This window comes from Danio rerio, chromosome 8 (assembly GCF_052040795.2).
Source record: "Danio rerio strain M-AB ecotype USA chromosome 8, GRCz13ab, whole genome shotgun sequence".
Taxonomy (NCBI): Eukaryota; Metazoa; Chordata; class Actinopteri; order Cypriniformes; family Danionidae; genus Danio; species Danio rerio.
The window spans coordinates 53,205,240-53,429,548 of NC_141028.1; the positions used below are offsets into that span (position 1 = coordinate 53,205,240).

Here is a 224,309-nt window from a genome sequence, read left to right on the forward strand (position 1 = left end):
TAGGATTTTTTATTGTTGATTATTGATTTGTTTTCTCATGCTCACCTAGGCTGTGTTTCTGATTATTGTGGGGGAAAAAAAACCTCATATAAAGCATAGCACCACAATGGGCGGAATGTCAGGTAGAACACGAGTAACAATCATCTAGTCAGACGCTGAACATTGTTTTTACAGTAAAAATGAGAGGTATGTGGCGCTGAATGGCAGATTCATCTTTGTAATGGACTAGTTTGCAAGTTTAGGTGCAAACAGCAGGTTCCCTGACCATCAAAAGCCCCTAAAATCCATTTTCCTCTAAATACTTTTTTTGATAGAAAATGGGTATTGAAGTTCATCAGTATTTACAACCAATGTATTCTTCATCTAAATGTCTGTATGTAAAGAGCGCACAAAAACACTGTTTGCTACTTTGCATGTTTGATTTAAAGCTGTGCAGTCTTGTGCTGACCTGCCATTATAATGAAATTGTCAGGTTTTGTTTAAATATTCACTATACAAAAAGTCTTTTGCTGATTGTTTAAACTACTTATTTAAAATGAGCTGAATCAAAACAATTCTTGAGTTTTTTGGGGGGACAACTTAATAGTTTTATGTTCAACTGATTTAAATTTGGAAAACAATTAAAGGGTCACGAAACACCAAAACACTTTTTTGAGCTGTTAACAGTCATTTACAGTTGAAGTCAGAATTATTAGCCCCCCCTTTGCATTTTTTTTCTTTTTTAAATATTTCCCAAATTTTGTTTAACAGAGCAAGGATATTTTCACAGTATGTCTGATAATATTTTTTCTTCTGAAGAAAGTCTTATTTGTTTTATTCACGCTAGAATAAAAGCATTTTTTTATTTTTTCAAAACCATTTTAAGGACAATATTATTAATTTTTTCAATAGTCTACAGAACAAACAATCATTTTACATTTACTTGCCTAATTACCCTTAACTGCCTAGTTAACCTAATTAACCAAGTTAGGCCTTAAAATGTCCCTTTTAGCTGTATAGAAGTGTCTTGAAAAATATCTAGTCAAATATTATCTACTGTCATCATGGCAAAGATAAAATGAATCAGTTATTAGAAATGAGTTATTAAAACTATTATGTTTAGAAATGTGTTAAAATAAAAACTTCTCTTTGTTTAACAGAAAATGGGGAAAAAATAAACGAGGGGTCTAATAATAATGCTGTCTTAAACTGTATGTGTCCCACGCTGCTAAAAACAGTATTAGGACACATATATTTCACATATATTCATTATACACATATATTTATATCCTTGCGTGTATTCCAGTGTGGAGAGTGGATGTCTGTACCTGCGAGTACATCGTGACGTCTCTGAGTGTCCAGCATTAAGTCATGAGAAAGACTTGGTTCAAACCAATCAGCGCGCTCTATTGTGTGAGGTGCAACTTCATTAATATGCATGATCGCTTCGAAGACTGTTTTTACCTTTTACAGTGTTCAGACGGCAGAGAGACGACACGTTGTGTTGCCAAAACAAGTGGAAGAAGAAGAATGGTTTGGAGACACGGGTCATCAGTGTTAGGTCCCGATTTGCCGCTCGTCTCCTTTTAAAAAAGACGCGTCTCCAGTTGGTGTTGATTATCCTGTCTCAGATTTGGTAAGCGATCAGTGGTCTTTGTTTGTTTTTTCAGATGGCAAAGTTAGTTTGTATCGTCAGCAGTACTCTTTCAGTGTTTAAAGACAGACCTCATTGAAAATGATTTCTAAGTTATTAAGTTTACAGTACGTTAATATCACTACTGTAATATTATGGACTGAAAGATCTGTCATAAATGCGGCTTAGAGGTCTGCATTCCTGCAACTGTACCGTGGGAACCGACCAGATTTCATGCGGCGCAGGAATACATTTCTGAATTAAGCGTGGGAGAGGTCGGTAACTGGTGTAATTTGAACGGGAGCGGGCAGTCCAACAATATCGCTCCTGATTCCTGAGCAAGCCAGCACGCGTTTGTATGTGTGAGAATATGAAAGCGTGATGCTATGTGTAGCTTGTTTGTTGCCGTCTATGTGTGTTTGTATGTGTATGTGTGTGAATAAGAGAGAGAGCTTAGTGCTGTCTATGTGTGTGTATGTGTGTGAATGAGATGCTGAGCGTGATGCTGAGCGTGATAGGCTGTCTGGAATCTCTATCATGTAGCTGGGTGGTTTTTGGTTTTAGCGGGAACGGTCGCGGCGGGTAGAAAACGGAGCAGGGAGGGCAGCAGAACAACAAATGCTGAATATAAACGGGAGCGGTCATTTCTTAAATACAATAATAATTTTGACCGTATATAAAAAGGCTTTTAGCTCAGTGGGTCCTTGTATTTTATCATTTATTAATAACTGTCTCAATTCAGGGTCTGTTCCGACTGTGTTTAAGCAGGCTGTGAATAAAACTATCCTCAAGAAACCTAATCTTGATCCTGTTGTTTTATCTAATTTTAGACTAGTGTCATATCTCCCCTTTTTATCTAAAGTCTTAGAAAAAGTAGTTTTTACACAGGTGCAATTTATCTTAAAAAATATTATATGTTTGAGACGTTTCAATCAGGTTTTAGATCACGTCACAGTACTAAATCTGTACTTCTCAAAGTACAAAATGTTATTTTTTTGTCTCTTGATGCTAAAAAACGATTTTACTTGTCATGCTAGACCTTAATGCTGCTTTTGATACTTTGGACCATTCTGTCCTCCAATCTCAATTGGCCCATCAGGTTGGCCTACAAGGGCCTGTATTAGAGTGCCTAATGAGTTACCCTCAAACTATCTTAAAAGTTTGGGAGTGAGTTTGGACAGTGCTTTAAAATTGGATAAACAGGTAAATTCAGTAATCAAGGATATCTTTTTTCAGCTTCGTCTTCCTGCCAAAGTCAAGCCATTTCTGCGCCAGCGTGAATTACAAAAAGCCATTCATGCTTTTATCAGCTCTCGTCTGGACTATTGCAATGCACTTTATGTTGGAATTTACCAAACCCTACTCCATCATTTACAACTAGTGCAAAATAGTGCTTCAGAATGCAGCAGCACGAGTGGTCTTTAATAAACCTAAAAGAGCACATGTCACTCCGCTACTCATCCGTTTGCACTGGCTGCCTGTTGCTGCTCGCATCATATTCAAAGCTCTGATGTTTGCTTACAAAGCAACTTCTGGCTTTGCTCCTTCTTATATGCTCTTAGTTCTGCAGATGTATGTGCCCTCCAGAAACTTGCGTCCTGTGAATGAACGTCGCCTGGTGATTTCATCCCAAAGGGGGAAGAAATACCTTTCCCAAACTTTCGCATTCAATCTGTCCAGTTGGTGGAATGAACTCCCTAACTGCATCAGAACAGCAGAGTCACTCGCTGTCTTCAAGAAACGACTAAAAACTCAACTATTTAGTCTCCACTTCCCTTACTAATCTGCAATTGCCTCTCTGGCTACACCGCTAACTGTACTACAAAAAAATAAAAAATAAATAAATAAATAAATAAAATAACTAATGTTTTGCATCTTACACTTTAGATACCTAAAACTTGTCTACAGCATTTATTCATTGTTGCTCTTATAGCTGTGTAAATTGCTCCCTTGTCCTCATTTGTAAGTCGCTTTGGATAAAGGCGTCTGCTAAATGACTAAATGTAAATGCTGCTGCTTGCATGCTGACGAATAATCGCAACCGTGAGCACATTACTCCTCTTCATTACTCTCTTCGCTAGCTCCCTGTTAGGTTCAGGATTGATTTTGAACTACTTTTGTTTGTTTTTACTGCAGGTAATGGTCTTGCACCTTCATATTTATGTAAGATTTAAAAGATTCATAATCTGAACAAGGTCCTACAATCAGCAGGTCAGTTGTTGCTGGAGGTCCCTAGATCTAGAAACCAAGGGGGCGATTGTTCATTTGCAGTGGCAGGTCCAAAACTATGGAACACCTTGACTTTAGAACTTTGCATCATTACGGATGTGGCACTATTTAAAGCTAAACTCAAAACCTATTCATTTAGACTTGCTTTTGATATTCGTTAGTACAAAATGTTGTTTTGTTGACATTTGTTTAACATGTTTTTTAATGTTTACATTTTTGTTTTTAAGACTGTAAAGTACTTTGGGCAGCCTCCTGGTTGTAATAAGATGCTATATAAATAAAGATTGATTGATTGATTGATTGATTGATTGATTGCAATCAATCAATCAATCCGCTGTGTAAAACATATGCTAGATAAGTTGGTGGTTCATTAAGCTGTGGTGACCCCTAATAAATAAGGGACTAACCCTAAGAAAAAAGAATGAATGATTACCGTGTAAATGGAGGCGGTGGTGGTCTGGTGGCATAAGATGGCACAGAGGCTGATTTATTAGTATAAACCACCTGCAAAAAGACAGAAACTCACGTTATTACTGCACAAACATGACAGGTAACTTAAGAACAAATAACCTAAACTAAACAAGATATAGCTAAACATCTAAAAATCTAGCAAACCTAGGCTTAAACGGATAGTTCACCCACAAAAAAAACCTCAATAATTACTCACTCGAATGATTCAAAAACTGGGTTGACTTGATTTTGATTAAACAAAAGAAAATATTTATAAAAAAAAGCTGAAAACTGGTATCAGTTGACTTCCATAATTTTTGTTTTTGCTACTATGGAAGTCAATGGTTATAGGGTTTCAGCTTTTTTACAGAAAATCTTAAGGATTTAACAATGGGGGTCAAACTAGTTCGGAACCACTTGTGGTACAGTAAATAATGAGTAGATGTTCATTTTTGAGTGAACTATGCCTTTAGAGGATTCATTTAAACACCAGTAGCCTGCGATCATAAACCATGCTGTAAGAATCATTTAATAATTTTCCACAGTTTGTACTACAATAAAATATACAGTAACCCCCTGTGCATATTAATGAAATGGGCCACTACAAAGAAATTCTTAATAAGAAAAATATTTCTCACTGTAAACCATGATAAATATATACAGTGCATCTGGAAGCTTCACTTTTTCCAAAATGGATTAAATTTCCTCAAAATCCTACACACAATACCTCTTAATGACAAAGTGAAAAAAGAGTTTTTGAAATTGTTGCAAATTTATTGCAAATAATAAAACCTGAAAAATCACATGTGCAGAAGTATTCACAGCCTTTGCTCAATACTCTGTTGATGCACCTTTGACAAAAAATACAGCCTCAAGTTTTTGAATATGATGCCACAAGCTTGGCACACCTGTCTTTGGGAAATTTTGCCCATTTCTCTTTGCAGTACCTCTGAATCACTGAGTTGTTGTGAAGCCACTCCACTGACATTTTGGTGGTGTGCTTTGGGTCATTGTCCTGCTGGAAGATGAACCGTTGCCCCAATCTGAGCTCAAGAGCACTCTGAAAGCCTTCAGATGCCTTTTTGGCAAATTCCAGGTGGGGAGTGTCTTTCGTTTGGCCACTCTACCATACATGCCTAATTGGTGGATTGCTGCACAGATGGTTGTCCTTATGTAAGGTTCTCCTCTCTCCACAGAAGAACGCTGAAGCTCAGACTGAGTGACCATTGGGTTATTGATCACCTCAGACCCTTCTCCCTCAATTACTCAGCTTAGATGGCCGGCCAGCTCTAGGAAGAGTCCTGGAGGTTCCAAACATCTTCCACTTAAGGACAACGGAGGCCCCTGTGCTCATTGGAACTTTCAGAGCAGCAGAAATTTTTCTGTAACCTTCCCCAGCCTTGTGCCTCGAGACAATCCTGTCTCAGAGGTCTACATACAATACCTTTGTCTTCATACTTGGTTTGTGCTTTGACATGCACTGTCAACCCTGGGATCTTATATAGACCTTATATGCCTTTTCAAATCATGTCCAATCAACTGAATTGACCACAGGTGAACTCCAATGAAGCTGCTGAAACAACCAAAGAATGACCAGTGAAAACAGAAGGTACCTGAGCTCAATTTTGAGCTTCACAGCAAAGGCTGTGAATACTTCTGTACATGTGATTTTCCATTTTTTTTATTTTTAGTAAATTTGCAACAATTTCAAAAAATCTGTTTTCACATTGTCATTATGGGGTATTGTGTGTAGAATGTTGAGGAAACAAATGAATTAAATCCATTTTGGAATGAGGCTGTAACATAAAAAATAAGAAAAAGTGAAGCGCTATGAATACTTTCTGGATGCACTGTAGGTTACAAAATAACCGATGTTCCTATAGAGGTTTAGAGCATCACAATATATCATGTCTGAAGTGCCGTTTAGTGCGTTTTTATTTCGAAACTGCATTTTATAATGAAAACAGGTCTTGTGCAGACTGACGTTTTTATTGTTTACAAAAAAAAGATTCATTGTCCACATTATACATCCTAAAACACATAATATGTGATCATTCATGTTCAGTGGGCATTCACAAATTTTGCCAGCATCTATACTTGTAGTCTACCGCTTGTATAATGTAACTGACGAATCAGAGAACGTTTCACAACAGTCCAAAACACCAGTCAGAGAGCGACGGTAGAAAGTTTTCAAACTTTGCAATTTAGTCCATCTATGCTGAATCCAAACCCCAGATTTTGCAAACAAAAACGATGTCGGTATCATTTTCAAAATGCTCCATTTTAGCTAGATCTGAAGTAGTAGTATTATGAAAACGTACAGTAGTACGTGTTTTAAAATGAAAACGCATTAGTGTAAATGGCACTCTGAAACATGTTTTCTCTAATCTTAAGAGCTCAATGCAGCCCAAACGCAATCGCCAATCTAATTTCACCAAGTAGGCCATGCTCCTGAATTAACACCTATGTTGATCCTGGAACAACATTCCAATCAGCCAATCAGAATTAAGGAATATGTTTATACTTTATGTTAAGTTTAGGCTTACGGTTTGGGTTTATGCACTTCTACGTCATTGTTATTCAACTATTATTCCCCTCTGATTCTGGAAATAATTTACAGTTATAGTTGGGTATTGATAACATTTTCAAACAAAAATGATGTTCCAGGATCAGTATAGATGTTAATCCTGGGTTGCATCATACTTGGCAAAATCATGACGCTCCAAAGGCAAATACATGCTGATGTTAAAATGAATCATGTTAAAGTAAACATCGAGTTATTGTTAGTAGTGAAAAAAAATCATAGTGTAGAGAAAGAAAGGTCAACAATAATGTAGACAAGATACTATAAAAGCAAAATCAGCAGAGACGCCCTACAAATAAATTAAAAACCTTCTTTTGTATAATAATAATTTAAAAAAAGCTTTTTATTTACCTCCTCTGGTGGCAATAACTGAGTCTGGTGCTTTATTGTAGAAGAGAAAAAGAGAGGATTCTGGTCAGTATCTATATATAAGCACATTGTAGCGATCTGACTGGGTAGGGGTGCCAACTTATATATTTATAAGTAAAAAATAAAAAATAATATTTATAAGTCAGTGCTACAAAGGATACACTAGCAGTGCAATAACCTTAGTAACCCCTTATAGAGCTAAAGACAAAATAAATCAGACAGAACTAAACCAGTTTAAATTGCATTCTAATATTATTCAATTAGGTCTTCTTAAAACCTCAAAATAACACTATATACATATTTTACAACAGTAAATTTTTCAAACCCATTCCAACAAGCATCTGAATAATTCAACACAATCAAATGCACAAAACAAAATAATAATAATAATAAACCAAATAAAGAGGTACCTCGGTCTACTTGAAATTAATTTGATCCATGCACAAAGATTAAACCACCGATTCACATCAATTTGTTAGAACATTACATTCATTACTGTTATACAGAAATTCAATATAAACAATTTAAACAGTTCAATGATTCACTCGGTTCAAACATTTCAATGATTTACTCGGGTCAAACAATTCAATGATTCACTTGGTTTAAGCAATTCAATGATTTACTTGGTTTAAACAATTTAATGATTCACTTGGTTTAAACAATTTAATGATTCACTTGGTTTAAACAATTCAATGATTCACTTGGTTTAAGCAATTCAATGATTCACTTGGTTTAAACAATTCAATGATTCACTTGGTTTAAACAATTCAATGATTCACTTGGTTTAAACAATTTAATGATTCACTTGGTTTAAACAATTCAATGATTCACTTGGTTTAAAGGTTCAGGACACCCTGGAGGACTTTTTATTTTATTTTAACAGATTTGTTTGTGTTGAGCATCAGTTAAGACAATGTTAGCACCTGTCAGCTTTAATTGTGGGGAAAACTGGATAATTTTGAGCTTTTGTCAGCTAATTTCAGCTTCCGGGTTTAAAATGATTTTTTGGAGGGATCAAAATCGGCGACGTAGCGCAGTACAGCAAATGCAATGATGACGCGTCGGTTTCTCATTACTAATCATAGCGGAGTTTTCTTATCCTATGAGAAGGACTGGCTGCTTAATTATTCATGAGAGCACGTGCATTCCGAAGGCAGACCTGCCAGTTTCAAGCAAGCTGTGAGACACAGACCAACGGAACGCAGTAGCCGTTCATGAAGGCTCGTATGTGTTTGTTTCCATGATCCACGGGGTTTGTTGCATGTTTTATCCCCGCGATCTTGTCAGGGCCGATCATACAGCAAAGCTGTGTGTGTGCTGCAAGCATTTTTGTCAGGAGAGCAGCACGCGAATTAGAGAATGGCGGACGTTGACTTTTATCAGGAGTTCGTTCACATTCAGACACATCACTGTGCTGCTGTGTTTGCCTAAATCCTCTATACTGAGTCTGCATTCAGATCTATAATAGACCCGGAGATCGAGGGAGAATCCTCATTTATAGTGTTTACATGAACACACTTATCTTTATAATGATATAAATTGTGGTTATGTGTATATGAAATTACAAATAACAAATGTAGCAGGGCATTAAATTACTGTTTATTTCTTTGCATTTTAACTTTGTAAACTATAAACTCATGCCTCTCCTCAGGGTTTGTGTCTCATTTTGTGAGCCAACTGTCAACAGCAGTTGTTCGCTCCCCTTCTCCCCTGCTGGCCACGCCCACTCCTGCCCTATGCTTGCGGAGCTCCACGCCCATTAATCATGCATCTTTTGAAAAAATTCTGAAGTAGACTTTAACCGAAAGTGGGGGGTGTCATGGCCCTTTAAACAATTCAATGCTTCACTCAGTTCTAGTAATCAAGATGCTCAGTTTGTTTAAACAGTTCAATGATTCATTCGGTTCTAACTGAGATGCTCACAGTTCGTCAAACAAAAAATATAAACAGGCACATTCAGCCTTAAAACTAAGATGTGACATTAAATGCTACAGCTAATGCTTCTTCACACACTGTTCATGACATTTTGACTATTTCACTTTCTTTTGCACTTTCTATAGATGTTCACTAGAATGCTCTGTGTTATTCTCAGGCACACATGCAGAAAGTAGATGAAAGGTACAGTACTGTAGATTGCTATAGCTCTACATTTGAGGCTTGTGTTAGCACTACATTTAGTGAGTTAATGTTTGCTATCATTTTGTAGTGTTTCTGCCTACTCACCCCATCTTTTACTATGCTCTTTGGAATTCCCCGCTGGGACACTGTAGCCTGCGGTCTGCTTTCATCTCTTAGGAAACAACCAAAGACTAGATCAAAAAGCTGACTGGTATTAATTATATTAAATAATTATAATGAAAACGCTAAATATCAAACATTCAATTAAACAATGCTGGAATCATTCTTTCTTATCGGGAGAGTTCACCCAAAAACTTTGTTATCATTTGCTCACTATTCACTTGTTTCAACCCTTTATGAATCTTCTGTTAAACTCAAAGAAGATGTTTTGAAGAAAGCTGGGAACCAATTGACTTCCATAGCATTTGGTTTTTCTACTCAAAGTTAATGATTACAGGCTTTCAGCTTTCTTAAAAATAGCTTCTTTTGTGGTCAAGGGAAAAAGGACACTCATAAAGGTTTGGAACCACTTTAGGGGTGAACTATCCCTTTAAATATTTGCTGTTAAACCAAAGTGCTGATGAAAAAAAGCTTGGTTCTGATTGGCAGCCAAACCTCTCTCACCTTTTACCACCAAAACATTATAGAAAAACAATATATGAATCATAAACAATTTATTTTAATTTTTTTGTTTATTTTACTTTTAGTTTATTATTATTATTTACCTGATAGATTTAATTATAAGCCTTTTTATGATGGAATTATGTAACTATTGACCTTTTTTACTTTCAAAGATTTTGATTATGCATTGGAGTTATGCAACAATTTATCATGAAGTCAAAAATAATCATATAGCTATATAAAGCCAGCTAAATTACCCAAGTAAACATTAATTAATAATAAAAAAATTAATGAACACCTGCTTTGAGGCTACACTGCAAAAAAAAAATGCTTTTCTTACTCTGAGTTCGTGTAATTTTTGTAGTCCAAATATCTAAAAATTTATCCGAGCAACATTTTTTAAGACAAGTTAAAAATATTCAGCAAATTCAATTTAGGGTAGTGCATGGAATACACTGGTCTAGAAATAAACTGAATACATTTTCTGATCTTGACCCAACCTGCCTTTACTCTACAACCGAACCAGCCACACTGTTACATACTTTCTGGTCTTGTTTGAAGATCTGATTTTTGGGGGAAAGTCTTTAGGTGCTGTTTTTTTAATTGTCAATAGACCCAAACTCTTTAACAGCATTGTTTGGAATCCTGCCAGAATATGTTGAACTAAATTCATTACAGGCAGATAGTGTAGGCTTTGCAACCTTACTGACTAGATGACTTATTCTTATAAAATGGAAGTCAGCAGCTACCCCTTTTTATCAGCAATAAGTTTTAGATTTTTTTTACACGCTCTTCAAATGGAAAAGATTCGGTTCGCAATAAAACAAAAGCCAGAAGAGTTCCAGAAAGTCTGGAGCCCTTTTCAATTTTTTTTTTTTCAAGGAGACACCTATATCTTTATTGCCTTTTTCCCTTTCTTTTCTTTGTATAATTTAATTAATTTATTTATTTTACTTATTTATTAATAATTATTCTTATTTTTAATTCTTATTTTTGCTATATTATGTTTGCATATACTTGTGTATATATGTGGTATTTTATCTTTTATTTCTATACTTATTACTTATTTAGTGTATAATTATGTTTTCCTTATAATTTCTTGTTAAGTGAATTGTATCATTAAGTATATAAATATATATATATATATATATATATATATATATATATATATATATATATATATATATATATATATATATATATATATATAAATCTACATGTATCAATATTATATATTTTTTATTGTCTGACTTAATGAACCTAATAAAAAAAAAATATATATATATATATATATATATATATATATATATACATATATATATATATATATATATATATACATATACATATATATATATGTATGTATATATATATACATACATATATATACATATATATATATATATATATATATATATATATATATATATATATATACATACATATATATATATATATATATATATATATACATACATATATATATATACACATATATATATATATATATATATATATATATATATATATATATATATATATATATATATACATATATATACATATATATTCAGCAAAAATAAGTCCAAGGGACTCAAAAAATGTGGAAAGAAATATCAAACAGCCTTTATTAACATGGTTAATCCTTAAAAAAACCTACTCATTTTGGCAAAAAACTGCCTTCATCAGGGTATGAATCTTAGGCCTCTTGACTTATAACAATATCTAAACAATACTAAAATAATACATTAAACAAGGTTTAACAATATTAAACAATAACAATATAAACAATAAGAATATCACAATATTAACCTTGTTTAATATATTATTTTAGTACTGTTTAGATATTCCGATGAGTCTCGAGACCGTAGCATTCAAAAGAAACTCCAGACGCACGTGATCACTGTTACCTCGAAGGCAGCTCTCTGCCAAAGGCGCAGATTTTTTAAGGATTAGCCATGTGAACAAAGACTTTTTAATATTTTTTCCACATTTTTCCAGTGTTCCAGTGCTGATGAATTCCAATTTGGTTTAGCTTTCTAGAAAATTGTCTTGACTTCAGAATTTTTCAATATTTGACCAAGAAAAAAGGCACAAGCTAAGCATTTTTTCCGTGTACATTATTACAGCAAGGCTACACAACAATTACAGCAATTAAACAGTCCATTATCAATTATCATTTACTTACTGCTTTCTTTCAGAGTTGCCAAAATCATTAGACTACGGTGTTAAAAAGTTAAGAGTACGCCACACTTTATACTCACTCATATGCCTGAGAGCGTTTCTTTCTAAGAAATCGTTGTTTCAGCTCGTTTCTCTTGAAGAACACGTACAAACCCAAGGCCAAAAGAGGAAGAACAAGGAAGAAGAACACAAGCAGACCGTCCCTCAAGGAAGTATCTTTATCTGGACAAAAACAATAATTTAATTTCATTATAATTCCGAGGTAATTAATTACAAGCATTGTACTATTTGTGAAGCATTCCCACTATCTGCTAATCAGCTTTACCATTCCAGGTGGGTCCGCTGTCAATGCTTCCTCCATACCCTGAGGCTTCACAGAACGGAGGAGCCCAGCCGTATTCACAGTGGCAGTTTTTATTGCTGTTACAAACCTGCGAGTATTCAAGCACAAATGCACAAACTGAAAAACTCTGCATTTTAGAATATGGTAATTGTAATATGAAAAATGTTAATGTACAAATTTGAGCTGTGGTGAAACAATCTTTTGAAGATTTTAAAAATGCATCACATATTCTCTCTTGAATCAATTCTGAGCTCATTTTCTATCAGCAGATCCTACTTTTTGACAGGGAAATTGCTTTTCTATTTGTAAAGCACTGCTACCAGTGTGTGAAGAAGATATTTTTTATGCTCTCTTTTTCAAACTGTATGCAGTAAACATGAACCAAACATGAGCCAGACATGAGGCACGCAAAACTGGGTCTGTGTAAGATGAGAAGACTGCTTAGCAACAACACTCGTGGCCCGTTTCAACTGAGTGGTAGGGTATGGTATGGTTTGGTTTGGTACGCTTTTATGGCCGTTTCCACTGTCAAAAGGCATACCGAACCGTATCGTACCACTTTTTCAGCACTCTTTCGAAAGGGTACCAAACATGAGAAAGGGTACCAAAAGGTGGAGCTAGACGCACAGCTGTATGCTATTGGTTTATAGAAATACGTCATTCGCTTACGCAACAAGCCAGAATGAAAACAAAAGAGCCACCATGTTTAAAATACACAGCCGAGAGATTACAGTGGAATTATATATACATATAATAACGAGCCATGGGCGAACTGGGCTCAAACAAACCTTGTCGTCGTCTTGATGAACAGCCACAAAGCCAAAAAGAAGAGCAGAATTACCCTGTGCCCCTTAGTTTTTTACGAGCCAGTCCGAAGCGAAATGGTTTTGCTTTCTTGCTTGCGCTCGCTGCGCGTCTATATCTGAAATAACAAACTTCTTGAGCTCATAATAATAGCGTGTGCTTGATTACTGACTTGCTCTTAAAACTTGATCCTATCAGAAACTGACAAACGCGAGAGTGATGCGCGGAAAATCAAAGGAGAAGTCGGAAAAAAGGGAGCACATTATTTTTTCAGCAAACGTGAACAAACTGCCATGTTTAACTATTATCATTATCTTGTGGACTAACATGAACTCAAAATGATGGAATGACTCTCTAACCGTACGTTCGCACCGAAAGCGGCGAGAGCGTCCAAGGTCGCTCTGGCCGCCCTGGCGACAATGCTGTCTGCGTTCAGCTCCGGCGGCGAGAGCGTCAAAACTCGCTACATTGATCTCGTATTTAAAGGAGCCGTTGCAGCATATCAGTTACATTCCTGCATAAAACATGTTTTTAGAGTGAAAATGTTGCGCACTTCTTATCAAATTCATACAACAATGGAAGATCAAGTTGCGTGTGGTGTGGCTTTGCTTTATTTATCCATTATGTGTCCATATGTCTGAAATATCCTGAAGCAGCTATAATGTTTTGTATTGTCACGTCGCGTGAGTTTCCCGCTTTTTTGAGATAAATTTATATAACTTTAATGAACATCACTAACTCGCCAGTAACTTATTTAATGCATTTTCCTGTGAGAAAACATTGTAAACCGGCGACCGCAATCATCAAACCCTTGGAAACAACTGTGGTTGGAACCAAAGTTCACAGTTCTGTGTTCTCTGAACTCCTGTCAAGCGGTGGACGTCTTCATTCTGATTGCTTGCCGCCGAACCGCGTCATAGCTCATTACCATAAAGTTGACTTGATTTCAACTCTCCTCGACGCCCACGCCAGAGAAGACGCGCTGCGCTGCTCCTCGCCACTTATCGCCACCCGCTCTCATTGAAAATGAATGACTTCCGGCTACTTTGACGCTCTCGCCGCTTTCGGTGTGAACGTACGGTAACAGAGGCTACATGTGCTGCTGAATATTACAGACACAGATGAGAGATCTGCTCTGACTGTGGGCTATATGTTGTGTTGTTTTTGAACCTAAATAAGCACTAAATGTATGCTGTTTGTAGTTTTTCTGTAGTTGGTAACAGATCAGAGACTGTAAGGGGCTGTATGTGTTCATTTATGTTGCATTTATTTATTTATTTTATATAATTGCAGACGTTACAGTAGGCTGTTTCGCACTGTCATTGATCTGCAGGTATAATCAAATCCTGTTCATAGTAAAGTTAGTAATAAACATTTATACACAAGTATTTATGTGTGTAAAGCATCTGTTTTGTGAGAAGTGCTTCTCATATGATGTGAACGACCTGTACAGTTTTACTGTTGACATTTATTACAGCGAGAATGACGTCGACTGAAACTCCATGTCGTAAACCACTCCCACCAAAAGGGTACCCTTACTAGTAGAAACGCAAGCTTGATAAAGGTGAGCCGTACCGACCCGAACAGTACCATACTGTACCAGTCAGTGGAAACGAGCCATAGGAGAAGGCTATGCTGAAGAATGACTGATAATGTAAAATAACTGAATATGTAAAGCACTGATTATATATGTTAAACATTCATATAAAGCTATATGTGTCAGAAGCTAGAGAGAGTAACATATTCTCAAGTTATTATGCCATCATGACAATGTATGTAGACACTTGGTTCTTTTGCATATATGCTCTGGTGTCAAAACAGTTGCGACACTGTAGGAATTGTGCAGGAGAGACTTCAGAATGCTCTGAGGTCTGCTCTGCACTTTCTCGGCTTTATTATGGAGAATTAAGTCTATTTTTCTGGTATCGAAAAACTTCCAATGCATCATTGATGAAAAGGTCAGCAACTATTTTATTTTATTTTTTAAGATTTATTTTTGGCCTTTTTGCCTTTATTATTAGATAGGACAGTATTGAGACAGGAAGCGAAGTGGGAGAGAGAGAGGGGGTAGAGTAGGGAAATGTCGTCGAGCTGGGATTTAAACTCGCGACGCCCTGACGTGCGATTGCACCATATGTTGACGCACTAACCACTAAGCTATTGCGCCGACAAGGTCAGCAACTATTACAAATATGAGAAGGTCGGTAAAAACGACAAATGGCGCCCAACGTGGGGCTGAAAACGACATGTGCGATATCAGCCAATATTTGTCCATTTGACATCGTGTCCTAACAACACACAATGCGACGTGCAATAGAGTTTCTTTTCCATGTTTAAAGGAGTTTCTGAAGGATTTTTTCCAGAATTGGAAAAGAAATTGTTATACTCATAACCACTTGAAAGTAAGATTATGAAAAATAAAAGTCCAAGTAATTTTTTGAAACTTGACTTTGTACAGAGTCATAGGATATTTATATAGAATCATGGGATGGATTTGTAGGCAGTTTGGTGCATATGTACCCCATGGCCATGGCATTTCTTCTCAACGTCGCAGTCATAATTCAGCACGTCTGCACTTCTGCACTCAAAATTCAGACAAACCTGCAATTCAAACAGCAAAAAGTGAGAGTAAAGTTAGTCATTACAGTGCAGGAGTGAAATGAAATGTTCAAATAACGTGAAAATCTGATCTGATCAGCACACAAGCAGACCCTTTTAGAATAATTTGATTATGATACAACTTTTTATATTGTGTTTGAGGGCAATCGCAGATCATGGTACACTTTTCAGTTCATGGAGAAAAAAATCTCAAGTATGAGAAGGTGAAGTAAGAGAAGGAGCGCGATCCTGCTGAAGAGTTTGCCCTCTGCTGTGGTTAGATATGTAATGGGCAGCACAAATGTCTTGATACCTCAGGCTGTTGATGTTGCTGCAGATCTCTCGCACACCCCCATACTGAATGTAACCCCAAACCATGATTTTTCCTTGATTTGACTGATTTCTGTGAGAATCTTGGGTCTATGTGGGTTCCAATAGGTCTTCTGCAGTATTTGTGATGATTGGGATGCAGCTCAACAGATGATTCATCTGAAAAATCAACCTTTCTGCCACTTTTCTAAATGATCAACTAGAAGTTATTATTTTTTTGCTCTTACAACTGAAATCGACGACAAGACTTCTATCAGGTAGTTTAGAAGAAAGTGGTTAAACTTCTTTATTTCCTATCAGCACACTTCAAGATGAAACCTTGTTTAGTAACCTGTTGAATATTTCTTTTCTCTCTTACCTTATTATCTCCACACTTAGTGCCCTCGTTGACCATGCCGGGATCAGGTACGTCAGAGCCCAACCGGAAGTCTACACCCCAGCAAGTAGTGCCCGCAATGGGGGTCTCGATGCGTGCTGGCTTAATGCCGAAAATGACAGACAACGAAAAAACATTCTCACACTGTAGTTTCCCACACATGGCGTTCCTGCAGGCAGAAAAAATGTTTGTGCGTGTACTTATGAATGTAGGCCAACATTCAGAACTTCCTAGTTGTGAAGTTTGAGTTAAGTTGTAATGACATGTATCTTGCTGTACCTGCTTTCACATTTCTTGAATCCACTGGAATGGTAGCCACAGTTTCCAAAGCGATCGCCTTTAGAGTTAACATCCTTAAAACACAGCTCAGGAGCAGCCTTAGCCTCTACAAGAAAGTAAAGAGAGACGGGTCACATCAGCGATTCTCAGCATTTATTCTGACATCAAATCCTCCCGTCGTAAAAAAAACAACAACAGCTGAAAGCTGAGCTAATATTGGTTATTTAACTCCAAAGAAAATTTGTGTAGCAATATAAATTGTATAAAACAAATACTTGCATGTTATTATTTTTTTAAAAATTAACAACTGACATGATTTTTTACAAATATTTTTCAATTATTTTTACTTTTTTGTGCTTTATGTAAATAAAAAGACATTTGTTATAGAAATATCTAAGATTATGTAGGATATTACAAACACCTATACCTTTTTTGGGTCTAAAAATGTCATTTAAAAGGTAAATTTGTCATGTTTTAAACCAGTGGTTCTCAAACTTTTTTCATCAAGTACCACCTTAGAAAAAAATTGTCTCTCCAAGTACCACCAAAATGAGCGGTATTGAAATACAATAGCGTAGTATGCCCAGTAAAGCAGCTACAACTCTGCACAGTTAAAAAACGTGGCAGATTACCTTAGAAATATAGGCTATATGTCATTTATGGCATAATATATACATAATTTTTGCTAAATTTTTAAATATATGTAGCATGTACATGACATATTTCATTCCTCCGCGTAACTCTAGTGGGAAGCCTGCGTACCACTAGTGGTACATGTACCACAGTTTGAGAACCACTGTTTTAAACAGTTTTAATCTTGAAAATAAATTAAACCGTTTGAAATGGAACTTCAGAACTGTGAAGCAAGCACATATCAGTCATGCAGCATGTACATTTAATATTGTTAAAGAGGTTTAGGCCCAATCCCAATTCTATTTTTGTACCCCTACCTCTTCCCCTTCCCCTTGGCCCTTACAACCGAGAGTTAAGGGGAAAGACTTTTTACACTTGAGAATTGGGACAGCACTACAGCACCTGCACACGTCATCGTGATCTCATGCATCATATGAGATCAGAAGATGGCGACTGCTGTAGGTGAATGTATTAAAACGTGTTTGTTTGTTGTAAAAATTCATAATAATAACAAAAAATACTAATTTGTGGATCTCCTTACTTCCAGGTTCAGCAATACTGCTGTAGCTGGTGTATTCTGGGAAATTTTCTCACCCCTTGGTTTCAAGTGCGATCGTGAAACATCTTTTTTCAAAGGGCTATTTACCCCTTCCGCTTAGCTCAAGGGTGTCCAAACTCAGTTCTGGAGGGCCGGTGTCTTGCAGATTTTAGCTCCAACTTGCTTCAACACACCTGCAAGGATCTTTCCAGAATGTCTAGTAAGAGCTTGATTAGCTGGCCCAGGTGTGTCTGATTGGGGTTGGAACTAAACTTTGCAGTACACCGGCCCTCCAGGACCGAGTTTGGAAATCCCTGACTTAGCCCTACGCCTTCAAGCTAAAAACCATAACCTTACCATTTCGCTGAAGTGTAGTGAGTGCACTACTCTGTGCTTCTGAATGGCTGTATTTAAATTTTGTTCGTTTCGTTCGTAATATTTAAAATACTCACTAATTAATAATAACCTCATGTGAAACTCTAAATCTGCGTCTCATTTCTGGGCTGTTACTTTCAGTCGCAGATGCACACTTTGAGAGCCTTTATGACTGAATGAATGAAATGACAGTTTTCCCCAAAAACAAGGGCTGCTGAAATATAATCGGCTAAACTGGCATTGGGCGGGTTAAAAGAACCAAAACAAAGACAGACATTCCGGCACATAAAGCACATATTTTAACTTTCCTTATTATCTGCAAGCATGTTATTTTATTTTTTGTTTATGTTTTTTTATGCTTTAGAAGAGTAAAAAAATGTACATACAGCACCTTTAAATTACACACCTCCACAAGCACAAAATGATGTGTACTCACTAGGGATGGGAAGATTAATCGATATGTATCGATACGCGGTCATGCGCGTGCACGATGCGAGTGCATCGGTTGAGCAGCAGAGGATGAATGAAATTTTGGATGCAAATCGAGATGCATCGGTTTTTGCGAGATGCATCGGTTTTTCCGAGATACAGCTTATATTTTTAATATAGAATGTATTTTTTATTTATTAACAAGTGTTGTCAACCTGTTTTTGGCGCATAATTTAATCGACCTACATAAAGTAAGCCTTAGCAACGGATTTGCGGATGTGTACACTTTCACTACAACTCGGTGTATCAGGTGTGCGGATGAAGCTAGTGGAGCGCCCTCAGAAAGCGCGAGAAGCAAAACAAACATTTTATTCCTCACTGAGTTTTAAATCTAAAGTATGGCAACATTATGGATTTAAGGATGGACGACATGACAGGACAGATGCAATTTGCAAAAGTGTGCCGCGCATCTGTAAAATACGCGGGCAGTACGAGTAATCTGAAATCTCACTTGAAGCGGCGCCACGGTGTTGTTGTGAAAGCTCCATCTTCCAGTGGACCTCTATTCTGCCGCCCTATGCGTGGATATAACTGAGGACGCGCCGGTGTCGCGGACCTCTATTTTGCCGCCCTATGCGCGGATATAACTGAGGACGCGCCGGTGTCGCGGACCTCTATTCTTCCGCCCTATGCGCGGATATAACTGAGGACGCGGGTGTCGCGGACCTCTATTCTGCCACCCTATGCGCGGATATAACTGAGGACAAGCGGGCGCTGATGGAGGTGTCGCGGACATAACTGAGGATGCGGGTGGTAAGGGGGGGTGTTGCGGACGCCGCCCTCTCTATACTGCCGCCCTAGGCGGCCGCCTAGGTCGCCTCTATGGACGTGCCGGCCCTGTTCATCTGCAAAGATATTTATTCAGCCTAGTGTCACGGAGAACGAAGGTTTTGAACACCTCCTTCTGTTAATTTTTATTTAATTATAATAATAATTATAATATTAATAATAATTATGATAAAAATAATTGGGTGTCACGGTGGCACAGTGGGTAGTTTGACCACCTCACAGCAAGAAGATTGCTGGTTTGTTATATTTTTATTAGCCTGTTGTTTACAGTGACAGTGATGTTTCAACGCAGCATAACACTGCTAGTTCACAACATTAAGTTTTGAATATTCAGTAGCACAATATATGTTTGTAAAACTTGTTTTCATTGTTGAAAAGTTAAATCACAATTCTTGTTGTGCAATGCTAAATTTATTTATGTTGAAAGAGTGCAAATATATACATATTTTTTAATATATATATTGCACTTATACATTCTGTTTATCTTGAAAATACTTAAATAATATGTGCTATATGTTCTAAAATGGCCCTCTACTGTAAACTGACACTCTGGCTCTGAGAGAAAAGCCAGTTTGTAAAAATAGTCTTGGTTTTGCTTGGTTAATAAATAATTAATCAAACTCATTTAATGGCACCAATCTCATAAACTTGATCTAATAAGTTAGTGCTGAATTATCGCATTGTATCGTGATATGGGTGTGAATCGTATTGTGTCGCATCGCAATATGTCATAAATGTATCGCTAATATATCGGATCGTATTCTTTGTATCGAGATGCGTATCGGATCGGCATTATAGCTTAGATGCCCAACCCTAATACTCACTCTTGCCAAATATGTTCTGACACTGAGTATCATAGTGCTGACACTGGCCATTGTAGCAGTATGCCGTGTCTTGTTTGCAGGGATGGCCGTCCTGTTTGAAGACATCATTCTGACAGAGTGCAGATGAGCCGTTACAGTACTCCGCCAAATCACATTCGTCAGTGCTGCTTCTGCATACGCTGCCTCCAGGCAAAAACTGACACACACAAAGAGAAAATCAAACATTGTTAAATGGTATATGAATACAACAGATGAACTATAAACACTTGACTAACTACATTTAGTCTTAAATTCACTGTGTGAAGGACAATACAGGGTCCCACTTTATATTAGGGGGCCTTAACTAAGATTTCCTTACACTGAAATGAATCATTTGTTCCAACATACTTAGTGTAAATACATGTTTTTTTTAATTTTATTTATGATTGATTGTAATTGCATCTGTAATTAATTTCTGTAATTACACTGTTGACCATCCCTTACTCCTAAACCAACCCTTACCACCAAACTGGTCCTTAACCCTACCCGTAACCCACCTCAATAGTGTTCTGCAGTACATTATGAACACAGTAAGTACATTGTTTTTATTTTTCATACAAGTAAACAGCAGTTAAGGCCACCTAATATAAAGTAGGACCCAATACAGTTATGCCATGCAATCTGGCCAGAATAAGTTATCTTACGAAGCAGCATTTAGCATGAATCAAATTTAAAAGTAAGTATTAAAGTAAGGATTTTTTTTTTCAGATTTTCGATTTTCTTCTTAATTTGTTTACTTTTTTGACACAGTCTATTTAACTTCACCATATTTTAATATAATGATTTGTACCATGTCAGTTTATACTTATTTCAGTTGGTTTCCTAATGTCTAATTCGTAATCTCCTAAAATTAAAGAGCATTACCAAAGACTATAGAATGCCCAAGACATGTCACTCGTATCTTTTTGAATGGGGAAAAGTGTAACTGTCAATATGGTTAATAAAGCCCAGCCCACAAGTACAGGAGCCAATCATCAATCGCTATATGGTAAAAAAAAAAGTTACAGTTTACAGTTACACATGTAAAGGGTTACTCTGAAAAAAAAAAAAACATACTGAAAGTTTCGGAACTCAAATGTAACAGCCTAGTTTAAAACAAGTATAATATAGCTCCATAAACTCTCCTAAACATTATAAATAATGGCTGAATGCATGACTGAGCGATTCACAAAAAAATTATAGTCTGTTCTTTACGGGGGGAAAAAAAATCTATTCCAAAATTTACTTATTATTGAATAACATGAAAATGCCTTTTACCTTTATAAGCAATGCAGGTAAGAAACTTATTTTTCAGTGTGTTTGTAATATACTTAAAATCAGCATTTCATGCTATTAACATATTTAGCATGTTTGACCCAGCATATCCTGAACAAAAATAGCATGATATAGTTTTTTTATTGTAGCTTGTATTACCATTGCTATATCTAATGTTTAAAAATAACACATGGCAAATGCTTTAATGTTGATAACAGGGTTTCTGAAGGTTTCATCAAGTCAAATGTAAGACCATTACGAATGAAATTCATAACTTATACGACTTAAACAGGGCTAAACACAACACTATTTTTTTTTTATTGATCGGTTGGGCCAGTGGAAAAGTTTTTTACGTGCTTAATCAAAAAGGCTTAGCCACATATTTTAAATGACGCATCAAAACAAGCAAACTGTATACAGTTGCAATCAGAATTTGTCTTAAACTTGTCTAATTACCCTAAGCTGCCTAGTTAACCTAATTAACCGAGTTAAGCATTTAAATGTCACTTTAAGCTGTATAGAAGTCTTGAAAAAATCTAGTAAAATATTATTGTCAGGGTTCTGCCACTCTGGTCTTTGTAAATTCTTGTTTTGGTGGCAGAGCTCTGACATTACCCATGTCCGGTCCTGTTTCTGTCTCTGTGTGCGCGCGCGCCGTCAAGGGTGTACGCAGAGTGTGCGCGATGCCGCTTGATGTGGCCGCGCACGCACTGTGTCCGTCAGACGCGCGCGCTCGTGTACTCGTGTTTGTGTTTTCGTCTGTCAGCAGCATGGTGTTTCATTCCCAGCGTCTCAGTCTTGTTGGTTTCGGTTTTGGTCGGCGCTGGGATGAAGCATGCATGCTGCGTGTGTGAGCGCACGGTGAGTGTTTTCATTCATCGTGTGCTCGTGTCTTGCGTCTTTTGTCAAAGCACGTGGCTCGGTGTTTACATTGTGGTCACGTGCTTTTGTCGTGTGCTTCAGTGTTGTGTTATGTGAGCGCATGGCTTGTATTGTCTCTCTGTGTCATGCGCTCTCCCGTCTATTGTCTAGTCCCTCCCTCCTTGTTTACTCATTATTAGTTTGTCATGTTCACCTGTGTGTCAATTTACTTTTTGTTTTATAATCCCCCTCATGTTTTCAGTTCTTTGCCAGTTCGTCATCACATGTTGTTGTTTGAAGTCTTGTCCTGTCGTGTTTCCAGTCCTCATCCTTGCCAGCCTGCCCAGTCCTGTTTGTATGTGTATGCATTTGTTTTGTTAATGTTTTCCCCCTCGGGGTAGTTTATTTTGCATTTTATTTTATTTTTATTATTTAATAAATTCCCATTTTTCCTGCACTTGAGTCCTCGCTCCTTTTTCCCCATTTCCCCTCACTAACCCTGACAATTATTTACTGTCATCATGGCAAAGATCAAATAAATCAGTTTTTAAAAAAACTATTATATTTACAAACGTATTTTTAAAAATTCTCTACGGTAAACAGAAATTGGGGGAAAAATAAACTCGGGGCTAATAATTCTGACTTCATATGTATATGCAATTTTTCCCCTAACACAATGCTTAAACGTTTTTGACAAGTTTTAAAATTATAATAAACTAAATGTATGCAAACTGTTTAAGTCAGTATTACCACCTGGTAGCTTAAAAAATATATATTATATGAAAGATAATTAAACCATATTGGTAAATATTAAAAGTTAAAAATCACACTTTTGTTAAAAGTTTTATTGTGATAGATTATTTGTGATTGGATAAATGTTTGCCTGACTAGAACTTTGCATGGACATGGGAAAATTAGGACTCAATTAAGATGATTTGATTTATTTTCGATCAAAAATATCATACATATAATATCATTAACAAAAAATACATTTCAAAATGGATGAATGTTTGAAAATTTAAGACCAACAACACAATATTGCTGTAAATTTAGGACATTTTAAGGCCTAAAATTTAGTTTTCGAACTTTAAGACATTGTATGACTTTTTAAAACCCTGCTAGATAAAAACTGACATGCTAAATAAAACCTTCAACTTTTGAAGAAAAACTGGTAACGCTTTACTCAAAGGGGTGTTCATAAAATTGTGATAAGTCTTTAATTATGACAAGTCAAGAATATGAATGTGATTTTGTGCATGCTTATAACAACTGTCATTAAGTGTCATTCCCTCAGTTATGAGATTTTAAATGCAAAAAAATATATTGTTTGTTATGACACAAGTACACTTGACATGAGTAAATACATCACAACCTGCTTTTGTCCTCGTCATGACAACTTGACATTACCAAGACAACAAAATTAGCTGTCTTGTTAATGAACATTACTTTAAAACAAAAACAAATTGCCATTAAAAAGAGTTTATAAAATAAACTTGAGCAACATAATTTGGAAAAGCATTTCATAACATTCTTAAGTGTTTATGTAAAATTTACTGTATATAAACTTCTTAATATTTATTATTTCAAATTCAAATTAAATGATTTATTAGATTACTGATTAATTGTATAATTTTATTAATGGTTTAGTTAAATATAAGGTTTGCATCTCTGCTACGATGTAAGAAAAGGTATAATTACCCTGCAGTTCTTGCAGCAGACTCCATACGCACACTGAGCTCCCGACCTCAGCTTACATGTCTTTGCCTCACAGCAAGGGTCCTTCTCACACTCCTGAAACACACACACACACACACACAATTAACCTATCCAAAGAATGCCTCAACAGTCTTCATTACTGATGCAGCATAGTATTACTGAGTTTCCTTTCAAGTGGAACTCAACGCTATGTCGACATTATGATGTAGAAGCCATAGGAATCATATAAATTGAGCAAACATGTCAATTACACTACATGGAAGGTCATTTTCAAAAACCCAAAATAGGTGCTCTTTAATCTGTTGTACACATTATATCAGTTGCTCACTTAAATGTTACGTCTCATCCCTTTTAACATCTAAACTCATAAAAAAGTAGTATGTTTCAAGTAGTTTGTAGTTTCTGGTTTCCTTGTTGTTGTGCAGGAAACCTGTTATTCCATCCAAGCAATGTCGCATTACATCTAATCTTGTGGTCCCATAGTCCCTTTCCCCTCTGAGGAGACTGGGTTATGTGACCTGAGGTGATTTATTTTTATTATAAATTAGCAGAGCTGGTTACCAAATTAGCCAACAGTCGGCCCAATATCTAATCTCATCTGGAGTCAGCAAACTCACTTCCTCTGATCCGCAGTCACACTCTTCACCCACGTCCACCAGCTTGTTCCCGCAGAAGGGGGCACTGTACGCCTCATCAGGCCGTGGTATGTTCAGCAGACACCGGCCCCCCGAGTTCAAGATCATCTTCTCAAAGTCATCAGCGCTGCAGCTGCTGAAGTTACAAGAGCCACTAAAAACATAGAAACCAGTCAAAACAAACATCCCACACAACCAGTTCCCATGCTTTCATACACAGCAAATTGAAGGACTTTTTAAAACGCTGATATTTTTAAATCAAACAACTTTGTATTTCATACCCTCAACATATTTGAGGAACCACATGAAATGTCCTTACTGTACTTAACACGGTGCTTCCCACACAGACGTTACCGCTCAGGTATATTAACGGCACGCCAAGTAATTTAGTGACACTATTTTTTTACTATTATTATCATCCTTTAACACTTTTTTTTTTAAACGCCCAATATAACCAAATATTCATGATCGATTATGTTGTGGAAAATCTTCTCTCGTTTACCCGTTTCGTTGTGTCAACACTCCCACAGGGATGTCCTTTTTTGGACTTCGTCCGTTTGAAAAATTCATCCAACCAGGTTTTCTAAATCTCTCAAAATGTCCGGGGTTCAACTTCTGCTTTCACTTTATAAAGCTTGCATGCATTTTTGCATTACCTTTTTACTTAAGCGTACTTTCGCTTGGCTTTGCAGGTGACTGAGCACAATTAATTATTTTAAAGGGTCACGAAACACCAAAACACATTTTTGAGCTGTTGACAGTCATATATGTGTCCCACGCTGCTACAAACACTAATAGGACACATATATTTCACTAAAAAGTGAAAACTGGTTGTTTTTGCGTTGTTTTGTGCAAATTCGTTCTTCCGGTTTGAAACAAATTTTTGAAGCTGCGTCACGGAGATTAGATACTTGCGTGCATTCCAGCTTGTGGACTGGATGTCTGTACCTGCGAGTGCATTGTGACGTCTCCGAGTGTGCAGCAATAATTCATGAGAAAGACTTGGTTTAAACCAATTAGCGCGCTCTATTGTGTATGAGGTGCAACTTCATTAATATGCGTGATAGCTACGAAGACTGTTTTACCTGAAACAGTGTTCAGAAAGCAGAGAGACGCCACGTTGTGTTGCCAATACAAGTGGAAGTAGAAGAAGAATTGTTTGGAGATACGGGTCGTCAGTGTTGCTTTTATAATGTGCTGCAACAAAGGTTTTGTTTTCATTTTCTTGCTATGAGAGTGCAGCTGGACTCTCATGTATATTACATTGCACGCAACAGAAATACGTGTCTAAGGAACATTTTTTAACCAAGAGCTTTTCTCACCTGGAAATAGTGAAATTCGGATTTGCTGCTTGTCTCCTTTTATAAAAGACGCGGCTCCAGATGGTTTTGATTGTCCTGTCTCTACAGATTTGGTAAGCGATCATTGGTCTTTGTTTATTCAGATGGCAAAGTTAGTTAGTATTGTCAGCAGTACTCTTTCAGTGTTTAAAGACGGACCTTAGTCAAAATGATTTCTAAGTTACTAAAGTTTACAGTACGTTAATATCACTATAATATTATAGACTGAAAGATCCGCTGTAAATGCGGCTCTCTGAGTGTAAATATGTAAACACCGCAATCAAACTATTACTGTTGTGCAGGATTTTCGTCGCATTTTGTGACAGGAATGACACACACAGCTTTCTGACGCTACCTACCAAGTGCATCTAAGTTATAGAGAAATGCAGAGGTTTTTTTCTCTCATTTGCCATGAGGTATTAAACGTTCCATTTAAAATACACGCTTCCAGCAGTTCCTTGAATAAAATATCTCATTTGTCATGGGGGCATGCATAAAATGTTCCTGAATGAAAGAGCCAAACTGCAGTTAAAGTCCACCATTTAATAATTTGGCAAATTATTTGACTACTGATGTCCATGTAAACACAATCACTGTCTTTCTGCCCTGCCTCTGTGTTTGTTTTGCCTGAAAATCTGCGTGCCCAAACAGAAACTCCCATTTTTATGCACCTTCCCTCTTTCCCTCCTCCTACACTACCCCCTAAACAGAGCTGGACTCACCCACTTTCCTGACTTTTTCCAAACTAGAGGTGTGAAAACACCCTGCTTAAACAGGGGGGTTTCGTGGCCCTTTAATCTAAATGACTTTATACTCAAAGAGGAAGAAATGACTGGTCTAAACTGGCTGCAAAATATATGTGCACCATTAGTAATGGTTAATCAACGCATTTGCCTTATTCAAATAATCTACATGTTTCAACCTTGTAATTATGATAATTTTTTGAGATATTGTCTGTTTCATTTCATATTTCTGTCATTTATTTCTCATTTGCTGATTATTTTATGAAGTTAATGTTAATATATTACATAGGCTAATTTATATATATATATATATATATATATATATATATATATATATATATATATATAGATATATAAAATTTATATATAAAACATATATAAAATGCTTTGACATTCAAGTTTGCGATGTACTTGAAAGAGAGAGAAGCAGATTTGACCTGTCAATGGGTGCACATGGCTCCTGAATAGCTGTTTTTTTTAAACAGTCTTTTTTTTACTTTAACCCGTTGAAAAGAAACAGTGTATAACTGTCATAATAAATAGTTACAGTTAAAAATGTAATTATGTTTGTTAACTATTTATGTGATGTGGGTAAATGGTGTGTTCCAATCCGGCTACCACCACTAATATATTTCAAACCTGTGGGAAGTATTGTAGCATTTCACTTACACTTAATATTTACATAAAAATGTCAGTCATTTTCAAAAATATTAACTATTTCAAATATTCAAATGAAGTTTCTGAAATACTGATCAATTGTGCATGATTTGTGCATTGCATTATAGTGTTAAGGCTGATTTATCTTCTTGCCTCAAGTGATCAGCATGACCCACAGTGCCTGCCTTGCACGTACGGGTCGTGCATTTACACTTTTGCTTTTTGTGTTGCTCTGAAGTAACACGAAACGCTAGCTGGGAGTTTGTTTTTATGTTCCTCTGTGTCAAGTTCCTTCATGGTTGTTTTATTTTTCTGAACGCTACCTTAATGTACAAATAGCTCAAACTCGCTTATTCAGAGTTGGAAACCCTTGGACGTGCAACAACTTTAATAATAAGGTAAACACAAAACAAAAGTTTCCATCTAGAGCTCCTTCACAGAACTTGACACTTGCTGCAGTAAAAACTCGCTTGAAAACTTGAAACTCGCTCCATCAGGCTCGTGGCTCTCAGCACCACCCACGATCATCACAGATACCAAGCCGACCAATCACAGAGCTTGCGATACATGTCGTTGCGACGTGTAGTTACATTTTTAGAAAAGTGGTGAGGGGTATGCGGCCGCGTGAATGCTGCACCAAAACATAAGTGTTTGCTTTTAGATATAAATCTGACTTTATTGTAAAAGATTTAAGTTTAAGATTTTTCCTTTACAAATTTCTCATTCTGTTTTTGTTAATTGAGTACAACTTTTGAAATAAAACGTAAATAAACTTTGATTCAAAATTTTATTCTAGCGCTTTTATATACCTAAAGTATGTACCTAAGAACTTTCCAGGCCTTGAATCCATATGCTTGAAATCCAAGTACTTTCAAGAAGCATGGGAACCCAGGCAGAACACTAAAATGTACGACATAAACACGGAAAAACACTCACGTTGCCCCCGAGTTCATAATGCAGTGTGTGACATCGCATTTACAGTTTCGGCCATCATCGTGGTTCATCCCAAGATTATGACCCAGCTCATGAGCCACAATGGAGGCAAAGGACATCACGTTATTATTGGTGAACTGAAGGGAAAACACACACACATATACATTCATACACATACACAAAGACACACATAGAGATTCAGATAATGGTGAAAGTCTGTAGCATATGAGGAGTGGATCAGAGGCATCATACCGCATTAATTCCGCCACCGTGACTTCTGGAACAAGCTGTGCCAACAAACGCCATGCCTGCTGTTCCACCGAACCCTTTCTTTCTGTAAAAAGGAGAAAACTATAAATATCACAATTAAAAGATCGTCTTAATTTTTTTGAAGATGCTTCACAATAATATATATATATATATATATATATATATATATATATATATATATATATATACACACACATACATAAATACATACATATATAAATCATATTTTGGCACAATTTATTTACAGACATGAAGGTCTAGTGGTTATTAATGATAGAGCTCTGCTTTCTGTATATCTTCCACACATGATGATTCATGTCCTATAGAGAGTCTGGTCATTAGTACTGGGTTTTTGGGAAAAAAATAAAAATAAATAAACTGCCATTACAATATTTAGTTTTTCTGCAATTTCAGGGCTATCAAAATTTAACCCACCTTGCCCGTCGGGCTATTTTAAAGGGAGGGAACATGTAGTTTTTGTCAATGCTTTTGCATTCTTTCACAAATTGGGTAATTATGTCGTATGTAATTTTTATGCATTGAGAAACCCCTATCAATATATGTGTGAAATTGTGTTTGTGCTAACTGGTGTTGTCAAAAGAACTGATTATTCATACAGAGTTGATAAAAAATAGGAAAAATAAATCATTAATGGTAGACATAAAAGGTTTTTATTCTTTTTAAAGAGACAAATAGTTTGGTTAATAGACAGTAAAAAAATAAAATAATATATATATATTAGCTCAAAGGGGCTAATAATTTTAAAAATGGTTTTAAAAAAATAAAAACTGCTTTTATTTTAGCTGAAATAAAACAAACAATACTTTCTCCAGAAGAAAAAAATATTATAAGGCATATTGAGAAAAATTTCTTTCTCTGTTACACGTCATTTAGGAAATATTTAAAAAAAGGAAAAAAAAAATCAAAAGGGGGCTAATAATTCTGACTTAAACTGTAAATGTAGCTTATAACGAATGCATTACAACTCTTTTATTTAGTAAATGTATGTATTTCTTTTTATTTAATAAACAATTTTGGTCACTTAAATTGATTTCGGGCCACCAAAAACTGAAGTGTTCTTGTCCAAAAGGCTACCAGGGATTTAGAAATTTTGCAAGCCCTGAATATATATAAATAGCCATATGAATATAAAAAAGATTTAGGCCCAATCCTAAATCTATTTTTGTACCCCTTCCCTTTGGCCCTTGAAACAGAGGGTGAAGGGGAAGACCTTCAAATTTTACCCTTAATAAATGGGACACCACTACAACACCCGCACACGTGCTCATATGTCATCAAGAGCTCGTACTTCATATGAGATCTGACAATGGCGACTGTTGTAGTTATTCCAGTTCTGTTGTTTTTTGGTATTTATCTTCAGGAAATCACTGAAGGCAACGATATCATGTTATCAAAACGATATAATGTGGCAATATGATCGTAACTGCACTGTGCATTTACACCCTGGACTTCTTCTGTGCAAAAGAAATCAACATGAACGTTAAACCAGACACTGTAAAAAGCTCAGCCCCAGCCACTAGACTTTTCTGACAGGGTATTCTAGAGTAATCGAGTGACAGATGTGAATGTATGTTGTGAGACTACCATACAGGAATTATTATTATGGATTATAGATAGCGAAATTTTGTGCTTTTTTATAATTTTTTTTTAAAAGCATGATGGTAAAACACTAACACTGTTATGAATGTATTAAAACATATGATTGCTTCTTGTAAAAATTCATAATAATGACAAAAATACTAACTTCTGACTTCTGTGTGCAGCCATGCTGCTGTTATAGATGGTGTATTCAGGGAAATTTTGGTACCCCTTGGTTTCGAGTGTGGTCCTGAAAAATCTCTATTTCAAGGGCTATCTAGCCCTTCCCCTCAGCCATACACCTTCAAGCTGAAGAGAATTGGGACACCCCTACCCCTTCATGGGAACGTGCAAAACGAGGTGTAGTGGTAAGTGAAAGGGCTATGGGATAGAATTGGGATTGGGCCATTTTAAGTACCACTATTAGGAAAGAATTTATCATTTTAGATTACTTGGGATGCTTTTGTAGGGAAGTGCGTCTGCATAAAATATAATAAACAAAATACAAACATAATGAATACAACAGAACAAAGATACAAATTAAATAGAAAGTGTCTTATGGGTTTGTGGGGAGTCTAACAGTGTTCAGACAATTTTATACAATTAATCATCGTTAAAGTTAAAAACTTTATCATTTATTTTTCCTAAATGGTTTAAATTGCTTGAAATCTTACAGTCACGGGTCTTAAAAATATGCAAATCACAATCTTTCACTCTATTAGGGTTAAATTATGTAACGATTGCACAAATCATGTGTTCTACTTAATTATAGTCCCAACTTGACTTTGAAGATCCTGTGATGTGACTTTTGTGATATTGCGATATAAATGCTGAAACTGTACATCGTGCAAACCCTACTTCTAACATTTGATAACAATTGCAACAGAGAAATGCTCTTACAGGATGAGCTGTGCGCTGTCATGGCGTCGACGATGAACAAGCTCTTTTTCTCTCCATTGCGTAAAGCGGCTCAACACCTCTCCAGCGCTGCCATCAATATTGATCAAGTTCTGCATGTTCCAGATCTCCAGCCCCACCAAAACAATTCGAATATTCAGTGGTATATACATCTAATAGGAAGCAGAATGAAAATCAAATAAGACAATTACTCCTTCTCTTAATATTGACTGTTTAGTTATGTATAAATGATGACTACACTCTAAAAGGATTATGAGCCAAGTATGGACAAACCCAACAATTTGGTTGTCAAAATTGACAAAACTGAATTGTTGTGTTTGTCCATATTTGACCCAACACTGGCTTAACAGAGTTTTAAACAGCTTGTATTTTTCAAGTACATTCTTGTACATTTTCAGCTCAAAACACCCATCAGATTATTTATTAGACCTTTCAGAAGTTTCTATTTTATAGCTCTGAACATCAGGTAGTGGTTTTCATGGACTGTGCCTTTAATGCTAGTCCTCCCCGCCCACCGTTCCCATGTGCCTGTCAGTTTGCCTTAGGGCGTACTCACACTATGCTATCCGAACCGTGCACTGCCCCGTTTCCGGATAGTTTGAGAAGTGTGAGTGTGCTGAATCAGGCTCAGGCACGGTTCACTTGGCCGGCCCTGGCCCGGTTGGAAGAGGTGAGCCTGAGTGTGGTTCACTTGGGCTTTGGCACGGTATGCTTGTACTGTGAGTGCAAAACATGCAAAAGCCCGAAACTGAAAGCGAGACGTGACTTTAAAGGACTGTTTCATATGGATTTATTAATCAAGCTTACTGTTCAATGAACGCAAACTGCCCCAGTTTATTAAATACGCAAACCCGTCACTGCAAGATAGCTGCACCTTCAGCAAACCTCTTCATTCCTGCAACACGAGGGCTTTTTTGCTTGTTTATGAGCGCTAAAAGTGGCAGATCTGCAAAATATCTGACAGCGTGTCACCGCATATCAAACGACTGAAACGATATAACTAGAGAAGTCCCCATTGTGCTGAGCAAGAGCGCTTACTGAACATCGCAGCATCGATGACGTAAGCGTGCCCAGGCCAGATTGTAATGTGAGTGCGGGCCGTCGGGGGAGACGGGAGGGTGGAGAAGCGTGCTTTGGCATGGTTCGAGACAACTGTACTGTGATGAAGAGTCAGACGAAGTGGGATCCATTTGCAGCGTCTTTATTGAAAGTAACACAAATAAAAAAGCAGGTATACGTTTCACAGTCGAGATGGGTAAATCAAGGCACTCACTCAAAGTCGGGTCACAAGCAAAGTTGTGGGCAGGCAGCAGGAATACATAGAAGAGGATACAGGCTAGGATCTGGGCAGGCAGCATAGAATCACAGGTAAACAATCGGTCCGGGTCGGCAATAGTAAACAGTCAGATAATTTGGAAAACGCTTAATATTGAATGCAGAGCAAAACAAGACTTCGCACTGAATGACATGGCGAGAAGGGCTTATATGCGTGTGTGTGTGTATACGTTTCAGCTGGACGGTAATCAAGGTCCCGCGGGGTCTTGTGGGTAATGGAGTTCGTTTGACTTCAGTAGTCGGGCGAGCGGGACCTCTGCTGGTTGGTGAGTGGATTAACTGGGACCGAGTCTGTGACATGTGCATAGTGTGAGTACGGCCTTAATCTCCACCCTCTGCTGCATCAGACAACATACAGACACTTAGGAAGCAGATCTCACATAACGTTTGAGAGAAATACTACAGTAAAACCTCTCCCAATGATCTCCCTTCTCTTAATAATGACTGTTTAGTGATGTATAAATGATGACTACACTCTAAAATGAATATGAGCCGAATATGGACAAACCCAACAATTTAGTTATGAAAATTTAAATTAAACTGAACTGTTGTGTTTGTCCATATTTGACCCAACACTGGCTTAACAGAGTTTTAAACAGCTTGCATTTTACAAGTTACATACAGTTGAAGTCAAAATTATTCGCCCTCCTCTGAATTGTAATTTCTTTTTGAAATATTTCCCAAATTATGCTTAATAAAGCAAGAAATTTTTTATTGTCTACCGCACAAACCACTGTTATAGAATCATTGCCTATTTACCATAACTTGCCTAATTAACCAGCTTTTAAATGTTACTTTAAGCTGAGTGCTAGTGTCTTTGTCAGGATTTTGCCACTTCGGTCTTGAGTCCAGACATTAGTCCTGTCTTGTCTTATATGTTGTGCTCGGTTTGAGTTTTCGTCTTCGTCTTTTGTATGAGTGCTTGTATGCTACGTCTTGGCTGCACTCTCATCCTGGTTTTAGTGTTTGTTCTGTCGGCTGTGTGCCGTTTCATTCTTAGCGTCTAGTTGGTTTCGGTTTGCACTGGGATGAAACATGCACATTGCATGTGTGTGTGTTTTTATTTATCGTGTATTTGCGCCTTGCATTCTGTTTGTGTTGTTAAAGCATGTGGCCTAGTGCCTACATTGTGCCCACATGCTTTACTGTCATGTTTCATGTGAACACGCGGTTAATAAGTTCTCTCTTCGGCTGCGTGTTTTATTCTTGATTTGTGTTGTTTTTTTGAGTCATGTGCTCTCCTGTCTATTGACTAGTCCCACCCTCCTTGTTAACCCATTATAAGTTGATTTAGTTTACCTGTTTGTTAATTATTTCTCCTTTATTTTCTCCTCACGTCTGGTGTACTGTCCGAGTTTGTTGTCCAGCCCTGCTTTTCCCCGTCAGAACACTTTTTTTTAATGTTTTCCCCATCGGGGTTGTTTTTGTTTTATTTTAAAATTAATAAAACCATGTTTTTGTGCCAAGCAATCGAGTCCTCGTCATTCCCTAATCCAATCCCTGACCAATATCCAATTCCTAAAATATTATTTAGTGTCATCAGGGCAAAGATAAAAGAAATCAGTTATTAGAAATGAGTTATTAAAACTAGTATGTTTAGAAATGTGTTACAATCCATGAAAAAGTAATTGGGGAAGGACAGGAGGGCTAATAATTCAACTGTATATTTACACGAGTAGTCTCGAATAAAAAGGCATTCTTTGCATTCATACTGTATTAAAACAAGCAGGAAAACTTACACTATCAACATAGTTGGCAATCTGCACCACCTCCTCGCGTACTGCTGTATGATTCCTGTTTTTGTAGTTATACTGTTAAAAAAAAGAGAAAAAGGGAAAAAATAAATTATGATTTTTCAGAAACTAGACATTTCTCATGCCACATTTATACTTTATTGACTGAGACAGGGGCAATCAAACATTTTCATTCACTTGGCTACTTCAATTCAATAGCCTCACACAAACTGTTCACAGTTTAAAAGCTACGTGCTGAGTGTGACATAACCATCAAACAATGAGGAAAGGAAAAGTTTTACATGACTTACTCTCTCATTATCCACCACCATCAGAAGCTCCACATAGTGTGTCTGGTGTAGCACTGCCCTCTTTCGCTGTTTGGACAGACAGACAAAGACTTTAGTTTTATTTTCAGCGGTGTTTGCAAAGGCAAGCGTCACTATAATAACAATAACTGAAATAATAATTGTAGCGAGTGGGGCGGAGCCAAGAGCTGTGAGGGCAGAACGAGCGGAACATTACTTATTGACTTTGTCAGGTAAATAATGAATGATAGGAAACTAATCTGTTCAAAGTCTATTATAAATGAATAGCGATAGTAGTGGCAGCTGGGCAACCGGAAACAATGCTTCCCCATTCCAGTCCTGATCGCCATGTTTGTGAGATAGGCATATTATTCTTAGTATTATGAAAAAGTGCTTTGCTTTAATAAGTGTTTAAATGTATTTCTAAAAATAACAAAATAGAAGAATGGTGATGTTAGATTATGTTGCAAAATAAACTGGTAACACTTTATAATAACTACACACTATGAATAGTTTATTAAGCCTTAGCAAATAGTTAATTCATTATCTGTTAGGAATTAACTCTCATTAATAGACATCAGCAAGCAGTATATAAATACAGCTACAAAAGCTTTATTCTTGACTTAGAAGCACTTTTATAATGTGCATAATAATTGTACTCTTCATAATTTGTGACTGTTTGATTTTTCAGTACTAAACTAATTAAATTCAATTCAATTCAGCTTTATTTGTATAGCCCTTTTACAATGTAGATTGTGTCAAAGCAGCTTCACGTGAATGGTCATAGTAACTGGATCAGGGTAGTTCAGTTTTTAGTGTTTAAGTTCAGTTCAGTTTAGCTCAGTTCAGTGTGGTTTAAAGTCATTACTGAGAGTCCAAACACTGAAGAGCAAATTCATCGTATTTAAGAGTAGTTGGTGGTATTTTAAAGATGATTCAAAATGAGCTAGTAAAGGATTATTAAACTATTAAAATCAACGTTTATATATCTTATTATTCAGGCATATATTAATAGTTAATTTGCATGTTAATAAATGCTTTATTAACACAACTTTTTGTGCTACGTTAACACAACGTAATTTTGTGACCTAATCTAAAGTGAGGACTATTTATTATTCGTAAATCTCTTATAAATGACAATTAAAGGCTAAGTAATCTGATTAATAATCTTTGCAATCTTATCTAAAAATTTTAAATCACGGTAATGTTTAAACATTGCCAAATAACAGGAGTGTCAAAATATAACATCAAATTGGATAAAACAACAGCAATGTAATAGTTCAACAATATATTAGGATACAACATTTTAATGATTTTAGCGATGTTTAAACTGTAAAGTAATTTTATTTTAGATCAGGTTGCAAAGATTTATTTTTCATTTGAAGTACAGTTTCATTTGTGTATCTTCAAATGAATAGAAAAGAATAAAGTCATTTATGTTCTTTTTGTTTCCTGTTTATACGATAACTGAGCCTTTAACTGTTATTAATAAGGGATTTATAAATCATACATAGTCCTCACTTTAGATTAGGTCACCAAACTGGATGAAGTTGAGTTACTAAAGCATTTATTGCCATACAAATCAACTATGAGTATATGCCTGAATAATAAGAATTATGAATGTTATTCTGAATAGTTTATTAATCATTTACTAACTCATTCTGAATGATTTTGAAAAAAAAAAAACACCAACTATGCTTAAATAACTGGTTTGTAAATAATACAATACTTAATTTAGTCATGAAAAATGAATCATTAACAAATTATGAAAGTACAATTATTAAGCACGCTATACATGCGCCTGTAAGTCAGAAATACAGCATTTGCATTTACATTTATAAAAGCTGCTTACTAACATCTATTAATGTAGAGTTAATGCTTAACAGATATTGAATTCACTATTTCCTAATGCTTAATAAAGTCGAGATCCAAATCATTTGATGTCAGAGAACTAAAAACTGTATAGAGGTCTGTGAAAAGTGAAGCAGAATGGATATACAGTTGAAGTCAATTGTGAATTTGTTTTTCCAAATATTTACACAAATGACAATAATTCCTAATAAAAATTAATAATAATCCTTACATTTATATAGCGCTTTTCTGGGCACTTTACAATGGGGGGAATCTCCTCATTCACCACCAGTGTGCAGCATCCACCTGGTTGACGCGACGGCAACCATTTTGCGCCAGACCGCACACCGCACACCACACACCAGGTGATTAGTGGAGAGGAGACAGAGATGAAGCCAATTAGAATACGGGGATGGTTAGGAGGCCATGATGGACAGAAGCCAGTGGGCAGATTTGGCCAGGATGCTGGGGTTAAACCTTTACTCTTTTTCGAAAGGATTTTTAACGACCACAGAGAGTCAGGACCTCGGTTTAACATCTCAGCCGAAAGACGGCGCTCACTGAGCAGTACAGAGTCCCTGTCACTATACTGGGGCATTAGGACCCACACAGACCGCAGGTTGGGCGCCCACTGCTGGCCTCACTAACACCACTTCCAACAGCAACCTAGCTTTCCCTTGTGGTCTCCCATCCAGGTACTGACCCGGCGCAGCCCTGCTTAGCTTCAGTGGACGACCATGTGAGAGTTGCAGAGAGCTAGCTGCCGGTTATGCCGGTAATGATGTTTAACAGAGCAAGGAATTTTTCACAGTATTTCCTGTAATATTATTTCTTTTTAATAAACATTTAAAGGTCAAAATTATTAGTATAACGATTGTTACCATGTTAACCATCAGTATAACCATAGGTATACGATGACTTGCCTGATAACTCCAACTTGCCTAGTTAACCTAATTAAGCAAATGTTACATTAAGCTGAATACTAGTATCTTGAAAAATCTCATAGTACATAGTATTATGTACTGTCATTATGGCAAATATAAAAGCAACCAGTTATTATAAATAAGCAATTAAAACTATTGTTTAGAAATGTGTTGAAAAAAATCTTCTTTCCATTAAACAGATATTGGGGGAAAAATATAGAGAAGGGCTAATAATTCACGAAGGCTAATAATTCAACTCTATGTACATTTTAAGACTGACACGATTATGACTGAGATTTATTTACAGAACAGAAGGTGTTTTTTTATCCTCTTATCAGATTATCATGTGCATTTATTATACTCACAAGCTTTTATAAGCCAAGTGCACGCTACAAACCAAAATGTTAGAGAGTTTGTAGCAAACATAGAACAAAACTGTCAAGATTAATGCAGTAACTCATTTTCCAATTTGGTAGTCATGGATTATCTAAATCAGTGGTCACCAAACTTGTTCCTGGAGGGCCGGTGTCCTGCAGATTTTAGCTCCAACCCTAATCAAACACACCTGAACAAGTTAATCAAGGTCTTACTAGGTATACTTAAAACATCCAGGCAGGTGTGTTGAGGCAAGTTGGAGCTAAACCCTGAAGGGACACCGGCCCTCCAGGACCGAGATTGGTGACCCCTGATCTAAATCTACATGCTGTATTGTAAACAGCATACACTGCTGAATGCACAGCTCTAGGAGTCATACAGTGTCATGTTCTCTTATTACTCAGTGGTTTATTTTGCAATGGAATATAAATTTATTTTGACAGAATGAGCAGAGATGCCTCGTGCTGGTGTGAACAGTGACAATAGTTGCTTGCAGTGACATGAGAGTAGACAGTGAACAAGAATAAACTATGTTCACAGATTTCAAAGTCTTTACAATGCCTTTTGTTTATACAGAATAACCTTTTAGGTAAGCAGGACCAGAGGTAGCTACTATTTACACAATCTCTTTCACATAAAGAATCTGCATAAAGTTGAAGCCTATCCCAGTTTGTAGAAGCAGAGACAAAATAAAGCATCATGGAGAGAAAGAGAAGGGGTTCATAGTTATATAATATAGTTATTTAAATAAGTAGTTATAGTTGGTTTTAGAATTATTACCCCCATTTGTTTTTGTTTTTCTTTTTTAAATATTTCCCAAATGATGTCTAACAGAGCAAGGACATTTTCACAGTATGTCTGATAATATTTTTTCTAATGGAAAAAGTCTTATTTGTTTTATTTTGGCTAGATTAAAGCAGTTTTTTAAATTTTTTAAACACCATTTTAAGGACAAAATATTAGCCCCTTTAAGCTATATATTTTTCGACAGTCTACAGAACAAAGCATTGTTATACAATAACTTGCCTAATTACCCTAACCTGCCTAGTTAACCTAATTAACTTAGTTAAGCCTTTTTAAATGTCACTTTAAGCTGTATAGAAGTGCCTTGAAAAATAACTAGTCAAATATTATTTACTGTCATCATGGCAAAGATAAAATAAATCAATTGTTAGAAATGAGGTATCAAAACTATTATGTTTAGAAATGTGTTGAAAAAAACTTAATATATATCTATACAGATGTTTTTTGAGCATTTGAATTTGTTTAGAATATAATAAACCGAGACAGTAAGTCTTTGTCAGGGACCATATTTCTAAAAATAAGCTTGAAAAGTTGTCGTTAGCATTGTGGTGCTGATGTAGCAAGTGAGCGCCCTGAAGTCAGTGTAGTCCGCTTATAGCCTAATGTTAGCTTTTCAATTCTTCCATTTGCATTTAAGATCCTAAAGTGATAAAAGTTATACTATTGTGCGAGGATTAACCGGTTGGACAAAATGTGTAAGTGTAATGAACTATGTTTGACCCTAGAGCTTATTATTTACAATTTTCAAAAAGCCTATGGGAAAATCCTGTAGGGATTTTATTGAGGGAACCAGTTTTATGCTAGCAGCCGATTAGCCTACAAGGTAACATCATAGTTCCTCCACTAATTTTTTTTATTGGGAGAATATGTACAATTACAGAATGTCGTTATGCAAAAAATAAAATAAAATAAATTAAAATAAATTAAAACAAAATATTTCCTTCTATAATTATTAGGTACAAGTGATTATATTACAACTACATGTCTATATGTATATATACATACACATACACACATATACAGGCATAGATACACACATACACATACATACACACACACATGTACATACAATTTTTTCCCTTGGTCTACAAACACAATTTACATTGTCTACATATGAATATGTAAACCATTATCTGAATTGACAGAGAAAATAAAAAAAGACTTAGTTACCATTACAGAAGGAAAAGAAGAACAAAATATATACAAACTCAAACAAAATAGATCACAGTATGTAAACGAAAATAATACCCTATAATAGAGGTGTGAACCTATACTGGTCTCACGGTTCGGTTCGGTTACGATTATCATGCATTCGATTCGGTTCGATTCGATATCTCGATGCATCACGGTGCATTGACGATGCTTTCCAATACAGTGTTATATTTTAGGGGGAGGCTATAACAAGCTGTCTGTATAAACACACAGTACAACACTGTCTCTCATTCAAACACATACACAAACATAGACAGAACCAAAGAAACAAACAAACACACACACGAAAGCACATACACACGCACGCACACACACATGCACATGCACGCACGCACGCACACACTTAAGCCCTCGCAACAGGGAGAGCTCGCGCTGAGCGGAGCAGAAAAACAAAAAAAACCGAAAAAAAATAAGCACTTTTCCGACGGTCCCTTGCTGAGAGCTCCTCTCAACGCCAGCTCTCCCGGCTAAACAAATGTTGCGAGGGCTTAAACGGAGCAGTGGTCGTAATATAGAGCGAAAAAAATAAAAAGACAGCTGTGAAACATAACCAGCTTTGTCTTTTTGTAAGAAACACACTTTAGATCTTTTTAGGGTAAGAGGTTTTTTAGTTATTGCCATCTATAACTGAATGTGTGTCAGGAATATTGAAAACAAAACCAACTGAAGCGCGCTCATTTCTGGCGCCCCCCTGGATATACAGCGCCCTTAGCATTTGCTTTTGGTGCCTATGCCACGGGCCGGCCCTGAGTTGGCTGAGTGTTGTAAATACTCGCGCTCACCTCCCACCAGAGCGCACAGGAGATAAATGACGTCAGTACATAATAACCGGTTATGATTATTACTGAACAGATACCGAATTGTTCGCGTCTGCATCGCGGTGCACCGAAGAAACAATTAATTTTGACACCCCTACCCTATAATATCCCCCCACCCGTCAGTTTCCATCTGTAGTGCACACCCGTAAGGAAGATTACTGAAAATGGGAGCTTCCATATGATTTAACAATATCCGCATCAAACCACTGTTCCATCTCTCCCTTCCAAGTACCTTATGAAAGGTTCCCATATTTTAAAAAATTTTGGCTTTTTATTCTGTAAATGGTACCGTATTCTTTCTAAATGGAGTGTGTTTGTGAGTTCACTGAGCCATAATTTGAAAGCGGGAGGAGATTTACTTTTCCAGAATGTCAGAATAAGTTTTTTGGCTGTTAAAAGGCCATGAGAAATTATTTGTTGCTGAGACTTGGACAATCCAAGCTCGTGCTTTGAAACCCCAAACACAATTAAAAATTCATCTGGATCAATAGTTGGCCCTGTGATTTCAGAAAAAAAACATTAAATATTTTGCACCAAAAATTCTGTAGGCTAGAACATAAGGCATAACTATGAAGCAGCGATGCATCAGATACCTCCACTCTATTTGGTAGAAGTTAGTACATTAATGAGGAAAAAAGAAACTTAAGTCATTTGAGCAAATGGCTGCAATATAACAAATGAAAATGTGAGGCGGTCTGAATACTTTCTGTACCCACTGTATATTATAAGCTAAGATAATTAGACATTTTTAATAGAGAATATATTTTTTATAATTGTATTTTCATGCATTTCATATCTGAATCCCACACATATCTTTTTATCTATGAAGCAGACTAATCTCTAATGAATGTAGATCAGCGTCATCATTGTGTAATTGCTGGGATTTAGAGTGACTCACCCTTAAATGGCTGCCAGCTTGACCAAACGTGATGTTATGGGTATGGCTGATTATAGGTTGCCTTGGTGAAGATTGGTCGTCATGGTTATAAGAGTGAGGGGTTCCACAGTTGAGAGGTTGTGTCTGTACGTCCTCCAAACGATACACCAAATGTTCATCACTGGAGGAACCTTCCAGCGGTTCGATTCCAAAACTGGTGCCCTCCGTGTGAATAACACCCCTAAAGCACATAGATACCACACACTTATATATAGAAACAGGTACAAGATACGGATATTTAGGGGATCCCGACACCCCCTTTGGGAACCACTGGATTAGTGTAAAATGTTTTATATTTATTTTATAGTCATTTGACAAATTAGACTTTTTTAAAGTAACACAATAATTACTTTTCCCTGGTAATTAGTTACTTTTATAATTATGTAACTCAGTTACTAACTCAGTTACTATTTGGGAGAAGTAACTATAGTAATTACTCTTTTAAGGGAAAGCACCCGACGCTGGTCGTGACATACAGCAGAATGAAACAGATTGTTTAAAATAATAAAAATAAGAAGATTCATTTAGGGAGGGTTTGGTAGACAAGTTACGGATTTGATGGAGGCAGAGCTGAAGGAACTCTTTGACAAAAAAGGTCAGTTTTAAGTGGACTAAATGAGAAATCCGTGAGTATACAGTGAGTATAAGACATTTAGATTATTTTTTTTATTAAACATATGCATGGTTAAACTGTTAACAATAAGTTTAATCAACTGCCAGAAATAAAAGAATAATATTAAATGCATTCAAAATTTAAAGACGTTACAAAAATGTTAAAAATGTCACAATCCAATCCAAGACAGACAGTCATTTATTTTCATTTAATTTATCCACTGAGATCTGACTAGATTATGAAAATGCGACTATTTTTTTTATTATTACTGTTATTATGAGATTAAAATAAATAAATAAGTAAAAATAAATAGATAAATAAATAAATAAATAATTGATTATATTATATAATATTATATTATATAATATTATATTATATTATATTATATTATATTATATTATATTATATTATATTATATTATATTATATTATTGCATTTGTTTTAATGCAAGAATACTATCTGAGTTTAATAACATGAGTTGTACAAACATAAAACTTAAGACATTTAATAATGTTTTTTTTAAAGCAACAGTTTTGCCCTCTATCCATTTAAAGTGATCTCACCTTAACCCAGAGCACAGGCTGAGTGCTGCAGAAGAGCCCTCCACATCCTCTATGTAACCACTATAATGACAATGATCCTGATGGGAAAAATAGAGAGAAAAATACACCTCAGTAAAATAAATCAAGAATTAAAAAAATATAATAAAAATTCAATGTCTTCAATAACAACCAGCAACATTCTTAGCATTCAGAACCTAAATGCAGCTCAGGGTGTTTGCTCTTCAGGTAACAAACCGTAGCTAGAAAGCAGCAGTTTTCCACTAGAGGCGAACTAGACTGTTATAGACTAACACACTGATTTAAAGAAAACATACACACTTCAATTCTGTCTGCTTTAGCATTCAATAACTGCTAATCGTTATACTTTTCTGAATGCATTAGCGAGCACATATAACAATGAGTCATGTGTTTCTTTAATGCTGTGTGTTCATGGTGAAATGTGAGTGTGGCCAGAAAACAAGCCCTTTTCAGAGCAAATGAATCAGACTGTGACATCAGACACGGAGCAGCTCGAGAAAATCAGTTCAGAAATACAAAAGCAAAAAGCATTGATTCCCAAATAAGAGGTACTTTAGCTTAAAAGCCTAAACCATATCTGTAAATGATGATGTATGTTCCCAATTCCAAATGTCCATTCATGTATTAAATCTCCTGAAAACCTTTAATGCACTGCCTTTGGTTGCCAGGTTCTAGTCTCCAGCTGGTCTAAAGTACAGCAACTTCAACCAAAGACAAACATGATGAGATTGGTCCTGCCCTATCTCTGCTGTTACCATATTGGAATTTCCAACTTTGAACATTAAAAGTTCCACAAAATCAAAGGTATGCATATGAATTCAAAAAGGAAAACAACTAAACCATAAATGCTTATATCAGGTACGTCAGTTGTCCAAAAAACAAAACAAAAGATAAAGTCCAAAAGGCAATAAATAAATAAAATAAAAAATAAATCACTGCAATCTCATTGCATTTTCTGACGTTTCCTGATTTTCCTAATATTCTTAATAATAATAATTAATTAATTATTGATTATTGCTAATTATATCTCTGCTGGCTTTTCCAGTGATGGGTTGCAGCTGGAAGAGCATCCGCTGTTTATTCATATTTTCATTATTTATAAGAAAAAAGTGACTATTCATATGTGTTTTAGTCTAAGTGGTTTAATGTTAATGTTTAATAAATAATCATAGATAGTAGATAGTGTGTGTTTACTTCAATCATTTTAAAATCAAGTAATGCACCCTTCATTCATTAATCTCTCACTTGTAATATGTAAGCATAGTTACTGTACAAAACCTGTCAGTGAACTATGAGGGCAAAACATGTAATAAATAAATAAAATAATCGTTATTTAATTGTAATTGAGGGAAAATGTTCAATTAATCAACATTTAGATTTTAGGCCAAATTTCCCAGCCCTAGTTTGAGACATCCTCTGGCACAGCTGTGGTAATTCCAGCAGATAGTGATTTTACCGTCTTCTATTTATTACAAACATGCACTGCTTTAAAAACGTTTTAAACTTGTAAAACTTATTTTTGAGTTGCAGCTGATCACAGAGAGTCGGCACAGATCTTTTAATTATAGTTTCTTTGCCAATTCTGTTTTGTGGACATATTTATACGTTACTATAGAGACAAGTTAACATGTGGCTGTCAGTCAGTTTGGAGGGCGGGGAAAACCCCACTCCATCACATTGCGGTGGGCCTCAAAATTGCTGGAATTTAAGTCCTATTTTAACATCTGGAAATTAAAAAAAAAAAAAGAAACTTGTGTTTATCACTTTAATATGACTGTATGACAATTTGAGCTTCAAAAATTTGACTTTGAATCATAGGTGAACTTTGATAAACAGAACTTAGTAAAACTAACAAAGCGTGAACATAAAGAGTGCAGAAAAGTTATCACTACCTGATCAACTCATCATAATTATTGTAAAAGTTAAAGGCCTGACTGAAGAGAAAACAGTCATGGTTTAAACGTGTGTTTCTAAGGAACAGTATTTGTTGAATTAGGGCAGAGTCCTAAAGCCTCCCTGGATCTCATGTAAAGGTCATACAGAGTTCTTGACAAGTGCTAGTTACACATATGCTACCTGTATTATATCAAAAAAATTCGAGACAGCTCTTTTAGATCATTCTCTTAAAGTAGATAATATCAATACCTTAATACCTAACTGCCTCTGAGCATTTGTGTAATCATTTCCTTTCTTATAGCCATGCAGTTCTAAAATGTATAGTAGTACTCCTATTGCACGCTTCTGTCCTCTGCTTTAAATAATGGATTCTGCTTTTCTGCTCTGAAAAACACCATTTTCATAAGTGATGCTCTTTCCATCAGTTTATTTAAATATTACTTTGGTAAATTAATTTCCGAGGTTGTGAAAGAGGCATCTAAACAGGATAACTCTTGTTATACACCAGCTTTGAAAATGTATAGTTCTGATATATCAAAATAGATACAAGTTAATATCATTATAACTAAATCTAGAACATTACAGGGGTGGTTATTTTTAAATAACCTAAAAGTAATTTGTACAGAACACCCCTCATGGTTATTTGTAGGCTTTTATCTTCCAACCATAAAGTTCCCAGAACATTGAAGCAGAGATATTTTAAAAATAACCTATAAGGAACTGTAAACTATTTTGCAGAATCACGAGTGAGATTAGTAAATACAGAATTTCCTAAAATGCTTTGTTGTTTAGGTTATTTTAAAAATGACAATGCTACAACATTTTGGGAACGTCATTTAATTTTTATGAAATTTTTAAAATATGCATGAAGCATGTTTTGGACTAACAGAATAATACAATATTTTAGTTTTAAATTCTGTGTTTCTCCAGAATGCACTCCATAAGTAGACGCACACTTGCATAGTTTCCAAATTAAATGCTTATTATTTTCTTATTAATTTGGTAAATGGTCATTTTCTTAATTATATTACATCATTTTCTTAATTACTTTAGAATATATATGATATTTTTGATTTCAGATAGATCTCACAGGATTAACATGATGGCCAGCCAAACTGAGAAGTTATTTAATTAATACTTAACCGAGTGGTACGATATGGTATGGTTTGGTACGCTTTTATGGCCGTTTCCACTGTCAAAAGGCGTACCGAACCGTATCGTACCACTTTTTTGGCACCCTTTTGAAAGGGTACCAAACATGAGAAAGGATACCAAAAGGCGGAGCTAAACGCGCAGCTGAACGCTATTGGTTTACAGAGATACGTCATTCGCTTACGCAACAAGCCAGAATGAAAACAAAAAACCCGCCATGTTTAAGAGCTGGTTACAACACTTTTCTGAGTCTTCAATTGAACACAAAAGTAGACATCACTGACGTCCATAGTAAGAAAACAACAGTTAAGTGTGTTTTTTTTCAACAAAGTTATTACACTACAAAGTTAATAAAACTTGGTAGTTCTTATGTTAAACGAACACATTACCATCAATGAAAACAGCTATGATTACCCTTTTACAGCATAATCTTGATTTAAACAATATTTCAAACATAATGCTCACAAATGCACACTTGCAAATGTATTTTATTATGTTAAAATATTACTTGCAGTGGTACTAATATTAACGTTGATAATTTTTTCCTTTTCACAATTTTGCCTTTTTTTCCCCCCATCAGCATAAAAATTTATATCTGATAATTCAGACTTTAGTGATTAGTATTGTCTGTCTGAATTTTTCCAATAAAATCTCATTTATTTCAATAATTTGTAATAGTTTTTTTTATTATTATTGTTGTCATTATTTTATTGTTTTCTAATGATACGGGCTATCTTTTCCAGGTTTTTGCCAATAAGTCATGTTCACTCTTCCCAGGAGAAACTGAACACACAAAGCCAGGAATCGTGATTCAAATGACTTCATTCCTTGGACAGAATCCTTGCACCCCCTCCCCTAAAAGATGAACAAAATAAAGGCAGATTTGTATTGCATTTAAATGTCAACTATGCTGTAAATTGTATGTACAATATTATAAGAATGTAATCTCATGCATAATATGATTTGAAATGTGAATGTTTACACTGTAGCTAATAAGGCTGCTCTTGTGTAAGTCACGACAGCAGCCAAACTATGGCTTAGTCTGCCATGAAACTCACAATGAGGAACGCTGCAGGTTAGAATCGACAACCAGAAAGAAATTTTGTATAAACATAAATAGCTCTGGTAAGGAAAACAGAACAGAGAGAAAACTAAACTGAAATTGAGCACACATGACATCGCGCTCTACGCATTTTTCCTTCATCCAATTTTTAAAATTGTAGCTCAATTAAGAGAGCATGGTAGTGTTGTAAAAAAAAAATAAATGAGATGAAAAGAAGAGGAGAGAACCCAGTCCAGGAGACTCGAAACAAGCAGAATTCCTTTATTGAGACGTGTTGGTTAATCTGCAGTCATACAGCGTCTATGTCCATGCAAGAGCCTACTAGAGGTCCGCAGTCTGCAAGTTCTTTTACAAGTCTCACACAGGTCTGCAAAATAGTCTGAATTAGTCAAAGATTTCATGGCTATATTGTGTTCTGAGGAGGAGGGGATATAGCTAAACAAAGTATGCAAATCAAGAGTTGTGGTCGGCAGGGTAAACTGCTTCTCAGGTCTAATCTCATCATGTTCTGGAGACAGAAACCGCCTGACCATTTGATCGAAAAGAGAAAACAATAGACGCCCCATGCTGTAAAACTGACAATTTGCATTACTTTGGCTTAGCCTGTGATCAGAAAGGTAGTCCAAAAAACCATATGATGTCTCAGTAAAATTCTACCAAATGAGTGACTTCATTTAGGTCATGACCACTGACTCAAATTATGCATCTCAATACATAATTATCTCCTTATATGAACAATGAATGTGTATAGTTATTTATTTTAAAGCATTTGTTAGTTATGCAAAGGTTTTTAAAAAAGCTCTTATGTCCAGTGTTGTGTTTGCATTTATGATTACTTTATGTAGCTTTGTTGTCCTGTGAAACACAGCATTTCATTCCTCTGTATGTCCACACATGTAGCACAATGACAACAAAGCTTGACTTGAAGTGCTTCACGAAGCATATGATGTATTACATGTAATGTAATGTGTGTACTTATATAGCGCATTTATTGTGTATGGCCATACACCCAAAGCGCTTCACAATCATGAGGGGGGTCTCTCCACACCACCACCAGTGTGCAGCATCCACTTGGATGATGCGACGGCTGCCACAGGACAACAGCGCCAGTGCGCTCACCACACACCAGCTATTGGTGGAGAGGAGAGACAGTGATAGAGCCAATTCGTTGGACGGGGATGATTGGGAGGCCATGATCGTAAGGGCCGATAGAGGGACTTTGGCCAGGACACCGGGGTTACACCCCTGCTCTTTCACGAGAAGTGCCATGGGATTTTTAATGACCACAGAGAGTCAGGACCTCGGTTTAACGTCTCATCCGAAAGACGGCGCCCACTGACAGTACAGTGTCCCCTTCACTTTTACTGGGGCATTAGGACTCACACAGACCACAGGTTGAGCGCCCCCTGCTGGCCTCACTAACACCACTTCCAACAGCAACCTAGTGTTCCCTAGTGGTCTCCCATCCAGATATAGATATAGATGAGAAGGAAGGATATTGAAATGCTCAGTACATAAGGTTAATTTGCCATTTGTAAAATATTTTCAAGACGCCACCAAAACCAGTGAAAGTTTAAGTTTAAACGTATAACAAATGACAAAATAATGAGACAAAGTAATCATAGTCTGTTAATTTGTTTTAAATATAAAGCAAATAGCTGATGCTACAAACCCACAATAATATTTTTTGTAAGCTATTTTCTGTTAAAACGCCTCTCTTCAGGCAAGCAAGATAAAAAGACAACCGAGCGATTGGTGTATCGCTACACCCCTAAAAACTATTTTTTGATAAAACAAAACATAAACCCAGCTAATGTTTGATCATCGCAGTCATCATCTCAAATCGCTTCACTATTTCTGTCTTTTTACTTTATCCTAAATGTAGTTTTTAATTGATGTTTTGTGCCTCGTTCTCTTCTCAGAGTCATGTAAAACTGGATTCCAGTTAATGTGAGTAATGCAGCTCTTCCCAGAACTGCTTCGCCGTTCTTGGCATCGGACGCAGTGCAAGTGATTGGTCATGGCCCATGAGGAAATGACATCAGCAGCTACAACAGCAGACACAGCAGCGGTTTTCTCACTTCATCACCTGTGCTGTTCTGTAGACATGCTGCTTATAAGGTGGAAATAACATACACCTTGTGATGTGACAACAGCTGTGTGTTTTAATTTTGCTGTATGAGAGGTTCAAATATAAAAGATAAATAAATGAAATGTAGCAGCATTTCATTACTGGCTCTCATTGCTTCTTTGTGAATGAAACCATATATCCTGTGTGTCTTACATTCCTCAAGCAATTTCTCAAGTGCAGACTCAAGGTGATGATAGGGAGACATAAAAATATATATAACTCTAAAGCATCTTAGAGGATTTTTGGGGCAAAATCATTTAGTTTTTATTATAGGTGGGCATAGATCATTTTTTTATCTAGATTAATCTTACTGTAATCTTGGAATTATTCTAGATTAAAATGGCTCATTTGTATTCTGCTGAAGGCATTTAGAATATGTGTACTACCCAAATAATAACTATAAGTATGTCTTTGAGAACAGGCTTCTCAAACCAGGTGGCGCATTAGACCAGGGGCTCATCTCCCGTTTCCAAAATGCATCACAAACTGCTTGAGAAACTGTTCTACTATGATAATTGGTGAATTTTGAACTGTAGGCACAAGTAAGCTCAGCAATACAGCGATTTTGATTACCGTTATTAAATTTCATAACTATTGTGTAGAATAGACCCAGCTCCCAGCCCAACTTTGAGAATAGATTAACGGCGATATTTTTTTTAATCGCCTGATAAGAATCAACACTGGTAAAGGTTCACCACTAGTTTTCTAAAAATAATTAAACCAGATTTTGGTAAAAACTCAAACAATACAAACATGAAAATAAAACAAAACAAAAAAAAAAAATCTGAAAAATGAGTTATGTAATAACAATGGAATGACACAAGGAGAAAGAACCGAATTACTGAAATGGCTTTAATACTTCATATAAAAGGCTTTTTTGGTGATGGCAGGTTAAAGATACCTCTTATATGAAGAATGAAGTCAGATGCATTGCTCAGGTTAGATTTTTTTCTGAGATATTTCAGCTGCTGTCTGAGCTTTCACTGCCTTTCTACACTTTCCTTTCTTCATGTATTCAATATTTTTCCTGCGTCATTTAATTTTATTACACATATGCAATGAAAAATAATTAGTTTACAAATGAAGTCGTATGGATTTCTTTGGTTGCTACCAACATTCTGGGAAAATTTCATGTCAACAGCACCTTTAGAAATATGTTTTCTGAGGAAAATGCTGACGTGTTCAATACTTATTTCCACTACTGTATATATTTAAAGTTTTCTTAATCTGAGCAGTTTTTTTTTTTGGTTAAGTTTGCCGACTGAATACAGAAAAAAAGGACCAGATACAACGAAGTGGTTAAAAAAAAAAATCACCTTCTTTTTTAAATCAATGGGAAATACCAAAATTCGAAGGGTGCTTTCACACCTGTGAATCGATTCAGTTGTTCCAAAACAGGGATTAAAATAGTTACATTGTTCCTCTTTGTTCTTGGTGCGTTTCGCTTTCACACGGCAAAGTTTCTAAACGGACCAAAAGAGCTTAAACAAGCCACGTGCGAGTAAACTCTCCTCACATTGGTCAGTTTCATGGTTTATTTCATGGTTTAGTCCCGCTCAGCTGTCAGTATTTTTATTTTTTTATTTATTTGTCATGGACATCACAATTACACTGGACAACCAAATGCATTTGCTTTCTCACTACAATCAATCCACTTCAGAGTTTGTTTTAATTGAGCTGATATTACCTCATTCAAGCGATCTCAGAGCGATTGTTTTGGCGTGGATCAGAGCGCGGTTGGTGGATTCACATACGCCAAACGAACCGCCGTAACTGGTCAAACGAGACAGGTTCCGAAACAAAAGTCTAGGTGTGAAAGCACCCATAGATTTGTTTTTTGCTTGTCCAATATAAATTGATATAGGTCAAATTTAATATAATTAATTTTAGATTTACTGGAAATTCTTTATCAAATAAGACTGCAAAAATTTATTTGGAGATATATGGGGGATTCCCCCCATTGTGCAAAGCCTGTCCAGAAAAGCGCTATATAAAATTAAGGAATTATTATTATTATTATATTTAATTAAATGATTGTCTCTCAAAAGAATTATTGTATGATAAGTCGAACTAACACAAAATCTAGAGTTTTTAAATCCTCTGGAACTATTATACAAACAAACACTTAAAATGTTTGATAAAAACAGTTTAGTTTGGGATAACATCATCAAGTTTAAAAATGTTTGTGTAGTTTACAATATTATGTGTGGTTTAGCTCCCTCGTCTCTGTTTATAAAATGTTAATCTATTTAGAAACAGACACACAGCAAAAAATGCTTTTATTACTTAGACTTTTTGTCTTGTTTCTAGTCCAAATATCTAAAAGTTCTTATATCAAAAAGCATTTACTAGACAAACAAAACATATTGTCTTGTTTTATGAAATAATATGTCAAATTGAAGTGTTTTTCCTTAAATCAAGCTAAATAATCTGCCAATGGGGTAAGCAAAATAATCTTATCACAAATCGAAAAACAATATTATTTTGCTTACCCCACTGGCAGATTATTTTGCTTGATTTGAGGAAAAACTCACTTCATTTTGGCATATTATTTCTTAAAACAAGAAAATGCTTTTTGATTTAAGGATTTGTAGATATTTGGACTAGAAACAAGAAAACAAATCTAAGTAAGAAGCCTTTTTTTGCAGTGCACATCTGAAAGACGTACAGATATAGGTAAATCTAGACAACTGATACTGTTGGATACTTTCCTTGTATTAAAAAGCAAGTTCTTTGTGGGCTAAAAAGATCATTCATTTTCAGACTTACAGTCGTATTTAATTTCTCCGTGACCAGCGAGCCATCTTTGGCATAAGAGTACACAGTGAAGTCTTCTGGAAGTAGCAATCTAGGAAAAAACAAACAAACATAAAACTATGTGAGCATTCGTTGTTGCAGAAATATAACAGTCTCGCATCAAACACACACTGTCAGCTTATATTGAATAGTAGTGCACCTACTTACAATGTCTGAAATGTATTTTGTTAACAAAAATTTGAAATGCTTGGTGTTTGGGTTGACCTTTTTGAACTCAGTGTTAAGTCTAAATTGTAAAGTCTAACTCAGGGGTCAACAACCTTTTGGAAACTGAGAGCTACTTCTTGGGTACCGATTAGTGTGAAGGGCTACCAGTTATTAAATAACAGATTTTTCGTATTTTACTTTTAATTATATGTTGTTATTAATAATTAATAATATTCATCTATGTGAAGACATTGATCATGTTAATGATTTCACACAGTAGTTGTCAACAATGATTTAACAAGGTAGATAAATATCAATATGCAACACTTCATTTGTCTGAAATTATTTTTAAAGTTTTTTTTAAAAACTAACTTAAAGTAATTTTAAAATTTACACCAATGCAAGAGTGATTTAAAAATAATACCTATAAAAATATTAGATGCAGCTTACTCATATGTTATGGTGAGCTATTTTTAGAACAGGCCCGCGGGCAGCTCATGTTGGTGACCCCTGGTCTAACTATTATAACAAGTCAGGATGTGTTGAGTGAACGCAACACAATCTATGTTTTGTCATTTACAGAGATTTATATCCATCAAATCACATTATACATCAGTAAAACTGGCTATCTGTCAAAGATGCTGCATGTTGCTAGTAATCATCATAATGATGATTCATACAGCCTGAAGTCAAATCACATTACAAATAACTATTCCAGACTTTGATTTGTTTTTGTAGCCTTTTCCTAACATGTGCCTTTCTAAAAAAAAATTCAGGAGTCTTTTGAAAACAGGGTGTGATGTGGATAAAGGTATACATTTTCACAGTGCATGAAGACTTTCTATAGGCACTGTATATTGCAATCAAACTACCAGGCATTTTACACTAAACAACAAACGTTGTGAAGTCAATCTCATTGTTATTCAAAATTGGTTATACGGAGCATCCGGGAAGTATTCATGGCGCTTCACTTTTTCCACATTTTTTAATGTTACAGCCTTATTCCAGAATGGATAAAAATCATTTAATTCCTCAAAATTCTACAAACAATTCCCCATAATGACAATGTGAAAAAAAATAGTTTTTTTAATTGTTGTAAATTTATGAAAAATAAAAAAAGCACATGTATATCAGTTTTCACAGCCTTTGCTCAATACTTTGTTGATGCACCTTTGGCAGCAATTACAGCCTCGAGTCTGTATGAATATGATGCCACAAGCTTGGCACACCTGTCTTTGGGAAATTTTGCCCATTCCTCTTTGCAGTACCTCTCAAGCTCTATCAGGTTGGATGGGTAGCGACTGTGTACAGCCATTTTCAGAGCTCATCAGAGATGTTCAAAAGGATTTAGGTCTGGGCTCTGGCTGGGCCACTCAAGGACATTTACCGAGTTGTTGTAAAGCCACTCCACTGATATTTTGGCAGTGTGCTTTGGGTCATTGTCCAGCTGGAAGATGAACTGTGGTCAAGAGCACTCTGAAGCAGGTTTTTATTCAGGATGTCTCTGTACATTGCTGCATTCATCTTTCCCTCTATCCTGACTAGTCTTCCAGGTCCTGCTGTTGAAAAACATCCCCACAGCATGATGCTGCCACCACCATGCTTCACTGTAGGGATTGTATTAGCCTGGTGATGAGCGGTGTCTTTTCTCCAAACGTAACGCCTGGCATTCACTCCAAAGTTTTCGTGCTTGTTTTGTGCTTTGACATGCACTGTCAACCCTGGGACCTTATATAGACAGGTGTAACATCTCAAGAATGATCAGTGAAAACAGAATGTTCCTGAGCTCAACTTAGAGCTAAAGGCTGTGAATACTTAAGTAGATTTCAAATAATCAAATAAATTTTTGGGTCCCACTTTATATTAGGTGTCCTTAACTACTATGTACTTACATCAAAAAATAAATACAATGTACTTACTGTGTTTATAATGTATTTGAGAACACTTGTGGTGCTTTTGAGTTGGGATAGAGGTTGGGTTATGGACAGGTTTGGTGGTATGGGTAGGTTTAAGGGTGGGTTAAGGTGTAAGGGATGGTCAACAGTGTATTTACACAATAAGCACATTGTAATAAACTATTAGTTCCTGTGTAAGTACATATTTGTTAAGGCCACTTAATATAAAGTGGGACCAATTTTTTTACATTGTAGTTATGGGGTATTGTGTGTAGAATTTTATTTATTAAAGAAATAAATTAATGTAATTAATTTTGGAATAAGGCTGTAACATAAAAAATGTGGAAAAAGTGAAGCGCTATGAATACTTTCTGGATGCACTGTATATTACCAATACCAACAGACAAAAATTCTGGTCTAAATCTTGATGTGGTAACACCAAAATTTGTGACGCACTCAAAAAACTGCTTGTTCAATCAACTTATTAAAAATTAATTAAAGTAATTAATACAAAAACTCTTCACTTTCTTAATTCTTAGACAGATAAATAAGCTTTTTTTTATATCTATATAATGTATATTTCCCCCCTCATAAAGTGGATTACCTGAATTATTTTAACTGCTGTACTTTTCATTTTATTGTTTGCCAACTGAAACGTTTTAATTTGGCCCACTGGTAAGGCAAGGCAGACTGCTAGCCTGCTGCACTTGTAAATGTGTTTTAACAAATTGCATAACATTTATGTGTATGGATGAAGTGGCTTAAAAAAAAACACACACACAAATGGATTTTGCAGCACAAGGTGTACTGTTCTCTGTACTGAACTTTACACACATAGATGAGTCACATAAAAATGCAAAAACGCACTGTGATGCATTTAAAGGCATGCAAAACCAACAGGAAGATATAAAAGTTTTTTTGATGGGTTCATACCCAACTAGGTATGGGTATCATTAAGGTTTTAATGGTATTACTACTTTTATCGATACCATTTTTCGGTTCGGTACTTTAACAGTTCTCTTATTGGTACTCTTTGTAGTGTTTTTTATGAAAAAAAAGAATGAACAGAATTAACATCTTTATTTTATTATTACGTTTTTAATGTAAAATAAAACGAAACCAATAATTGTAAAACAAACAAATATTTTTTGTTTGAGAACGAACAATGGTTTGAAGGAAAATGACTCTCAGGGCCCTATTATACACCCGGCGCAATGTGGTGCAAGGCAATTGTTGTTTGCTAGTTTCAGCTTGGCGCAAGAGTTGTTTTGAAGTTTTACACCACACTGTTTAAATAGCAAATGCATTTGCGCTCATATGTGTGGCCATAGGCGTTCTGGTCAAAAAAGGGAGGCGTGTTGAGGCGTATTGCTGGTGCGTTACTATTTTGAGAAACTATAATAGATTTTTCAATAGACCAGAACAAAGCCGGTCTATTGTTCAGCGCAGAGCGCGTTAGTTGTGCGCCACGCTTACACACTGCTTAATACACACAAGATGTAGAGCAATACGCAAATATCTTTACATATGAAAAAAAATTACATTTTAAGGATATATATATATATATAGGATATAATAAGAATATATATAGGATATAAATATAAAGAATTAAAATATTACAAAACAAATTATTTTCTAGCCTACATAAATATAAAAAACACTGCCCTCATGCCTTCTTCATCTCTGGAGGCTTTTTCAGTTTATTCATGACAATTTGCTTTTGTATAATGTTATTATTATTAGCAGTATTATTTATTATATCCATATTTATATTTGTTTTATAAAAAACAAGCTTAGATTTGTCCACCTGTCAGGTTTTAGACCATATGGGGCACAGCATGTGTATTTGGATATAACTGTTTTTTGATCACACTTTGTTATTATTGTTCATTTATTAATTTGCTGGAAATAAGAACTGAATTTAGAAATAGCTTTGAAACAAATATTTGCGCTTAACAAACTAAATTAATTATTTATAGGCTAATTGATGTCTGTGCGTACAAGGTTTCCCTATACACGAGAGCGAAAGTGAAAGTTAATAATTTATCTCTCATTTCCGCGCTGCAGATGCTCTGTTTAATTGTTTTCTTGCTAGTGAAATGCCCAGTTTTTCCACTTACACTTACTTTACGTCATGTAAATAGCAAATTCAGCGACGCGACGCAACTGACTCTTAAAGGGAATGGGAGATGAGATTGTTTTATTCTCAAAACAAACCTATAACTCATTAAGAAAACAAGCTCAACACTTTTAGACCATGCGCCACGGCGCAAAGCGGATTTTTTGATCCTAAAAATAGTAAAAGTGGATTCTGACATGGCCTGAATGCGTTTGCGCCCTGCGCTTTGCACTTTGTGCATGGACCCATAAAATAGAGCACTCAGTTTTTATCCGCTCTTCTGGAGAAAAAAAATCAACATGCTTGACTTTTCTGAGCTGGGATCTTTCTTGGTTTATTAGGCTATCCTCTTTGAGTTGCAAAATGCAGTTAAATGAGATAATGTTTATAATTTTTCATTAACATTCACATAATTGAGTTGACAGTGTTTGGAAGTTAACTGTGTTTTAGTACAATTTTGGGGCATCTTGCAATGTAGAAACAAGCTTTTTTATAATTTCTTAATAAGCAGTTTATTATTAGGCTATTCATAGGGAATATTTTTAAAAACAGCGGATGCAACAGCATTTTTAATGCTTAAGATTTATCCAGGCTACTGCAGAAAAAAAATACTGTTTTTATTGTAACCGAATGTGTGTGTTTATTTAACTATTAATGTTATACTAATTTAGGTGATTGACTACTGGCATAACCATGTGGATGATGCAACATTACCGTTAGTAGTAAGGCAGTCAAAACTTTTCATTGAAGTTAATGCACTTTTGAAAGATACTTTCACTTAGCCAGATTGCTTGCGTTTCCACTTGGTGCGTTTGTTGCAATAGGCATTGTCGCTGTCCACTCAGGAAATACAACTCGTGTGGTGCACTCCGCAAGCTCAGGAGCTCTGTGTGAGCACTTAGCACGAGCCTCCGTGCACAGCCGAGAACTTTACAGGCTTTTATATTTGACGCTCTTGCTGGAAACACAAGCATTTCTCATTGCAGATTGTGCAGATGAATATTAAATATTGCAATTTAAAAAGGGTTGGTCATTTATATTACGCTACTGTAAGTAATAGGGGTGTCAAAATTAATTCTTTCTTCGGTGCACCGCAATGCAGACGCGGACAATTCGGTATCGGTTCAGTAATAATCATAACCGGTTATTGTGTACTGACCTCATTTCTCTCATATGTGCTCTGTCGCCGTAATTTACTATGACGGGGGAGTCTAGCGCGAGTATTTACAACGCTCCAAAAACCCAGAAACTGTGCACAATTTCACTGACCTGCTGGCGTGACTTTTCCTCTCCTCTCTGCTGTTTTACAGCGATACTTCTGGATACAGACACGAGCGCGAGGCTGCAGAGTTTTCTCCACCGTGTCTATCATGGATCATCTGTGATCGCCGCTGCCGCCTGCCGCTTATCAGAGTCACTCATCTGTCAAGAGCGCAGCGCGCAAGAGCCAATCGCAGCCGTTTTTGTTGAGAGTGTGACTAATCAAAGGGGTGAAAAGAACTTGGTGGACAAGGATCAGAAAGCGAACGGGATATTTATTGGGTTGCAATTTTCTTTTGCACCACTAGAGGGTGTATATGGTATTTATGCTCTCCTCACGACGAGTTGAGGGTCGTAGAAGATGGTCAAACAAACTTTTTGATCGTCATGGTTGTGAGAACGGGTTTATATTTGTTTTGATGTTTCCCTTTTTAATCTTGACAAAATGGACAATAAATAGATTGGAATATCCAACTTTTTATTTGCAAAGGTATGGACCTTTCACTTTTTTATTGACCCGTTCAAGCAACAAACGCGTCAGAACCAACGACCAAAATATTTGCATCTACATTTATATTTGTTTATATTAATTGCTATAAATGCTCATGTTGTTTAAAGGTACCGTTTATATATCTGACTGTTTGTATTAAATAACAAAATTGCATTACAAATAGTATATAAATATATTCATAAATTTTAATACAAGAATTCTGCTGTGAAGAAATATAAAACTGTGTATGGAAAGCATCGTCAATGCACCAAGATATCGAATTGAGACGAATTGATGGCAGGATAATCGTAACCGAACCGTGAGACCAGTGTAGGTTCACAGCTCTAGTAAGTAATGTTTATTCAGCAATAATTCTCCAATATGGATTTACTATTTAAACAGCGACACAAAACATGAAAATTAGAGTGGCGCTGATGTGAAAATAGCAACAAATTGCACAATACAGTCTTGCCATGCCTTATTGTGCCGGGTGTATGATAGGGCCTTAGTTATTAAAACGATCACGTTAGAAATGTGTTGAAAAATACTTCTTTCCTGTTAAACAGAAATTGGAAAAATATACAAAATCTATTTCTTCTATGGCTTTAAGTGTATATATTCGCCAAGGGGCTTGATTTAATTCACTTGTGGCCATGGAAGTGATTCGAATATGTAAATATCTATGTGGATTGGGAGGTGTGTGCCAAAACTTTTGGCAATATAGTGTGTATATATCCTGATACATTAGACACATTAACCCTTTAAAGGCAGGCGTTGCTGATTTGCAACAGTTAAAAACTAACTACCTTATTACTCCAGATACGTATTTTATGAGTTTTTTTTACTCAAACGTACCACTGCAGGACTTGGTTGTCCATTAGCAACAAACAGTTTCCCCACTTGCTCACCAGATGAGTTTCACCAGTTTCTTGGAGTACCACATGACAAAGTGACTTGGAAACATGACCTACTTAATAAGGATTTGAGATATTGGATTTGAATCCCATATTTTTTTTTGTTGTTCTGCCACTGGAAAGCAATTTGTTACATTGTTTGAAAAGTTGTGTATAAAAAGTTATTGTTTATATCAGTGGTTCTCAAACTTTTTTCACCAAGTACCACCTTAGAAAAAAATCGTCTCTCCAAGTACCACCTTACGACGCTATTTTTTAACAAGTATTAAAAAATAGCGTCGTAAGCCTAATTAAGCAGCTACAGGTGTGCACAGTTTTAAAACGATGCAGATTACTTCCTATTAGTAAGAATATGTATTATTGTCAGTCACTTTAAACATTTGAAATAGTCTGAACATTAACTGTGCTTGCAGATAAAAAAAAGTTTTAGTTAAAATGTGCTTTTAAAAGTTCATTAAAAAATGGCGCTGTTCTTAAAAAGTAAAAAGAAAACTGCTGTACTTAAATCTAAAGTATTCATAGTAGCCTATTCATCATAAGCTGGAAATGCTGCTTGGACCTTATAAATATAGGCTATATGTCATATTCATACACTTTCAGACAAATCTTGAAATAAATGTTAAATGTACATGACAGGGTTCATACAGGCACAGCCTAATGAAAATCAATTGCAGCACCTATTTTTTTTTTCAAGACTGACATGCTATGTATTGAAGACCTGAAATGTATTCTCAGCAACCCATAAAACATTGCATAGGAATAGATACAAATAAAAACCATTAATAATAATATTTATTAATCATATATTAATAGTATAATAAACCTGCACTAAGTGCTTGTGAAATCTTTTTTGTACTCAAGTAAAAATACTATTACACTGCTAAAATAAAAAAAATTTTAGTAAATAATACTAATATTAGGTAAAAGTACAAATTACTCTTTTAAAAAGTACTAGTTGGTTACTTTTGAAAAAAAATCTGATTTTTCTTATGAAATCACTTTTTTTTAAGTGTAAACCTGATTTAATGGTTTGATTGCTTACATCCCAAAGCTACATGTATAATTTGCACTAACAAAGGAAGTATAGTCAATTTTTCCTTTCATGACAATTAATCTTTTTCAATAGCACTGATAAAACTACCAAATAATCTTTAAGGCCATAAAGCCACTTTTTGCCCATTTTTAAAAATATATATTTTTAAGCTTTGAAAGGTTAAATTAAAGTATATGGTAAAAAGATTTAATTTAGCCTTTTATTTACATATTTTACACTATTTTCTTTACAATATGGCAAATTTGTTTCTTAAATAGCTGTACATCACATGTAGATTTTATTTTACACTTGATCTTAATCTAAAATAGAAACGTAAAAAAATACAAGTACACTGTCAGTAAAAAAAATAAAACAAATGACTTCATTTTACTTGAGGTATTTGAAATATGACAACACTACATTTATCAAAGCAGTGCTTTAAGAGCCTTATTGTAAATTGTGATAAACAATAAGTAGGCTAACAATGGATTGCTTTGACCTGTAATGCTTTAGGACAGATCAGAATACAGCTAAATGTATAAATCACACAAATACCTCATCCAGAAACATTTCCAGCATAATTCTTTTGTCGTAAAGAAATAAAAAATGTTCCACCTTTGCTAAAAGTAAGTTTCACTTCACAATACAGCCAAATAAGAAGACCATTAGCATTGTCATCGATCATGTATCAATCTATTTCTAAATATTTGATAACTTTGAATACTTTTGACTAAATTTAGTTAAGGAGCAAAGATAAATAATGTCTACTTTAATAGTGGAAAGATCGCGATTGTATTCTATCTGAGCACACAGGCGATCATGAGAGGACTTGCAGTTCATTTGAAAAAAAGCCTATTTAAGAGCTCACATATCTGTTTTAGCGATTTGCGTACATGAATGCGCTCTCGTGTTAAAATAAAGCACTCGCCGCATTTGCAGAAATGAGTAATTGCGCAATACCTTCATTCCCGCGCCGCAATTCAGAATGTATTAGAGGAGTGACAGGTCAGAGGCGAGTCGACTGGCCGTCGGAGAGCGAAACGTGTATGAAGATCATCAAATAGGCAGGAAATATGTCCGCAGTTTAATTACTCTGCTAGACATCTCTATAGTGAAAACATCCGAGAAGCATTATTCCAACAAAACATTTGTTTTTAAGTTGTTTTTTCTGTCTCTGCAACACAGAAAGCCTTTGTCCCGCCCTTACGTTTCACGCAACTAGACAAGGTCGACTGTGATTGGCCACTTTTCATGTCAGTCAAAACACGCTTCAGAATCAATTCTTAAACTTCGGAAACTGATTTTCAGCAGCTTATGACACAATGCACTAAAATAAACATTCTAAGCACAGCGTTGTGATCGTACGCTTCACAAAACAGCCAATGCTGATCACATCAATGTTATATTACGCATTAAAGGATTAAGTGTTAATTGTTTCTTTCATTATTTAGCGATTCCTCCGCGTACCACTAGGAGGAAGCCCGCGTACCACTAGTGGTACGCGTACCACAGTTTGAGAACCACTGGTTTATATCATATTCAGTCGTCAGTGTCTAATTACCACACTGAGCCAATGTTGCAAATCTGCAACATCCAAGAACGCCTTTCATGTGAAGGTCTCTCTAAAAAAAAAAAAAGTCAGGATTCTATTGTACTACCCCATATGATAATTTTCCCCAAATATCAGATTTTTCCTGCTTCTAAAAATTAATTTGAGCCTGAGAGGGTTAAAATTCCTGGGGTTTTCCCTCATTAATAAACATGGCATACACACAAAACTGGGGTAGAAACATATGTACGCCACTTCCCATGCAAACGTTGTGCTCAGTAAACCCCTTTAAGTCATTATATGAGCCGTTATCATTAATAAATCAATTCAAATGTATTCTGGTGTACATTGAGTTTTAGGAAGGTTTTTAAATGTATAAATCAGACCCAAGGAGATTTCAAGGACTTCAAATGATTGAAGGCTTTTCATGTACTGTTAGTGTGAATTTAGAAACACTGTTGGTTGAAAACCACTGTCTTTACCAAAATATGTAATTTATCAATTCCCACTGTACAAATACATGCATTGTTTGATACAGATCAAACATGAATATTTTTCATGTAGTTTTAGCATTCAAGAATGTTGTCTAGGAAGCAGCAGGAGCAGAAGGGACAATACTCACTCATTTCTCTCTAGGATGACAACATGTTCTTTTCCTTGAGCCTGGATTATGTATGACACCTTAGAAAAAAAGAAGAAGAAAAAAAAAAGCCAAAACTGTCAGTTCACCAGTCTTTCACAGGTAAAGAAATCAAGCAGCAGAGATGCTATAAAAAGGCCAGAAAACAGCCAGGCTACAATTTATGTTGTTTTTCCACTGACGCTGACTAATTTTAGTTTAAGCGAGAAAACAACCAACCAAATAGTACACCTTCTTTCAGTCTGTATTTCCCAGAATGTAGTGCACCACACCCCTTATAAACCAATGACCTCCTTGTTAAATCCTTCAAAACACATCCGGCCAGAAAGAGACAAAAACAAAACAGTGGATTGTACAAGGGATTTCACTGTCTCCTTACTGTGTCTTTTGTAGTAAATCTGCAGCAACACTTGAATAATGTTGCAGATTAACTCAAATCTGAAAATTGAAAAGCTCTTACATAACACTTCACAGCATGTATGATGATGATCCTTACAAACTGAACATTTATAACTGACAAATAATGCAACTTAACTTGAATGTACTGGCTTATAAACAAAATATATAAAACACACCCATTGCCTAACAACTAGAGGACACCTTTCTAGTAAGTAAAAATGCTGCTAAAACTGATGGAAAGTTTGGAAAAGTTTAAATAAAGACCCCTTTCGCGGACCTTTAAAATGGTGTTTACTCTTTTTCAACTGAAACCACAATCATGCAAACACCTTTTTTTCCAATTCCTTTTTATTATATTTTAACATGTACATACACATTTCCATGTGTCAGTTCCAACACAAACCAACAAACAAACAAACAAAACAAAAGGCTTCTCAGTATTTTACTTCAGAATACAAAATCACCTCTGTTATTAATCTTCTAGTAAAACATTTCCTTTTCCACCACCTTTTAAAAACAGCGTAAAAGGTCGGCAAACTTTATCAAAAGTTATGTATCTATTATTTATCAAATAAGTTATTATTTCCATTGTAATGTTTGTTACCATCTCTTTTAGCCAACAGCCTATAGTTAGTGCACATATACTTTTCCAATTTAAAGAAATAAGCCGTTTCGCTTGTAGAATACATATATTCAGAAATATATGCTCAGTCTTTTTAAACTTGATCTTCTTGGGATATAATTGAAATAAAAAAATTAAAGAAGACATTGGTATATTAACCTCAAGAATATTTTCTATAACTTCTTTCACACCTTTCCAAAAGTTCTGTACTCCTTACATTCCCATATACAGTGAGACAACGTTCCTTTAGGTTCCCTACATCTCAAGCAAATATCTGGAATATTTTCATTACATTTATGCAATAAAACTGGAGTTATGTAAATCTTCATCAACCATTTATATTGTAACAGTTTCAGACGAGCGTTCATTATTAGTGATTGAGCATCCTCGCATGTCTTCATCCAGTCCTCTGTTGAAATATCCTCCTCAAGATCTAATCTCCAAGCTTCCAATTTACAATTTGACGATTCCTCTGATCCTGACACCAGCATATTGTATAATGCAGAAATTTAACCTTCACTAAGTCTTTTATTATTACTTTTTCTAAAATAGACAAAGATGGCATATCTAGAGAATTATTTTGTGTTTCGAGGATAAAATCTCTTATTTGTAAATACTTAAATGTTTTTGCAGGAATATTGTATTTACTAACAATTTCCTATTTTTCTAATTCCCTTCTCTGCCCATATCTTGAATCCTGCATCTAACGTACCTGGTTTAATTTTTTTATTGCCCCAAATTGGACTGATACAAGATAAGGGATAGCAGGCACTTAAATATTTTTTCATGTCAAACCATATGGAAATCATATTCATAACTATGGGATTGGAAACATTTTTTAAAGATCTTTGAATTCTGCATGCAAACACCTTAATAAATATTTTATTAGCTTGACAAGATACAGAACTTTTTGTGCAGCTGAAAACATAAAACTACTTTTTATTCATTCATTTTCTGCTGCTTTTCTGGGGCCGGGTCGCAGGGGGAGCAGTCTTATGCCTAGTTCAGACTGCGTGATTTTAGCTCGCCGACAGGTTTTGATAAATCGCCGATAAATGCCTGAAATCACAGGCAAATCTGTGCTCGTGCACGTGAGTGACAATCACACAGTATGAACGATCAAAGACGCGATCTGAGAGTATCGCCGATGAGTCGCCGATGCCTGCGAGATATTTGGCATGCTAAATATCTGGAGCTGTCGGCGACTCAAATCATGCCGTGTGAATTGAGTTTTGACTGAAAATAACATCAGCCATCACCTACAGCCAATGAGAAAGCAGCTTTCACTTGTGTGTGCGTGTGTGTGTATACCTGCTGCAGGCCAGCGGGAGGCTGGGGGAGAAGTTAAAAGCGCTCTTTTTTGGTTTATTTGGACCCACAAAATGGAGGAAAAACTAGTGGAGGTTTGACAGGACTCAGGAGCACCCGTGTCTGTTTGACGTTTCATACAGAAAGAAATTAGTTTATTATCAACATTGAGGAGAAATGGCTAATTCCCTTTAAACCCAGGTGAGCAAACATGTACATTTTCTACCCCATTAAAGTCTTCTTTCTCATTATGTAGTTAATAACAAAAGATATACTACATGTTTTTGGCTGTGAGACGTAGTTTGGACGAAGTTGTCGGCTATTCTCCCTATAGTAAAGTCATGCAATGTGAATGTCCATGTCGCCGAACCATCTTGCAGTGTAAACAAAGCAGCGACGAAACGCTAGCCCAGATAGTCATGCAGTGTGAACACATCTGTGACACGACTAGTTTGAAAATCATGCAGTCTGAACTCGGCATTAGGAGAGAACCCCAGACTTCCCTTTCCCCAGACACTTCCTCCAGCTCCTCCCGGGGGATCCCTAGGTGTTCCCAGGCCAGCCAAGAGACGTAGGCCCTCCAGCGTGTCCTGGGTCTACCCTGCGGCCTCCTCCTGGTGGGACATGCCTGGAACACCTCCCTAGGTAGGTGTCCAGAAGGCATCCGAAACAAATGCCCAAGTCACCTCAGCTGACTTCTCTCGATGTGGAGTAGCAGCGACTCTACTCCGAACTGTTCCCGAGTGTCAGAGCTTCACACCCCATCCATAAGAATGCGCCCTGCCACCCTTCAAAGGAAACTAATTTCAGCCGCTTGTATCCGAGATCTTGTGCTTTTGGTCATGACCCAAAGCTCATGACCATAGGTGAGAGTAGGAAAAATAAACTTCTTTTGATTTACAAAAACAAGCATTTTGTTGGTGCTTGCATCTTATTACATCCAACAAAGACGATTTATTTTTTGAATTGTATATGTACTAAAATAACCCTGTGGTGCTAAAATACTACACAAAACGTAGTGCATTTTTGAGTAACATGTTAGAAAAGTGAATAAATCAAATCATTCTTGGGCTGCAGGGGATTCTGAGCAGGTGTCACAGTAATAATGTGCCAATTAGTAATGAAATGGTGCAGTTTGGTATGACTTGATGTGTTTTGGTATGACTCGATTCGGTTTGGTAAGAATCGATGCTGTTTGGTACGACTTGATGCGGTTTGGTATGATACGATGCGGTTTGGTATGACTCCATTAGATGCAGTTTGGTATAAATCAATTCGATGCGGTTTGGTATGACTCGATGCAGTTTGGTATAACTTGATGCGGTTTGGTATGACTCGATTCGATGCGATTTGGTATAAATCAAATCCATGCGGTTTGGTATGACTCGATTTGATAGGGTTTGGTATGACTTGATTAGATGCAGTTTGGTATAAATCAATTCGATGCGGTTTGGTATGACTCGATGCAGTTTGGTATGACTTGATGCGGTTTGGTATGACTCGATTCGATGCGATTTGGTATAAATCAAATCCATGCGGTTTGGTATGACTCCATTCGATAGGGTTTGGTATGACTTGATTTGATGCGGTTTGATATGACTCGATTCAATGCGGTTGAATAAGACTTGATTCGATGCGTTTCAAATTTGACTTGATTCGATGCGGTTTGGTATGACTCGATGCAGTTTAGTATGACTCAATGTGGTTTGATATGACTCGAATCGATGCAGTTTTGTATGACTCGATTCGATGCGGTTTGGTATGACTCGATCCGATGCGGTTTGGAATGACCCGATTCAATAGGGTTTGATATGACTCGATTTGATGCGGTTTGATATGACTCGATTCGATGTGGTTTGATAGGACTTGATTCGGTTTGGTATGATTCGAAGTGGTTTGGTATGACTCGATCCGATGCGGTTTGGTATGACTCGATTCAATGTAGTTTAGTATGATTTGATGCGGTTTGGTATGATTTGATGCAGTTGCCCTTAACACCCTATATGAATTAGTGTTCAACTAGAACGATAACCTATTCAGTCTTTGTAACAAGTGCACAAGTCAAAAATAAAAAAGCAACAAAAAGCTGGAAACTGCACAGATGATTGATCCTGTAGGTTTATGTACACTGCTACTGCATACATTCACAGCACAACAAGAACAAATGGGCACCCATGCATGTTATATCCTGAATCTCCAATACTTGCATCACGTTTTGTTGTGCATTTTGAATAAAAATGAACTGAAACCGATGTTGGCCTTGTTTTACACTGCAGATGGTGGCATCCAACTAGGCTGTCTGACTGACTGGGAATTTGGCACCAAAGCTGCTGTTGCATTCATACTTCATCTGCATGATGCTGCCCTTGCATTGATGTTATTCTACTGCTAACATCGTAACAGCCCTGGTATAAGTCCAGTTGACATAAAAAGCTCAATGATGCAGGCATGACCATGGTTATTAATCATGAACATGTATGTCATTATTGTAACATTTTCGCAACATGCATCTAACAAGTGATCTGAGAATCCTTGTAGCACACCTGAGCAAGTGTGTGTTCCTTCAAGAGCGCAAGCTTGTTTTGTCATTTTATTATTCTTCATTTAACTATTTTATTTGATCATATAATCATTTAAAAGCATTATTCATTTGTATAATTATCACTATATTATTTAATAGTATCGTTTATTAGTCAGTGATTTGATTATTACCCATTTGATTATTTGTAATACTATTTTACTAAAATAAGTGCTTATTATTTCCTTTGAATCCACAAATATCATAACAATAAGGACAAAGGAAACTTGATTACATGAGTAAAAGATAAGAGAATGTCTCCATTTGAAGGTCTGTAATATGTTGTGAAGCAGTAATTTTCCATTGCTGTTGCTTGTGTTATATTATCACTTGTTTGTTTTGTCCTGCTCAGATAAAACATAGGCAGTTATGCAGCAGTGAAACAGGCAGAACTAAGATTATTCAATAAACGCTGCTCTTCCTTTATCATTATTACTTCGTCTTTTGCTTCGGATCTTCTCGGCTTTCACAGTTGAGTCCTATATTGATAGGAGACTGTTAATTCCATCTTGTACTGGTTTATGTATTTTCTTGCTCATGTCTGGATACCACGAGAAACAGACATTTTCTGACAGGATCCGGCGTCTGCGGTGAGATCTTATTTATCCGGCATGAAGAGTGTGTTCAAACATTTGTGGCATTGCTGGCAAGATGGAATAACAGAACTACGGAACTGTTCTCTCCATAGAAGTGGAGTCGAGATCCTTTTCTCAAATGATCAGAGGTCAAAGTGTCCCTGAATCCCAGTGGGATTCTTACTCCGGAGCCATAATTGATAAAGAAGATGAAGACTCTAATACAGATGTCTCCTGTCTTCTCCTCAAGAGGTTTACAGTGGCAGTGCAACGTAAGTGTGATCTGTTTGAAATTTCATGAAAATTTGGTACCATCTGTTGATGTTATCTCCTACTGTTACGGAAGAGTCAGATGTAAAGTTAGTTGGCACTGACATCATTTAAAATTGGAAATAATGTCAGAAGGAACTCTTTTAAGATCAATGAGGCAGAATAAGAAATAGTTGCTAAATATAATTTAGAAATCTATATTATTAGGATCTATATTATTAAATCTATAATATTAGGTACACAGAGATTGTATTTGTGATTTGAAGATCGGATTTCTATCAGTTTAGCGGTGATGCCTTTGTGTGACCAAATGTAAATAAAACCGTTTTCATAAATCAGAACCAGAATTTGGCAATTAACCAGTTAAACTCAGCTGTTATTTTGGGATTTCCCAATCCGGATTTTGCCAACCCAAATCTAAAAGCTTCCCAAATCCACATGCAGAGGTGTAAATGCAAAAACTTTGTATCATTTTAAAGAAAACCCTTTGAATTTTTATAAAAAACCATTGAAAGTGTTTAAAATAACTGTATATGTTGCCTGTGTTACAATGAACACCTAAAATAAGAGAAGCTGCTCTTATTTTAGGTTTTCATAACACAAATAAACTCAAATTTGAAAGTGTACCATTTAGGTTCTATGTGGTCCTGCTTGCTGTAATTAATTTTGGTGGTTCCTGCACATGTCTGTAATCATAGGAAAAAAGAAAAATGTCTCTAACATAATCTATGCAAAAGTTATAGTATTCCAACTGATGAGAGGTGCTATACAAGCCACAGGGATCGATCATTGATTTCATATTTCACTATTCTTTTGTTTGATCAAACATAATTCACTGTGTTTGGACCACATCAGACATATAAAAAGGTTACTTATGCACATCACCTCAAAGACAGAGGAGAAATGGCCCTAAAGCGCACAGCATAAGGTAAGAGATTACAGCTGTCTGTGCTATCTGGGGCTGCTTAGTGATCATAAATGTATTGTATTTACTTCTGAGCCATGGACAGACCGCAACTCTCACCGCAGCTATAACTTGTGCATGTGTCATATGAAAAATATGAAAATGAACCAATGTAAAATACCTAGCTCGGGTATCCAAAATACTGTGTATTTAATAGGGGTGTCACGATTTCGATTTTTAATCGAAATCAATCGAAATTTATGCTCAACTTCGATTATCAAATCAAAAAATAGAATCGTCGATGCTGCCACGCCCCCAAGTCACGTTAGCTTGGCTTGCCAAGCGGGAAAAAAACATGCTTGCTAAAGTGTTTGGTAAACTGCAGACGCAGGAGACCTGTCGACAGAACTTAAACCCTCTCCTCTTTCAATGAAGTTGCCGGTGTGTAAGCATTTTGGATTTCCAGTGAGTTATGTTAACAACGTTTGTGTTGTCGACCAAAAAAAAACACAGTTTGCAAGCTCTCCTATGTACGTATTACGGTTGGGATGATAGACGATGGGTGCATCGCAATCCTCCGCCCTCCCCCGTTGCAAATCCGCTTGCGAAAAATACACACTCAGGCCCTGTTTACACTAATAGGTCTTTGTTTTTAAATGGCAATTTAGAACGACAACGATCCACATCCACACTGGCGTGTAGCATTTCTGAGCAGCCCTCCTTCCTCACTACCGCTGAAAACGCACATCACGTGACCCCACACACTCATTCACACACAGACACAGACGCACACACATTGTCATGTGCTCGAGACAGCGGGTCAAGGCAGTCAGCGAGTCAGTAGACTGCTTCCATCTTTTACTTTCACACAAGTACTTAGTCATTTTAGCGAACACCTCAGATACTGTTGGCTGGTTTCTGTTGGTTGTGCAACTTTTTTACCGACGCTACTATAAGGACACAGATCACTGCCTATTCACGAGTCCCGCAAAAAAAAAGTCATTGACAGGTGGTAATTATGTGTGTAACTTACATTCATTCATTTACTATATGATTTGTTTATGGGTAAAACAAAGACCATGCAAGTCAGGTAGTTTAAACAGTAGGCTACTAATAATTAATTCGTTATTAATTAATTAATTATTTATAATCGAAAATCGAATCGTGCCTTTAGAATCGAAAATGTAATCGAATCGAGGATTTGGAGGATCGTGACACCCTTAGTATTTAAGTGTAAAAAACTTTTTGTACAGTAGAATAAAAACCAAAATGATGCATATGTGCATAAAATATAGATTCTACACTTTCAAACAAAACCACTCACAGGGGTCTGGTGCAATGCTAGCCCTTTAAATCTTAAAGCAAATGTCGATGACGTCCTGGTTAAATTTATTTGGGAAAGACTGCCCCCTCAGGACTGTTGTGAATTTGCAATGCTATTTTTAGCACCAAAGGTTACTTAGATATTTTATATAATTGTCAGTTTAAAGACAATGATATCTTTATGAATAATTCTGGTTTGTGGCATCATTAACAGATGAGAAATGCCTCATAGTATTGATTCTAACTAGTGGACAAACTTTAATGGTCAGGTATATCAGGAAGAGTTCATTGAGTTCAGTGGATTTGCATTGTACCAACTACTGCAATAATCTAATGTTGCTGAAAGGTAATCACTCTCTATAGTCAAACTGGCAAAATATGGAATGACTAACAAGATACATGTTGTTAGAGACATTTCTAATGCTGGGTTCACACCAAAAGAAGAATTGAGTATTCACATGAGTCATTTACACGCAAGTCACTGCAAACGCTCAAATGGGGGCGAATTACCACATGGTATGTATGATGCTGAATGCATGTCACATGTGACGCATAATTCACCTTTATTTTTACATTTACAATGACTTTGTATTAGGGGGGATCCATGATTCATACATACCACAACCCACGATTCGGAACACACGTGACCTGCAGATTAATAATTTTTTTTTTCCAAGGATAAATCCTAAATTTGTACCGATGGCAGAGAGATCGCCTCTCATCAAATCAAATCACTTTTATTGTCACATCATCAGCAGCACGTATGCTATGATGAGTGAAAAGCTTAGGTAATGGCTCCAGACAGTACAAAATACAACGACAGTGCAAAATACAGACAGTACAAATACAACGACAATGTAAGATGGACAGCGATATGTAAAATGAATAGGTGTCCACATAGTTGTAGGCAGTATTGTTTCAAGTATGGATTGGTTAAAGTGCAGTGCATGCTACATATTGATGGTGTGCAGTGAGGGTATGGAAGAGTCTGTCTGTGTGGGGTGTGTTAAGTGTTCATCAGCCTGATAGTCTGAGGGAAAAAACTTTCCTTCAGCCAGCTGGTGCGTGACCGGATGCTGCGGAACCGTCTGCCTGAGGGTAGCAGAGAGAAAAGTCTATGGCTTGGGTGGCTGGTGTGTCATTCAAATCAAACAAATAAAAGCATTTATGCTTTCCTGTAAAATATAATGGTGACAGAATAAGTTGTGGAGGGTTATTCAGGATGTGGTGGGTTTCTTAGGTTATATCACAGTGTTTTATGGATATGCAATAGGCATATGGCAATATGAAGAGAGAATTATGAGTAGGGCGGGAGGTCATTCCAGACATCCCAAGTCTTCCTGGAGTTTCGGGAGTCTCCCGCAAATGGACAGCGACTCCCGGATGTCCACAAACGAGTGATAATCTCCTGGAAATCATGCGTCTCCCTCCCGTTCCTCAAATATGTCGCGCACCCTTCTCACCCCTCCCCAACGCATCCCTCCTCACTCTTCAAACACATCGCGTGCACCTTGTCAAACACCACCAAACCACCACCTACCCTGACAGCTGAGTGGGACTCTGCAAAATAAACCCTGACACGCTGACCGATGTGAGGAGAGTTTACTCACACGTCACTTGTTTTAGATCTTTTGGTCCGTTGCTGTGTGAAAATGAACCACACCAAGAGCAAAGAGCAACAATAAAACAATTGTAATCCCTGTTTCAGAACAAATGAATCGATTCACAGGTGTGAAAGCACCCTAAAACAAAGTATGCAATGAAGTGTTGTTGTCGGCAGGGTAAATTGCCTTTCCAGCCCCGATCTCACCAGCATATAAGTACCCATTCACAATATATTTTAGCATGAAAATAGAGTGTGCAAATGGTATTCTGGAGACAGAACCCGTTCGACCAGTTGACCGGCTAGACTATTTGTTAGACAATGGACACTAACAAATTACATAAATTTGGAGACAGTCAGGGCTCAGGAAACCAAGAAATTTTAAGGTCTGTCACACCCTAAAAACCAAACAATATAACCTTTTAGTTATTTACCGATTATTGCCAATTTGGAACTAGACTATATAAATTTAAATTCCCACAACACCTAAATCAAACTACTACTGTCTAAACAAACATGGCTGCTAGGTGATATTCACTAAACCTACTGAGTCTCCGCATCTACAGAAAAATGCAGAGGTTTCTTTTTTTCTCCCATTCGGCGTGCCATATCGAATTCCACTAAAATTACACTGGTTCAGCAGTTCCTCGCATCCAATATCTCGTTTGTCATGGGGGGCATGAATGAAACGTCCTTGAATGAAAGTGCCAAACTGCAGTTAAAGTCAACAATTTAGGAATAAAACACCCGGAATTACATGAAATGTGGATAGCACGGTGACACGATGACGTTAATCAAACTAGGTGCTATAACACAGTGGTCCCCAACCCCCGGGCCATGGACCTCAGAACCGAGCCGCAAAAAAATTAATTATCTTTAAGTTTGCAGATAAAGTAGCTGCATTTAAAGCCAAACTGGATTTGTGGGGACGGCGCGTGAACAGAGGCATTTTGGACATGTTTCAAACATCAGCTGGGATTTTGTGTGAGACTGAGCCTGCGCCCTCACTCACCATGCTGGTGCACCAATCAGTCTTCGCTGTTAAAGGAGTTTGAGTGCTACTTCCCAACCTCAAAGGACCCACAAACGGCCAAGGAATGGATACGTGACCCATGTCAACAAACCAGCTGAATCCAGCATGTCCGTGCAAGAAGAAGACAAACTGCTGGAGATCGCAAATGACGGCTGCCTTAAACAGTGCTCGAGACAACAATTCTGCCGGTGTTCTGGATTAAAGTCATGGCAGAACACCGAGAGATCACTAACACAGTGCTGAAAACCCTGTTGCCATTTCCAACATCCTATCTGTGTGAAGCGGGGTTTTCTGCAGTGACAGCCACCAAAACAAGGCAAAGGAGTAGACTGGACACAAGCAACACACTTCGGGTGTCAGTAGCCCCCCTTTCACGCAGTGATACCAGTAAATATATGGAAAATTTCCAGAATTACTTTACCGGTAAATTCAAAAAGCGCTGTTCAAACAGGCGAGGACGTTACGGCATTCACACATCCATTTCAAAATACCGGTAATTCTGACATCATTAACCAGAAATGAGCTCTAAACGGCTGGGCTTGTATTTGGAAACATTTGACTACATCACAAACTCTGTGGATGGATCAGTATTGTGAACAACTTCGATGAAAACATATAAAGAAACACTTTCGCATGTCGAGATGTACATGATATGTGTGTGTGCTTGCATTCAAGGGCTGTTTCACGGGCACACACAAAGCTTGAAGGTAAACAAACAATGGCTTATTATAAGCATATTATTGATAATTATTTACACGGTTGGCATTAAGATGAACATATAAACGTTATTTGACTAATTTCTAGCAGCTAAATGTGTCTGGAAAAATATTCAAAGGCTTTTATTCTCATAAACCGCGCGGACATGAATGCGTCTGACTGTTTTGATTGGCTAAAGCAGACGTCTCACGTCAACACGTTCTAGACGTGCACGTGCTCTTTCCGGCAATCTTCTTTCTGCCATTACCCCCAGATGGGACCATCTCGTTGCAAAAAAAAGAGCTCAAGGCTCCCACTGATTTAGCGTTACGGACAGTTTTTGATGTAATAATATGTTATATTGTTGGAGCAATGTGTTAATAAAGTTATTACTTCCTAATATTATAATAGCTTTGTAATGTTGGAGCAATGTGCTAATAAAGTTCCATATGAGTGCTTAGTGGATTCACGTTTATTATTATTATTATTATTATTATTATTTCAACCCCCCGGTCCACAGTAAAATTGTCAAGTGTTGACCGGTCCGCAGTTAGAAAAAGGTTGGGGACCACTGATATTGCCCACCCCTAATTGATATTAACATGGCAGGATTTTATGTGATCCCTATATTGTGGCAAAATGCAATGTCAAGAGACTGACTTGAAAGGGAACGTCTCGGGTTACCTAATGTAACTTCAATTGCCTGAGAGGAGGAAATAAGACATTGCCTGAGTTGATGCTAATAGCTTAGTCGTTGTGCGCTGTGCTCTGCCTCAGTTCAAAGATTATGAGCCAGTGGCACTCAGCGCAGCCTTTATCATATATTTTATATATATTATGCAGCTTTAAATTGCATGAGTCTTTTATACCATTTCAGTGGATTATGACTGGCTGTGATGGTTTAATTCTTTAATAGCTGAGAAAGAAATAGTTCTGAATGTGAGCCCAATGAGACTGTTTCTCTTTATATGGTCATGAAACATTAAAACACATTTTTTGAGATGTTGACAGTCATATACATGTCCCACGCTGCTAAAAACACTATTAGGACACACGTATTTAGCTAACAAGTAAAAAATTAATTATCTTTGCATTATTTCCAGCAAATTCGTTCTTCCGGTTTAAAAAGAAATTTTAAAATCTGCGTCACGGCAATAAGATCACTGTGTAAATTCCAGCATGGAGACTGGATGTCTGTACCGGCTGGAACAATGTAATGTCATTGAGTTTTCAGCATTAATTAATGAGAAAGACTTGGTTCGAACCAATCAGCGCGCTCTATTGTAGAACAAAGAAAAGCTAAGATTTTTATTTTTTTTATTTTTAACACTGACATTACTACTTTAAGAGGTAAACAGTTAATAACAGCGAGCCAAACCATGTCTTATAAGCCCCAGTAAGCAATGCAAAAAAGAAGATGTTGATCCCCTTTTCAGCCATTTATTGCATAGATAAAAGAAAGGAGATATTATAAAGTTAAGATGTAATGTCTTGTTCCTAAAATTAAGGTTTTGCACTAAGTTTACAATAGGTGTAACATTATCTGCTTTTCAAACTCATCCTCTCACTGTTTTCAATGCCACAGAGGTGAGAGGAGTGTTGTGTGTATGCTTGTGTCATGCTGATGCTTTGAGTCTCTCAGCATGATCCAGATCTTTAATAACTACACCCACGCTGATGTGTGTGCCAGACAGATGGTTCCTGTGGCCTTGTCTTTGAAGCAATGCTGTTGTGGATGGATATGAGCACACTAAATTAATTAACAGGTCACTCAAAATGGAAAATGGAAAACAAAACAAAGAAAAGAAGTTTGACATGTTAAGGATCCAACACAACAAGATGTGATACATAAATTAATAATAAAACATAATATGGTCAACGACAGACCAGATCTACACCCAATATTTCTCATTCTTGTGCAAAATTAAAATTAAATTCTCACCCTCAGGTTACTGGCAACAGTTCTACCTTTTTAGCAAATCACAAAAGAAATGTATTTTTGTTTTTAAAATATATAAAATACTTTTTCAATAACTTTCTGAACATCTTTTACATTTTTTTTTTACAGCTTTAGACTTTAAACCAGGCCTATTCAATTGGCGGCCCTCCAGATAGTGTGACCAAGACATCAAAAATAAATTTAGTTTAGTCGAAAAATGGTCGCTATAGTTATGCAGTGATGTGCATCTGTTTAATACAGCACAAGCTGAAGTTGAAGACTGCGCAGAGCGTGAATCACCCGACATTAAGTGAGTGGCAAGAGCAGCCGAAAACATTTGGATATGTTTGTAGAAAAGGCCTTTTGTACAATGCACTGATATCGTTAAAATGAATGCAACGATTCGTCAATTACACTATTAACTGCACTTATATTCATTATGGTTAACTAATTGTAAAGGCTTCTTAACGCTGCGTTTTTGTTGCTCGGAACAAAAATGCTGCAACTAAATAAAGTTATGCCGATACGCACATAACTATAGCAGCATGTATTAACTATAGCAGCAGGCCATTCACATATTGCATCTTTTCCGCACGCAAGTTCGCGTAAGTTTCCTCCGGGTGCTCCGTTTTCCCCCACAGTCCAAAGACATGCGGTATAAGTGAATTGGGTAGGCTAAATTTTCCGTAGTGTATGAGTGTGAATGAGTGTGTGTGGATGTTTCCCAGAGATGGGTTGCGGCTAGAAGGGCATCCGCTGTGTGAAAATGTGCTGGATAAGTTGGCGGTTCATTCCACTGTCGCGACCCCGGATTAATAAAGGGACTAAGCCGAAAAGAAAATAAATGAATGAATTAATGTATGAATGCAGATAATACCAAGTTTATTTCAATTCTTAGCTATTATATAGCTTAAATTAACGTTCGACTAATACTATTTTTCATTTTATTATCTTTTTTTATTGATTGATTGTTTTGTCATTTATTTTCATTGTAAAATTATCACTCATATTTAAATCAAAAACTTTTTTCATTTTTTCATTAGTCCCAAAATAGAAATGGATTATTGTATGTTTTAATAATATTGTGCTGTATTTGGTAACTGAGCAGCAGTAAATAACACTTTAAAAAATAAGCAGTTTTCATGAGATTTTCTAAACTAGTAGTGTTTTAAATTTTATAAATGCATAATAATCATGATAACTGTGAAACCATGATTATTCTTCAGACTATAATCGTAAAACCAAAACCTATAATCATTACATCCCTAATTGTTATGCAGTTCAAAACATAACATATGAATGTGTTTGAATGTAGAAGAAGCCTACTTAAGCAATGCACTGCTTTTGTTGTGCTTCAAAATACAACATTTGAATATGTTTGTAAAAAAAAAAGCCACATTGTACATTCAGTGATGTTATGTAGTTTCAAAACACAACATATTAACATGTTAAGGTAGAAAGGACCAAAAATACAACATATAGCTTACAACTTATATTGCTGTTGTGTCATCACTCATATTGCAAGTCAGATCTCTCTGGCCCCTCATTAGGGATGCTTTTCAAGAACTGTCCCCCATGACAAACTAATCGAATAGCCCTGGTGTAAACGGCTTTAAAACTTTTTAGTTCTTTACTTTCCCTACAGCTTAAAAGAAACACTCCACTTTTTGGGTGGGAAATAAGCTCATTTTATAAGTCACCAAGAGGTAAACGGTTGTGTTTTACCATTTCTAAATGCATTTAGGTGTCACTTTTATCTAAGCTTAGCATAAATAATTGAATCGAATTGGACCATTAGCACCTTGCTCAAAAATTTTATTTTTTGATAATTTTCCAATTTAATGCTTGAAACTAAAGAGAGAGAGAGAGAGAGAGAGAGAGAGAGAGAGAGAGAGCGCTAAATGTTTACCTTATCTGCACTGTCCTGGTTTCTCCTCTGTCTGCTGATGCGTCTCGGTACCGTCACCTCATATGAAGAGAGCTGAGACGTCTGCTGGGTTACTGAAACTACAAACAGAGACACTTCAGTCACAATATAGTCTACCCATAACAACCAACATGATGAACTACACAAGCCAAGCAAGAAAACCTGCACTGAATCTACCAGCAGTTATGGTCTATTTCTCCATCTATTGCTCCTCTCACTTCAACATGCTTATCTGTAAATAAGCACTTCTACTGTAATCATGGGTAATTAGAGTGAGTGCAGTTGACTGGTTCAAGTGCCAAATGCTCCAGTAATAAAATACTGCAGCGTTGGATATCAAAGACCTCAGGAAAGACCTCAGGAAGCTGAAGTTTTCCAGCCGCTCCTGACTCATCACTTAGAAGGCTGGATGAGACTTCCTGTGCTGGTTTCCCAAAAAGGATAAAGAGGACATGGGAGAAAGAACATTTCATAATTAGGGTATCCTGCCCTTCCCCTGACTTTCACTGACTAAAAAGCTGATTTTCCATGGCCTATAAAGAGCATACAAAAAGGAAAAAATACCTTCAAATTGCATGTTTTTCTGTTGCATATGTTTCAGATATGGTGAAACAAAGTTTGATTGAATTGCTTTATTCACTGCACAGGCCTGATCTTTTCAGTTGGCCTATAACGTTAAACTTTAACCTAATAACATTTATTAAATCTTTAAACAATTATAAATTTACACAAATCTAAGAGTATAATTAGGCTTATGGTTAATATGATAGAGACTTTCAATGTCTGGAACAAATATGTTAAAATTCCATGATATTCCAGAATTTCTCTGAGCTGTGAGAACCCTGCTGCTGAGTCATCATTGGTTAGAAAGCTGGATGAGACTTACTGTGCTGATTTCCCCAAAAGGATAAAGGGGACATGAGGGAGAACATTTTATGGTGTTTTTTTCCTTGGTTGCTTTACTGAAAATGTAGACAAAATTCTTAGAGAGCCACTTATCTGCATCACCTTCAAGGATTCCCATCATTCTCAGCTCCAAATGAGGCCAGCTGACAGACGGTCACATCAGGCCAGAGCTGCACTGTGATCACAGGCACTTTACCACTGTATTTGTGGTAAAGTCTAGATATATCTGCGGCTGGAAATTAATGAGAATAATTTTTTATAGTATTACAATAATACAATTACTGTGCAGCAATAATTACTGCCACTTTGAGGACTCATGGGTGTTCCAGTCTAAAAAGGAGGTGTGTTAAGGCGCATTGTTGACGTGTTGCTATTTTCATTCAATCATTCCTTTTCTTTTCAGCTTAGTCCCTTTATTATTCTGAGGTCGCCACAGAGGAATGAATCGCCAACTTATCCAGCATATTTTTTTACGTAGCGGATGCTCTTATAGCTGCAACCCATCTCTGGAAAACATCCAATTACACTCCAAAATACACTCCCATTCACCCTCATACACTACAGACAATTTAGTTTACCCAATTCACCTATACCGCATGTATTTGGACTGTGGGGGAAACTGGAGCACCCGGAGAAAACCCACACGAACGTGGGAGAACAGGCAAACTCCTCACAGAAATGCCAACTGACCAAGTCGAGGCTCGAACAAGCAACCTTCTTCCTGTGAGGGGACAGCACTACTAAAAATAAAGAGGCCGAATGGAGGAGGCTTATTCTTTATCCTTATGCTGCAGATGGTCTGTTTAACTGTTTTCTCACCAGTGAAGCGTTTAGTTTTCCTACTTACAAAGTCCGCCATGTTAATAGCAAATGCAACATGGCATGACAGAACTGACTCTTAAACGTAATGGAAGATGAGACTCTGATTGGTTTAATGCACGTTATGCTCAAAACACACCCATAACTCATTAAAAGAATAAGTACAACCCTGTAAGAGCATGTGCCAGGGCGCAAAACGTATTTTTTCGTCCTTAAAATAGCAAAAGTGGATTCGGACTGCCCTTAACGCTTTGTGTCATGCACTTTAGACTTTTTCTTTTTCTTTTTTTAGACTGGTTCTTAAGGCTCATACACACCGGGACACTTTTCATTTGCGTTTATCAAGACTTTTTTCCAGATTCAAACCCAAGTGATTTTCACTGGTGTCGAGCAGAAGAGTATGCAAAATCACTCCTTGACGTTAGATGGTGCTAGAAAAATGTAAGCTTCTGACAGCCGCTTGTAACACAGAAGAAGGCAAAGTTGACACGCTTGTTGTTATGGATGGTTCAAGTAGCAGCTCCAGCTCTAGCGATAAAGAAATGATTTTGGTTTACCAGTGCAATAAGCAGCTCCACGTTCATATTGCCTCTGGGCATCTTTTTCAATGTGCGGCCGTATTGACAGTTTTGCGCTTGAGCGCCTCCAAGTGCTGTTTACTGTAACTTCAGCAGCTCCATGCACGTGAACAAAAGTGCCAATCTTATTGGTGAAAAAGGCTTTGACGCAGTGCGTCAAAACAAAAAAACGAGCATGAAAATTACGTTTTAGCACCTGCCATGTTGTGCGTTGATGGGCACGATCACATTGGCACCCTTTATTTAGTCACGAGGCATTAAACATTGACGGAAAACGCGAGCAAAAAAACATCTCGGTGTGCACGGGCCTTTCTACAATGTGGAAGTGTGCTCATTTTTGCAATGGTTTAAGAACTTCAACTTCCAGTTGTCTATGGGAGAAATGACATGGAATAATAAACAACAGAAAACTATCAAACTACTTGCTCTACAAAAAAAAGTGTTCATGACTATAAATAAAAAGAAGAATCGAATGAGAAAATTTGCAATTTTTGATGTTTGCAACATCAAGTGATATTTTTAATGTATAAAAATCTTGAGCCAAAAAGATTCCAATGGTTGCGCCCACTCGTACGTAAAGATTCCCTGTCTTTCAATGTCAGGAACAGACCTGTTGAAATTCCATGATATTCCAGAAATTCCATGACATGTGGGAACCCTGCTGCTAAGTCCTCATTGCTTAGAAAGCTGGATGAGACTTCCTGTGCTGATTTCCCCAAAAGGATAAAGGGGACATGAGAGAGAACATTTCAAAATGTTTATTTTCTTGGTTCCTTTATTGAAAATGTAGACAAAGTTCTCAGAGAGCCACTTATCTGCATCTGCTTCAAAGATTCCCATCATTCCCAGCTCAAAAGGCTCAATATGTGAGCACTCCGGGCCAGCTGACAGGCTGCACATCAGGCCACAGCTACACTGTGATCACAGGCACTGTGGCATGTCGGACGTTAATAAAAATTATCTATATTATTATAACAAAAATTTAATGGGTAATTTAATACTTAATATAATAATAATAATAATAATAATTCGTTACATTTATATAGCGCTTTTCTGGGCACTCAAAGCGCTTTACACAATGGGGGGGAATCTCCTCATCCACCACCAGTGTGCAGCATCCACCTGGATGACGCGACGGCAGCCATTTTGCGCCAGACCGCACACCACACACCAGCTGATTGGTGGAGAGGAGACAGAGTGATGATATGCCAATCATGATATGGGGAGGGTTAGGAGGCCATGATGGACAGAGGCCAGTGGGCAGATTTGGCCAGGATGCCGGGGTTAAACCCCTACTCTTTTTCGAAGGACATCCTGGGATTTTTAACGACCACAGAGAGTCGGGACCTCGGTTTAACGTCTCATCCGAAAGACGGAATATAATATGAATAATAATCTGCATAATTGCTATTTTTACATTACTGTTAGGGTTGGGGTAGGAGTAGATGTTAATAAAAATACAATTTAATGGGTCATTTAATAATACTGTGCACAATTACTGTTTTCTGTTCCTGTGAGGTTTGGGGTAAGAGTAGACGCTAAAAAAATACAATTTAATGGGTCATTTAATAAATAATATGAATAATACTCTGTATAATTACTGTTTTTACGCTACTGTGAGGTTTGGGGTAGGAGTATACGTCGATAAAAAACAATTCAATGGGTAATTTAGTAAATATTATAAATAATACTTGGTATAATTACAGTTTTTATTTTACTTTGAGAGTTAGGGTGGGGGAAGACATTAATAAATACCATTTATGGGTAATTTAATAAATAATATAAATAATACTCTTCATAATTACTGTTTTTACATTACTGTGAGGTTTAATGTTAGAGTAGGGGTAGATGTTAATAAAATAAAATTTAATGGGTCATTTAATAAATAATATGAATAATAAATCTGTATATTCAGTTTTAACATTACTGTGAGGGTTGGGGTTGGGGTAGGCATTAATAAAATACAATTTAATTGTTAATTTAATAAATAATATGCTTAATTTTCTATATAATTACTGTTTTTACATTATTGTAAGAGTTGGATATTGGTTTGTGGTTAAGGCAGACGTTAATAAATACAATTAATAGGTAATTTAATAAATAATATGAATAATACTCTGCATAATTACTGTTTTTGTTTCACTATGAGAGTTGGGGTAGGAGTAGACATTAATACATACAATTAATAGGTAATTTAATAAATAATACGAATAATACTCTGCATAATTACTGTTTTTATATTACTGTGATGGTTGGGTTTAGGGTTAGAGTAGGGGTAGATGTTAATAAAATCAAATTTAATGGGTACTATAATAAACAATATAAATAATCAATCTGTAAAATTATTGTTTTTACATTACTGTGAGGGTTGGGTTAGGGTGGGAGTTAATAAAATTAAATTTAACGGGTCATTTAATAGATAATATGAATAATACTGTGTATAATTACTGTTTTTTAATTACTGTGAGCGTTGGCTTTAGAGTTGGGGAAGGGGTAAATGTTACAAAAAAATCATAAAAACTATACAATAACTTTAATAAATACTATAAATTATTCTCGTTAACTTTCAGCCACAGCTGTCTCCATTCTAGCAACAACCAATATTTGCCAACTGATCATGTATACGTGCTCTTATGTCATGGAAACTTTCAATATTGTCTTGAAACAAGACCTGTTGTGTGTGTGTGTGTGTGTGTGTGTGTGTGTGTGTGTGTGTGTGTGTGTGTGTGTGTGTGTGTGTGTGTGTGTGTGTGTGTGTGCGTGTAGGGAAGTTCGAGTTAGGACTTGTTAAAATAGATCATGCAAATGTAAGCATTCTAGGGTATTTGATAGCACAGTCACATGAATATTGTGTTGAAATTGTGCATGTGTACAGGAAAGTGTACAAGAGAGAGAGCGAGGGAGAAACAGAGCGAGAAGCTCACTTAACAAAGAAAGTGTCCTGACCCTAATCCTAATTAAAACTGTGAAAAAGTGAAGAGATCTCAGCCTACAGGACTGCATAAAATTTGTGTCAAATACACCTACAAATTTTTCATGCTGTTCTTCTTAATATAAGACTCCTAAGACTCAAGGGCAAGGAGAAAATTCGGAATTAGCCTAAATACGCTATTATTGAACAGCATAAGCTTCTTAAACCTACACACAGCCAGACCGGGCAGGTATATGCAGACCAAACATAACATTCCTTTCTATCAAAATAAGATATCTCCATGAGAAAGACTAGCGTACATCATCACTGCTAAATCGTGACAGCTTAAAAATGTATTTCTCCAGCAATAGACAATGACCTTTTCTCTAACGGGAACTAGAGAAATAACACCAATTTTGCAATATTATGCCACACTGATTTCACATAATAATTTCACTTGCAAGTAAACAATGTAATAAAAGAATTAATTCAATGTAACCACTATCAAGCAAGCCTAACTAACTTCTTCTGTGTAACTTCTTTATTGGTATTTTTTTAATATCAAGTAATTCAGCAGTGACTAGTTAGGATTACAAATATACACATTAATTTAATACTAATATTGCAATTTCTTATTAACAGTTACTTGTATATCTGGAATTAGGAATAAATTAATAAACATGTTAATTACATGATGTGTTAATATGATAGCATGTAATAAATGTACACATTTTGGTATCAACTTCAGTGAATCATGCTAGAAACAAACTCACTTGTAAACAATTGATATTAAGGCTACACGATATTAGAAAATTCGGGCATTGCAATTTTTTATTTTTCTGAGATACAATAATGCGATTTATTGTATCTACACAATTTCACTATATGATTGAATAGTAGAGCTGCTCGATTATGGAAAAAATCATAATCATGATTATTTTGGTCATAATTGTGATCATGATTATTCAAAACAATTACAGTTGAAGTCAAAATCATTAGTTTAAATTAACTATTATAATTATTATTATTTTATAAATATTTCCCAAATGATGTTTAACAGAGCAAGGTATTTTCCACAGTAAATCTCTAAAAAAAATAATATTTTTTCTTCAGGAGAAAGGTTTATTTGTTTTATTTTGGCTAGAATAAAAGCAGTTTTCAACATTTTGAAACCTATTTTAAGGTCAATATTATTAGCCCCCTAAAGTAATACATATTTTTAATTGTCTGCAGAAGAAACTACTGTTATACAATGACTTGCTTATAATTAAGCATTTGACTCGCACTTTAATCTGAATGCTTGTATTTGGAAAAATATCTAGTAAAATATAATGTACTGTCATCATAGCTAAGATAAAAGAAATCAGTTATTAGAAATGAGTTATTAAAACTATTATGTTTAGAAATGGGTTAAAAAAATCTTTCTATTAAACGCAAATTGGGGGGGGGGTGCTAATAATTTAGGAGGACTAATAATTCTAAATTCAACTATTTATATTCAGTTATTTTCCTCCCTGCAAATAAGAAAAGAGAAATAAATACAATAGAATAAGAGTATGAAACAAATTGTGCTTTAAGCATCTTCACTGTAAAAAAAATTATAGCTACAAAAGTCCTTCAGTCATGAGCAGTGAGGGATTTTCTCCTTTTGTTTTTTGAATGATTAAAACAGTCGGTAGCAGGAATATTGAGCGCTGTCACTTTAAGAGTAGTACAGTTCTGATTATGGTTTCTCTTTCACATGTCTTATGACTCTCAATTCATTCAACTCAAAATAGTTTATTACATAAATGAGGGTTAAAATGAATAATCACGAAACACCGCCTTTTGACACCTATTTGACCATGAAAACGCTCACATTAAGATGACTTTAGATGTGTGTGCTCTGCTTGTCTTTGAGGCTGAGCGCATGGTCTTTAAGGCTGAACAGCATACGGTTTCATTCACGCTTTCAAAAACATGAATGATTCGAACGTACATCAATGAATGATGCGCATCCCGTGCTGCAAACGTTAAATTACAGTACATGCTTTCAGTAATGTTCACGTGAAACATTGTTGTAGAGCAACAAATGTGTATTACTGGAAAGGCACCAATTATTGCTTTATATGATGCAACAATTTTTTCATCTCATAAATAATAATAATAAAAGTCCTTGTGCTGAAGGTATTAGGAGGTTTGCTGAAGGTGCAGCTATTGTGCAGTGAGGGGTTTGCTTCTTTAATAATCAACAACGGTTTGCGTTAATTGAACAGTAAGACTATTTATAAATCCATATAAAGCAGTACCTTAAAAGTGACGTCTCATCTTCAGTTTTGGGCTCACGTACATTTTGCACTCACACTACAATTGTACTGCACCAAAGCCCAACTAAATCGCGCTCTGGCACTCCTCTTCCAACAGAGCCAGGGCCGGCCTACTGAACTGCGTCTGGGCCCGATTCAGAGCACACACACTTCTCAAACGATCTTGGGAAATGCGCCTGGGCAAGGTTTGAATAGCATAGTGTGAGTTCGCCCCTAAACAGAGCTGGACTCACCCACCTTCCTGACTTTTTTCAAACTAGAGGTGTAAAAACACCCTGCTGAGACAGGGGTCTCAGGCCCCGTTTACACTAGTGCGTTTTAGTTTGAAAACGCATAAGTTTTGCTACGGTTACGCCATCCGTCCACACTACGCCGGAGTTCTCGAGCGCCGAAAACGGAGCTTTTTGAAAACGCTGGAGAGGCCGTTTTCATTCTGAAATGCTGCTGCTCCGTCTCAGTGTGGATGGGGAAAGACGGAGACATCTGAAAACGGAGGCGGGGCTGCAAACGTTCGCCTATCTGCTTGGGGCTTTTCCCTCAATATTAAGTAGCCCACACAGTTCAGTCACGCATCCTCTTCTTGTAAGTTAAGACTTCGCAAGTTTGATCAAGGCTGCAGTCTGCCCCTTCTCGGTTTGATATGGAAAACATACCGAGGACACGGGTAAATCTTCAAAGGGAACAGTGTACTTTATAACTTCATTCACATCACCTTGGCTACGTTGTTTCACTTTCTCAACAATAAAATGTAAACATTATTTAAGGAACTGCCTATTTTCTTTTTAATATTAGCAACTTAACAGACAGCAGAAATGTTGAGGCGCCGCGCTGCATATATGAGCGTCATTTTCACTGTGTGGATATTTATAACAAAACGGAGCCGATAACAACTGCCTCCTTTCAATTTCAGTGAAAATACAAAACGCACCCTCTCTTTTGCTGAAAATCAGTTTTAATAATCGATAATTATAAAAGTATAACATACAATAAGTTTATACATTGTAGGAAATAAAGGCAAGCGATCAGTCAATGTACCTGGATTAATCATTAACTTATCTTTGCGCTTAACCAAAACATGTTACCCGTGAACAAGTAACTTAATAGATTCCAATGACCAAAGTCAGGGAATTGGCCTATGTCGTCAGATAAAGACAACAACATGAATGAAATATCACGTTTAGCAAATATAGTGAGATTAGATCCAGCGGGAGATGCGTGATGTGCAGCCCGACAAGCAGAGCTCTCATCTGGGTAGAAATGCTGGAGCGCTTGCCCGAGAGTGTGTGTGTGTGTGGTCACGTGATATGCGTTTTCAGCGTTTTGATGTGGACGGAGAGCTGTTCAGAAACGCTGGGTAAAACGCGAGTGTGGACGCGGATCGTTTTCATTCTACAACGCCGTTTTAAAACTAAAACGCACTAGTGTAAACGGGGCCTCAGTCTTTCAAGGCCCTCTATGGTTTAATTCTCGCTGTTAGCAAAGCCTTATACATGACTTCTGCTTCAATAAACTTCTAATTTGTTCCATATTAATACATATTAAGGTAGTTTAGGTATTGGGTTAGGGATGGAGAATAGGATAATGCAGAACATGTAGATTATAAGTACTAATAAGCAGCCAATATCTCTTAAACCCATGCTTTCTAACTAGTTAACAGTGAGATCTGGTCCCTAAAGTGTTATCAAATGTATTAATTCTGATTGACTGAGAGGATTCTGTAGAGGAGTGAATCACGCATGAAATCTAATAAACAAACAACAAGCTCAGATGAACACAATGAATCAAGCAAAAATAAAAGTGAGATAAACAGTGCATGCTTTATGGTTTTGTATATTTAAATGTGACAAATATACTGCAAAGTCCACTCAAGAACATTGCATATCTTGCGATGAGACTATTGCAGATGCACACATTGTGATATCAATGATGAAATGATATATTGTGCAGCCATAATTGATAAACTGCTCCAACTACTGCCAGCTGTACCAATAACTATTCATATTAATGCACCAGGGCTGATTTGCATATAAGTAACCCAATGGTTACTGCCACTTATTCCAGCTAATTCAATATGTATTAAGCACATATTAAGAAGACCGTCTCCAAATGTTTCTAGTGGCTTTTTTATGGCACAAGCTTCCAATAGTAAAACTACCATCTCAGATAAGTAAAGTCAGACAGTTCGTTTCATATTTTTATTCTATTGTATTTATTTCTCTTTCCTTTGCAGGGTGGAAAATGACTGTATATATGCAGTTGAAGTCAAAATTATTAGCCCTCCTGAAAATTAGCAACCTTTTTCCTGCCCAATTTCTGTTCAATGGAAAGAAGTTTTATTTAACTTATTTCTGAACATAATAGTTTTGATATCTCATTTCTAACTGATTTCTTTTACCTTTGCCATGATGACAGTACATAATATTTTACTAGATATTTTTCAAAATACAAGCATTCAGATTAAAGTGCAATTCAAAGGCTTAATTAGAGCAATTAGGCAAGTCATTGTATAACAGTAGTTTCTTCAGCAGACAATCAAAAAAATATATTGCTTAAGGGAGCTAATAATATTGACCTTAAAATGGGTTTCAAAATATTTAAACCTACTTTTATTCTAGTTAAAATAAAACAAATTAGCCAAGAAGAAAAAATATTATAGGAAATACTGCTAAAATTCCTTACTCTGTTAAACATAATTTGGGAAATATTTATTTAAAAAAAAAATTCTCAGGAGTGCTAATAATTTTGACTTCAACTGATAATCGTTTTGAATAATCGTGATTACAATTATAACCAAAAATATCGTGATTATTATTTTTCCCAAAATCGAGCAGCCCTACAATTAGGCATGAGCCGGTATAAGAGACTGATGGTATGATAACCTTGGATACAAATATCACTGTATTGTCATTACTGCTCTAAAATATGTTCTTTTTAAATGTCTGGGTAAAAAACTAAAGCTTTTTCCCCTTTGAACACAAAATATTTTATTTTGAGAAACATTTAAAATATTTTGAAGCAGTAAACATGTCAGGCTTAATAATTCATATGAACCTTTGACTTCTGCTGTCTTTGTTTGTTTCAAAAACACAGATCCATTCATTCATTCATTTTCTTGTCGGCTTAGTCCCTTTATTAATCTGGGGTCGCCACAGCGGAATGAACCGCCAATTTATCCAGCAAGTTTTTACACAGCGGATGCCCTTCTAGCCGCAACCCATCTCTGGGAAACATCCACACACACATTCACAAACACACACTCATACACTACAGACAATTTTGCCTACCCAACAAAAACAGATTTTTTTACTATTTAAAACAACATCTTTGGATATATTTTCTGCTGAAGATGCTGTTGTACTAAAAAAATTAAATATAAAATCTACACATACCTTACAAACGGCATTACAGAAAATATACGCAGTTTTAAAACCTTGACTTTTCTAAAGCGCGGTAAACCATGAACATTATTATCATCCCATGCCTACTTACAATTAAGTTGATTGAACATAAAACAGTTAAATTATCCTTTTAAAAAAAACTCAAGAATTGTGTTGTTTCAGCTCATTTTAAATTAGTAGCTTGAACAAGCAGCACAAATATATATTTGAGTGTAGGAACCAAGAATAATAAAAACCAAACAGATGACCACAGATTCAAAAATGACTTTCCAGCCAAAATGTTTTGTTTTTACCAGAAAACGAGAGAAGCAAGTGTAACATGTAACAAATTCATATTATATACAAGTAAATAACTACATTAAAATATAGACTAGTAAGCGGAAGTTCTAGAATCCAGAACTCTCTATTGAGGTAAAGTTGGTTTTATATTCCCACATTTGGGATTTCTCCTTAATGATTAGCACTATTTATTTGACTGTAAACAATAGTGTACTTTGATATGGAAGGTAAATCCTGCCTATTTTAAATAAATCAAATAAACATTGGAAATGAAAATGAAAATCCGATTAACAGTTTCATTTTAAAACACTTCGCAAAATATCTGCCAAAATTGAAAACGAATGAAATTATTTAATTTTCATTTCCAATGTTTATTTGATTTATTTAAAATTGGCAGGATTTACCTTCCATATCAAAGTACACTATTGTTCACAGCCAAATAAATAGTACTAATATTGTTCACAGCCAAATAAATAGTGCTAATGTTGCTTTGAAGTCATACTTACATGTGAATTCAGACTGAATATTCAAAGTACCATGGTAAACAATAGAGGTAGAATGTCACAAGTTGTCACTAATCGAATGTGCGAATGTAAAACCAACTTTACCTCTGGTGGACTTGTACAGTAGTCAGTAAATAATCAGTACAGGATTACTTTAAATCACTTTCAGAGTATACTACTAACATTAACCTATGTACTATTTAGTTATAAGGAATACGTTAAATGTTAAAACTGCCTGCCATCGTGTGCCTTTTATGCCAGTACATTTCTAGTGAACGATAACAGCTTAAAATCAATCAGTCATCACTCCTATGTGTGTTGTGTACATTGGAGAACTGGCAATGGTGTCGGTCTGGAGCTGTTCTCTCACCTCCACAGCAGTCGACGAGTGTGTGAAACATTATCCACATGAAGGCGTTTTTAACGAGACGAGAACAAACTGCATGAGCCATGTTTGTGAAAGTATCCGTGCCGATTTGCCTCCCAGAATAACGTCAAACGTTGTCCTCTCTTCCAGGCGTTGTCCTCCAAGTATTAGCAATGAGCAATCTCCACATAACCTTCCCGTGGAAACAAATACACACCGCACAGCTTCATGAGTATCATTTTGTTACACCTTATCCTTAAGTTCAAATATTAGCCTCGCTCATTCTGGTGTATCTGTGTGTGTGTGTATCAGAGGAAACGTCAAGTTTACAGTTCTCTGTTCGAAATCTTTGGATTAACGTTAGGTGATTCGCTCCCGTCTGTAGAGGGCGAAACCGAGCATGCGTCACCAAACATTTGAGGCTTTTAAAAACATAGGCTCGTTAAAAACAATTACTTTAGCGTGAATTGGTGAAAGAAGGTATTATGTATGCGCAGGTCGCCAGCAGGGTAGCTAATCAATTATCAAAATAAAAAGGTGACTTTAAATTAGTCATGTCTGTTAGACTTGTTCTAATATCCACACTTGGCCACTTGGAAGACTTGGATAGACAGGAAGTACGCAAGACCCATTCACTCTTTTTTTTTTTATTTATTTATTTTTATTAAAGCGTATTGACAAGCATGCAGGATTATATGATAACATATGTAATAGTCATACAAAATTTAGTGATGAAGAACATAGATTAAAAAAAAAAAAACATTATATACAGTTGAAGTCAGAATTAGACGCCCTCGTTTATTTTTTCTGTTTAACGGAGGGATGATATTCTCAACACATTTCTAAACATAATAGTTTTAATGACTCATTTCTAATAACTGATTTTTTTTATCTTTGCCATGATGAAATAATATTTTACCAGATTTTTTTACGTGACTTCTGTACAGCTTAAAGTAACATTTTAAGGCTTAACTAGGTTAATTAGGTTAACTAGGCAGGTTAGGGTAATTAGGCAAGTTATTTTATAGCGATGGTTTGTTCTGTAAACAAAAAATATTTAGCTTAAAGAGGCTATTAATTTGACCTTAAAATGGTGTTAAAAAATTAAAAGCTGCTTTTCTTCTAGCCAAAATAAAATAAATAAGACTTTCTATAGAATACATTTTTTTTATCAGAAATACTCTGCTCTGTTAAACATCATTTGGGGAATATAATATAAAGAATTATCATATTTAAATTATTAGATCTAAATGATGTTCAGATATTTTTTTTCATTATTAGATGTCATTATTAGATTTAGTTTTTATAGCCTTCTTGTTTCTCGTAATTGAAAGAGTTATAGACATTACTTTTGCCTTGTGGATGTGAAACTTCCCAAGAAAAATGATCAACTTCAAAACATATGGAGTGAACCATAGCCAGACCCATTTCTTCAGTATGTTAATATCCTCAAAAATATCTAAGTTCCATGTGACATTTTTAAAGGTAAAGCTTGTGTTTGCAATAGAGGTGCATGTGATGTGGAACCTGGTGTCACCAGTTCTTTCCCTGGCCAGTCCAACAACAGATTAAAAATAACAATTATAAATAAATAAGTAAGTAAGTAAATAAATAAATAAATAAATAAAAAACTTCTTGCATAGACTTACATGTACTACATTGACAGGGTAAGTGTGATGTGGGCATGGCAGCCTGGGCATTGCACTGGACTGATCCATGCTACACGACACACTTTTTTAATGCATCACAAAGCAACTGACAAACACTACACTTCAAGGCTGATCTTACAACTTCCACCTCCTCAACTATTGTTAAAGCTGTTGTTGTTTTATTATTAATAAAAATATCGAAATTATAATCAGTGTGAATATATTATAGTTATCACGTTTTTCTGCCTACCTCTTGGACTTTTATTACTATTATTATTCATTAATTTTATTTTCGCCTTAGTCCCTTTAAAAATTCAGGGTCACCACAGCGGAATGAACCGCCAACTTATCCAGAAAAAAACTCAACCTCTTGTAAACTCAAAAATAGAAAAGTAGTTCGTGTTAACGTGTAAATGAGCTAAATGTGTTAATAAAGCTGAAACTAACTTAAACCCCAAATGTGACCCTGTTGCAAGTATCATTTTGGCAAAAGCCAAAAATGCATGTAGGTCAAAAGAATTGAATTTTCTTTTATGCCAAAATCATTATATTGAGTAAGGACATTTAGGATATTTTCTAAATATTACATTGTAAACTAAATTTGCATCGCTAAACACTTTAGAAAACTTTCAAGGCGAGTTACTCTATATTTTTTATTTTATTGTAAGCTTGGTAAGCTTAGTTGGTAATAGAAAGCGTAGTTATTCAGATTTAATTCATTAATTAATTTTCTTTCAGCAGTCTTTTATTCATCAGGGGTTACCACAGCGGAATGAACCCTCAACTTATCAAGTATATGTTGTACACAGCATATGCCCTTCCAGCCACAACCCAGTACTGGTAAACACCCATACACTCTTACACATACACTATATATATATATATATATATATATATATATATATATATATATATATATATATATATATATATATATATATATATATATATATATATATATATATATATATATATATATATATATACTATACGGTGCATGTCTTTGGACTGTGGAGGAAACCCGAGCACCCTAAGGAAACCCTCACTCAGGGAGAACATGCATCTCCAAACAGAAATGCCAACTGACCAAGTCGGGATATCATTAATGTGATGTATAAATCTTAATTACCAAAAACTGCCTTTAATAGTTTCTTGTTTTATAGTACAGGGTAACAAATATGGGACGTTTGTCATGAAAGTAGACGTAGTCGAGTGTAAAGATCGCTAGAGTTGTGTATTGGGACATGGCCATTGTAGCTCGTAGGTAAGGGATAGTCTAAAAATTGGCAGCTACATTTATCTAGTCCTCAAACGAAATTAAACTACAGCTTGTTCTCTTTGTAAAAGCTATTATTTAATTATAGGTAACTAACGTTAATCTATTATTTGTCATCAAGGAAGCAAATACATTAAAAAACTAAAATAATAAAGCGAGACTGCAAAAAAAAAAAAAAGGGAATTTGACATGACCCCTAGATGAGTGTTCTCGCGAAAGAGATGTTATCGCGAGACAAGAAGGAGATGTTTTGAGTCTACATGCGTCTGTTTTATGACAACCTGGGTTAGTAAACATTGATGTTTTAATTTAATGTTGTTGTATTAAGTAGTCATTCGTAATAATGCTTTGTCACCTCAGACTATGTAACCTTACGTCATATTTATTTTGCTTTAGGTCATTTTGCGTACAAACACAATGTTACTTTAATGTCGTGTAATAATCAAATGTAGCGGGGGGGACATTGTGCTGTACGTTACACTCATAAATAGATTAAATAATTAGATACGTCTTCTGTGGAACTTTGTCATGACAGTGCCATGGTTTAATTGTAGTAAATATAATAACAATTATTTCTTGTAGCATAACCCACCATTTTTTTTATTTAACTACCACAATGTTACTACAACTGTTGTGGTTAATTTATAGCATTGCATTGATTTGTTTTTACAAGGATTTAACTACAGACACACACACTCACCGGCCACTTTATTAGGTACACCTTACTAGTTGGCTACCAGGTTGGATGCCCTTGTGAACTGCTATAATCCTTCGTGGCATATATTTAATAGGATACTGAAAATATTCCTCAGAGATTTTGCTTCATATTGACATGATAACATCATGCAGTTGCTGCAGATTTGTCAGCTGCACATCCATGATGTGAATCTCCTGTTCCACTACATCCCAAAGGTGTTCTATTGGATTGAGATCTGATGACTGTGGAGGCCATTTGAGTACAGTGAACATATTGTCATGTTCAAGAGACCAGTCTGAGGTGATTCACGCTTTATGGCATGGTGCGTTATTCTGCCATAAGTATAGTATAGAACTCCATGCCTTCATGTTGTTGAAGCAAAATTCTGACCCTATGATCAGAATAACGCAGCAGAAATCAAGACTCATCAGACCAGGCAACATTTTTCCAATCTTCTATTGTCCCATTTTGGTGAGCCTGTGCGAACTGTAGCCTCGGTTTCCTGTTCTTAGCTGACTGGAGTGGCACCTGGTGTGGTCTTCTTCAGAGATGCTTTTCTGCATACCTCTGTTGTAACGAGTGGTTGTTTGAGTTACTTTTCCAAACTGAGCTGGTCTGGTTTGGCGATCCTAACCCTCTGCATTTATCAGGTTTTGGTGAGCTTTCCACTTATCAAAAACCTGTTGTTAGAAACCTAGGATTTCAATTCGACAATGATCTGAAATTTAACAAACAATTAAATACAGTTGTTAAATCCAGTTTTTTCCATTTACGACTTGTGGCAAAAGTAAAGTCGTTTCTTTTCATTTTTAATGACCTTGAGGAGGTGATCCATGCTTTTATTTTGGGAAGACTTGACTATTGCAATTCCCTGTATGTGGGTATTAGTCAAAATGCCCTAAATAGATTGCAATTAGTACAAAATGCAGCTGCGAGACTTCTGACAGGTACTCGCAAGTTCGAGCACATATCCCCAGTTCTTTCCTCTGAGGGCTGGCTGCCTGTTAGGTCACGGATTGATTTTAAACTATTGATCTTTGAATCCTTAAACAATCTGGCACCATCTTACTTATTAGACCTGCTACATGTATACAATCCTGGTGGTAGGTCACTGAGGTCTTCTGATGAATTTATTCTATCTATACCAAGGTCCCGGTGTAAGCGAAGTGGGGATCGGGCTTTTGCTGTTGTCGCCCCAAAACTCTGGAACGGGCTTCCTTCCCACATCAGACATGCTCCAACTCTACCTGTTTTTAAAAAGCATTTGAAACGCCATCTTTGTTCTCTAGTATTTGAGCCTTTTTAATGTTGAGGGGTTTGCCTTATTTTTAATTGCTATGTATGTGATGTAGATTTTATTTTTAGTATTGATTGTGTTCAGCACTTTGGGCAACGTTGTGTTGTACAAAATGTGCTATATAAATAAATAAACTAAATAAATAAATAAACTAAACTGTTGCCTTTCTATCAGCTGGAACAAGTCTGGCCATTCTCCTCTGACTGCTGATGTAAACAAGGCATTTGCGTCCCAGAACTGCCGCTCACTGGACATTTTCTCTTTTTCGGACCATTCTTTGTAAACTCTAGAGATGGTTGTGTGTGAAAATCCCAGTAAATCAGCAGTTTCTGAAATACTCAGACCAGCCCGTCTGGCATAAACAACCATGCCACATTCAAAGTCACTTAAATCAGCTTTCTTCCTCATTCTGATGCTCGGTTTGAGCTGCAGCAGATCGTCTTGACCATGTCTACATGCCTAAGTGCAGTGAGTTGCTGCCATGTGATCGGCTGATTAGAAATTTGCATTAACCAGCAGTTTTGACAGGTGTACTTAATAAAGTGGCCGGCTAGTGTATTTTTACTGTAATAAAACTGACTCTTCTTGGCAGCCTCTTTATTTGACGATGATATTAATTCCATTCTGTTGTCAAATTAAAGCAGCTCCGCCATGGACTCGCAGTCATCGATTCTGGAGGAGAACTTGGAGAAGATTTTGAGGGGTGAGGGTCTCGAGTTTGATTCAGTCGCTGAACAAGTGGACCCAGTCACACTGAGGAAGAACGTGTGTTATATTGTCGGCGCAGTCATTTTCAATTTAAAGGTAAAGATGGTGTTGTTGTTCTTGCATGTGAGTGTTGTCTATTTACTGGAACAAGACTGTTTGGTAGCAAGGAATGAAACTGAAGGCAGCACAGTCAATGTGGCTTAATTTACAGTATGCCAGTGTTCAAGAATTATTCTCTATAGAAGAATTATAACTATACTTAGTACATGTGGCCATGATCTAGATATTGAAAGATGTTTTAAACCAAGTTTTGAAAATAGATCAATAATGAACAAAAATGAATAAATCTCATTCAGGAATCATTTTGGGATGCACATACAGTATTTGTGTCCTTTTCATATACAATCCACAAGAAAACCTGATATTCTTAGAGTTTTGTGGACTTCAGTTGAATGAATTCAGGACTTATGGAGTCTTTGTGGTAATGAACTGCAGACGAGACAGCAAAAAAAGTAATTTCTCGTAATGTGACAGAATGTTTAATTCCTTTCTCCAATCTGAAACCTATACTTATTTTGTACAAATAAGAAAAATGGCAAGTGGAATCGGACAGCTGTTCAAATAACAAACTGCAGGAGATCAATCCGAGCATAGAAGACAGATGCTTTAATAATTTTAGTTTTGAAAGCAGGCATGACTAAACTTTATATACTAGATGTCGAATTGCTCACTCTAGGTTGACTCATTTATTGAAGAGCGATGCACCATCAACATGTAGGCACTGTAAAGCGTTCCTTAACAGAATATAGATTTTGTTAGAATGTGAAGTTTTAAAGACTGCAAGACAAAATCTTTATTGGATGACTTTAAAAATGTCTCCCAGGAAAAAACATGAAATTATTACATATCTGACAGAAAATTTGTCATGTTTTTAATGTAGAGTTTAATGATTTCTTTTGTATCATCTGCAGATTTCTACACAAATTTCAGCCAACTTTCAATCTATTTCAACTTTCAATCTATTCTACTTAGGCTGGTTTCCAGCTATTTCCAGCTTGGTCTTAGCTGGTCAGGCTGGAAAATGACCAGCCAAATCCAGCTAAAACCAGCTTGACCAGCCTGGTTTAAGCTGGATATAGCTGGTTTTGGCTGGACTCCCAGCTTGGCTAGGCTGGTCAAGCTGGTTTTAGCTGGTCATCACCCAGCTTGACCAGCTAAGACCAGGCTGGAAATGGCTGGAAACCAGCCTGGAAGTGGCCAAAACCCCTCTAAAACCAGCCTGGTCGACCAGCTAAAACCAGCCAACCAGCCTAGGCTGGTTTAAGCTGGATTTTTCAACAGGGCACTGACAGTTGTAGGTAACTTACTTTACATTTTTATGGGTCAATGATGCTAATATTCTTGACAAATCCATCAATTTCCCCTTTCTGGCTGCTCTTTCTATTAATGAATTATGTAAAGCTTAGCCAAGGGTCAATTACTTATATAAGTTAAAACGCTGCCCACTTGTGTATATATAATCCATTTGTGTATTTATTTCATCTGTGTTCTTCATTTTACTAGCCGTGATGCTCATCAGCCTCTCAAGACATCATCTGTGTTTGCTTGTGTTGTACAGGAGGAAGTGTTGATGGTACAGGAGGCAAAGAGAGAGTGTTACGGCAGATGGTACCTCCCTGCGGGTCGCATGGAAGAGTGTGAAAGCATTCTAGAGGCACTGCAGAGGGAGGTCAGAGAGGAGGCGGGAATCGACTGTCAGCCAATCACACTGCTGCTGGTGCAAGAGCAAGGGCCCAGATGGGTTCGCTTCATCTTCCTTGCTGAGGAAACAGGTTAGATTGAATGGTTGATTGTGGAGTTGCACACTATTGCTGTGTCCCACATCGCATACTTAAACTACGCCCTAAAAGTATGTACTTTTTTGTGAAGGAAAAGTATATACTTTTGAGTGTGTAACAGAAGAGTATGCAAGCTTCGGGGCATACTACTTCCTCGTTAACAGATCGTTGTGCTGCTTAGTTATGAGCCCTGTCAATCATCCACACATCATCGATATTTCTGTCATATTTAATTGCCTACCTTATTGGAGAAGCAGCAGCAGGATAATCTGCCATTCACGAGTCTTTCATGCTGAGAAATCTCCTCAGGTCTTTGGGTAATTATGCATTCAGAAGATATGTCCAAACATATCTTGATATAAGTTCACATTGTTGTTGTTGCAGATGAAATATAACACAAAAAACACAATTTAAATATTTTCCAGTTGGCTAGACATTGATTAACAGTCATACAAACATCTTTACCGAAGCCTCTCTACTTGACAGTTGGTCTCGCCCGTCCCTCATGTTTGTAGTTTACTTACACTTTTCACTCATGTTTGTAGTTCTAAACGATTTTATATCCAACGCGCAATGTACTATAGGCAGAATCAGAGGTTAGAATATGGATGCTTCAACACTTAAATTTTTACCGGACATATTAAACCATCAGGGAATCTTTGGCATACTTATTTCAACATGGGACATACTAATTCTATTTTCAAATACTATTTAGGATGGATAGTATGCGGATTGGGAGGCAGAAATTATTTCGAAATTAAAGTTGATGTCGCAAAATGGTTTAAAAATATATAATATTGACATTTTCCCATAGTGATTTGCAGCCCTAATTCGTTTACAATGGGTTTTATTGTTGTTTACAATTAATGTTGTTTACAATGGGTTGTTTAAATGCACAGTATGTCATTTTCGCCACTAGAGGGTGTGTATTCACAACAAACAAAATCATAGTTTGATGATGCCGTGTAGTGGCACCTCATGTAGTTAGCACATGGTGTCAAACTGCAGTCACACTTCACTTTTAGCCAGAAGACTGGAAACGCAAGCCCTTGTTACTAGTTTCACATGTCACTAGCCGCATTTCCACTGTCGGGCCAGGGCTTTTATCGAGCCAGGCCAATCGCCCGGGAGGTTGAGTAGTGAGGCCGAAATCACGTGTTGTTTCCACTGTCAGGCTAGTACTAAAACAAACAAATGACACGTTACAGTACAGCATAACATTATATGTCTATACACACAGGCCTGTGTGTTCTTATCATATACACGTACTCGCCGACAGACCGTTGGCTTCTAACTTCGAGCGGTCTCGCCACTAACGGAGGAACCCAGCGCAGTGAGTGCACCCATCCAAAATATAAAACCAGAGAAATTCTCTGTTAATAACTCGGTATGAAGTGTATTTTATAACATCCTCGTTTTGATAGACGTCGTCAAACATTCAGCCCAAATGCTCCGGAGAGACCTAAAACATCTTCATTTTTCCCTATAGGCTATATGACACTTGATAGGTGATTCCCCTTCATTTAAGGAAGTTGCACATTATTCTGTGATCTTAAATAAAGGAAAGTGTTAAGCATTTCAGCACATAAGAGCAAGTAATAAAATATAGGCTATATTTTGTTGCGCTTAACAGCTTTTCCCTAATAAAACTCCTCATGTATTTAAAATTTCATTTTTAAATTGTAGCACGATGCGTTTGTAAAGCGGTGTTGCGCAGGACTGGATGAAAGAAAAGACGGTAGCCTCGTTTCTGCTTTCATTCACCCAAAAATGCTCTGTTTGCACGATTTGATTAATATCATCGTATCCAAATACTTTTTAAATAATATTGTAAACCTCTTCCGGTGTTTATTGTTTTTAGAAAATATCTAAAATATTTTTTTCAGAGAGGCCTTTGTTAAATTAAAGTTATATATGGCTTAAAAACGGGTTAATTTATGTATTGTATCTACCTACATTGTTCTAGCTTTTGTTTGTTTTATATTGTTTTATTTATTTAATGCGATTTTTATGTATCTGATTTTTGTAATTCTTTAAATTATTTCAATATAGCTTAGGCTATTTTATCTAGATATGACACTATTGTTTCGAGTCTACAAAAGTGGACACGTAATTTGTAAAGTTTTATGTCTTCTGTTGTATTCATATTGTGTATTATCTCCAAAATAAATAACAATAAGAAAGAAACGTAGCCGCTCGCGGCATCAACAGAGCTGTAAGCGAGCACTCTTTTGAAACATCAAAATCATTTGCTCGGTCTCACACTCGCCTACAGGCATAACGCACACGTATAACGCACAAACACACTTTTTAAACTTGACAAAAACTCTCGACAACCTTTACTGGCTGCTGTGTCTTTAACATGGTGTAAAGATTATTATCTTGAAACATCAATTTAACATCAATCAGATTTTAAAATGTATATGGGGGCCATGTAAGTTTGGTCTATCTTTACCCACTTTTAAAATACATTTGAAGTATTTTTGAGTAAAGTAAAAATTCTATCAATCAGGTCACTTCAAGAAAAAGCACAGCCATAAAGCGAAATGCTTCAAGGGTTTAGAAAAACATTGCAGTCGCGACACATCAACATATTTGGCCCAGTTCAGGCCCAGTTATGGGTTATTAACTTGGATGACACTTGGCCCAAATATGGTCCATGTTTGCCTCTTGTATGGAAGCCAGACTTGGTCCAGTCATGTTCACTGCGGCATGTGGGCCAAGCAAATGCGGATGGTGTGGGCCAGAGAATGCTATGGGGGAAGTCATCAAAATATATAACAATGTTTTTTGGATATTTAAATAAAATAATCTTGCACACTGTGCCTTGAAAATATGTAACCTACATCAAGTTTTACGTTGTTCTCTCCAAAAATGATTAAATATTTGAAGATTATCCAAATAACACACTGATTCAGCAAACATCTACTATATTTATAAGTATAACCATTTGTTTTTGGTCATTGTGCCACTAGGGGGCTCTCTAAAGACAACTGCAGAAGCGGACGATGAATCTCTGCAAGCTCATTGGTGGGATCGCAAGTCTCCACTTCCCCTTCGTGCACATGACATACTGTCCCTCATCGACGCTGGACTCAAATATCGCCAAAATCCCTGGTTCCCAGTCACACAACCTGTTGACTTCCCCTGCCATGTTGTCTGCCAAAGACTTTTCCTCACATTCATCTCCAGCAGAGCTGATGCTGATGACCGCCTGTGGCTGCTTATGAGCAATAATAACACCAGTCATCATCCTCGTCTTCCTATTGTTGTATCTTTCAGAACATACATCTCGAAGGCTGTAAGCAAACTGATTGAGGACTGCATGCCTTCGTCGTACATAAGCGTTCATATACGTGGCATTCTGGGAGTGCAGCACAATGGGAGAATTCCAGGCAAAACTGATGGGATCTGTTTCAACACGCTTGTGCTACTGGAAAACACAGAGGAAGGCGCTGAAATTGGCAGCCCGCCATCATTAGAAAGTGACTGTTACAGATGGCAAGAAGTGACCAATCAGGGTCTAAAAGCAAAGATAATAGAGAGGATTAAAGATGGGTCTGTTCTGCCATTTCAAAGTCTATAGTTTAACGCACTGCAGATCTGGTCCACGTGGAACCTGGATCTTCTACATGAGCACTGCTGCTTTGACTCCATCTGGATTGTTAAATGCATTATACAGGGTTGGCCATTTATGTGGAAACACCTTAATAAAATGGGAATAGATGGTGATATTAACATCCTGTTTGTGTCTTATTAGGATATGTGAGGGGGGACACCTTTCAAAGTGGGTGGTGACCATGGTGGCCATTTTGAAGTCGGCCATCTTGGATTCAACTTTTGTTTTTTCCAGTATTAAGAGGATCATTTGACACATCAAACGTATTGGGAATTTCACAAGAAAAACAATGGTGTGCTTAGTTTTATTGTAACTTTATTCGTTCATGAGTTATTTACAAGTTTCTCACCACTTATAAAATGTGTTCAATGTGCTGCCCATTGTGTTGGATTGTCAAAGCAACCCTCTTCACTCACTCTTCACACACTGATAGCAACACCTCGGGAGAAATGCCAGCACAGGCTAGTATCCGTAGTTTCAGGTGCTGCACATCTTGTATCTTCACACCATAGAGACAATAGCCTTCAGATGACCCCAAAGATAAAAGTCTAAAAGGGTCAGATCAGGAGACCTTGGGGGCCATTCAACTGGCCCATGACGACCAATCCACATTTCAGGAAACTGTTAATCTAGGAATGCTCAGACCTGACACCCATAATGGGGTGGTGCACCATCAACTCAGGCAACGTGCCAGCTTCAGTGCATAAAGAGGGAAACACATCATCCTGTAGGAATTTCAAATATCCAGTGGTCTTGAGGTTTCCACTGATGAAGAATGGCCTCACCATCTTTGTTGTCTATGGTGTGAAGATACAAGATGTGCAGCACCTGAAACTACGGATACTGGAAGCCTGTGTTGGCATTTCTCCTGCGGTGTTGCTATCAGTGTGTGACGAGTGGAAGACAATCCAACACAATGGGCAGCATATTGAACACATTTTGTAAGTGGTCAGAAACTTGTAAATAACTCATGAAAGAATAAAAAGTTTGGTAGAACTCTGCAGAATTATTTTGGGAGTATCATAACTAAAAGCTTAACAAAGCAAGTCTCTCAAATAATATATCTACTAAAAGACAGAAAGTATTACTGTACAAACTGCATTGTACATAAATAAGATGAACATTTTCATATTAGTCAAAGATATCACTGTAATTAATTTAAAAACTGATTAAAAATAGATTTACACACAATTACTCAAGTAAATAAAAATAATTAATGATGGGCTAAAAATCTGTGTAACTCTGCACGCGCAGATTCCAAGTGGGCCTAGCCATAGGTTCCCTACCATTGATATAAACAAAAGGACCTGCTTAATAATGACACTGGACTGAACTGACACTGTTTCAATTTACCAGAACGTCTATATAAAGCTGCTTTGACATACCTACATTGTAAAAAGCGCTATAGAAATAAAGATGAATTGAATTGAATGGGCCGTGTTTTGCATCTCTTGATTTTAATGTAGGTTGTCTTTCATTGAACAAAATGAACAATTGCATATATTCAGAAACAGTGCCTACTAATACAATAATAATGCTTGATAAATAAGAACGTTTGGAGTGGAGATTGTGATATAACTTAAAAATGATTAAAAATTCTGCAATCAAATTGACCTTATTTTAAAATACGACTCATTTTTGCGATTGTTTTAGAACTTCCGATTCAGTTTCCTATGGGAATGACTAGGAATAATGAACGGCAATAAACGGTCAAACTACTTGCTCTACAAACAAGTGTGTTCATGACTATACATAAAAATAATAATAATATAATAAGAAAATATCAGTTTGTAACAACAAGCAGCAGAACGAGCTGTTTTTAACGCCTAAAAATGAATGGAAGTGAATGAGACCGGATGTCTTGAGACAAAGAGATTCAAATGGTTGAACCTGCTCGTACGCAAACAATAAGGTCAATACTCACCCTTTGCTTGTCACAAAAAAGCCAGAGCCATATCACCCTGAGGCCCAAGACCAGTTACTCACTGAAGCTAAGCAGGGCTGAGCCTGGTCAGTACCTGGATGGAAGACCAGTAGGGAACACTAGGTTGCTGTTGGAAGTGGTGTTAGTGAGGCCAGCAGGGGGCGCTCAACCTGTGGTCTGTGTGAGTCCTAATGCCCCAGTAAAAGTGAAGGGGACACTATACTGTCAGTGGGCGCCGTCTTTCGGATGAGACGTTAAACCGAGGTCCTGACTCTCTGTGGTCATTAAAAATCCCATGGCACTTCTCGTGAAAGAGCAGGGGTGTAACCCCGGTGTCCTGGCCAAAGTCCCTCTATCGGCCCTTATGATCATGGCCTCCCAATCATCCCCTTCCACCGAATTGGCTCTATCACTGTCTCTCCACTCCACCAATAGCTGGTGTGTTGTGAGCGCACTGGTGCCGTTGTCCTGTGGCAGCCGTCGCATCATCCAAGTGGATGCTGCACACTGGTGGTGGTGTGGAGAGACCCCCCTCATGATTGTGAAGCCCTTTGAGTGTATGGCCATACACAATAAATGCGCTATATAAATACATTACATTTACAATTGATGGGAAATTCATTGTGTCTTGATGAAATTCTGATGAATGTATTACTCTCATTTATATGCTTATTTGAGTGATTTCAATATTATATTTATTTATTGTATTATTACCCATACCTGTGGCATTATTATCAGGTATGTGTGCTTTGGTAAATAAAATAGTCACTTCGTGCAAATGCAGTCAGAGATGGGAAGAGAAATTAGAAGAGTAGCATTAATGTCACAATGAGGGTAGATTTATGGAAGCAAGGCCATAAGGGCACCTGCGTTCTGTTCTGAAAGTCATGATAAGGCACACCTGCACGTGCGCCCACACTCATTTGTAATGACTTCAAAAAACATATAAGTACCCATGAACTTCAGCTGAACTTACAGTTGGCAGCTCAGTGGACAGTGAACAAGATATATTGTTGAGCATTATTTTTTAGCATCACATTTGAAACAGGAAGGAAAGACCTTTACAGGACATGGGTAGGTACCCTGAAAGACCCTGAGACTTTATTGGTGGCGGGCACCTGAGAGATTTGAAATCCCATTAGCGGAGAAGCTGAGGTGTGTAATGTGAAAAATTATGTGGAGTATTAAGACATAGAAGTGTATTTAAACTGTGTGCTAGCCTATGTTCAGCAGACACTTGAACAACCTGTTTCTGTTGTTACTGATGCTGTAACAATAGGGTATATGCCGAGCTAGTGCTGTTCCCATGCTGATACACTTCCGGTGACCAGTTATTGTGAACTTTTTCCCATTTTATACGGTTCCTTATACAGCATCGATGTTGTAATGTCATTAAATTTCATTCAGTTAAATAAACTTTAGCATTTATTTAGTTGCCCAAGCGTAAAACGAGACAAAAAGCTGTTTACTCGCACACGCCCGTCAGAATCGGCAGGCTAACGCAGAAGCTCCATTGAACATACTGGGGTAAAAATAAATGCTCATATTATAAAGATATGGCGGGGGAAATGTAATTTAATGCAGTGCTTCTTGTACAATCTGAGACCCACTTTAAATCGGATATCACTCAGCCAGTGGAGATCGCTGAATTTTAAAGAAAACAGAACTTAAACACACCGGATTTTGCATTGGCATTCAATTCACCGGAAGCGCTTAACCCAGGTTACTGGCAAATTAAAAGTCCTATTAGCATGCTTCGGCATATACCCCATAAACTGCTTTGCCTAAAGACTTCGGAGATCTCAGACTTTTGAAAAGTTTGACTTAGAAAATATTTTGCAGACCAGAATCTTTTTTTTCACAACATTAACATGTTTGAATTTATTTTTTCTGTATATAGTGATTAAATTGTGATCTATCCATTTAATCCCCACATCACTCACGCATTTAAGGACATTGAAATTGTGAAACGCATAATAGGACACAGTTTGATAGAATGATATGTGCATGAATATTTTAGGACTTTATTTCTGTGGCAACAGAGAACACTCAACACATAAGACTGCTATAGAAAATAATGATCAGTAAAAGCCACTGGCAAATCAGAACCCCCACCAACCCACCCACACACACACACACACACACACACACACACACACATACACACGTACCTTTGGTAGGTTAAAGATAAATAAATTGACTTTCCATGCCATTATGATTGATTCACTTAAATCCAGTTAACAAATAAAAGTTTGGATGTGCCGTGGCTTAAAGTCTATAGTGCAAGAATTCTGATCTCAGGATTTGTTTATCATATGTGAAGAAAAAACTGACCCTAAATCAGATCTCTTCACCGCTATTAAACAAAAGAAATGTTCACACACACACAAAAAAAAAAATTCAGTTGATGACTGAGGAGTTGATCTGAGCCTAAAACTATAAAACACAGTACACAGTTTAAAAATATATGTATGTATGTATATATAAATGTGCAATTATTGCGCAAGAGATAACATTATTGCTGCTTTTCATTTGGTGTACTTTAAGATATGTATACAGACAGGTAAATCCTATAGAATCTTTCTGAATGTTTTAAAAATAACAATATTGAGCATACATTAAACTGCCTTCAGACATCAGTCCTCCCTGAAAAAGTTCTTTAAAAGTGACTTAAGCAAATATCGCCACTTAACTCTGTGCAAGTGTTCTGCGTGAAAACGTATGTGAAAGTACGCATTTCTCCCATCAGTTGTTGGGATGTTTTTTTATTGTCTTTGCTTTTGTTACCGTGGCTTCATTGCTCTTCTGTTGGTAGTTTTACAAAAGCTACAGCGGCAAGTTCCTTGCAGAATTCCTCCAGAACTATCACACCCTTCAGCAGGGTCATGTGATCCACCCTATCAGAGAGAACAGAGCGGCATCAAATATACGCTCAACTAAAACAGAAACCAGCATTTTCAGTGTAATGGATGTATCATTTGCAGTCAAATCTCAAAACATAAATTCACACAAAAAATATACACACTCACTGGCCACTTTATTGGGTACACGTCCAACTGCTCGTTAACGCAAATTTCTAATCAGCCAATCACAACAGCAACTCAATGCATTTAGGCATGTAGAAATGATCAAGACCATCTGCTGCAGTTCCAACCGAGCATCAGAATGGGGATTTAACTGACTTTGAATGTGGCATGGTTGTTGGTGCCAGATGGGCTGGTCTGAGTATTTCAGAAACTGCTGATCTACTGCGATTTTCACGCACAACCATCTCTAGGGTTTACAGAGAATGGTCTGAAAAAGAGAAAATATCCAGTGAACGGCAGTTCTGTGGGCACAAATGCCTTCTTGACATCAGTGGTCAGAGGAGAATGGCCAGACTGATTCCAGCTGATAGAAAGGCAACAGTAAATCAAACAACCAAACGTTACAACCGAGGAATGCAGAAGAGCATCTCTGAACTCACAACACATCCAACCTTGAGCCGGTCGGACTACAGCAGCAGAAGACCACACCGGTTGCCCCTCCTGTTAGCTAACAACAGAAAACTGAGGCTGCAACTCACACAGGATCACCAAAATTGGACAATACAATATTGGAAAAACGTTGCCTGGTCTGATGCGTCGTGATTTCTGCTGCGACATTTGGATGGTCGGGTCTGATTTTGGTGACAACAACATGAAAGCATGGATTCATCCTGCCTTGTATTACCAGTTCAGGCTGGTGGTGGTTTAATGGTGTGGAGGATATTTTCTTGGCACACTTTGGGCCCATTAGTTCCAACTGAGCATCGTGTCTGCCGCAGCCTACCCAAGTATAGTTGCTGACCACGTCCATCCCTTTATGACCACAGTGTACTCATCTTCTGATGGCTCCTTCCAGCAGCATAACACTCCATGTCATAAAGCGTGAATCATCTCAGACTGGTTTCTTGAACATGACAATAAGTTCACTGTACTCAAATGGCCTCCACAGTCCCCAGAACTCAATCCAATAGAGCATATTTGAGATGTGGTGGAATGGGAGATTAACATCAGGGATGTGCAGCCGACAAATCTGCAGCAACTGCACGATGCTATCATGTTAATATGGACCAAAATCTCGGAGGAATATTGTCAGTACATTGTTGAATCTATGCCACGAAGGATTAAGGCAGTTCTAAAGGCAAAAGTGGGTCCAACCTGGTACTAGTAAGGTGTACCTAATAATGTGGCCAGTGAGTGTACGTTAACGTTATATTGAAACAAAATAAAGTAAATAATGCTTATCAAAAGAATAAAAGTGGGCTTACTATAGAACAAAAATGATTGATTTAGAAATGTTTGCATATATGAAGAAAAAAGCTTTGTTATGGATGTGACAGATGAGAAATTGCCACTTGTGAGACTTTGGTAAATCAAATAAAATTGTTTGAAAACATTGACAGAGAAATTCTTGAGTATTTGTACAGTACTGTAAAATACAAGCCTGAGTAAAAACTGCAGAAAACTGACTTTTTTAAGTTGAAGTAGTCATTTATTATGAGATGAACTTAAAAACCTTAAAATTGTCGATGTACACTTAAGGCCTGTTTCTCTCAGGGTGCTTTCACACCTGTGAATCGATTCAGTTGTTCCGAAACAGAGATTACAATTGTTACATTGTTGCTCTTTGCTCTTGGAGCGGTTCGCTTTCACACTGCAAAGTTTCTAATCGGACCAAAAGAGCTAAAACAAGTCACGTGTGAGTTAACTCTCCTCACATTGGCCAGAGTGTCAGGGTTTATTTTGCAGCGTCCCGCTCAGCTGTCAGGAGAGGTGGTGGTTTGGTGGTGATTGACAGGGTGCGAGCGCGCGACGTGTCTGAGGAGAGATGCGGTGGGGAGGGGTGAGAAGGGTGCGGGAGGATGCCTATTTGAGTTTTTTTGAGATTACCGGAAGATCATCACTCGTTTGCGGGCATCCGGAGACTCGCAAAACTTCCCACCATACTCATAATTTTCTCTTCATATAGCCGTAAGCCTATTCCATATCCATAAAACACTGTGATATAACCGCGCTCGGATCGGATCGCTTTCTCACTGCAATCGAACCGTTCCAGGGTTCGTTTCAATCAAGCCGAGACCACCTCATTCAAGTGATCTCGGAGCGATTACTTTGGCGCGGAACAGAGCACGATTACCCTGTTCACATACGCCAAACGAACCGCGCTAACTGGGCAAACGAGACAGGTTCCGAAACATAAGTGTAGGTGTGAAAGCACCCTCAAATATTGATTACATCTTATGTCGTCATGTTGAACTACATGCAACTGAGGCGAATTCCGCATGTTGTGGCCAACCCATTGCACATTCCTCTTCAATCGCACCACCTACAGGATATTGGCCTATGTTTGCACATTTGCATTGTATATAATCTACTCACGCCGATACTTAATTTCAAATTTGGTGTGAACCCAACATTACATTCCCATTTGGTGTGAAGCAATAAAACACAGCTTAAAGACGCTTCTCATATACAGAATGAAGTCACATGCATTGCTCAGGTGTGAGTTTTTCACAAACTTCAACGGAGTGTAAAAATCTTGACGGTTCTGTGGGTCTCGTCTATCAATTCTGAGCTTTATTTTGTATTTTCTATTAGATTCAATTCAGGTGATTGGCTGGGCCATTCTACGGCTTAATTGTCTTTCTCTGAAAGCATTTAAGAGTTTCCTTGGCTCTGTTTTGGATCATTGTCTTGCTGAGATGTCCACCCTGGTTTCATCTTCACCATCCTGCTAATGTAGATGTTGGACTAAAGCAGCTGATATTCATTTACAATGATGAAAGGCAGAGGGTTGCTGAATGACATTGCTGAATTTCAGCTGCTGTCTGGGCCTTCACTACTTTCCACACCTTCCTTTCTTCATGTGTTCAATACTTTTCCCTGCGTCTTTTATTTTATAACACAGCTTAATTTGTAAACTAATTAGTTTTGTTTTCTTTTCATATATGGACTTCTTTGGTTTTGACTAACATCTGGCGAAAATTTCAAGTCAACGGCACCTTTAGAAAGATGTATTCAGAGAAAAATGGTGACGTGTTCATTCATTCATTTTCTTTTCAGCTTAGTCCTTTTATTAATTTGGGGTCGCCACAGCGTACTGAACTGCCAACTTATCTAGCATTTGTTTTTACACAGCGGATTCCAGCTGCAACCCATGTCTGGGAAACATCCACACACACTCGTTCACACTCAAACACTACAGACAATTTAGCCTACCCAATTCACCTGTACCACATGTCTTTGGACTGTGGGGGAAAACCGGAGCAATGGTGACGTGTTCAATACTTATTTCCCCCACTGTATAGTCCTGAGTGCAGCGTATCAGTGTGTGATTTGTTCTGATCGGCCTGTTTTTCATCAAGGTTTTACACTCACAGGATTTATATGAGAAAAAGAAAACAATTGTGCATGAGGCTCACCGTATGGCCATTTCAATTTACTGAACTTCTATTATTCAGAGTTATTCAGTATATATAACTATTATATGGCACCTTTAAATTTAAACAGTCTTATTAAGAAATTAATTGATGTTCTTACATGCTCTCCTCGTCCAGTCCCATCAGCTGCCTCCTGATCACCACCAGTCTGTCCGTTACATTGGTGATGTTTTGAATCCTTTGCATTAAATCTCCTATTACCTACAAAAAAAAAAAAATAGTGTCACATTTTCCAAACACATTTTATTACATCACGCAACACGCCTTCACGTACAGTAGCATATATTGTACTGTATTTTATCTTTTAAAATGGTTCTCACCCTGACTAGAGTGGAGAAGAGGGATCGTGCTCCAGGGCTCAGGCTGATGTAAGGGTCTAGCAGGTACTCGTGCAGGTTGGGGTGAGGAAACACAGCTAACCTGGACAGAACTGACGTCACCTGCAGATTCAGCTCATACGGCTGGCAAGGGGAAACAGGAAACAAATCAGGAATGCAGAAACAGTTACATTAAATGTCTGAATACTCAATTCCGATTGGCTGGAATGTGTGCAATAAAACAGTTTAATGCAGATGAAGCAGGCAGTTTCAGTCGATTCATCAACATTCTATATTAAGGGTATCGGTGGAAGAAAAATTTTTGATTCTTTCACTAGTCATTCTGAATCGCTTTTTCGAAAGTTCAGAATTGATTCTGTATTCAAATTGTGGCCCGTTTCCACTGAGCAGTATGGTACAGTACAGTTCGGTACAGTTTCACAGTACAGTTAGTTTATTAGTTTGCTGGAAATTAGAACTGAATTTAAAAATAGTTTTGAAACAAATCTTTGCGCTTAACAAACAAAATTAATTATTTATAGGCTAATGGATGTCTGTGCGTACAAGAAGTTTCCCTATCCACGAGAGTCGAGGAGGCTCATCTCTCATTCTCGTGCTGTAGATGCTCTGTTTAACTGTTTTTGTTATTGAAAAGCTCAGTTTTTCCACTTACAAAGTCTGTCTTGTAAATAGCAAATGCGCTATGGCACAACTGACTCTTAAAGGGAATGGGAGATGAGACTCTGATTGGTTTAATCTCAAAACACACCTATTAACTCATTAAGAAAATAAGCTCAACCCTTTTAGACCATGCGCCACGGCGCAAAGCGAGTTGTCCGTCCTTAAAATAGTAAAAATAGATTCTGACACGCCCTTAATGCTTTTGCGTTCTGCACCAAGATCGTTAAAAAAGAGGCCTAATTGTCTGTATGTGTTCATAGCATGTTTTATTTATTTTGTTTCTTTATATATGCAAGATGAGGGTGTAACATGTAGTAAATTAAAAAAGCGTAATTTACAGTTATCAATATCCCATTGAACCATGCAAGATGTCACAATGAGATGTTGGCAAGATTGCGGAAATACTTAACGGAGAACATATTTAGCAAATGTTTTCATGAGTTTTCTCCAAATTTATTCACAACCAATTCATTTGATATATTAATATATTAATTTATTTAGCAACTGTCCCATGCAACTCCACTCGCTGACTTCTTCATCCTTTTTGTCATGGCAGTTAGCCTACTTTGCGTCGCCCCCTGTGGTTGCAAATGACAGTACAATGGCGAGAATGAAAACCTCCACAACTCACGTCTGTACATTAAATAATGTAATGGTTGAGTTTAGGGTTCTGGAAGGTGTAGACTTTAATTACTGTGATGATTGGGTTAAGGATTGTGGAAGGTGTAGACGTTAATTACTTAATTACTGTGATGATTGGGTTAAGGATTGTGGAAGGTGTAGACGTTAATTACTGTGATGATTGGGTTAAGGATTGTGGAAGGTGTAGACGTTAATTACTGTGATGATTGGGTTAAGGATTGTGGAAGGTGTAGACGTTAATTACTGTGATGGTTGGGTTTAGGTTTGGGGAATGTGTAGACGATAATAACGATAGTTGGGTTTAGGGTTGTGGTAGGTATACGTAAACTTTAATAACTGTGATGGTTGGGTTTAGAGTTGTGGTAGGTATACGTAAACATTAATAACTGATGGTTGGGTTAAGGGTTGGGGAAGGTGTAGACGTTAATAACTGTGATGGTTGGGTTACAAGTTGGGGAAGACGTAGACCAGGGGTCAGCTATCTCGGTCCTGGCTGAGTATACCTTTCAAGTATACTTAGTAAGACCATGATTAGCTTGTTCAGGTGTGTTTAATTACGGTTGGAGCACAAATCAGCAAGACACCGGCCCTCCAGGAACAAGTTTGGTGACCTCTGACGTAGACGTTAATGACTGATGGTTGGGTTTAGGATTGTGGAAGGTGTAGACATTAATTTCTGTGATGGTTGGGTTTAGGGTTGGGGAAGGTGTAGACGATAATAACAATAGTTGGGGTTAGGATTGTGGTAGGTATACGTAAACGTTAATAACTGTGATGGTTGGGTTTAGGATTGTGGAAGGTGTAGACATTAATAACTGTGATGGTTGGGTTTAGGGTTGGGGAAGGTGTAGATGATAATAACGATAGTTGGGGTTAGGGTTGTGGTAGGTATAAGTAAACATTAATAACTTATGGTTGGGTTTAGGGTTGGGGAAGGTGAAGATGTTAATAACTGTGATGGTTGGGTTTAGGGTTGGGGAAGGTGTAGATGATAATAACGATAGTTGGGGTTAGGGTTGTGGTAGGTATAAGTAAACATTAATAACTTATGGTTGGGTTTAGGGTTGGGGAAGGTGAAGATGTTAATAAATGTGATGGTTGGGTTACAAGTTGAGGAAGACGGAGACGTTAATAACTGCCGGTTTGGTTTAGGGTTGGTGAAGGTGTAGACGTTAATAACTATGATGGTTGGGTTTAGGATTGTGGAAGGTGTAAACGTTAATAACTGTGATGGATGAGTTTAGGGTTGGGGAAGGTGTAGACGTTAATAACTGTGATGATTGGGTTTAGTTTTGTTGTAGGTATAGATGTTAATAACTGTGATGGTTGGGTTTGGTGTGGAGTAGGTGTAGACATTAATAACTGATGTACAGCGCCATCTTGCTGACAACATGGTACCGAACCATACCGAATTGAACCATACCACTCAGTGGAAACAAAGCATTACATCACGACAGTGTGGGCCTCCATGGATGCAAGCTAGAAAAAGCTGTGGTAAAGCATTTCTTGTAGAAAGACTGAAAATTCTTGTAGAAATGCAGAAAGAATGACATTAATGTGATGCAGGGACACTGATTACAACACAATTGTATGTAACCAATGGCTTATCTTCTGCAAACACAAACTGTGAATGAATGTTGCAAATGAATGAAACATTGTGTACGACTGTAAAGCGAAGTGAAGCTGTACGGTTTTAAAACTAGTTCTCTGTGGCTCTGAACTAAAAGGAATTGCAATAAAATATTCAAATATATTTTAAGCAAATAATTGGGTCAGCATTATTATTATTATATTATCAGCATTATTTTTCTAATAATTCCATGACCTGTTCATTAATTAATCCTCACATTAATTAATTTACACACACACACACACACACACACACACACACACACACACACACACACACACACACACACACACACACACACACACACACACACACACACATCCTGATAATACTACTCTACCTGTTCTAGTATGCGTGCGATCCTGTCAAACAGGATATGTAGAAAGTGACCTTCATAAAAGTCTGTAGAAGGGTTGTTTACAGTGGCTTTAGCAGAATCTGGCCACTTCCAGTCCCGTACGAGAGCAGTACACTCTTTAAACTAAAAGAGAGAAAGAAATAACAGGAGATTCAGTGTTAGCTTGTTACAGACACAACAGCTTAAGTATATAACTGAAACAGATTATGTGTATAAAATAAAAACTCAGTGTATAAACTCACCACTTTGTGTGCATCATGAACGTATGTGTCATATCCTGCTCCCTGCACAAGATGGGATGTTTTTGCCTCTTGAGGCACTAAACATAAGAAGCTAATGAAAACAAATGAGAAATTATTTGAAAGTTTGCAATAGATTGAAAGCATTAATTTATTCATTAAAATCATTAATACATTGAATGATTCAGTTGTGTGTGTGTGTGTGTGTGTGTGTGTATATATATGGCTTGACATTAACTTTTTTGATCACAAGCCACTGTGGCTAGTGGATTTCCAACATTACTAGTCACTCACCATTTTCACTAGCCACACATTTGATGTTGGGAATTTTTTTATATATATAAATTTGACTTTGACATGTAAAAATACTTGATTTATATTTTGTAATATGTCCACATGCCTTCTCATTCATTTAGCTTTTTTGTGTGTGTTGTGTATGAGCTTGCTCAATGTGCATGAGCAAATGGGTTGTGTCGCATTGCAATTAGTTTTTATTTCACATGACTTTTTAGGGCTAAATATTTAGGATTTACCAAATTTATCCAAAAATACCACACCAAAAATAAATGAACTTTTATTTCTTAGCCACAAATTTTAATTAATGTGTTAAAACAAGCACAATATAGCTGTATAGAAGCAATTTTTTTATTTCAACAAAGCTTTTCTTTAAAAAATATTTAACATTTTAAAAATAATTATTGTCATGTATCAAAAATATGCACAGTAATCTGACCTGGCTTAAGGTCCCAGATCAGCAGTTTACTACACATAAATGGGAAGTTAACCTCATATTAAAGCAATGTAATTGAAAAAAATAAAAATAAAATAAAGATAATTATCCACATTAACAAAAATAACTGTCAAAGAGAACCCATCGCACCAGTTGTGTTTTCCCTAGGCACGGTTGCTTCACGCAAGTGAACCTGTGTCCGCGAGTGATCATCCTCTTATTCGTTATTCACCTGCTTTTTTTACTTGCGCGAACACAATTACTTTTGTCAGTCATGCTGCTTCTCAATTCTAATCTCACATTTTCACAAACATTGGGCCATCCTTACTGTCGAACCCTGCGTTTAAGAAAACAACTATTAAAATTTAAATTATTAAAATTGCTTAAATAATTTTCAATCAGCCAAAGTGGCTAGTGGGAGCAGATGTCAATTTGCCAAAACTAAAATCTACACGCATTTGGCGGGTGTTAATGTCAAGCCCTGTATGTGTGTGTGTGTGTGTGTGTGTGTGTGTGTATATATATATATATATATATATATGCAGTTGAAGTCAGAATTATTAGCCCTTTTTTTTCTTTTTTAAGTATTTCCCAAATTATGTTTAACAGAGCAAGGAAATGTTCACAGTATGTCTGATAATATTTTCTCTTCTGGAGAAAGTCTTTTTTTGTTTTATTTCGGCGATAATAAAAGCAGTTATCAAATTTTTAAACACCATTTTCAGGACAAAATTATTAGCCCCTTTAAGCTAATTTTTGTTTCGATAGTCTACAGAACAAACCATCATTATACAATAACTTGCCTAATTACCCTAACCTGCCTAAACTAATTTATCTAGTTCAGCCTTTAAATGTCACTTTAAGCTGTATAAAAGTGTCTTAAAAAATATCTAGTCAAATATTATTTACTGTCATCATGGCAAAAATAAAATAAATCAGTTATTAGAGATAAGTTATTAAAACTATTATGTTTAGAAATGTGTTGAAAAAATTCTTCTCTCCGTTAAACAGAAATTGGGGAAAAAATAAACAGAGGTTCTAATAATTCAGGGGGGCTAATAATTCTGACTTCAACTGTAGATTTATATATATATATATATATATATATATATATATATATATATATATATATATATATATATATATATATATATAGACACCTCTTACACACCAGCAGTTAAAAGACTGATTACACAGACACTTTGCTTTGGCTGTTTCTCAATTCCAAGAACGCAGAGAACGCACTTGCTTTCTTGTGGAGCCCTGTCTTGCCAGGTGTCATCGGAAGAACGAACTCGGGAGACCGTGAAGACAGAGAATGCGTCCTGTGAGAAATGAGATGCTGCGTTCTTCCTAATGGTCACATGACCTTCACGTGTTTTTAATGGAATATTTTTTAAACATTACAGCATTCATACAATGATTTATTGCTTTTTCCCCTTTGCAAAACATTTACTATGCATAAAAACATCAATAGATGTTGTGCAATACAAATAAAATAGATTTTAATAAGAATTTCAGCAAATAAACACCATTAATGTGTTTATTTCTTTATTAAGATGTCCATGGTAATGTTTATATTCACCGTTTCATTTAGGGAAACTCCTTAGGTAAATAAGTGGTATCTCTGAACTTTAACAATAAATCTAAATAAAATGCTGCGCTTCCCACCTCCAGGTGCGATGACTTCTGGGACTTCTAGAGCGAGATCGGTGCCAAGTCTGCATCGGTGTGTCCTCGATATTAAGAACACATACAGGAAGTTTCACGCGTCCTCTGTTCTTGCAGTCTTGAGTATTGGAACTGAACTTTGGCAGATGATGATGAAGTTACACAAGAACACGAGGATGCAAGACCACTGAAGAACGCATATTGAGAAACAGCCTTCGTCTTTTTCACCTGTAGCATTACAAAGCTTTTTCCTTGTTTTGTCTTTCTAAGCTGTGTTTCCTGACGCTCACTTTGTGTATTGTTTATGCAGTTAGCCGCCAGAACCAATCTCTTTGCCTGTGACCAGAGTTTAATAATTCCATATTGAGTAACGTAAGAAAATTTAGTTAAATGTTGGTACCTTACTGGAACAATTAATCCACCCATAGATATATACATAGGATGTCACCTACCCTGTTGTTGTCTATTAGGAGGAATGTGTCAATAGAGCCGCCATTATAGTACAGCGTAGCGCTCCTTTGAAATGAATGCGGGACCAAGGTGCAGTGGTGGACTGTGGTCATCCAGAGCCAGATAATTACACATATATACACATATATCTATGATCGGGAGTTTTCCCGGAGGTCAGAATGCACTTTTTTTTTTAATTACGAAAATTATAATTTTACATCAATTTTCTGTATTGATGGATAAGTGATCACACGGGCATAACTGACCAAAAGCTTATGTTTGTGTGTATAGAAATGTACTAGCCACCATTCCTGTTAAATTTGATTTAATCCGTGTCCTAAAACACACCTCCTGCTTTCACTTCTCATACTGATGAAGGGAGCGATTTGTTTGTGAATGAATCTCCGTTATGAACGACTTGTTCACTAGCCAACAATAATACAAGTTTCTGGCACCGCAGCATCTCGTTTTTATAGTTCTTTTGCATTGTTTGCTGACTTTATTCAACAAAACTAGCATAAGCCGAGTGTTTGTTGTGAGTTGGTGCTGCTTTGCCTTATGGTGAATGCAGTAAGTGACTGTATTATCATCAATAACGTTACCTGCTTAGCACAAAAGTTCAGAACATACAAAATTGTAAAAAACTAAATCTTACCTATGAAATGTTCAGCCTTTGTGCTTTGTTTTCTTTGTTTGCTAGTTACTACACACGAAAACATCGCTAAAGTCCAGCATCTTCACGTAATAACAATGTCTTGACCATTACGGTTGAATGACACTTGTCCTGTGAGCACTGTACAAATATGGCGGCGCTATTGACGCATGCTCAGGGTCCCAATGCGATATCTAGTGTAAATATCTATGAAGTCCACCCTACACCTTTTAAAAAGTACAACTTTTTTTTTTATTCAATAGCTATTAGAAAATATAATTAAAACTTTGGAAAATCACTAATTTTTTTTATCAAACAAATTCATTTGCAATCTTCTATATAATGAAAAGAAGGGGAAAAAACACCAAGAATGGATTTGGCAATACATTAATTGAAACATGGCTCAATTGCATTAATTTATTCACTTACAATCCTTAAAGGGCCATGAAACCCCCTCGTTTCAGCAGGGTGTTTTCACATCTCTACTTTGGAAAAAGTCAGAAAAGTGGGCGTGTCCAGCTTTGTTTAGGGGGGAGTTTCGGAGGAAGAAAAGAGGCATGGTGTGGGAGTGTCTATTTGGGCGCGCTGACTTTCAGAGTCAAAACACACACACACACACACACACACACACACAGGGGACAAAGTGACTGTGTTTACATGGACATCTGTAGTCGAATTAATTGCCAAATTAATAAATGGTGGACTTTAACTGCAGTTTGGCTCTTTCATTCAGAGAATTCATTCATGTCCCTCGCGACAAACGAGATATTTGATTTGAGGAACTGCTCTAAGCGTGTATGTTTCATGCAATGTTTGATACCGCACGGCGAATGAGAGAAAAAAAAAACCTCAGCATTTCCCGAAAACTTAGATGCACTCGGCAGGTAGCGTCAGAAAGCCGCGTGTGTTATTCCGGTCACTAAATGCGGTGAAAATCCTACACGAGGTTAACGTTTGGTTGTAGTGCTAACATGTTTACACTCGGTGCACTAGTTAACTTAGTTCGATACTAACAAACTGAATAAACAAAGAGCGCTGGTCGCTCACTTACCAAATCTGTAGAGACAGGACAATCACCAGCAACTAGAGCCGCGTCTTTATTAAGAGGAGACTACAAGCGAATCCGGATCTCAGCGTTTGCAGATGAGAACAGCTCTCAGGTAAACAATAATCCTCCTTAGACACGTAAGTTATTGTTGTCGAGCGTCGCGTACACTGTAATCCACGCGTGACTCCAGCTGAGCTCTCACAGAGAGAAAATGAAAACAAAACTTAACGGCAGCAAACTATAAAAGCAACACTTCACGCTTGTTTTGCCAACACAACGTAACGTCTCTGTCGTTTAAACACTGTGACAGTAATGAATATTAATGAAGTTGCACGATAGAGCGCACTGATTGGTTTGAACCAAGCCTTACTCATGCATTAATGCATCACACTGTAAGACGTAATAAGACTCACTCTGGTACAGACGTCCAGTCTGCATGCTGGAATACACGTTATTATCTCATGACTGTGACGCAGCTTCAAAAATTCGTTTCAAACCGGAAGATCGAATTTGCTTGAAATAACGCAGAAACAACCAATTTACATTTTTTTGTGAAATATAGGTGTCCTAATAGTGTTTTTAGCAGTGTGGGACACATACGACTGTCAACAGCTCAAAAAATGTGTTTTGGTGTTTCGTGACCCTTTAATAATATTTTACTCCCTATGCCACAGCTGCTGTGGTCAATGACTCTTTATTTAAATACATGAGGCATATAGTATTGTGTTTTCACAGTGCTACAAATATGCTGTTTATGACAATATTACAACTTTTTTTCATCTGAATGTTCTGTATTTATTACATTTAAACTATTTATATGAAATTCTAAGTATGTTTTAGTCTTACCTGTTGACTGTGTCAACAACTTGCGTGTGCAGATTGGGATTAAGTCTTTCTCTGACATTGGGCAGAGACAGAAGAGGCTCATGGTTGCTGTCTCCACTGTCATCATACATGTCTGGGAAAAAGGGATCCTCTTCTAGCTCCCTAAGAGATAAAGACAGGGGAGATCAATTATAAATCATTAGGAATAGTAACAATGTAAAAAATCGAAAAACAAAATTAAAGGTGCTTCAGGGGTAATTAATCTTTTAGTGCTCTTTGGAAAAAACATTCTTAAAAATATTTTTTTTAAAGTATCGAGTCCAAGGTTCTAGAAAATTAAGTGAAAAAGTTGACATGACTATAATAAAAAAAAAAACAGCACTCGTAGACCTATGCGTTTCAACAAATGTGCCTTCATCAGGGTGACAAGAATTACATGCGGCTTAAGTGTGTTTAAATACTCACAGCCCTATCCTACACTTAGCCCACATATTTTTTGTGAGTTTAGTAAACCCGACGCATGTTTCCTATTCTTACTTTGCACCACGTTGTTTATATAGCAAATACATGTGTCACACCTGTTGCAGTGCCCTAGTTTGGACACTTGAGGGCACTTGTTTGTTTTGTAATTTCACTTCATTTCCCATAATCCTTTGTTATCACTGATTGTGTTATGTTACAGCTGTTTCGTGTTTTTTAATTTAGTCCTGCCTTTATAAACCCTCTTGTTCTCTGTTTTAGTTGCCTTAGGATTTTGTTAGCTCCATACGTCTGGTATGTTTGTCTGGTCATCTAGTTTTTGTATTTTGATAATTCTTGGATTCCTGTTTTGTGTTTGTTTTTGTTAGCACTCTTTAGCACTCCTACCCTGTTTTTTGTATTAACTCGTTTTTGGATTTTTTGCTTGTTCTCTCGTTTGGACTAGATTTGCATCCTGCTTATAGTTCTGTGCAAGTTTTGGAAACCTTAGTCTTTGTTATAATAAATTGCTGCACTTGGATTTTTTGCGTTGTGTGATTCTCCCCCACTCGTGACACATATGCGCCCATTTGTGCTCACATAGGCGTGTTGGTCGAAAAAGAGCTGTGTTCAGGCACATTGCTTGTGCATTGCTATTTTAAGGGCACCTCAAACAGACCATGCCATACCCACTAAAAGCATAGGAATAGGACGTGTGTTTGGATAAAGCTTTTAAATAAGTTTTTGGATTACACTTCATTGTTATTGTTCATTTATTTGTTTGCTGGAAATTGCAAGATTTCCTCACTGCAGTCTGTAGCACGATGACGTACTGGATCAGGTAGAATACATGGTAGACGTTGTAACGCACATGCCACTGTGATGACTGGGTTAAGGGTTGGGGTAGGGGAAGACATGCCACAGCTATTTCAACCTGCAGCCCAAGACCAGTTACTCACTGAAGCTAAGCAGGGCTGGTCAGTACGCGGATGGGAGACCACATGCAAAAACTAGGTTGCTGTCATAAGTGGTGTTAGTGAGGCCGGCAGGGGGTGCTCAACCTGCGGTCTGTGTCAGTTCTAATGCCCCAGTAAAAATGAAGGCGGCAATATACTGTAACTGAGTGCTGTCTTATGTTTGAGACGTTAAACTGAGGTCCTGACTCTCTGTGGTCATTAAAAATTCCATGGCAATTCACCTAAAAGAGCAGAGTGTCCTGGCCAAATTCCCTCTATCGTCCCTTACCCATGGCCTCCCAATCCTCCTCATCCACCTAATTGGCTCTCTCTCCATTCCCCCTATAGCTGATGTGTGGTGAGTGCCGTTGTCCTGTGGCTGCCGTTACATCATCCAAATGGATGCTGCACACTGGTGGTGATGTGGAGAGACCCCCCTCGTGACTGGAAAATGCTTTGCGTGTATGGCCATACTATATAAATACAAACTACATTGACATTACATTACAAGATGCCAATATCACACAATGTAATGGGCAATTTAATAACTAATATAAATAATTATTGCTCCAAGCAACAACCGCTTGCGCATTCACATCTACTACGAATGGCACCTGATCCAGTATGTCATCACACCACAGGTTGCACCGAGGACACACTTGAAATTACAACTGAATTTAAAAATAGATTTGAAGCAAATCTTTATGCTAAAACAAGCAAAATTACAAAATTAAATATATAATTAAAATATATAATTAAAATTAATTAAAATTATAATTAAATATGTAATAGAAAGCGGCACGTTGGCGCAGTAGGTAGCGCTGTCATGAATGAATGAATATGTAATGGGTGTCTTTAGGGGAGTGTGTCCACCACTGCTTCCTGAATCCAAGGTCGAAAGGAAGAGATCAAACGGAAGAGGCAAATTCTGTAGGTGGATTTAAGCTTAACCAGATGGTTCCGTTTACAAAATCCACTATGTTAATAGCAAATGCGCCATGGCATGATGCAACAGACTCTTAAAGAGAATGGGAGGTGAAACTAAAATGCATGTTATGCCCAAAACAACTCATTAAAAGAATAAGGACAACACTTTTAGACCATGAGCCGGGGCGCAGAGAATTTTTTTTTTCTCCTTAAAATAGCAAAAGTGGATTCAGATATGCCCTTAGAGCTTTTTCACCATCCGCTTCAGATAATTAAAAAATAGAGCCCTTAATGTCACATGACACGTTTGAATAACTAAAAAAGTACAGAAAATTCTATAAATAATAATGTCAAATCAACAGTTATTCCCAACACAGCAAAGCAGAAAAAAAGTTCTGTTTGAATGAACTTCAGATGCATCAGAAGTTTGTCACCTTGATTAAGGTAAGATTGCCAAAATGCATAGGTGCATGAATGAGTGCTGTTTTTTTTAATAATAGCCAATAGTCAAGGCTTTTTCACTTTTCCACTTATTTTTCGAGTGCCCAGTCCTGTTTCTAAAGGCACACCAAAAGTACACATTTTCAAGCTCTTTCTGATTAAACAAACCTGAATCAACTCATCAGAACACTAGAAGTGACTTCAAAACCTGAAGCGAATGGTTCAGATAAGGGAGACCATATCCATCCATCCAAAATATGTACTTTTGGTGTGCCTTCAGGAACATGGTTGAGAAACACTGGTATATTGTACAACATAGGTCAGTCCAATGCTCACTCAGACTCATCCAAAAGATCACTCTCGACTCTGTGTCTTTCATCCGAGGCTCCTGTTCCAGGTAGTTTGTAGCTGCGATTCTCAAGATTACGAAGCACCAGATTGCTCAAGATCCTCCTGTTAGGCTTCTGTAGAAGCTCCTCAAAGAGACGCAATGTTGTGATGCTGATCTAACAGGACAAAAGTTACTCTATAACACATGCATTGATGCTTTCAAAAGTAAAAAAGTGGTAATCTTTTAGCCCACTTACTTCATCTGAGATGTGGTTGCAGTGTTCAATAAGGCGATAACGCAGAAGGTGTGTGTGCAAGTCCTGGCGCGTTTCGCTATCTGTGTCACTGCCCAACATAAACTGAACCAGTTCATCCAGGAGTGCAGGAGAGTGTATGTGACGTACAGAACATGACAGCAGAGTAGTGTGTACCAGGATCCCAACCTCTGACCTAGACAACCAGAATGAAAAAAAAATTACACATATCAGTCTGCAAAATAACAATTCTAATACTAACACCTTTTTCATGCATACTCTATCTGCAGTTAATTTGCGCTCTATTTAAATTTCCATGCCAATGTAACACATTGCAGCTTCCATACTGCACACAGTTGTGGTCAGAAACCAGCATTTGCCTCATGAAATGCAACACATCTCCGTCTCATCATAGGCATCGATCAGATTGTTGATTGAGGCCTCTGAAAGGTTGGTCTTCAATGGCTGTGTGAAGTTGCTGGATATTGGCAGGAACTAGAACACGCTGTTATATTCTCAGTTTCCTCTACTGTCTTTGGTGATTTTATCTTTTTTTTATTTATGTATATGTATTTACATTTTAATTAGGATATTAAATATATAATTTATTTTACATAAAAAAAACACTTGATCAAACAGTGTCAGTGAATGCACTGCAAACATGAAAGCACAATAGCCAATTCCTGCCTCCACACTGCATACATATTGGTTATGGACGGCAAATGCACTGTAGATGTGTTAAACAGAGTGGGTGTTTTGCCAAGTAGATCCTGGAATAACATTAATGTTGATCTTGGAACATCACTATTGTTTTAAAAAATTATAATCCATATCGAGACCATACTCTAAACCAGGGGTCACCAATCTTGGTCCTGAAGGGCCGGTGTCTCTGCAGGGTTTATCTCCAACTTGCCTCAACACACCTGCCTGGATGTTTCAAGTATACTTAGTAAGACCTTGATTAGCTTGCTCAGGTGTGTTTAATTAGGGTTGGAGCTAAAATCTGCAGGACACCGGCCCTCCAGGAACAAGTTTGGTGACCACGGCTCTAAACCTAACCTTAACTGTAAATTATACTCAAAATCAGACGGGAATCATAGTTGAATAATAATAAGATCAAAGCACATAACTCTGATTGGATGTAGGTCTGGGCGATAAAATCGGTATCGATATTTATTGACCGAGCACTACTATTAATATCGATAAAAAAAGATTTGTTATGTACTTTCGATATAAAGCGCTACAGTTTTATTAAAATGTGGCTGCTGAGCGTATGCCTTGGAAGCAGTGCCAATAAGCTTAGGGTGTAAGTTTGTCATTTCCAATGGAGGCAAATTACATGACGCGCGTATGCGAGTGAAGCGCACATGTTGTGCGTGCATTTTCCAGGCACTTCTAGTTGAAAACATCTCAACTTTTCCGAATGCGGCAAGCGCACCACGATTCATGTAAGTAGAACTACCCAATCTGCTTCACACTTTGTAAGGAAATACACATAAAAATGGTAGACTAATTACCTCAGTCAAACACAGCACACCCAAACACTGCAGTGCTTTTTACTTTTCTCCATAAACCTGTCATCCATACTGTCTACTGGGACACTCTATATGCTTAATGTATTTTTTACTGTAGAAATGGCCGTACGCTTAAACTCAGCCCCCTCATAGGACACCTGTGGCAAAAGTTAATTTCAAAACACCCCGTTAACTATGATTTATATGCATTATAAATTGCAGGGACATGAGGTGTGTCCATGTTAACCACCTTAAGAGTATTACTAGGTCATAATACAACTTTGTGTCCCTGTAAACCACATAAATCTGTACACACACACGGTCAAGGTGATTTAGAGTTATATCTTTCTACAAGCTTTGTGTTTATGAAGAGTAGGGATGCTACTCTTTTAAAAACGATCCAATCTCGATGCCAATATTCTGAGTATCGATCAATTCAGATCCGATCCCGATACTGTTTTTTTTTTTTCTAAGCATAATACAGTTTCTATAGCTCTGGTGCTAAACTCAAATAATATATCTTCTTTGGTAAAAATAACAGACATAGGTCAATCTGTATATGACAGACATGATGCTTGCTGTAAACTAGGCTACATCATTTGAGCATTCGGTATGACATTAATTTGTTATGGTCCAGCTTATGGGCTCTATTTTGATGATCCATGCGCAAAGTGCAAATCGCAGGGCGCAAACGCATTAAGGGCGTGTCAGAATCCACTTTTGCTAATATAAGGACGGAAAAATCCGCTTTGCGCCGTGGCGCATGGTCTAAAAGTGTTGAGTTTATTTTCTTAATGAGTTAAAGGTGTGTTTTGAGAATAAACCAATCAGAGTCTCATCTCCTATTCCCTTTAAAAGTCAGTTGCGTCACGCCATGGCAGATTTGCTATTTACATGACGTAAAGTAAGTTTAAGTGAAAAAACTGAGCATTACACTAGCAGGAAAACAGAGCATCTACAGCGTGAGAATGAGAGATGAGCCTCCTCATTATTTACTTTCACTTTCGCTCTCGTGGATAAGGAAACCTTGTACGCACAGAGATCAATTAGCCTATAAATAATTAATTTCATTTGTTAAGCACAAATATTTGTTTCAAAACTGTTTCTAAATTCAGTTTTAAACTGAGTTATATCCTAATACACATGCTGTGCCCCATATGGTCTGAAACCTGACAGGTGGACAAATCTAAGCTTGTTTTTAATAAAACAAATATAAATATGCATATAATAAATAATACTGCGAATAATAATAACATACAAAGGCAAATTGTCATGAATAAATGGAAAAAGCCCTCCGAGATGAAGAAGGCATGGAAGTATGGTTTTTACATTTATGTAGGCTAGAAAATAATATGTTTTGTAATATTTTAATCCTTTATATTTATGTCCTATATATATCCTTATTATATTCTATAAATATCCTTAATATTTTAATTCTTTTTCATATGTAAAGATATTTGTGTATTGCTCTACATCTTGTGTGTATTAAGCAATGTGTAAGCGAGGCGCACAACTTACACGCTGTGCGCTAGACAATAGACCGCCTTTGTTCTGGTCTAATGAAAAATCTATTTTAGTTTCTCAAAATAGCAACGTGCCAGCAATGCGCCTTAACACGCCTTCCTTTTTAAATCAGAACTCCTATGGATGCACATATAACCGCAAATGCATTTGCGATTAAAACAGAACAAAACGTCAAAACGACTCTTGCGCCAACAACAATTGCGTCGCATCTGCCCCACATTGTGTCGGGTGTATGATAGGGCCCTTAGTTTCCTTTTTTTAATATTAAGATTTTTCTTTGAAACCTGTAATAAACTACCACCATTACCACTAATCATTGGTAAAATAATTAGCCTTTTAGCAAAGCCTGATATTTTCCTGCAGGTTTGACGCAGACTATTTGTGTAAACTTGTAGAGCGGCGCACAGTGCGAAGAAAAAGGTCAAGTAAACAAAACATAGCTGCCGTTTAGGCTGAAGTAGCACCCTTTTTGTTATATGTAAAAGCTATAATGTCTTATTATTACTTTCTGTATCTAGGCCTATTTGAAAATGAAGAAAATGTCTAAAGACAAACTTTTGTTTTTAGAAATAAATGTTCATTTAAAAACTTAACGTATTATTTTACTATCAGAGATGCTCAGATTAAAGCTCTGTGAATCTGCTTTTAATATCTACGGTAACCAGAGCCGGCGCTTCCATAGAGGCGACCCAGGCGGCCGCCTAGGGCAGCAGAATAGCCCTGGTCCTTGCTGTCATACGCGCAATCACACCGCCGTCTCTCGTTTTCGGTATGAGGACGGCATGATCACTGCATGATCATCTTTTGCCTAGAGCTCTAGTTTAGTTTGCTCCGGCCCTGACGGTGACCTATCATGCCTAAAACAAAGAATTAAATTATTAAAGTGACGATCGGGTGCAGATACATATATCAGATAAAACTATATGTGCAGGCGGGTGGCGGGTGGATGATTAATATGAAGCCGCGGATTCGGGTGTCATTTCAGCTGATCCGCGCATCTCTTGTATACTGTTATTACTGTGAATGACAATTTTGCAGTTTGGAACATTCTTTAGCCAATACTTGTAAAAAAAATTTCACAGAAGGTATTTTAAATGGTCCTCCTTTAAATTTAATATGTACTCGGTTAAAAAAAAAAAAAAGGATTGTTAGGTTTAATGTACTTATTGTGTACTTCTTGTACTTCAAAACACTGCTGTGATTAAGGTGGACTGCAGTTAAGGATATGGTGTTGTTCTGTGGTATGGTTAGGATTTTAGGTGGTTCACAGGGTAGGGTTAGCCTCGATTAAAGACAGAATTATAGAAATAAATTACAGATAATGGTGCTCCAATCAGGGTTTTTAGGGCCGATCACTGGTCCTCAATCACATTAGACATATAAAAATTTTTGTAATTTAATGAAAACAATTAGATGTTTCATCTTTTACTCATTTAATATTTTATAATTTATCTGTTTTTTTTTTTTATTCAGAGGAACCTGCTCTAATTAGACCATTGAACTCTGAATTGTCGCTGCACTATGTTTTCCAAAAAAGGCCAATAAAACATTAAAAAAGCTCACACTGATACTGATGCCAGAAAGGTAACATTTAAAAAGGTATATTGCTCTCACATCTGAAGCAGATGAGGCTGGATGACTCCTTTAAGCCACTGAGAGTGAAGTGCTCTGGCCATTTTAACACCAAGTACCTTGAGAAAACAAACAGACAAACAAACAAACAAATAAACAAATAATTCCATACATGAAGTACTGTGAAATGGTTTAGGAGGTCACAGCAATGGTGTAATGACCATATACAGTTGAAGTCAGAGTTATTAGCCCCACTTTGATTTTTTTTTTCTTTTTAAAATATTTGATGTTTAACAGAGCAAGGACATTTTCACAGTTTGTCTGATAATATCTTTCTTCTGAAGAAAGTCTTATTTGTTTTATTGCGGCTAGAGAAATAGCAGTTTTTAATTTTTAAACAACATTTTAAGATCAAAATTATTAATCCCTTTAAGCTATACATTTTTTCGAGTTTACAGAACAAACCGTCGTTATACAATAACTTGTCTAATTACCCTAACCTGTCTAGTTATTCTACATAACCTAGTTAAGCCTTTAAATGTCACTTTACACTGTATAGAAGTGTCTTGAAAAATATCTAGTCAAATATTATTCACTGTCATCATGGCAAAAATAAAATAAATCAGTTATTAGAAATGAGTTATTACAACTATTATGTTTAGAAATGTGTTTAAAAAAAATCTGCTCCCTGTAAAACAGAAATCCAGGGAACAGGGGAGCTAATAATTCAGAGGGGCTAACAATTCTGACTTCAACTGTATATATATATTTCCATCTTGACAGTGAAATCATATTTGGAGTGAAATCAACTGATAAAACACTGACAGTCATGAAAGAGCCTCCACAGAGTCCTTTATATATCGACAATTTGGGCTTACCAGGACAAAAGGGGGGAAAAATTAAAACATAAATAAGTGCTGGGGTCAGAAAGTCCCAGTATCCCATAATAGCTTCCCCCAAAAGAGTTCAAGTGGTTGCTTTTTGTTCTTCTTAATATTTATTGTGTGTATATATTTGTCATTCCTTCTGTTTGTAACCTATTAAAGAGGCTAATCATAAATATGACTAATTAAAAAAGTCATGAAGACATTGATACATGAAGGCTTTAAATTGCTGCCTTTGGAAGGAAAGGACATTGAATTACTTAAAGATATTACACACCAAATCTATCAATCCAGCATATAATCTATCAGATTAGGAACTAATACATAAAGGTTTTAAAATGCTGCCTTTGAATTACTTAAAAATATTACACACTAGAGCTACACAGTTAATCGAAAAAAGATTGCGATCTCGATTCGATCCCCTAGAGCAGAGGTCACCAATCTCGGTCCCGGAGGGCCGGTGTCCCTGCAGGATTTAGCTCCAACTTGCCTCAACACACCTGCCTGGATGTTTCAAGTAAACTTAGTAAGACCTTGATTAGCTTGTTCAGGTGTGTTTAATTAGGGTCGGAGCTAAAATCTGCAGGACACCGGCCCTCCAGAAACAAGTTTGGTGTCCCCTGCCCTAGAGGATCTTAATTCAGCATTTCTTCGATTCTGCCAATCATATGTTCAAGTTCAGGAGAGAAGCAAAGGTGGCTGTACAAGCCATGTTGTTTTACATACATTCCTCAGCAACGTGGACACCTCTAAATGGTGTTAAAAGTTTCACATACTGTATTTATAAGCAGGGCTTTACATTAACACCCGCCAACCCGCCAAATGCGGGTAGATTTCCAATCTGGCGGGTAGGACAGCCGCTCCCACTAGCCACTTTGGCTGGTTGGTAATAATTTTTACAATGTAGTTTTCTTAAACCAGGGTTCGACAATAAGGATGGCCCAAATTTTGATCGTAGAATCGAGAAGCAGCACGACTGACAAAAATAACTGTTTGCGCGAGCAAAAGCAGGTGAATACCTTATGAGAGGATGATTACTCGCGCGAAATGCAGTGCACCCACAGTCCTGCTGCTTTCAAGAGCTTACGATTAAAAAATATATATACATACATCCTTTTGTAAGCAGCAGCAGTACCCTAACTGCTTTCATTTTAATAATTATTTGAAAAAATTAACAGGCCTAACATTAACTGGGTGCATGTGATCATCCTTTCATTATCACACACAGTATGTTTTTATCTGCTTTCTTTTGCTTACTGTTATTTTTGTTAATATAGTTTAATAATCATCCTTTACAATAACTTTGCTTTAATAGGAGATTAACTCTCTATTTATGTTAACTGCTGATCTGGGTCCTTTAGCCAGGACAGATGTGCATATTTTAGATACATGACAGTAGATCTTTTTAAACGTCAATAAAAAAAAAAATTACATTAGGAAGATAAGGATTCCTTTAAATATATATATATATATGTATATATAACTGCCTTTCACAAGAGAAAGATTACTTTTCTCCTGAAGAAAAAATATTATAGGAAATACTGTGAAAATGTTTTTGGTCTGTTAAACATAATTTAAATATTTTGATAAAATAAAAAATAAAAACCACAATAGGGCAAATAATTTTGACTGCAACTTCAACTTTTGCCCTTAAACATCACAATATTTTTGTGACATGTAATGTGAACCAGGATATAAACCATCATAATGCAGCTTAATCAATTGTAAAGTCAAGAAACACACACAAATAATATTGTCTAACCTTTGGTGCTTGCTTGATGAGTTCATTGCAGTAGTCCAAAAAGCAGAAAAACCTGTAGACGTTCTCGCTGCCAGTAAACGACTGGCTCTCCGCTGTACTGTCCTGTGTAAACCGAGTCCTACAAAACCGACAACGCATCTTCAGAATGACATTAAAAACACCTCTATAAATAAATCGATTAGTTACTTCATAGCAAACACACCTCCACTGTACAACGGAGAAGCTGTGGATGTCTGCAGGGTCGATTGTTGAAGGGATGAGTAAGTAAAGTTCAGTCAGCCTCTGGGCGAGAAGGTCACACAGTGGAGTTCTTTCACCCAGCAGATGTCCAGTGTCTTCCTGTGGTGAGCTGACCAGAAGCAGCAAACTCTCCAAAGACCTATGTGCAACCCGACGTTTCTAAGAGAGATGGAGAGCAAGTTTTGTTAAAAACAAAGGGGCTCATTTACTAAACAAAAATGTGTGTGTGAAATCTGCAAACAAACATATTCACAAAGCAATGATCATTGCAACACACCGGCCTTACTGAAGTTAATTGCAGATTTATGATGTAGATACACACGTACACAGCTGAGCGGTCTGTAATCTCTGTTTGTATAACAGGCGTATGCTGTAACGTGAAACAGCTTCCGGGTCCAAGTGCTCTTTTGCCCCATTCACACGGGGCTTCAGCCCCATCGCTTGACTGAAGGCGTGTCTGAAGTTGGGGCTTAGGCGATCGTCATAGCAGCGTCAGCCAATAAAATTCAGTCAATAGGCTACTGTTTAGCTGGTGTATTTGCATACAGCGATCTGATTGGCTGATGCTTCCATCTGCGCTTGAAAACTTGAGCTAGGCCCAACTTCTGCAGCGAGCAACACCTCTGAAGCAGCGCCGACGGATCCACAATGCAGTTCGGCAACACCTGACGTCACCCATTCAAAGTGAATGGAAAGCGTTGACGCTGATGCTCCGTGCGAATGTGGCGTTTCAAACTGTACAAGGAGGCTCAGCAAATGGTGCTAATAAAAGTTTACAAAGTGATGTAATACTTTCAAAAATCATGATTGCAATATATACATATATATGCGTGACGGTGGCGCAGAGTGTATCGCTGTCGCCTCACAGCGAGAAGCTCATTGGTTCGAGTCCCGGCTGGGTCAGTTGGCATTTCTCTACACTCCCAATATTATTCTGCATAAATCAAAAGAGTTTCTACAAAATTCTGTATAGAAGTAGCAAAAAAATTCTGCAGATTCTGTCTAACCCTTTTCAATCCGGGACACGTGGGTAACATGAACTAGGAATAAATAATACTTATACAGTAATTGTTAATATAACATTCCTACTAATGCATTCTAAAAATCAAAACGTAAATCAAAAGTACTCAGATACAGTCTAAAGGAGGTCATTGAAATGCGCTGTCAATGTTCATTTAAATATAAAAACTTAAAAGTGAGGCGACGCAGTGGCGCAGTAGGTAGTGCTGTTGCCTCACAGCTAAAAGGTCACTGGTTTGAGCCTCGTCAGTTGGCGTTTCTGTGTGGAGTTTGCATGTTCTCTCTGAATTCCTTCGAGTGCTCCGGTTTCCCCCACAGTCCAAAGACATGCGGTACAGGTGAATTGGGTAAGCTAAATTGTTCGTAGTGTATGAGTGTGAATGAGTGTGTGGATGTTTCCCAGAGATGGGTTGTGGCTGGAAGGGCATCTGTTGCGTAAAACAAATGCTGGATAAGTTGGCGGTTCATTCCGCTGTGGCGACCGCAGATTAATAAAGGGACTAAGCCAAAAAGAAAATGAATGAATGAACTTAAAAGTGAAGTATGTAAGTTTGACATCCAGTGGTGGAACTAGGTATTGCACTCTTGGATCAAAACACATTTTCACTGGGCTCCTTCTCTGATGAGTTAATGCAAGCACAGGTTGCCAGATTGATGTGAGTGTGCACTGACTATCCTTAAAGGCGGATTTAGGGTTTATTTGAACCGTTTTCTAACTAAAAGTAACGGCACACGATAGAAGGAATATTTACCATACTCAAAGGAGTTTTTGTTCTAAGCAACACCTAAAATTTAAATTTTAGAAACAGCTTTTATTTCTCACAGGTGAACCACAGGATCACCTCAGGTACACCTCATGCGCTTAATTAAGTGGTTAATGCTAATAATGTGAGTTTGAATGCTGTTTTACCAGACATTTATTGCCACACTACTGAAAGCAGCAGCAGATAGATCTCAGATCTTGAAAATAAAATAAAACATTTGAAATTGAACTTTAGAACTGTGCCAAGACATATCAGTGTGTCAGCATGTACACTTAATAATGTTAAGATTGTAAACCTTACATAAACATATGGCTGGAGTGCAGTGAGTGCACTATTCTGTGCTTCTGAATGACTGTATTTAATTTTTGTCGTGTTTCGTCTGGTGCAAACAGCCAAATTACTTATCACTGCAAATCTCGTCACATAGCATGTTGTTAGGACACAAGTTTACAATGTAACCTGCTCATCTAAAGTTTACGTTTGTAATATTTATATTATTTGCTCCTTAATAACCACTTCATGTGGAACTCCAGGGCTCGAAATTGCGACCATTTTGGTCGCATATGCGCCCGAAAATTAATCGATGCGACCTCATAATATATATGGGAGCATTAGTGCGACTGCAGATAATGGTTGTAGTGCGACCTGTTTTGATTTTTTTTTAAAAACGTGCTGTATCGCTCTTCCCTGCCGCTATATTGGTTCATATTAGCTGTCAATCACTCAAGGCTATCCACTGTTAGATGACAGGGAGGGAGCTTTTATGTCCACGGGAAATGCAAACGGCTAAAGTGTAAAAACTTAAAGCACACAGGTTTGCAAAGTGCAAACCCCACCTAAAGTTGAGACGCAGATGAGAGCGATCATGACACGTGGTGAATATTGATCCGCCAGCTGAGATCAATCGAGTATGTGCTTTTCGGAGAAGGTGGTCGAATCTCGATGCGTTGCATTCACTGCGTTCAGCAGTTCAGCGCAAATGTCCGCTAAAAGTCAAATCTAATACTGTATCATCGCCAAAGAAGCTCGCCTTTACTAAGTTTACACTGAAACTGCGTCTCATAACAAACAGCGGTATTGCGCCGGTGCTCAACCTGCTCATAAATTGGGTCGGCTGACTCGCCTGCTTTTCCACTAACACAGAAAAATGAAAATCAGCTCAGACGGAACATTTAAATTGACACAAACTGAAACCAAAACTTTTAAAGAGTGATAGAAGTGAGACTTTACTTACTTTCTTTTGCCTATTCTTTCATGAGATGTATATATTTTTTTATTTAGTTACTGATGACTGTTTTGCAGCTTTCAGCCTTGAATTTAATATTTTATTATAATCTTTTGTTTCAATGCTTCATTTTTGTTTGATGCAAACTATACATTTATTTTTCAGAAAGTAACAGACTTTTTATAGCAGATAACTTACATTCAAGCACATTCAAGGCAGCATGATGATGAGAAATGTAATTCATTGTTACTATTATTGTCATTTTCATCATCATTAATATTCTAGAATTATTAGACATACACATTTTGGAATTATTGCACACAAATATCAATGTCATCTCAGCATTAATTATAGTTGTTTCTGGTTTTTGTTAGTCCTAATTGATGTTGTTTTAAAATACAATATGTCCCTTAAAATACAATTTGCAGCGGTGCTCAATCATTTTTGGTGGGTGCTCCTAAATTTTTTCTGGTGCTCCTAAATTTTTTCTGGTGCTCCTAAATTTTTTCTGGTGCTCCTAAATTTTTGAAGTTGGGAGCACCGGTGCTACCAAGTAAAAAAGTTAATTTCGAGCCCTGAACTCCGAATCTGTGTCTCATTTTAGAGTCTGCTACTGCCCACTGGAGGTTGCATTCCGGTCGCTGACGCATATTTTAAGAGCCTTCTTGACTGAAGGAATCAAATAGGCTGTTTCCATGAAGGCAACCTGGGGTGCTGAAATACAATTGGCTAAACTGATATTAGGTGGGTTAAAAAAAACAAAGACATCTGTTTTGGTTCGAGACGCACATGACTTCATCATTGTTTTTCAGATACACAAGAATTTTCACTTGGCATGATACTTAAAATATCTGCAAGCATATTATGGTATTTTTATGCTTTAGAATAGTCCAAACCTTACATACAGCACCTTTAAGTCAAACTTGGTGTGAATAAAATACTTCTTTTGTAGTCCTGCATTTTTAGCTACACCTTTAACCCTTGTTCTGTTTTTTTTCCCCCAGAATGAATTACCTCACTTTTTTCCAGGTGAAGGAGTACAGGGATCATGCCTGTGGCTTCCAGAGGTGAGCTAACAGGATGAGCTCCACTACGGGATAAAAGGGAGCAGGCAGAACTGGACGAGGAGGGTGAGGATGCCCTCTCTGGACTGGAGGATCCACTGTAGTCCTTCTCCGCAGCCTCGTCTGAGGTAGAACTAGATCTCTTCAGAGAGTCGTTTTTAATCTTTGATAAAGATGGAGGTGTGTTTGTCATCATTTTTAAGATTTCAAATTCAGCAGAGTGTAAATGTTAATGAGAGTCAACATAGCAATGACAAGAAGACAAAATTAAATACCTCAAGGATATAATTAAGGACATAGGGATCTTTGTTAACTTGTGTGCAAACAGCAAAGAGAAACTGGGACTCTTCTTTTTCTGTCTGTGAATGGGGGAGTCCGCACAGATTGATCAGCTTCTATAAAAGAGTGACAATCTGGTTTTTAGAAGACATTTTCCACCTCACAAAGTGTAGTCCAAACTCATTTTTCCATAGAAATTTTGTTACATTCCATACCACAATTTAGTAACTTTATATGCTCTACAAATGTAAATAATCAACACGGTGGCTTAAATTTAAAACTATTGTGCTGAAATAAGCAAAAAAATGTACAAATTGGCACAAAGTTGCTAAAATGTGGAAATAATTAACTGCACATAATACAAATAAAAAAAATTAAAATATATTTTTATTGTTTCAATCAATTCAAAAAGTTAAAGGAATCTTTTTACACCACCTGACAAAAGTCACCAATCCAAGCTTTAGGCACAATAAATAATAACTTGACTTCTAGTTGATCATTTGTTATCAGAAGTGGCTTATATGAAAAGCAAAAGCCTCTAGATTACGCATATTTTACCAAAATAAAATATGATCATGCCTTGATTTTTCACTTAACAGAAATAATGTACATTATAATATATAAGGTCATGGTGCAGAGGAGAAAGAATTAATATTGTGTATGACTCTCATGAGCTTGGAGGACTGCATCCATTCATCTCTGCAATGACTCCCAGAGTTCATCAACATTCTTTGGATTCATCTTCAATGCCTCCCCCTTCATCTTACCCCAGACATGCTCAATAATGCTATCTGCTAAGGAATTTGCCCTCTTCTGAGGTTTGTAATGTAATGGGCAGCACAAATGTCTTGATACCTCAGGATGCTGATGTTGTCATCAACTCTTGCACACCCCCATACTGAATGTAAGCCCAAACCATAATTTTTTCTTCACCAAACTTGACTGATTCCTTTAAGAATCTTGGGGCCATGCGATTTCCAATAGGTCTTCTGCAGTATTTGTGATGATTAGTATGCAGTTCAACAGATTCATCAGAAAAATCTACCTTCTGCAAGTTTCAAAATAATCAACCAGAAGTCAAGATATTATTTGTTACTCTTACAACTGGGATTGACGACAAGACTTTTGTCAGGTAGTGTAAAATTGAATTTTTTTCCATTGTGTCTTTTTGCACAAACCATCAGCAAGGTGGATATTCGACGGCCGTAAATGCGCACCACTTTCTTCGACAAGCAGATCAGCCATACTAACCAGACATAGTAGAGTAACATTGATAATTAACAGAAAAAATTATGAAAATGTACTTGTGTAGGATTTACAACCCAGACAGCAGTTACCCAGAAAAGCTATGCTTAAATTTCATCTTTTGCTGAAACCATTGTGTATGAAGATGTGTATGAAGTGGATATGTTTGTATGGATGGCAAGAGTCAATCTCTTAAATTTTGTAGTTCCAAATAAATCGTCTTTGTACTGTACAGTAGTCAACATTTGAAGTGGAACAAAAATGCTAATTAAAATCGTGCAAAGGCAAGAATAGGTGTTGTTCAATAGTTTAAGAGATAACTTTGATGAAAGGTTTTGATCCACTTCAAATGTTGACTACTGTATACAGTTGAAGTCAGAATTATTAGCCCCCCTGAATTATTAGCGCCCCTGTTTACTTTTTTTCACTAATTTCTGTTTAATGGAGGGAAGATTGTTTTAGCACATTTCTAAGCATAATAGTTTTAAAAACTTCTTTCTAATAACTGATTTATTTTATCTTTAACATGATGACAATAAATATTTTACTTGACATTTTTCAAGGCAATTCTATACAGCTTAAAGTGACATTTAAAAGCTTCACTAGGTTAATAAGGTGAACTAGGCAGGTTAGGGTAATTAGACAAGTTATTGTATAACGATTGTTTGTTCTGTAGATTATCAAAAAAAAAAAAAATTTAGCTTAAAGGGGCTGATAATTTTTTCCCAAAAATGGTTTTTAAAAAATTAATAACTGCTTTTATTCTAGCTGAAATAAAACAAATAAGACTTTCTCCAGAAGTAAAAAATATTATCAGACATACTGTGAAAATTTCCTTGCTCTGTTAAAAATTATTTAGGAAATATTAAAAAAAATAAAATAAAATCAAAAGGGGGCAAATAATTCTGACTTCAACTGTATATTTATTGACTATTTTGTATACCCTTTAAAAGTTTTGTTTAATGTTGAGTACTAAGATATCTTTTGGGTTAGGATTTTGCTGAAAATAGTCATGGGTTCTGTCCATTTACTCTGAAGATCTGGATTTGTGTTTATGGTTTTGTTCAAATGAAAGGTGCTTCCAAGAAATGCGTTATAGCAATTGAGAAAAACTGTCAAATTTCAATTGATCAAAATGCCACAATATTTTACCTCGCCTCACAGCAAGAAGGTAAGTTGGCCATATTTTATGTGTGTAAAAGAGTTTGTATGGGTGTTTCCCAGTGTTGACAGTTGGAAAACTTCATTCCACTGTGGTAACCCCTGATTAATAAAGGGACTAAGCTAAGCTGAAAAAGAAAATGAATGAATAAATGCTGCCTTCAGGAGTGTAAGAAGCTTCATTTTCAAAAGTATAATGTCCTGAAAATAATCTCGGAGCTCTTTGTCATTCAGTGACAGTTGTTACTTAGCATGTCTTACCTGTACAGGCCGATAAACATTAATTAAATGCAGCACAGGCTTCTGGATATGGCTCAGGACTTTAGAGAAGAACACCATCACTTGTTGGCTCATGCCAGGGGGATACTGTAGAATGAAGAAATAATACAATTCACACTTTCATGTACAGCAGATTCAACACTTTTTAATGCACCATTTATTTTAAATGAAGCACCTTTGTAATTCACATCCCCAGCATATGCCTCGCTAACACTTAATATTTACATTAAAACTCTGGGAGTATTGATGATGTTTGAATGTGGCATTATCAAAAAATTCAGGAATTAAACTAACATTTCATCAAATTTAGTCATGTTCACAGAACTTTAATACAAATTTGTTGAATTCAATACTAGGAAATTCAAACGTGGATTCTGAAATATTCAGATCAAATGTGCATTATTTGTCATAGTTCTTGTACAAGATTTAAATGTAAGATTTTTAAATTAAGAATTTCTCTTTTTTCCATTCTGTTTTTGACAGGAGAACAGTGCAACTGTTGAAAAACAACAACATAAAATTCATTTCAAATAAAATTCAAGCACTTTTAAGTTTCTTTTTAAAGGGTCACGAAACACCAAAACACATTTTTTGAGCTGTTGACAGTCGTATATGTGTCCCACACTGCTAAAAACACTATTAGGACACCTATATTTCACAAAAAAGTGTAAATTGGTTGTTTTTGCGTTATTTCAAGCAAATTCGTACTTCCTGTTTTTTGAAGCTGCGTCACGGTCATGACATAATAGCCTGTATTCCAGCGTTCAGACTGGGCATCTGTGCCAGAGTGAGTCTTATTACGTCTTACAGTGTGATGCATTAATGCATGAGTAAGGCTTGGTTCAAACCAATCAGCGCGCTCTATTGTGCAACTTCATAAATATTCATTACTGTGTTTACACGACATAGACGCCACGTTGTGTTGGCAAAACAAGCGTGAAGTGTTGCTTTTATAGTTTGCTGGCGTTAAGTTTCGTTTTCATTTTCTCTCTGTGAGAGCTCAGACTCACGTGTGGATTAACAGTGTACGCGACGCTCGACAACAACAACTTACGTGTCTAAGGGGGATTATTGTTTACCTGAGAGCTGTTCTCATCTGCAAACGCTGAGATCGGATTGCTTGTAGTATTCTCTTCATAAAGACGCGGCTCTTGTTGCTGTGGATTGTTCTGTCTCTACAGATTTGGTAAGTGAGCGACTAGTGCTCTTTGTTTATTCAGTTTGTTCGTATCGAACTAAGTTAACTATTGCACCGTAACATGTTGGGACCACAACCAAACTTTAACCTCGTGTAGGGTTTTTAACCGCATTTTGTGACCGGAATAACACACGCGGCTTTCTGACGCTACCTGCCGTGTGCATCTAAGTTTCCGGGAAATGCGGAGTTTTTTTTCTCTCATTCGCCGTGCGGTATCAAACATTGCATGAAAAATACAGGCTTAGAGCAGTTCCTCGAATTAAATATCTCGTTTGTCGCGAGGGGCATGAATGAATTCCCTGAATGAAAGAGCCAAACTGCAGTTAAAGTCCAACATTTAATAATTTGGCAAATAATTCGACTACAGATGTCCATGTAGGTTAAACACCATCACTTTCTACTGTGTGTGAGTATTTTGACTGAAACTCGCGCGTGCCCAAATAGACACTCCCACACCCTCCCACTTTAGTTCCCACTTTTCTGACTTTTTCCAAAGTAGAGGTGTGAAAACACCCTGCTGAAACAAGGGGGTTTCATGGCCCTTTAAGTACTTTCCATGCCTTGAATATGTCTGAAATTCAAATAGTTTCAAGTAAACGTGTGGTAATCATGATAATTAATTTCCAGTTTTCCCTTGAAGCTGTGTCCTCATACTGTACCTGTGCTTTTCCTAGTGTGCAAAGTGTTTCTAGTATTTTGTGCTGGAGCAGGTACTCCATGCAGGGACCTGCTTCCTCTCCTTGCTGTTTCTCCTCATACACCAGAATATCCAGCATCTGCCGGAGCCTCCATGGGATGTCTGTATTCTTCACCGCACGAGACTCATCTTTGTAGAAAAAAAGATCAGTGTGAGATAGGGCTGCACGATTAATCAAAAAAAAAGATCACGATCTGGATTCAACCCTACACATGCTATTAATTCAGCTTTTCTACGATTCGGCCAATTCTATTTTTAAGGTCAGAAGAGAAGAGTAAGAGTGGACACACAAGTCTTCACAGCAACATCGACACCATTAGACGGTGTTAAAAGTGTCACATACTGTATTTATAAGGTATAATTCACCCAAAAATGTCATTTTTGTCATCATGTTATGATGTATTCGTGGCCACGAAATCACACGTGAGTTGACCGCTAGTTTCTTTACTTCCGAGAACGCGCGCGTGCACGCATGACGCCTACTTTATTGAACAGAACCTGCATAGGCTGTGAATAACAGGTAATGAAGTTGTAAACAACGTTCAGTTTGTTACACAGAGTGATCGTTTAAGGGCTGTACGGGAGGTTTGATTTGCATGTGTGTGTTTTTTCTTCACAGTGACAGCAGCCATGAGCCGCAATCGGAAGTGAAACCTGTGCGCACATCATTTAAATGATCATAACGCATTTTACAGTTATGATTACGACAAGCATTTGATATGTTTTTTCTTTCATACTGAACACATAAGTGTTGTGGATGAAACTGTTTACTGTGTCAGTATAACAACCCTAGCCTATATATAATGTTGAATATAATGCAAGAAGGAATCTGATAATTACAAAATTCTAATTTTACCAGTGAAAACAAATGGTCTAATAATGCTGTCAATGCCAGATGACAAGTACATGTCTTAGGGTGCTTTCACACCTGCATTATTTAGTTCAATTGAATCGCACTAGAGTTCGTTTTCGGACCAAAAGCGGACCAAGTAAGTGTACCGAGACCTGCTTGAAGAGGTGGTCTCGATACGCTTTCAAACGAACCCTGGAGCGGTTAGTTTGTGGTGAGAATATGATCCGTACTAAAACAGGTCCAACCGCAAAAAGTACTGTGCGTTTTGGACTAATCCAGCTGCCGTAGGACGATGCGCTGTGCATTATGGGATATGGAGGAAAAATATTTGTTGACAGCGGTTTACCAACAAAGAGAGAGAGGGGAAAACATTACCTGATGGATCGTTGGTAATATTTCCGCAAGATGACCATGCCGCAGTTTAGCTAAATTAATTCACGCCTCCTCCTGAAGTGACGAGCGATCCATTAAAACAGTGTTTCTCAACTGGTGGGTCGCGACCCAAAAGTGGGTCGTGGGAACATTTTCAGTGGGTCGCGGAGTGTGTGGTCAAAAAAAAAAACAACCAAAGTAATTTTTTTTACTTATTTTGCTTATACCGGACTTTTATTTTGAAATGTGTGCGCGACAACCCTACCGTTTGACATGTGAAATTTCATTTAATTATTGCAACACGTAAATATGTAAATATGTAAAGTATGGATATATATATATATATATATATATATATATATATATATATATATATAGATGATAGATAGATAGATAGATAGATAGATAGATAGATAGATAGATAGATAGATAGATAGATAGATAGATAGATAGATAGATAGATAGATAGATAGATAGATAGATAGATAGATAGATAGATAGATAGATAGATAGATAGATAGATAGATAGATAGATGAAATAAAGACTTAAAGCCTCAGTGTCATATGTAGTGAGGTGCTCTCAAAAGAGAGCATGAAACCTTCTAAATTAAAACAACATTTAGAAACTATAAAACATGTTTTATTAAGTTTATTGTTAACAGTATTTGTCATTTTTACTTTGTAAAATTTCTGCAATTTCATCCAGCAATGACAGCAATAAAATATTTTTTATTTGTAAGTCTTGGTGAATGTCTTATGATGTATCTGTTACTAGTTTACGTTAACAAATAAATACAAATTAATTATAAATCCTAAAATTGTATTATAGTTCCTAAAAGATTTGGGTCGCGGCTTGCTGACCATGTAAAAATGTGGGTCCCATGGCCAAACCAGTTGAGAACCCCTGCATTAAAACACTGTTTTCCAGCCTGGGCCATGCTTCACTCTCGAAATGTATAGTTTGTCTAAAGCAGGGATACAATCAGTTATTGCAGTCGTCCCTCCAGAGTAAAAACGACATTTTGTGTCTGCCGGTTTTGTTTACTTTTGGGAATTCGTTGGCATTTTCCCGCACGTGAATTCTGACCAATCAATAAGCAGTTTAGGAAATATGTTTAACAACGTCTGGCCAATGAGAGATGTGGATTTTGTCAGATGACTGCATTTTGGTTCGTTTCAACTGGTTCGGACCAAAGCCAGCAGTGTGGTGTGAAAACGACCCAAAGACGGCAGAAAATGCAACAATGTATCATTTATTGCCCTTGGACCGGACCAAATGAAGCGAACTACAGATGTGAAAGCACCCTTAAACATAATAATTCAACTTTAGAATTATTAATAGTTGTAATCTGATGTCATTATTTTATTGTGAATTAACAAACAGGAAATATTGAAAGTCTGTTCAAGTCCACGACAATGACTATGCAAAATTTAGCATTTAAAGCAACAGTAGATATACACATAGACCTAATATTGTTATTGTTGTTTTACCATATGTTTGAGAATTAACAATAATAGGCTAATCATATTAACCTTTATTCTACATTTACAGAATCGCGAGAAAATCGTGATCTCGATTTTAAGCGAAAAAGTTCAAAAATCGGTCACACTTTATCATAAGGTTCATTAGTTAATGTTAATTAAAGCATTTACTAACATGAACAAACAATGAACAATACATCTACTACTGTATTTGTTCATGTAAGTTAACGTTAGTTAATGAAAATACAGTAGTTCATTGTTAGTTCATGTTAACTCATGGTGCATTAACTAATGTTAACAAGCATGGACTTGGATGTTAATAATGCATTAGTAAATGTTATATTATGATTAATAAATGCTGTACATGTGTTGTTCATGATTTGTTCATGTTAGTAAATGCATTAACTAATGAACCTTATTGTAAAGTGTTACCAAAAAATCACGATTCACATTTTTGCCAGAATCGTGCAGCCCTAATGTGAGACAAACATTAGTTTCACTGAATTTCTGCTTAATGTTTTTCTCTTCTTCATGTGATCAAAGATTGAAGCATGTCATTATTAACTGTTTAACACACTGTATATTATACATAAATACATTTATAAAAGTACTGCTCAAAGTGCATTTCCATTTATAGTTTTACCTGTAGTTTCAATGTAATAGTTGGTTATTGCTTTCCAGTGATCCACAAAAGACTCCAGCAGGTTTATTGAAGGCTCCCTCTGTTAAAATAAGAACAGAAATAAAGTATTTTACTGCAATTACTCCAACTGTCATTAAATCACATATAATCATTTTTATGATTATGAGTTTGTTTGTTTATTCACCAATGTAACAAATGGTTTTTTTTTTGGTTTTTCTCCTGTTGCGCTAAAGGAACAACCAAATGAACAGAGAAGGGTCTCATGACCTTTAGGTTACCTTCACACCTTTCCCCAAATTTCAGGAGGTCAAATATTGACCCTTAATCGTGACCAAATAACCAGAGATGGGTCTCGGACCTTATGGTTAACTTTCTCTAAATTTCAGGAGGTCAAATATTGACCCTTAATCGTGACCAAATAACCAGAGATGGGTCTTGGACCTTATGGTTAACTTTCTCTAAATTTCAGGAGGTAAAATACTGACTCTAGGTAATCATTCTGACATTACTAACCGGCGACGCAGTGGCACCGTGGGTAGCACGTTCGCCTCACGGCAAGAGGGTCGCTGGTTCGAGCCTCGGCTCAGTTGGCGTTTCTGTGTGGAGTTTGCATGTTCTCCCTGCGTTTGCGTGGGTTTCCTCCGGGTGCTCCGGTTTCCCCCACAGTCCAAAGACATGCGGTACAGGTGAATTGGGTAGGCTAAATTGTCCGTAGTGTATGAGTGTGTGTGTGAATGTGTGTGTGGATGTTTCCCAGAGATGGGTTGCGGCTGGAATGGTATCGGCTGTGTAAAAACTTGCTGGATAAGTTGGCGGTTCATTCCGCTGTGGCAACCCCAGATTAATAAAGGGACTAAGCCGATAAGAAAATGAATAAATGAATGAATGAACATAACTAACCTCGAATTTGTGCTTTTCAATCAGAAATAATGTACACCTAGCTGAGAGAGAAGGTGGGCCTGATCAACTCACACTTCACTCTTATCTAATAGGCAGACCTTTGACCAGCACCCAAATGTTGACTATAAAGGTGAGGGTTTCTTGTGAAACATTGGAAGCTCAGCCATGGGATAAGTGCACATCGCCTGGCATTCTCGGACACACATGTTGTTTTTCCAATGTGACTGCAACGGGCTTCCCAGTCTTTGAAGATGTAAATGATGGCATGTCTCTGAGGTTGAATATACTCTTTTATTCATGCATAACCTCATCGTTATTTCACATTATAAGCCTTTTATGCAATTATGTTGTATTTCGATTAATGATTACTGACTATTATTGTGATAATTGATATCAGCTGTGTGTACAGTTGTATTGCTTGATTAGTATGGTGTATGGACCGTTATTGGTGTCTTCTCTTGTCGATTAGCACCACACTTGTCTCACTTGCATAAACACAATCCATACTAAAATCGTTTTGGTATATGCTGAAACTATTTACATACTAAAATTTGGGGCATACTTAAACAACCAGACAACTTTTTGTGTGTAAAAAAAAAATTATAGTCTTTGTAAAAAAAATAAATTATATATTAGGGATGCACAAATATAACAATTTATATATACACAGTTAAAGTCAGAATTATTAGCCCCCCTGAATTGTTAGCCCTGCTGTTTTTTTTTTTTTTTACCCAATTTCTGTTTAACGGAGAGAATTTTTTAAAAAACATTTCTAAACATAAAAGTTTTAATAACTCATTTTTAATAACTGATTTATTTTATATTTGCCATGATGACAATAACTAATATTTGACTAGATATTTTTCAAAGCACTTCTATACAGCTTTGAAAAGTGACATTTAAAAGGCTTAACTAGGTTAATTAGGTTAACTAGGCAGATTAGGATAATTAGACAAGTTATTGTATAATGATAGTTTGTTCTGTAGACTATCGAAAATACAGCTTAAAGGGGCTAATAATTTTGACCTTAAAATTGTAAAAGGTTTGTAAAAATTAAAAAACTGCTTTTATTCTAGTCGAAATAAAACAAATAAGACTTTCTCCAGAAGAAAAAATATTATCAGACATACTGTGAAATTTTCCTTACTCTGTTGAACATCTTTTGGGAGATATTTAAAACAGAAAAAAAATAAATCAATCAAAGGGGGGGCTAATAATTCTGACTCTAACTGTATATTTTTTGGTCAATACAGATAACAATTTTTAACAAAAAACTTTTGGATTGTTCAAATTTCTAACATTCACCATTAGAGAACTGTATATGGTAGTTATTTTTGGTTAAATTAGATCAATTTAACATTTAACTATCCAACAGTTTAGGAAATGTCTTGTAAATTTCCATGGGAACTTTGTCTCAGGAATTTTGGAGATATTGCTAGTTGGAAACTTTATATAAACTGTATACAGAAACTAAACTACAAACATTTTGTTAATAAGCTGACATGCACACAAACTAATAGATATTAAAAAATGGGGTTAAATTACAATTACATTTTGACTGATTTAATTGTAAGTGGAACTTTAATTCTTTCACTGAGCAACACAAAAGCATAAGTGTGTTGAAAACACATTCCCTTACGTTTGCTATTAAATGAACAAATTCCTCACTCTTCCCCAAATACACTAAGGCGACTGTCAGCGCATGCCAGAGTGCGTTTGTGGTCACGTGATGTGTGTTTCAGGAGAACTTTTCAGAAATGCAAGATGAAATGCCAGTGTGGATCTTTTTTTGGAACACAATAATAGTGCTACGAATGTATTAGTCCTTTGTTGGGAACCCCTAAAAATAATGTTTTTTCGTTATAACTGTATGTTTAATAATCATGGAGAATTATCCAAATATGTTTGCAAAGAACTAATGACCGGTTAGCTAGGAATAGGAGTATTATCTAACAAAAAAGGCTGAAACATGTTTTAATGAGACAGATGATGTCCACTGCTGTTACACCTGTACTTCTTTTTCTACCATCTTCAGTGTTTTTGAATGTAATTTTCTGGTGTTTTTGCAGAAAATATTATTGTTTTGTTTAAAACATGCTGATACTGATTTTATCAAAAGTGAACTTTTTTTGCATGTTCAAATAAAATATCGTTATGCAATACTCCCGACTTTTTCCGTAAAGGAATAGTTTACTCAAGAATGAAAAGTCTGTTATCATTTAATCTCTGTTCACTTGCAAACCTGTTTGATTATGTTTCTTCTATTGAACACAAAAGAAAACAGTTTGAACTACTGACTACCATAGTTGATTTTCCTAATATAGAAATAAATTGAGCAAACTGAAAAGCTGAAGATAAACCTAATATTCAAAAAGGAAAAACACCCATTAACTACAACGGAAACCCTTTTACCAATTAAATTTCAGTATAAAAATACATTTAATTCGCATTTTTGGATGGAAACAGCTAATGTTTAGGCATTTACACGTAGATTAAAACAGAGTTTTCACCAGATTAATGAAATTTATAAAGGTTTGGAACCACCTGAGGGCGAGTAAAATAGTAAGTTACCAATTTTGTGTGAACTATCTCTTTAAATTCATAACTACTATTTCTGACCTTTACTGTGACGTAAGTGTCACAGTGTCGTATGAAGTGTCGTATGATGTGACGTTTGTTTCAAATATTTGAAAGAAAAGTTGAGCACTCAAGTCCTAAAAGATTACATTTTAAAAGGATGACAGCAATGTCTGTCTTGTATACGTTACTGAAAATGTTTAACAAGGTATATAAACAACATAAAAAATAATAATTACCGCATATATAACAATATAAAAGTGATAAACAATTTAACTTACTGAAAAAAACAGCTTAAACCAGTAAAGACTGGTTGGCTGGCTTCAGCTGGTCAACCAGGCTGGTTTTAGAAGGGTTTTGGCCATTTGCAGCCTGGTTTTCAGCCATTTCTAGGCTGGTCTTAGCTGGCCAGGCTGGGAGATGACCAGGTAAAACCAGCTTGACCACCCTAGCCAGCCTGGGAGCTCAGCCAAAACCAGCTATGTCCAGCTTAAACCAGGCTTGTCAAGCTGGTTTTTACTGGTCATTTTTCAGCCTGACCAGGTAAGACCAGCCTAGAAATGGCTGGAAACCAGCCTGGAAATGGCCCAAACCCCTCTAAAACTAGGCTGGTCAACCAGCTAAAACCAGCCTAGGCATATATATATATATATATATATATATATATATATATATATATATATATATATATATATATATATCTATATGAGCAATTCCAGTGTTATAGGTGTGACATTTGCAGTAAAAACTCAAAACATTAATTCACATAGAAAGCACGTTAACATTTTATTGAAATATTTGTTTATATTTTCCAGAACAACTGACCACAAAGTTAAGCAACCAGAAATTATTCATCTGTAAACATGTTTTATACTTTAAATGAGGCGTTATGGATGTGACCAAATAACGTATGCAGATTTACAGTATATAACATGCTTTGTAGAAATTCTATCATTTAAACTGCACAAACCAAAAGAAACTAAGCTAATCTAAAGGAGAAGAGTAGGCTCACTATAAAACAAAAACGATTGATTTTAGTTTATTTTATATTTTCACATTTATGAGAAAAAAAAGTGTCGCTATGGATGTGACTTCTCTTCGTTATGGATGGGACAGATGAGAAATTGCCACTTGTGTGACTTTACTACATCAAATAGATTAGATTAAAAACGCTGACAGATGCATTTTTAAGTATTTCTAAAGTACTGTAAAATACTTGGTTTCCGTATTTTGATGAAAACTTAATTTTCTTCAAGGTTGACATTTGCACAGAATTGCTCATATATATATATATATATATATATATATATATATATATATATATATATATATATATATATATATGATGTTTTTATTATATTATTAATATTTTGTCACACCATTGCAAAAATGTTATTTAAAAAACACATAAAAAAAACTTTAAATAAATTAATATTTGTCAATCACTCATGAACACTGTGTTTCTATAAATGCACAATCCCTCATTGGAAAACATAAAAAAGGTTATTCCTGAGTAACAAACAGGCTTTTTTGTTGATATTTCGTGTCAGAAACTTGACAAAAACTCGAGTCCAAATATCTCAACTTCCACGACCTGGACAAACTACTGACTATGACAACCCCAACAGTGTTTGAAAATGATAAAACTCACAAATCTCCCTTAAAATTACAAATATCACACAAGTCTTTGTGTATAAAAAGACAATCTAACGTTACAGATAATTGTAAATGTGCTCAGCTTAGCAAACAATCTAAAGACAACATATACTAACATGTAGAGCAATAAACGACGTGACAGCATGTTTAAAGTCTGGAAAATAGTCTATGCGGTTTATATACACCTGATAATACCGTATATAGCACTTTTATTAAGTTTTGCTGTATCGTGCAACTCGTGTCTCGAGTTGTTTACTACATTAGCCAGGCTAAGCTAATAGGCTAACGTTAGTTAGTCTGAAGACGTTCAAAACTCTGCGTCTACTCACTGTTTCCAAAGCCTGCTGCAGAAAAGCTGTCACTTTATTAAACATGTCCATGCCTGGATTCCAGTAGAGGTTATAAAATCTTAAATGAAGTTTTAGACATTTTGATTAGGCTACGCTAGTGTTCTATTTGATAAACATTGTGGTTATACGTGTCTACTTTACTTTAGCCTCAGCACTGCGTTGCAAACACTGACCCCCACAGACATGAAGGTAACAGTGTACCTGCTTACTGTCAGACTGAAAATACAAATGTCACATTTGGGACGCTGATTACGTTAGGTTAATAATAGAGCAAGAAGTGAAACAACACAAAGGCAAATAGGACCAAAAAATCGTTTTAGTTTAGAAAAAAATGAAGTACTTCTCTGTCCAGTGGGAGCTTAAACAAAAACTAGAGTTAAACGTTATTTCCATTTGTATAAAATTCTGTAAAACGAGTATGCTGTCAAAATTACACATGTATTGTTATGTTTTATTTTTGTTCTACAGTGCTGTTTGGCTAACTAAATCATTAAATTAACGCATGACCACCCTGCTGAAAAATCCAGCTTAAACCAGCCTAGGCTGGTTTTAGCTGGTCAGCAGGCTGGTTTTAGAGGGGTTTTGGCCACTTCCAGGCTGGTTTCCAGCCATTTCCAACCTGGTCTTAGCTGTATAGGCTGGGAGATGACCAGCTAAAACCAGCTTGACCAGCCTAGCAGGCTGGGAGCCCAACTAAAACCAGCTATGTCCAGTTTAAACCAGGCTGGTCAAGCTGGTTTTAGCTGGATTTAGCTGGTCATTCTTTCTGTTAAAAAAATTTCAGGTACATTTTAAAGTACATCTTGGAAATGTCAGTTCAGGCCCATAGCCAGTGGTGAAAGGAATGGTTCTTTGTTTCTCAAAAAGTGGACCTTTTTGCAGTTATACGCCTCAGTGTCTATTTAACATATAAATACTGCATTTAAGTGATTTTATTTTTATTAACTAGTCAGATGTCATTATAGCCACAGTTTTTGATATACAAAAAATATTTCCTAAAAAATTTCAATAAAAAAAATAAAACAAGACACATTTTTAAAATAAAAATCTATTACGTCATATATCATTAGGAAAAAATAGCAATCTGTTAAAGTTTTAAAGTAAAAACAAATGTAGCCTACTATCATTTATTAGACAAAAACAAACTGGCCAACACATGCAACTGTCCTCAGTCACAATTTGGCCATTTAAAAAAAAAATATAATAATAATAATAATAAATAATAATACAATAATAATGAATTCTTCTGAATTTTTCTAGCCTCTTTGGTATAAAAAATACATTTGTAAATTCCTGGATATCAACAATAGCCTAAATATATTCAAATTAATTTAATATGGTCCGCTTCTGGCGCTTCACACCTTTTTATTGCTCATTTTTATTTCAGAAATAAGGTCCAAGATTTAGAATAAAGTTATCTGTAAAGTGTTTTCTCTGTTTAAAAACAATACAGCAGTGAAAGAAGACTTCTCTTCCATCAGATTATACAGCCGACAGAGGATTCCGTTTGGTCTTAAAGCCTTTTTTTGATGGATTATTTTTCATTAATTATGATGGCATAGCAGTCAAAAAAGGACAAATGAGCTCATGAATGGGACAAATTGTGGACCTTTGTCAGTGAGGGGTGGGTTTTCCGAACCCCCCTGGCTACAGGTCTTAAAAGTTAGAACATGTTTTATGCTTATAGCAAACATATTTTAATAGAATTTTGGTTGTAAAAGCGCACAGGCGTTGTTTCAGGCGCTGGTCAGATTTTCTCCAGGTCATAATTTATTTTATTTATATTAATTAATGAATGATTAGACCTGGTCCAGTTTCATCTGGAATGCATCACAGGTCACTTTCTAAAGTGGTTTGAGCGATCAGATTTCTGATCGAAATAAAACGAATGACATGAGCAAACAGCCTCATAAACACATATAAAGATATTTATATTGAATATAAATATATTATGTTAATTATATTACAAATATATTATATAATATATTATATAATATTAAATTACATAAAATAATGAAAAGGAAAAATGCTGGACCTTTTGGCTGTGGGGGGTGGTTAGTAGCAAGTGACATGCTATAGGCCTTTTTCACGGACGGTAGCACGCACATCCGGTTGAGCGGTAGTTGTGTATCCTGACTTCCGGCCGGAGCAATAGACCAATTACCATGTTTGTAAACATTCAGGATGCGCGCGCAGGGAGGTGGCAGAAAGCAACCGGGAGCCCTAGCATTTACAGCGAGGGAATGACATCAGATGCGGTGCAGAGTTTGATGTTGTCTTAGAAATGAGATATATTACTTACATATTATATTTATTATTTACATAATGCTTACAGCATATTATAACAGCTCGTCACCCAGTGACAAGCACAGTGATTCAGCAAAATTAACGTTAAAGTGAGTGGCGTTCATCTGACAGCTCCATTTGCTATAGCACCCTCCCAATGAATATTGGATAAGACGAAATGACCAAGCATCCAGCCCGAAATATACAATCTCAATGAAGCTCCGAGTGATTTTACAAGAGAGAAGTTAAAGGTCTACAAGTCTTTTAATGCCAACAATGTTGTTCTTTGAGGTCATGTGCAATAAATATTGCTCCATGATGACCAGATTCAAGAGCTAAACACAGAGATTCCGCCTAGCCAAAGACAAGGAAACAAGACGGAGCTAACGTTATACAAGGCCTGGGTAATTAATCACCAACACGCAAAACGACTGCATTCTGACAGTGAACTTCACCTGTACGGCAGGGTATGTAAACCTACACATAAAGGTAAAGTTGGTTTTATATTCGCACATTCAGACTTTCTCCTTAATAATATAATTTCATAAAAATATTATTTGCAAACTCTAAATAGCGAAATCGTATTAGCAACAGCCAATGACTATCAAAGTACAACATTGTTCACAGTCAAATAAACAGTGTTAATGTTGTTTTCAAGTCACACTTGCAGGATATTTCAGACCGAATATTCAAAGTGCCGTGGTAAACAATATAGGGAGTTTGTCACAAGTTGTCACTGAATGAATGTGTGAATATAAAACTAAGTTTACTTTAAACGTAACTTTCACGTTTCATTCTTAGCATTCAGTGTCAGCAGTTTAATTAACCACATGTAACTGTTTTTGCTGAAATCATTTCAGCAATCAGAAATGAGTAATGAGTATGATTCAGCATAGCGTGAACTGACATGACATGAGAACTGCAGAGTCCAGCATTTCTAATTAGCTCCTCACTTCATTCAGCTCCCATTTAGCCAAAGACGTCTGCAGTCGGTATTAAAGCAGTGTGTGGTGTATGGTAAAAGTTAAGTTTTCAATTTTTGGACTCAAATTCGGCATCCTACTGCAAAACACGACATCTTTCCCATTGTAGCCTGTCTGTTTTTTGCAACCGGGGACCCGTGTGACGTGATGTGTGACGTTGGTTGGTAATTGGTCTATAGCGTCAGATACGCTATAGTCTTCACTACCTCTTTGAAAACTTAAATAAATGATACATTGTTGCATTTTCTGCCGTTTTTGGGTCATTTTCACACCACACTGCTGGCTTTGGTCTGAACCAGTTGCAACGAACCAAAATGCAGTCATCTGACAAAATAAACATCTCTCATTGGCTAGATGTTGTTGAACATATTTCCTAAACTGCTTATTGATTGGTCAGAATTCACGTGCGGGAAAATGCCAATGAACTCCGCAAGTGCTCAACAGTAATGACTGCGATTGCCCATGAAGGTCATCAGTTCACTGCTCCTCACAGAGTACAAACACAGATACTCGGACACTGGAGCGTTTAAAGCTGCAAAGATCAGGGGTCCGTTCTTCGTACCTCGCTTAAATGATCTAAGATGATTTGGTTCTCCAAACAAGTTCGCGAATCAGATTAGAATATCTGGATGAACTGATCTTAGATCGCTGCGTTTGTTGTTAAGGACAGATCTATCGATCCTCGAAATCATGATCAGCAATGCAACGATTGGCTGACGGCACAGCAGCGTAATGACATCATCTGATTAATATTCAATTATCCATGTGAGCAAAATTACATCAAATTAGCAGTAAACGGCTTGTTAAATATGACACGCAGTAACTTCACATTTGTTGTGAGCTGCAGGCTTTACACTTTCATTTGTCAAGACAAGAGTATTCATCATGTATTTCAATGCAAATCAATGTATTTAGTTCTTCATTTAGAAAAGATTTTCTTTATTATAGTAACCGTTTTTTAATCGGTGTAAAGAATAACTGGTTGTTTCCAAAAGCATTTTGATATTGGTAAAGGCGTCTGCAACTTTTGTGAAGCATCACTGGCATATTAACTGTCAAAACATGTTTATGACTGCATAAATGTATTATTGCTTTTAAAAAAAGTCACATATTGTGCATTTCTATTATACACAATTTGTACTAAAGTGATCTAAAAAGTTCATATCAATAAGTTTTCTCTTTGCACCACCAGGTGGCAGTCTTTGTATTTTCATTTTGAGGGTGCAGATTGCATACGTTTTATTAATATGTATAACTTTATTTATTTTATTAATGACTATAACTTTTATATATATATATATAGTTAAAAAATATTTACTATTTTCCCAAGTGTATATAACTTTTACTGTAAGAAAATATCAGAATTCGGTACATACTTTCTGTATTATCTTTGCTTGAACTGAGCCGATCTAATCCTGTTTATATGATTTGAACCTGCTCCCGATCAGGTTTGACCTAGCAGATCTGTTGCCATGACAACATCTCTCGGATCAGCTTTGAAGAACGAAACGATCCTGGATCGTGTCAAATCGTCAATATCCAAATCCAGCTAACTGAGTAATCCACGTACGAAGAACGGACCCCAGATTGCTCATCTGGGTTTGCACTTGGTAAACAGTGAAGTGCACTGAACTGATGACCTTCACGGCCAATCACAGTCATTCCTGTTGAGCACTGGTGAATAATACTATGACAAATCAGTGGTGTTGCGATCAACAGTGCTTAAATGTTAGCGGGAAATTGGCGTTTTTTTTTCAGTACTAAACTTCAGTATCATGAATTGATGAGTTGAAAAGATAATTTTAGCTAATTAGTGCCATTTCCCTTAACTTAGCTGAAAATGAGGTCTGATATCCCTTTTTATTTTCACTTACCAATCAGAACGCACTTTCGGGTCACTTGTAAGGCGGAGAAATGACAAATTGGCGTCATTTTCTCTTCGCTGATAAGATATACAGCCAGGTACTCAACATTCCTGTGTGACTCAGGTGATATCTCCGGGTTTCTTCCCACCGCAGCCTTGATTTCGCTTTTGAAATTGCGGCAGCTTGAAATCAGTCTAACACCACTTATGCAAAAATATAAACAAAAAATGTTTTAAAATTTCTACTAGAAAAAAAAATAATGCTATTATATAAACAACTCCCACTTCAAATCTGTCCAAAACAAAGTGCAAAATGAGTGCAACCAATACAAACAAACAAATCAGGAAAATTAGCATTCACATTTGAAGTCATTGTTGAATTCACCAAGCCTGTCACTTCTTGAGCAGGTCAAGATTAATTTCACGTCGACACCAATGGTGTAGTGGTTAGTGCGTCGGCACATGCACTCCGGAGCTCACGGCGACGATAGTTCGTATCCTGCCTCAAGGTTCTATGCCGATCGTTCCCCTCTCTTTGCTTTCCTGTCAATACTCTCTACAGTCTTATCTATTAACAAGGTATGTGCAGGAGTCCTAAAGATAATTTCAATACCTTTTTAAGACTTCTTAAAGACCTTCTCAGAACATTTTAAGACCTCATCGCCACTTTAAGTTCTAATCAGTATCAAACCTTTAACTTAATAAACATTTGTAGTTAAATAAATGAATGGAGCACAACCATGCAACAAAACATAGATAAGCTCAGAAGAAACAAAGCTTGAAACAATAAATTTAGTGGTTGTTTTCAGCAACAGGCTTTAAGCACGTCTTTCACCAACCAGGAGTACACAAACTTACATTTTGCCGTCTGTTTCACTCTATGGTTTCGCTACATAGAAGAGCATCACATCACCTTCCTGCGTTTGTTGTAAATGACTTGACATCACCTGGATAGAGGACCTTGGCTGGACGTGCCAATTGCATGGATCAAGCATGCCGATGTTAATATTAGGAGGAAAATAAATATATTTATGCTTTTTTGGAGTCAAACTATATTTAAGACCTTGTAAAAACATGATTAAGACTTTTTAAATACCTTTTAAGGGCTTTTATCAACTTTTAATACTTTTTAAGACCCCACGGACACCATGACCCCCCCCAAAAAAATTATATATAAAAAAAAGAGAATGATTTTACAACATTGTAATGCAGTGTGCGTATTTACATAGCACATTTATTGTGTATGGTCATATACCCAAAGCGCTTCACAATCATGAAGGGATGCTGCACACCACCACCACCATTGGATGATTTGACGGCAACCACAGGACAATTCAGTGGATGAGGATGATTGGGAGGCCAGGATGGGTAAGGGCCAATGGAGTGAATTTGGCCAGGACACTGTGGTTACACCCCTACCCTTTACGAAAAATGCCTTGGGATTTTTTAATGAGCACAGAGAGTCAGCACGCCAGTTCAATGTCCCATCCAAAAGACGGCGCCCACTGACAGTAAAGTGTCCTCTTCACAACGCTGTTTCAGAAGGCCCAGTCAAGCTTTAAAACAGAAAAGAGAAAATACACGTTAATGGATAGTATTTCTTATTACATGCACATGTGCCATTTCGACATTTAATTTATACACTTCCTTTAGTATGAGAATGAAAAGGATCTGCAAAGTAACTCCAGCAGGAAAGAGTCTTGGTTCATATTCACAGTCATTATGTAAACTTGTGTGTTTTTTTGTGTTCTTTTAAGAATATCAATGAACGAGACTGGTGTTTTACTTTAAGGGCACCTATTTTATTCCATTTTCAAGATTTAATATTATTATTATTATTATATATTATTATTAATATATAAGTTTTTTATGTCTCCAAAGTGTGTCTGTAAAGTTTCAAAACATCTATCGGATGATTTAATATACCTTTCAGAATGTTAAAATTTTCTGCTCTGAACACACTGTAGCTGTTTCTGTTGCCTGTGCCTTTAATGCTAGTTCTCCCCGCCCACCATTTCCACATGCCTGTGTGGAAATATAAATTTCTAGCATCTAATTCCAAATGAACAATACTCTACGTATAACTGAAAAGTTATTTTCTTTGGTTTTTTTTAATTAAATCATTTCATTGACATGCCATATAGGAGGGACAGTTAACCTTTGCCTTGCTGACTACAGACTTTATTCGTATGTTAAAGCGATGTAATTAATGGTTTCACAGCATGGCTGTATCTATTGTATTCCCTGTCTCCAGAACATCATTTGCACATTGTTGTAATGATGTATTTATCTATTGATGAGATCAGCATAGCACCCAGACTTCATTTGCAACCATGGCACCCAGACTTCATTTGCATGCTTTGTTTTACTGCCCCCCATGACTGACCCCACCTACATGCTGTAAGATGTATAAAATGTATTGTTTTGCTGTGGAGTTGAGAGTTTGCTTTCGATGACGCCACAGCCACGCCGAGTTCTTCTTATTAAAAAGGATTCTGCTTTGAAGACAACCGAAAGATTCTCCCTGGTTTTTTGTGGGCTCTTAGAAGTTTACAACACCTGTCAGAGTGTGCCTCAATCTCTACCTTGACTGTGTCAGGTAAATAGCACAGTGACAAGCATGAAGAAAGCTTTCAATCAATTCAGTGGGCGGGAAAACCGCACTCCTACGTCACGTCACGGTGGGCCTCAAAATTGGAGGGATTTGGATCTTATTTTAACGTCAGGAAATAAAAAAATTGTGTTTCTATCACCACAACATAACTGTGGACACACTATACTCAATGGCTCCCTAAAAAAATCTAAGATCTAAGATTTTACCAGATCCAAGATCTGGTAAAAATGACAAAACCCCTTTAGTGATTTGCCACTGGTGGATTTTAAGGTATTATTCAGATTGATTCAGAGTGGAGAACCATTTAATTTCCTAAATGTTTTGAAACAGTAATAATGCAACAAGGTTGTTTACTGAAATTATGTGACAATCTGATACATGCTTCTAACCACAGACTGTAAACAACAGAAGCAGTGCTTTTATCACTAGTAAAAGCTATGCACTCAGTAATTGAACAGGCCTTTTAACCTGCATCAGAATTTATGATAACTTGCTAAAAGCACTTACGGCTGCTCAGTTCCTCCAAAGATGTCAGGATTGAGTCCTCAATCACATCTGTATTCTTGGTTTCTCCTGGATTTTCTATGACAAACAAAATTTAAGCTGAGTACATTTTTTTCAAGTCTGTAATTAATTTCTTATATGGATGTAAGCCCGTTCCTGCCACTGAATATTCATTCATTCATTTTCTTGTCGGCTTAGTCCCTTTATTAATCCGGGGTCGCCACAGCGGAATGAACCACCAACTTATCCAGCAAGTTTTTTTACGCAGTGGATGCCCTTCTAGCCCCAACCCATCTCTAGGAAACATCCTCACACAAATTCACACACACACTCATACACTACGGACAATTTAGCTTACCCAATTCACCTGTACCATATGTCTTTGGACTGTGGGGGAAACCGGAGCACCCGGAAGAAACCCACGCGAACGCAGGGAGAACATGCAAACTCCACACAGAAACGCCAACTGAGCCGAGGCTCGAACCAGCGACCTTCTTGCTGTGAGGCGACAGCACTACCTACTGCGCCACTGCTTCGCCTGCCACTGAATAATAAAAAATTAATAAATTCATAAAAAAATTTATAATAAGGTCAGAATTCTGAGTAATAAAGTGCAATTCCAAGTTATAAAGTCAGAATTGTGAGTTATAAACTCGCAATTCCGGGTTATTAAGTCGCAATTCTGAGTTATAAAGTCGCAATTGTGAGTTATAAAGTCACAACTCTGGGTTATTAAGTCAGAATTGTGAGTTATAAAGTCGCAATTGTCAGTTATTAAGTCGCAACTCTGGGTTATTAAGTCAGAATTGTGAGTTATAAAGTCGCAATTGTCAGTTATTAAGTCGCAACTCTGGGTTATTAAGTCAGAATTGTGAGTTATAAAGTTGCAATTCTGAGTTATAAAGTTGCAGTTCTGAGTTACAAAGTCGCAATTCCTGGTTATAAAGTCAGAATTGTGAGTTTGAAAAAGAAAGAGTCTTTTACACTTCATTTATGGTCAGTAGCTATAACAGGAAACTCCTTTATAACTCAGAGTTCTGACTTAATTATTATTATTTTTTTTTATTATTCAGTGGCGGGAACTGGCTTCCATAAATAGGTTAGTTCACTTAAAATATAAATAAAAATAACTTTTTAAAAATAAAAATAATGTTGCTCACATTTACAAGAGTAAATCTCCTCCATGACTTCTGAAACAAAGCACATGTAATATCATCAAAGCATCTGAGGCAATCGGTCATGGGTGCGACCGAGTGCAACACAAACAGTGTACTTGTGAACGTGTGCCCTGCCTGACTGACACTGGGGAGAAGAATCATTGAAACTGTTTTTTTTTTTTAAATACACACAAAAGTATAATCATAGCTTGATAATATTCATACTAAACCACTGAATGCATATGATCTGTTTTGAGGATGTTTTGGTATTTTTTTAGACAAAGTCGTCCATGGAGGATGAGGGAGCTCTCAGATTTCACCTAACATATCTTAATTTGTGATCCAAAGATAAACAAAAGTTTTAGGGAACTGAAATGACATGAGTGTGAGGTATTAACCAACGCTTTAATTTTATTATTCTTTCCACCCCTAATGTCTATTATCATTTGAATGCAAATTTACCTGACACAGCCTGCTCGAACACATCAGTCTGCATCAAGCTGGATTCACAACCCTGCGCCAATCTGGTGCTCACTTTCTGGGACTTGTTTTCATTATAGTGGTGAATGAAGTTCCTCATTTGAAACAGATGAATCGATGGCAGAGACATGTTCAAGAAACAGCAGTTTTCCCTGAGTTTAGCCAACAGTTGTTCTGCAGTTTCACCACTAACTTTGCCATCCAGCTGAGGCACGAGTGTGAGTTTTCTCAGAGAATCTTCTTCACTGTCTTTTCTGATGCTATCCTGATAAAGTATATAATGGTCAGCTGAACCAGTCACTGGGTGACCGTGAGGATCTGCCATTGGCATTTTTTCCTCCAGCCAAGGAAGTGATACTTTAAGCTGTCCACGCTTCGCCAGCTCTATGTTATCCTGAGTGGGCTCCATTAAGCGTCCTTCAAATGGAGAGATCAGCATCTTTTCTGATGCCTTCGGATTCATGTGAGTGGCGAGACCCTGTGCAAAATCATAAACGATGACGTTAGGCATGTGCTGCCATGATAAGAGCAAATCAGCGAAGTCTCGAGGGCTTTCAGCTCGAAGATTGCATTTGAGACTGTAAACGATTCCACAGGGGCACATGATGAATCCCCAGCCACCTGATAAAGAAAAACACAGGAGAGGGAAAAAACCTTAGTAATAATACAAAGTGGCACAATAACAAATTTTACAAATGTAATAGTTTTCTATTTACATTTTCTGTACACTATTATTAGTATTAGTATAGTATTAGTTTAAAGCGGTGATCCACTATGATATCCTATTTTAAACTTTAGTTCATGTGTCAAGCAAATGTGTGAACATAAGCAACATCTCTAGCCAGAGGTGCTATAAAGAAGCAGAGAAAGCTAAAATGCTGTCCAAATGCTGCTATTTCCACAGAGCTCATTCTGTATTTAGGCTTCCAAAGGACAGGACACAAAAAGAGAAGCACTAACCGTTTTATTTTAACTATGTTCCAGAGAATTATAACAAATATATAGCTAGCATTTGACAAGGGACAGCTTCCAGAATCTCTCCCAGTTCAATGCTGGATTCAGCTAAAAACTCCTCGAAGAAAGATCAGCTCCAACCTTAACAGAATAAGGTGCGCGTTATGAGCTACAACCTGTGGGTATTTTAATTTGGTAAAATTGATCAATTACATGCATAGTTTCTAGCGTTAATGGTATGCTGTAGCAAAGACGTAAACAAGGATGTAAACAACAGGAAATGCCGTTTTGCATAGTTAACAATTTAGCGACAAGTTTATATTTATCCATCAAACCCCTGTAAACACCCTAAATCTTCACCAGCGCATGGAGTGTGTCTCTATGCGAACACTTTCCCTGCGTTCTACATCTTAAATACTAAACTCGCAAAAAAAAGTGAACGTTTTATATTGCTTAGACATGTTTATTCTGAATATTTGCGGAAGACACTTGTTAGATTTTATTGTAGAGAGCAAGCGTGAGGTTGTGTCCTCTTCATTTTCTGTGCTTCAGGCGCAAACTCATACAGCTAACAGCTACTCTATCTGACTGCTAGCACGCGCTGTTTCACTGTGTAAACGGCAGGCACTTTTTTCCAGGGGTTTCAGTACAGCGTAACCGCTATTACGTCATCGGGTGGGCGTGGTCTATATGTGAATTTGCATAGGTCACGGATCATGCGCAGATTGTGAAAACAGCCGTTTGATTCAAATACCTGTACGTATTCGCAGGGGTTTTGTGTCCAATGCCTTTTATATGCAGTACTTTAAAATAGCTGTCCTGATCAGGTGTTTCATGTGAAATCAGTGTATGTTATATTAAACAAATTAACTTAAGTTACCTCTCAGATTACATTAATACTGTTATAACTTAAGATACCTGTCCCGATCCCAGGGCTTTTGTGTCAAATACTTTATATATCATAAACAGTAACATCAGATACCTGTCCTGATCTCAGGGGTCTCGTGTATGATCACTTTTATATACAGTAACATCAGATACCTGTCCTGATCTCAGGGGTTTCATGTATGATCACTTTTATATTAGTTAACATCAGATACCTGTCCTGATCTCAGGGGTTTCATGTATGATCACTTTTATATACAGTAACATCAGATACCTGTCCTGATCTCAGGGGTTTCATGTATGATCACTTTTATATTACATACATTAACATCAGATACCTGTCCTGATCTCAGGGGTCTCGTGTATGATCACTTTTATATACAGTAACATCAGATACCTGTCCTGATCTCAGGGGTTTCATGTATGATCACTTTTATATTAGTTAACATCAGATACCTGTCCTGATCTCAGGGGTTTCATGTATGATCACTTTTATATTATATACATTAACATCAGATACCTGTCCTGATCTCAGGGGTTTCATGTATGATCACTTTTATATTATATACAGTAACATCAGATACCTGTCCTGATCTCAGGGGTTTCATGTATGATCACTTTTATATACAGTAACATCAGATACCTGTCCTGATCTCAGGGGTTTCATGTATGATCACTTTTATATTATATACAGTAACATCAGATACCTGTCCTGATCTCAGGGGTTTCATGTATGATCACTTTTATATTATATACATTAACATCAGATACCTGTCCTGATCTCAGGGGTTTCATGTATGATCACTTTTATATACAGTAACATCAGATACCTGTCCTGATCTCAGGGGTTTCATGTATGATCACTTTTATATTATATACAGTAACATCAGATACCTGTCCTGATCTCAGGGGTTTCATGTATGATCACTTTTATATACAGTAACATCAGATACCTGTCCTGATCTCAGGGGTTTCATGTATGATCACTTTTATATACAGTAACATCAGATACCTGTCCTGATCTCAGGGGTTTCATGTATGATCACTTTTATATTAGTTAACATCAGATACCTGTCCTGATCTCAGGGGTTTCATGTATGATCACTTTTATATACAGTAACATCAGATACCTGTCCTGATCTCAGGGGTTTCATGTATGATCACTTTTATATACAGTAACATCAGATACCTGTCCTGATCTCAGGGGTTTCATGTATGATCACTTTTATATTAGTTAACATCAGATACCTGTCCTGATCTCAGGGGTTTCATGTATGATCACTTTTATATTAGTTAACATCAGATACCTGTCCTGATCTCAGGGGTTTCATGTATGATCACTTTTATATACAGTAACATCAGATACCTGTCCTGATCTCAGGGGTTTCATGTATGATCACTTTTATATACATTAACATCAGATACCTGTCCTGATCTCAGGGGTCTCGTGTATGATCACTTTTATATACAGTAACATCAGATACCTGTCCTGATCTCAGGGGTTTCATGTATGATCACTTTTATATTATATACATTAACATCAGATACCTGTCCTGATCTCAGGGGTTTCATGTATGATCACTTTTATATACAGTAACATCAGATACCTGTCCTGATCTCAGGGGTTTCATGTATGATCACTTTTATATTATATACATTAACAACAGATACCTGTCCTGATCTCAGGGGTTTCATGTATGATCACTTTTATATTATATACATTAACATCAGATACCTGTCCTGATCTCAGGGGTTTCATGTATGATCACTTTTATATACAGTAACATCAGATACCTGTCCTGATCTCAGGGGTTTCATGTATGATCACTTTTATATTATATACATTAACATCAGATACCTGTCCTGATCTCAGGGGTTTCATGTATGATCACTTTTATATACAGTAACATCAGATACCTGTCCTGATCCCAGGTGTTTCATGTATGATCACTTTTATATTATATACAGTAACATCAGATACCTGTCCTGATCTCAGGGGTTTCATGTATGATCACTTTTATATACAGTAACATCAGATACCTGTCCTGATCCCAGGTGTTTCATGTATGATCACTTTTATATTATATACAGTAACATCAGATACCTGTCCTGATCTCAGGGGTTTCATGTATGATCACTTTTATATACAGTAACATCAGATACCTGTCCTGATCTCAGGGGTTACATGTATGATCACTTTTATATACAGTAACATCAGATACCTGTCCTGATCTCAGGGGTTACATGTATGATCACTTTTATATACAGTAACATCAGATACCTGTCCTGATCTCAGGGGTTTCATGTATGATCACTTTTATATTATATACAGTAACATCAGATACCTGTCCTGATCTCAGGGGTTTCATGTATGATCACTTTTATATCATAAACAGTAACATCAGATACCTGTCCTGATCTCAGGGGTTTCATGTATGATCACTTTTATATACAGTAACATCAGATACCTGTCCTGATCCCAGGTGTTTCATGTATGATCACATTTATATTATATACAGTAACATCAGATACCTGTCCTGATCTCAGGGGTTTCATGTATGATCACTTTTATATACAGTAACATCAGATACCTGTCCTGATCCCAGGTGTTTCATGTATGATCACTTTTATATTATATACAGTAACATCAGATACCTGTCCTGATCTCAGGGGTTACATGTATGATCACTTATATATTAGTTAACATCAGATACCTGTCCTGATCTCAGGGGTTTCATGTATGATCACTTTTATATTAGTTAACATCAGATACCTGTCCTGCTCTCAGTTGTTTTGTGTATGATGACTTTAAATAAAAATAGAAAATAAATATGAGTTATGTTAATTAACTAAGATTGAGAAAGAAAAATTATCCACGGTTTATTACAGAAAAATGTGGTATTTATTTGTTTAAACATGACTGAATACCATATTTTAAACTACAAAAACACGGTTAATCTTACCACAACCATTATTACTTGGTTTACGTTACCATGGAAGTACAAAAGCCCAGAGACAGTAAAACGGAGTAAAACGAGGTCATCTGTTTTTGCTAATGAAATCTTTAAAATATAACATTATAAAAACAAAAAAAAAAAAACCTGTATGATTGTTTTTTTCCTTCGTTATCCACCGCGGTAGGTTCTTTATCCATAATCATCCGGTTTGAAATGACCGCGCTAAAAAAGAACATGTACTGCGCATGATCGGTGACCTCTCAGTATTGTTTTTTTTCTTTAAGGGGGCGTTTCCCAAACGCCGACCAAGCCACGCCCATTTTACGTCGTGGTAATGAAACCCCTGGAATTTAGTGCATGCCCTGTGTAAACAGAGGTGTGACACTTCCTGGTGACTTGGAGCCAATCCATGATTCACAGCACATTATGTTAGCTGACCAATCAGAGCCTCTTGAGGGCGGGCCTTTCAGAGGAACTAGGAAATTTGACAGCTGTTTTCATTTTAGCCGAGTAGCTGTAATTGATCAATGTAAGATACATGAAAAAATAACGTAATTTTCTCCAAATGAATCATGAGCACACACTGCTTTGCATCTTATGAACCCAACCAAGCCTTAAAAATACACTCTGTACCACCGCTTTAATATACTTTGTTTTCACATATTTTTGCTTAAGTAAATAGTTTTATAAACATCAAATACCTCACAAGCCCAAACTTTTGGAAGAAATGCACATTTTTCAAGGTAACAACATTTTTATTACAAATATCCTGAATTATTAATTCATAACATTTGATTGCCCATAAAGAAATTCAACTGACCTTGCCTTGCCATGAAAATGTCATATTATTTTAATTAAAAATATTCTTGTTAAAAAGGGGGGTCTTGTTGACCATGACAAAGAATCTATTAGGAGAATTAAAAAAACAAAACAAAGCAGTAATATTCATATACCTGCAATAACTCCACAATACATAGACCTCATACATCACCTTCTCAAAAAGTACACTTTATTTTACAACTGCATGTTAACAGTGCATCCGGGAAGTATTCATAGCGCTTATTCCAAAATGGATTAAATTAATTTATTTCCTCAACATTCTACACACAATACCCCATAATGACAATGTGAAAAAAAGAGTTTTTGAAATTGTTCCAAGTTTATGAAAAAAAAAAACCCTGAAAAATCACATGTACAGAAGTATTCACAGCCTTTGCACAATACCTTGTTGATGCACCTTTGGCAACAATTACAGCCTTAAGTCTTTTAGAATATGAAGCCACAAGCTTGGCACACTTGTCTTTGGGAATTCTTGCCCATTCCTCTTTGCAGTACCTCTCAAGTTCTATCAGGTTGGATGGAAAGCCACGGTGTACAGCCATTTTCAGATATCTCCAGAAATGTTCAACAGGATTAGGTCTGGGCTCTTTCCGGGCCACTCAAGGACATTCAACGAGTTGTTGTGAAGCCAGTCCACTGGCATTTTGGAGGTCTACAGACAATTTCTTTGTCTTCATGCTTGGTTTGTGCTTTGACATGCACTGTCAACCCTGGGACCTCATATAGACAGGAGTATGCCTTTTCAAATCATGTCCAATCAACTGAATTCACCACAGGTGAACTCCATTTAAGTTGCTGAAACATTTCAAGAATGATCAGTGGAAACAGAAGGTACCTGAGCTCAATTTAGAGCTTCGCGGCAAAGGCTGTGAATCCTTCTGTACATGTGATTTTTCAGGTTTTTTATTTTTAATAAATTTGCAACAACTTCAAAAACTCTTTTATTTCCCCACATTGTCATTATGGGGTATTGTGTGTAGAATATTGAGGAAATAAATGAATTTAATCCATTTTGGAATAAGGCTGTAACAAAGAAATGTGGAAAAAGTGAAGCGCTATGAATACTTTGCAGATGCACTGTATGTATATATGCAGTCCATCCTATACACCATGTAGTTTTGATTGTAATGTAATAACATGCACCTTTTTTAAAGCTGCTTTGGAATGATACTAATTGTGATGAGCACTATACTACGGTGGCAGAGAAAGCTTAACGTGCTGCAATTTAAGAAAATGCATACAATTACAAAAAAGAAAAAACTGCAAACTGAGAAAAGATCTTCATCAGTTTGACAGCACGTGCTGCAAATCGTCACAACACAAACACGTTTTAAAAAAACACACTGCATTTTCACACAAAACAAACAATAAATAAAACGTGCTGCATTTTCTCATAACCCAAACAGAATGGAAAACAACAGAAATGTTTCAAGGGGACCCAAAAACGTAACACTGGCGTCACTGTGCTGTGACGATTGCTCAGTGAAGTTGTAGGAGATCTTTGAAAGGTGAGTTTTTTTGTCTGTTTATGCGTGTCTTTAGTAGGGCTGCACGATTCTGGCAAAAATGTGAATCAAATTTTTTTTTTTGCTTAAAATCAAGGTCACGATTCTTTCCCACGATTCTGTAAATGTAGAATAAAGGTTAATATGATTAGCCTATTATTATTGTTAATTCTCAAACATATGGTAAAACAACAGTAATAATATTAGGCCTATGTTTAGGTCGTTGTTTACAACATTATTACCTGTTATTCACAGCATATGGTTGTGTTCACTAAAGTAGGCGTCAGCTCACGTGCGATTTCGCGACCGTGAATACATCATTACATAATACCTTAATTATACCTTATAAATACAGTAAGTGACACTTTTAACGCCATTTGAAGGTGTCAATGTTGCTGCGAAGACTTCTGAGGCCGCCTTTTCTTCTCTCCTGGCCTTGATAATATAATTGGCTAAATCGTAGAAAAAGCTGAATTAGGATCGCGTGTGGGGTCAAATTGAGATCGTGATTTTTATTGATTAATCGTGCAGCCCTAGTCTTTAGTATTTATTAGCCTTGATAACAATAACCTTAATAGCCAAGTCCATTACATTTTAGGGTCTCCTTGAAACATTTTCATTGTGTTGTGAGAAAATGCAAAGTTTTCATAAAATGAGTGTGTAGTTCGTTTTTTTTTTTTGTAAATATGTTTGCATTGTGAGCATTTGCAGCACATATGCTGTCAAACTGATGAAGATCTTTACTCAATTTGCTGGCGTTTTTTGTAATTGCACGTGTTTTCTTAAATTGCAGCACGTCAAGCTAACTCAGCCCCCGTACTACACAAATAAACTTGAAGTGAATAAAATCAAACACCACATGATTACAACAATGCAGTTAAAGAGCAGAGAAAAAATGAAGCTCACCAGAGGCACTCCAGAATTTTGCACAGATTTTGCCAAAGGTCTCCCGGGATTTCAAATCATTGGCCAATCTTAGAAGCAGATCAGTGCGTGATCCAGTCGAATCCACACCGCAGTCATTGCATAAACTTCTAATCACATCAGCCTTTTAGGAAAAAAAAAAATAGCTTATTAAAAATGCTAAATGTTGACTTAAATTAATACGTTTATATAAAAGGACAAAGAAAGCGATGTTGTGTAAACCTTCTGTCTGAAAAGTTCTTCTGCGAGTCTCTCCTCTGTAACTGCCACTTCTGAAATCTCCATTGCAGACTTCGAGGGACAAACTTTCTCAAATTCTGTGTTTAACACCGTGTCTGAATGTCGTGTTTTTTTACCTATCCAAGGAGCCCAAAAGTGATAATTTGGTGGTACTGTAAATGGATTTTGACTGTCATCTAAAACAGCAGAGAAGAAAAAAAAAAGTTAAATATGGATTTTTTTCAACAGTCAATGGCCACTTTATTAGATACATTTTCCTAGGATTGGGTTATATCCACTTTTTGTCTTTAGAGCAGACCAGTGATGCGCGGATGGCGGTTATATCTGTGGGTTCTGCGTATAGTTCACAGGTCGGGTAATAAAAAAATTCATTATGATTAATTGCTGGTTAGTCGCGGATGGATGAGAATAATTATTAATGATTTTTGCTTTGTATTTTAAAAAAAAAATCTGCAATAATATTATATAAATAATGTATAATTAATGCATTTTTCATCAGGCAAATGGGCCCTAATTTGAAAAAAAATAAAAAATCTGCACATGGTGTTAAAGCAGAAATGGAGGTGTAACAGATCCAAGACAAACTTAAAAAGGGAGAATTAAAACAAAACAAAAGGAAGGAAAGAAAGAAGAGTGCCGTGTGGGAGAGTTTTAGTGAAGTGATTAACGAGGATGAATCAAGTGCTGGGTATATAATATGCAATGGCCGTGAAACGCTGCATGTATATGAAAGCCATGGGAAAGACCGGTACCTCAAATATGAAACATTATATGTGTGCTAAATCAAAAGGCCGGTCAAAGTAAAAATCTAGAAAACCAGGCTTCGTACTCAACGCGTCCGCTAGTTTGATTGAGTGCGCGCGGCGAATGTGACGTCATCATGAAGAATGCTAAGGCTCGCTTTGGGTGCGCGCGACATGATTTCAGCTGGCGGAGTGCACTACATTTTTTGAGACTCAATCGAACAGTTGCACGGCGCCAAGTTTCATTTGACTTGAATATGAATCACTTTGACGAGATTCGCCTGTACAGATACGTCTATGCATGGTCATAGGCATAACAAAATGACCAATAATTCCTTGCTAAAAATAGCAACAGCCGTAGGAAATGAGGAACGTTTTAAAAAGTTTAGAAAAACTTGAAGGATAGGTTTGTTAAAACCCAAAAGAGAGGCCATGGCATACTGTAAGTGATTTTAATAAACAATTGGAAAATGGGTTAACTGCACAGATCAGACATTCTCCGATACCTTTCCTTCTTTTCTTTCTGTCGAGAGTCTATTTAAGTTTAGTATGCTGTGAAACCAGAAGTCAACACAACTACAGTTTTTGCCATCTCAACTAAAAATCCAGACTTTACCCTCCTATAAGCCTCGTGAGGACCACCAGCTCTCTACGTGGGAATCCAGCTCAACAGAGGGAGTTCCTCAAATTACAAAAGGAATGCAAGTAACCCCTTTAAATTACCACTGAACTGGTGTAAACTAAATGTAACCCTAAAGAAACCATAAAAGAGTTGAATTGATTATTTTTGGTTCACTTTGTTTGGTTTAACAAAAGAAAAAAAATGTTTTTTCTACATTGTTACACTCTCTCAAACTCTTATTTGTCTTCCTTCACTTTTCTGTATGCATGTGTTTGTGTTGGGTGTTAGTTATTGTTAGATTAGTCAAAGTTTCATTTTGTATAAAGAAAGGTGCCTGTGCATGTTTATGAATCTAATGCCTTAAACATTGATATTGTTACCCCCTGCTTCAGCATCAATGGGTTTTCATTTTTAATAGTAATAGCCGTAGTTGAAGTCAACTGGACGATTCGTTTGTTCGGGTTTAAAGAGTCTATTCTTTTGAAGCCTCCCTTCAAATTAAACTTCAATTCACTTTGAGCTAATTCGCTACATCATTTATATATACCTGTAACAAGTCCTTGACAAATGATCTCTTTGGACAGCGTCTCCCAGAACGTCTCCAGATTAACCTCTCCTTTAAAATTCTCTGGAGGTTCTTCAATGTCGTTTTCTGTAAAAATAAGACGAAATTTACACTGTGACAAAGAAGGATTTTCTGTGAAGCAAACTAGCAAATGAACTGCTTTACAGCTGCCATACCTGATAACAGAGAAGCGCTGTGTTTGTGAAAACCCATGATCACCACTGGAGGATGATCACCACAGCTGGGGCATGAATACTTGTACTCATGATCTGTGAGGGCTTCAAACTGTAAATATGCCTGCAGGACTGTGTCTGGAGGTGGAAACTCCACACCGGTCACTAACTGTAAATACTCCACTGCTCGGCTTACCGAAGTGTAGACCTAAGAGAAACACGCATTGTTATGTACTTTTCATTTATTTATTAAAACAATTGAGTTAGTTTACTAAAGACGTTAGTTTTCTTTGTGTTGTTGTATACAGAGCATCCGGAAAGTAATCATAGCACTTCATTTTTTCCACATTTTTATATGTTACAGCCTCATTCCAAAAGGGATTCAGTTAATTTATTTCCCCAAAATTCTACACACAATACCCCATAATGACCATGTGGAAAAAGTCTTTTTGAAATTATTGCAAATTTATTAAAAATAAAAAACTTGAAAAAAAAAAATCACATGTACAGAAGTATTCACAGCTCAATACTTTGTTGATACACCTTTGGCAGCAATTACAGCCTTAAGTCTGTATGAATATGATGCCATAAGCTTAGCACACCTGTCTTTAGAAATTTTTGCCTACTCCTATTTGCAGTACCTCTCAAGCTCTATCAGGTTGGATGGGAAGCAACAGTTTATAGCCATTTTCAGATATCTCCAGAGATGTTAAATAAGATTTAGGTCTGGGTTCTGGATGGGCCACTCAAGGACATTTACCGAGTTGTTGTGAAGCCACTCCACTGACATTTTGGTGGTGTGCTTTGGGTCATTGTCCTGTTGGAAGATGAACCATCACCCCAGTCTGAGGTCAAGAGTACTCTGAAGCAGGTTTTCATTCAGGATGTCTCTGTGCATTGCTGCATTTATCTTTCCCTCTATCCTGACTAGTCTTCTTGCTGTTGAAAAACATCCCCATAGCATGATGCTGCCCCCTCATGCTTCACTGTAGGGATGTTATTAGCCAGTGCCAAACGTAACGCCTGGCATTCACTCCAAAGAGTTCAGTTTTAGTCTCATCAGACCAGAGAATTTAGTTTCTTATGGTCTGAGAGTCCTTCAGATGCCTTTTGGCAAAATCTAGACGGGGAGTGGCTTCCGTCTGGCCACTCTACCATACAAGCCTGATTGGTGGATTGCTGCACAGATGGTTGTCCTTCTGTAAGGTTCTCCTCTCTCTACAAAAGAATGCTGGAGCTCAGACAGAGCGACTATCGGGTTATTGATCACCTCCCTGACTAAGACCCTTCTCCCCCGATCACTCAACTTAGATGGCCGACCAGCTCTAGGAAGAGTCCTGGGGGTTCCAAACATCTTCCACTTACGGATAACGAAGGCCACTGTGCTCATTAGAGCTTTCAGAGCAGCAGAAATTTTTCTGTAACCTTCCCCAGCCTTGTGCAATTCTGTCTTGGAGGTCTACAGACAATTCCTTTGTCCTCCTGCTTGGTTTGTGCTTTGACATGTACTGTCAACCCTGGGACCTCATATAGACAGGTGTATGCCTTTTCAAATCATGTCCAATCATCTGAATTTACCACAGTTGAACCACAATGAAGCTGCTGAAACATTTCAAGAATGATCAGTGGAAACAGAATGTACCTGAGCTCAATTTAGAGCTTCATGGCAAAGGCTGTGAATACTGATGTACATGTGATATTTCAGGTTTTTTATTTTTAATAAATATGCAACAATTTCAAAAACTCTTTTTCCACATTGTCATTATGGGGTATTGTGCGTAGAACGTTGAGGAAATAAATTAATTTAATCCATTTTGTAATAAGGCTGTAACAAAGAAATGTAGAAAAAGCGCAATCAATACTTTCCGGATGCACAATATATTTACTTTATCATAAAGAGATCAGATATTTTGTTTAAATATTTTTGTTTTTGCCTATTAAAACTATTTGCCTTAGTAATGTTGGTAACAAACCTAAATGGATTGTTAAAAAATATACAATATTTACCAATATCGAATGATAAGAAACATGATATTGTGATAATTTTTTTTTTCAATATCACCCAGCCCTACTTCTAACTATCCCCAAATCATAATTGGCTTTATTACTCTGTCTCGTCTACACCAATCAGCTGGTGTGCAGTCTGGTGCAATATGGCTGTCGTCGCATCATCCAGGTGGATGCTGCACAATCATAGTGGATAAGGAGATTCCCCCCAAAAATGTGTAAAACGCTTTGAGTTCAAAAAGAGTATTATTGCAGTATCGATATCGCAATGTGATCATTCACAATAATCACAACGCAAAAATGTGTAAAATGCTTTGAGTGGCTAGAAAAGTGCCATATAAATGTTAGGAATATTATTATTATTACCTGTAGAAGATGCCTTAAGGTTATGCATAAAGGAAAGTCAAGGATGACGTGATCATTGAAGTTATGCAGACGGTCTTTCCACTCCTGGTATCGATAAAATATCCCACACTGAGGGCACTGCTTGCAGAAGGTGCTGACATCTGACAATTAGAACAAGTGTAATATGAGAAGACAATGCAGCTGAGTACTGCACAAGCAAACAGGCAATATATCCTACCTTCAACAATGCACCAATTGGTCAGTATTTTGGCTTTCTGTGTAATTAAAATCGGATCGCTGAGTGGGACATCGCCTGGACATTCCTGACACACGGTTTCATGTGGACAAAGGCTTTGTGGGTAATCCTTGTGTGAAGACAGCAAGCACATTTCTTCGGGAAGAACAGCAGGAATCTTCTTATGCTGAAGAATGTAATTCACCATATACTCCAATCCCAGACCTCTCGGTGGATACACATGATTGTTTTCCGAGACGCTGTCCTCTTCTGAAAGTGGGATGCTGTGTGGCGAACTAAACAGCTCAGGAAGCGTTTGAAACAGATGCCATTTGGCAATGTATTTGTGCATGCATGAATGCTGAAATCTGGTACAGGGACAAGTCCATGTGTTCAATGGTGCATTGTAAACAACCATGACGCGCCCTAAAGTACTATAAGACGACACACTTGGCTCGAATACAGAAATGAACTTTTGTACCGATGAGATGTCAGTCGAGGTTTGAACAGAAAGTGGTGCGTGTTTACTATCGGCAAGCTGTTGCAAAGCAAGGCATTGCCTTTTCTTTTTGTTGCTGAACCATTTTCCTCTCACCATTTCTGTTAAAACGTCTTCCTTGAGCGAGACTTGATCCGCCAAAGACTTGCACATGCTCGCGGCACTGATATGCATGCACTGGTACAATGGGATGCCGCTCTTCTGTGCAATATTTATGTTGACCTGGCACTCATTTGATTCGCAAACGGTTCGGTTTTCTCCCCATGTCTGGTATTTTACATGAACCGGGAAGCTGTTACCTTTCACGACTTTGATAACAGCATATATCCCGTTTGTTTCATCAACACACTGGGTTGTCAGCTGGAACGTTTCATCAGTGCCAAAGACTGACTCGTCTGGGTGTTTGCGCTCAATGTGCTTTTGTAGGTTGGTTTTATTAATGATGATATGACACTTTGGGCATGTGATTTTAACAATCGGCCGTGTCCGACTCCTGTTAGAACTGATGTTTGATGGTGGGTCTGTGATAGGCAGAGCATTCAGAGTTGGTTCACAGAGTGTCGCATCTTTCAACGTACTGGTGGTGGTCGATGGCGATGTGTTTATTATTGTTGGAGCGGTCGCTGTCACAGTGCTGGACGGTGTGCATTTGACTGTAGGGACAGTCTTAGGTGTACTGATGGCTGGAGCGGTGTTTGCCAAAGTCGGAGAGGTCACCGTCGTATTGGGGCTTGGCAACATTTTGGTGTCTGATTCAGAATGTGGCCTCTGTTTACACACTTCTAAATGGTTTTTAAAACATTCTCTCCTCAAAATTGTCGCCTCACAGTACATACAGTGGAAATGGAGAGCCTTTCTACAGCGGAGTCCACATCTATGTGTGGTATATTCTAAAAAACAAAACAAAAATAATTATATATAAATGTATTTTTGTACATTTTTTTATTTTTTCCAGATCTTCACTAGTTTCTCACAGACATCTTTAGTCAAATCAAATTCCCAGCCAAGACACATCTCTTTCAACTAATCTGATTTCTGCAAACAATTTGTGTTCTGTCTTTCTGCAGTCTGATGTTTCCCATCAGACTCAAATCAATGTGACCTGCTTTGATCACTACAGTGAACTTTGGGTCAGTTCTCTGTCCACACACCATGCTGCTTGGCAAATGTTAAGCGAACTGATCATGTCAAACAAGACTGAAAAGTAGGGGTGTAACAAATCACGTTTGATCTGTGATTTGGACTGATCACAACCCGCAGGTTAATAATTTTTTTTTTACTGGTAGATTAATCCTAAATTTGTAACGATCACAGAGAGATCACCTCTGACGTCATTCAAATATCATGTATAAAAGCATTTAGGCTTTTCTGTAAAATATAATGATGACAGAAGAAGTTGTGGTAGGTTATTCGGGATGTGGTGGGTTTCTTAGGTTACTAAAGGTGTTTTCTTGTCACTACTTGTTTAGCCCGCATCAATGCAATCAGTATAAGCTGCATGCATATCCCAAAATCCCCAAATCAATATCGTAATAATTATTATATTACAATAACTAAATATGTTCATCTGGAGCTGTATCATTGTACATAAACAGTTAAACAGTCAGTAATATGTTTTATTAATATTATTAGGTCACACTTGATGGCTTTTAAACTATGTTACATTGCATCTACATGCCAACTAATTCTCATTAGATTATAAGTAGACTGTTAGGTTGAGGTTAAGGTTAGTGTAAGTTAACATGCACTTGCAAAGTTTCTTATAGTCAGTTAAATGTCTGTTGAAGCAGCAGTCTCAACAGATATTAAGCAGAAAGTCTACTAATACCCAAATGGACCATCAAAATAATTAATGATTCAACAATTCACACTTAAAACTTCATGTTTTGTTATACTGTAGGTCAGGGGTGTCCAAACTCAGTCCTGGTGGGCCAGTATCTACTATATACTAGAACAGGGGTGGCCAACCCTGTTCCTGGAGAGCCACCTTCCTGAAGATTTCAGTTGCTGAAAAAACAATTCAAACACACCTGAACCAATTAATTAGGAACTGAACACCACGTGATAATTACAAGCAGGTGTGTTTGATATGGGTTGCAACTGAAATCTGCAGGAAGGTGGCTCTCCAGGAACAGGGTTGGCCACCCCTGTTCTAGAAACTTCCTGGCAGGTGTGCTTAAGCAAGTTGGAGCTAAACTATGCAGGACACCGGCACTCCAGGACCGAGTTCAAACACCCCTGCTGTAGGTAGATCATTTCTGAAAACCTATTCAGTGACATCATTTTGATGGTTGTTTGTTGCCCCCTGTTGGTTGCACAATGTAATTGCTTTCACCAGCGTTAAGTTCCATTAAAAGCTGATTTTAAATTTTGCCCTAAACATCAGTGTTTATATCTGAACTATAAATTGTTCTCCTAGTCCTTCTGTGTTACTGAAAAAGTGTAAATACGGAATCTCCCTCGATCAAATGCAGATTTGAATGCAGGGCTTAGAACAGGGGTGGCCAACCCTGTTGCTGGAGAGCCACCTTCCTGCAGATTTCAGTTGCTACCCATATCAAACACACCTGAATCAATTAATTAGGAACTGAACACCACGTGATAATTACAGGCAGGTGTGTTTGATATGGGTTGCAACTGAAATCTGCAGGAAGGTGGCTCTCCAGGAACAGGGTTGGCCACCCCTAGCTTAGAAGGATTAATAAACATGCAAATTCTTATCATTTGTCATTCATGTTGCGCGGGTTTGAATTGAGATCCCGATCTTTTAATGTTTAATTGTGCAGCTTTACACTGAATGCATTAATGCAAGCTAAACAAACAGTGACAGAAAACACCTTTAATTAATAGTCTAAGAAAGCATTTAGGTCCTGCCACAACTTCTTCCGTCATCATTATATTTTACAGGGAAGCCAAAATGCTTTCATACACATAATTTGAATGACGCAGGAGGTAATCTCTGCAATTGTTAGAAATATTAGATTAACCTACAAGTTCAAAAAAGTTATTAATCCGCAGGTCACATGCGTTTAAAACCGTGAACTGTGATTCTTACAGATCACTGATTAAGCGGGGTCCGTTACAGATAATGTGCCTAATGTGCATGATTAAACATTAAAAGATCGGGATCTTAACAACCACACAACATGAACTATAAATGATTGTGATTTGCATATTTATATTATTATTTGCATATTATATTAAAACGTTTATTAGTCCTTCGAATCGCTGCATTCAAATCTAAAAACGCAAAAATCAAGAAAGAGATTTAGTCTTTAGTCTTTTGAGTTAGTTATGAAGTTACAAACAGTCAAATAACAAAGAAGTATTGAGATTACCATCACCATCATGTAGTGCTGTGCAATTAATCAAAAATTTGGTTTCGATTTTGGTTTCTAACGATTATGAAAAACCATTAATCGAGATAAACGATTATTGCATCCTATACCGCCCCCCTTTCCAGTTGTACACATATTTTGCTCTGCAAAGCTCAGTTCCATGTGAAAATGACTAAAAGCATGTGCTGTAATGTAACGTTTACAGCATGGGATGTGCATCATTCATTGATGTACGTTCGAATCATTATTTTCTTTTTTTTTTAAGTGCGAAAGATTGCATGCTGCTGTGTGTGTGTGCGCGCCGTGCTTAGCCTTAGACAGGTTTGGAGACGACACACATCTAACGGCATCTTAATGTGAGCGCTTTAAAGCTCAAATGCATGCATATTTGTGTCAGAGCGCGGTGCTTAGTGATTATTTATATTTACCCTCATTTGTGTAATAAACAAACAAGTTGAGAATCAAAAGACATGTGACAGAGAAACCATATCAGAGCCGCACTATTCTTAAAGTGACAGCGCAAAATATTCCTGCTGCTGCCTGTTTTTATTATTAATCAAACAACAAAGGGAGAAAATCCCTCACTGCTCTTGACAGAAGGACTGCTGTAGCTTAAGTTTTTTTCCTTTAGTGAAGATGCTTAAAACACAGTTTTAACATAACAGATTTAATAACTCATTTCTAATAGCTATTTTCCTTTCTCTTTGCTATGATGACAGCACATTATATTTTACTATATATTTTTCAAGATACTAGTATTCAGCTTAAAGTGATATTCAAAGGCTTAATTAGGGTAATTATTCAAGTCATTGTATAACAGTAGTTTCTTCTGCAGACAATCAAAAATATATATTGTTTAAAGGGGCTAATAATGTTGAGCTATTAAAATAGGTTTCAAAATATTCAAACCTGCTTTTATTCTAGCCAAAATAAAACAAATAAGATTTTCTCCAGAAAAAAATATTATAGGAAATACTGTGAAAAACTCCTCTGTTAAACATCATTTGGGAAATATTTATATATAAAAAAACTCACAGGAGGGAGAATAATTTTGACTTCACGATTATTCAAAACAATTATCAGTTGATTACAATCATGACCAAAATAATCGTGATTATGATTTTCCCATAATCGAGCAGACCTACCATTATGTGCATTCAACGATGTTCAAAAAATGAAAGTTGTACAGCAACTACATTATTTAAACAATAGGTGGCAACCATCAAAATATGCCACTGAGTAATTTTTCAAAAGTGATCCATCTAGCAATGAAACATGAAGATTTATGATTGTATAACTGAATCATTTATTGAAAATGAGACTATAAATAAATATGGGTTGTACAAATGAAAATGTTGGATTTTTACATTTAGTGTCATCAGCAACAGTAGTAGTAATTAGGGATGCCACGGTTCTCAATATAATATTAACTGTACGGCACGACCTCCACGGTTCAATACGCGTTTGTGAATTGCGGTTTTCTCAGTTTTGCGATTAAATTAGTTATGTGCGTTTTATATCTCCTTGAATTGACTGTGTGTACCTCTAAATCTATGAGCTGAGATGAGAAAACTCCTCCCTGCAAGTAAATATCCAATCACTATACTCTAAAGTTAGGGGGCGCTTGACCATCATTCCACACTTTAACATGGCGAGCGGCAGTGAAGTGAGGCTGAGGCAACAGTACGAGGAAGCGCCGGTGAAGTGAGGCAACAGTACGAGAAAGCGCCGGTGTCTTTCAAATCTCGGGTGTGAGGACATTTCGGTTTTGCCTGTAAGTATAATGCCAATAAAAGAAAAAAACGGTGAACAAAAAATAACTGTGTGCAAGCATTGTTTTACACGTATAACCATGACTGCACATCAGCAGCGCCATCACCCAGCAATATCACCGTCTGAAGGCAGAATAGCAGAGAAGGTAATAAAGTCCTCCAAGTAGCAACAATCCCTCGCTGAATCTTTAAAGCAAACATACCCAACTGGTTCTGAGAGACACATCAAATAACAAAGGCAGTGCGGGTGTTTATTGCTAAAGATTTGCAGCCGTTTTTCAGTGATTGGAGATGCGGGCTTTTGTCATCTCATAAAAGCACTCGATCTGCGTTACAGACTACAGTCTCGCATTTTTTCAGCACCGAGATAATTAAGATGGTTTATTTATGTTTACTTAAGTACAAATTTGTTTATTTGAAATGGTCAATTCATCTTTATTACCTTCACATTTATGTTTATTTTCAAAGTTTAGGATTTTACGTGTTCCCCAGTTTGTACATGGGCTACCAGCAGCTGTGAGATTTCAATGTTAATTTTTTTAATACAATACACTAGGAACTAGTGTACTTTTCTTGGCTTTTAAGTAAAACAAAATAAGTATTGCAATAAATCGTTTTTATTTTTTTCTCCTTAACCTTTTACTCTTCCTATTGCCCATAAAATAAAAAATAAAAAACATGTGTCAAGCCATGAGAACCGAACACCGTGTTAAAAAACTGAGGTATGTATTGAACCATGGGCTAACTGTATTGTTGCATCCCTAGTAGCAACAGTGAATTTTTCACAGTACTGAATATTTTACACTTTATTTTTATTCAGTTGATTTTTCTTTATTTTATTTTTAATAGAATAACAGCTTCTAAGTTGTTTGTTAAAACCAAAAGTGTCTTGCAGTACTGTTTTTGTAAGAAATGAAAAGCAAATGACATTAGTCTCCTCCTCTTTTAGGCTGATTTGAAAAATGGTTCGATCCTTGACAATAAAAACATAATGTGATCCGAACCATGAGATTTGTGATCCGTTACACCACTATTAAAAGAGACCTTCAATTTTAAAATATTGTTAGCTGTTCTCTAATTTAATCTTCCTATTTACACAGTATACCTCCAAGAACGAATGCTCTTCTACAGTGGGCTTTCAGATGTACTTCGAGTTTGCTCCGTCTGGAGGGCTTGTACACACTGGTCGCACAAAAGGGACAATGAAATTTGTTGCAACATTTTGTGCATTTCTCCAACTTCGGGTACGGTTGATTTTTCTGAATCGTGATGTGTCTCTGGAAATAGGAAACAAAACATAAAAAACATAGTAAAATCTCATGTTTTTAAGTCAAGACCTGAACAGAACAGACTTTTTTTTAGATACAATGGACACCCTATGATCATCCCCCAAGCATTTATATATATATATATATATATATATATATATATATATTTGTAATATTTTGTTTTCTTTTAACATTTTTTAAGGTTAAACAATAAAAAAAACAGTACAATACCAATAAAAAGAAAAAAAATTACGAAATAATTGACATTAGCCGACATATAACACAACATACGTAGCAGCATAAACATTAAAAACAAAAAACGATGACAATATTCAAGTTTTTACAAAGTCATTGTCATGAATATATGGGTTCTGTGAAGTTTCAAGATATAATTGTTCCATTTGAATGACATAAAGCAGTTTGTTCAACCATCTCTTAAAACAGGTAGCCTTTGGAGAGGAGATTTCCAATTAAGTATTGGACAATTAAGTCCAATGTTTGGAAGATATGTATTTTTTTATGAAAGAGCCCCTATTATGACTTTTTGAAAATGAACTTCCATGTAGTGTGTAACACAGCTCTAAGTGTAATATCCAGCTCATAACAGAAAGTTATTATAAAAGAGTCGAGTGCTTTCTCGAGTGCTTTTTTCTTGAAGCTTTCTAGTGCTTCAAATAAATCATCTTGATAACGAGTCTTTAGCCGTTTCGGCGTGACGTCTATACGAAACAAGCCGTTGTGGCGGGAACAACTGATTTAGCCAATCACAACAGTCAGACGCATTTACGTCCGCGCGGTTTGTGAGAATAAAAGCCTTTGAATATTTTTCCAGACACATTTAGCTGCTAGAAGTTAGTCAGATCACGTTTATATGTTCTTCTTAATGGCAACTGTATAAATAATTATCGATGAGATGCTTATGATAAGCCGTTGTTTGTTTACCTTCAAGCTTTGCGTTTGCCTTTGAAACAGCCTGTGAGCGCCTGCACACACACATATTATGAACATCTCGACATGCGAAAGTGATCCTGCGAAAGTTGTTCACAATATTGATCATCCACAGAGTTTGTAATTTAGTCAAATGTTTACAAATACAAGCGCAGCCGTTTGAAGCTCATTTGTGGTGAATGATGTCAGAATTTACCGGTATTTTGGAATGGATGTGTGAATGCTCTTTTCCGGAAAATTTCCGTAACGTCCTCGCCTGTGTGAACAGCGCTTTTTTAAATACACCGGTAAAGTCGTTACGGAAATTTTCCAGATATTAACCGGTATCACTGTGTGAAAGGGGCTAATGAAAGTGTTTTTGACCTTGCATGCATATAAGACTGTTGTTGGAGACCCTTAAAACAAAAATATGACTTTTTAATTTTTAATGTATAATAGGGGCTCTTTAAGTTCATTCTTATCTATCTATTTATAGTGCTCAGAATAATTGAGTACACCACATTTTGAAAACAAACATTTTTTTTATAATTTCTCAGTGAATATAGGCAATGTATTATGGTGCATTTACACAAAACAGATTTATTAAACAGATATATTTTTAAATAATATTTTAAATCACCAAATATATTTAGAAATTGACAGATAATACAATTAAATTTGAGCAAATTATTGCAAAAATAAATTACAACCTACAAAATTGTAACTAAATTTCTATATATTTTATTATTTCTATATTACATCTGAAATGATGGTGTCAAGAAGCTTTAGTAAAACTTTTACTAAAAAGCTCAAACTTCGATGGCGTAGTGCTGTCACACATCACAGCAAGAAGGACGCTGGTTCGAGTCTCGGTTGAGTCAGTTGGCATGCCTGTATGGAGTTTGCATGTTCTCATGTTCGCGTGGGTCTCCTCCGGTTTCCCCAAGTCCAAAGACATGCGCTATAGGTGAATTGTGTGAGCTAAATTGCCCGTAGTGCATGTGTGTGAATGAGTGTGTAGGATGTTTCCCAGTAATGGCTTGCAACTGGAAGGTCATCCACTGCGTAAAAACAAATGCTAGATAAGTTGGCGGTTCATTCCGCTCTAGCGACCCCGTTTTAATGCAGGGGTTACGCCGAAAAGAAAATGAATGAAAAACTTCGACCGAGAGTTTGCAGCGACACTAACTTAGTCAACACGATCATGGATTTGCTTCCTTGACTTCGCACTTGTCGCGTGCAGATAAGCATTCACCCCGAGTGCATTTGTTCACTGGTAACGTCGCTATGAATATAACATAACGTCAAAACACAACTTACCGGGCTTTCAGCCATAATTCTGTGCAACTTCGTTGTGTATTACGGCTCAGCCTGAAACTGTTGTCCTAGTCCTGTTGTCCTGAAATTGTCACAAAAATGGCTGCAGCCACACGTCGTTTCCGGTGTCGTCATGATGTGTCTGACCATAGGTGTCTGACTGACTGCTTGGCAACCAGGATCAGAAGACAATTTCAGGCGCAGCACAGAAATATATACGTAGAGTGAGTGTTTACATATTTAAAGAGTATTTGAATATAATTATATAGTACTATTAAGGTATCTTCTTTGACGTGTCATGTATAAAATGTTTTGCAAATTTCGTTGCATTGTATAAAACAGCATTAGCGTCGCTTGTGAAAAAAGTTTATCGTGTAATGCAGGTGTAATTACAGTATTTTTTTTATTGAAATATTAACTTGCAGACCTGATAATAATGAAGTAAAATGCCACGTGTAACGTTATTTTTAACTTTGTTTTTAAAAAGTTATAAAAAATGTATGTGTATTATGTTGGAAATAATGCTTCCTTAGTTAACGTTATTTCTTTTACATGTTTACGTTTCATGTAAAAGCAAAGAGGTCATCTGTGGTGTTTTGCAGTGGAAATACACAAATAAAATGCAGATAAAATTTATTAGAAAAATACTTGATTATTTTGGGTGCTTATAAAGTCAAAAGTTATGGTGGGTGAATGTTTAATGTAATTAATGTAATGTATACTCACCGGCCACTTTATTAAGTACACCTGTCCAAATGCTCGTCAGCACAAATTTCTAATCAGCCAATCACATGGCAGCAACTCAATGCATTTAGGCATGTAGACATGGTCAAGACAATCTGCTGCAGTTCAAACCAAACATCTGAATGGGGTGAAAGCTGATTTAAGTGACTTTGAACGTGGCATGGCTGTTGGTGCCAGATGAGCTGGTCTGAGTATTTCAGAACTGCTGATCTACTGGGATTTTCATGCACAGCCATTTCTAGGGTTTACAGAGAATGGTCTGAAAAAGAGCAAATATCCAGTGAGCGGCAGCTCTGTGTGCACAAATGTCTTGTTGATGGCAGAGGCCAGAGGAGAATGGCCAGACTGGTTCCAGCTGATAGAAAGGCAGCAGTAACTCAAATAACCACGTGTTACAACCGAGGTATGCAGAAGAGCATCTCTAAATGCACAACACATCCAACTTTGAGGCTGATGGGCTGCAGCAGCAGAAGAACACTCCGGGTATCACTCCTGTCAGCTAAGAACAGGAAATTGAGGCTAAAATTGCACAGGCTCACCAAAATTGGACAATAGAAGATTGGAAATATGTTGCCTGTCTGATGAGTCTCAATTTCTGCTACAACATTTGGATAGTAGAGTCAGAATTTGGCATCAACAACAAGGATCCATCCTGCCTTTGCATCAACAGTTCAGACTGCTGGTGGTGGTGTAATGGTGTGGGGGATATTTTCTTGGCACATTTTGGGCACATAAGTACCAATTGAGCATCGTGTCAACGCCACAGCCTACCTGAGTATTGTTGCTGACCATGTCCATCCCTTTATGACCACAGTGTACTCATCTTCTGATGGCTACTTCTAGCAGGATAACACTCCATGTCAAAAAGCATCAATCATCTCAGACTGGTTTCTTGAACATGACAATGAGTTCACTGTACTCAAATGGCCAACACAGTCACCAAATCTCAATCCAATTGAGCATATTTGGCATGTGGTGGAACGGGAGATTCACATCATGGATGTTCAGCTGACAAATGTGCAACAACTGCGTGATGCTGTCATGTCAATATGGACCAAAATCTCTGAGGAATATTTCCAGCACCATACCATGAAGGATTAAGGCAGTTCTGAAAGTCTAACTCAGTACTAGTAAGGTATGCCAAATAAAGTGGCCGGTGAGTGTATATTTGTACATTTGTATTTATTTAATATTGAAACACCTTTTTCCCCACATTTTATGTTACAGACTTATTCGAAATTTAATTTCATTCATTTTTTTCCCTTAAAATGTGACACACATTACCACTGTAATGTGAGTTTGTATGTAATCTTTCCCAATTTATATACTTATAAAAAACTATATATAAAAATCTGTACCATGACACTCAACATTGATGTGGGGATCTGCTGTGATCTATTTTTGGGTGGCAGGAACTGGAAAACTAGTCACTTCAGGGTGTTGTTCATAAAATGTTGAGGAAAATAATCAATTTAATCCATTTTAGAAAAAGACAAAGCGATGTTAACAAAAAACTTTATTTTAAGGTGTCCTTGTTACACATTCTGTATATTTACTAAAATAATTACAATTAATGATGCACAATTACATGCAACCAACCCTAAAAATAACTTGCATAAAATAACAACAAAATACATACATGTAGTTAATTAATATTCCTGCGTAGTTAAAGGACACTGTAAAAAGTAACCATTAAAAAGTGAAACTTATTTTCATTTAAACTGTTCATATGTTTGTAACTACTAATTACAAGTGAAAAAAGCAAAACGGAGACTTGCTTGAACAGGATTATTTTGAATAAGTGATTTGTTTAACTGGATTAGGGAGTTCCAAGCAGGATATATCACCCTCTGAAGGCATTTCAAAGTGAAAACAATCATGGCTGCCATATTGAAGGGCCTTGATGAATGATTTTGAAGGGTGCAACTGTTGACTTTTCCTCATGGTCCCCATGATCCTTTGTACAGGGAAGTTGTTTGGTGTCGATCACACTGTTGATTATTTCAATTAGTGAATTCAACTGTTTTTTAACTGTTGACTCACTGACCAGATTATCTGAATCAATGGAACATTAAAGGTGCAGTTGGTGATCTGCCTAAATGCTAACCGGTTAGCGTAATATCTTTCAAATACAATCCCTCCCCTGTCGTCCAAAGCTACACCTCCTGAAATCACCAACGTGCACTTTAAAGATAACAGAGACCCACTAGATCATATCATTCGCCAGTTAAAAAAACTTTATGCTACAAATCTGAACGAAAAACTATATCTAGCAAGTTTTCAGTTATGTAGTTAGAAAGCAAAACTTGCCATCACAGGTGACACAGTAGGTAGTGCTGTCACCTCACAGCAAGAAGGTCGCTGGTTCGAGCCTCGGCTGGGTCAGTGGGCGTTTCTGTGTGGAGTTTGCATGTTCTCCCTGCGTTCGCGTGGGTTTCCTTCGGGTGCTTGGTTTTCCCCACAGTCCAAAGACATGGGTACAGGAGAATTGGATAGGCTAAATTGTCCGTAGTGTATGAGTTTGTATGGTTGTTTTCCAGAGATGGGTTGTGGCTGGAAGGGCATCTGCTGCATAAAAATGTGCTGGATAAGTTGGCGGTTCATTCTGCTGTGGCGACCCCTGATTAATAAAGGGACTAAGCCGAAAAGAAAATGAATGAATAAACTTGCCATCACTCTCTAATCAGTCTCACTCCAGGGTACCCCCAGGATCCTCCAAATGACATTCAAGGCTTTTTAAGACCTTTCAATAGCTTTTCAAATGAAATTCAATGCCAACTTTATACCCATTCCGACATAAGTATGAGTGGAAAACTGTCAAATATGTATAAATATTGAACCCAAGAAAATAATTATGTACAAGAGGGCTACTTGAATTAAATAAAACATTTTATTTAAATTATCAGTTATAATTAATACATACACAACAGCGTGGTCGTTCACCCAGTAGCGAATATGAAGGTCTACTTTTCGTCATCTTATTGAGACTCTCGTCAAACATGACCACAAACCAGTTGGCCTTATTGACCTGGTCAGTCAGTTCTTTAGTAATAATAGGAGCCAATCCGAATTAAGTAATAGATGCAGTTTTGTTGCTTCCACAGGAAAATGTATCTGCAACCTCGGAGTCTGGAAACATGGTTTTAAAGACCTCTGTAATGTTCTCATTCGATGTGTAAGAGTGGTGCTCAGAGATTGCTTTAAGGACCCACATCACCTCTGCCTGGATGTTCCTTGGCTGTGGTGGCAATGCTTCTAATGTATACATTTCTTCATTACTAATAGCCAAAGCTGTTTTAGTAACCGAAGAGGTCTCCAGTGCACAGAACCGCACAATAGGTGGTTGGCGCTGACGAGCAGTACTTCACGCGACCTCCGTGAAGTTGGCACCCCATAAAAACAAATAATCCCCAAAACTATGCCATTCATTTGTGCCACGTTTGTGCTGATTTGTGCCGCAAAAACGAACGTTTGTGCTGGTTTGGGGTCTGAGATATTAAGCATTATTTTTTTGACCGTGTAACGTCACTTTCCACCCCATGTTGCGCAAATGACTTCAAAACAGCACAGGTCGTTTGCGCTCGATTTGTGCTGGTTTGTGTCGTTAAAACGAACACGGTATCTGTTTTCCTCTTTTAGATATAAGCAAAATATTTCGGGAGCCGTGACGTCACTCTCCACACCATTTTCTCTAAATCGCACAAAACTGGCGTCTTTCGTTAGTGCTGGATTTGTGCTGGTTTGTGCCGTTAAAATAAACACTTTATCTATTTTCGTTGTTTAGATATAATCAAAATATTTCGGAATCTGTGACGTCATTCTTCACCCCAAGTTGTCTAAATCACACCAAACTGGTCTCATTTGTTTGTGCTCGATTTGTGCTGGTTTGTGCCGTTAAAATAAACACTTTATCTATGTTTATTGATTAGACATTGCCTAATCAAAGCATTTCGGCAGCCCCAACGTCACCCAGCCCAACAGACACCTGTTTTGTGCAATTTAGAGGAAATAATGGGGCGCTGAGTGACGTTGCGGCTCCCGAAATGTTTTGATTAGGCAATGTCTAATCAATAAACATAGATAAAGTGTTTATTTTAACGGCACAAATCGAGCACAAACAAATGAGACCAGTTTGGATTGTGATTTTGGAAAGTGACGTCACACGGTCAAAAAAATAATGCTTAATATCTCAGACCCCAAACCAGCACAAACGTTCGTTTTTGTGACACAAATCAGCACAAACGTAGCACAAACGAATGGCATAGTTTTGGGGATTATTTGTTTTTATGGGGTGCCAACTTTACGGAGGTCTTCACGCGGTGTGTTTGGCACCGCTCATATGGGAGTCCAGGGCCTTAACACCCATCGTCGCTAGCTTAAAAGATTTACAGCACCAACAGCAGTAGGTGTCGTGGTTATTTCCTGGCACAGTTTTGACCTAAACGTAACTGGGATACCTTGGCCACAGAGGATTAAACCGTCACTTTCCCATTTTAGCCGAAAAACTAGGCTAGCGACTATTGTGTTCTGTACCTCACTTGCCTAGTAACCATAGCGCTTTCTGTTTGAACGTAGAGCGCGAGGTGCACTCAACGTCATGCTGCAGGAATTTTGAATTAGCCTACATTAGTAACAGTTCATTTTGTAACAGTATGAACTTAATTCTAGGAAAAGCAAAAATGAATGAATAAAATAAGACCTTTGTAACAAAATCCAAGACTTTGTATACCAAATTCAAGGCTATTAAGGCCTTAATTTTAGATTATCAAATGTGAGACTATTTCAATGCTTTTAAGACCCCGCGGGCAGTGGCGTTGCGAGGGGGTTTAAGCCCCTGATCTTTTGAAATATATTGCACATGTTATAACATTTATTTTGTTATCTAAGTAATTAAAATTACCACATACATCACGCGCATTCCACTTAATGCAGCGTTTGTGTCGGGTAATTAAATAGTCAGCTGTTCAGCAGTACCTGTTTCTACCGGCAGGTGGGAGTGACACTGTTGTCACATGGTGTTAAAAAAATCCCGCCACTGCACTGTCATCCTTCATCCATTATTTTGAGGAGCTGAAGCTGATGAGGTAATAATACAACTGTTTCGCCAAACTGAATAGTTCTAACTACTGATGAAGCTTAGTATTTGTTTCCACAGTATAAAATGTGTGAAATAGTTTTGGTGAAATAAAATAACTAATCAAAAAAATGTGCGTCATATTAATGTAAACGCATGCAAATTAGTCAGAGAAACGTAGATTGTACTAGCTTTTTTTAGATATGATATAGATATCTAGACATATTTATCTAGATATAATATAGCCAGTCACATCTGCTTCTGTAATAGTTAAATCACAGTGAGTTCATGCATCTAGCATATTATTGTATAGCTATATTCTACTGTAACATGCTGTCACTTAGCATCAAATTATAAACTGACTTTCTTATGAAAAATACCTAAGATGGCTGGAAGAACACATACTGTCTGAACCATTTATTGTCGCAGTCCTGTAAATGATCAGTTAAAGCCTTTTTATCTTTATTCAGATCTTATTTTCATTCAACTACAGCAATTGGATCTTCTTTGAGGCTAAGCCCCTTATCCCTTTCGACCCTAGCAATGGCCCTGCCCGCAGGTACTCTGTCACTCTCTCATGCGCTTTGTCCTAAAGCGACTACTGTATGCTTAGTGGTTGGCCTGCTGGCTGCAAGAATTACACGTATTATTAAGCCATACTTGCATGCTATTTCAGAGCCAATATTCAGTAGTATGGTAAACAATATGGGGAGCGCGTCACAGGTTATCATTGTGCAAACATGACTCAATGTGAATATAAAAGCAACTACGCCTCAGTAAAGCAGGCTAGGCCGAATAGCGCTATTTACAGATGTTATGTTATTAAACTAAATAAAAATTTACATTATCGATGCTGTAAAAGGTACTTTATAAATTTGAAAAACGTCACATCAATCTTTCACCGGAAGATTTCATGGCTAAACAACACTTCCGTAAAACAACACAATCTACATCAGCTTTGAGTGACTAAAATAGTTTTAAAGCATAACATTACCTGTCTAAGAGAATTACTTCAGCCAAAGAGCTTAGAATGACCAAAAGGCAACACTCAGTAGAACGTTCCATTGCAGCAGCAGCACCCAGCAACAGCCCCGAAATCCGCCATTTTGGAATGAAAGCGATCGGCTGTCCATTAGCTCTTATTGCTGTCGCGATGGCAAGCAGCTGCTTTGTTTTTTATTTATTTAAAAAGCAACCTGAAAGACGACAATACAACACACTCTATTACAATCATCAGCTCTTTTGAAAAGTTTATTTTACAGACTTATAATATGCTGTTGTTCTATATGAATTGTCATTTTGAAATGGCCACCCGCCATCTAGTGGCTGTTTCCCAAATTGCACTTGAGTGTCGCCTCTTGGTGATTCTAAGCTTTTTGCTCCAGCCATAGTGTCATCCTTCCTCCAGCGTGCAAAAATAACTAAAATATTCATTCAGGATCATAGAAAGTTTGATTTAGCATTTTTTTTTACCGCTGTCACCCTCACGTGTGCAGGTGAACGCGATGCACGTACACGCGCAAACAGCGGAACTGCTTGAACGGTGTGCAGATGTACAAATTTACATTTGCTCACAGACAGTTTGAGCTACTTATTAGAATTATGGGAGATGTCGGCCTGACTTATTTTAACTGGATGAACATTTTTAAGTCTTATGCCTTACCCAGAATATTAAAATATATATGAATACATTTAGATCTCTTACTTTAATCAATACCATTGGAATGTTTTTTGTTTTTTACGAGTATTGTTCATGATTTGTTCCTGGGCTACCATTAACATTTGTATCAGCATTTTGAATTAGCTTTCAATTTGATTATAATTTGTTTTTACTTTATTTGAATTTTAGTAATAAAAACACATTATTATTGTTCTTTTAGTTTATCTAGTTTGTCATCTAACTGAAATAATAGTTTACATAAGCTGTCTTGCAATTGTGAATTTTATAGGCTGTCTCACATTTATATTGCGTTTATATCTCACTAATGAGTTTTTTATTTCATAGAATTAGGACTTCATTGCAGCATTCTTCATTTTCTTCATTAGTTTCTTGGTATTGTAAAATTATAAGTTGTAACTACTTTTATCTAACTGTTCTGTTTTCTTTAGAATTGTGATTTTAGTTCTCATAAGTGCAGTTCTGGGCTGCACGGTGGCGTAGTGGGTAGCACGTTCGCCTTACAGCAAGAAGGTTGCTGGTTTGAGCCTCAGATGGGTCAGTTGGTGTTTCTGTGTGGAGTTTACATGTTCTCCCTGTATTCGCGTGGGTTTCCTCCGGGTGCTCTGGTTCCCCCATAGTCAACAAACATGTGCAGTTGAAACCAGAAGTTTACATGCACTCGAAAAAAAGGAACATAACCATTTCTAAAAAAATGTCTGATGGTAAATCATACTATACGTTGACTATTTTAGGTCCGTTAGGACCACCTAAATGATTTACATTTGCTAAACGCCAGAATAATGAGAGACTTTTTTTGAGATTTTTTTTATTAATTTCTAGACAGTCAAAGGTTTACATATATTTCCTTGGTATTTTTTTTAAGCTTTGCTTTTAAACTGTAACTTTGGTCAAATGTTTTGGGTATCCTTTCACAAGCTTCTTACAAAAGTTTGAAGGAATTTCAGAGTCAGATTTGTAGGCTGTCTCGCTCACACAACTTTTTCAACTCTGCCCACAAATATTCATTATGATTGAGATCAGGGCTTTGTGATGGCCACTCCAAAACATTCCCTCTGCTAGCACACTTTAACTAATTTGGCAGTATGCTTAGGGTCATGGTCTGTTTGGAAGACCCATTTGTGGCCGAGTTTTAATTTTCTGGCTGATGTCTTGAGATGTTGCTTCAGTATTTCTACATAATGTTCTTTCTTCATGATGCCATCTTTACTGTGAAGTGGACCAGTTCCTCCTGCAGCAAAACAGCCCCACAACATGATGCTGCCGCCCCCATACTTCACAGTTGGGATGGTGTTCCTAGGCTTGTAAGCTTTCCCCTTTGTCCTCCAAATGTAACACTGGTCATTATGGCCAAACAGTTCAATCTTAGTTCCATCAGACACAGGACATGTCTCCAAAAATTAGTCTTTTTTCCCAGTGTAATTTAGCAAATTGTAATCCGGCTTTGTTGATTCTGGCTTGTTGATTTTCCCATGTTGTCACACAAGGAACCTGTCACCGACTCGGTCCCAATCATTCCACCCGCTTGCCAGCAGAGGTCACCATCCCCGGACTTCTAACCATTACGTCATCCATCTACACTGATAGCATACACACCTGAAGCGCATCCAGATAATCGCTCACGCTTATAAACAGCTCACACGCACTCAGTCATTGCGTCAGTTTTACGGCCCAGGCAGTTCTACGCCCCTGTTGTTCCTGTTGTGTCCAGTAGAGGGAGGCAGTACAGTATTATTTTAAGCCTCCAGAACTTTATCACACCCAACCAAACGCTACACTATGAAGAGGTATCTATGTTAAATACGTGTTTAAAACATTAGCAAACATGAAACATAAACCTTTTTTCATTAGATTAAGGTCGATATGAGTGTATGTCAACCCAAACAAATTGGTGTAGTATAACAGCATGTGTTAGTTTGACTCAATTTTAGCTAACTATGTGCAGGCCAGCTACATGTTCTACATCAACAAAAGAGTAAAAGAAATTTAACCTACATAAGAAAGTGTGTTATGTAGGCTAATTTTCTTTTACCTTTTTGTCTCAGCAAGGGAGTAATTATTATATGTTTTATAATTATTTAAAGATATATATTGTCTCATAGATTAGACAATACACTTGCATGGTCTGGGTTGTCAGCCAAATCTACACTTCAACTACACTACATTATTCCTCCAAATTTGACTTTCTTAAATATTGAAATAAATCTAAACAGATCTGAAAATTTAGTTGATTTTATTTTAGATTTTAAAATTGCATTGCTTTCAATTACAATCAATATAATACAATCCTGTTCTAGTTTAAACAACTAAACTATCATATATCTATAAATGCATATAGAAACTCACAATTATAAATTGTCTACTCATTTTAGTTCATATAGCTATACAGTACAGTTTATATATTACCAATGAAGTTTGCATTGCTCAAGCAATCATATTGTTTATCCATTATTGTTTCATAATATTTATTGTAACCATACCTCTGCATTCTTAACAAAGCATATCATTACTCCATATTAGACTGTATTGTTTGGTTATCATTTTGTTATTTTCAAAATGCAAATTTATATATAAACAAAACAACAAATGCATATCTCTATATGAAAACGTATAGCTAGGCTACAATTAACCATTACAGTATCCAACAACTTGTGTTTTTAATTTTTTTAATTAAATGAATCTAAATTAATTTGCAATAGAGCTTTTGCATATCTGGAATTATTTGGTGAGTGTATCAATTCTGCATATTATATAGTGAGTTTATAACTCACTTTATGATACATTAATCTAGTGTTCATATTTAGCGTAATCTAATTAAAATTATATATATTTATGAACAGGACATTTAATAATCTGGGAACGTTGACTTCAAATGTATTATGTGGTCATGTATCTTTCATCCCCACCTACTGAACGCATTAGGAACAACAGGGGTGTTAAGCTGTGGGGCGTAAAACTGCCTTGTTTGTAAAACTGCCTGGATCCAAGTCTGCAGACGCCCCATATAGATTCTAGCCGCCTGCCTTGAACTCTAGCCTGGACTCTGACTCTGATATTCGCCGCCTGCCTCTGACCCATGCCTGCATTCATACTGTGATTACCTGCCGTTGATGCTTCAACGTAACACGATTGCGTTTGATGTGAGTTCACACGCATGACATCTGTGTGCTTGTGTTTATTAAACCGTGTTTAATAAATCTACTGCAAATGGATCCCTCTGTGTCAGCCCCTTCGTTACAGAAGCAGTGTGTTTGAGGTTTTCCCTAAATACTGTTCTACAGTTGGGCCTTCAAATAACTCAAATGTTGTCAATTAGTCAATCAGAAACTTCCAAAACCTTGACACCATCATCTGAGCTTTTTCAGAGGCATAATAATCTTATTGTATGTAAATTTGACTTTCAAGAAAAGTTATAACAATTTCTCAAAAAAATATCTCTCTCATAATAATAATAATCTATTAAGCATAACAGAAATAAATTCAATGATCCTAACTCACCTAAAAGAGAAAAAGTGTAGTCACATTAACATCTGACTAAAAAAAGGGGCAAACACTGAAAAAAGTTTGTCCAAAAATAATTGCACAAGGGTATTGGGGTCAGAAAATCTTAAATTACAACAGCCTGCTTCACAAAACAAAGTCAAACTCTCTTCATTCATTTATTCATTTTCTTTTCGACTTAGTCCGAAAAGAAATGTATTAATCTGGGTTTGCCAGAGTGAAATGAACCGCCAACTTATCCAGCATGTTTTACGCAGGGGATGCCCTTCCAGCTGCAACCCATTACTGGGAAACACCCGTACACTATTATTCACACACATACACTATGGCGAATTTAACATTCAATCCAACTATAGCGCATGACTTTGGACTGGGGAAACCGGAGCACTTGGAGGAAACCCACACGAACACGGGGAGAACATACAAACTCCACACATAAACCTCTTTAACATTATATGTACATGCTGAATCACTGATATCTGTTGGTTTGCAGTCCTAACGTTCAATTTCAAACACTTAATTTAATTTTAAGATCTGAGGTGAACTATCTGCTGCTGCTTACAGTAGTACAGTAATAAATATCACGTAAAATGTCACATTATCAGCATTTAACACTGAATAAAGCACATGAGCTGTACCTGAGGCAATGGCTGTTTACCTGTGAGAAATAGAAGCATAAAAGTTTCTAGAATAGTAATTTCAGGTGTCGGTTAGGACAAAAACAGTTTTTGGATGTCAGATGTCTCACCTTGAATGCAGAAAACAGCCTTGTCACCATCTAACCCCATCTGTAGTCAATATACAGCTGACTGGGTGAGGAGTTCTGTTTAGGCATTTGTAAAGGGTCTGTTGGTGAAGTTTGCTCCTCGCCAATGTCGCCTCTGTCTTGCTTGGTTTGGGACTTGTGGAGCTCCTCATCGTTGGATTTGGTCTTCTGTGTTTTGGCTTTAAGCAGTGACATTCACATTACACTGAACTAAACCGCTTCAGTCCAGTTGTCACAGTTGAAGTTCAGTTTAATCTGCTAGAACTATGTAAAGCTGTTTAACACAATCTACATTGTAAAAAGTGCTGTAAAAGTCAGTTGAATCAGTTGTGAAGTATACAGGCATCACTGTGCCATTTTGTAAAACCTGAAACAATATAACGCCATTGTTTGGCAACCTCAACTGCTAGGTGAAGACAGGACAGTTCAACACTTTAACTATAGGAGTGCATTAAGTTAATATTGAACGAAATGAAAACACTTTATATGTGAAAAGTATTCATTTTTATTCATTACATACAGAACAAGCATTTATTTACAATCTCCAAATATAAACCAAAAATCTTCTTCTCTTCATCCAGATAAAAACGCCGGCCCCCTTCAGCTCCTCCTCTTTATCAAACCACAAACACCGGCCCCAAACAGCTCCTCCTTTCCACGCAACCACAAACACCAGCCCCATTCAGCTTTTTCTCTTCGAAAAGCCACAAACTGCCCCATGTTCGTGGCTTGACAAAGTTTCTGGCTGAATATAAAAGAGGAGCTTAGTGTTAGCGGCTGGATGAAGAGGAGGAGTTCGGTGTTAGTGGATCGATGAAGAGGAGAAGTTTGGTGTTGACGGCTGGATGAAGAGGCTGGATGTTCTGATCTTCTTAATCTTTTCGTCTGTTGTTTGGCTTCAGGATGAAGACCTGGAACCACCTCTGGTGAAGGATCTCGTCAAGTGAAAGCCGCTTGTCTGGCTTACTCTGCAGACACGAGCAGATCAGATCTACGGCTTCTGTGAAGAAAGAAGGGGGAGATGTCAGGTTATTAGAAAACTTTAGGGTTGGTGTAAATGATCACATGTTTTAAGATCCTGTTTCATCATCCACATGCGCTCACCTTTGGATAGGTCTTCAGGCTGCCAGGTTCTTTTGACAATCTTGTGGAGCTCCATATGAGGGTAGCGTCCACACAGCATCCTGAACAACAGTTTGCCTAAAGAGTACACGATTGCAGGCTTGGCGTGGAACCTTCCCTTCTGATAGAACTCCGGGGGAATACAAGCCCTTGAGCCTGGAAGAAAGAGAAAGATTTAGTCCCAATGCAGTTAGCTTTTTCGCTAAATATCCATATTAACAAAATAACTTCACCTAAATTGTGGCCATTATCATACATACCCCAAAATGTTTTATAGCCAGTGTCCTTCATGCGGCTTCCGGTGCCAAAGTCCATCAGTTTGACCTGCAAGGTGTGGGGGTTGATGAGCAGGCTCTCCAGCTTGATGTTATTGTAGACTCCCCTTTCGCAGCATGCGTTGGCAGCAGTGATCACCTGGTGCATCACCACTCGTGCTTTCGCTTCGCTGATTTTGTTCCCGCAAGAGGATACAAACTGGTCCAGGCTCACAGCTGCTTTGGGATGCTCCAGCACCAGTATGTATTGGTCTGGTGCCTCATACCAGTCCAGCAGCTGTATTACTTGAGGAACCTTCGGACCTCTGCTCATCATAGTCATCAAACCGACCTCTTGTGGAACAGTCTTGTCAGATGGTTCCTGCAGGAGAGATAATAGACGTATTAGTGAGATGTGATTGAACTGAAGTGGAGACTATTTTTAACAATGTTGCGAGTGTGAACTTACAATCGTGATCCTTTCCATTGATTTGCTCTTCTTCACGCATTTGATATCCACCTGTTGACCAAGAGAAAGCAAAAGTTAATACACACGATCCAGTCATGCGGCATTCATCAAATTTACATTTCAAGGGAAAAGCACAAAATCTTTCTGTTATGTCTGAAACAAACCATTCGGCAATCCGACAGACGAATTCCCTCATAGATGACTCCTGTTGATCCTTGACCAATCAAGTGATGGATTTTATAGTCCTGGGAGATTCTACCTGTAAATAAAACAAAGAAACAAACAATGAAGTACATTTTTAAGCATAAACCAACAAAAATGTGAGCGAAGACTGCTTTAGAATAGCTCTATTTTAATAAACTATTATTATTGAAGGTGCCTTATAATGGACTGGTTCAATCAGATCAATTGTCTGATATCTATATTATAGGTATATTATGGCTTAGGTATGTTTAAAAATCTGTTCATTTATTATTCTGACACATAACTATATAGGAACTTTCTGCTGTATGGATATTGCATGCTAAATTTGATATATCATGCAGCCCCAATCTGAGCCATGTTATGGTAGACAGACACTCAAACGTTTGAGCTTGGCATGCACGGGTCAGGTTCAGTGGTTTAAATAATCTCAAACACTTCACATCAGTACTTGCTGACATATAAACCTGGTCAGATTCACAAAAAAGCTTGATTAGCTAAAAATGAATATGATTAAAAATGTTTTTAGTGCAATTCTTAAAAAAAAAACACTTCAGAAATATTTTCTTAAAGGAACATTTTTCTCATGAATACAGTTAAGTTATAGTATAGAGCTATTCGTAATAACATATTCTGTAATATGATATTTTTGTAATATGTTCACTCAGAACTTAAGTAACTATCATTATCATATGCAGTGGAGTAAAAAGCTCAATATTTAGTTTGGGATTGTTATATAACTTTTAGTGAAGTACAATATACTTCAGGATAAAAACACCTGATAAACTGACCTGTATTTCCTTCCCAGTTGAATGTGGTTTCCTGTTCTGTTTTCCAAAAATCCGATGAGGAAGATGTGCTGTCCTCGGACACGCTGGAGTCCTCGCTGGAAGCGTTTTCCTCATCGTTGTGGTGTTCAGCGGTCAGCGAAGACGCACAAGGATGCCTACTGTGCACTGAAGCGCGGTCAGATTCGCTGATGCCCGCGGTACCCAGCGAAGACGCACAAGAGTGCCAACTTAACACTGATGCGCGGTCAGATTCACTAACCGGGGTGCCAAGCGAAGACGCGCACGAGTGCCAGCTGTGCATTGAATCGCGGTCGGATTCGCTGTTTCCCGCTATGGTAAGAGAAGATCCAGAAAAGTCCCAGTATTCAGTGTCGTCGTGCCGTTCAGTTTCTGTTGACGGGGTCTTCACAGGGGTCTGGATAGACACGCGCCTGTTGACCCGCTCGTCATGAACTGTCCTCGGCGACACACACGCAGCTTCGCCGTCAGGGGATCTCTGAGGCTGTGGGCTGCTCAGCTGGATCTGTGGGGCTGTGGTTCTAGTTCTCTTGAATTTCCGAGAAAACCATTTCCAGAGCCTCTTAAGTTTCTTCTCTCTTGTCTGTGGTGCTGGGCTTGGTGAAACACCAGCTCCAGTGTGAATGTGGGAGATGAACGTAGCGTTGCTCGGTCCGGCTTCGTCATCAGAACATCTCCGGTGCTCGAGGTCGCCCTCGGATGTGCACTGGTTCTGCTGGGCTTTCCCGGATTTCCGAGAGGCCCAGTTACAGAACTGTTTTACTCTCTTTCTAACTCGTCCCATTGCTTTAGGTTTCTTTCCAAACTCGAGAGAATTGTTATCAACGGCGAACTGAATATTTGTAATATCACAATCAACTGAAAACTCCATAAATCAGACGTAAAACGCAGATCTATAGTGATTCGGTGCAGCTCGCTCGAGTTGTTGTAAGAGAATGAGCCGATCTGCCGTCTACATCATTATAAGAATACGATGGAACGTTTGACGTCATGGCTCATTTGCATACAGCAGCGCAAGGCAGCGCCATTCAAAAGAAAATAGATGTTTTCTACCGAAAATGTAAATCTTAGCTGTGTTTAAACACATTTCTTCTTTTCTTAAAAGTTTCTTATTACATTTTACAATATCTCGTTCGTCAAATTTCGAGCTGGAATCACTCACAAACATTAATTATTTATTGATAATCGCAATTATGTGGGGAGGGGGTGTGGTGTTTAATGCTTGATTTCCCTGAAGGTTGTCAATACGAGATGTGTGTTTGGTTGGGCGAGAGTCTTTCCTTTATATAGTGTTAAAATCGTTTGATCTGATCTGTATTAAACAATATAACTACTACTTATAAAAATATGTTCACGTAAATTTGACCCGCCCCCCTCTTTTCTCCCTCGCCCGTAATGGTTCAATCCTAGATGCATGATGGCGCCCAGCGGTGATAAACACTGTTAGTGCTCTAAAGACACATTTTTCTTGTGAAATTGGTGTTTGTGACTACATATAGCCCAAAAGTAAAGTCAGATTAGACTCATAGTGTGTATTTAAAATAAATAATCATTTTAATTTGATTGTAATGCATAAATGAGCACTTCTTTAACCAAACTTTTTCGTATGAAGGGGCCAAAAACCAAAAACTGAGAGCCGTGGCCGAAGGTAAATATACCAAACTATAGTTGCCATGGATAGTTTCCTCATTTATTTCATAATATTACAAAATAAATCAAAAGCATTACTTTAAATTGCATTACTTAATGCAGGATAACATTTTAAATGATAACTTGTTGCAATAAAAACATAATCACATTTATTTTGACTTTGCTCATCAAAGTCTCTGTATTTTCAGCTGACAGTACATTTAAACAAAATCTGACTTAATTTATACCATCTAATTAAAACATTTAATTTCACTTAGCTTTTAATATTAAAATAAGCAAAGGTTACATTAAATTTGAATTGACAATCTCGAAACCATCTCATTCATTCTCCCTCTCTTCTCAGATTAGATGGTGGGCCAAATCAAAGCTTACCATGGGCCAACTTTGGCCCTAGTTTGAGCATCTCTGAACAATAGTTATTGTGAAAAGCGCCATACAAATAAACTTGAACTGCACTGAGTGTACATGCCTGTGCTGGCACATGGAAGTTGCATTTCAGGTATAGCCTACTTCAGTGGTTCTCCAACTGTGGTACGTGGGCTTCCTTCTAGTGGTACGTGGAAGAATTAAATATGTCATATGTACATGCTACATATATTTCAAAATTTATTAAAAATGATTTATATATGAATATGACATGTAATAATAATTATTATATTACAAATAGCCTATGTTTCTGAGGTCCAGGCAACATTTCCAGATGTTGATGAATTGGCTATACTATATGCTAACACTTTACATTTAAGTTCAGCACTTTTCTTTGCACTTTAAGAACAGTAACCTACCATTTTTAACCTTTAAAAGCACATTTTAATTAAAATGTTGACATTTTTAGTTGCTTGTTTGTTTGTTTTTTACATATAAGCACAGTACAGTGTTAATGTTCATACTATTTATGTTTAAACTGGCTGACATCAATAAATATTCTTAATAACAGGAATTAATCTGCCACGTTTTTAACTGTGCAGAGCTGTAGCAGCTTTACTGTGCTGTACTGCGCTACTGTATTTCAATACTGCTCATTATGGTGGTACTTGGAGAGACAATTTGTTTCTGAGGTGGTCCTTGATGAAAAAGTTTGAGAACCACTGGCCTACTTTATTAGCAGCCAAAATTGTAAAGCAAAAAGAAAACACTGTTGCTATTTTAAAACACTTTTACTAATGTTGTTATTGCTCTATATGGACTTAATTATTATGTATGATCCTTCCTTGTGAATATAAAAGCAAATGTAAAATGTATGTGCAATGTATTTTTGTAATACGCAATTATTGCAATCTTGAAATCTCGAAAACAACACAAACCCATTTGTGTATTGTTACAGGTTGAAAGCACAAGTGTGCTATAAAAACAACCATGTACAGTCTCATAAACCCTTTGCATGTAAAACTACATTGTTGCACAGCTTCACATCTGCATTGTACCACCAAAACAGAAAAGCCACCGCCAATTCAAAAACTTTAGAGCTAAAATTTCAGTTATTTCCTTTCATTAAATCGAGTATTTTAATATCTCAGTCATGACAAAACTGATGATTTTGCTCACAGAACAAGATTATGAAGCTATCTACAGAGTTCTTTCTCTGTTTTCACTAGATATAGTCTAGCTACACACAATAATACAATATGCAACAGAGAGACTGACTGAGAATGTGATCTGCCTTCATTTCTGTACTAGTTGGAAGTGTATTTTAGGAAATTCCATCATTTGCTCAAAGCCTTTAGAACTGATTATTATACATTATTATATTATATATAGTATATTTTGTATATATAGCACAAAAGAGTAATTACAAAATTGCATAAGCACAAAATAATTCTCTGTGTTGCACAGCAACACCCCAAAAATAATTGTATGGGTCTAAATTAAGGTTTGTTTAATGCCAAAAATCATTAGAATATGTAAAGATTGGGTTCAAGGAGGACATTTTCTACTGTAAATATACCAAAACTTATTTGTTTGATTAGTAATGTGTGTTCTAATCTAGTTTGGACAACTTTAAAGGCGGTTTTCCCAATATTTAGTTTTGTTTTTGTTTGTTTTTTCACTTTCCGATTCCAGATTGTCATATATCTTGGCTAAATATTATCCTATGCTAACAACCGTACATCCGTGGAAAACTTTTATTTATTTTTTTTGTCTCATCTTTCAAAATTTGACCCTCATCACTGTTTTTTGGGGGGATTTCCCTGCTTACTGGAGATGTATTACTGTCCTGATAATGATTGTCTTTGCATGACATTCATGTATGACTGTATTAAGAGCTGACAGTAGTTTGCAGCATACTGTGGTGTATGGTTTTACATGACAGTATTAATCACATGCAGCATTAATATTACACACACAGCTGTTTAAAGTTCAGATGGCACTGATGTTGAATGCTGCTGGTCAGTTCAGGTCTTTGTCCAGTAGAGGTCAGTCTGTCGTCTTCATCAGAGCCAATTATTAATGTAGATGTAAATTTGTAAATTTGACAGTTCATATTCACAAAATGAGGGGAAACACAAATATGATTTAACTTCTAAATGTGAAAACTGCTCCAGCATTTTACTATCTGTATTGATTAATCTACATGTTGTTTTAGCAAAAAACAAATAATAATATCATAGCAATTGTGTTATATTATATTGAGTGTCTTAAATAAGTAATTTCAAATAAAAGATCTTTTCATATACTCCACAAGAGCAAATAATATCATTTATTAAAATAACACCCTCTTAAATATTCACCTGGATGATCCATGAGTGTTTTTTTTCTGTTTTTCCAGAAAATTCTCCTGGACACTGTTTTGTCTTCAGTATTGACCGTATGATTTGAGAATTCATCTTGTCACACCAAGGACAACAACGCAACTATTACAGAAGGTAAGAACATGAACTGATGCACTCACTGACTTTATACCTTCTCAAAATATTGTAAAAAACTGATGTTGTTGAAAATAAGAGAAGTAATACAGGTTCCATATGTATGATCCATGTCAATTTATTAGAGGACATGTTCTATGTTACACCCCGTAATAATATTCTTGTTAAGTTGCTAAATTTTAGTAAATGCTCTACAGTTCACTTTAAAACTGTGTATATATATATATATATATATATATATATATATATATATATATATATATATATATATATATATATATATATATATATATATATATATATAGTTGCATGTGTGGAAGTAAACACTAAACTTCAAGCAATCATTCATCCAAGAGGAAGATCATCTTGACCATGTCATATGGCAGCAACTCAATGCATTTAGGCACATGGTCAAGACGATCTTCTGCAGTTCAAACCAAGCATTAGAAAAGGGAAGAAAGGTGATTTAAAGAGCACCTAGGTTACCCCTTTTTTCAGATTTAACATGAGTCTTTTGTGTCTCCAGAATGTGTCTGTAAAGTTTCAGCTCAAAACACCCATCAGATTATTTATTAGACGTTTTATAAGATTCTATTTTAAAGCAGTTGTGTTGTACTGCACCTTTAAGGCTAGTCCTCCCCGCCCACCGTTTCTGCGTGCCTTAATCTCCTCCCTCGGCTGCGTCAGACAACAGACAGACATAAAGAAGGAAGATCTCACGTAGCGTTTGTGAGAAATACTTTAGTAAGAACTTTACCAATGAGTGTTTGATACATTTGTAGTGGACTTGTAATGCTGAGTCACACACAATGTCGTTACGCACAGTTCACGCACACACACAGATACACACACACAGAGACACACACACACACACACACACACACACACACACACACACACACACACACACAGACAGACAGACAGACAGTGGGCGTGTTTAGCTTTGCACTCTTTTTGCACACAAATGTGACAGGATATTATTTTTGTTTATATGTATTTAAGTATTTTGTAATACGTTTTTTTCTTCCCCACACCTGTTATATTTTTGCTTTATTATCATTTCCAGCTGTGTTTTTGCAACTCTTGTAATGTTCCTGGATATGGAATATATCTGAATATGTATTATTACTTCATGTAATGTTTCAAAACTTATAATAATAATGATAAACAAAGTCTCTTCTGACTAACCCAAACTCAACTTCTCCCATTTCTTCTGATTTGTATCTATAATATTGCTAGAATCCCTTATAAATAATGCAATTTTCACTTGCATGGTTACTGATTTACAAACACTCATCAGTATTTTATCTGGAACAGTCAGGATGTTTCGTATAAAAGCAAATCTCTATTTTTAAATGGTTGGTTTGAGAAAAGTATTTTGACTGTATCTCAGTTATTCAGAAGGTCTTCTCTTAAATTATAAAGAGTTTTCATGCAAGTTTGGTTCCCCGGTGAATTTACCATTGTAATGAATGCAATTCCTAAAGGTGTTATAATGCTTTTTAGAGGCTATGGTGGAGATCCTGTGTTTCGTCATAGAGGTAAGGTTGATTTTATATTCAGATATTCAGAAATTCTCCTCAATAATATAATTTCAGAAAAGTGTTCTTCGCTAATTCTAAATAGGGAAAGCATATTAGCCGCTAATGACTATCGAAGTTCAGCATTGTTCACAGTGAATTAGATTGTGTTATTGCTGTTTAGTAGTCGTACTTGCATGCTAATTACAATTGAATATTCAAAGTAACATGGTAAACAATATAGAGACTGCTAAATGAACGAATGTGCGAATATAAAACCAACTTTACCTTTTTCGTCTGTGCCATTGCACTCCTTGGAAACATCAGTGGGAAAATGTTTTCTTCCTCACCTAAATAAAAAATCAGGTCTCTCTTTCAAAAAAAAATTGTAACAACCCAATATGTGACGCTTTTTTTTGATAGATATGACCAGATTCAATGGAAAAATAAATTTGGTCTTTGTCTGTAAAATATATAATAACAAACAATTTAATTTAAATTGTTTAAACAGTAATTTAAACTGATACACAGATTTTACCCAGCCAAGACATTTTTGAAAAGATTCACAGGCCTATCTAAAGGGGTAATGCTGCCAACTGATGAGCAACAATAAAATCGACGCATTTACCTCTTCCCAACTGGGAAAACCAGCAACAATCAAGAATGTGCGAACATTAAACCAACTTTACCTCAGTCAATAATGTGCACTTTTTCAGCTGCTTTGAAACTATAATTATTATGAAAAGCACCACACACATGAACCTAAATGAATTGACAAATTTAATATATAACTAGATACCCTTTAAAAACCTCTTTCGGTTGACTTTGATATAAACTGACACTAAAAATAGAAACACTAAACAGTTATTTATTAAAATATGCAGTGGTCAAGCAGCCAGCTTTACCGTAGCAATACTGTTCCTAAGGTATGTGTACGATTTTTTTGTTTTGTTCTTAGAACAACAATATCTCCAACAGAAAAAATAATGTTTTAAATTGTAAAAAAATCTGTGTTTTTTGATACAAATGAAGACAGCAGAAGTCAATAATTTATTTAGCCTGACATATTTACTGTTCCAAAATATATGAGCACAATACTGTGATATTTTTATTCAAGGTTATCATACCGTCAGAATCTTACACCTGCCCATGCCTTCTTAAACACAACATTAGCACTATTTATTTGACTGTCAACAATGATATACTTTGACATTCATTGTCCGCTAATATGATTTCACTATTTATAATGTTCAAAGAATACTTTCCTGAAATTATATTATCAAAGACAGTCTAAATGTGAGAATATAAAACCAACTTTACCTCACTCTTTACATATATTGAACCTCTCGAGAAGAAATAAATATATTTTTTTATAAATATATCTTATAAAAAGGACTGTAGTGAAGTCCCACTACATTCAAGATTTTAGCTGGCTGAGGCGGCCAAATATGGATCTGATTTCAGTTAAGAAAATCAAGAGTGGAGAAGAGATTTGTCACCGACTCGGTCCCAGTCATTCCCCTCGCTGACCAGCAGAGGTCACCATCTCCGGACTTCTAACCATTACGTCATCCTTCTCACTCAGATCCCAGCACACCTGTTCTCCATCTCACTAATGACCCACGTACCACATATAAGCAGCTCACACACTCACTTCATTGCGAAGTCTTGTTTAGCCCCGGCCAGCATTTCTGAGCGTTCTATCCTGCCTGATCTCCCGTTTACCACTTCAGCCCGTTCCTCGACTCTGCTCTGTCTTCCGCCTGCCCTTGACCTAAAGCCTGATTACACGGACTCTGATTCTCGCTGCCTGCCCCTGACTAAAGCCTGTATTACGGACTCTGAACCACGCTGCCTGCCCTTGACTCAAGCCTGGTAATCACTTTGCCTCTGTTATCTGCTAATCATCGTTGAGTTGTATGTTGTATGTTCGCACAACCGTGCGAGGTGTTGATGTTTAAGTGTGACTTAATAAATACTGCAAAATGGATCCCTCCGTGTCAGTCTCCCCGTTACAGAAGACTTCGCCCAACACGGATCCCGCAGCCATCCAGGTTTTGTCTCACGAAGTCACCACACAAGCTCAGGTATTGTCAACACACCAACAACAACTAACACACCTAACTCAGTTAACAGATGAACTGGTGAAATCCCTCCAAAACCTGCAAGCTGCTGCCACTGCGCAACCCACCGCCAACTACCCTCCAAGTCCACTTGTTGTTGCGCAACCCCCGATGACTTCCGGAGTTCGATTGGCTTTTCCTGACAAGTTCTCAGGTAACCCAGCAAAATGTAAAGGCTTTCTATTGCAATGCAAACTGTTTATCGCCCAACAACCCCATCTGTTTAAGGACGAGAACGGGAAAATTGCTTTTGTGTGCTCACTGCTCACTGGGAAAGCGCTAGACTGGGCTACTGCAGTTTGGCCAGACAGTACCCCGATATTTCCCTCGTTTAATGACTTTCTCAAACGTTTCTGCACTGTGTTCGATCATCCGGAGGGTGGTCGTAACGCTGGCGAGGAGCTATTGTGTATCCAACAGGGAGATCGCTCCGCAGCTGAGTTCGCCCTGCAGTTCCGCACCTTGGCAGCGCAAACTGGCTGGGCTGATGATCCACTTGTCACGCTCTACAGAAGGGCTCTAAAGCCAGAATTGCAGCGAGAGATGGCATGTCGTGACGATGGGAAAACTCTGGATCAACTAATCGAGCTTTCCATAAGGTTAGACACTCTCCTCCGCACTCGCAATCCGCTCTGCTCAATTGCTTCCAGTCCTGTATCCCCTGAAACCTCCGCTGAACCCATGCAATTGGGTAGAACCCGTCTGAACCCAGAAGAGCGAGAACGACGGAGAAGAAATCACCTGTGCATTTACTGCGGACTTCCAGGTCATACGAAGGTTTTATGTCCCAACAAGCCTCTCCCTAAAACCCTCTCGGTGAGTGCAACCACTATGTTCACTACCACTAATAATGTTGTGAATCTGCCTGTCACTTTGAGAGATGATGGAAACGAGATTGAGACTATGGCCATGATCGATTCAGGAGCCGCTGGTAACTTTATTGATTACACGTTTGCCACTACTCACTCCATTCCTCTAACCTCCTGTGATTCATCCATAGCCATCACTGCTGTAGATGGGCGCCCTTTGGGAGAAGGACGTATAAAATTCCAGACCCTGCCAGTCTTGCTTCAAACAGGCTCTCTTCATGAAGAAGAAATTTCCCTTCTTGCCATCAACTCCCCTAAACACTCTGTGATTCTCGGGTTACCATGGCTACAACAGCATGACCCTCAAGTCTCTTGGAGAACTGGTGAGATCATAAAATGGAGCAATCAATGCTTTACCCAATGTCTGCATCCTGTTTCCCCTATCCAGATCAACACAATCAACAAGACCGAAGACTCTGAACTCCATCATGTTCCTGATGCTTATCACGATCTAATTGAAGCATTCAATAAGCAGAAGGCTACTAAGCTCCCTCCTCATCGTGATAATGACTGTGCCATTGAGCTGCTACCCGGCACCACGCCCCCTCGTGGTCGCATATTCCCTCTCTCACAACCTGAAACTGAGGCTATGAAGAAGTACATCTCTGAGGAGCTAGAAAAAGGATTTATTCGACCATCTACTTCTCCCGCTTCAGCAGGGTTTTTCTTCGTCAAGAAGAAGGATGGCAGCTTACGCCCTTGCATCGATTACCGAGGCTTGAATGAGATCACGGTCAAATACCGCTACCCATTGCCATTGGTTCCTGCTGCCCTGGAACAACTCCGATCCGCCCAGTATTTCACTAAGTTGGACCTCCGTAGTGCATATAACCTCATCCGCATACGACAGGGAGACGAGTGGAAAACCGGGTTCTCTACAGTTGACGGCCACTACGAATATCTCGTTATGCCCTTCGGCCTAGCAAACAGTCCTTCCGTGTTCCAGGCATTCGTAAATGAGATATTTAGAGACATGCTCAACAAATGGGTAATAGTATATATTGACGACATCTTGATCTATTCCAATTCGCTATCTGAGCATATCCAGCACGTTCGGGCAGTGCTCAAACGTCTCATTGAAAACCAGTTGTATGCGAAGAGCTCCAAGTGCGAATTTCACCAGACCTGCATCTCATTCCTTGGCTATATTATCAGTCCAGAAGGCGTGGCCATGGACCAACAAAAGGTTGACTCTGTGACACAATGGCCACAACCCGAAACCATCAGGCAACTACAACGATTCCTGGGCTTTGCTAACTTCTACAGACGCTTCATAAGGAACTTCAGTTCAGTCGCTGCCCCACTGACCGCCATGGTCAAAGCTAATAATGCTCGCCTTAAATGGAACCCCGACGCTGTCCGAGCATTTACCCAGTTAAAGACTCGCTTCTCCAGTGCACCTATTCTGCGTCATCCTGATCCCGAACAACCCTTTGTCGTCGAAATTGACGCATCAAACACTGGGATTGGAGCCATCCTGTCCCAGCGATCCCTAGTGAATAAGAAGCTCCATCCCTGTGCCTTCTATTCTCGCAAGCTTAACTCCGCTGAACGGAACTACGATGTGGGAAACCGAGAACTCCTCGCCATGAAAGCTGCGCTAGAGGAATGGAGACACTGGCTTGAGGGCGCAAAACACCCTTTCATCGTCATCACTGATCACAAGAACCTAGAATACATCCGGTCTTGTAAACGTCTGAATCCTAGACAGGCAAGATGGGCGCTGTTTTTCACCTGATTTGACTTCCAAGTCACCTATATCCCTGGTTCGAAAAACATCAAAGCAGATGCTCTGTCCCGCCTCTCAGACGATGAGACCTCTGAAATCCCTGACGAGCCCATAATCAAAAGTCCTCTAATTGTCGCTCCCATCCAGTGGGATATAGATCAGGAGATCCTCCAAGCCGCCGAAAATAATCCTTCTCAGCAGCCCTGTCCGGAGAATAAAATCTTTGTCCCCCCGTCGCTCCGAGAAAGACTCATCTCCGAGGTACATGACCACCCCAGTTCCGGTCACCCAGGCAGCACAGCCACTGTGCAAATGATTCAATCCCGCTACTGGTGGTCATCCATACACAAGGATGTAATCAACTTCATTAACAAATGCTCACCCTGTCAGATGTCCAAGCACTCCCGTCACCGTCCAGCTGGATTACTCCAACCCCTGGAGGTGCCACATCGTCCTTGGTCACACATCGCTATAGATTTCATCACCGATTTACCCATATCTCAGGGCAAAACCACCATCCTCACAGTAGTGGACCGATTTTCGAAATCCTGCCGCCTTATTCCCATTTCCAAACTGCCCACAGCCATGGAAACGGCTGAGTTACTCTGCGAGTGTGTGTTTCGGTACTATGGTCTCCCCGAAGACATCGTATCGGATAGAGGTCCCCAGTTTACATCCCGACTCTGGTCAGCATTCTTCAAAAATCTCCAAATCAACGTTAGCCTAACATCCGGCTATCATCCCCAATCCAACGGGCAGACAGAGCGCTTGAACCAAGAGATCGGTCGATTCCTCCGCACGTATTGTCACTCGACCCAGAACGAATGGGCCAAATTTTTGATGTGGGCAGAATATGCTCAGAACTCCCTCAGAAAGGCATCTACTGGATTAACCCCATTTCAATGCGTGCTGGGCTTCCAACCTCCGCTCTTTCCCTGGTCCGGCGAGACCTCTGAACTCCCTGCGGTGGATACCTGGTTTAAAAACTGCGAAGAGGTCTGGAACGCAGCTCATACTCACCTCTCTCACGCCATAAGGCGTTTCAAGGAACAAGCCGATCGACACCGACGTCCTGGTCCCATGTATTCCCCAGGACAATGGGTATGGCTTTCCACCCGCGACTTACGCCTCAAGCTGCCCTGCAAGAAACTCAGTCCCAGGTACGTGGGTCCTTTCCAGATAGAAAGACAAATATCTCCTGTTTCGTTCAGACTGACACTCCCTAATCATTTTCGTATTTCCCCAACTTTCCATGTCTCTCTGCTCAAGCCTGCTGCTGGTCCAGCCGAGACGGATAGGGAGGTGGCAGCCGGTGAACAGGGTCCCCCGCCTCTCATGATCGATGGCGAAGAGGCTTACCAGATCCACGAGATCCTGAGATCCAGACGCCGGGGCGGTCAACTCCAATATCTCGTTGATTGGGAGGGGTACGGTCCGGAGGAGAGATCTTGGATTAACCGCAAGGACATCCTCGACACCACACTACTGGAAGAGTTCCACTCACAACATCCGGAGATGCCGGCCCCTCGCCCCCGTGGAAGACCCCGGCGTCGAGAATTGCCTCACTTCAGGAGCCGTTCGTTGGGGGGGGGGGGCTCTGTCACCGACTCGGTCCCAGTCATTCCCCTCGCTGACCAGCAGAGGTCACCATCTCCGGACTTCTAACCATTACGTCATCCTTCTCACTCAGATCCCAGCACACCTGTTCTCCATCTCACTAATGACCCACGTACCACATATAAGCAGCTCACACACTCACTTCATTGCGAAGTCTTGTTTAGCCCCGGCCAGCATTTCTGAGCGTTCTATCCTGCCTGATCTCCCGTTTACCACTTCAGCCCGTTCCTCGACTCTGCTCTGTCTTCCGCCTGCCCTTGACCTAAAGCCTGATTACACGGACTCTGATTCTCGCTGCCTGCCCCTGACTAAAGCCTGTATTACGGACTCTGAACCACGCTGCCTGCCCTTGACTCAAGCCTGGTAATCACTCTGCCTCTGTTATCTGCTAATCATCGTTGAGTTGTATGTTGTATGTTCGCACAACCGTGCGAGGTGTTGATGTTTAAGTGTGACTTAATAAATACTGCAAAATGGATCCCTCCGTGTCAGTCTCCCCGTTACAAGATTCTTGGTGATGAACATTTATTTTCTCTCTTGAATATGCAGGTGGGGTATGCATCGGAGATATTGCAAGGAATGTGTGTGGTGTGTGTAAGAAATAATTTACAAAAATATTCGTCTAACATTTGTGTCTTATTGTGCTAACACACTGAAAAATATCAATCAACATAATACAAAATATACATGACAAAGTCTGTATTTCCGCCTGATATAACAATGGAATGAACTGGAACACAATAGTAAACAAATAACAGGTGTGGCGAGATAGAGGGAAAACACACACTCCAAAGTTAGTGTTACATACAATTCCCCGGAGGGTGATTTATTTACAGTGTGAAAACAGTGCATAAGATGGATACGGTGCTCTTTAAATAGGTAGGTGCGCTGGTGTTCCGGGGAGAAGGTGAGGTTGAGTGAGTTGTGGTGTAGGATCGGTTAGCTGCTTGAGTCCGCTAGGGAAGAGAGAGAGAGAGACACAGATGTTAGCGCAGGGAGTCATTGGTCAAATGATGCTTGTCTTCTGGCGTTTGGTAGTGGCTTATATCTGTGTCTCCTAATAGGCGCCAGCTGTGACCAATCCGCTGTGATGAGGTGACCCCCCCCCCCCCCACCCATTACACCCAGCCTATCCAGCAGCTCGTCCACCCGAAGCATGGGGTACCCGTCAAACTTGGACACTTCGTTCAGCTTCCTGAAGTCGTTGCAGAACCGGAGGGTGCCATCAGGTTTAGGTACCATCACCACTGGGCTAGACCACGGTCTACGGGATGGTTCGATTAGCCCTAACTTCAGCATCTTTTCGATCTCTCCGTTGATAGCCAGCCGGCAAGCTTCTGGTACTCGAAAAGGCCTTTGCCGGATGATGGTACCAGGCGGAGTGATGATGTTGTGTTGGATGATGGATGTTCGGCCCGGTTTCTCAAAGAACACATCCTTGAACTTACCAACCAGGGCCTGGAGTTCCACCTTCTGTATTGCTGAAAGTTGTTCACCAAGGAAACCATCATTTTGAAACCATAAAAAGGTTATTAATTCAAAAATTGCTATGTGGATTATAACACGATCTCCAAACGATTGAAGTCAACAGCCTCATATTCATTCAAATAATGTTGTTAATGCACGTTAATAACACGTGACAGTGTCTCTTCATCCATTGCCCAAACCTCTTGTACTTGAAACGTGTACAGAAGGTTCGTAGTCATTCACTCATTCATTCTCCTTCGACTTAGTTACTTTATTCAACAAGGGTCGCCACAGCGGGATGAACCGCCAACTTATCCAGCATATGTTTTGCAAAGCGAATGCCCTTAAAGCTGCAACTAAGTACTGGGAAACACCCATACACACTGACATTCACACACACTATGGACAATTTAGTTTATTCAGTTCACCTATAGCGCATGTCTTTGGACTGTGGGGGACATTTTAACAGCACAAAAATATACATGCCAGGGGGTAAGTATAAATCAAATACAAATACAGAGTGTACATATGTAATAAATAAATACATTGTAGAATTCACAAAGTTTTAAAGTGTTTAGGGCTTTCGTATTTAGAGAGTCTCTGACACTGCTAATATATAAGCATAATTCAGCCATCAACATTCAGCCATTCGGTTACCTATTAGTAAATTTACATTTATGAATGTGAAATTTTGTTAGCAAAATTAGTAAATTAATTAAATAAAAACTATTTTCCTCGACTAGGGTGACACCACAAATTAGTAGTAATTTATTATCTTACAGTGATTTTTTAGGTAAATTTGGTTTTCCAGTTACTCCAAAAGAGTATGCTATTGTATTGATGCCAACAGCTTCTTCATTTTATAAGAGCGTATGGAAATAAATCTTTAGAAGGAAAATATGTTAAAGATAACCTTTTTTTTTAGAAGTTATTGATATTATTAAACAAAGTTAAACTAATATATATATGTTAGAAATATTATAACAGGTGATACAGTTATATATAATAATTTAAAATTGACCAATGTATTCATAAATATAAATTGGAAAAAAGCTTGGCATTTTTATGCAATATATTGTATAAATAACAAAGTAAAAGAAGTTACATTTAAAATTGTACATAGGATATATCCAGGTAATTGATTATTCCTGTGATATTTGTTGCATGGAAAAGGAATCTATTGTCCACATGTTTTGTGATTGTATATACACAAGGATTTTCTGGGTGGATGTGGAAAATATTCTAAGGAAACCTAATATTGTATTCAAGTAAAAAAAAAATGTTGATATTTGCATTTATTATGTTAATACATGTAAAAAAAAAAAATTCTAGTAAAAAAAAATTTTTTGGGGGGGGGATTTTATATACATAAAAAACTTCGACTGGATCGAAGCAAAATTTTGTTCATTTCCTTCAAGAGACTAAGGACTACTGCACAAGTTTGGAGAACATTGTTAATAAAAGCAAAGAAGACTTGTAATATTCTTAAGGAATATAAGATTTTCAATTACTGCATGTTTTTATATATATATACACAAACACTCTGGCATGTATTTCTGTGTATAGTACTGTATAATTCTGTATCTGTTAATAAAAAACTCAAATTAGTAGTGTACTAGTCTTACTAAAGCTTGAGAGGATGATCTGTTACTGCCATCTCGTGGTTAAAATAGAAATTACGGCAAAAACTTAAAAAATGGGCAAACACTGAAAAAAGTGTCCAAAAATAATTGCACAAGGGTCTTGGGGTCAGAAAATCTTAAAAATTACAACAGCCTGCATCAGAAAACAAAGTCAAAATCTCTTCATTCATTTATTCTTTTTCTTTTCGACTTAGTCCGAAAAGAAATGTATTAATCTGGGTTTGCCAGAGTGAAATGAGCCGCCAACTTATCCAGCATGTTTTACGCAGGGGATGCCCTTCCAGCTGCAACCCATCACCGGGAAACACCCGTACACTCTTATTCACACACATACACTATGGCGAATTTAACATTCAATCCATCTATAGCGCATGACTTTGGACTGGGGGAAACCGGAGCACTTGGAGGAAACCCACGCAAACACGGGGAGAACATACAAACTCCACACATAAACCTCTTTAACATTATATGTACATGCTGAATCACTGATATCTGTTGGTTTGCAGTCCTAACGTTCAATTTCAAACACTTAATTTAATTTTAAGATCTGAGGTGAACCATCTGCTGCTGCTTACAGTAGTACAGTAATAAATGTCACTTTAAATGTCACATTATTAGCATTTAACACTGAATAAAGCACATGAGCTGTACCTGAGGCGATGGCTGATTACCTGTGAGAAATAGAAGCCTAAAAGTTTCTAAAATAGTAATTTCAGGTGTCGGTTAGGACAAATACAGTTTTTAGATGTCAGGTGTCTCACCTTGAATGCAGAAAACAGCCTTGTCACCATCTAACCCTATCTGTAGTCAATATACAGCTGACTGGGTGAGATCTCTGTGAGGAGTTCTGTTTAGGCATGTGAAAAGGGTTTGTTGGTGAAGTTTGCTCCTCGCCAATGTCGCTTCTGTCTTGCTTGGTTTGGGACTTCTGGAGCTCCTCATCGTTGGATTTGGTCTTCTGTGTTTTGGCTTTAAGCAGTGACATTCACATTACACTGAACTAAACCGCTTCAGTCCAGTTGTCACAGTTGTAGTTCAGTTTAATCTGCTAGAACTATGTAAAGCTGTTCAACACAATCTACATTGTAATAAGTGCTATAAAAGTCAAATGAATGAAATAAGTTGTGAGGTATACAGGCCTCACTGTTCCATTTTGTAAAACCTGAAACAATATAACGCCATTGTTTGGCAACCTCAACTGCTAGGTGAAGACAGGACAGTTCAACACTTTAACTATAGGAGTGCATTAAGTTAATATTGAACGAAATGAAAACACTTTATATGTGAAAAGTATTCATTTTTATTCATTACATACAGAACAAGCATTTATTTACAATCTCCAAAAATAAACCAAAAATCTTCTTCTCTTCATCCAGATAAAAACGCCGGCCCCCTTCAGCTCCTCCTCTTTATCAAACCACAAACACCGGCCCCAAACAGCTCCTCCTTTCCACGCAACCACAAACACCAGCCCCATTCAGCTTTTTCTCTTCATAAAGCCACAAACTGCCCCATGTTCGTGGCTTGACGGAGTTTCTGGCTGAATATAAAAGAGGAGCTTAGTGTTAGCGGCTGGATGAAGAGGAGGAGTTCGGTGTTAGTGGATCGATGAAGAGGAGAAGTTTGGTGTTGACGGCTGGATGAAGAGGCTGGATGTTCTGATCTTCTTAATCTTTTCGTCTGTTGTTTGGCTTCAGGATGAAGACCTGGAACCACCTCTGGTGAAGGATCTCGTCAAGTGAAAGCCGCTTGTCTGGCTTACTCTGCAGACACGAGCAGATCAGATCTACGGCTTCTGTGAAGAAAGAAGGGGGAGATGTCAGGTTATTAGAAAACTTTACGGTTGGTGTAAATGATCACATGTTTTAAGATCCTGTTTCATCATCCACATGTGCTTACCTTTGGATAGGTCTTCAGGCTGCCAGGTTCTTTTGACAATCTTGTGGAGCTCCATATGAGGGTAGCGTCCACACAGCATCCTGAACAACAGTTTGCCTAAAGAGTACACGATTGCAGGCTTGGCGTGGAACCTTCCCTTCTGATAGAACTCCGGGGGAATACAAGCCCTTGAGCCTGGAAGAAAGAGAAAGATTTAGTCCCAATGCAGTTAGCTTTTCGCTAAATATCCATATTAACAAAATAACTTCACATAAATTGTGGCCATTATCATTCATACCCCAAAATGTTTTATAGCCAGTGTCCTTCATGCGGCTTCCGGTGCCAAAGTCCATCAGTTTGACCTGCAAGGTGTGGGGGTTGATGAGCAGGCTCTCCAGCTTGATGTTATTGTAGACTCCCCTTTCGCAGCATGCGTTGGCAGCAGTGATCACCTGGTGCATCACCACTCGTGCTTTCGCTTCGGTGATTTTGTTCCCGCAAGAGGATACAAACTGGTCCAGGCTCACAGCTGCTTTGGGATGCTCCAGCACCAGTATGTATTGGTCTGGTGCCTCATACCAGTCCAGCAGCTGTATTACTTGAGGAACCTTCGGACCTCTGCTCATCATAGTCATCAAACCGACCTCTTGTGGAACAGTCTTGTCAGATGGTTCCTGCAGGAGAGATAATAGACGTATTAGTGAGATGTGATTGAACTGAAGTGGAGACTATTTTTAACAATGTTGCGAGTGTGTACTTACAATCGTGATCCTTTCCATTGATTTTGTCTTCTTCACGCATTTGATATCCACCTGTTGACCAAGAGAAAGCAAAAGTTAATACACACGATCCAGTCATGCGGCATTCGTTAAATTTACATTTCAAGGGAAAAGCACAAAATCTTTTTGTTATGTCTGAAACAAACCATTCGGCAATCCGACAGACGAATTCCCTCATAGATGACTCCTGTTGATCCTTGACCAATCAAGTGATGGATTTTATAGTCCTGGGAGATTCTACCTGTAAATAAAACAAAGAAACAAACAATGAAGTACATTTTTAAGCATAAACCAACAAAAATGTGAGCGAAGACTGCTTTAGAATAGCTCTATTTTAATAAACTATTATTATTGAAGGTGCCTTATAATGGACTGGTTCAATCAGATCAATTGTCTGATATCTATATTATAGGTATATTATGGCTTAGGTATGTTTAAAAATCTGTTCATTTATTATTCTGACACATAACTATATAGGAACTTTCTGCTGTATGGATATTGCATGCTAAATTTGATATATCATGCAGCCCCAATCTGAGCCATGTTATGGTAGACAGACACTCAAACGTTTGAGCTTGGCATGCACGGGTCAGGTTCAGTGGTTTAAATAATCTCAAACACTTCACATCAGTACTTGCTGACATATAAACCTGGTCAGATTCACAAAAAAGCTTGATTAGCTAAAAATGAATATGATTAAAAATGTTTTTAGTGCAATTCTTAAAAAAAAACACTTCAGAAATATTTTCTTTAAGGAACATTTTTCTCATGAAAACAGTTAAGTTATAGTATAGAGCTATTCGTAATAACATATTCTGTAATATATTTTATAATATGTTCACTCAGAACTTAAGTAACTATCATTATCATATGCAGTGGAGTAAAAAGCTCAATATTTAGTTTGGAATTGTTATATAACTTGTAGTGAAGTACAATGTACTTCAGGATAAAAACACCTGATAAACTGACCTGTATTTCCTTCCCAGTTGAATGTGGTTTCCTGTTCTGTTTTCCAAAAATCCGATGAGGAAGATGTGCTGTCCTCGGAAACGCTAGAGTCCTCGCTGGAAGCGTTTTCCTCATCGTTGTGGTGTTCAGCGGTCAGCGAAGACGCACAAGGCTGCCTACTGTGCACTGAAGCGCGGTCAGATTCGCTGATGCCCGCGGTACCCAGCGAAGACGCACAAGAGTGCCAACTTAACACTGATGCGCGGTCAGATTCACTAACCGGGGTGCCAAGCGAAGACGCGCACGAGTGCCAGCTGTGCATTGAATCGCGGTCGGATTCGCTGTTTCCCGCTATGGTAAGAGAAGATCCAGAAAAGTCCCAGAATTCAGTGTCGTCGTGCCGTTCAGTTTCTGTTGACGGGGTCTTCACAGGGGTCTGGATAGACACGCGCCTGTTGACCCGCTCGTCATGAACTGTCCTCGGCGACACACACGCAGCTTCGCCGTCAGGGGATCTCTGAGGCTGTGGGCTGCTCAGCTGGATCTGTGGGGCTCTGGTTCTAGTTCTCTTGAATTTCCGAGAAAACCATTTCCAGAGCCTCTTAAGTTTCTTCTCTCTTGTCTGTGGTGCTGGGCTTGGTGAAACACCAGCTCCAGTGTGAATGTGGGAGATGAACGTAGCGTTGCTCGGTCCGGCTTCGTCATCAGAACATCTCCGGTGCTCGAGGTCGCCCTCGGATGTGCACTGGTTCTGCTGGGCTTTCCCGGATTTCCGAGAGGCCCAGTTACAGAACTGTTTTACTCTCTTTCTAACTCGTCCCATTGCTTTAGGTTTCTTTCCAAACTCGAGAGAATTGTTATCAACGGCGAACTGAATATTTGTAATATCACAATCAACTGAAAACTCCATAAATCAGACGTAAAACGCAGATCTATAGTGATTCGGTGCAGCTCGCTCGAGTTGTTGTAAGAGAATGAGCCTGTCTGCCGTCTACATCATAATAAGAATACGATGGAACGTTTGACGTCATGGCTCATTTGCATACAGCAGCGCAAGGCAGCGCCATTCAAAAGAAAATAGATGTTTTCTACCGAAAATGTAAATCTTAGCTGTGTTTAAACACATTTCTTCTTTTCTTAAAAGTTTCTTATTACATTTTACAATATCTCGTTCGTCAAATTTCGAGCTGGAATCACTCACAAACATTAATTATTTATTGATAATCGCAATTATGTGGGGAGGGGGTGTGGTGTTTAATGCTTGATTTCCCTGAAGGTTGTCAATACGAGATGTGTGTTTGGTTGGGCGAGAGTCTTTCCTTTATATAGTGTTAAAATCGTTTGATCTGATCTGTATTAAACAATATAACTACTACTTATAAAAATATGTTCACGTAAATTTGACCCGCCCCCCTCTTTTCTCCCTCGCCCGTAATGGTTCAATCCTAGATGCATGATGGCGCCCAGCGGTGATAAACACTGTAAGTGCTCTAAAGACACATTTTTCTTGTGAAATTGGTGTTTGTGACTACATATAGCCGAAAAGTAAAGTCAGATTAGACTCATAGTGTGTATTTAAAATAAATAATCATTTTAATTTGATTGTAATGCATAAATGAGCACTTCTTTAACCAAACTTTTTCGTATGAAGGGGCCAAAAACCAAAAACTGAGAGCCGTGGCCGAAGGTAAATATACCAAACTATAGTTGCCATGGGTAGTTTCCTCATTTATTTCATAATATTACAAAATAAATCAAAAGCATTACTTTAAATTGCATTACTTAATACAGGATAACATTTTAAATGATAACTTGTTGCAATAAAAACATAATCACATTTATTTTGACTTTGCTCATCAAAGTCTCTGTATTTTCAGCTGACAGTACATTTAAACAAAATCTGACTTAATTTATACCATCTAATTAAAACATTTAATTTCACTTAGCTTTTAATATTAAAATAAGCAAAGGTTACATTAAATTTGAATTGACAATCTCGAAACCATCTCATTCATTCTCCCTCTCCTCTCAGATTAGATGGTGGGCCAAATCAAAGCTTACCATGGGCCAACTTTGGCCCTAGTTTGGGCATCTCTGAACAATAGTTATTGTGAAAAGCGCCATACAAATAAACTTGAATAGAACTGAGTGTACATGCCTGTGCTGGCACATGGAAGTTGCATTTCAGGTATAGCCTACTTCAGTGGTTCTCCAACTGTGGTACGTGGGCTTCCTTCTAGTGGTACGTGGAAGAATTAAATATGTCATATGTACATGCTACATATATTTCAAAATTTATTAAAAATGATTTATATATGAATATGACATGTAATAATAATTATTATATTACAAATAGCCTATGTTTCTGAGGTCCAGGCAACATTTCCAGATGTTGATGAATTGGCTATACTATATGCTAACACTTTACATTTAAGTTCAGCACTTTTCTTTGTACTTTAAGAACAGTAACCTACCATTTTTAACTTTTAAAAGCACATTTTAATTAAAATGTTGACATTTTTAGTTGCTTGTTTGTTTGTTTTTTACATATAAGCACAGTACAGTGTTAATGTTCATACTATTTATGTTTAAACTGGCTGACATCAATAAATATACTTAATAACAGGAATTAATCTGCCACGTTTTTAACTGTGCAGAGCTGTAGCTGCTTTACTGTGCTGTACTGCGCTACTGTATTTCAATACTGCTCATTATGGTGGTACTTGGAGAGACAATTTGTTTTTGAGGTGATACTTGATGAAAAAGTTTGAGAACCACTGGCCTACTTTATTAGCAGCCAAAATTGTAAAGCAAAAAGAAAACACTATTGCTATTTTAAAACACTTTTACTAATGTTGTTATTGCTCTTTATGGACTTAATTATTATGTATGATCCTTCCTTGTGAATATAAAAACAAATGTAAAATGTATGTGCAATGTATTTTTGTAATACGCAATTATTGCAATCTTGAAATCTCGAAAACAACACAAACCCATTTGTGTATTGTTACAGTTTGAAAGCACAAGTGTGCTATAAAAACAACCATGTACAGTCTCATAAACCCTTTGCATGTAAAACTACATTGTTGCACAGGTTCACATCTGCATTGTACCACCAAAACAGAAAAGCCACCGCCAATTCAAAAACTTTAGAGCTAGAATTTCAGTTATTTCCTTTCATTAAATCGAGTATTTCAATATCTCAGTCATGACAAAACTGATGATTTTGCTCACGAACAAGATTATGAAGCCATCTACAGAGTTCTTTCTCTGTTTTCACTAGATATAGTCTAGCTACATACAATAATACAATATGCAACAGAGAGACTGACTGAGAATGTGATCTGCCTTCATTTCTGTACTAGTTGGAAGTGTATTTTAGGAAATTCCATCATTTGCTCAAAGCCTTTAGAACTGATTATTATACATTATTATATTATATATAGTATATTTTGTATATATAGCACAAAAGAGTAATTACAAAATTGCATAAGCACAAAATAATTCTCTGTGTTGCACAGCAACACCCCAAAAATAATTGTATGGGTCTAAATTAAGGTTTGTTTAATGCCAAAAATCATTAGAATATGTAAAGATTGGGTTCAAGGAGGACTTTATCTACTGTAAATATACCAAAACTTATTTGTTTGATTAGTAATGTGTGTTCTAATCTAGTTTGGACAACTTTAAAGGCGGTTTTCCCAATATTTAGTTTTGTTTTTGTTTGTTTTTTACACTTTCCGATTCCAGATTGTCATATATCTTGGCTAAATGTTATCCTATGCTAACAACCGTACATCCGTGGAAAACTTTTATTTATTTTTTTTGTCTTATCTTTCAAAATTTGACCCTCATCACTGTTTTTTGGGGGGGATTTCCCTGCTTACTGGAGATGTATTACTGTCCTGATACTGATTGTTTTTGCATGATATATATGTATGACTGTATTAAGAGTTGACAGTAGTTTGCAGCATACTGTGGTGTATGGTTTTACATGACAGTATTAATCACATGCAGCATTAATATTACACACACAGCTGTTTAAAGTTCAGATGGCACTGATGTTGAATGCTGGTGGTCAGTTCAGGTTTTTGTCCAGTAGAGGTCAGTCTGTCGTGTTCATCAGAGCCAATTATTAATGTAGATGGAAATTTGTAAATTTGACAGTTCATATTCACAAAATGAGGGGAAACACAAATATGATTTAACTTCTAAATGTGAAAACTGCTCCAGCATTTTACTATCTGTATTGATTAATCTACATGTTGTTTTAGCAAAAAACAAATAATAATATCATAGCAATTGTGTTATATTATATTGAGTGTCTTAAATAAGTAATTTCAAATAAAAGATCTTTTCATATACTCCACAAGAGCAAATAATATAATTTATTAAAATAACACCCTCTTAAATATTCACCTGGATGATCCATGAGTGTTTTTTTTCTGTTTTTCCAGAAAATTTTCCTGGACACTCTTTTGTTTTCAGTATTGACCGTATGATTTGAGAATTCATCTTGTCACACCAAGGACAACAACGCAACTATTACAGAAGGTAAGAACATGAACTGATTCACTCACTGACTTTATACCTTCTCAAAATATTGTGGAAAAGTGATGTTGTTGAAAATAAGAGAAGTAATACAGGTTCCATATGTATGATCCATGTCATTTTATTAGAGGACATGTTCTATGTTACACCCCGTAATAATATTCTTGTTAAGTTGCTAAATTCGAGTAAATGCTCTACAGTTCACTATAAAATTATATATATATATATATATATATCATCTTGACCATGTCATATGGCAGCAACTCAATGCATTTAGGCACATGGTCAAGACAATCTTCGGCAGTTCAAACCGAGCATTAGAAAAGGGAAGAAAGGTGATTTAAAGAGTACCTAGGTTACCCCTTTTTTCAGATTTAACATGAGTCTTTTGTGTCTTTTATAAGATTCTATTTTAAAGCGATTTTGTTGTACTGTGTCTTTAAGGCTAGTCCTCCCCGCTCACCGTTTCTGCGTGCCTTAATCTCCTCACACACAATGCCCTTACGCACAGTTCACACACACACACACACACACAGATACACACACATACACAGCGCAGACACACACACGCACACACACACACACACACACACACACACACACACACACACACACACACACACACACACACACACACACACAGAGACACACACACACACACACACAGACAGACAGACAGTGCGCGTGTTTAGCTTTGCACTCTTTTTGCACACAAATGTGACAGGATATTATTTTTGTTTATATGTATTTAAGTATTTTGTAATTCATTTTTTTCTTCCCCACACCTGTTATATTTTTGCTTTATTATCATTTCCAGCTGTGTTTTTGCAACTCTTGTAATGTTCCTGGATATGGAATATATCTGAATTTGTATTATTACTTCATGTAATGTTTCAAAACTTATAATAATAATGATAAACAAAGTCTCTTCTGACTAACCCAAACTCAACTTCTCCCATTTCTTCTGATTTGTATCTATAATATTGCTAGAATCCCTTATAAATAATGCAATTTTCACTTGCATGGTCACTGATTTACAAACACTCATCAGTATTTTATCTGGAACAGTCAGGACGTTTCGTATAAAAGCAAATCTCTATTTTTAAATGGTTGGTTTGAGAAAAGTATTTTGACTGTATCTCAGTTATTCAGAAGGTCTTCTCTTAAATTATAAAGAGTTTTCATGCAAGTTTGGTTTCCCGGTTAATTTTCCATTGTAATGAATGCAATTTCTAAAGGTTTTATAATGCTTTATAGAGGCTATGGTGGAGATCCTGTGTTTCGTCATAGAGGTAAAGTTTGTTTTGTATTGGGATATTCAGAAATTCTCCTCAATAATATAATTTCAGAAAAGTGTTCTTCGCTAATTCTAAATAGGGAAAGCATATTAGCAGCTAATGACTATCGAAGTTCAGCATTGTTCACAGTGAATTAGATTGTGTTATTGCTGTTTAGTAGTCGTACTTGCATGCTAATTACAATTGAATATTCAAAGTAACATGGTAAACAATATAGAGACTGCTAAATGAACGAATGTGCGAATATAAAACCAACTTTACCTTTTTCGTCTGTGCCATTGCACTCCTTGGAAACATCAGTGGGAAAATGTTTTCTTCCTCACCTAAATAAAAAATCAGGTCTCTCTTTCAAAAAAAAATTGTAACAACCCAATATGTGACGCTTTTTTTTGGATAGATATGACCAGATTCAATGGGAAAAAAATGTTGGTCTTTGTCTGTAAAATATATAATAACAAACAATTTAATTTAAATTGTTTAAACACTAATTTAAACTGATACACAGATTTTACCCAGCCAAGACATTTTTGAAAAGATTCACAGGCCTATCTAAAGGGGTAATGCTGCCAACCGATGAGCAACAATAAAATCGACGCATTTACCTCTTCCCAATTAGGAAAGCCAGCAACAATCAAGAATGTGCGAACATTAAACCAACTTTACCTCAATCAATAATGTGCACTTTTTCAGCTGCTTTGAAACTATAATTATTATGAAAAGCACCAAACATGAACCTAAATGAATTGACAAATTTAATATATAACTAGATACCCTTTAAAAACCTCTTTCGGTTGACTTTGATATAAACTGACACTAAAAATAGAAACACTAAACAGTTATTTATTAAAATATGCAGTGGTCAAGCAGCCAGCTTTACCGTAGCAATACTGTTCCTAAGGTATGTGTACAATTTTTTTTTTATGATGTTTGTTTTGTTCTTAGAACAACAATATCTCCAGCAGAAAAAATAATGTTTTAAATTGTAAAAAAATCTGTGTTTTTGATACAAATGAAGACAGCAGAAGTCAATAATTTATTTAGCCTGACATATTTACTGTTCCAAAATATATGAGCACAATACTGTGATATTTTCATTCAAGGTTATCATACCGTCAGAATCTTATACCTGCCCATGCCTACTTGAACACAACATTAGCACTATTTATTTGACTGTTAACAATGATATACTTTGACATTCATTGTCCGCTAATATGATTTCACTATTTATAATGTTCAGAGAATACTTTCCTGAAATTATATTATCAAAGACAGTCTAAATGTGAGAATATAAAACCAACTTTACCTCACTCTTTGCATATATTGAACCTCTCGAGAAGAAATAAATATTTTTTTTTATAAATATATCTTATAAAAAGGACTGTAGTGAAGTCCCACTACATTCAAGATTTTAGCTGGCTGAGGCGGCCAAATATGGATCTGATTTCAGTTAAGAAAATCAAAAGTGGAGAAGAGATTCTTGGTGATGAACATTTATTTTCTCTCTTGAATATGCAGGTGAGGAATGCATCGAAGATATTGCAAGGAATGTGTGTGTGGTGTGTGTGAGAAATAATTTACAAAAATATTCGTCTAACATTTGTGTCTTATTGTGAAATAACTGAGAAATATCAATCAACATAATACAAAATATACATGACAAAGTCTGTATTTCCGCCTGATATAACAATGGAATGAACTGGAACACAATAGTAAACAAACGACAGGTGTGGCGAGATAGAGGGAAAACACACACTCCAAAGTTAGTGTTACATACAATTCCCCGGAGGGTGATTTATTTACAGTGTGAAAACAGTGCATAAGAGGGATACGGTGCTCTTCAAATAGGTAGGTGCGCTGGTGTTCCGGGGAGAAGGTGAGGTTGAGTGAGAGTTGTGGTGTAGGATCGGTTAGCTGCTTGAGTCCGCTAGGGAAGAGAGAGAAAGAGACACAGAAATTAGCGCAGGGAGTCATTGGTCTAATGATGCTTGTCTTCTGGCGTTTGGTAGTGGCTTATATCTGTGTCTCCTAATGGGCGCCAGCTGTGACCAATCCGCTGTGATGAGGTGACAGCTGGGTTGAAACCGGAACCAAGGCGACGTGGCGACGTGGCGACGTGGCGACCCCCCCCCCCCCCCCCATTACACCCAGCCTACCCAGCAGCTCGTCCACCCGAAGCATGGGGTACCCGTCAAACTTGGACACTTCGTTCAGCTTCCTGAAGTCGTTGCAGAACCGGAGGGTGGCATCAGGTTTAGGTACCATCACCACTGGGCTGGACCACGGTCTACGGGAGGGTTCGATTATCCCTAACTTCAGCATCTTTTCGATCTCTCCGTTGATAGCCAGCCGGCAAGCTTCTGGTACTCGAAAAGGCCTTTGCCGGATGATGGTACCAGGTGGAGTGATGATGTTGTGTTGGATGATGGATGTTCGGCCCGGTTTCTCACAGAACACATCCTTGAACTGACCAACCAGGGCCTGGAGTTCCACCTTCTGTATTGCTGAAAGTTGTTCTCCAAGGAAACCATCATTTTGAAACCATAAAAAGGTTATTAATTCAAAAATTGCTATGTGGATTATAACACGATCTCCAAACGATCAGTCAACAGCCTCATATTCATTCAAATAATGTTGGTAATGCACGTTAATAACACGTGACAGTGTCTCTTCATCCATTGCCCAAACCTCTTGTACTTGAAACGTGTACAGAAGGTTCGTAGTCATTCACTCATTCATTCTCCTTCGACTTAGTTACTTTATTCAACAGGGGTCGCCACAGCGGGATGAACCGCCAACTTATCCAGTATATGTTTTGCAAAGCGAATGCCCTTAAAGCTGCTACTAAGTACTGGGAAACACCCATACACACTGACATTCACACACACTATGGACAATTTAGTTTATTCAGTTCACCTATAGCGCATGTCTTTGGACTGTGGGGAACATTTTAACAGCACAAAAATATACATGCCAGGGGGTAAGTATAAATCAAATACAAATACAGAGTGTACATATGTAATAAATAAATACATTGTAGAATTCACAAAGTTTTAAAGTGTTTAGGGCTTTCGTATTTAGAGAGTCTCTGACACTGCTAATATATAAGCATAATTCAGCCATCAACATTCAGCCATTCGGTTACCTATTAGTAAATTTACATTTATGAATGTGAAATTTTGTTAGCAAAATTAGTAAATTAATTAAATAAAAACTATTTTCCTCGACTAGGGTGACACCACAAATTAGTAGTAATTTATTATCTTACAGTGATTGTTTAGGTAAATTTGGTTTTCCAGTTACTCCAAAAGAGTATGCTATTGTATTGATGCCAACAGCTTCTTCATTTTATAAGAGCGTATGGAAATAAATCTTTAGAAGGAAAATATGTTAAAGATAACCTTTTTTTTTTTTAAAAAGTTATTGATATTATTAAACAAAGTTAAACTAATATATATGTTAGAAATATTATAACATGTGATACAGTTATATATAATAATTTAAAATGGACCAATGTATTCATAAATATAAATTGGAAAAAAGCTTGGCGTTTTTATGCAATATATTGTATAAATAACAAAGTAAAAGAAGTTACATTTAAAATTGTACATAGGATATATCCAGGTAATTGATTATTCCTGTGATTTTTGTTGCATGGAAAAGGAATCTATTGTCCACATGTTTTGTGATTGTATATACACAAGGATTTTCTGGGTGGATGTGGAAAATATTCTAAGGAAACCTAATATTGTATTCAAGTAAAAAAAAAAGTTGATATTTGCATTTATTATGTTAATACATGTAAAAAAAAAAAAAAAACTTTCTAGTAGAAATTTTATTTGGGGTGGGGGGGGGGGGATTTTATATACATAAAAAACTTCGACTGGATCGAAGCCAAATTTTGTTCATTTCCTTCAAGAGACTAAGGACTACTGCACAAGTTTGGAGAACATTGTTAATAAAAGCAAAGAAGACTTGTAATATTCTTAAGGAATATAAGATTTTCAATTACTGCATGGTTTTATATATATATACACAAACACTCTGGCATGTATTTCTGTGTATAGTACTGTATAATTCTGTATTTGTTAATAAAAAACTCAAATTAGTAGTGTACTAGTCTTACTAAAGCTTGAGAGGATGATCTGTTACTGCCATCTCGTGGTTAAAATAGAAATTACGGCAAAAACTTAAAAAAATGGTTATGTGCCCTTTTTATACAGTGTATGTAAACTACTAGTTTCAACTGTAGTACAGGTGAATTGGGTAGGCTAAATTGTCCATAGTGTATGTGTGTGTGAATGAGTGTGTATGGATGTTTCCCAGATGGGTTGCAGCTGGAAGGGCATCCACTGCTCAAAACATATGCTAGATAAGTTGGCAGTTCATTCTGCTGTGGCGACCCCAGATTAATAAAGGGGCTAAGCCAAAAATAAAGTTATATTTGCAAAAAAAGCCAACATTATCAAATGTATTTTTATATGCTATTTTGCAGTTTACGTCTTTCCATGCATCTTGTGAAAAAGTCAGATAAACGTGTTCAGTTTTTTATTTTATTCTGTTATTAAACATTTCTAAAACAATCCTGTACCTCAGTCAACGAAGCCATTTTTAGTTGTTGATACCTTTGAAAATCAGTGTGTTCAGTGGATTGTACTGTTCTGCTTTTTAATGAACAGATCTCTCTCTTAGAGCCTTATTTTTTTGTTCATAGAAAAGGAGGTACTGTAATACAGATTTTATTGTATAGTCATGTAAATGTATTCATGTATCATAATGAAAAGTTAACTTGCAATGGTAGCATTCTGAGGCATTCATAAAGCTCATGCACAAACTTCTTGTCTTTCAGCTGATACCCTACCATCATTGTACCCCACTCAGGGCTGCGTTTCCCAAACAACGATGTAACTCGCAGCGGAACTATCATAGTACCATGTATCGTTTGGGTAAAAGAATGATGTAGTGATGAGTGTTTCCCAAAACCTGAAGTTTCTCTGTTGCAGATCCATCGCTTGAACCATGTTAGTTATAATGTAAAACGCCAACAATGATGCTCTAAACAGGGTGGTAACATCTTCTTTAGAGAAGAACCTACGGTGGCCGGGAAGTGCAAAACAACATTACAAAGTGTGAAACACTTTTACAAAGCTCGAGACAAATTTACATTTTGAAAAACATTTTTACTTATCATCAGACACAATTACAGAGGAAAAACAATTTTACAAAGGACAAAACAAATTTACATTTTAGAAAAATAATTAACAAGACGCATTTAACAGAAATTAGCTCATTTTATGGATATTAATAATCAACAATAACGGTTTATTCTTAATTATTAATATTCCGGCTTAAGCTTCAGTCAATCTGGTCAAACATATGATTGTATTTGATCATGCCCGCTCGACTGAGCGGACTCTCAGATTATGAATATTAATTATCAACAATAACGAATTATTATTAATCATTAATATTCTGGATCAATTTATTGTTAACTTTACCAAACAAACATAACTAGAGTCTTCCGAGCGGACACGGCAATGATCTATTCATTTAGAAAAAAAGGGAATTTAATTGCTACTTCTTGATAAGTAGATTAATCATTCATAAGTTTTAATCAACTTATAATAGCTAGGCAGGGGAATCTGTATTTCAGTGACATTTTTCTCGTGAGGCAAACGATACAATTCATTTGATTATAATGGGATTTATTGACTAGTCAGACAGATAACGAACAAAGCACGGACATACAATAAACATAGAACAAAGGTAAACCACGTGGAGTGGTCGGGTCTATACAGGTCTAGAGAACATGTAACAACAAAGAGAAATAGTAAAGCGAGGAAATAGAGATTTCAGATAAAAGAGTGACAAAACTTTCAGTTCCACACGCACCATTAAGGATCACAAAGATTATTAAAAAAACACCTTTTGGATAAAAGGGGCACAGCTTATTCGCATAACTAAAAATACCTGGGGCCTCATGTACGAAGACTTGCGTGGAAATCTTACTAAAACATTGCGTACGCACAAAGCTGTAAATGTGCGTACGCAGAAAAAAATTC

At 37.1% G+C, this 224,309-nt stretch overlaps 6 protein-coding genes and 2 long non-coding RNA genes across 17 annotated transcripts; 3 read left to right on the forward strand and 5 right to left on the reverse strand.

The window, feature by feature from the left end:
* Nucleotides 1-16,702: 16,702 nt before the first annotated feature.
* Nucleotides 16,703-19,841, forward strand: LOC147842853 (uncharacterized). 2 transcript variants are annotated; one of them, XR_015498522.1, is made up of 3 exons: nt 16,703-17,379; nt 17,707-18,209; nt 18,365-19,841. It is a non-coding gene; the product is annotated as an uncharacterized LOC147842853 (long non-coding RNA). The 2 variants fall into 2 exon arrangements; XR_015498523.1 differs by having other exon boundaries at nt 18,392-19,833.
* An 11,771-nt stretch (nt 19,842-31,612) lies between these two features.
* On the reverse strand, nt 31,613-89,685 carry adam9a (ADAM metallopeptidase domain 9a; the record flags this gene model as incomplete). The annotated part of the gene is given in 9 exon segments (NM_001004678.1): nt 31,613-31,662; nt 34,585-34,656; nt 34,890-34,955; nt 41,768-41,987; nt 42,983-43,059; nt 52,012-52,090; nt 62,089-62,147; nt 77,266-77,363; nt 89,354-89,685. Coding segments are annotated over 9 exon segments (803 nt in total), but the record flags the coding sequence as incomplete, so codon positions are not given.
* LOC147842854 (uncharacterized) lies at nt 74,162-80,219 on the forward strand. The gene is made up of 3 exons (XR_015498556.1): nt 74,162-75,965; nt 79,024-79,391; nt 79,636-80,219. It is a non-coding gene; the product is annotated as an uncharacterized LOC147842854 (long non-coding RNA).
* Nucleotides 89,686-92,508: 2,823 nt separating the features above from the next.
* Nucleotides 92,509-100,553, forward strand: nudt18 (nudix (nucleoside diphosphate linked moiety X)-type motif 18). Of its 2 annotated transcripts, none has more exons than XM_087263332.1 (4): nt 92,509-92,560; nt 94,911-95,073; nt 96,596-96,809; nt 99,791-100,553. In XM_087263332.1, exons 2-4 carry the CDS (start codon nt 94,921-94,923, stop codon nt 100,399-100,401), a joined length of 978 nt encoding a protein of 325 aa, XP_087119458.1. In that variant the 5' UTR covers nt 92,509-92,560; nt 94,911-94,920; the 3' UTR covers nt 100,402-100,553.
* A 3,797-nt stretch (nt 100,554-104,350) lies between these two features.
* fhip2b (FHF complex subunit HOOK interacting protein 2B) lies at nt 104,351-150,302 on the reverse strand. 6 transcript variants are annotated; one of them, XR_015497272.1, is made up of 18 exons: nt 146,672-146,862; nt 141,210-141,288; nt 137,822-137,988; nt 135,947-136,051; nt 133,276-133,395; nt 132,951-133,163; nt 128,890-129,086; nt 128,688-128,805; nt 126,084-126,160; nt 121,435-121,627; nt 121,184-121,353; nt 118,086-118,226; nt 112,692-112,782; nt 112,432-112,572; nt 109,142-109,282; nt 108,534-109,022; nt 107,600-108,481; nt 104,361-106,933 (listed from the first exon to the last, which is right to left on the reverse strand). XR_015497272.1 is itself a non-coding variant. In XM_087263898.1 (18 exons), exons 1-18 carry the CDS (start codon nt 146,720-146,722, stop codon nt 105,153-105,155), a joined length of 2,316 nt encoding a protein of 771 aa, XP_087120024.1. In that variant the 5' UTR covers nt 146,723-146,862; the 3' UTR covers nt 104,361-105,152.
* Nucleotides 149,227-178,803, reverse strand: LOC794073 (uncharacterized). Of its 3 annotated transcripts, XR_015498430.1 has the most exons (12): nt 178,700-178,803; nt 176,290-176,461; nt 169,579-170,964; nt 169,362-169,501; nt 166,992-167,196; nt 166,798-166,902; nt 164,868-165,061; nt 164,628-164,769; nt 156,563-157,201; nt 154,947-155,021; nt 153,152-153,381; nt 149,227-149,361 (listed from the first exon to the last, which is right to left on the reverse strand). XR_015498430.1 is itself a non-coding variant. In XM_087265412.1 (11 exons), the coding sequence occupies exons 1-11, from the start codon at nt 178,712-178,714 to the stop codon at nt 153,377-153,379; spliced, it is 3,078 nt and encodes a 1,025-aa protein (XP_087121538.1). In that variant the 5' UTR covers nt 178,715-178,803; the 3' UTR covers nt 153,027-153,376. The 3 variants fall into 3 exon arrangements, 1 of the variants encoding a protein (XP_087121538.1); XR_015498431.1 differs by lacking the exon at nt 149,227-149,361 and having other exon boundaries at nt 153,027-153,381; nt 156,104-157,201; XM_087265412.1 differs by lacking the exon at nt 149,227-149,361 and having other exon boundaries at nt 153,027-153,381.
* A 12,137-nt stretch (nt 178,804-190,940) lies between these two features.
* LOC147842855 (uncharacterized) lies at nt 190,941-194,253 on the reverse strand. The gene is made up of 6 exons (XM_087265477.1): nt 193,297-194,253; nt 192,469-192,563; nt 192,305-192,355; nt 191,842-192,217; nt 191,564-191,737; nt 190,941-191,459 (listed from the first exon to the last, which is right to left on the reverse strand). The coding sequence occupies exons 1-6, from the start codon at nt 194,183-194,185 to the stop codon at nt 191,332-191,334; spliced, it is 1,713 nt and encodes a 570-aa protein (XP_087121603.1). The 5' UTR covers nt 194,186-194,253; the 3' UTR covers nt 190,941-191,331.
* A 15,823-nt stretch (nt 194,254-210,076) lies between these two features.
* Nucleotides 210,077-214,182, reverse strand: pimr188 (Pim proto-oncogene, serine/threonine kinase, related 188). Its single transcript, NM_001386659.1, is given in 6 exon segments — nt 210,077-210,591; nt 210,696-210,869; nt 210,973-211,348; nt 211,436-211,486; nt 211,600-211,694; nt 212,423-214,182. Coding segments are annotated over 6 exon segments (1,713 nt in total). The 5' UTR covers nt 213,312-214,182; the 3' UTR covers nt 210,077-210,463.
* Between the last annotated feature and the right edge of the window lie 10,127 nt (nt 214,183-224,309).

Bases quoted from the DNA above. Each gene is read 5' to 3' on its own strand.
- LOC794073 (XM_087265412.1), bottom strand. The intron at 167,197-169,361 runs GTAATAATAATA...TGTTTCTCTTAG, and splicing joins CCTTAAGGCATCTTCTACAG to GTCTACACTTCGGTAAGCCG. The intron at 155,022-156,562 runs GTAAATTTGCAT...TGTTTGTCATAG, and splicing joins GTTCGAGCAGGCTGTGTCAG to AAAATCCAGGAGAAACCAAG.
- nudt18 (XM_087263332.1), top strand. From the start codon at position 94,921: ATGGACTCGCAGTCATCGATTCTGGAGGAGAACTTGGAGAAGATTTTG. The intron at 95,074-96,595 runs GTAAAGATGGTG...TGTGTTGTACAG, and splicing joins CAGTCATTTTCAATTTAAAG to GAGGAAGTGTTGATGGTACA. The intron at 96,810-99,790 runs GTTAGATTGAAT...TTGTGCCACTAG, and splicing joins CTTCCTTGCTGAGGAAACAG to GGGGCTCTCTAAAGACAACT.
- fhip2b (XM_087263898.1), bottom strand. From the start codon at position 146,722: ATGGACATGTTTAATAAAGTGACAGCTTTTCTGCAGCAGGCTTTGGAA. The intron at 112,573-112,691 runs GTGAGTTTATAC...TCTCTCTTTTAG, and splicing joins TTCATGATGCACACAAAGTG to TTTAAAGAGTGTACTGCTCT. The intron at 105,256-108,921 runs GTAAGAACATCA...TCTCTCTGATAG, and splicing joins GGACTGGACGAGGAGAGCAT to GGTGGATCACATGACCCTGC.
- LOC147842855 (XM_087265477.1), bottom strand. From the start codon at position 194,185: ATGGAGTTTTCAGTTGATTGTGATATTACAAATATTCAGTTCGCCGTT. The intron at 192,356-192,468 runs GTTTGTTTCAGA...CTTGGTCAACAG, and splicing joins GTCTGTCGGATTGCCGAATG to GTGGATATCAAATGCGTGAA. The intron at 191,738-191,841 runs GTATGTATGATA...TCTTTCTTCCAG, and splicing joins TGGCTATAAAACATTTTGGG to GCTCAAGGGCTTGTATTCCC.